The sequence below is a fragment of the Arvicola amphibius genome, chromosome 12 (genome assembly GCF_903992535.2).
Source record: "Arvicola amphibius chromosome 12, mArvAmp1.2, whole genome shotgun sequence".
In the NCBI taxonomy this organism is placed as follows: Eukaryota; Metazoa; Chordata; class Mammalia; order Rodentia; family Cricetidae; genus Arvicola; species Arvicola amphibius.
In genome coordinates, this window is record NC_052058.2 from 55,475,205 (window position 1) to 55,763,562 (window position 288,358).

General features: G+C 42.0%; 3 protein-coding genes, 1 long non-coding RNA gene and 1 pseudogene across 6 annotated transcripts; 1 reads left to right on the plus strand and 4 right to left on the minus strand.

Moving 5' to 3' along the window:
- Window positions 1-461: 461 nt before the first annotated feature.
- LOC119827803 lies at window positions 462-12,350 on the minus strand. Of its 2 annotated transcripts, none has more exons than XR_005287718.1 (3): window positions 12,090-12,350; window positions 10,307-10,482; window positions 462-1,004 (listed from the first exon to the last, which is right to left on the minus strand). It is a non-coding gene; the product is annotated as an uncharacterized LOC119827803 (long non-coding RNA). The 2 variants fall into 2 exon arrangements; XR_005287717.1 differs by lacking the exon at window positions 462-1,004 and adding an exon at window positions 8,314-9,502.
- Window positions 12,351-12,738: 388 nt separating this feature from the next.
- Window positions 12,739-159,965, plus strand: Pou2f1 (POU class 2 homeobox 1). Its single transcript, XM_038348962.1, is given in 22 exon segments — window positions 12,739-12,813; window positions 79,092-79,157; window positions 98,468-98,568; window positions 100,214-100,267; window positions 102,319-102,438; window positions 103,981-104,007; window positions 104,009-104,149; window positions 104,151-104,171; window positions 105,879-106,005; window positions 111,856-111,950; window positions 116,898-117,071; window positions 132,255-132,285; window positions 132,288-132,323; window positions 132,326-132,372; window positions 132,374-132,395; window positions 133,547-133,692; window positions 134,855-135,008; window positions 135,011-135,033; window positions 137,245-137,350; window positions 144,791-145,136; window positions 148,096-148,184; window positions 150,060-159,965. Coding segments are annotated over 22 exon segments (2,298 nt in total). The 5' UTR covers window positions 12,739-12,752; the 3' UTR covers window positions 150,371-159,965.
- LOC121677379 lies at window positions 67,567-69,405 on the minus strand (annotated as a pseudogene).
- A 2,800-nt stretch (window positions 159,966-162,765) lies between the features above and the next one.
- Cd247 (CD247 molecule) lies at window positions 162,766-236,098 on the minus strand. The gene is made up of 8 exons (XM_038348960.1): window positions 235,907-236,098; window positions 170,125-170,228; window positions 168,765-168,821; window positions 167,497-167,577; window positions 166,394-166,423; window positions 165,645-165,701; window positions 164,919-164,954; window positions 162,766-163,791 (listed from the first exon to the last, which is right to left on the minus strand). Exons 1-8 carry the CDS (start codon window positions 235,962-235,964, stop codon window positions 163,726-163,728), a joined length of 489 nt encoding a protein of 162 aa, XP_038204888.1. The 5' UTR covers window positions 235,965-236,098; the 3' UTR covers window positions 162,766-163,725.
- Window positions 236,099-253,818: 17,720 nt separating this feature from the next.
- On the minus strand, window positions 253,819-267,351 carry Creg1 (cellular repressor of E1A stimulated genes 1). 2 transcript variants are annotated; one of them, XM_038349908.1, is made up of 4 exons: window positions 266,959-267,351; window positions 261,632-261,751; window positions 260,263-260,447; window positions 253,819-255,301 (listed from the first exon to the last, which is right to left on the minus strand). In XM_038349908.1, exons 1-4 carry the CDS (start codon window positions 267,310-267,312, stop codon window positions 255,298-255,300), a joined length of 663 nt encoding a protein of 220 aa, XP_038205836.1. In that variant the 5' UTR covers window positions 267,313-267,351; the 3' UTR covers window positions 253,819-255,297. The 2 variants fall into 2 exon arrangements, with proteins under 2 accessions (XP_038205836.1, XP_038205835.1); XM_038349907.1 differs by having other exon boundaries at window positions 260,259-260,447; window positions 266,959-267,350.
- Between the last annotated feature and the right edge of the window lie 21,007 nt (window positions 267,352-288,358).

The following is a 288,358-nucleotide window of genomic DNA, read 5'->3' on the forward strand; positions in this document are numbered from 1 at the left end:
AGAAGCATACTAAACACAGTTTAGGCTACAAGCAATCACTTAACATTTATATAGTAAAAATAAATGTGAAGTCTGAATCGATAGCATAAAATATGAGAACACAAAATAAGGCCTAATTCAAACTACCATCATAAGTTAATTAGAGTCTATACCACTACATATTAGATTTCTCTATTCTCTTACTGTTCACTCAACAACCTTCACTTCCTTTTTTTGGTTTTTCAAGACAGAGTTTCTCTTGTGTTGCTTTGGAGCCTGTCCTGGAACTTGCTCTTGTAGACCAGGCTGGCCTCAAACTCACAGAGATCTGCCTGCCTCTGCTGTGATTAAAGGCGTGCGCCACCACCACCTGATCCCCAACCTTCACTTTCTTTTCTTTTCTTTTCTTTTCTTTTCTTTTCTTTTTCCTACTTTTTTTTTTTTTGAGATAGTGTCTCTCTATGCAGCTCTGACTGTCCTGGAATTCTCTGTATAGACTAGGCTGCCCTCAAATTCATAAATTAAGAAGACTACAATAATGTCAAATACATTTCTGACTATAATGAAAGGAAACTAGAAATCCACTAGAGTAGACATTTTGGAACATTCACAAAGACATTAAAATCAAGCAAGATACCCTGAAACAGCAAAAAATCAAAAAAGAAATAATGAAATTTAAGGACTGGGGTTATCTCTCAGGGTTAGAGCATTTGGCAGGCACATCTGTGTTGATTCACATACACACACACACAGAGAGAGACAGAGAGACAGAGAGAGAGAGACAGAGAGAGACACACAGAGAGAGAGATCTCAGGCACTGGAGATATGGCTCAGTGGTTATGGGCACAAACTGCTCCTGTGGAGGACTTGAACTTGGTTCCCAGCATCTACATCAGGCAGTTCACAACCACCTGTAACTCCAGCTCCAGGGGATCCTTCTGAATGTTGAATCTTCTGAAACTCGGTTCTTATCTTGACTGTCAATAACTGGAGCAAAATATTGTGGTTGTGTCTAGAGTCTATTTCTGCAACAACAACAAAAAAGAAAGGATGAAACATACCTGGGGCTGACACAAGTCACCACTGAAGTGGTAAGAATAATGTGGTGAATTAGGGAGATGGCTCAGTCGGTATAGTGCAAGCATTAAGACTTGAACTTGACCTACAGAACCCACACTTAAAAACAACAACAACCAATAAACCTGAGGTTGACCTCTGGCCTCTGCATGCACAAGCACATATATGCAATCATACACATATGTGCACTTGCACAAGATGACTATCTATCTATCTATCTATCTATCTATCTATCTATCTATCTATCTATCTATCTATCATCTATCTCTATGTATCTATCTATTTATCTATCTATGCACAAATAAATTTTAAAATGGTTTTGTAGTTTCCTTAAAGGAAAATTTACTGTTAAACAAATAACAACAAAAAATAATGGTCATTGACAGTTATTAAGACAGAAGACACATAGGAATGTTCACTGAAGCTACTGAGTAAATGAAAGAATGAATGATGGGAGTTCTGTCCCATATAGATACAATTAGCATCTATATTAATACAATTAGCATCTATATTAATACAATTAGCATCATGGGGAAGTTTTGTTGGGAATTCAAGCCATCATCATTAGATGATGATAGAGTCTATACCAGAGCATATTAGATTTCTCTATTCTCTTATTGTTTGCTCAACAGACTCCCTACTCTTTCTCTTCTTCCCTCCCTTCCACTCTCCCTTCATTCGTCCTTCTTCCTTTCTTGTTTTTGTTTTTTGAGACAGAGTCTTTTTATGTAGCTCTGGTTGTCCTGAAACTCGCTATTCATAGACCAGACTGGCTTCAAACTCACAGAGATTCCTCCTGCCTCTGCCTCCTGAGCTCTGTCTGGGATAAAAAGGCACATACCACCATGTCTGGACAGATTTTCCCTTTCTACCATCTTGTTCATACCTGATTGTTGCAGGAAGCACACAATTTTGCACTATTTTGGGTGATGGGAGAGCTGCTACAAGTCTGGTTTGCAACATCCTCTGAACTCTTCCTATTCTGATAGCAACTAAAACTAAGGGATGTGGGAAGACGTCATCCTCTCCTGGTGTCTTTCTGCGGATTTTGATTCTTGGGCTAAAGTATAAGGTTTCAAATAGAATTGCCAAATTCAAAAAGATAGAGAGTAATATAGAAAAATGCATTTTAAAACATCTCCCTGAGGCACAATTTTGCAGAATTCCAGAGGCATCATTAGTATAGATGACAATGTGGATTTCTCCTCAGAGTTACATAATCCAGCCCTTTGCAAACATCTCTTAGACTTTTGCTGATCTCAGAAAGATCCAGTTTCCAGTTTGGAGCTCTGTTTTTAAACACACCCCTCCCCACCTCCCATACACACACCTTTCTGGTTCTGTTCTACTTTCCATTTCAGAAATAAACCCAAAGGCATTGCTTAGGAAACGGAGAGGGGGCGGAGGAGAGGGGTAAAACAGCAGTAACAGTTCAAACAAATGACTTAATGCCATACTTCAAGGAACTGAAAAATGAACTAAGATCAAAATCAGTACAAATAACCAAAGTAATAAAGATCAGAGCTGAAATAAATGAAATAGAGACTGAAAGGACACTAGAAACGATCAATGGACTTAGGCATTGCTTCTCTGAATAGATTACAAAATGGATAAACTCTCAGCCAGACTAAGATAAGAAGAGAATACTGCTCTGTACCCTAGTCCAGAGATGTGTAACAAGTTTCCACCTACTGTCTTGCTGTCATGGAACCACACTCCATGCCTTTCTTACTGAGATAGACTGTTTCCACTCAGATTGGTAGCCCTAATAAATCCTTCCTCATAGATGGGGCGAAAAGGAGGAGAGGGAGAGAGAATATCAAATAAAATCACATAGGAGTTATCACAACTGATTCCGCAGAAAATACAAGAATTATAAGAGACTGCTCTAAACAGCTTTATGCCAAAAATGACTAACGTAAAATAAATTGATAAATTGCTAGAAACACAGACACTAACCAGACTGAATAAAAAAGACAAAAAACATATACTTCTCAGCTGATGCAGAAAACATTGACAAAATTCAAAATTCTTTGTGATTTAAAAATTCTCAACGGATTAGGCATAGGAGAAACGTAACTAAATATAATAAAGGTTGTATATGAAACCTCTACATTGTTTATATTGTAGGATTAAAAGTTGAAGGGTTTTTCTCTGAGATCAGGAACCAGCTACATACGCCAAACATGATATACTTCTATATATGTAAGTTTAGCCAGAGGATCCATTGTCTCTGACCTCCGAGGACACCTGCACTCACATTAACATACATAGGCACATACACACAATTAAAAGTAATAATAAATGGGCCTAGCAAGATTGTTCAATGGTTATAGGCATTGTTGTGAGTCTGATAGTCTGAGTTCAGTGACCAAAATCACATGATGGAAGGAGAGAACTCACTACTGAAAGTTGTCCTCAGGCCTCCACAGGTGCCGTGATACCTATGAACCCATGCACATACACACACATACATAAATAAAACAAAACTTTAAATGAATATAATAAACCTTAAATAAATACAGAATGGTACTGATGTGGTCTTCCCCTCTGTATGCTGTGAATACCACTGGTTAATAAAGAAGCTGTTTTGGGCCTGTGATAGGGTAGAGCACAGCTGGGGGGAGGGCACAGAGAATGGGGGTGGGGTGGGGATGAGGGACGGGACAACTAAACTGAATGCTGGGAGAAAGAAGGTGGAGTCAGGAGAAGCCATGGAGTCATTGCTGGAGATAGACACATTGTAACCTTGCTGGTAGGCCACAAACCTTGTGATAAAATATAATAATGGAGATGGGTTAATTCTAGATGTAAGAGCTTGCTAGCAATACACTAAGTAATTGGCCAAGCAGTGATGTAATTAATACGGTTTCTGAGTGGTTATTTCGGGAGTTCAGGGCAGCTGGGAACACATTAGTGGCCTCCTACAACATGGTACCTGTTCCCCAGTCCAACCTGAGGGGCATAAGGGCTGTTTCTCAAAATAGAAGTTTTCTTGAAGCATTTGGAAGGACTTGAGGCACAAGCAGTGACATTTTGGCTCAGGAGGGAGACAGATTTCAACACCATGGTAGTAAGGTGTCCTCTTCCCATTTGACTAGGCAGTTAGCATAGCAGGATGTCCAGGGTCCTGAAGCTGCTTGCTATGACAGTGTTCGTGGTCGAGAGTTCCAGGGGAGCATTCTCCTTACTGGCAAGGAACAGCAGGTGGCTCTGTAGAGTGGGACACAAATGAACAATCTAGAACAGGGTCTGGGTGTGCTGATGTTCTGCAGCCATGTGGGCAGGCGTTGTGAGTAGGAACTTTTGGGTTATTGATGATAGCTTGACCTCATTTCCATCCAGAGTCTGCCTGAATATTGAGACATCTGAGTTATGTGATACCAATATAGGTTATGTAGTTTTTTGCTTTTTTCAGAAGAGGATTCAACTCTAGTTTATTTTTTTATGTTTTTACTTGTGTTACAGCATAGAAAATTGATTATTCCCACCTAAGTCAATTTCTCAAGTCATTTTAAACAGCCCTTTAAGATTTACAACATTTTATACAATCGTTTACTATCTTCTTAAATAGAAGTGTGAGTCTGGGGAATGTGAGTTTAATTGTTCTCCTTTCCTCCAAGTTACCTTGAGCATTGATCATGTTTTGTGTCATGAGATGGGAAGGGCTCTTTCTCTGGCAGCATGGGGCTGCTTTCTCTAAGTAAAGAACCCTGGACCACCATGGTTTCTGAGTTCTACTCAATCTTGACAGTTTGCTCTCCCCAACTGTTGCTAGACTGCCAATGACGTTTCTCAGGGAGGCAGTCTCAAGAAATAGCTTCACCTCCACCATACTTTTAATTGGATAGCTATCTACTCTACTTTGGATTAGAAATCCCATGGCTATGAAAACTTTGGCTAACAGAAGCAAAATAAGCAAATTTTTAAAAAATGGGGCTTTAACTTTTGACAGAAAGTTGGAAATGTTTGTCTGAGAATGAAGCACCAGTCTTTAAAAACTGTCTATTTGAAGGTATTTTAAATTAAAAGTAAGTATTAATTTAAATTAAGTATTTAAATTTTGATCTTGGCTGTGTTTCCCCAATTGAAGTTACTGGCTAGGGGGGACTTCCATAGAAGCTGTTTTTAGTATACACATAATTGGGATGCTAGAGAGAGGGGACAAGATGATCTTAGCGCTCCATCTACCCCCATCAACATTATCCTATTTCATTTTATGGAAATTGTAGTTAATATTCTGAATTAATTAGATTGTTACAATCAATTTCAAGAGCACAATGCAGTAGTGCATTAAAATTTAATAATGCATAAAACTTGTTATGGAAATTTAAGTTTTAGGGCCTAGATGGATTTCAAACATGAATTTTGTATGAAGAAATGAAGCAAAATAGTTTTGTTAGAGTAATTTGCTTTATTACAAAGGAAAAACATCCACAGCATCATTTAAATACTACATCATTCATCACATGCAATATTTCCCAGCAAGCCAATTTAGAGGTGGACCTTCAGACTCAATAAATATCAAAAGGGTATGATGATTGCCCCTTTCTGTTCCCCATAACCTACTTTCCTGTGGAAGATCAGCAGGCTATAGTAAAACCCGATTCTTAAAATAAGCATTATCATCTACAGAGAAGACTGGAAATCATAAATGATGTGAGAACTTCCCTGATTATGACAGGAACCTGCATATGTAATCTTTTGTAGCGAATAAAACATCTTCAATTTCTAGTATTATATCATCCAATTCCAGGAAAACATTATCATATATGAAATAGATGAGAAAGTAAATAGCAATTGGTACTATCTGGCAATGAGACATACTAGTTTCTCTCTCCTGAGAAGGGAGAGAAGGCAGGGCAGCCTCCTATGTGAGAAAGCTGATGTCAGTGGTTCTGCATTCAAATTGCAGCCTCTAAGTAATTTTAGGCAAGTTACTAAATTTCCTCTGAAACTTAGTCCCTCTGACCAAGCATTTGACCATCTTGTCCAAGGATTGTATAAGACCTAAAGGAAAAAAAGTACTTTCTTCTGTCTACGTCCCTATATGTAAGAACTGTGGTCCCACACTTGTCTGCTGTCCCTCACCTCCAGCCACAATGCTTCCCCCAGCCCGCTTCATTCTCCAAATTTCCTTTGTGTGGCAAGGTCTCTCCCAGAACCTAGCTTTTGTTTTCTCAGCTAGGCTGGGATTTTAGCAAGCCTCAGGGTTCTTCCTGTTTCTAACACGCCCCCACCCCCCCACCACTTGGAGCTCATGATTGTGAATAAGTACTCTTTCTTAATTGTCATCTTCTAATTTCCCCAGCCCATCCATGTGTCTTACTGGAGTTTGGGGTTTCTTGTTGTTACTCCTCCCACCCCCCGCTTACCCCTGACTCATGATCCTCTGGCCTGAGCCTCCAGGGAGTTGGAGTTATAGGTACCTTAGTCAGCCTGGTGCTAGAGCTCTCTTTTGTACATCTTGGTGTTTTTGTTTTTGTTGAGACAGGATCTTACTCAGGCTAGCATCAAAGTTGCAGCCATGTATACGCAACTGAACAGCACTGCTGTTGTTTTTGCTAGGGCTCTTGGTCTGTCTCCCCAAAGCACTGCAGTTTGATGTCTTGCCTCTGGATGTTTCCATCAATATATTTGAAAAATTCCTAATGACTTTCCTTTTGCTCTTATAACTAAGATTTCACAAAACTGTTTCCACATTATGAAACATTTTTTTGTTGTTTTTGCTTTTTTCGAGACAGGGTTTCTCTGTGTAGACTTGGTATCCTGGAACTCATAGAGAAACCGAGGGATCAAAGGCGAGTATTACTACAGCATTCGGAATGGAACATGGTTTGTTTTTGGTTTGTTCATTTGTTATTTTTTACAGTCACAGACAGTTGCCAGCTACCATGTGGGTGCTGGAATTGAACTAGGGTTCTTTGGAAGAGCAGACAAGCCCTTAACTTCTAAGATCCTAGAACATGTTTGGGTGGGGTTTCAAGACAGGGTTTCTCTGTGTAACAGTCCTAGTTGTCCTGGAATTAGTTCGTGTAGACCAGGCTGGCGTTGTAACACACAGAGATCTGCCTGCCTCTGTCTCCCAAGTGCTGGGATTGAAGGCGGCGTTTCACCACCAGGTTAGAACATGTGTAAAAAGCACTGTTAATCCATGTTTTTGGGGCCTAGGATCATTCATAATTGGCACAAGAATAAAGTTCTCCTATCCCCTGTATAGTGTGGTGTTATAAATTTGCAATAAAGCTAGAAGCTGATCTCTCAGGGCTTTCCTTTGTGCCTTTTTCCTGATTCATGGAGATGAGTATTATCATTTTAGTGTTGCTATGTATCTAGAGCAGAGGACTGTTTATTGGTGTGACTCTATGTGCAGATGGAAATCTCATCTTAGCCCTAATATTAAAAAGCCTTTAAAGATCTCTTTCCTGCCTTAAAAACACAGCAGATCAGAATACGCATTTCTTAGCTGATTGGATATATCAAGACGCCATTTCTAAATTTTAACTCTCAATAAAAAGATGGTATTTCAATAGAATTTTAAATGACATAGGTGGTAAGAAGTACCATTACTCTACATACCAATAAAATGTGCCAAAATGATTAGCAAATACTTTTTAAAATCAAGCCCTTTTGAAGCTTAATTTCAAAGATACTGATACGTGGAAAATGTATATCTAGAGGACAGAAAACTTAGAGAGCTACGTTGGCTTAGAAATTAAAGTTGAAATTAAACTATGCATTAATCCCAGGACATTCCAAAAGTCCAAAGAAATTTCTGTCTAGAACAGTGCCATATATAGGTTTCCATTGCTGTCTGTGATTAAAGACTTCATATGTGTATTGGACAGTTATTATAATATAGATGAATTGTGCAAGAAAATGTGTTTTTAAAAATGTTTAGAATAGCTTATGCACAGGCCCCTTCATCGTTATACTCGAGTGAAAAGATAAATGTACAGGCCCTGACAATAAGAAAAGGTTGAAGGGGGTGATTTAGGGGTCGGCTTCAGGAAGATAATAATTGAAAATTGTGGGGGATAGATAATGATATCAAACAGGCTTGCCAACATGATGAGAAAGATAAGGCGGATCTCTAACACACACACAGAGATAACAGAGTACCTATATTAGATGGAAGAAAAGGAGGATCCAGCAAACAAAAATCAAGATGTGGTTTAGGAGAGATAAGAGAAGAAATTGGAGGAGAAAGAGCAAAATTTGTCATTGAGGCCAGAGGCAGAGATGATTTTACAGAGAAAGGGAGTGATCAACATTGTCAAATTGCTGAGAGATGGGCCAAGATGAGGACTGAAGATGTCATCAGATTTGGCAGTTAGGAGGTCATCAGTGACTTCCAATAAAGTAATTCCAGGAAAACGATTGGAGCAGATTTAGACTGTAGTAAGTTGATGAGTAAATGCAGGGGGAGTTTATCTAGAAAATGTTTCTAAGGAAGGATAGGAAGAGGCAAGGAAAATCGAGGAGGGGCAAAAATTGAATCAATAGAACAGGTACTTCAGTGCATGCAAACAAGGTAAAATGCTGCTTGCATAAGTCAGCAGAGGAAGACAGGTTGGGGAGATGGGTGGGAGCAGGTCTAAGGACACACAGAACAGAGGAAAAGATATGCAATCTAGCAATCTTTGCTTCAATTTCTGTCTCCCCCTTCACTGAGTGAATTTAGGTGTGCTACTTAACCCTCTGTCCTTCAATGTTAAAAAGAAATCCTCAGAAGACAGGCACTCCAAAAACACCCCTACAGTAACTATGATGCATTTATAAGAGGTTTTCTTATGATTGTAATGTAGGCTGATGACATAAGTCCACAGAGCAATTCTAGGAAAGAATCTTACAAAGGGACAAAATGATGAATTTCAAGTTCATGGCTTTCTGACAGTTTGGCTTTTAAGACTATCCAGAGGTGAAATAGCAAATGGATTTCATGTTGCATGCCAATGCTGATGAGATGCCAATGGCTGCCTGAAGCACTAGTCAGAGAGAATTGTGTTTGAGCAAGAGTTTAAACTCAGTTTAAGAAAGGGGTTATGGATTAAAGTTGGCCAGCGGCTTGGAAAAGAGAGTAGCAAGAGCAGTATTGTATATTTGCTGACCCTGAACTAGAGGGGAAAATAGCTATGTACCTATCAGACAGCTCTCCATAAATGTTATTGAGCTTTTTGATGAGTATTGAATTGTAAAGACCTCAGTGTACATTCTTTGAGAAGTAGAAATAGTCTACATTGCACATTAAGGGTAGAACATAAATTCTATCAGTCAGCTACAGGCAGTCGGCTTGCCATACATTTATGAATATTAAGACATGTGATCAAGATATAGTCATTGACTTAATAGAAGGCCTCTTGACAGCTGAATAAGGAGATTCACCAAAATGTTTGAAATGTTCAAGGATGGATCAGGGTCTTTCTTGGAATATCTTCTGGATACACTGTAAACAGTAGAAAAGGGGAGATAAAGATCCCAATGCTTCCTAGGTAATGGTTTTGATCATTTTATCTTGAAACTTCCTTAGCATCTGCATTTTAAAGAATGTAACAGTCTGGTGGAGTCTTCCAAGGTAGTAAATCCCATACATATATATTAAGTAGTATTACCATGTTCGCAGATAAAATCTCATTTGTGCTCCAATATAGGTAAAGCAGAGCCATTCTGGTAATGGGGTCTTGTTTCTGTTTTTAACAACTCTGACTTTAACCCTGAAGGTGTCATAGAACAGTTTGCGAACTCTTCCACAGTTAACAAATATACTCAGATTGCTTTGCTCTATTAGAATGTTAATCTTTATGAACAGACAAAATGTTTATAAAAATGAAACATCTTAACCTATTGTGAAAAGGTCTCTCCCAGTCTTTCATCCCTCAGTCCTTTTCAAGTACAAGTGGCAGCGTGGAGAGTTAAGGTCAACTTAAGAAAGTCAGTGCCACACTCTTCGTCTCAAGATTTCTTCCCCGGTAGAGACGGATCCAACCTGCTTATTCCTGACAGCACATTGTATCATGAGAACACTGGCACTTCATGCACCAAGAAAGATGAAGGAATTTTGGTTCCCATACATGTATTTTGGGAAGCAGAATATATTTGCTTCATTTAAGAAAGGTCACAAAATCCCACTCAATAATTTCTTATAAGTCAATACATGAAAGTTAGTTACAGGGCCACACCTATTCACAAATCAGAACATTACTTGTTAATATGTTAATATATTTTCTCCCCCACTCTGAAACATACAGACCTTGAAGACATGGCCTGATCTACAGCAGACGGCATGGGAGAATGGTTAACACGGTTCCTTGTCTATGCTTGGCTCTCAGTTGCATCACTTAAGAGTGGCGTGACACTAGACAATCTTTATGTGTCAATTCCTCTATCTTGAAAAATTGAGATAGTAGGGTTCATACCTTCCGAGGTCTACAGAGATTGAAAAAGAAAAGTTAACTGTAAGTTTGCTGAACTCAAAATATTCTTAGATATTGTCTTATACTTAGTAACTAGTAAAGAAAATGGTAGAATGTAGGTATTAATACATTTTTAAATGACTTCATCAGGTTAAAAAACTCATATAATTTTATTTGCTTTTTAAAAATTCAATAAACATTTATGAGCATCTACTAAACCCAAGAGTTGTGCTAGGCACTGGGGATCCAGATGCAAACATAAATACTACCATTATGGAAAACACTGGTACAGACTATTTAAAACCTTTCTTCCCCTCAGAAATTATTAAATTCTCTCCACAAAACGTCTTTTTATGTAACTCGAAACCATGCAGAATAAATAGTGCGCACACTAGCTTCAATGACTTGATGAAGGTCATATGCATTTACTTTTTGAACCAGAGAACAAACTAAGACTAAATAGGTAGAAAATAAGTCAGTGATAATGACTTCAAGTTTGTGCCCGCCAGAAGCAGTGCTATTTACTTAACTTTAAATTATATTCCGAGACTTCCTCTATAGTAAGAGGGGTGAATATAATTCGTGCCGTATTTCCAAAGATTAATTTTAACATGGTTAAAATTTGCATTTCCTTTACTATGTTGGTTTGAGTATTTTGAAATAATTACGGAGTGGTTCAATTATTTGGCTTAAGCAGTCATGTGCACACCCTAAGGTTTAATTACCACGAATAAATCAATCTCACCCTAAATCACTGGCTTGTAACTGACAATAGCTTTAACTGTACCTGTACAGTGTAAGAAATTCAACAAGTAAGCTCAGACTCATAATGAAAAGTTGGCCGTTAAAATAATTGCTTTCTGGCAGGGATCTGTTTTTTGTTTGTTTTGGGGGGAGAAACAGCAATTTTATCCAGTTGAAACTTCGATAGTATCTCTCTTAAGGACAGTCTATGACTAATTTATTTTTTACTTCGCTTACCATGAACTACTTTTGCTTTTAACCTGGAAAAAAAATAGGACTATCTTGGGACTTGTTAAGAATTAGTAAAATAGATTTGGTTCTTCGTCCAGGAAACTCTTTAGCAGTAAAGAGAAATCTCGGCCATATGTTGGCTAATTCCGAAGGAAGATAACACGTGGAAACTTTCCCTCACTCTTCTATTTGCTGAGCTACACACACAGTCAGGAGAATTCACGGCGTCGCTACTGGCAGCGCCCACACTGTTAATCGGGTCAGCTTACAACCAGCCTTTAAAAGGTGCTCCAGAAGCCAAGTCCTGGCGCAGATGGAGTCTGTTTGTTTCGCCCGGGTGGGTACGCCAAGGGCGACCGGGCCGAAGGGAAGGGAAGGGAGGCGGATGAGCGCCCGGGCGAGCCTCTCCGGGATGCTTCGCCCCGCGTTCGCGACAAGTGAAGCAGAAGCTGCCCCGGCTAATTAGCGCCGCCAGGACACGCCCCGCGCGCCGGCCGGGGTCGAATCTGCGGCACGGGCAGAGTCGCGGGGCGGGGATTAGTGCGGATTCAAATTTAAAGCGGGCCGTACGCGCGTGGCCCAGCAGGTGCCTCGTGCCCGCTGCGGGCGTTTCCGCCCCCACCTGCCCGCAGGGCCGGAAATTACCTCGGAGGGGGAGCGGCCCCTCCATTGTCCCAAGCCAACTGTGAGGGAAGCCTTAAGAAAGTGCCGAGCGGCCGGGGGCGGGCGATGTGCGCGGACGCAAGCGCTCCCCGATCCTCCGTCCTGGCTGTTAGCCGCCGCGAAGGCGGCCCTTTGCCAACAACACCGCCATGGACATCCCGAACTAATCCGGGCGGGGAATAGCGCGGAAGATGGAGGACGATCGGAAGACACACACAAGCACTTGACACCCCACACTCTGAGGTGAAGTTACACTCCGGGAGGTGGGGGGAGGGAGTGAAGCGCATGCGCCTTCCTTCTCCCCAGCGCGTGGGGAGAGCTGCGCACGCGCACGGTGCGTCGCGAGGGGCGGGGAGTCCTGAAGGGAAAGGCTTGACTGGCAGGTTCGGGGCACTGGAGCGGCCGAAGGGGGCCCGGCAGCCGGGGCGCGCGTGCGCAGAGTGCGCGCGGGGGGTGGAGCTCTTCCGAGGGGTCCGGCGGAGAGCTGCGCCGGCCTCGTGCGCCCCCTGGCGCGCGCCTAGGGAGAGGAAGGAACGGGAGGGTGCAAGGAGGGAGGGAGGGAGGAGGCGGTCAGGGCGGGAGGGGGAGGGGAGCGGGAGCGAGGGAGGGTTTATCGACCGGGCGATTTTGGTTAAAATATTCAAAATGGCGGACGGAGGAGCAGCGAGTCAAGATGAGAGTTCAGCCGCGGCGGCAGCAGCAGCAGGTAATCATTACAGCATTTTACATATTCATATTCATACTCAAGCCCGGCTCCCGCTGCCCCCCCCCGCGACTTAGCATAATTTATTAGTACTCAGGATTATTATAATTAACGGCGAGGAGATGGGGGGCCGGGGAACACAGCCCCCTCTGGGTGCCGAGCGGAGGGGGAAAAGGAGCTCGGAGCGGCTGGGCGGAGGGGGAAGAAGACCCGGGGCAAAGGGGGCTGGAAGCCACCGCGCTCCTCCTGCCCCCCGGCCCACCCCGCCACCGCGCCTGCCCGCCCGCTCGCCCGCCGGCACCGGCCCTCCTCCTCCTCCGCCGGCCGCCGCCGCCTCCTCGCACGGTGCCCGAATCCGAGCGGGTCCGCGGCGGGCGACGGGGCTGGGACACCGGGAGAGGACAATAAAGACATTTTACATATTCATAGCTGCTGGGCTGGCGGGGCGCGGCGGGGCGCGGGCGGGAGACCCGGACGGGCGGGCTGGGGGGGGGCGTGGAGGGGCCAGAGGTGGCGGCGAGCACAATGCCGGTGGGTGGCGAGGCCGGAGCGGACCCCGGTGCCCGGACACCCGCGCGGCGCCCCCGGTATTGGGAGCCGGAGCCGGCACGGGCTGGGGGACGCTGCTCGCCACGGAGAGCGCCCGGGGGTGGCGCCCTGCCCGCGACCGCGCGGGGGTCCGCGTGGGGCCGAGCCCGGGGGTCACGGCCCTGACCCCCCTCGGCCGCGCCCTGCTCGTGCCCCGGGCGGCGGCCTGACCCCAGTAGGTCCGCGTCTGTGGTTAGGGGCTGCGTGGCATGGCCCGGCGAGGTGGCCTTCGGGTTCTGAGCCCGCTCTGGGGTCCTCCTGCCCCTTTGGAGGCTGGACTGGGTGGGAGGAGCCCTCGGGGAAGTTCCCCTGCGTGGAAATGGCTTCGGTCGTCCGTGTTGTCCCGGGCCTGCAGCCAGAGGTCCCCGCGTGTCTGGAGAACCCTCGCTGCCGTGGGGTCGCGGGACAGTTTGGATTGGAGGTGCTGGCAGGATTTGGTCGCTCTTCCGCACACGCCCCCTCCCCCACGCGCTGGGGGCCCTCTCGCTCCGAGGCCCGGGAGCTCCTGGAGACCACCCGAGAACTCGACCGTAAAGGACTGCCCTCCTGCCCTCCGAGGGCTGGCCTGACAAGTTGATCATATTCTAGATTTCCCCTGTCCTGCGGGGAGCAGGGGTGGTGGCTAGACACGGAGATCCCCCTCCCTGCCTGTGTGTGGTGGTGCTTTCTCGCTGCGTGCTGGGTCCTCTACTTCTCATTTGAATAATGTCTAATTCAGGGAGGTTTATATTCTTGAAATGGCCGCCTGGCTTTCCCCGCCTCTCATGTTTAGTAATTCAGACCTTTAATAACAGCCACTCACAGCCCAACGCCGTGTTTATATTTTACATTCGCCCCATGTGCTTTTGTGGTTCGATATGATTCTTTTTTTTTTTTTTTCTCTTCTCCTCCTCCTTGGCAATCCGCAAAGCTCTGAGATCAAACCCAGTCTGTGCTAGGAAGACAAGGAGAGAACTAGGCCCGGACTGCCCTGGTAGTTGCCTGGGCCTTGTTCTCTGCTGCTTGATTTATTTACTAATAACCAAAATGACTCCCCCACCAACTGCCACTTGAGTCCCCTCCTCCGCGGGCAGAACACATTCTCTTGGGGCCTTCCAGCATAAAAACAGCTCGAGCTGAGAGCATCAGCTCCGTGGTGGCTTGTTTTCTCCTAAAGGGATTTCTCTTAACAGTTAGCAGAAACATGGACCTTATTCCCATTTGCAGAGGCTTCTGAGAGCTACTGGGTTCGTACAAACGGAGGACTTAGTTGTGGGCATAGTCTCCCTCTCCCCAAGTTAAACACAGTCAGGCTTTTAAAAGAGTTGTAGTATTTGTAAAACCGGTAGATTTTTTTTTCCTTCTAGGAGCTGGGGAGTTAAAACTAGGTAGTTTAGAAAGTCCAGTTGACTACACTTGGGTTGTTTCTCAGCGGTGCTGCTTTTCCAGTTTCTTCACTGACTCGAAGTGATACGGACCTGCACCTGCTTATTTTAATTGTAGCAGCACCGAAAACAGAAATGGGACTATATTTTCTTTGAGTGTTGGTGTCATGGTTAAATGAGTGAAAAGAAGAGAAACACAGGCATTGTGTCTACCCTGATCTTGGAACTTACTCAGCATGCCCACCCCTTGCTTTAAGGCTCCAGGATTGATTTTGTTTTATCTAGACTTAGGACAGTCGGCTTGTGAAAAACCAATTAGCTTTTACTGTTCAGAGAAAGCAATCATTTTGATTTCTGGTCTCTCCTGTAAGAGTTTTGTTTTTAAAAGGTATTGCTTTCTAGGGCAAGTGTGTGAGGAGTCAAGTAGAATGTTAAATCACTGTGGTGAATATATGGAGTTATATTAGACTTTAATTAAACAAAATTTCAGATTTAGGGGGACTCAGTGCAAACTAAAATAACAGGTCTCATCACTTTCCCCTCTTTTCTACCCAGTAGGTAGGCTCTCATGAATGAAGTAAAGGGTAAAAATCTTTCTAGAGGATGCTCGGGTGAATAACCACTTCAGAGAGCTGGTGCATGAGGTTGGATGGACAAAAAACAGTAATATGATTTCATGCCTTAAGTAGCATGTGTTTTTGCACCCAGTTCCCAAGATGTGGTCAGACTGATGATGTCATTGGACAGAGGACAAGGTGCAGTTAATGTGATTTATTGTCCTGAGGTGAAGTATAGCAATGGAGCCATCTCATAGGGAAACCATTTGTCTCTGGACAATTTCCTTTATAGCTGCAGTTTAACCGTTGCTGAGACTGTAGGTATTTTATCCAAAATGATAAAGTGCACATTACATTTTGCAAACAAAGCTCACTGTTACAGTTTTTGTCATACAGAAAACGGTGAGTTTTGTGAACTGGCATTTTATTTCAGTTGGCTGTCCTTGGTATAGTAAAAAATTTATTTCCTCATGGTTTCAGATGGAGGCTATAGACTTAAAGTAAGGATACTTGTAGAAGTGATACATATACCTGCTTATTTTATGTTTTTGTTTTTTGTTTGTTTAGTTGCTCTTTGTAATCTTTATTTTATAAGAAACCACTTTTAATCACAGTATGGCTCAGGCCTGTGGAATTTGCTTTGGAGCCTACTTTAATGGCTAAAACTGAGTTGAAGATAATGAGGCCACTATATTCTTTTTTGTTAAAATTATGATATTTAAAATAATGTAAAACACTTAAGGGAAGGCTTGTGCTTTGGAGTAGCTTTGGAGAGAATCTAGAATCATTTTTGGATTTGTCTGCATGTTTGTACATTTATTTTGAATGATATTTTAAAGTCCTATTTCAAAGTAGTGATTTCTGTGTGTAGCTTTTGACATATTACTTGATTTTTGTAGCATTTCTTATGTTATCTTATGGAGATGGTATAGTTCTAGGGATGTGGTTAGAAAGACTGTTTTACTCTTGACACTAATTGTAAGGTAGGCTTGGTGCAGTATTTAGGTTACTTTGGGAACTTGCCTGCCTCCTTTGTGGTTGTCAGGCAACTTCCCATACAAGTTTCTAGAAAATCTGTTGTCACTTTCTTAACTTGCCCCCACCTTTTAATTATAGTGAAACTTTTTGAATTAAGGTCTCTGACATTCATGACAGCTGATGAAATCTTTTTCATTTCTAAAGGACTATGCTTCCAAGTCTTTACTGTAAAAGTAACTTTTAACCTTTCTCTTCCAATTCACTTTTGATTTCTTTTCATTTGCCATTGTCAAAAAAAATGCCATTAGTTTAGGCAAACACAAACGGTGGCGATGATCAGTTGTCATGGCCCAATGTCTCGTCACATTTTAACTCTGTTCTTCTCCACACCAGTAGTTATGTTTCAGTGCTGCCCCAGTTTGAACTAATTATTAGTGAGTGCGTCATTCACCAAATTAGATTTTGGAATAAGTTTAGGGCTCAGAATGTCAAATTGCCTTTACCAGGTTACCAAAGATATGTATGTAATAAAACCCTAAATATCACAGGCAAGTGCTCTAAAATGATAGAACCGGGAATACTTTTATAAATGAAATATTTGAATTGCTTCTTGAATCTGTATTGCTTGATCTTGATGTGTATAAATGTGTGGGCTTAAATTGAGACTGTTTCCTTTGTATTGAGAAGACTGTGGCATTATGTAGTGGCAATTGCCTTGTATTTTTTTTAAGTGTTGAAAATCATAGCTTAATTTTTTTGTGTTAGTTTTATTTTCAGTGCTACTAAAAATGATGCAGGCTGCCATCTCTTTGCTTTTTAACATCAGTATTGATTCATTAGCACAGTTTTGGTGAATGGTAATTATGTATGTTTCCTAATGGAAGTGATTTCATTTGCAACCATTCAAGAAATTTTTGTTTAGAAACTTAAACAAGTCACAGATAAAACATCCGGGTTTTGTCCCTTTTGCTCTCCTAAGTGCTAACTGTCTGGGTGAACATGTTATTTATTTTGTCATAGAAATCCAACATTACGCATTAGAGTGAATGTTTTGATTTGGCTCAGTATCATAACTCCCTTATTTCAATTTCTGTATTCTTTCTGAATTAATCTCATGTTTTTGAGGCTGGGATTTGTTAATATAGTCCATGCTGGCCTTAAACTCTCCACTTAAACGCCTCAGCCTCCTGTGTGGTTACCTCCATTTTGTAAGAAAACTCTTTGGGCTAGTGTTTTAAATTATTTTTTTCCATCATACCATCTAAATGGGTCATTTTAAAAGAGTGGTTAAAAGAAGTAAAAATTACGGTTCATAGGAAATAGCAGTTTCTACATGCATGTTAAATAACTCATATTAGTGACATCTTTATTTTGTGAATGAGGACAGCTGAGGCGATTTTAAAATGTGGTTTTATTTTGCACTCAACATATTTCTGTACTAAACTGTCAGTGAGCTCTTGATATAAATTCTTGCAGTAGTGATAGCAGTGACAATGAGAGCAGCACAGTTGGAGCCCTTGCCTGACTTACTGATCCATTTACAGTGTAGTTAGAATTTAAAGTATGAGAATTGTTTTGAGCTTCAGAACCTTTGACTTGAAGAAACTTGTTGCATGCCTTGCATGATATTTACAAAGCTTCATGTGTCTTCATCGTTAACTCACTGAGCATTGATGGGATGTCTTTATATACTCAGTGACTAATACAACTTATTTAACTTATTTCTTTTTCTATTAATGTCACTCTTCTGAAGTGTTCATTGTTGAGTAAATTTTATGAAACTAGTAATTGAACTAAGATTTATAAGATTCTCCTTTGAAATGCTGTCTAGAAAACTGGATATTTACTTAGAGAGGATACATTATATTAATTTTTAAAATAAGTTAAAAAGCACAAAACTAAGCTCTGTGAGTGCTTGTAGTAGTTTTCCTTAGGTGATAATATTGAAAGAATGTTACAATAAGTGTAGTTTAATTTGCCACGTGATTTATTTAGTAATTTTTTGTAACTTTATTGGTTTTTATGTTAGAATCAGAAATAGTTGATGAAATTAAATCAGTACAGTGATTAATATTAGATTCTTTTTCTTCTTGTGAGCTTTCTGTTTGTATTAGAAAGTGTTAACAGAAATGACTAGAAAATAAACAGTCTGTGCATGTCATAATACTTGTGTTTTAATATGTCACCTTAAGCAGTATACTTATGATAGCTTTAAGGGAATATGCTTTTAAGGAGACTAATCTAGGTGTTTCCTTTGTACATTTTAATGGTTTGGTAAGGAAAAAAAATGCTTTTTTGCTGATCTATATTACAGCAAGATATTATAATGAATCTTTAAACATAATTAACGTTTCTTAGCTTATAAAAATATATAAATATATCCACTGTGTATCTTATCTTTCCCATTCTTCCTGTGGACAGCAAGGAAGTATAAGAATGTTATAATAGGGTTGGTATGCTTACTTAAGCAGGGAAAATTTAAAACAATATATATAATTACATATTAAAATATGTAACGTGATGAAGATCAGGAAAGAAATCAGGGTGTGTTCAAGTTTGAATTAATCAAAACATCCTAGAATGTTATAGCCAGAAGGTAATTTAGATGTAATCTGTGCCAAAACTTTTGATTCCCTGTGAGAAAATTTTCCTCAGTTTTTAGTGTCTTGCTTACCAGTCACTCAACTGTTGAATAGCAGGAGTTGGGGAGATAACTCAACTAGTAAGGTGTTTGACCCTAATTCCAGCCCTGGGTGGGTTTGGGGTAGAGGTAAGGGATTCCTGAAATCTGTTATTCAGTAAATGGGTGAACTCCAGTACAATGAGAGACCTTGTTTCAAAAAAGCCACTTCCAAAGACAGGTCATGTTGATATCTGTCCTTCACATACACATATGCACATGTAACACCACATACATGAATATGTGTGTGTGAGTGAACATATAAGAACATAGATTTCTGATTTTCTTTTGGTGCAGGAGATATGAGCAGGGCCCTCTGCATGGTAACTGTTTTACAGCTGAGCTGATAGGTGATGTGTCCTCCTACCCTTGACTTTGATAATTATAACCTCCCCCCCCCCCACCTCACCCTTCCCGCCCCCTCAACTCTTTGCTGTCAGCCAAGACAAACCAAAGTCTCAATTTGTTCGTTATACTGGCTGGGACTCCCAGTGTCGCCCAGGCTGGTCTTGGGTTCTTTATGGATCCTCCTGCCTCATTTTCCTGAGTGCTGTCAGTATGAAGTCTGTGAAAGAATTTAGAGGAATGGGAAGGAAGGGAGGGAAGGAAGGAAAGGAGGGTCATTGCAGAGGAGCTGGTATTGGGTGTCCTGCTGGTTTAGGTGAGGAACCAAGAGTCGTTTGTCCTCTGCTAGGAAGTTGTTAGAGGGTTGACTAAGGACTGGCTGTGAGAAACACGATGGTGCACAGGGTAGTTTGAAATAGGGGGAGATTGGATTTATAGAAACAAGTCTACAGAAATTGAGGTGTTCGGTTTAATGCTGTAAGTACAATCAAGATGCTTACATAGTAAAGCAGTTACTTCCCGTCTGAGCATTTCAGTCTAGTACAGTGATACTAGACTAGGGGTTGCAACCCCTTTGTGTCGAACTACCCTTTCACAGGGTTCTCATACCATATCCTGCACCTCAGATACTAACATTACAATTTGTAACAGTAGAAAATTGCAGTATAAAGTAATGACAAAATAATTTTATAGTTGAGGGTCACCACAACACGATGAACTACATTAAAGGGTCACACAGCATTAGGAAGATTGAGAACCACTAGTGTAACAGCACAGGTTAGACATGATGTTAAGTCCAGTTTTATGACACAGAAACTAGTCCTTTAGAAAAGATTCTGGCCTGTCTTTTATGTGTGTGTGTGTGTCTGTCTGTCTCTGTGTGTGTGTGTCTGCAGGCCAGAAGAGGGCACCAGACCTCATTACAGATGGTTGTGAGCCACCATGTGGTTGCCGGGAATTGAACTCAGGACCTTCGGAAAAGCAGGCAGTGCTCTTAACCACTGAGCCATCTCTCCAGCCCCTGGCCTGTCTTTAAGAGGAACTTTTACTTTTGATCAGCGAGTTCATTTTTAGTGTTGTGGACATAGATCTGTCTGATTGGCTTACGTTTCTTTCTAAATCAAAGAATGTTCATGCCAAATTAGTGGCCTGAAGGGAAGCAAACGCATAATCAGTTGTGGTATACATTTTTCATTTTACGTCCTTGTATTTGTTTTGTGTTTCTTTTATTCTGTCTTTAAAGTTTTGTTCTTCTGGGTTTTATGTGGACTACTTCCTCTTAAGGGCAGGCATAAATAAAATTACCATAATCATGACATAATGATAATGTCTGTATTTTTATAGTACCTTAATTTTTATAGCAGCACCCTTATTTTCATAACCTCAGTTAGCCTTACTGGCAAGTATTATTATACCCATTTTATAGTTGAGTAAAATAAAGACAGATTAAGTGACTTTATTTTGGTCTGTGTGCTTTAATAAGCACTGTTTTGGAGAACAGGGTTGGAGCTTTATCAATAGGAGCTTTGAGTTCATGTGAATCCTTTGCTTTTGTTCAAAAGTTTGGATTTATTTTGTTTTTTTTTAGGCAGCAAGGAGTCAGTTTTTAGTTGTTTTGGACAGTACCCTTATTTTAAAATGTTTAGCAGCTAAAGAAGGGTGAAATATCAAGAATTTGAACGTGGCTTATTTGTATGTATTTATATGTATTTTATGTATCATGAACAGATAGAGGTAAGGAAGTTGGGAGAGGGAGTTGTTTGGAAAATAAGAATTTAGTTAAAAAATTTTATGTGTATGTTTCCCTGCATTAGTATATGTGTACCATGTGTGGTGATCAGCCCACCAGAGGCAGACAAGAGTGTCACACATGCATCCCCTGCAATTGGAGTTAGAGGCATTTGTTAGCTGTCACGTGGATTGCAGGGAAGAGAACCTGGGTCCCTCTGCAGGAGCAGTAAGTGCTCTTAAACTGCAGACTCATCTAAGAATAACATTTTAAACATACTTGACACATTTCGGGCAGATCTTATTTACATTCCTTTTGAAAATGGAAAAATAGTTTTAGTCAGTTAAATGGATGATAAACATGATGTAAAGGGTGATGTCCATACATACTGATGTGTGTATGGATTGAGCATTGATATCTCATTTTGACTTTGCCACTGTCATCTGTGGCTATTTCTCAACAATAAGATGGTGATAATGACAGTGTTAGAGGTATTCTGTGGGGAGGAACAAATTGATAGCAGAGGCATCTTTAAAGTACTATAATAGTTTTTCTTAGAGGAGTACTAGAGTAAAATCTGCAGTTTTATTACTTGTGCTGTGGGAGAAAAGGAGTGGTGTTAGTGGCTTATGAATTCTGTGGGGTCCCTTTGAAGGCTGTGCATTTTTGCTTGTAGCCAGCCCCCCCTCAACCTCCCCCGCCTGTGGGAAAGAAGAGTGCTGTTTTAGTACTTTGGAAAGCTTTGCAGGGAAGTGTTTGCATTCTGCCTTCTCGTGGTACCCTACCTGTACATTATCTTTCACCAAACCACTTCCTTATCAAGCTTCCAACGGAAAGCGCCAACCCCTGCCCTCCCCCCCAATGGTGTATTCCTTCTGTGAAGTTTTGATTTTTAGAAAAGTTGCCCCTGGGAGGAGGATGGCTATATTTTGTCTTGAGACTTGGCTGGTTCTTTCTCCCAATCCCCTACCCCGATTCCAGTTTGAGACATGGCCTTTAAAGTAAACCTACCATTCTGTTTGTCAGGTCAAAGTATTTGGACTGTTCTGAGAACCTGTGCAGCATTGTCCCTGCCATGGAATGCTGTGATATATGGAGCATAAAAAAAGCTTCTCGTTGTTGAGAAACTGTGTTCCATATTATGACCTAGTGTGTAATTTTAGGATGTTACTTAATGGACTTTAAAAAGTTTTTCATAATTTAAATTTAGAGGAGCTTCACTTTTTTTTTTAATTTTATTTTTGTGATACTGGGGATCAAACCAGTGTTACTAAAGCACTCTACCACTGAGCTAATTCCCACTCCAGATTTCACACTTTTAAAGTCTTTGGTACTTTTTTTTTTTTTTTTAAAGTCACATTGAGGCTGTTCTGTTCTTGCTGTTCAGTAGGAGCAAGGAGACTGGGCATCATGACCTGACTTTCTACCTGGTCACCGCCCCAGGTTCTTCTGCAAGATTTTTAGTTAGGGGAAGGATCTAGAAACCTTCCCCTTTGTTTATATGAAGGGTCTGTGGCCTGCTTATCTGTGAATAGGGACCTATCTATTCATAGCTTGTCTCCATAAATAGCCTCTTTTTCAGTCTGAGCTTCTGCCCTACTTTCAAATCTGAATTTAGTTCTTAATTTGTGTTCATTTAGCTAATTCAGTGCTTCACTGTAGACAGTCTTATTTTCTTCCCTAATTGATTATATAAGTAAAATCTTGTCTCATAAGAACTTTGAAAACAGGAATAGAGTAGACATTTAGCAAATAATGCTTGTTTGATGAAATGGGTTCTAATTCTTTGTTGGTATGTGAGAAGGCCTAGCCATCACCTGAGATTCTAACACAGATGAAGTCTGAAAATTCCTATTTTATAAAACTTTACAGTGATTTGGTAGCATCAAACGATTACTTATTTTACATACATAAATTATAGACATATAAAGTGTCTCAACAGATGGTTCTCAATTACTACACTAGAGAATGGTTGGGGATATACCTGAATATAAATGATCAGGGCATAAGTTTAGCATGAATTGTAGTACTTAATATGAATATGAACAAACCAGTCGGCCCTTCTGCCTCCATTTTCAGTAAACACAGAGCTACTTTCACTCCTTGCCTTGAACTGGAGATAGAGTAATTCCAGTACATGTCAATCCTGACAGCCCACAGTGTTGGAAATTGTACAGTGACACTGTTCATAGTGGTTCAGTGGTAAGTGTGAGGGCTAGTGCTATAGAAACATAAGGTAGCTGTCTTAATCTGGACAAGTGGGTTAGAAGGGGCTTTCTGAGACAGTGTGTTTATGTTAAGACATAAGGGATGAGTAGGAGGTGATTAGTCCAAGGATTAGATGGGGTTGAAAATGTTCTAAATGAACAGAACAACATATACACACAACTGAAAAATAGCATTTTTATGTTACTCAAGTCCAATGTTGCTACTTGAGATTTAGCTGTAGAGTTGAACATATTACCTACATTTTGAGTTTATTTGCATAATCTTTATATGTCTCAGTGACTAAAAATGCAGTCAGATTTTGTGGCAATTTCTATACCTTCTGAAAAAAGCATTGATTTCTCTCAAAGTGATCACATTTATAAAGTTTTTGTGTTACTTATTGTACCAAATGCTTTGCAGAGATTCATATTAATAACAAAGACCCTGTTGGAATGAAATGCCACTCCTAGATTTCAGGTGACAAAACAGAGTTAACGAGACCGATTAGCATATCCCAGTCTTAAATCTATTTTGGTTGTGTAAGTAATTAGGAACAATATTACTCCCTTGGGCTTTGACTTCTGCTTCAAGCTAGTTGAATGATGAGTTATAGTAAGAATTGGGAGGCTTCTGCTTGTAAAATCTCTGTACTTAACAACTGCATTTAGTTCCTAGATCCAGATCCTGTAGTAGAAAAGAGTCAATTGTGTGTTTTAATTTTTGTTTTTGAGGACAGGATCTTGACATACCACTGTCCTGGAGCACAACTTTTAGTTAATGTGTCTTATATCTCTGTCTTGCCGTTGGAGAGATGGACACTTGATTACCAAATCTAATATAGTTTTCAGACATTAACTTAGCTTCCTGATGATGAATATAAAATAGTTGGAAGTGTTTGGCATGCAAATTGCTGATACTAGTAATCCATAAATATTTAGCATTTTTGAATTAAAAGTTAAATAGTAAACTGGTTGTGATGGCCCAGTCATAGTTCTCACAAGGTTGAGACTGGAGAACTCAAGGCCAGTCTGATCTGTATAGTGAGGATTTATCTCAAAAATAAATAAACAACTAAGTAAGTAAGTAAAAGCAACTATAGTTGTTAACATCTGGATAATTTTAATAGAAGGTTATTTGTCTTGTGTGTTATCTGTGATCTGGTTTGTGAGAAAGAAAATTTTGACTTTCATGGTTATTTATTATTCTAACATTTTAAAATGTTTTAGTTATTCTTAGATGGGTTGTAGTAAAAAATTTATATGAAAAAAATTCTGCAAAGAAAAAGATACTTTACTTTTATCACATTTCTTCTCCCTTATTAAGCTGTTACTAATCCAGGGGTGTCACTTTCACCTGGAGCAACATGACAGTTGGTTATTGTTTCTGGTGAGAAATAACTATTTAGTGGCATTGGTCCCCAGTTGTGTACATCCTACTTATCTATATTCTGTGTTGCCTTGTTTATTCGGTCTGCTGTTTATCTCTGAAAAACTTTACATAGTATTTGATTGTGTTGAATAGTTTGCTGGTTTCTTTTACTTGGTCTGTTCTAAGGTACATTGGACCTCCACCCCAATGTATTTTGGTGGGGTAATAGCTTACTGATTGATTGCCTGGTGTGCAACAAGACTCTGAGTTTTGATTCCTAGTAACTATAAAGTAACAAAACAATAATAAAATTCTTAGAAATTGAACTTTAGGATTAAAGAATAGCTTGGCAACAAGACTTTACCAAACCTAGAGTAAAGATCTAGTTGGTTTTTATTCTCATTTTAGATTTGGGAAACATTTTATTCTTTAGGATGGAATGAATCTTCCAGTGAACTGAGCAGAGAGACTTGGATTTGTAGGCAGTAAAGGGCTAAGGGAAGCAGAAGTGGGACAAAAAGTTATTTTCCTTTACAGGATTGAAATGAGATTTTCTTTTCTTGTTGGCTTAGCTAAATTGCATCTGTTCTGATTGGAAAACTGCCTTGTTTCAAAGTTCAGTTTGAGTAAGTGACTCTTGGTATAAATAACTTCATTCTGATTTGGTCTGACTTTCAGGGACTGGTCCCAAACAATGGCCTCTCAAAATCTTTGTCTAATAGAATAATACACAGTTAAAGATACTGGGGTCTGGCCTTTGAGGATGATACCAAATTGCATTCTTTTTTTTTTTATTTATTAAAAATTTCCATCTCCTCCCCTCCTCCTCCCCCTTCCCTCCCCTCCCCTCCACCCATACCCCCACTCCCTCCCTCTCCAGGCCAAAGAGCCATCAGGGTTCCCTACACTATGTTAAGTCCAAGGTCCTCCCAACTCCCCCCAGGTATCTTTTTCTTTTTTGAGACAAGTCTCAGTATTTATTACTGGTCATCCTGGGTCTAGCTATGCAGACCAGGTTGGCCTACATAGTGCACAGAAATCTGCCTGTGCCTGCCTGTGCCTCTGCCTCTGGAGTTCTGGGATTAAAAGGCAAGCACCACTGTAACTGGCCCTGCAGTCTTATTTGTAGTGTTTATATGTATCAGTTTCTTCATATTCTCTCAAGTACAATTCTTATATTAGTCTTTTGGATTTTTTTCTAGGTTGGTAGAAGGACATCTGAATGCTTTGAGTTTGCTCTCAGTTGGGCATCATAAATTTTTTTCTATATATTTTCAAATGTAAAACATTTATTTTTATTATATCACCCCAGTTTTAGCCTTTTCAGAGTACTTGTAGTTTATTACCTGAAAAGCTGATCCACAAGGGATCCTTTTTCCCTCTGATCACCCAGAGGTAAGTTATTCCTATACCGTGAAGAAGCAGCTTAGGTTTGAGATTAGAGCTGAAGTCACTCTCCCACTGTAGTCTGATGAGTTCCTTGCAAGTCATGTACTAGCCCTTTACTTAGAGAAGGTCTAGTTGCAGGGTCTGGGTAGGGTGAGTCAGCTGTGGTGCTGTGGTCTTGGGGAACCATGCCTTCACAAAGAAAATGCTTCTTTTAATAGAGAATAACTAGAGGGTGCATACATTTTTTTACTCTGGCCTACTCTAAAATTTTATTCAAAGATTTAGGGGGAGGGATAAAGGAGGAATAGGAAGATAATGAAGTTTTGGCAATCTCATCCACTTGCAGAATAGAAACTGACAGATTTATTCTAAAATCTTTTCCATATTGACAAACTGGAGTCTAACCTTGCAGCAAGCCTGGGGCTTCTCTGGAACATAGGAAACATCAATTAAAGGATGAGAGTAGGAGGAAGTGTTCAATTGATGGGTTTTGGTGCCTCTTTAGTGAGTGGAATGTGTGAACTATGGTTTGACAAACAGCAGCAACAGCCTCATGAAAGTCCAAGACGGTGTTGAGGAAAGATGATAATGACCCTGAATGAGAGGGGGGTGTTTCAGGAAGAACATATTTTGTATGTTGTAGATGTGAACTACCTATCTAGACTGCCTGCTGGCTTTTTTGAGGAGGTCAGGAGACAGATTGCTGCAGGGGTAGTTTGGCTTTTGTTTGTTTTTGTTTGGCCGTTTTTTTTTTTTTTTTTTTTTTGGTCTACTGTTGATGGTGGAGCAGCTCAGAAACAGGGTCACATAACAGTCCTTTTCTTAATCGAATGAAATGCTCCCCTAAGAACATTCCATTTATTACTGACAGCAAAGGTGTTTGTGGTTAAACGTCTACTTAAGATATTTGTTAGGATCAGGTTTTAGATGTTTGCATATCGGTGAGCTCCCACATTTCTTTTGCTGTGGCTATCAAATGTGGTTTACTCCCGGTTATAATAAATATGACCTTATCTTTTATAGTTTTTGCTGTTTTATTCCAGTGAAAGATCTATGTAAGTGTGCTAGCCATAGGCAACAATTCAAGTGTAATTTTAGACCACATGTAAGTACAAATACATAATAAGTATTGTGGTAACTTAAGGGTTAAAATTTGGTTTTGTAGTCAAATTTGATACTCTCCCTCCCACCCTCTCTTTATTTTCATTCAAGCAGGTGCTGGGAATGTTAGAAGTAAAATGCATAGCCCCCTGAACAACAATAAACTTTGAAAAATGATCGCTTTAATACAGTCATGAAATGTCTTGTTATCACTAACCCGAGTTTAGGAGCCTGGAAGGATTGAAATTGGCATTAGGGTAGAAGGACCAGGTGGCTCGGGACGTTGGCTCCTTGTTTGGATGGGAAAGTTATGTCAGTGTCACATGCTGCCACATGAAATGTTGCTTGAAGGGATTAAAATTTTAAATGTTCAAAAGGTAACTGAAAGTAAGTACTACAAGAGTAGGAAAAGTTTTTATTTAGTTTTATGGATCAGAAGGCTTTTGACATGACAACTCAGAAGCCATGAAAGGGAAAATTTAACTGTGTACAGTGTTTAAGGTTCTATCATATTCTGCAGACAAAAATGAACATAATAGATGGTAGAGGAATATTGGCTTATGTAAAGATTGAGGCATTAATTTGGGTTAATTAGTGAATACTTTGGCACAATCGGTAATGTGTGATAAAACTCCAATAGAAGATTGACCACACAAAGGATAAAGGCCAATGACATACACGGCTCAGCCTATAAGTCAAACACTTGTTGCTCAAGCCCAGGTTCTGTTCCTAGAACCCACGTAAAGGTTGAAGGAAAGAACTGACTCCACAAAGTTTCCTGTGATCTCCACACATGTGCTCAGCATGCACACACCTGCACATTTTACATGCATACAGTTATAAATTTATTTTTAAAAAAAGTGAAGTAGTTGAGACATGAATATTTTGGTGATACAGTGGACAAATTAAAATATTAAAGGAAAGAATAGTGTTGGAAGGAATACTGACTGTAATTTAGAGGTAATTGAATGTTTTGTATATAACTGGTGATTTTATTAAATGACAAGCATCATTTTAAATCACAGACTGGTCAAGTAGGGATTCCCACCTTTTCTGATTTAATGTGTAGGACACAAATAAATGATGATGAGCTACAGAAGCTTGTAAAGAACTCTGCATTTCTTCCTTAGGTTTTCCAAGGTAATTGTAAGTTTCCTGTCAATTTTTATGATATTCCTGTACAAATAACTTTTAAAAAAAATTAAATTCCCTCTGTGTTTTGTTCTTATTTAGTTTTTGTTGTCTTTTCAAATACTTTTAATACATTCTCTCCCATGCCCTGCTTTTCCTCTTTTGCTTACTTTGTAGTCTTCTCTAGAGTTCTTTTATCATTATTTTTTTTGTAGAAATTGGCTATAATTTAGATCTTTTGCTTTGGAGACTCCTGGTTCTGTATGAAATTGTTTCAGAAAAAAAAAAAAAAAAAAAAAAAAAAAAAAGCCGGGCGTGGTGGCTGCGACGCCTTTAATCCCAGCACTCGGGAGGGCAGAGGCAGGCGGATCTCTGAGTTCGAGGCCATGCCTGGTCTACAAGAGCTAGTTCCAGGACAGGCCTCTAGAAACTACAGGGAAACCCTGTCTCGAAAAAAAAAAAAAAAAAAAAAAAAAAAAAAAAAAAAAAGAAATTGTTTTCAGGAAGTTCTTACCCAGGAGGAACAGTTAACCTGACTTCGTTTTTTCAAAACCATTTCTCATTGAATGATGTTAAGCAATAACCTAACAAACATGCTATAACTTGTTCATATTATTATACACAACTTCAAATTGTCTAGAGAGATGGAGACAGAACAGGCAGAGAGGAAGTAGCTAAATACTTGCTATTGAAAGGAAGGAATCAGAAATCCTAATTCTAGTTTACTACTGACTTGTCCATAGTGATGCCAGTAAAAAGTCACTTAAGCAGATGAAGTAATAATACAATTAAAAGAATTTGAAGGTAATCTTTGCTATAGTAGTTGACAGCAGAATTATTAGTTATAAATTAATCTATATGCAGCTTCAGGTTGGTAGTATTAGCTTAAGATAGAATGGGTCTGGATATAGAAAATCACAAATTACCTAATTGTTTTTACCATATGTATTTAGTTGTTTAATAACAGCAGCCATATTTCTTTTCTTTTTTTTTTTTTTTTTTTTGGTTTTTCGAGACATGGTTTCTCTGTGGACTTTTGGAGCTTGTCCTGGAACTAGCTCTTGTAGACCAGGCTGGCCTCGAACTCACAGAGATCCTCCTGCTTCTGCTCCTGAGTGCCGGGATTAAAGGCATGAGCCACCATTGCCTGGCCAGCAGCCATATTTCTATATGTCTAAAAGTTCCTTTGATTTTAAACTTACATCAGTGTAAAACAGTAATGTTACCATACTTAAGGTTATATGTAATTTTTTATTTTGTGATAACTAGAGTTTTTTCCCTTTCACTTGCTCACTTTTGCTTGCTTGCTTGATTGATTGATTGAGGCAGAGTCTCAATATGTAGCTCTTACTGTCCTGGAATTCGCTATGGAGACTATGCTGGTCTTAAACTCACTGATCCACCTGCCTCTGTCTCCCAATTGCTGGGATTAAAGGCGTGTATCACCATGCCTGAGTTAATTTTCTTAAGTTCCTCAGTCTAATATAAATATTAGAGTTTCTGGAGGTGAGAACAAAGTGTTCATTTTAGTGCCTCATTTTGCATAGTGGTTAGCTCATGTGATAATGGATACATATTTACTAAATATTTTCTTTAGTTTCAAGTTTGACTGTTCATTATGGCATTCCTTATGTTGTTTGTATCATACTCACTATTACAAACGTGTTAAACACAGTAGATAACTATCTCAGCAATATCATTTTTTGTTCTGCTATGCATATTTATGCATAGCTGATGAAGCTACTCAGAGCATGTTTGTTCATGTACTTAATAATATTGCCAATTTTCTTTTCATTCTTGCTCTGAGAATCCTCTGTACAGAGTACCTCAGAGAACTTTAGACCCTCCCTGAGTAGGGCTGAACAGTATAAGAGTCTGTAGTTTTGAGCCTAAATGTGGAATTAAGAATGAATCTTCTGTGAAAGGATAGATAGTACATAAAAAGAAGACACAGGTTTTCATGGTGAGGAATCTGAGCATGGTTTTGTTGGGGTCCTCTGTGTGAGGACTTGTACATTGGCTGGAGCTATAGTCTCATCTGAAGGTTCAGGTGGGAGAGATCGTCTGCTAAGCTTGCTTACATGATTGTTGCATGGCAGTTCTCCCTACTGGCTGTGTGGCTGAGGGTGGTGTAGGAGGGCCTTCTGTCTATGTGTTACTTTCATAGGTCAAATAAAGAAATTGCCTTGGCCTTTTGATAGGACAGCAGCTTAGATAGTAGACCGAACAGAATGCTGGGAGAAAGAAAGCAGAGTCAGGCAGATGCCATGGCTCTCCTCTCCGAGATGGACGCTGGTTAGACTCATGCCAATAAGCCACAGTCAAATGGCAGTACACATTAATGGAGATGGGTTAAATGAATATGTGAGAGTTAGCCAATAAGAGGCTAGAACTAATGGGCCAGGCAGTGTTTAAATGAATACAGTTTCCGTGTAATTATTTCGGGTGTAAGCTAGCCAAGAGCTGGGCGGTGGGAAGTGGGCCCTCTGCTCCCTTTTACAACATGAGGGCATTAGTTTCTTTCTGTCAGGCACTTAGTTTGTCAGAAACTTCCCTTATTCCTTTGCTTTGTGGTTTTTCCAGCTTACTCTGATAGAATAAGAAATGAACCCTAGCAAGGAAAGAACATTAGCAGGATGGAAATCATTGCCTTTGTAACTGAATTGAGATAGATTAGGAAGACTCAGCTCCTTCTTAAGAGGACATGTTTTCCCTCTGAAATGGTATTTGGCTAAGGGCTAAGTATTGGATGAAAATTGCATGAAAATAAGACTTTTAATTTTATGCGTAATCTTTGTAGCTAGCACTACTACACACACACACACACACAACACATACATACACAAATTGTTGGACACAGGTATTTTAGTTGCTTGATGGACAGTTGTCAGACCCTTCTCCCACACTGAGCTACTTGTGACCTATTCTCTGTTAGAGCAGGCTGAGCCAAAACCACAAAGAGGCAGTAATTCAGCCCCAGCCAAGGCATAGTCAATAGAAGAGAGCAATATGGGAGAGACACAGTAGAAAGCTAAAGCCTTGGAACAGAACTGAGATGGAGAAGGAGGATGGAGGAGAGCTGGGGTCTTGGAAAAGATGCATGTTCTGCCTAACTGCTGGGAGAACTCCAGAACGCTTTTAAGAGCTCTGGTTTCCTAGGATCCATAATTCTAAGAGCTGAGGGTCCTATCAGTTCAAGCTCAGTACTAGGCAACTGGAACTTAAGTGTAGAGGTGTCACTGAAAGTAGGCAGTCCTAAACATTCAAGACTCAGAGTTACTGACACTAAACAAGTTGTACTTTGCTTGTGCATTCTTTTCATCTAAATAGAGCAAAAGAATCCTCTCTTGACTATGAGTATAATCTCCTAGGTAGTACCTTCCCTTCTATCATGTTATTTGAAGCAAGGTACTTGATCCATTCCACACTTATGGGGATGTAGCAATACTAGGAGTCAGGTGTCCGAGGAGGCCATCTTAAAAATCTACCTAACACGTAACTTCAGTAATTTTTAGGATCCGAAGATCCTCAAGCCCAAAAGTTGATGTTTGCTGGCTGAAGAGTTGGCTAAGTGGTTAAGAGAACTTGTTTGTCTTGTAGCCAACCTGTGTTCAATTCCCAGCACCCATGTGGTGGCTTACAAACATCTGTAACTCTCATTCCAGGGCATCCACTCTGACTTCGGATGGTACCAAGCACACCATGAGTTGCACACATTTATAGGCAAAACATTAATACATACAAAAAAGTAGTGAGATAAATTTATTATAATAAATAGTAAATTCATACATATAAGAAGTAATGAAGTAAATAAAATTCATTTGTTTATTTAAAAGTAATGAAATGTTTAAAGTCGTTCTCTAGGGTTTGGTCTTGGGCTTTGAAAGACTGCATATGGGGTAGGGTGTGAGGATGACATGAGAGACTCTATGGACTTCATTTTCTAGAAGGAAAGATCTTAATATTACTTGTGTTCATTGTTTAACAATATCAAGATAGTAGCACAACCGTAAAAGGAAGAGTAATGAGTTTTGGAAAAGCAAACATCTGAAGCTTACTTCTAGGTGTTGTGAGCTCATGATGGTTTTGTTACAGTCTTTGAAACTCCATGTCATTCATGGGAAAAACAAGGTGTTGGTGTGAGACTTGGTTGTCTGAGATATAGAATACTATTTACTGGTAAGTTACATTACCTTTCCTGATTGCTCAGCTTTTCGTGTACCTGATGAAATGACTCTAGGAGCCCTATAGATATGCATGGCAGAAAAAAAATCTATTCTGTATTTTGTTATTGTCTCCTTCAGTGGTCTTAGTATTTTATTATATTGTTTTGAGATGGAGGGAGTCCATACTGTTCATAGACAGGCTTCAACTTGCCAAAATCCTCCTGCTTCCCAAGTGCTGGGATTACAGATGTTAGCTGCCACTTCTGGCTCTGGATATGATTTGTTCAGGGTAAAATTTCTTCATCTGCAAACTTGAGTTTGGATTACATAATAAAGAAGGCTCTGAATGGCTTCATTGGGCATTTTGATTTATTGCTTGTTTGTTTTTATAGCTTTGCTTCAAATAGAAAATGAATGACTAAACCTATGATAATGGTAACAAAACAAAAGTTAGAAATGATGGGATGACTTGTCTGATCTGGACCACATAGCTAGGAAATAGAGCTGGGCATTAAAAACAGGTTGTCTGGTTTCAGAGTAGGAAGGACTTTTTATATGTAAGAAGCTAAATCCTGTCTTGTGCTGAGTATAACAGAAAAACTCTACATTTTATTTGTATTACTAGAACTTGCAAAGTTTGAAGCCATTGAGCCTGTCCAGAACTTTCTATACTTTTCATCATTGTCTCATCGCTTCCCTTTAGTTGTCAGTGCTTTTAAACCTCTGCACCCTCAAGCTTCTTCTTTGTGTTCCTTCCAGATACCAGCTTTCTCCTGTCCTATGTCTAGATTTCTTTGAAATACTGTAAACTCTAATTTCCTACTTCTGTAATTCTCCTCAAACCTATTGAAATCTAGGTTCCAAAGACACATTTTGAAAAAACTTAGGTGGTATATGACTATGCTTTCTACTTTTACTTTTCTAATGGTCTTAGGAATAGAAGGAACAGTGAAGAAGATAGCTTTCCAGGATCCAGGACTTTATTGACACATGCAGTTCCACAAGGTATAATTAAAAGGGAAGTGAAAGACTGGTAAATTAATGGTCTCCTATGAGGATGAAGAACTGGAAGTTCGGATGAGTGTTTGAGAATGGTCTGTAAAGGGAGGAAGGGGGTGAAAGATCTAGGAGGTTGGGGTTACAGTTAGAGAGTTTAAAGTTTTAGAGGAGGACCAGTTAATTCTAGGTGATAACAAGGTTTAAGATCTGGCCGTTGATATGGTAGATTAAAATAAAGAGATAATTATAGACTTGAGGGTGATGACCCACTAGGGTAACAGTGGCTTACATGTCCCAGTGCAGTTCTGTATGATAAGCCTTGAAGCATAATCTGGAAGGCACTTTTGTTATCCTTGCCCCTTTTTAGTGTCAGTTAAGGAGATAACTGCCTGCTTCATTCCTTTCTTCTCCCTCTTCTTCCTCCCCCCTTCCTCCTCTTCCTCTGTCCTTCCTCCATTTTTTCCTGTGTTTTGAGACAAGTGTTTCACCATTTAGATCTGGTCTGACCTGTTACTCACTCTGTAAACCAGGCTGGCCTGGAACTCACAGAGATCTGTCCTGCCCCTGCCCTCTGGCCTCCAAGTGCTGGGGGGGATTAAAGTGTTGCGCCACCACCATCCAGCTAGAGACTCAGTTTTGTTTTTAAGCAGGGGACATAATTAATTTTGTAATTGACAATTTGCATACTCTTGGCTGGAAAGTAAGCATTGTGTGTATGATGAGATTCCTTTGTATTGTCGTTTGAGGATACTTTCCTACACTGTAACTTTAATGTGAGGAGTGTTTTGATCTTAACTGTCATTCTGGGCATTTTGTTTTCTGAACAACAAAGAAACAAGAAAGGGGTATGAGAGGAAGAACAAAATGAGTAAGTATCTCAGAATGTTAGAGATATGCTGGTGGTTTGGAGGAGAAATGTCTGCTACAGCCCAGACAGAAACAAATCTATCATGATGTGGGATATATTGCTTGTCTTCTTTAGTTTGTTTGATTTTGTTGTTGTGTTAATCATGTGTAATTAAGTTATAGGTACGTCTCAGATTGAATTTAGATTGTGTTGTTTTGAATTCTAGGTAAAAGTAGGAAATAATACTTAGTAGCATTTTTATTCTTGATGTCACTGCAAAGAACATGAAAGGGAAAATGTGATCTTATTTTCAGAGAATTAGTTTATTGTTAACACACCCCTGGGAGGATGTGACGGGAGCTGACTGCTGATAGGCGCTAATAATAACAACTTGAGGGTGAACTCTCGGTGATATACCCTTCAGAGATGCCTTAGGTTAAGGTTTCTATTGCTGTGAAGAGACCCTTATGACCATGGCAACTCTTATAAAGGAAAACATTTAATTGGGGCTGGCTTGCAGTTCAGAGGTTTGGCCCCATTGTCTTCAGGGCCTGCAGATAGACTTGGTGCTGGGAGAAGGAGTTGAAAGTTCTACATCGGATTGGTTGGCAGCAGGAAGGGAGAGACACTGGGTCCAGCTTGACCATTTGAAACATAAAAACACCCCCCCATTGACACACTTCCTCAAACAAGGCCACACCTTCTAATAGTGCTACTCCCTGGAGACCAAGCATTCAAATCTATGAGCCTATGGTTGCCATTCTTACTGAAACCACCACAAGGGACTAGTGAAGAATTCCAGTGTGCTTCCAACGTACTCCTCAAATCTCATTCCTAACCAGTTTCCATGTTAAGATGTCTGCAAGAACCATTAAATAAGTGTTGTAGGAGTTTAAGACTCGAAATCAATCTCTCTCTCTCTTTGTCTCTCTCTAAGATTTATTTATTTATACAGTATTCTGCCTGCATATATGCCTGCAGGCCAGAAGAGGGCTTGAAATCTCATTATAGATGGTTGTAATCCATCTTGTGGCTGCTGGGAATTGAACTCAGTACCTTTGGAAGAGCAGGTTGTGCTCTTAACCACTGAGCCATCTCTCCATCCCTCCAAATATGTCTTTGATGTTCATTTTTTTCTCTACTGTGAAAAAAGAGCCAGCACTGTATTAAGCTTTATTGTTGATCATTTGAGAATACAAACTAATTAATATGTTCTGATTAATTGTAGTTAAGCTATATCCTTTATTCTGTTCCATTTTCTGTTTAGTTATAAATTCTAAACTGAAGAATGTTGAGCCACAAAAGGCAAGACAAAATAGTTCTGATTATTAGAAAAGGTTTTAAAAACGTTCTTAAAAATTGTAACAGATTTGATGTTTCTTATATCAAAGCAAATTGATGTGGGTAACTAGTTCATGTCTTTTTCTTTGAGAGCATCTTGCTATGTAGACCAGGATGTTCTTGGATTCCTTATATAGCCCAGGTAGTCCTTGAACTCAAGTTCTTCTTGCCTCACCCTTTGAGTACTAGAATTGTAGGAATGCACCAACATGCCCAACTAGTGTATGACTGATCTGATAATGTTGACATTAGGAGAAAAACATACTTCTCTAAGGTGATGTTTCTGTTATTTTTATTGCAGAGGCTACAGTCACTGGCATTTTGCCAGGTTCTTTCCATTAACTGATTTGTGTGTACATTTAATTCCAATTTACACAATCAAATTGGGCCTGAGGGGTTTTTTTAATGCCTGTTCTTTATTACATGCAGTTCATTGTTCGTTACAGTGTATATTTTAAAATAAGATGGCCCAGTGTGAGCTTAATGATGGATTTGCTAATGAGATATTTCTGAAAGATGGAAACGTGATTTTCAAGAATAAGAGAACAAGAGTTTCTGTAGTTCTTATGTTTAATGGGTTTAATTAATTGTTTTTATTGTCATCAGCTCGAGTTTATAAAACAAAACTTTCAGCCTTTAAAATTTTGTAATTTATTAGATAGCTTCTGTAGAAAAAGACACTATTTTGTTCAGTCCTTTTTTATTCTTAATTTTTTTAAGCTTAATTTTCTTGAGTATAAATTAGAACTAAGGTAAGTTTTTATTCATAGCTCATCAAAGGAGGAGGTCATTGTGGGTGGTGGTCAGTTCCTTGTCCTCCCCCTGGTTGTCCTTGCCATCCTTTTTCTGAATCTGGTATCAGGTGTGCCTATTTCTATGGGCAAATAGTAGAAATGTTGGCTGGTGGAAAGTTTCAGTTTTTCCTGTGGTTCCTTTGTTTTTTGATCCTTTCTTTCCCTTACTTTTCTGAAGCAGCAAAGGAGAAGGGGGAAAAAACTTTAGAAACATTCAGGCTCTAACTGCATCTAGGCAGTTTTATACATTTTGGGGTTTTTGGGTTTTTTTTTTCTGGTATGGTTGGGTCTTTGAATGTAATAGTCTAGATACCTGGATAATGTATATTAAATTACTTAAATAAAAGACTTTGCTTTTATAAGCCTGTCATATATCACTTGGTTTTTAAAGAAGAGTTTTACTACTTTCTGAAATTAGGAAAAATTCCTTTATTATTTTAATAATTTCATACAGTTAGAATATTAATCTGATTTAAAGATTATGATGGATGTTGGGGATATAGCTTAGTTGGTATTGTGCTTGTGTCTAGTATGTACAAGGAGTGGGGGTTAATCCTCAGCAAAAAGGTGGCATACACCTATAATCCCAGCACTGGGGAGGTGGAAACAAGATACTTCTTCATCCCAGATTTCTTAGTTTTAGTTACCCATTATCAACTTTGATTTAAAAATATTTCATGGAAAAATGTATTAGTAACAACTTAAACATTTTGAATTACGTGCTGCCTGAGTTACATGGTGAAATCTTGTACCATTTTGTTCTATCCTGCCCAGATTGTGAGCGTGTTCATATTATATATGCTGTCCTCACGGTTTAAACGTAACTGCTTTGGTTGCTAGATTGCTATCAGGGTTTTCTAGTGCTTGTATTTAAGTAATCTTTATTTTATTTAATAATGAACTCAAAGGGTAGTAATACACCTGGGATATGCACAAGAGACTGCATAGTGTTTGCTTTAAATGAAAACATAGAAGTTATCCGTTTAAGGTCTGGCAGTGGTGATGCATTCTTTTAATTCCAGCAGAAACAGGCAAATCTCTGTGAGCCTGGTCTACAAAGAAAGCTCCAGGACAGCCAAAGCTACATAAAGAAAAGAAACCCTGTCTCGTAAGGAAAAAAAAAGTTATCAATTTAAGAAAAGAAAAAAAAACATGCTGAGATTTAACTGTAGTACAATAAAGGTCTTTAGAGAGAACACAATCACATATTTTTTTTACACTATATATTCTAATTTTCTATATCACTACATGCCTAATTTATAAATTAAACCTCATAATAGGTATGTGCTTATAAGGAAAAAGGGTCAGATTATGCAGGGTCATTATTGTCTTTTGACATCCAGTGGAGGTCTTAGACCCTCTGCCAGCAAGGGAGAACTACCACACAGATATTTTTAAAAGGCAAGGTCCTTCTAGGTGTCTCACAAGGGTTTCATAAAAGCACAAAGACCTTCTCTCAACTTTATTCTTCCAGGTGATTTAGAAGAGAGACCCCTTGCATTTAGAGATTTATCACAAGAAAATTCCTACCTAGGAATCAGTATGAACCAAATGATAGGTAGGAAACAGCTTTCTGCATTTTAGAAATTGGAAGTAAAACTACAGGGTAGAGGCAGTAGCAAATAGAATGCTTTATAACATGGAGAGTTAAATTAAATTTGAACTTCAGAAAGGGAAGAGAATAGAGCATACATTCTAGTGATAGGAAACTGGAGGCAACAAGATTGCTGGAAGATCGTCAGAATAATCCATTTAAGAATGATACAAAGAGTCATGGTGGAACACTTGCTCAGTGTGCTCAAGTTCTGAGTTTGAGTCCCACTGCTGGGGTGGGGTTGGGGTGGGGTGACTTAGAGGCCCAGATTAAAAGAGTCCTAAGAGGGGGCTGGAGAGATGGCTTAGTGGGTAAGAGCACTGATTGCTCTTCCAGAGGTCCTGAGTTCAATTCCCAGCAACAACATGGTGGCTCACAACCACCTATAATGAGATCTGGTGCCCTCTTCTGGCCTAGAGGCAGGATACTGTATAAACAAACAAACAAACAAATCTTTTTTGTTTTTAAAGAGTCCTAAGAGTCCTAGTTGGAGAGTGGGAAAAGTGGGAGAGGAGGTAGAATCTTTGAGAATTGATGATTGATTAGATTTAGGAGATATGAGTAATTTTTTTTCAATCACAGGAATAGCGGCTGTGCCAGGCATTAAGATGGTGGTGCAGGCCTTTAATCCCAGCACTTGGAAAGCAGAAGCAGGGGGATCTCTGTGAGTTCGAGGCCAGCCTAGTCTACAAAGTGATTTCCAGGGCAGTTACGACTATTTCATAGAGAAACCCTGTCTCAAATAAAAACAAACAAAAAACAAAAAGGGAAGGATTAGTTTTTAGGAGGAAATATGGGAGACTAGAGAAAACAGCTGGGGGACAGGGTCCGAAATGCAGGGATTTGCCTTGGTTAGAGAGAGTATAGAAAGAGATCAGTGTTTTTGGTTCACAGAACGTCTATCTCCATGTTTGCTCCATGCCCAGTGTGTGTTGCAGCTCTGATTGCAGGTTCAGGTTTGTCTGCACTCACTTGGTTGCTTCAGACTGAGTTTACTGCTCAGATGGAGACATCATCATGCTTCCTAGAGGATGGATTGGTCTTTGTTTCTTTAAACTGGCAGGTTGCAGTTACCTGCTCACCATGTGAAACCTGAGGAGGTGAGAGCGAATGTATAGTATCAGGTCCTGGCAACTTTTCTTGAGTGTCTAAAAGTGTGCTATGCTTTACATAGGCCATGAGTTCCTAGTTCGTTTGTTTTGTTTTGTTTTGTTTTGTTTCTTTTCATTTGTGTTGTGTCATTCTGTACCTTGACATTGATTAGCACCACAACTGATAACAGAAATTACAAAGTTCTTAAAACAGAAATTAGATGGTTGAGATAGTTTTAGCTGAATAATTGGTGAAAATATGAAAGTACCCTTGAATTCCGAGTTAAGAATAACTGAGTCTGATTGACTTGCATCAATGTGTTAGAAGCAACTGAAACTAGCATTCAGATCTTTCTCATAGCTCAGTGGTGTTTGTACTGTATGGTCTCACTCATCTCAGTTGAAAAGTTAAGAAATGGTAGTCTTTGGATGAACTGTCTGGATAAAGGGGAAGTGTAAGTGTGTGCATGTGCACAGAAACATGAGCATATGTGTATATGGAAATCTTTTTTATATAGCCATGCAATGACTTTCTTCCTGTGAAGATCCTGAATGAATACCTATTGATATGTTAAGTCTGGGTACACTGTCATTAGTTGCCTTAGGGAGAGGGATACTTGTAAAGCAGTAAAATACTGTCTGAATTTGGCAGTCCCTTTTCACTGTCTAGATGTGCTAGTGAAAAATGTCTCTCCAGAACCTTTAATTTTGTTCCTAAACTTAAAACAGAGCCATTTCTTTTTTTCCTTTTTTTAAAAATTGATTTTTATTGAGCTCTACATTTTTCTCTGCTCTCCTCCCTGCCTCTTCCCTCCCCCTCAGCCCTCTCCCTAGGTCCCCATGCTCCCAATTTACTCAGGAGATCTTGCCTTTTTCTACCTCTCATGTTGATTAGATCCATGTATGTCTCTCTCTTAGAGTCCTCATTGTTGTCTAGGTTCAACAGAGCTATCTCTGATGCTGTCTATTGCTCAGGGTACTTTGGGCAATAAGATTGTTATTAAGTTGGATAGGTGAGTTGTAGACCATGTCCTTCAGGGAATTATTTATTGGTTTGTACAAGAGTAGGTAGTATTGAGGAATCATGTCTTATTTTGGGCATCAAATAGTCTCTTGCTTGAAAATCTGACATTAGCACTACTTTTCTTTGATTTAAAGTGAAAAACCAGCCAGTGCTCATTTGAGAATAAGCAAGATAACTTAACAACTTCTTTTTAATGCATTGGCTCTATTTTTGCTCTGTAAATAAGAAAAGCCAGAAGACAATATTAGCATATAACTGTATCCAAATGATTAAGTATTTGGACTAAGGTCAATTACTGTAATTCTTTCTTTTAGATCAGTGTCTGTCTTTTGGGCACTAACATTGATTTTCAGTTGACAATATTAGAAATAGACAACACTTAGGATATATGATAGCTTCAGAGCTAAAGAAAGTTGCCGAGAGGCGAAATAAAAGCTTTTGTTAAAACAGAATCTACAAAAAGAACATTGGAGAAATGGGAAACAGACTGATTGAATGCTTTGTAGGAAATAGTTAGGTATCTATTTAGACAAGACTACCTAACATTTATTAACACTGGTGATATATTAGGCTGGGTGCTTTACTGTATTGCTTAACCAAGTATATCAGGATGTACCTTTTTGAAACCCTGCATTAAAGAAGAATCTTGAGATTTAGGTGGAAAAACTTGTCCAAGGTTCTGAAGTTAAGCTCTCTAGGTATGATAGTTGAGATTTGAACGCAGGAAAGCTTATTTTCATGTTCCCTACTTTTAGCTTTTATAATGCAGTTACCTGAATGAACTGTGTGATCTTACCTCCAGTTGTGGTTCTAAAAGGCCCCATTTTTTGGTGTTGGTATTTTTGAGAGTGTTTCACTGTGTAGCTTTTGCTGTTCTGAAACTCACTGTATAGATCAAACTGGCCTCCAGTTCACAGAGATCTCAGAGAGCCTCTGCCTCTCTAGTGCTGGAATTAAAGGTGTGCACCACTATGCCTGGTTGTATGTTATTTCTTTCGTTTAGGAACATTTCCATCATTTGGGAGAAGTGATTTAAAGATAAAAAAAATCAACAAATTTCTCCTCATAGTTCTTTTGAATGTGCTACACTGATTTGGGGGAAACCTTTTAATGACTGGTCATCAAGAAATTCCATTCTCTTTTCTTTATACCCAGTGTTTATTTTAAATTGCAAAAAAATAATTTCTTTTAATTACAATTTCATTTTTTTTACCTTCCTCCTCGCAAATAATATCCAGTACATGTCTAGACATGCTTAGAGGCCAGGTTGTGTCATTCATATATACACAGAAGAGCATCCATATTCATATATGCACAGAAGAGCATCCATATTCATATATGCACAGAAGAGCATCCATAAAGTGCTACCAGGCTCTAGTGTCATCTTTTCTCTAAATGGATACATAGTAAATATTTGGATCTTTTAAAGCTTAGAAGCAAAATGGAAGATATTATGTAGATGCTTATATAGCAAGAGAGAAAAATGTCATTACATTTTTAATTGACAAAATGTAAAATATGGAAATATGGTAGTAATGTAAAATTTTGTGATACCTGCCTAGAATAATGATTTCTTAGTTAGGAACTCATGTTAGTATCCTTATGACCAGATGTTTTACAGATATTCTGTGAAAACTATTCTTAGTGCCTGGGCAGATGGTTCCATGGATAAAGAACTTGCCATGCAAATGTGAAGACCAGAGTTTGGATCCATAGAGTCAACATAGGACTGGATGGACATGGTTGCTCACAAATCTAGTCCTCCAGTGAAATGAGAGTAGAGACAGGAGAATCCCAGGGATCTCGAGGACTAGAGACCCAGTCTCAAAAAAAAAATGGAAGGCAAAGACCAGCACTCAGGTTTGTCTGCAGACTTCCATACATACCTACTCATATTCATACAAGAACATGCACACGTGTACATCATACATACACATTTAAAAAAGTCAAACTAGGACTGGGGAGATGGCTCAGCAGTTAAGAGTACTTGATGCTCTTGCAGAGTACTTGGATTCAGTACCCAGAATTCACATGGTGCCTCACAACCATTTCTAACTCCAGTTCCATGGGCTCCTACAGCCTTTTCTGAACTCCATGGGCACCAGGCACATGTGTGCTGCTTATACATACATACATACATTGCAGACAAAAAATTATACATAAACAAATAGAAGAAACAAATCTGTACAACAACAAAACCCAAACTGTTCTTAGCTTGTGTGCCATATAAAACAGGTATTGTGTCAGGGTGTCATCCCAGATGGCAGTTCGCCGGTTCCATCTTTATGGCTGCTCTACTGCTTGTTTCATGGGAGTAGCGATTCCCAGCCAGGTTAAGCAGCCTGAGGTGCTCTGAGTTATCGTGACTGCCAGTCTTTGTCCTGGGTGCTAAGAGAACAGTGAAACACAACAGAAACCCCTGCTTCCATGAACTAGTATTAAGTACCAAGGAAAAATAAAATATGGGAAGAAATATGTATTTCTGTGTTACCTAGAAATCTTAACTAAATTAGTGACCTTAATAATAGCAGTGTTTTTTGTTTACTTTGTGATAAATTAATTAATATACTTAAGTTTTTTTTTAAAGATTTTATTTATTTATTTTGTATACAACATTCTGCCTCCATGTGTGCCTGCATGCCAGAAGAGGGCGCCAGATCTCATTACAGATGGTTGTGAGCCACCATGTGGTTGCTGGGAATTGAACTCAGGACCTCTGGAAGAGCAGCCAGTGCTCTTAACCACTGAGCCATCTCTCCAACCCCAATATACTTAAGTTTTAATGTATTCATTTGGCTTTTTAGAATAGTACAGGGTAAACTATGTTCTTGTCCTTTTAGATTTGTGTTAGGTGACACCCGGAGGATGTTCCCTTAGCTAGGAGTATGGACCTGGGTTCCTGATCTCTACAGTGTTGACTATAAAGGCTTGATGCTATATTGCCTCTTATTTTTTAAGAAAGTTTTTTGAATTTTACATAGAGAGAGAGAGAGAGAGAGAGAGAGAGAGAGAGAGAGGAGAGAATTTAGTGATACTGGGGATCAAACCCAGGGCCTCAGACTCAGCAGCAATCTTCTTACCTCAGCCTCCTGCATGAGCTAGCTTCCTTGTATACTTTAAAATAGGCCTTGTGATGGCTGTCAAGATGGTTCTATGATTGAGTACTTTCTGACAAGCCTGATGACCTGAGTTTAGTTCCTTCCACATGTTGGAAAGAGAAAAAATAAAAATAAAACAACTGCTACAAGTTGTTCTCTGACCTCCACATATGCAAAGAGGTATCACATGCCCACACACTCACACACAATCAAAATAAATAAAACACATTTAAGATTTTAGTGGAGTTTGTGAGATAATAAGTGCCCTGTGGTTGTGGTTCTCACCTAGGCAGATTTTGCTCACCTGTTCCTCCCAGGGAGAAATACCCTACAATGAACAGGTCAGTCCATCTCTCTTTCTCCCAAAATTGTCAGGTTCAAAAAGTCTGTCGTGCTGTATTTGAGAAACTAGAGTTAGTGATGTTGCATTCATAGACTTGAACTCTAAAATAACTTCATATTTATTCAAAGTGTGATTAGAAATGTTGCATTTTCTTTATCTTATTTTTTTTGAAATTATAATTACACCATTTTTCCCTCCCTTTCTTTCCCTGCAACCCTTCCAATGCTTCCCCTTTTACACTCTCTCAAATTGACTCGCTTCCATATGCGTGCACATAAATACATATCCTTTAAAATAGTTATCTTGGAAAAATGTACATTATTTTAATTCTGCCTGTTTTTTTAAAATATTTATTTATTTATTATGTATACAATATTCTGTATATGTGTGTATGCCTGTAGGCCAGAAGGGGGCACCAGACCCCATTACAGATGGTTGTGAGCCACCATGTGGTTGCTGGGAATTGAACTCAGGACCTTTGGAAGAGTAGGCAATGCTCTTAACCTCTGAGCCATCTCTCCAGCCCCAAATTCTGCCTGTTTTTACAGTGTCTTTGATATACTGCAAATTTTGTAAGTCTATCGTTGGCATTAAGATCAGTGGTTTCTGAATACACTGTGAAGAGTTGTGTGATTGGGTGTTAATGAACTAAGTATTGACTAAAGTAAGATTTTATAAAACAGTAATTGGCTTTAAAGCAGTTTAAAAGTGATACTTTTACAAAATCTTACTAGCAAATATTGGGAATAAGCTTACTATCCTAATTTGAAGGAAAGCATGTGTAGATATTCTCAGGTAATTTATCAGATGTCAAATATTTAAAGATGGTATAAGGGGAAACAAAGTGATAATAATGGAAGTTGCCTTAGCACAACTTTGGGAGAGCAATTTGATACATTGCAGTTTTAAATGTTTGTACTGTTTCACTTAGATAGTCTCATTAGTCATTTGTTTACAGAAACAGTTAAGCTAGTAGAAAAAGATATATAAATAGTGCTATTCTTGAAGCACTGGTTAAGTGGAAATAGAAATAATTCAATAGAGCATATTGCTCACAAATCATTAGTGTGTTATTACATTGTTTTTACACCCCCCTCAAAATGAGAGCTATGTGTATAATAAAAAAGAAATGTAAAATATATAAAATAGAGGAAATAAAAACCACAAATGTGTGTACATGTATAGCAAAAGATACATATTCACATATCTGAGTCATCCATTGCAGAAAAACCTGGAGAAGTGAATACTAAATCTAATAGCAATATCATAACTTCCTATGTTTTATACTTACTTGGTTGTTCATACAGAGTATCTTTTAGAGTCAGTAGCAGCAATCTACTTTACTACTGGCATGGTTGCTTACTCATTTTATAACTGTCTTTTTCCCTCTTTAAAAATTGGTTTTTAATTAAGTGTATTGTGTGGGTGTGTGCCTGTGAGTGGAAGTGCCATCAGAGACCAGAGGCATGATCTCTAGGAGCTGGAGTTATAGTGGTTTTGAGTTGCTCCACATGCTGGGAATGTAACTTGGGTCCTCTGCTCTTAACTGCTAAGCCATCTCTCTGGCACCTACAACTGGACAGAGTTGTAGTGCCCTACAATTTTGTATATTTTATTGCTTTAAGTTGACTTTTGTCAGCTTGTTATAGTATAAACCAGTTACTTATATTAATACAGTTTTAAATTAGGTAATGATTCCTGGGACTTCGTTATTTGCTGCTTAGTTAATATTTTTAATTAATTAATTTTTAAAAACCTTTTTTCACGTATCAGTCCCACTCCCTCCCCTGGTTAATATTTTTCAATTCATGACTTAAAGATGAGAGTCAGTTAATATCTTTTAAAATACTAGTCTTTTTTATCCTGTAGGTGGCGCTCGTGGTTTTTTTGTGGTTTTCTTTAGTGCTAGTTATCTCTCAGAATATCCCTAAACTGAGGGATCATTTAATTACTGATGCTGCTAGTAGAATGCTTATCTTTCATGTAACTATTGAAAAATCATATTTCCTTGCTATTATTTCAAGGAATATTTGTAACAGAAAAAAAAATCTATCTAAATTTTTCCTGCAGAATTAATTTTACATCTATCTCACTTGTCTACTACTTAGTGCCATCTTTGGAAAAAGTGATTTTAATTCTGAATTATACTTGCCAACTCCTCAAAATTTCAAAAATTCACCACATCTAGCAGAACTAAATTATCACAATGCGTTTTCTTTGAAGCCCTCCCTTCCCTTCTCTTTGTGTGTGACTCTCCCTCTCCTCTCCCTTTCTTTTCCTGCCTGTCAAGTTCAAGAGCAGCTCAGATGCCATGAATTAAGTGAAGCACAAAAGGGAGAAAGGAGACCCTTTTGAAGAACAAAGGCTTCCCATTAGGCTGCCATGTTCTTTTCTGACCAAGAGTGCACCCTGCATGGTTTCTATTGTTGTCCACATGCCCTGCACATAAGGTAAATATAGTAGATCCTCATTACCTCACGTTTTCCTCCCCTTCCTCCTATGCCACACACAACCAGTGAAGCTGTAGGCCTTTGATATCTTAGGCATTCTTAATAAAGTTGCTTTATGTCCTTTTAAAAACTACAGGGATAGAAACGGAAGCAGAAAGCAGGCACACCAAGTAAAACCTCACAAGGAGAGAAAATTAGTTGTTAGATAAGCTGCAACCCAAGAATCCAGGGCAGGTGGAAGGAACCAAAGACTTATGGTATTATTCTACTCTGTGCTAGTTTTTCTTTTTTTAAGTTTCATCTTTGATTTATCTTCACTGTGGATTTAGTTAGTTTTCCTTCTCTTTGTTCATGCAACAGAATAGGCAAATGTAATAAATTTAATTGCTGAGTGTAGTCTTCAGATTGGTAATCTGCATGTTTCCTTTTTGTTGTCACATACACGACTTAGAGATTTGTTACTCTGTATTTTTCTTAGAATTGAACTGACTTATAGATAGGTTTGCTACTGTGTATTTTCATTGGAATTGAACTGAGGACTGGAAAAAAAGCTTTAAGTAGCAAATAGAGTAGGGGTAAAATGTACAGAAATTGTAATTATTTGAGGCAGGGTCTCATGTAGCTCAGGTTGGTGTTAAACTCACTGTATAGGTGAGGAAGATCTTAAATACTCAACGTTCCTGCCTCCACTTTCCTGTTACTGGGGTAATAGATGTGTGTAACCATACCTGGCCAGAAGTTGCTGAAAATTCATGTTATATACATTTAAGATAAATTTGCTTATTGTACAGTTGTTTTAACATAGGAGAAAATGCCAGTTGAACTTACTTACAAAGGAGGGTGTGGTTCTTGATTTTTGATCACAGTTAATTATAGAGAAAAAGGTTGACAGGTACCAAGTGTGTTAGGATAGCTAAAGGCCTCCTTATTTTACTGTAAAGATGGAGTACCTGATGACTGGAGGTTTGGGTTTTGGTTTTACTTATTTTTATTCTTTGAAAGAGATCGAACAGTCAAATGGTTTGTGGTATTGTTAGGGAGTAAAGAGATGGAAAGAATATCAGAAGAAGACAGGATGTCTTTACTGTAATTTTAAAATAAAAACATTTATTTTAATGTAGTTGACCTTTCAGCAGCATGGAGAGTCTTTCTGTAATACTGAACTTATAGTAAGCAATTTGGGACATTTACAGGCTATCCTGAACTCACTATGCATTATGAGGCTGCCCTTTTATAAATAGGATTTAATGGGGTTAGAAAACATTAAATAAATCTTTCTAGAAATAGTGACATTTTATTTTGAAATTTTCATGAAATTGATGTTCTGACTTCTTTTCCTACATGGCATTCACGTTAAAAATACCAAACATATTTAACTTTTTTTGTTCTAAAATTTACACTACTATTAAAACCCAGCTTTTGTAATTGGGGTGTGTGTGTGTGTGTGTGTGTGTGTGTGTGTGTGTGTTTTAAATATTTGAAAAAATGTTTTGACCTTCTGTAAACCTAGTTGTTACTTTTTAGATTTCATGATTTGAGGGCAGAGTAGTAAGCAAGAATCCTTCAGATTATTTACTTGACAGCAAAATAAAAGGCATAAAGCCTCTTGCTTTGTTTTGTGTAGGAAATTACTGTTTCTCTTGGCTGTGTGGGATGTTCTAAAGATTTAGCCAGCACCTTCAGAGGCAAGTAAGAAAGACTTGTTCTTGTCTTGCTTTTGCCTCTGGTCACACATTAGATTGTTTTTCTTTTGTTATTTTTGGGGGGGGAAGTAGCATTTGTCTTCAGGAGACATCACAGACTGCTGGGCTCCAGTGCTGGTGTTCTGCTGCATTCATTGGCAGTGGTTTTGGTATGGATACATGTAAGCGTTTGCCGTTGAGAGATGGAGAGTGAAATCTCACTCTTTTATTACATACTCTATTTCCTACCATCACATTTCAAGAACACAGTTTTGTCCCTACCATGCAGCCTGTCACTAATATCCCTGCCATTTCTCTTTGCTAATCTGAAAGTCCTCAGCATGGGAGCCTACACATCCATGCAGTTCACACCCATAGAGTTACTGTTGTGAAATAAATAGGATTCCTCTCCCCCAAGAGTTGTTGGTATAACTTTCTGAGTTAGTATTGATTTTGGCATTTTATATATTACACTGTAAATTAAACTGAACTTATTGTTTTAAATAGTTTAACATTTTAGAGTCATACAGCTTAAATTTAAAGGCATGTTAAGTCTTTAGAGCATTTATGTCATTCTCCTGTTATAACCTTAGTAAGCATAATTAGAAAAATCAACAAACAGTACATTTTAAAGTAAAAAAGAATACCTGAGAAAGAGGTGATAGAAGCAATTTAGAACAGTGAGTTAACTTTTCTTTTTTAGCTTTCTTAGAAACTTTTTGAAGAGTTGTTGGGGCGATTTTAAACATTAAATGTATTCGTGACTAAAACCTTCTTTCTCTAGCTGCCAAGGCCTCACAGGGGTCTCATTGTATAGAATTAAATGATGGTTGAAAGAGAAAGGGAATAATAAGATTGGTCAAACCTATATTTATTAAAAGATTGAGCATGAAAAGATTTGCAGCCTTACCATAGTTCAAGATAGCAGGAGTCATAAAATGTTGAGATGGGTGGCTTCTTTTTCCTCTCTCACATGGGCAGATTTTGGTTTAAAAGCATTCAAGCTGTGCCCTAGGGAGAGAGATGTACAAGATCAGGAGGGTGTAGTGAAATGAGAACTTAGGAAAGTTTCCTTGAAACACGTATAACTGGGAATGGAAAAAAGAAATTAGTGAACTGTCATAGGGAAAACAATTTTTTATTTCTACAAACATGATGAAAACACAGGTGGGCAATGTTCCTTCTGCCAGTCTGACGTGCTCCTTGTTCCTTGTGTCTCCCACACTGTCTGTGATGCATACTCTCCCTGTTTCACATGTTCTCTGTATTTGCTTGGCCCAGAGGCAAAGGTTGGTTTTGTTTTCAGTTGTGTAAAAATAAGAAGAAACAAGCTTTTATGGCATATTAAAATTATTTTTAATCGAAACGGACATAATTAAACTTGAATCAAGATGCAGAAATACCCATTTGTGTATGTATTGTCTTTGGTATTTTTAGGGGCTCTTTGGCTGTAGTGATAGTATGGAATAGTTGTGCTAGAGAATATATGGCTCATAAAAAGCTAAGTTTTATATTTATTTCCTGACTCTTTACACAAGTTTGCTGGTCATAGAAATATAGCATGTTTTCTAAAACTTGAAGTTCTTAGCCATTAATGAAATCCTTTATATTTATATTTTCTCATCAGGAATACATGCTTTATCCCATAATTTCATTATTTCAACACAATACCTGGAGCGTCAATAATATATTTTTGTTCTTGAAAATACTTCCTTGGTTAAAGGTATTTTTTTTTCTTTTTTTTTCTTCTTCAGAGATAAGACTCTTCATAGATAGCCCAGCCCTGGCCTTGAACTCCTACATACCCTGCACACACCTCTTAGCCTCCTAGTGCTTGGATTATAGGTATGAGCTATTACACCTGTCTTGAGGGTGGAAAATATTTAGTGTTTAGTTAGATTCTCTCATGTGAATTGTGAAAGATCAAACAGTTTTCAGCGGTCAGTCTATTTTCTGTTCGAGGTCTACTGATAACTTTGTAGCTCTGTCTTTATCAGCATTTGGAAAAGTTATAAGAACTTGAACATCAGAATTGCTGTTTGGAAAAGCTTTTGCTCCATTTGAGCCAATTACATTGAGATGAGCAGTTAGTTTTTCACAAAAGTATTAGAATTTCCAAAAGTTATAGATTAGGCATTTTAAGATATTTTATGTGAGGGCTGTCAAGATGACTTAGTGGGTGAAGGTGTTTGCTGTCAAGCCTGACTACTGAATTTGATTCCTAAAATCCACATGGTAGTAGAGCAGAATCAACAACTGTAAGTTGTCCTCTGACCTTCACATGCTTACCCTAGTGCACCCACGCAATAAATAAATAACTTTTTTCGGGGGGGGGGAGTTGAGACAAGGTTTCTCTGTAGCTTTGGTGACTGTCCTGGAGCTAGCTCTTGTAGACCAGGCTGGCCTCGAACTCACAAAGATCCACCTGCCCCTGCCTCCCGAGTGCTGGGATTAAAGGCGTGCGCCACCACCGCCCGGCAATAAATAACTTTTAAAGACGTATTAATGATCACTTTCTAAACTTATACTGGAAACATTGGCTTATCTTTCTCTTGGTCTTAAGGCCAGTCAGTATATGCTGTCTGTTCCCTGTCATGCTTAGCAGAATTGTGGCAGTTTTTGTGAGTAACAAGGAGCTCTTGTACTATGCTGAATGAGAACTAGGATAACTTCTGTTAGTATTTATTGAGTTGCCTGAGTGAAGGGAGTAATGTATGCACAAAAATTGGGACTTAAAGTCCATTTCTTTTTTTTTTTCAATTAAGCTTTACTTGCTTCAGACAATAAAAAAGATTTAAAATACTGAATGAGAAGCTGGAGTGTTTTCTTTTTTCTTTGACAGTTAAGAACAGCTGCTACATGACCTGAGTTTGGTTTCCAGTATCCACATCATCTGTAACTCCAGCTCTAGAACACCTGAAACCCCCTTCTGGCCACCCACAAATATGTGTCTTGCACAAGCACTAATAAAAACCTTTAAAAATAGAGCAGAAGAAATTACTAGTTTTAAGAGAGGTAAAGTGTTCATTTTCTTGCCTTTTTTCCTGAGTTACCAAGCCTGACTCGACCATTGTTTATCATTGAATGACTCTGTGTGCAAAAACAAAAGCTACAATCATTGATTAAACAGATTTATTCTGAGTGAATGACCTACTAACGAAAAATGAGACTTCTCTCATAGCTTGGTTTTCTCAGCTCTTATCATATCCAAACAGTAACAAGAGTGATAAAGTAGTGATTTCTTTGACTTCATAGTGGCTACTTTACACAGATTTAAGGATTATTCTATATAGAACCTTTGTATATGTGTAAATAACTTTTTAGTTACTGTAGTGGTTTCAATGAGAAATGTCCCCCATAGGCTCAAGTACTTGAACACTTAGTTGATGCTGTTTGGGAGTTGGTACAGTCTTGCTGGAGGGAGTGACCACCATTCAGAAAGTACAGTGAACATTTCTTTACCCAGACCTTTCTTTAGGACCCTTTACCACTCTCTCTTTTGAAACTCCCTCCCTGGAAGCTGGACTCATGCCCTCTGTTTTCTCTCCTTGTCCTGTTTTGTCTCCTTTGCTGTCCTTAGATGCGTGAAGGCTCGATTCTAGGATTCCATTTCCTTTTCATTCTACAGCTTACGTATTCATGTTTGTGGCCTCAGTTACTGTTTGCTCATGCTACCTGGCATTTTCTTGTGTCCTGTATTTCAGTGAAGAATGTCATTATTCATGCCCAAAGAAAGACACTCTCCCTTTAACTTCCCCAATCCACGTCCTCTTTTATCGTAGAGTAAGGAACCATCATCACCCTCCTGGAGCACCACAGGCGCACCTGTAACTTGTGGTCTGTACCGAAGCAACTGTGTTTTATGTCAATCAAGAAAGGATGAATTTAATCACCCTTGGGATTATATATTAGTCAAGGTGGGCGATATGTCCCATTCTACTTCTTCAGCCTCACCTCTTGTCTCCCCTGTCTGTACTTCAGCCACTTAAGCCGGTGTCCAGATTCTTACAGATAACCCTGCTTTGGCCTTCCACCTCTCTTTGCCTAGTCAGTTCTTCTTTTATTCTTTACATCTTAACCCAAAGACAGTTTCCATACAAAAACTGCTTGGTACAGGATTCTATGGTCGTTCTTTTTCTTCATCGAATTGGTCAGTTTGCTGTATCTCTCTGTGATGTGGCTGAGAGCAGAAGAAGGATGGGACTGGTGTGTTTTATTCCCTATTGTGTTCTCAGTATCTGGCACATGGTAAACAGTTTATAAATGATGATTTAGTAACTCTAGCTTGGCTTTTTGTGTACTCAGGGTATCAATCATTGGTTTATGCATTTTGCTTTCAGGGAATTTAAGGACATAGCTTTATCTGTGTAGGCCTCAAAGATGAATGTCATGTGATGCAATTTTGAAACTAAAAATCAGATAAACCCAGACAGTTCCAGAACTGGAAATATCTATTCAGATAATCTGGGAGCTGCATTCTATGTTTTTACCTGTTACATAAAAGAATTTAGGCTGATATAGGAGTTTAAGTTAACAAACATTTGAGGGCCTATAATATACTTGACTTTTTATAAACTTTAGGTGTTTTTCTCCATCCTTCCATTTATCTTTCTTTTTTTCTTCCTTCCTTTTTTTGGGTTTTTCTAGACAGGGTTTCTGTGTAGTTTTAGAGCCTGTCCTGGAACTAGCTCTTATAGACCCGACTGGCCTTGAACTCACAGAGATCTTCATGCCTCTCTGCCTCCCGAGTACTGGAATTAAAGGTGTATGCCACCACTGCTCCCTTTATCTTTCTATGACAATAAATTTATTTTTAAATCACCTGGGTACATATGTGTATATTTGGACATACCTTTTTAACTAAACACTCTCTTTTTTTTTTTTTTTTTTCCTGACAGTACTCTTGGTATACAGCCTAGCCTGGCCTTAAACTCTTACTTATTCTGCCTAGTCTCTCAAGTGTGGGAATTGGGAATGCCAGGTGTAAGTACTTTACAAATAAAATGATGACTTTAAGATTGCCTGACTATATTTAGGTAGGTAAGTTAATGACACTGTGGCTTTGCTTTTCTTTTTGCTGTGACAAAAGTGACTTATGGAAGGAAGGGTTTGTTTTGGTTTCACTGTTTGAAGAGTATAGTCCATGGTAGGGAAGTCATGGCAGCGAGTGCATGAGACATTGGCTCACATTGCATCCACAGCCAGGAAGTAGAGGGCAATGAATGCTGGCATTAAGCTCATTTCTTTTTATTCAGTCTGGGGTTCTATCTAGCCTATGAAATAGTACTGCCACAGTTAAAGGACACTTAAATTCACCTGATCTAGAAAGTCCCTCTTAGACATACCCAGTCAGACTTGTCTCCTTGATCATTCTGGATCCTGTCAAGTTCAGTGTCATCCATCATCACATACTAAAGATATTCAGTGCTGTTGAAACAAGGTTGATGTCCCTGTGTTCTTTTTCCTTCTTCCCAATGGTACAGAATACATAAGGCTGATAGTGTCTAATGAACATGTAGAATATTTCCCTTGTATTTGGTGGTAGGTGATGATGTAAAACACACTTTTTAAAAAATGTTTTATTCTTGAAGAAATCCAGTCTTTGTTTTACAGATGTAATGCAGCTGACTTCTGTCCTTGATTGTAAACAGGAGCTGTTAGAAGTTACCAATAATAGATTTATGTGAAACCATTTCTTTTTCTTACAGATTTCTGTTCTCCTTGATAAAATGTTTATTAGGGATGGGGGAATGACCCACCCTTGCAACCCACATAAAAATGGAAATACTTGATAATTTAGATTTTTCTTTTTATTCAAATAAAAACTTGAGAAATGATAAGGGATAGAACTTAGTGCAAAGAGAAGTGGAGTTCTTGGTAGAGGGAATTATAGCCTAACTGTCACAAAGAGAACAAATGCATGATGGGAATGAGGGGCTGAGGGAGAGGTTAGTAGCTGGACTGCCAGTCCAGAGTGAAAAAAAAAGTGTTTAGTGGGAGCCAGAAACAGTGGAACTGTCCTGATATAATATCTTGTATGAAAGCTTGCTATAAATTTGTGGTGTCAAAAATAATAAAGCCGAGCTGGAGTAGCAGCACATACTGTTGAGTCCCAAGGACTAGAGAATCTCAGCTGCCATGTAAGAAAGAGGCCTCTCACAAGGGCTGTCACTCCTGTCCTTGGGATCTGGTGTCTTCTTTTGGCTTGTATGTGTACTTCCCCCCATACTCATACACCTGCACACAAACACACGAAGTAAATACCTGTTACATAGATTGCTGTGCTCAATGTGGAAGGACACTCTAGGAATTAGGATAAGTTGAGCTGGAAGGAAAGCACTGGGGAGGGCTAAGCAGTGGGTGTGTCTAGAGCAGTACTCTGAACTGAGAACAGCATTTGCTGCTTTAGAGACACTGTTATTTTTTTCAGATGAAATCCTAAATTTCTGAGATTGACCTCTAAACTCCCGGGCTAAGTCCCAGTCCTCCTGTCTCAGCTTCCTGAGTAGTTAGGAATACTGGTGCCTGCCTTTGGAGGAGGCTTTTGTTTTTGAAATGGCCATAGTTGGAGAAAAGAAGGTCACTAATAACTTTTAGTCGTCTGATATGCTACATCCTACAATATATAGGAGAAATTCCCTATTTTGTAATGCTAAAGGTTAAGAAATGGTGGTCAAAATCAGAGTACAATTAGAGGTGACTAATAGAAACCTGCATTATATTATTGCCATTTAGCTACTCTTCTTAAACAAAGATATTAGTACAAATTTAACTCAAACGTGTTTAGCTCAGCATAATATATGTAAGCATGTTCCTAAAACAGAAACCTTAGAAGTTCTACCTGCTCAGCATTGTCTTTCCCCATGCAGTGCAAACTAGATGCTAAATGTAGCCAGCTTTACTATAATCTCCCATGTGTTCTACATTTAGTTTTCTCACTCCCAGAGGTAAAGAATATTTGTTTAGAGTAGATATTACAATAAGATTTTTAATAGCAATCTTCTGAATTTCTGTATACCATGCTAGGTATACAGATTGATATAATAAAGTGTAGTAAATTGTGGTTTATTTGATTAAAGAAAGATAGATACCTGAAAACTAAGATATTCTTGACTTTCTAGTGGAGACTTAAGAAAACTATGATATGGTTACACTCTGCTACTAGGTGTTCTTGTTCCATTTACTCAGTATCTTTTCTTCAGTTTTCATATGTAAAAGAAGTTACAGGATTGTTCTTGTGAGAAGAAACTAGTTAGTGTCTTGTCAGACTCTTAGAATAGTGCCTGGCATAAGTTTTTGTCTTGTGCAAACTTTATTCATTATAAACCAAGGTGGGATTGAATGTCTGTTTTACTTAATCCCTCTTCCACTGTGTTGTGAACAGCTTTTAAAAAGAGGAGCTGAATCATTTTTGTTTAAACTTTACTAAAATATATGTATTCAACATCACAAGTCATTGATATTTTACTGAGTCCACACTGTGACCATTTTTTAAAAATATTTTTTAAAAATATTTTTATAAAGCCCCTGAGCTAGCAATGGGTTTTATTTTTTTTTTGTGATAGGGTTTCATGGTGAGGGCAAGGCTGACTCACATCTCATTATGTTGATCAGAAAGGCTTCAGTCTCTCAAGTGCTGAGATTATACATCTGATTCACCAGGACCAACTTTAGTTTTTTTATATTTTTAAAGTTAAAGAAGGGGCAGGGTTAGCATGTGACAGATTATAGGTTCACAAGGCCTAAAATAATTATTACTATATATAATTATTTCTCAGGAAATGCTAGCTTCTGGGAATGTTGATATTATAGCATGGCAGTTTGCCAATGAATGTTAGGATAAAAAATAGTTGTTACATGAGAGCTGGAATCAGAAAAGAAGGATTGTGGATATTACTGACTAGAGAAGAAAGTCAACAGCTGTGAATATTGGTGATTATTTATAAGAAAAAAATGGTGGCCGGGCAGTGGTGGCGCACGCCTTTAATTTTTTTGAGACAGGGTTTCTCTGTAGCTTTGTAGCCTGCCCTGGAACTAGCTCTTGTAGAGCAGGCTGGTAAAATGGTAGTAACATTGTAGAAGTAGCAAAACCAGTAGAATCCAGAATAACTTCCTCATTTGGCAAATTGGGTTTAGAATGTTTTTGGGTCCTGTATCATTTTGATGTGTTTAAAAAGTTAGACTCAAGAATGATGCTCAGATTCATAGTTTCATAGTTGTCAACATGATAGAAGACACTAGTTTGCTAGTTGTGTTCCATGTCTTCAAGATTCAGGTTTTTTTTTTTAATGTTTTTAAATTGTGTGTGGGGGTGTGCCATGGCACAGTTGTGGAGGCCAGAGGACAGACATCCTTAGCCTTAGTTCTCACCTTTCACCTTGTTGTATTCCAAACTAGATGACCTATGAACTTCTAGGAATGCTCTTATCCCCACCTCCCATCTTGCTTTAGGAATGTTGAGATTACAGACACACTCTACCTTGCATCAGCTTTACGTGGGTTCTGGGACATGAACTCAGGTCTTCATGCTTTTATGACAAGTGCCTCATTGCCCTTAGAGAAGAATTATTTTATTTTCTAGTACCCTTGGCATACATTCGGTTGCTGTTGAGTTTTGTCTTTGGGTAAGGCATATTGATAGGTTTTCAGAGAGTTTCAAGAGTTGATTAAGGTTGTTCAGGTTTCTGTAAGAAGTGACAGTAGAACTAGATGTAGAAAGTTGAGATAGAATATGAATATTTACAGAGTTTCTGATAACAGGAACCAAGTGGGACAAAGGGGAGGAGCAGGACAGTTGCAGGAAGTCATGAATATGGATACCCCCCTAAGACTGGATGAAGGGAGGTACCGGAGTAACCAAGTGTAAGCTTCCTGCAGTATGACTTTCTATATCCATCAAATGAATTATTAAAAATGTAACTGTGATTTGATCAAATTTGCATCAGAAAATTATAGCAAAACAACTGGCAATAGAAGTAGATTTTTTCCCTGTGAGCTTCAGATTATTCTAAGTATGTAATTTACAATTTAAATTAACACATGGGCACAGAACAAGTTGCAAAAATGACCTGGCAGATTTGGCAGAGAAATAATTTCTAAACAAAAAAAAAGTGGTACTAAATTTATATTTCAATGGAGAATAGATTTGAAAAGGAAATTAATGGTAGATATTGGGAAATTAATCAGACTAGTAGTAGTGTTACAGATTTAAATTTGAATTTACTAGTGACAGTATTCTCAGCTTTCACACACACTCATTAGAGGACAGATCTAAGTTTGTTTTTAAGAATATGTGCTAATCCTGGAGAAGCACAGACATAACAAATTGGAGCTTGATATTCTTCATATGGCCAAGGGCATCACAGGAGGTACATAATGTCCTTTATAGAGAAATTGCTAGAGAGTATTCTGTTCGTTTGTAATTGTTAAGCCCAGACATTCTGTGAAAACAATATATAGGATTTTATTAGCTGCCTTTACTCAGAATTAACAATGAGTGTTCTGCTCATATTCTAATCTTTTAAAACAAACCTTTAGGGACTAGAGAGATGGCTCAGTGGTTAAGCTCTTTCAGAGGTCCTGAGTTCAATTCCCAGCAACCACATAGTGGCTCAAAACCATGTGGGATCTGATGCCCTCTTCTGGCATAAAGCTGTACATGCAATAGAGCACTCATACACATGAAATAAATAAAGTCATTTTAAAAAATTACAAAAACCCCTTTAATTGTGAAATTAAGTCTAATATGCTTGATTTAATATTTGCTGACTTTCTTAGAACCATTTTTTCATTCATCCACAAATATTTTCGAGCCTCAGGTTCTACTACACATAGGAAATTGCTGTAGTAAATAAGACTGCTAATGTCCTGTGGTCAGGACGTTTTCTTTCTGGTGGTGAAAACCATAAACCAAACAAGTGTACAAATTTTAAAGTCATGAATATGCAGAGAAAACAGAATTAAGTGAAATGAGTGGGTACTGTTTGTTGGTTGGTTGGTTTAAAAGAGTAAATATGAAGAGAAAGTCTTTCTGAGGGGCGAAACACAGAGACTGGGATAGCCAGAACCCAACTTGCTACTCCTCACCTTAATGAACAGAAATCGCAAAGGCCATTAGGTATCTGTGAATGAGTGTGGCATATTTTCCTATGGTACTGGGATGTGTGAGTGTGTGTGTGTGTGTGTGTGTGTGTGTGTGATGAATTTTATATTTATTAGTTTTTTTCAAGGCAGGGTTTCTCTGTGTGACAGCACTGGCCATCCTGGAACTCACTCTGTAGACCAGACTGGCTTCCAGCTCAGAGATCCGCCTATCTTCAGCCTCCCCAAGTGCTAAGATTAAAGACATGTACCACTGCTGCCCTGGCTGGATTTTTACTTTCTAATGAGATATATATATGAAAACCCTAACAGCTTTTCACAGCTTAAATGCTTATCTTCCCCAACTCAAGGGTTGTGATTTACAATGCTAATCTTTATTATATATTTGGCCAGGGGAACACAACCCACATTAAAACATTTGATCCCAGATTTGTTGGCTGCATTGTATGGTCTGTACCTATTTGGACATTTTATGTGAAACCACTGTATTGTAAAAGCATGAAGTAATTGTGAACTTTAGCTGAAATAAACCACTGTTTTTACATATGGAGACAAAAGATAATACCAAATAATCATAGTGTTTTAGATATAGAAGATAATATAAAAACAATACCTGTAGCCCCAGGCCATATTATAGAGTTTAAACATCCATTTCTTTAGAATAAACTACTTTATTGAATAGCTAATCATTCATAGGTTTCTACACAATGAATTCTTTAAAAATGTATGAAAACATTTTTATTTCTTGTTGAACCATTAGTGTGTGTGTACTCTTTCAATGGAATTTTTTATTCCCAATTTCCATTTTGAGAGTTATTGGCAATTGTTAATATCTGATTACTCTGGAGCACTGAAAAGCTGTTGAAATTTCTGCCATGCTAGTATGAAAATGACTTGAGAAGCCGTAATTATAATAGACTAGTTCTCTGTGGAGTCTGTTCCTTGGTATCTCCATAGGTAGTATACTGTGATTGCATTGTAGAAGGCTTCCTCCCCCACTCTTAAAGAGACCAGGGATCCCCTTAAGGGTCATTGTGAATTTTTGTTGTAATTGCAGAATGAGTGAGTTTGAATATGAAGTAAGAAGAGCCTATGTAGGAGAGATGTTCTGGGGCTGCCCTTCTCTACAAAAGGTAATTCAAAAAGCATTTATTGTGGCTGCTTTACCATGTTTATTTTGTTTGAAAGCAAACATAAGTAGGCAATTTTGCTAGTTGTTATGTAATATGACATCAGGTTGACAGGATTTATGGTACTGAAAGATTATTGGTTGAAACTCATTAAGGGCAGCATTTTGGAAATTTACTCAACTATTCTTTTTTAATTCATGTAAAGTGACAGTGAGGGTAGATAGATGGTTAGCATTATTTCTGAGCAACCTAGCCTTTCATTTGGAAAATCTTCCAGTATTTACCCATTTCCTTTTGATTACAGGACTTTCATATGTTAACAAGTCTTTAAGCTTAAAACCAAAATTTTCCTTGACTAAGATTTCTCTGTTTTTGGATCTTTCTTGAAGTTCTTTATTAAACCAAGCTTTTGCATCTTGACTGGTTTGTCTAAAGTCTTTGTTATCTGAAGCAGAACACTTCTTTTGATAATTTGTGTCAAAGTTACAGAACTGATTGATAGGATTTTACTCTTTTAACTACATAGATTTGGTTAATAAGGTAAAGATACTTGGTTAGATATTGGAAGCCAACCAAATGTACTAAGCTAAACTTTACAGTTTAACTAAAAAAAAAATCTTTTAATCAATAAATAGAAATTTACAAACATTTCATGTGTTCCTTTAAGAAAAAATAGAAATGCTCCACCAGCAGGTAGATAATGAAAATGTGGTATATACATAGTAGAATTCTACTCAGCTGTAAAGCAAAATGAAATTGCATAAATACTGTTAAATATGAAAAGTAGTATATTAAGTGAGGTAACTCAGACACAGACAAGTCACGTGTTCTGTCATGTATGAAGTTCTTAACTTTGAATGTTTGTATGTATGTAAATAAGGGAATGTGAGAGTGGTCTTAAGCCATGAAACTAGATAAGAGGCCATAAGGTGGGAAGGAGAAGTGCTGAGGAAAGGGAATAGGGCACAAGTGGGAAGGAAGCTACTGGGGGTGGGAGGCTGCAGAAAAAAAAGAGATGAGAGAGAAGAGGTGGGGAAGAGAAACAAAACACACTGTGTTAGAATATACATACCATAATGAAACTTAATATTTTGTATGCTAATAATGTTTTTCAGAAACAGAACTATAGGACTGTGGCGATAGCACATAGTCAAGACCATTGGCACACACTCAGGCTGAAGTGGCTCAGTGGGCGGGTGTTAGACTGAAGACCATTGACACCTAACACATAGAGGTAGGAAAAAGAGCCTGGGGTTCCGGTTCCTATTAATTCTTTATAGCTCTCTTAAGGCAGTGATAACCCAGGTAGGGTTCATTCTTTTGCAGTTCTTTTCCCACAGATGTGGAGTAAGTGCTGAAGTACATTAAGAGTAGAACTCAGTTGAATCATTCCTTAGGTAAAAACATTCCTTGAATATTTAAGTAAGACACCCCTGTGGTACAACTACCCAAGTTTTACAAAACAGTGTGACAAGCAAAAGAAAGGAAATATTGTATTTTTTTTTCTTTCTTATATGTAAAGTCACCTGTTTGGAACTAGATGTGTGTAGCTCAGTGGGGGACTACCTACCTACATAGTGTGTGAGACACTAGGTTCCATCCCCAGTGGCATGCTCCCTCAAACAAAATGCATGCACTCAATGTGCCATGCTTGGCTGGTATCCTTGGAAACTCTCCCCTTTCCTGGACAGAAATGAAAGAGGAGTGGATGGGGCCGGGGTCAGAGGGGAAGTGTGGGAGAGGGACTGGGAGGAAAGGAGGGAGAAGAAACAACAGTCAGAATGTAAATAAGCTAAAAAAGTATGCGTGCATATATGACCTAAGTAAATTTCCTCATTTTAATTATAAACAGATCTCAAGATAATTCTGGTGATAAAAACTTTCTTTGAATGTCTGTCTTTCTAGTTTGTTTTGTTTTGTTTGATTTCTTATTAGTTGTGACCAATCTTGAGATATACTTAGTTTATTTTATTGCCATGCTTGGGTTGAACCCAAGGCCTGTAGCCTGTATACTAAGCAAGTGTTCTATTATTGAGCTACATACATTTAAAAGTACATTTCGTGAGATAGTACCAAAAGCATTTAGCATTAATTTTTTAATTATGAGCTTCACAAATGACTTGATTGGTATGTTAGAGTTACTATAGCTACGCTAAAACACTTTGACCAACAGCAAGCTGAGGAGGAGAGGGTTTATTTGGCTTACATTTTCCAGATCGTAGTCCATCACTGAAGAAAGTCAGGGCAGGAACTCAAACAAGGAAGGAACCTGGAGGCAGGAGCTGATACACAGGCCATGAATGGTTACTTTCTTACTTTCTTACAATGGTTACTGCTTACTTTCTTGCTCATCATGGCTTACCCAGTCTGCTTTTTTATAGAACCCAGGACCACCAGCAGAAGGATGCCACCACCTATAGTGGGCTGGGTCGTCCCCCCCATGAATTATTAATTAAGAAAATGACCTTCAGCTGGATCTTATGGAGGCATTTTCTCAGTTGAGGTTTCCTCCTTCAGATGACTCTAACTTGTGTCAAGTTGATCAAAAACTAGTCAGCACAGTTTGGTTGATTCATCATTTTTAACAGCATTTGGTATGTTTGAGTTTCTCCATTAACTATCTCAGTATGTCAGTGATCACTTTAATGCTACTATAGCCTAGCTGTTCTTTGAAGTGCTCCCCATTGGAAACATGTAAAGAAATATTTTGTAATATGTTTTTAAAGAATTTAATAGTGAAGGATATTGAAGTTTGTTGCTCAGATTTCATACTCATCCCTATATATGAGTTTTTCTGTCTTGGAAAATTTGTTCTTATAAGAAGATAAATAGTTGAGTTTTCTTGTCCTCTGTGTGAAGAGCTAGATGATTATGAATGGCAGTGAGTGGAGTTTTCTGTATTCAAAAGACTCTTCTTTCCTTGACTAATCATAGACTTTTGTGTTATCGATCCCTTGATAATTTGGCATGTATAGGAAGTAGGCATGCTCAACCACTGATACTCTTAATGGTCTTAAGATAAGGATACTAGCCAACAGACCCATTTCTGGAGGGTAGTGAATTCTTTACACTTTACTCTTTTACTATCACACAGGTTTCAGGAAGTAGAATAAACTATTGTGTTTATTTCATCTATCTGTCTGCTCTGAAGTTTGTTGTAAATCAGTGATACTCACTCACACTGTGGTGTGTGTCAGAATCTAGAGAATTTGTTAAGCCACATTTCTGGAACCCTCACCCTTAGAGTTTCTGATTTTGTAGATCTGGTGTAGGACCCAAGACTATATTTCTAAGTTCCCAGATGGTGCTGATGATAGTTCTGGTCAGCTACTACTTTCCTGACTGCAAACATTTTAATAAGGCCAAAACCCAGGCATAGCACATTAATTAAAATGGTGCACACTAGTTATAGACTCACTAGTACCCTGCTGTTAAACTGAAAGTCACTTTTGCCTTATTTTCTTTGATATTTCAAACAAAGATAGGTTTTTAAAATAATTTTGTATTTATTTTTTTACTAAGATACCTAATTGTTATTTGAACAATTGAAACTTTTAAAACCAGTCTGAGGTCAGTATAACCTTCTTACCATTACCAGCTGTGTCTGTTGCTATGGAAACTCAGCAGGGACTAACAGGGTTACAGTTGTTAGGACCACACCTGGCTTATTTGCATCCAATTTAAGTTGAGGAAATTTTGAAAAGAATAAAAGGTTTCTTCATTTGCCAGTGGACAGCCAGAAAGAGCTTGTCAGTTTGTAGCCTTCAGGGTGGGTGGGTTTTCTTGCTTGAGGCTTTTAGTGACTGTTGAAGCTCATGTTTGTTCTGTGAATTCACTGTGTCAGTGCTTTGCTGTCCTTTTTGTTTAAAGTGCTTTATTGTTTTGTTTAGGTTTTTTCTTTGGTTTATCCTTTTTTAAAATTTAAAGTGTTTATATTTTAAGAGGGAACTAAGTAGTACGTATCAGAAATTTTCATATAGAAAAAATCAAATTTTTCTTCGTTTTCTGTAATAACATTTTAGTAAAGTTTTGCCACTATAACAGACTAACAAGAGAATTTTAAGTTGATCTCTTTTCAGCATTAAAACCACACACACACACACACCTCAACACCTTAAAGAAAACAACACATTTGTATTCCATCCTACCAAATGACTGAAATTCCAATTAAGCTTTGGACTTATAAAATTAAGTAGTTTTCTAGTTTTGGGTTTTTTTTTTTTTTTTTAAGTTTTCAGCCACACATAGGGCATTCTTATTATGCCCGACTAGGAGAAAACTCTGAAAAACATTTCTAAAGAGTATGATAATTAAATCCAGTCTCCATGGTTCAAGCTTGAGGCTTTTACCACATGAAAATAATAAATATTCAGACTTAATTGCTAAGTTTAGTGTAGCCTGAATCTTTATTTTCAATTTCACTGTTTTTTGTAACTATTACTATCTGGACCTAGGTAGTGTGAGGTGGTGTCTGGATAATGGGAGTGTTACATTGATATAGAGATTCTATAAGAAGCAAATGATATGCCTCATGTTAAAATACTCTGAAATACACATAACATAAAGAACTGTCAAGCCTATCCTAGACAGATAGGCAGTATAGTGGCCACATTGTTTTTCTTACTGCTGTAACAAAGTTCCTGGTAGATGCAGCTTTAGCAAAGGAAGGATTTTAGTTCACAGCTTTAAGTCCATCATGGAGGACAGGCTTAGCAGGAAATCTATCTCACTATTAGAAGAGGGTGAGTCCACAAATTGCACTGTTGGAGAGTGTGCTGTTTGCTCAGTTTGCTTTCTTCCTTTTTCCTTCTTATTCAGTCCATGATCCTAATGTGTGGGACCACATTCAAAGTGGGTCTTTCTCAGTTAAACCAGTCTGAAAGCACCTTCACAGATATGCTCAGAGATGTGTTTCTTAGGGAACTCTCAGTCCAAGAAAACTAATAGTGAAAATTAATTACTGTGTAGTAGCTTAATGTTCAGAGATGTGTCAATAATTTTAACTGAACATTCTAAGAAACAAAATAAAGAAGATAGTTTGAACTAGTTACATATTTGACTTTAAATTTTTTTCTAAAATAAAAATTTGTGTGTGTGTGCGCCTTTGTGCAGTGTATATGTAAGTGCATGTTTGTGTGTGTGTACGTACATATGTGTGCCTGTGGAGGCCTAATGATGATGTTAGGTATCATCTTCAATCACTTTCTACCTCATTTTTTGAGACAGTCTTTCATGGATTTGTTAAAATGGCTGGCCAGTTAGTGAGCTCCAGGAATTTACCTGTCTTTACCCACCCAGGTCACAAACATAGCTACCATGCCTAATTTTGTTTATTTTTTATGTGGGTGTTAGCAATCTGAACTCAGGTCCTCATGCTTGCAAAACAGGTACTCACTGACTGAGCCATCTCTAGCTGCCACTTTTGATTTTGTGTGCACCATTACACCTAACTTATTCAGATTTTCATGAATTAGGGATATGACCTCCAAATTACATGAATGAGAGCACCAGGTTTGGTTATGTCAGCGTTATACCAGTTATTCTAATTAATTAAACTAATTAGAAAATAACTTGACATTAAAAATATATGGCAAATGAAAGTCAGTGCCTGCACTAATTCCTTTGTTGTTTAAGACTGTTAGTGCTCTCTGATGATCAAAATTCTTGAGACTTAAAGACAGTTAATGTCAACCAGTGATGCAGAATTGCTATACTATGTGTACCAAATACTGACTTTTCTCACTTTCTAAATACAAAATGTCATCATATATCTTTTAAGATGTATAAGAAAAACCTCCATTGAACTATCTGTAGCTTATTTCCTATATGATCTGATACTTTGAGGGGAGTGAATACCAAAAGTGAAATAATGACACCTTAAAATACGGTACTTCAAGGACTCTTTAACTTCCTTGTTCCTTCAGTAAAGGAGGATTGTAAAATTTGTTTTGTTGAGGAGGAATTAAACCCATGAGAGATGGCTACTTAAGAGAGCTAAATATGCCCTGCTGACTAGAGTTTTCCATTTTGTGTGATTTTTATCCCCTTAAAGTGTTAGGTTATTTTATACAGCTAATTCAGTTTTGTCTTTCTTTTTCTTTTTGTATTCTTAGACTGGAAAAGTAAGATGAGCTTTTCTGTCTTTTTAATTACCAAATTACTTGCAATCTCTCTATACCTGGTAAATATTTTCTGTTAAATAAAACTATTAGTTTAGTAGCCACTGATAAACAGGTGTTGTGATAATTGCCTTTTATTTTATGGAATAACTATTAAAATGACTTATCAAATACATATTTTTTTTTCATTTTAACTCTGAAGTCTGTTTAAGATTTGCTGATGCGATGGAATAATGATTAAGATGCCTGTGACCTAGCAAGAGTAGAAATAGAGTCAGGTTAGCTTCAGCAGTTAGTATATCATCTCTATTTTATGGTCATAAAACAGTAGCAATAATCCCTGATGGTAGTTTAGGAGAACCACTTTGTGACTATTGTTTTAGTCTATAGGAAGCATTTATATAATGACTAAAATATTATATCCTTAATGATCTAAGATTAGAGATAACAAGTAACTCACTTAAAGAAATTCATTTAAGTAGTAAAGAACTGAAACAGACCTCAGAATCTGTTGTGCTTTTTATGATCTTTTTAGAGTTTCCTTAAATATGAAGTAATATGTCTAGAGAATAAAAAATAGTAACATTTAATGTGGGTTTTTCTTTGGTTAAAACTTATGTGTATATAGGAGTAAAGAAGACACTAGTTTCGTGTGATCTTTGAAAAATGCTTTGCCTATCCTAACAACACTTTGTGCAAATTTTTGTTGACTGGTTTGTTTCTTTAAAATTTTTGCACAAACTCTTGAGAGTGTTATTGTGTCTGTTTGCTGATGGCATTTCTTTTTTTTTTAAACTTATTTATTAATTATGTATACAGGGTTCTTTCTGCACGTATGCCTTCAGGCCAGAAGAGGGCACCAGATCTCATTACTGATTGTTGTCAGCCACCATGTGGTTGCTGGGAATTGAACTCAGGACCTCTGGAAGAGCATTCAGTGCTCTTAACCTCTGAGCCATCTCTCCAGCCCGGCATTTCTAATATACATAAGAGTGTAAGAGTAGAGGAAATAGGGAAAAAGAAAACACACACATATGTTATATGTGTGTGTGTGTGTGTGTATAAAATTTGGTCCTTTTCATTCTCTATCAGTTTTTGGCAACTCCAATTATCTGTTGATTGTTCTAATACTCTGAAATGTTTCTTCCTGGGATTGTCATAGCCTGTCCACCTGGACAGAGTTATCTTTGTCTTTGTCTTTATTCATGATTAAAACATGAAGAAAAGAAAAAAAAAATCTTGTTCTTCAAATACGTTTCAGTAGTCTTAGCAGTCTTGATTTTTTGCCATGTACAGCAAACATGCTTTCTGACTCATGATTAATGCCTAGTAAAAGACAAAAATATTCAAGATTATCCACGCACATTTTCCCTTTGCACTAGAAGAATCTTGAAAGCATTTATTGAATATTCATCAAGAGATGATAATAATACCAAAATTATTTTTCATGAACCCTGATTATTTTAAAATAATATTCTTATTTTAAGAATGTTCTCAGACCACAAATCCCATTTTTCAAATAAAAAGTTTAAAGTTCAGAAGCTGTGTTCGTTTCCTATGGATGATGTAACGGAATACCAAAAGTGAAGTTTGTTTGTTTGTTTTCTCGAAACAGCCTTTGTCTGTGTAATAGTCCTAGCTGTTCTAGAACTCACTCTGTAGACCAGGCTGGCCTCGAACTCACAGAAATCAACCTGCCTCTGCCTCCCAAGTGCTGGGATTAAAGGCGTGTGCCACCACCACCCAGCCAAATAAAGCAACTTAAACAGCAGGAGCTTAATGCCTCATAGCTCTAGAAATTGTAAGTCCAGCATAAGGTGCTAGCTGAGTTGGTTTCTGAGGGTTGTGAGAAAAAAAAAAAAAAATCTTTCTGTGTCTCTCTTACCTTCTTTTTTTTTTTTTTTTGGTTTTTCGAGACAGGGTTTCTCTGTGGCTTTGGAGCCTGTCCTGGAACTAGCTCTTGTAGACCAGGCTGGTCTCGAACTCACAGAGATCCGCCTGCCTCTGCCTCCCAAGTGCTGGCATTAAAGGCGTGCGCCACCACCGCCCGGCCTCTTACCTTCTTTTGTGTTATTTCTTTTCAAATTTCCCCTTTAAGGAGAACAACACTAATTGTTTCATCTTGTTTGTTTCGTGCAGCGCTAAGTTCATCCATTCTAGGCAAACTCTACCATTGAACTATTCTCAACCCAATCACTTCATCCTAATATGATCATTTCCAAAGGCTCTATTTTTAAATTAGGTCATTTTTGTTGGCACAAATATGATCTGTAGCAGATAGTAAGTCTTACATTTCAGTTTTCTTCCCCACCCTTACCCGTGCCACCCATTTTAAAGTTTTATTTAAGGTATTCCATTTCTACTTAAGATGCAGTGCTTATGAATTGTAATGTTATTTCATATTCACTGTGCACATGTTCCATGGTCAAATTTTGAGAGTATGCAAAAATTTACTGTAGCAGCTCTTACTTTAAAACTGCCACAGAACTTGTTAAATTTTGGTCCTTCACATGTTTCCTTGCGGGACAATACTACATCTCTACTTGGGCTGACTTAATCTTTTTTTTATAGTGGGCCCTGAAGAAGCACTGCCACCAGGGAAGCCCACAGGCATTCTTCCTGACATGACATGCCGCCAGCCCTCTGATACAGTTTGGTAATGATTTGCTAATGGTAGGGTTGCAGACTTTCTCCAGTCCCTTCTGCTGGTGTCCAGCTCCTTCTCTGCTGTCTTATTACGTAGCTGACTGGTGATTTTATTACACTTGTCTAAAATCTTCTGTTTTTCATCATTGATATTGCCTTGAAGTTTCTCATCTTCATTTAGTTGTTGTGCTCATGTTGGATGCATAGGACTCCAGTGAATTCTTGGGTAATACTCTGCTTTTCCTCTTCAGCGTTGAAAGAACGTTCTTCTAAGTTCCTGGACTCTTGCTTGCTCAGGGGCCCTGGTCATCAGGAGTAGTGATCTTGTTCTCTTTTCATGTGCTCTTACCTACAGTAGGAACATTGAGGACGTCATTGGCATCAGTGTCAAAAGTGACTTTAATCTGAGAAATAATGCAGGCTACAGAAGGTAGTCCTGAGTTTAAATTTTCCAAGCAAGTTGTTGTCCTTGGTCATTGCTCTTTAACCTTCCACGTAACCTTTAACAGACCTGAATGAGCACACCTGCTGGCTGTTAGGCAGGTGGTAAAGATCTGTGTCTGGTTGGCAGGAATGATAATATTGTGGTTGATGAAGATATTTATGACTCTTCCAGCACTTTCAATACCAAGGGGAAGAGGAGTGACATCCGAGAACAGCAAATCCTGAACATTCCCAGAACTGTCTCCATGAGGCAGCGTCCTGGAGAAGTGCACTTTAAAACAGCAGCTTTTTCAGAGTTAATGCTCATAGTCACTTTTTCTCTGAATCCTGGGAATTCTGATAGAACCACCCACCAGGACAATATCATGGACCTGTGACTTGTCTATTTTGGCATCTCAAAGGGTGTTTTCCACTGGGCCTGGAGTGCCAGTGTTCAGTTCTTCAAATTGAGCATGGGTAATGGAGGTATAGAAGTCAATTCTCTCAGTCTCCTTACTGGCCTAGGTGCTAAAGAAGGTATGTACCTGTTTGCAAGCAGAATACAGACAGCGGACACCTTTCTTGTTGTTACTATGTCCTTGTGCTTGCATTTAAACTGACCATTAAAATGGCTGGCCATCCAGTTGTCAGTCTTCTCTGCTCGTGGGTGTTTCTAGCTGTAGATTAAACCCCAAAGTGAGGATCGATGCATCATCTCAGAAGTATCACTTCCCAAATAAAAAATCAGCACATTTCTTTCAACTCCAACCTTTCTGTCTAAGCCATAAGCATTAGCTGTAGTTGGTTCATTGATAATTCTAAGTACACTGAGGCCAGCAACAGTTCCAGCATCCTTTGTTGCCTACTGCTGAAAGGCATTGAAATAAACTGGCATTGTGATCACAGCTTCCTAAAAGTCTTCTGAAGATAGGCTTCTCCACTTTTCTTCACCTTCCTCAGAACCATAGAGCATACCTCCTCTGTGTCAATTTTTTTTGGTTCTCCTTTGTATTCCTCTTGGACATTGGACCTGCCTGCATCATCAACCACCATGCTTCATTTCAGAGTGAACAGCATCATCAAATCTACACCCAGTCGGACGTTTGGTATAAAAAATTGTATTGGTGGGGTTCATTACAACCCAGTTCTTCACAGCATCCCCCATTAATCACTCTGTCGGTAAAAGCAGCATAGCTTCTTGTGGTTCAGTAACCCTTGTCACTGACAATTCTACTTTTCCAAGCTTGAAGACATCCTCATGGGAGTAGGTAGTGCTGAGATCAATGCCAACTGCAGGTCCTTCAGACATATTTGCTTGCATGTAGGCCCAGCTATGCTGACAACAAGACCACATCAACCCTGAAAGCTGCCCTCATGTTCAGTGATTCAATTTCATAAGTAGGACAGTTTAGAATAACACATTATGATGCCAATAAGTAGTATTTTTTAAATAATAGAATAATATATCTAAAATACCACATTTATAAATAATTTTCTAATATTAAATTAACTGAGTTTTTAAAATATAGTAAAATTTAGGGTTATAATAGTTTTCAATAAGTCTTTATTTTTTTTAGACAATAAATAAACTCTGCCAGAAACTGGAAAACTGAGACTCATACTTAGGTCTGAGCTTTCAGTAATAAAATTCAGAGGATTCAATATGGACTTCTGTTTTATAAGATACTGAAAAGTTCCTCCGAATATTGTGTAAATGATTATAAGTACACTCTTGACAGTAGGGTTATCTGTATTTCATAACGCTTTAGATTTCTACTGTCACCATGCTGAGATACACACTTTCTATGATTAGGGTTTTTTGAGAGTTTGGAAAAGCAAATAGCATAAAAACACCAGTTTATGATAATTTGTTGATCTGTTTATTTGTGTCAGCAAGTACTCATGAAGTCTTATTAATAATAGTTATATTTCATTCATTATTGTTGCTTTAGTTTATGGGTATGGATATTTTGCATTCATGTATGTCTGTACATCATGTACATGCTTTGTGCCTGAGAAGTCAGAGGACAGTGACAGTGTTGGGTCCCCTGAACTGCAGTTAATGGATGGTTGTGAGCTATCATGTGACTTCTGGGAATTGAACCTGCGTCCTCTGGAGAGTTGCCAGTACTCTTAACCACTGATCTATCTCTCCAGCCCCTTATTCATTATTTTTATTTATGTTACCTCAATTATGCATAATTTGGTGAGAAATCTTTTAAGTTGGCATCTTTTTCACATTCGTTTCCCCCCCTTCCCAGTGTGGGGCTTTGTTTATGTTAGGCAAGTGCCATTAGACTGCACCTTGAGAGTTTAAAATTTAAAAACATTTCAACAAGTCAACGAGTTTCTTTGGGACCCTGGGTTCTCTTTAGATCAGTAGTTCTCAACCAGTGGGTGTCGTGATCACCACAGGTGTCACGCATAATTTACATTTACATTACAATTCATAACAGTAGCAAAATTATGGTTATGAAGTAGCAACAAATAATTTTGTTGTGTGTCACTACATCATGAGGAACTGTATTAAAGGGTCGCAGCATTAGGAAGGTTGAGAACCACTACTTTAGATGGTAGTGACATAAAAAAAAAACAAAAAAGGAAAAAAAAACAACGTCTGGATATCACATGTCTTCATTTCTGTTCATGTGCGTAAAAAAAGATACCACTTTTATATAAATTATTTTTTAAGATTTATTTTTATGCATATGAATGTATATTGCCTGCATTATGTATATGCACCATGTGCTTGTCTGGTGCCTGTGATGGCCAGAAAGGAGCATTGAATCCCCAGAAATTGTGGAGTCACATCTGGTTGTGAGCTGGGATGTGTGTGCTGAGAACTGAACCTGGGTCTTATGCAAGATCAGCATTTGTTCTTAACGAATAATCCTATCTCCAGACTCTAATTCTAATCCAGTATTTTAGAATTCACTTTGTTTTATTCCTGTTTTCAGGATTTAGATTCTCTTTTATAACAGTGATAAATTTAGCTCAGTTTATTTATTAGATTAATCTTCCTATATATAACCCAATTCCTCATTACTACTCTCTAGAGTAAATTCAGATTTATGGCAAATGTTAAACTGTCCAGATTGACTCTACCTTTGGTTCACTTGATTTCTCTATTATTACTTATTTTTTAATTTTTAAAAAAATGTTAGTTTCATGTTTGTGGGAGCTCTTTATTATTGATAGTTTCCTTAGAACATGATCAGTTGGGCATAAATGATTTAGACAGTAAGAACACAACATAACCATAATTCACTCACACAGACAAAAGTTATATTGCTTTTAATTTCCTTTCTGATGAAAAGACTAGCCTAAAGCTTTGCTCTTAAGTATAAAATTACTTTAAGTCATGCTAGACATAATTTTTTATGGATCATGAAAAATTTTCTCTCCTTTTTGGAATAAAAGGGAACACATATTAGGCATCATATTAGTTTCTTTTCCATTTTTGTGATTACAGTACCCTGACTAAAGCAACTTAATTGACTTACAGTTCTAGGGATGGAATTGGGGAGACAGTTCATCCATGGCAAGGCAAGCATGATGGTGGGAGCTTGAGGCTGCCCAGCAGTCAGGAAGCAGAGTAAGGACAGGATGTAGGGCTTAACTATAAAGTCTCAAAGCTTCCCCCAGACGTTACCCTGTGATACGTGTCTAACAAGACTCCACCCTCCAAATGTTTCATAGCCTTTCCAAATAGTGCCACCATCTGGAGACAAAGTGTTCAAACAATCTTTTTTTTAAAATATTTATTTATTTATTTATTATGTATACAATATTCTGTATATGTGTGTATGCCTGCAGGCCAGAAGAGGGCACCAAACCCCATTACAGATGGTGGTGAGCAACCATGTGGTTGCTGGGAATTGAACTCAGGACCTTTGGAAGAGTAGGCAGTGCTCTTAACCTCTGAGCCATCTCTCCAGCTCCGTGTTCAAACAATCTTACAGGGTACTTTTTACATTTGAATTCCAACAGTGCCACACCTCCTAATCCTTTCCAAACAATTCTGCTACTGACTGGGGATCAAGCATTCAAACATATAAACCTGCTATCTTTCAAACCACCACATACATAATTTTGAAATGTATAATTTGAATGTTGCCATTTTAGCTCTATGCCATGCTACCATATAATATTATTCCCTGTTCTTTCCATAAACCCTGTTCCTTCATCTCGTGTCTCCAGTCCAGCTCATCTAAAAAAAAAAAAAAAGTTGTTAATTATTGAGCTATTTATTGACCTCTTCTCTAAAGTTATCTCTAGGCCCCTAATCAAGGTACTGAAAGGAGCTTTTATTGAATTAATTACTGCTCATCTTACAGATTTTTTTCCTAAAGTTTTTTTTTGTTTGTTTAATTTGAAATAAACTTAGAAGTTCTTAGTTGATGTATCAGAGGACCAAATAGTGTGTACATTTGACTTTGTGGTAGAAGTTATCTGACCTTTTCTTTTGCATATAAATGGTCTATCGTTGGGAATAAAAGGGGAAGACGTTGCTTCTCATTGTTTGCCCCTGTCTATTTGTAGAAACCTGAGCTTTCTTTCAGTATTTAAACCTCTTCTAGAGGTGTCAGAGTGTGTATTTCAATAACGGCCAAAAGGGCTGATTTTTATTGCCATTTCCAATGAAGCACAGTCACCTGCCTAGGTGAGATTTGTAGTAGAAGGAATAGGATCAAACCTTCCTTCTCTACAGAGGCATCTGGGGACTGTCTTGGCCTAAGGCAGTTGCTACTCACACTGCCTCAGTACAGTAAACCGTTATTGCTTGTCTATTGTTACAGGTCTTTCTTGCCTGCTTGAATAGAGAAGACCAAATTATCAAAGAACAGATATGTTAAAGACATTCTTGTGTAGGGTATTTATTTTGGGAAAGCAAATTGCAGAGGCATTCTGTGAGGGAAAACAAAATTTTTTGTAAATACACAAGAGGAGGACATGAAACGTTTTATCATTATCAAGTGTATACTAGTCAGATAAGTGCTTCACTGACGTACATCCGTAAGATGATGGAAGTGGCTCAGGTCCATGTCGTCATTGCTGCTCATCTTTTCCCACCAAGCAGAACTTGTCCAATCCAGCACATTGTATCTTAAATGTTCACTTGGAATTTGCATCCTATACCTTATTCATGCTTATTTTAATGCAAAGTGGTATGAATTATTACTCTGTAAATTTGGTACTTTTAAAGATTGTTGTTTATCAGATGACTGTATGTCCTTCTGGCATGTATGGTCTCTTATTCTTGTTTTTGCTCCAGGTTAGAATTTCTAAGACTTTCTGCTATTGATCCCTTATGCCTAAACTTTCAGGCAACCATAGGTATATAAACGCATAAAATAGGTATACAAATAAAAATTAACTTCCAATAAATAATAAATCATAACAGTCTTAAATATTTTCTTGGTATATGCATATTTTGCCATGTTAATTAAAGATTAATATAAATTTGCATACTAATAAGATGTACTTATTTTATGTAGAATTCTTGGCTGAATATTTGATACTGAAAAATATAGTACTTTTTCAACATTTTTCAGGGTTGACAAATATTTTTATTTTAAAAATCGACAGTGTTGAGAATGCCACTTGACATAAGTACATTGTGTAAAATGGCAGAAGTAGGTTAAGGTCCATTTCAGATATTGTTGGTAATGTCTTAGTACCAAACCAAAGTTCATTTAATAATTTTTCATGAAACTCAGATTATCCATCCATAGACCTTCTTAAAATCAAATATTCTTAATACAGTCCATAGATACAGTGTTGTTTTTTTAAAGATTTTTTTTATGTGTATGTGTGTGTTTGCATAAATTATATACCATGTGTGTGCAGGTGCCTAAGAAGTCCAGAAGAGGGCTTTGATCCTCTGTAACTGGAATTACAGATAATTATGAGCCACCTTGTGTAGGTTCTGAAACCTAAACCTGGCTCCTTTTGCTAGAGCAGCTTGCACCATTAACTTGTTGTGCCATCTCTCCAGCCCCAACGATGCCTGTTGTAACTTGATATTTATGTACTTTTAATGGTAGGAAAATACTAAGTCCTATATGTTTCTATAAGAGCAGAAAACTTTGTAAGGACAGTTATCATTACTATACTTTATAATACATTAATTTGAATCTGAGCAGAATTGTCTCCATCTGCATTGATTGACACTGGGTAGTGTTTTATCATGTGCAGTACATAATATATTTTATGTTCAGAACCAAGGCTGTAATGAAGCTGTGTAATACAAAATTGGACAAATACAGTAATACCCTGTTTATAACACACATTTTATGTATATTTATTACACACATATTTTTCATAACATTTTAAAAGTCAGATATCTATCAGTCTTGAAGATAAGTGACCATGAAACAGGCTACTAATGAGAGGGTACCCTTAAGAACTCAATTGTTATCTAGTGTATTATTTGTAAACATTTTTAATTTAAACGAAGTGTCTTTTCTACCAGTTACTGGTCTCTTTCCTCAGTACTGAAATAAACTATGTTAGTCTGCTGCTTTAGTCTCTTTTTCCCCCTCTCCCTTCCTTCCTTTCTCTCTCCTCCTATTCTTCAGTTCCCTGAATGTGTAATTCATCCTTAATGCATAGGTCTTAAGAAGAACTTGGATCTTGATGTCAGCAAAATCTGGCTTGAAATCCTAGCTCCAAATTATTAATGTGCCATTGAATAAAATGTTTTTTAGTTTTCTGTGCCTTGGTTATTTAACAATTCAGTGTTTTTATCAATCTCCTAGATTCTTTAATAATGATTGATATCTGAAAGGCTGTGGCTTAATTTCAAACTTTAATAAACCTATTTAGTACAGAAAGTTACACACAGAGAGATCCTTTAAATGGTATTGTTCAAAAATACTGATTCTACAATTGCATGATCTATTTGGGAATGATGTCTATTCTAAGTAAAAACTGTTTTCCCCTTGAGTTTGATTTGATAGGAGCATGTTTCATGTCAACAATCAGCTAATGTGCTCTGTTAATTTGGTAGAATAAAAAGATTCATATATAATGAATATTACAGAGATGTTTATATACACTCTCCCCTGCTTTTACATTTATGCTGTTTTTGTGTTTTAAGTAGAACTTTTTCCTGACAGTATGTGTTAATAACTGAAAAAAATTTCCTATCAGTAGACTAGCACCATCATGACAAGCCTGTGTTCTGCTTCTACCTTGCTAATTGTTTCCTTGGGATTATTTGGATTGTGTAGAAAGCCTTTTGCAAATCCTCTTATTACTGAAGTCATTGTTGCCAGCAGGAATAAGATTAAAGGTGCTTTAAGTCTGTAGAGTTGTTTCTATTTGTTCATGTCATTTCGGTGGCATTTTAACAGAACTCTGTCTCCTGTCCCACCCTTCTCCCCTGGTACTATCTCAAGTTAGGTCCAAGATGCCAGACCATTGGAAGAAATCTCATTTTATCCTCCTAATTATTATGCTGGCACTCTGGAGATAATTTTTCCCTTCATGCACTGCCAATTAATATGCAATAAGCTGATAAATATTTATGTATTCATTTAAATTATGCAGGGAGTGCTTTCACTGTATTCTGTAAATGAATTGTTCCTGGACTTCAAAGTGCTAGCTGCTGTGCTAACGAGGAGAGATTTGCATAAGGCCCTAATCACACGCATACTGATTAAGCTTCATTATGGAAACTGCCAGCTGCAATCTTTGTTTCTATTTTATTACAAAAAGGGGAACTTTTCATGCTTCAGTTGCCCTTGACAATGTCAGTCCTAGCTGGTAGAAGAGACTAAAACTCCTCTTGAGCAACTGAAGTTTCCTTATTCAGTTGAAGATTGCTATGGTGTAACTGAAGTTGTATTTTGCTTCTCTTGTTAATTCACTTTCCACTCCTCCCATCCTTGTTCTCATAAAGAACATAGTACAGATTTGTTAGAAATAGTAGTACCTTCTTCCCCACCCCAAACGATACCTGTTCTTTCTTGCTTTGGACTGTCTGCACCTCCTGAAGATTTCACAGCAATGCTGGACTGCAGTGACTGTGTTCTAGGTGGGTACCAGCACAGTTCTTTTCTTACAGCTTTAATATGGAAATAGCATGTGTGGGATTGATTATGCATAAACGCTCAATCACATATGCAACCATCATCCGGGAGGGGAGAGCTTGAGCAGAGGAGGAGGAAAGCATTTGCAAGGCAGGAGCATGCTTGAGTTTGCTGTAGGTCCCTCCCTTGGACTAGGTCTGCTGCTTCAGTAGGTATTTTCAGCAAATAATGTATTGAATTTGACTTGCATGGAGGACATTTTGCTTTATGAAAATTTTTATAGAAAGTAGTATATGTAGTTGAAAACACACTTTAATCAGAAACAAAATATACTATATCCAAATAATAGATACCATACTAATAAAATGTTTTGCCTATCTAATAAGACTGCCTCATATAAAACCAAAAATACTAAATGAAAAATTAAAGTAGTATCATAATGCAGAAGGAAATTATAATGGTTACTGCACTGATCAGTTTCTAAATTTTAGAAGTTATAGGCCATTTTCAAATTTTGCCTTTGATTAATCATTTTGATTTCTTCAAACCAGCTGATTGTTAGGAATCTGCCATTTAAAATATTGTGGAAAGACTGTTATAGTGTGTTCTTTACAGAACAGGAAGTCTTTTAGAAAGGGAGATGTTCTGCTGAATAAAATAAATTGATATTTTCCAGAAATGTCTGAATTCTTATACAGGAAGAATGACTAAACTCAAGTAATAGTACTACTTGTCCATCAGAGATAGTAGTGAAAATGCACATGACACATAAGACATTGATGTTAGTTATTAAGTCAATCCAGTAGTAATTTATAGGCATGAAGTTAGACTCATTATATGATCAGCTAAGTAACATAGGCTTGGGGTTTTTCTATTAAAAAAAAAAAACCTGTAAATATCAGTGAGTAATTTACTTGTATTTTCTCTTTTACATTTACCAAATTTGAAATTCAAGAAGTGAAAGAAAAACGTCCTTTTGAACTATTTTTACCATTTATTTTTTAAATGCCAGAAGCTGTATCTGCTACTTAGAGTTGACACTTAGTATCACTGAAACATCATTGTATGGCTAATTAGGATTTTATTTATTGTTTTGTGTTTGAAGTAATTTTGTTAAATGCTATTGAAGGTCTTGACAGTAAATAAAAGGTCCTAAGAAAAGTTGTAACATACCTGTGACATAAATTTCAAATTTATATATAGGTGTGGAAATTAGGCTATGAAATATGTAAGGCCAGGCTCATGATTTGTTAAGAATTAGGCTTCTTGGTTACTGTGGTATCTGGGCATGAGAAAATTATTACACCTTTTTATACATGTTTACAGATCCATTATTTTTTAAAATATAAAGGAAACATTGAACATGTATATAATGGTATATTTGAGGTTCATGATATTTGTTGACTTTTGTAACATTTTGGTTAAGTCAAACAGAAAGCTAATTTTTACTAAGTTGTACACCTGGTCCATTCAAATAAGTGTGCTTTCGGGTGGTATTTAAATTTTTCTGGGCAGTAGGGGAGGAAGTTGTAGAACGACCTCATTTATGACCACAAACATACAAATTTTAACCCTTTGAACAAGCCAAGCCAGGGATACCATAGAACTGCCTCAACCATAAGCCATGTATCAGTTATAAAAATTTACTGTATTGGAAAAGTTATTACCCAGTGTCTAAAAAACTTATCACCCATTTTCTAGGTTATGAAACATGAAAGAAAGGTTCCTGATATTTTTCCTCATTTCTTTTACATGTAGGTAATGCAGCTGTTGACAGCATGGTTGGGATTTAGAATGATTGTTTTAACTTCCTAATTAAACATGTCCTACAGATGTTTTTAAAAAGTCAGTATAATACAGTTTGATTTGTTCTCTAATAATAACTTGGTTACTGATTCTTAATGAGGGAGAAAAGGTGTAGAACTTACTTGATAATAAGCTTATTTCATGACAAATACTCTAAATCTGTGGTAAATATAGAACAAAATGTCTATTTTGTCTGTTCTGTTTACCCTTTGGGAAAAGAAGCAGGGTGTATGTGTCCTTGTCTCATTTCTTGTATATTTTCTGGGATTGCTAATAGTGGTTGACAACATTTTGGTATGGAAACTAGAATTCAGTACACTCAAAAGTAGCAACCCTAAACCAGCAGATTAGTGTGTAACTGGGTGTGATTCTTTTAGAACTGTACAGCTGTTACAGCTTCTTCTGCAATTTGTTAGCTTATTGTTAATGAGACATGTATTTGATATACCCCTGTGTTGACTCTAGTTTGGCTAAGGAAGTCAGATAGATGTTTCAAACAGATCTTTTCATCTGTTAGATTATTATTAAGTGTGAATTTGTTTTAGTTATAATGAATTATTACCTTTGCTTTTAGAAGAAAATCATTTGGGAATAATAGTTCTTATTTTTTTTTGAGGTGTTTCCTGCTTCCCAATTTATTTTAACATACATCATTGTCTGTTAACAATGTTTTAGCATGTCTGTAATATCTTTTTCAACTTAGATTCCTTTCTTTAAAGAATCTTAAAATTTGTTAGATTATTTATTTATGAGTTTCTTTATGATTCAGGAGCTCCTGAATATCTCTGAGGTAGCCTTTTACTCACTTTGTAGTGTTGTAGCCTGCCATGTTCTATGCATGGGCTTCTTGAAATGAAGCTGTCATATTAGTTAACCCTTGCTTTTGCTGTAACTTTGGCTCCTTAGCTTCATCTTCACCACTAGTTTTTTTTGTTGTTGTTGTTTTGTTTTGCTTTTTTGGTTTTTCGAGACAGGGTTTCCCTGTAGTTTCTAGAGCCTGACCGGGAACTAGCTCTTGTAGACCAGGCTGGCCTTGAACTCAGAGACCCGCCCGCCTCTGCCTCCCGAGCGCTGGGATTAAAGGCGTGCGTCACCACCGCCCGGCTTCAGCACTAGTTTTTTAAACAATGTTTCTGCCTTTGGTTTATTGTAGATTCAAGAATGAACAATCCGTCAGAAACCAATAAATCATCTATGGAGAGTGGAGATGGCAGCACTGGTAAGAAAACATTCCCTTTTATCTATCTTTTACATTAACTCTTACAGAGCTAAAACAAGAGATTGCACACTTATCTGGACACATATTTGAGAAATTTGTGTACTTGCTTATGAAGTGTGACTTAGTACTCCTAGGGACTGAAATTATTTTTAACATTATCTAACTCCTCTGAGGATGGCTTCACTTATCTGATTCCATCCATCAGAAACTACAGAGTAGTTATGGGAATGTTCCTTTGGGACAGATAGACTTAGGTTTGGATTATGGATTTGCCACTAACTGTAACTTTAGGCAACTTCCTCAGTCTTTTTGAGACTTAATTTATTCAGTAGGGATATTCATGGGTCATCATGAGTATTGAGTTAGAATATATGTGAAGTGTTAAAGCATCATATTCTGTTATGTTTCTTGGTTATAGGTATAATCAGAATAGGAGGTGCTATCCATCCTGCCTTTGGTATATATTATGCAAAAGTTATAATGGTATCAGTGAGGAGTTATAGACTCTCCTAATTCGTCCTTTCATTTTAATAAAATTTATTCTTGATCAAACCTTTTATCAAGAGAAAACTGAGTATCATATAAATGAAAAAACGGAGAGAAAGGTAAATCTATTTTTAAAAAATAAGTACAATTTGTCTCCTCAGCCCATCCTTGTAAGTCTGTCAGTTCATAGGACATTTGACAGTGTTACTCTGTCATCTGACAGATATCTTACAAGGATTTCCCCAATTTCTAGTAGAGGCAAAATGTAAAAGTATTAAAACATTAAGGGAATTATGTGGAAGGAATTGTATAAAGTCATTGTAAACTAGGTTTTTCACTTAAGAGAAAGGATTTCCTCTGACTGTTATTTCAAAATATGCCCAACTGTGGGAGGTGGTGAGAGTGACTGTCTCTCTTGAAATTCCACTGCTCCTGATCATAGGTAGAACCTGTGTAGCTTTGGAACCTGTCATGGAAATTGCTCTGTAGACCAGACTGACCTCAAACTCATTTATTTATTTTTGAGACAGGGTCCAGAACAGCCAGGGCTACATAGAGAGACCCTGTAAAACATAAGTTGCAAAGAAATAGTACCACACACTGAAGTTAACCTGACTCAAAAGATTATACAACTCAATGAACTTCTATACAGTATATTATCCATTCATAACAGAAGCTGTGAAATTCAACATGGATTTTATACTTCAATATCAAATATATTTTTTGTGCAATATCCACTACCAAACACAAAAGAAATTTATGTCAGTTGGAACTAGAAAAGCAATTAGCTTTGTATCAATTACCTTCATTCAGTCCTTCCGTACTGATTCTTTTCCTTTCTATGTTGTACTGTACCCATATGTACTTTTATTTGTATATAACTGGCTAGATTCCACATATAAGGGAGATGATGGTCTTTTTTTTTTCTGAGATTATATGACCTTATTTAATATTAGACAAAGTCCTATGAATTTTCCTGCTATAATTTTGTGATTATATTTTTCTTCAGATTTCTTTTTGAGATTGTGTGAACTCACTTCATAATACATTCAGAGTTCACCCATTTTCCTGAAATTTTTTGATTACATTTTTCTTTAGGACAAAACATTATTTCATTTTCTATAACAGGTTTTCATTAGCCATTCATCTCTTGAGTCAACTAGGCTAATTCAAATTCCTTGCTCTAGTGAATAAATCAGCAATAAACATGTGTGGAGTTCTGGGTATGTGCCCAAGAGTGAAATAGCAGGATAATTTTTTCTTTTATTTGAGAAATTTCCAAGCCGATTCCCACAATGGCGGTACTAATTTGCATCTCCTCTACCATTAACCCGTTCTCACCACATCCTCTCCAACATTTGTCAAATTTATTAATGATAGCCATTCTCACTGGTATGGGATGGTATCTCAAAATAGTTTCAATTTTAAGTATTTCTTTGACAATTTTTAAATATACATATAGGCCAGGTAAAAAAGAACTACCATTGAAAAAGTATACAAATTAAAACAAGTCGTTTGGAGACCAGAGTTCGGTTCCCAAGAAACCCACATAAATCTTGGGTGGATAGAGTGGTCTGCATATAATTCCAACCTTGGAAGGTAGAAGTTGGGGTTCCTCAAAGCAAGCTGCTTGATTCAAAGACTTTTACTCAGTGAATGTGGTGGAAGTGTGATCAAGTATGATTCCCAGCATCAACCTCACATACATATGCATCCATGCACATATAAAAACATGCGTACATACCACACACATGAAAAATTAAATAACAAAAAAGGAAGAAATGAGAAAGAGTATAATGAGAAGTATATAGAACAAAAGGTTAACTTTGCAAATGAAGTTGGGAAGAAAGGAAAACTGTATTTTGGCTCCAGTGCTGTAGGTACCTACTACATCTAGAGAGATCACTAAAGTGGAATAAAAATGTTGATATCAAATTCATCTTAGAGAAAAATACATTTAAAACATAAGCAGTCAGCATGAAAAATATTCATATTAAGGAGTGTGTGATTCAAGAAAATTCAGTGTAAGAAAGTTATAAGGGTTATGGAAGACATGAAGAATTGGTTGCATTTAAATGTAATGGTGATTGACAGTTTACCTTCAGCATGAAGAAACAGTAAAATCTAAGAGAGGTGAAAGAAAGTTGTATGAAGTACCTCTGATTTTTAAAGTATGTTTTATGATTTCCAGTTCCTTTTCCACTTAGTCATTCTCAGAATTCCATTTGTATAGACTTTAATTCAATTATCATTACCATTAGTTTACTAGAATATTTAAAGCAATTGGCTGTGTTCATTCTTAAGTTCATAGCCAGTTAACTATCCCTTTCCTTGGTATTGATCCAAACCTCCTTTATTCTGCCACTTGCATGTATGCAAGCAGGTAGGATTCCCATACATGTACAGGATGTTGAGTCTTCTTCTGTCGCTGTCTCATTTGCAATGAGAAGGGCATCTCACTAAACTGGAAGCTTTTTTGGGTAGGTTGGCTGACCAACCTGCTTTAGTGAAGCATGATTAATAAAACCTCAGGAGAGAAATTAGGGTTCAACCTAAAGGTCAAAAAAGCAAAGGAGCCAGCCACTGGCTCTTACCTCCACCTCAGTCTGAAAATGGTGATCCCGCCTCCAGGAATATTAGAATGAAACTCTCTCCTATTTTCTAATCCCCTCTAGTTCTGGGATTAAAGGTGTGCGCCACTACCTCCTGGTTTCTATGACAAGCTAGTGTGACTTCTGGGATTGAAGGTGTGCGTTATTGCTGCTTAGTCTGTAAGGCTGCTAGCCAGTGTGTCTGTTTGACTTTTCTGATCCTCAGGCAAGTTTTATTTATTAAAATACAAATGAAATGCCACTACACTCTACCTGTGTCTACTCTCAGTGATGGATTTTCAAGCACACACATGGCTTTTTACATGATGACTGAGAATTCAAACTCAGATTCTCACATTTGTAGAACAAGTGCTCTTACTGAGTCATCTCCCCAGCCCTGGATCCTATCCTTTCTCACTAATTATTTTCATACAAATGGCCTCTCCTGTGACAATATCTAAATCTTTTTATAGTAAATAAAAAGCCAAATTGGTTTAGTTGTATATGCCAGTGTACATCTATGAACTATCATCCAAAAAGTTTTGTTGTAAGAAATTCCTTATAACCAAGGATTTCTTCATTTTTGTACTAATTATTAGTGATGTGGCTAGTGGCTGTGTGACCCTATCCCTAGGGACTAAGAATAAAGCCCTTCTTACCCCAGATAGGGAACTAGCACAGGCAAAGTAAAGATAATACCAAGTCCCACTTGGTAAACCAGTAAGTTTAAAATTAATCATAGGTGAGGGGGTACTTACTGGAGCAACAATGACTCAAAACAGCTGTATTGCTAAAACTCATCCCAACACAAGTAAGACTTGTGAACGCAGAACGCCTAGAGTTCACTATAGGAATGTGCAGGCAGCTGGACAGTTTGGAGAGTGTTTCTTCAAGGCAGCACAGCTTGTCTGCGAGTCTCTTGGCAGTTTTTACTGCTTATAAACTTGCAAAGGGAAGAGTCAAGTGCATCTGGGTCAGTTTCAGGGACTTCTCGAATCTTCTAAGTTCTAACACGCTTCCCTTCAGGATAGAATGTGTCAACTCAAAGGAAATTGCTGTACAATGCTGCTATCAAGATACTGTATTCATAAAGGATGACCAGACAGCATTCTAACATAAAGAAAAGAATCCTGAAAGACCGGGACATTAGTGATATAGTTGTTGCTCTTTAATAATTTAAGAATGTGGGCTGGAGAGATGGCTCAGTGGTTAAGAGCATTGCCTGCTCTTCCAAAGGTCCTGAGTTCAATTCCCAGCAACCACATGGTGGCTCACAACCATCTGTAATGAGGTCTGGAACCCTCTTCTGGCATGCAGGCATACAAGCAGACATAACAAATAAATATTTTTAAAAAAATAATTTAAGAACGTGATCTCTTCAGCCTGCATCTTAGAAACATTTCTAGATGAAATTCTCAAAACAAACCAGTATCATTACAAATTTCAGATTCTGGACTATCTTCCCTTTGAATTTGATTTATGTAGAGACTACTTCTAATACTGTTTTCTCCTTTTATCATTATTAACATTAGCATAGTGTTTATTTGCCTATTTTACTGTGTGAACTACATTCTTCATTGGCAAGGGTGCTTTTACAAGCCCAAAAGTAGACATTCTGACACTAGTGTTTATTGGAGTGATTTCATAGTAAAATTATAAATAGTAGGAAATTTTGTGGCAACAGTTCTCAACCTATGGGTTTGACCCCTTATATCATCTGTAACAGCAAAATTACAATTATGAAGCAGCAATGAAAATAATTTTATGGTTGGGAGGTCACCACAACATGAGGAACTGTATTTAAGGTCACAACATTAGGAAGGTGAGAACCACCACTGTTTCTGTGGGTTACTGAAAGTGCCTCAAACAATTGCTAGAGAGCCTTGGGTGCAGAGTTAAACATAGTTTATGTTGTTCTTTTTCCTAAAACCAGACATCAAATACCTGTAAGAGAAAGATAGTCCTTTTTCTGGTGCTTAATTGATAGATATCTCTCAAAACATACTATTTCTAAGAGATTCTGGCCCACTACATATTGAGAAATTTGCCTTGGTTCTATCCATGTACACTCATAGAAAGAAGCAAAGGAGCTATAATTTACTGAACCTTGAAGAATTGTAGCACTGGTATGATGGCATGTACCTTTAATCCCAGCACGCAGGAGGCAGAAGCAAACAGATATTTGAGTTTGAAGCCAGGCTGGCCTACAGTCAGTTTCGAGACAGCCAGAGCTAAAGAGAGATCTTGCCTCCAAATAAGTAATAATGGCACTGAATTATTATTGTACTTTAATAGTAAATGAATGAGAAAGCAGTTCATCCTTTTGAGAAGAGATAAACTAGAAAGAAACTTGGAATTTTAACAGTATCCATTTTAGTCATTGTTGAAGGAGTAAAATAAAGGAATGCTTGTGTCGGTGTAGGGCTGGGGTATGTGTTGCAGTTGGTAAAGAGTAGGACTGCCAAGGCGGAGAAAAGTAGAAGATACAGGGATATATTTCAGCTCTGAAAATGTTACATTCAGGGATGTCTTATAGTATTTGAATGGGAAGGTACAGGCAGTTAAAGAGACATTCAGGCCAGGTGGTGGTGGCACACACCTTTAATCCCATCACTCGGGAGGCAGAGTCGGGCGGATCTCTGAGTTTGAGGCCAGCCCCGGTCTACAAGAGCTAGTTTCAGAACAGGCTCCAAAAGCTACAGAGAAACCTTGTCTCAAAAAAAAAACCAAGAGACAGAGACAGACATTCAGGATGTCTTGTAGCATTTGAAGAAGAAGGTACCAACAGTTAAAGAGAGCAGTAAATTCTTGAGGAAAGAATCCTGTTCATGAAGGTCCTAAACAAGGAGTACTTCAAGTAAGAGAGTGAATTAAACTGAAAGAAGGATAATCACAGAACCCTTCTCCACCATTGAGGGTTGGTAGATGACTGGGAACCCCATACCACTTCTGGGCATCCAGTAGCTACAACTGATATTTAAGTTGCATGCAGTTAAGAATTCAGTTCCTGGGCGGTGGTGGTGCACGCCTTTGCCTTTAATTCCAGCCCTCAGGAGGCAACGACAAGCAGATCTTTGTGAGATCGAAGCCAGCCTGGACTACAAGAGCTAGTCCCAGGATAGGCTCCAAAGCTACAGACTTATCCTGTCTCTAAAAACAAACAAAACAAAAATCAGTTCTTGGTCACACACTGACAGACTTGATATGGATGGTGATAGTTACTGGCTATATCTCAGCTTGTGTAAGCCAAGCTTTTCATTTAGTTGAGAAATTTTAAATTTCCTCCCTGGTTAATATGATGACCTAACTACACACTAAAGAAGGAGTGCATTTTAGATGTCATGGTTTATGACATCTAAAATGGTTTATGCCTGTAATCCCAACCCTTCAGAAGTAGAGGCTGGAAGAGCAGGAGTTCAAGATCATCCAAAGCAACAAGAGATCTTGCCTTGGAAAGAAACCCGACCCAATCCTTGGCAAAGTAACATTACATTCTTTTTTTTTTTTTTTTTTTTTTTTGGTTTTTTTCGAGACAGGGTTTCTCTGTAGCTTTTGGAGCCTGTCCTGGAACTAGCTCTTGTAGACCAGGCTGGTCTCGAACTCACAGAGATCCGCCTGCCTCTGCCTCCCGAGTGCTGGGATTAAAGGCGTACGCCACCACCGCCGGGCGTAACATTACATTCTTTGACTGAGTGAATGTAATTCTTTGGTATACCATTTCAATTTTACTGAGAAGTGACCATGTCAACTGTCAGCTTGAAGTGATCTGGAACTATCTTGGAGATAAGATACCAGCACACCTGTAAAGGTCATCGATGAGGTTAACAGAGGCGAAAGGACCCATACTACAACTGAGTAGGCGCCAGTCCCTAGGCTTCAGTTCTAAACCAGGCAAAAAGAAGAAAGCTAGACTAGCACAGACAAGTATCTCTCTCTGCTTCCCAAGTTGAAACAACCTGACAAGCTGTTCCACTGCATCTCAAATTGTAAGCCAAAGTAAACCCTCCCCCTTTTACATTGCTACTGTTGGGGTATTTTATCACGGCACCCGAAAAGTAACTAAGATACTAGTATTCTAGTAGGGAGGTGATTCTTTATGTAACATTAGCAAAATAAACTTTGATTTTCTCTGTATTACACACACACACACACACAAAGAAACCAGAAAGGCAGTTTATTGTTTAGCTTCAAGTGCTTGTGTAGTTTCCATAGTTTTCTTGCTGTTGATTGTTTTATTTCAGTTTGATCAGATAAGGTACAAGAAATTAGTTTATTTCCTTATTTATTTGTTAAGGCTTACCTTGTGACCTAAGGAAGGAATACTCTGTACATATCTGTTAAGATCATTTGATTTATGATGTAACTTAAGTTTAAAGTTTCTTTTGACTCTCTAGATTGGACAGCCTACTTGAAGATTAGAATTGAGTATTAAAGTCATGTTTGTTTTGTCAGAGCCTCTCATACCTTTTATACTTGTTAGTGTTTACTTGATAAATTTGGGAGGACCTATATTTGATGTATGTATGTTTATAGTTGTATCATCTTGATGGAATGTTGCTTTAGCTAGCATATAGTGGCCTTTTTTGTAATTCTTGTTTGAAGTCCACATTATCAGGTTTCAGAGCAGGTCCACCAAGCTTATTTTTTTATTCCCCTAATTCGTTAACTTCCATACTGTATCTCTTGGTCTATATCTAACTGTACTGGTGTGTTTCTTGACAACAGTTAGTCTAATCTTGTTTTGTAATCTAGTCAGCAGCCAGTTTGTAAGTTTGATACTGTAGTAAGGCTTACTGATTTTATTGGTTGTATTGTCTGGTTGGTTGAATTACTTGTTCTTTTCTTTCTCCCCTACTAGTAGAGGTTTTCTGGTTTTACTATGAACCTTTCTTTCTTCTCTGTGTATAATATTCCTTTAAGTATTTTCTACATACTGGTTTGATTGACATAATTGCCTTAGTTTTGTCCTTATTCTGACAAATGCCCTTATATTCTGCCTATCTTTACAGAATAGCTTTAGCTGTATAGTCTTAGCTAGCAGTTAACTGACCTTCAGGTATTGAAATATGCCTTTCCATCCTTCCCAGACTTTAGAGTTGCTGACAAGATAGCTGTTTGAATGCCCGTTTGGCTCCAACATATAAGATTATCTTTCCCTAACTAGACTGGTACGGAGTTGTGAGGATAATCGGACACAACAGTTTATATATCACATATCATCTTAACAGGATCCCTTTGTCCAAAGTCTCCCTGCAGCAATGCGAGTTGGCAGCTGCAGGTCCAGATCAGGCTCCTCTCTGTGGGCTGGGTTACTGGTTCCTCCTGGAGCTGTTCTGCTAAGCTGTCTTCACGTCTGTTGTCTTTCTGCTGAGTGCATCAAATTAGTGGCTCTTGAAGCCATCTGGCTTGATTTTCATCCTGTGAGAAAACACAGACACGCCCTCGACCCCAGATTAGGATGGGATCAGAACCTTTCCAGATTCCAGTGCAAGGGTCCTTCCACCTTGCATTAGCAAATCTGTAGCTGATTGCTCATGGACAATCGTATTTAGAAAGTTTAGCGTAAACAATGAATATTTTAAGGCATTGTGTGGTATCTGAGGATACAACTCCCGTCTTTATTTTTTGCAGTTGTGTTTTCAAGGAGCTATGTGCATGCTCCACAATTCCTTGTCCTTGAGGATTATATGGAATACCAGTCTTATGAACAGTATTCCATTGAGTACAAAATTTTTGAAAAGCTTTGTTAACATATCCGGATCCATTGTCCAACTTTATTACCTTTGGGGTTCCCATGCATGAAAAGCATTTTAAGCAATGAGTTATTACATGCTTGGCAGATTCCCCAGTTTGTACTGTGGCCAGCATGAATCCTGAATACGTATCAGTTGTCACATGCACATATTTCAATTTTCCAAACTCTGTAATGTGAGTTACATCCATTTGCCATATATGGTTAGGAAGCAGTCCTCGGGGATTTACCCCCAAATGAGGCACAGGTAGATATTGTGGGCATCTTTGACATTGCTTAACAATTTGACTAGCACCTTCTCTGGTAACCTTAAATTGCTTTCTTAAACTTAAGTTGTTTTGATAGTGCAAAGCATGTGACTGCTGTGCAAGTTCAACCTGAGATAGAGCAATTATTTTTGTAAGTTCGTCACCTAGAGCATTACCTTCAGCTAATGGACCAGGAAGACTTGAATGTGCTCTGATATGTCCCACAAAACATGGTTACTTTCTACATTGTATTGCTTCCTGAATCTGCTGAAACAATATTTTAACTTGTTCCTTACTAGTTCCTATATATGACAGTTTCCAAGATTTGCAATGCCTCATAAATACACCAGCTATCAGATTAAAATCCTTATCCTTAAATATCAGAGCTACAGCCTGCAACTCAACTATTTGAGCTGAAGCTGGTTCTGTCTGCACCATGTGTCCTTTGCCATTGACTACGTAAGCAGATTTTCCATTAGATGAGCCATCAGTGAAAATCAACAAAACATTCTTTAAGAGATTCTTTGCTACTATTTTAGTTAAAATGAATGAATGCTGTTGAATAAACTGCAGTAACGGGTCAGCTGAGAAAGATTATGAAACTGAGCAAACGCAATTGCCCATGAGTCACTATTTTAAAATAACCATTCAGTTTGCTGCTTAGTGTAAGGAACATTGATTTCAGCTGGTTCTTTGCCAAAATATTTTCTAGATTCCATTCTGCTTTTCTGTGCTAAGCATGATACTGCTTCAAAATAAGGATTTAATACTTTTACTGGTGATACAGGCAGATGCAAGCATAAAAGTGGTTCATTCTGCCATTAGACTGATGTAGGAGCCAGTCTTGTAGGTAAAATACATGCTTGCCACGTTTGGCTGTAATCAATAGAGCACACCTGCTCTTCTGGTATAGCCTGCTCTATCTGTGTGAGAGTCTTGTCTGGCCCGCTATCTGAAAGCTGTCTGCTAGAATTTGGAATCACTGTCTCCTTTAAGGATGTCATTTAAAGGCTCGAGGTATCCTTACGAAACCTTAAATAAGGCCTTAGCCATGTGGATATGTTTCTAACAACCATTGAAAGTCATTAAGAGTTTTAAGTCATCCTTCCTAATTTCTATCTTCTGAGGCTTGATTTCTTTGGGGTACTAACATATGACCTAGAGATTGAAAAGGCGGGTGCCTCTGTACTTTCTCAGGAGCAATAATTAACCCTGCATGGCTGAGGCTTCGGCTGCAACAACCCACATGTCTCGCAGTAAAGTGTTCCTCATCTCCATGAGGCTTAGAGAATGTGACATCCAAAACAAAAAATTCAATGACATAGACCTGTGGAAACTGATCTCTCCAACCTCCTGTGTATCAGCCTGGGGCCACGAACCTCTTGGAACGATGTACCACCATTTAACATGCCCTGGGGCAAAACATCCCAGTTATATTTCCTCTACCCAAAATGCAATCAGACAACCAAAATCCATCTTCTCCTGCTCTTTTCCTTTTAGTTAAGGCCCTCAACATAAAACCAACATACTTAACCTCATAGAAGAAAAAATTTAGAATTAACACTTGAATGCACTGGCACAACTCTAAGTGCATACACATTGAGAGAAACAGTAAATGAGATCTCTTTAACTGGAGAAGCTTTCTGTATAGCAAAGGACATAATCAACAAGACACAATAGCCTATAGAATTGGGAAATCTAATCACTAATCATTACCCACTTTACTAATCATTAATCCACTTCAAAAACATACAAAGAACTCAGGAAATTAGTCACCAAGAGAACAATTAATCCAATAAAATATATGCAAAAACCTAAACTGAAAAACTCTCAACAGATGAACTTAAAATGACTGAAAGACATTTTAAAAACTGTTCAATTATGACATACTTAACCATTGGAAAAATGCAAATGAAAACAATTTTGAGACTCCATCTTATCTCTGTAACATGACCAAGATCATAAACATTGCTCACAACTTATGCTTAAGAGAAACTCCTCCACTGCTGTCGATTTCTCAGAAAATTAGGCACCAAACTACTTTTAAACTCAGCTATACCTCTTCTGGGCCTATATACAAAAGATGCTCAACCATGCCACAGGGACACGTGCTCAACCATGTTCACAACAGAATTACTTTATCATGCACAGAATCTGAAAACAACCCAAATGTATCTCTTCTACACACATCATAAATGAGATAGCCATAAATACCATAAATATCTTTGAGTAACTCTAATCACACAAATTGAAAAACCTGTATAACAAACTTTAAATCTTTGAAGAAATTTAAGCCATCAGACAATGGAAGGATCGCCTATTCTCTTGTAGAGATTGTGCCAAAATAGCAAAATTGAAAATCTTACTGAAAGCAATCTACAGATTTAATGTAAATGGCCATTAAATTTATAACAAAATTCTTCACAGACTTCAAAAAAATAATCCTCAACCTTATGAGAAAAGACAAAGATTCAGGATAGCCTAAACAATCTTAAGATCCTGTATAATCAAGGAACTTCAGAATGCATTACAAACTTTACTACAGAGCCACAGTACTGAAATCAATCCACCTTGGATACAAATTCACCTGCCTAAAAACAGCAGACTTTTGACAAAGAAGCAAAATTGTGAAATGGAAAATAAGCATTTTAACCTGCTTATCTCAGAGGCCACTGTTAAAGAATAACAGCCACCTTAATTTAAACCTGTCTTTTTTCTTTCAGTTGAAGCTGCGCTGCACGGCAGGCGCTAGGTCACAGGCTCACCTTATCTGTTGTTACATGGCTTTCCGGAGCTCTGGCAGGCGGATTTTTAACTACCTTTTTCATTTTAACTTGTAAATCATAAAATTAGAAGAATTTTTGAATTCTCTCCTCTGTTCTATAGACTGTGTGAGTTAAGTTTACTCTCTGAAATTACTTTTGCTTCTACTTGCCTTTTACCCGCAGGTGGGTCAGATTAACTTGTTACTGTGTGCACGTGGCTCCTCAATCAGAGGTAACTTCTTGAGCCAAAAGTCATTTTTCCTTCACCTTTCATACCCATTTACCAATCAATAAAAGTTGCAATTCTGCGTCTATCACGCTTACAGATTTTTAATAACTCTGCCATTGTTCCTGTTCCATTCTCACTTTCTTTAGTTACCAAAATATATAACCAAATACTTTTTCCTTATCCCATATATAACTTACTTACAAATTTTTACTCCCGATTTAAATTTTGTCCTGCTTTTCTACATTTCTTTATTCTACATCTCTATTTCTGAGCGCTCACTACTCACGTATCCACCGATTTTTTTTTTCTCACGGTTTCCTCATGTCTGGTCACTTCTTCCTTGGTTTTTGGGGAGCGCCGATCAGCCTCACGTTCTCCTCCATTCCTTTCTCCGGCTTTTCATGAAGGTCGGCGGTCAGCACCACGTTCTTTTTCGTACTTCTTCCTCTGGCATTCGTCTCGGGGTTCAGTGGTCAGCACCACGTTGTCTTTAATCTCGGGGTTCAGTGGTCAGCACCACGTTACGGCGCCATTATGTTGAAGCCCGTGTGGCTCTAACATATAAGATTATCTTTCCCTAACTAGACTGGTATGGAGTTGCGAGGACTAATCGGACACAGCTTACAAGGTCATCCTTGAAGGGCAAGATCTCTCTTGTTTATTCTCCAAACAGTTTCCATATCATCACATAAATTGAGCCGGAAAACACATTAGGCTGTATCCTAGGTAACCCTGGCGAATGGCCTTTAGTCACGTCCACATCTACCTGTAATGCTAGCTGTCACGTAAGCCATGAATTAGCATCTCTATAAGAGATCCTCCAAATTACAAAAGAAAGGAAGCACCAAACCTCCTGACCCTTAAGTCATCAGCTTCAGCCGACACCTCTCCTCAGGTGATCTACACATATAACAAAAGAGAAAGGAGCAGCACATCTTGATCTTTGTTAGGCAGACAGCTTGTCTGCAGAGCTACGTGACCACCTCAGATCGGGCCTATGGCTTTTGTGCCTGGTGGCCACACCATACAGAAATATGGACCTACAGATAGGAGATATTATTGAGATCTTTGCCTTTGTAAGTAAGTTGCCATTTTCCCCTTTAATTTTAAACACTGTTTTTTTTTTGCTTTGTATTTTAGACATTTAACTATAATCCATTATGGTATATTTCTCTCTTCATTTTTATTTCAGGTTCTAAATGTCTTGCATTTGAATTCCTGTTTCTCTTAATTTGAAGAATTTTCTGCTTTAATTTTTTTTTAGATGAGACTCTCTGCTTTTAGTTCTTAATCTCAGTTCTTCCCTCTAGGCTAGGTCTCTTACTAGTTCCCCAGGGTCATTGGTTGTGGTTTTTTGTGCCCCCACCAGCAATGTGCAGGCCACACTGATGTTTGAGTATGTAGTGTTTCTTCTTCAGTCTTATCCTTCATTCCTATCTTTTCTTCTGCTTGGGTAGTCCTACTGGTAATATTTTAGGCTGGTACTTTATTTCATTCATTGAGTCCTCAATTTCTTTGCTGAAAATTTTCCCATGTTGCTTATTTTTTCTCCCATACTGCTCCAGTACTGCTTATTTTCTCATCTGGTTTGCTGAGGTTTTCCTCTATGTTGTCAACTCTCCAAAGACTAGACTAAATTTGTCTGCTTGGTTGAGTCGTCCTCAAAGACGTTGATATGAACTTTTGAAATTGTGCTTATTTCGGTATCTTTGAATTCGGTATTGAGTTATGATCTTTTAGAGAAGTAATATTGCCTTACTTTTTCCCTAGTTTTTGTGTTTCTGGGTTGTGATTTGTGTATCTGTTGTCCTGGACATCACTTCCAGTTTTATTTAGGAGTCTTTACAGCCTAGTCTGAGGAATCAATCTCCAGTATCATTCAAGTGAATAGAAAACAAACTCATAACAGCAACAACAGCAGACTGTAAATAAGATAAGGAAGGAACCAAGGAAAGGCGTGAAAATAGAGTAGAGGAAAAATTAAATAAGAAGGGAGTGGAGAAGAATGTTATAGGCAGGGAAGATCAGAAAAGATAAGCTGAGAAATAAACAGTAGTACCCAAAAGAGTGTAGAATGAAATACAAATAAAACATTTAGAATATGATGGTATAAAAATATTGTTAAGAATATAATAAAAAGAGGAAAGGAAGTACAGAAGGAAAGAGATGAAGGTACTGAGTTCTCTAAAATTGAAGATAGATGGTTTTATGTATGGGGAGAGGTTCAGGTGAACTTTGTCCTTGTCTTTTGTATGGCTTACGCTTCTGCTGAGCCCACGCTGAAGAGTAAACCTCTGGAGCTTCAGAATTTTGGGACTCTACAACAATGGGAGATGGGTGATCCCAAAGATTGGATGCCCTCATCAACCTCGGGCTAAGAGCTGTCAAACGTCAGGGATATGCTCAGATATGTGATCTGCTTCAAGCAGTGGGGGTCAGCATTACTTTTCTCTATGCAAGTTACTACCTGAGCTGAGCCTCCTTCCACCTGTACCTTTGGCTTGTCAGTGTTGCTTCTTCTACACTGTCTACCAGGGATTTGTCTGGCTGTGGGGATTGTGAACAGATTACAATCTTTGTCCCAGTGGCCAAGCAACCTGGCTTATTTTTTGAAGAAGTCATGTATTTCCCCTCCCCTTTTGTTCATCAAAAGATGAACACTCAATGATGGTGAAGATTTAGTAAAATAGCTGAATAATCCTCTTGTTACATAGAGTCCTCATCACATTAGGTATAGTAAATAAAGATTATATAGCATTTTAGGTGGACTCCAATTTCATAGTAACAGAGATCTTGTACTTGCAAATTAGATTAAATTTCCAATTTTAATACTGTGTTATTAATTGTTACTGGGAACAAAAGTTCAGAATAGTTGTAATACACACACATACACCTCTGCATGTTCCCAGAGTTCCTAACAGAATGGAGGACAGAAACAAGAAACCACTACCTTACTACCTGTGTAATCAGGCCCTCTCAGATCTGAGAATAGAAATGATTAGTTTGTTTGTTTATTTGTTCCCAGGGCTTGGGAAATTTTGCAACTATTTCTAGGATTTTTTTAAAAAAAATCCTCAAACTCTGCAAATCTTTTTACTCTGAATTAGTTGTGATTTGTGTGATTCTGATGTTCTGAAGTTGGACCTGACACAGTGACAAATGGATTTTTATGTGTGTAGAGAAAATAATTCGGGCCCCCTGACACTGGGGAGGGGGAGGATTTTTCTTTTTCAAGTGTCATGTCCTGAAAAAGATTGCAGTTACTAAAGGATTTGAATTATAATCTGTTTAATTTCTCAAAGGATTGTTCTGTTTGGAAACTATTAATGTTATCTTTTAAGTAATGACTGTATGCTGAGAAAAAATAGGTTTAAAAGGTGTAAAATTTGGGGAAGATTATTTATAGTTAGTTTGGCCCTTAAAGTTACTCCAAAGAAAGTAAGTCCCAGGCTGAAGTTAATTACTTAACTGTGGCCAGAGAAGATGGCAGCATCCACAGTCTGCTCCTTGTGACTATACCATCGCCTTAGGGTTCTTTCATTGTTCGTGCTTTTCCATCTCACCTATATATTTGATAATGTTGAGACTCCTGCTCATACATTTTTAGGTAATGTTCAAAAGATACAGATTTCCATTCTTGTAGAGAAATGGCAATAGGAGTAGAATAAACAGGAATGCTGTATGCCTTCTGCAAAAAAAAAAAAAAAAAAAAAAATCCGGACAAAAAACGATTCTTTAAAAAGTAGATCACTTTGGTGATAGCATTGAGCAGGAAGGAAGCAGAAAAGGAAACTTACCTGAGGAAAACTGAAACTGAACAAAAAATTTAAGTGATCTCAGAATATTAATACTTGTGGTATAGAATTTGAAAACTACTGAAAATATGTATTTATAAATATTTTTGACACGTGTCCTATTTAGAGACATTTGTGCCAAAGTTTGTCATCATTTAAATTAGTAATATTTCCCACGGAGTTTTAAAATTTGATTTCTTTTAAAATCTTCAATTTAAAAGAATTGTGTGTGGAGACTGGAGGGATGTCTCAGTAACTACAAGCACGTGCTGCTCTTGAAGGGGACCTGAGTTGGATTTCTAGCACTCACATGGCAGCTCACAGCCATGTGTAGCTCCAGTTTCAGGGGATCCAAACTTTTCTGGCCTTCGGGTACTGTGTGTACATGGTGCATATATGTCCATGCTGGGAAAACACTCTTACTCTTAATAAAATAATAAATAATTAAATCCACAAGAAGTAGTTAGTGTAACTGGAATAACCTCTGAGATAGACTCCAAAAGCCCCCATTTATGACACCTTATGTCCTCCTTATAACCCCAGTTTGCTTCAGTTATTGATTAGTTATTTAAGTATGTTTTTTGCAAGTAAGCATTGACTTGGGATTCCTTGGTAATGGGATATATTTGTGGGGAAGAATGAGAGGCGGGGGAAGGGGATTTAAAAAGATTCAATCTCAGTCTTAGTTACTGTGGTAGTTATATGGTGGAAGTATTTCTATTTTTTCTCTTACTTATAAAGCAAGGTCCATTAGGGTTTTTTTTGTTTTGTTTTTATGGCCCCTTTCAAAAAGTTTTCCCTTTTTTCTAAATGTCTAGGAAATGAATCATCCAAATGTAGTCTTGGAGTGTCCCTTTGAGACCAAATATGCAGACTAGAGATTCATCTGTATTGTGTGTTAATTGGGTTCAGTTTTATTTCTCCTGCTGCCCACCAAATGTTAGAGAAGTGGCAAAATGTGTTTTGTATTAAAGAGGTAGAGATGTATTGCTTCTGTGTTCAAGGGGTGGGGAACAAGAGGAAAAAGTAGTCTAACAACTAAAAACAAAAAGATGCTTAGTGTCATGATCTGCTGATATGGGGAGGAAACTTTTGCATGTTGGTCCTTCCTTGATGGCTCTGAAGGGAGAATTGGAACGTTGTGAGAGACAAGGACTAACTTCACAAAAATCCAAGTATCTTAGCTGGGCCTGTGCCATGTAACTGGAGCTCGGTGCTGTGCTTGAACTCGTGTCTTCTCATCCGTCTTCTGTAGTTGCAAAATATTTTCCTTTTTCTGTCCTTTTTTCTGAAGGTGACTGTTTGTGAATAAAACTGGCATGTATTTTTTTTCCTTATATTTTTCTGTACTGAGTTATGTTATCTAGGTTACACTGACTTCAGTAAATGACATAGGATGGTGTTTTTTCCTGTTGTGTTTTGTTGTTGTTTTCCTGGGGAAATGTGTGAATAATTGAATTAATTATGTTATTGAATTTTGGAACCATTCCTTGGTAAGTTATCTAAGCATTGTGTTTTTCTTGGGGTGAAATTTTTTGTTTATTGTTTACCTACTAATTCAGTTTTCTTTTCAATGTTGTGAGACTCTTGTATTTTTTTATTCTTGAGTCGGTCTTGATAAATTCTGTTTTCTGGAAAGTAATCCATTTCTAAGTTTCATTCAGTTTTATTATGTGAAGTGGTTTATCAAATATTGTTTTACCTGCGTATGCATACATGTGTGGAAGTCACCGGACTCAGGTGACAGTCCTTACCTCTAACCATGTTTGAGACAGGTTCTCTTGTTCAACTCTGGTCATGCCAGGATAGCTGACCTAGAAGCTTTTGAAAGATTTTGGCTGCCTCCATCTCCTCTCAGGATTACCTGTGCTACTGTGTCTGGTTTTAGTTGGCCCAGAGGGGAGCCAAGTACAAGTCTTCAGGCATGCAGAGCAAATGCTTTACCCATTGCATCTCCTGGCCTGCAACATAGTGATATTGTTTTTTTTTTCTGTTGTCCTTAAATGGTTTACTTGTTTCCCCCTATTCTCTTGCTTTTCTTACCAGAAACATACATGATTCCTTGAGAGAATTAGGTGATATTTTTCTGTTGTGTTGTTTTTTCCACTTTCATTAAGTATCGGTCCTACTTTTATCACTGTCTTCTATTTTCTTCAGGTTACTTTGTTTCTCAGTGCTTGATCTTTTTTTGTAGCATTTGAACTACTATCCCTCCATTAGCTCTTGGAAACACTAGGATCAAGGATTCCCTGCTTCTTTGCTTTGTAATTGCCTGTTTGTCCTTCAACCATTTTTCTCTGTATGCATTATTAAGTAACTTTGGATACAATATTACAAAAATTCACCATGATAATACTATTCTACAGAATCTTTGGCTCTTGCCTGTCATTTCTTGATGTAGTCTAGACTACTTTGATGTTTTTTCAGGGTCTGTAGACCCTCATGTATTTAATAGTAATCATCTTACATGATTCATTCGCTAGGAACCCAATGAATAGATTCCTGGTTCCTCCAATCACTGTATCTCTGTATATTCAATAATTCTTGGCAATTGTCAGTCCTTTTTTTATTTGTGTGCCTGATTCTTAGTCATTGTTGCTGTTACATACTTAGCCCAACACCAATGACATATCTCCTCCAACGAGGCCACACCTTAGGTACCAAGTATTCAAATTTATGAGCCTATGGGGGCCATTCTCATTCAAACCACAACTCTATTTTATTGCATTTCCTTTTATTTTTCATTATAATTTTTCTTTATTCTAGAGAATTCCATGCATATACATACATAGTAAAGTATTTCTTTATTTCTCTCCTTTATCTCCCCTAATATTTCCTAGCATGTCCCTCCTTCCCCCCCCCCCCCCCCCCTTTCTTCTTTTCTTTTTTTTTTCTTCTTTTTTTTGGGATTTTCAAGACAGGGTTTCTCCATAGCTTTTGGTTCCTGTCCTGGGACCATCTCTTGTAGACCAGGCTGGTCTCGAACTCATAGAGATCCGCCTGACTCTGCCTCCTGAGTGCTGGGATAAAAGGCGTGTGCCACCACCACCACCAGGCTATTTTTTGTTTTGACAGTCCACAAAATCCAGCTAGTGGTGGCTGTATGTGTATGGGTGTGGGGCCATCTACTGGAGCCCAGGAAATCTAGTAGGAACACCCTGAGAACACACTCCTATATCAACTGCCAACTGCCAGTGGCTCCTCATTAAGGGATGGAGCCTGGATGGTAGGTCCCTGTTGTGCTAGGATTTTGGCTGGTTTGTGGAGGTATTAAGGAGTTAACCACACATGCTGTGAGTTCATGAGTGTCCTAGCCATTGCACATCAGAACACAGCATCTCACAGCACTTCAAAACAAGTTCCTAATGGATGTTGGTAACTGGAATTTGAGTACTTTGCTTCATTTGAATTTATTTCACTTAATAGTTATTTGTTTGCTTTCCAGGCACTCAGACAAATGGCCTGGACTTCCAGAAACAGCCTGTTCCTGTTGGAGGAGCAATCTCAACAGCCCAGGCCCAGGCTTTCCTTGGACATCTTCACCAGGTAGACAGTTTCCACCCAGCCATAGTTGAGAATGCTTGTTAAAGGAGACATAAAATGCTAGGGAAGTTATTTCAAATCGTGTGTAACTATCCTGCTGAATAATTCATGTAGAATTAATAGTTTCTACATAACTATTGACTTTAAAACTGTGAACAAAAGAATATTTTGGGAGGACATATAATAGGTAGGTTACTATTTTCATGAAAATGAGCTTGAATCTGTGATGGCTAAGTGATACTAGTAAATAACTTAAGAGTCATTCAAAATTACCAGTTATCACTACCCTAAAGCCAGTGTAATTTAGGTGACTACTCAGACACTTGCTTGACTGTTAACCTGATAACCTTAATTTCAGATTTTAAAACAAGTTTAATATCCTGATACCGTGTGATTTCCCCCACTCTAAAATAGAACATGTATTTTCTTCATTTAATTTACATTACCACTCTTCATCAAAATGTTATTAGAGTAACACTATTTTCTTTATTTAAAAAAAAGCTGCTCTACTTGAAAATAGGTGAAATCTAGGAAAACTATTATCAAGCAAAGTTGGAATGGTTCATAATTCTTTGCATCTTATGTTCAGCTAGTTGCCTGGATCCTTATATAATAGCTTTCATAATCTATGTTTATTTTCATTATCATCATTCAGTTTTAATCTTGCATTTATTCTAGTCTAGTTTATAATCTTTCTTTTCCCTTCTTAGTCTTTATTTTGAAGTCATTGATCTTTGAGAGGCTGCAAGATATTAGGAGACAACGAACTCCTTCAATAAATAAATATTTAGTTTTAAAAAACAACATTTTTAAGAGTACAGATCAAGAAGTTTCTCAGTTGAGTTTGCTTTCCTGTCATACTGAATGTTCTTTTTTTTTTTTTTTTTTAATTCAGGTTATCCATTTTTGGTAGGATTACACCATAAAAAGTACAGTCTTCACAGTGCTTACAACAGAAGGCAAATCTCATTACTGGTAGCATTAATTGTTTAACCTGATCATTTGCTTGCCAGGTAGCCCTCCCTCTGAAGTTACTGTTGTGCCTTTTGTAATCCTCAGCATCTGTTGAGAAATACCTTATTCTCATTTGGCCTGATAGATAATATGTTGATGACCCTTTTTAAAATTAGGTTGATGTCATGGTTGCCAAATGATGGTTTTCTAATTGCATGTGTGTCCCTTACTTTAATATGACTATAATTTGAACTTTTGAAATATGAGTATTAAATAGTTAGACAGGTTTTTTCATGTATGGCTTATAGGGTAGATTCCCTTATCTACTTCTTTTGTTTATAATGATAAAAACAGTGCGAATTGATAGCTTGTTTTTATGTGTTCTTTAAAACAGTATGGAAGATACAAGTTAGGTTCTCAGAACTATGACTACAAATGGAGTTTAAATAAGGAACACCCAACCAGCACAAGTGTGGCATGACTGATAGTGCTCATTTAGTGATGATGCTAATTTAGAAAAAAAATTCTGCAGTTTTCAGTTGGGGTTGTTGAGTTTGTATGTAAAGTTTTAAACCCCATAAAATATTTATTTGTATGTTCAAGTCTAACTCAGTGGTATACATTTTGTATTTAATTTATTTCTTGATGGCATCCTCTAGTGATAATAACTATTTTATATTATATGTCCTTCTAGGTTCAGCTTGCTGGGACAAGTTTACAGGCCGCTGCTCAATCTTTAAACGTTCAGGTAAGTTGAAATATGAACACATAGGTTATATCTTTCATTAATTTTTTTCATAATTTCTTATAATGAGCATATAATTTAGAATAGGAACTACTTGTGATTGTTAGTAATTATTAATCTTATTATTTCTATATTTTATTGCTGAATCCAGTTGGTGATAAGTGTCATTGATGGAAATCACCTTAATCTGCTACTGTGTATGAGCCAGCAGTGGACAAGCAAAAGTTCACTTTCAGAATTTTAGAATCAAGTTCAGGAACATATACTAAACACAAAACTAAATAGCTTCTTAAGTATCCTTTTTTCCCAGACTGTTTATCATTTTTCAAGAAACACTGGGCAAGCCAGGCGGTGGTGGCGCACGCCTTTAATCCCAGCACTCGGGAGGCAGAGGCAGGCGGATCTCTGTGAGTTCGAGGCCAGCCTGGTCTACAAGAGCTAGTTCCAGGACAGGCTCCAAAAAAGCTGCAGAGAAACCCTGTCTCGAAAAACCAAAAAAAAAAAAGAAAAAAAAGAAACACTGGGCAGAAAGTCAGGGAACTTGGGTTTCAAAATCTCATTGTACCAATATTGCCAGTAATCTTTGGCAAGTCACAGCCTCCCGGGATTTAGTTTGTTTACCTGTATTTAAATAAAGACATTGATAACATTGTAATGATCATCTATGATCTAAACAGAAGTAACATTTAAAGTACACTGAAGCCATGGCTCGATGTTTAAGAGGAATTATAGAGGACTCCAGTTTAGTTCCGATACCAGAAGGCTCAGAACCATGTAATAAATAACTATACTCCAGGACATCTGACACCCTCTTGCCTCTGTAGGAATCTGCACACACATATATGCACATACTCTCTTTCACACACACACACACACGAATAATTTAAAATGATAAAGAATCTTTATTTTTAAAAACGCAAGACATTATTGGTTAGATAATCAAAATTATAAATCTGGTGGGGTTTTTTTTTTGTTTTTTTTTTTGTTTTGCTTTGCTTTGCTTTGCTTCTGTAAACCATCAGATAAACTCTCGGCTCAAGTATTTTTGCACAGTTCCTTAACATTTCAGTCAGCCTTACAGTTGTAATGTTTAGGAAACTAACAGCCAGAAGAGAAAGACAGTATTCTAGTAGATTGATTCGGTGCCACTAAAGACTAAAGATTTTGGGTTGAACATTCTATGAAACCTTGTGGAATATGGACCTAGTAACACATAGAAATAAGGAGAAAAAAGGAGATAATGTGACCCTTCTTTCTGAGGGAGAAGAGGCAGAAAATTGCCTTGGATGCCATGGTAAACTTAATATCCCTTAGAGAGATGTTGGCAAACAGGCTATATCTCCAGTGCAGAATGTTTACAGTCCTGCACTGTAATTATCTTTCAGTGACTGGCAGCATTAATTAGAGCTTTTATGTTAATTAGCTTTGCTGCAATCTCCCAAACAGGTGGTAGAAAATATGCAAATCTATGCAGAATTTTAATATTCTGTATAACCAGTCTTAATTACCATGAAAATTTCTCTCTCTGGCCACTTAAGGGACCTATAAATTCTTGACTATATCATTTTGCTTCAAGCTTGTAAATTACTTGGTGGAAGATGCTGCATTTAGAGTTCTTTTAAAATAGTAGAGAAAAGGTTCTTTGGGTTCAAGTTATTTAACTATATTATAGTATATAAAGAAGTTTGAGACTTGCCAACAGAAACATGTTAGTTTGGAGGCTCCTAAAATGAATTGAAAATCATTTTTTTTTTTCTTTCTCTTCATTACCTGAACTGGGAATTTGGGATTGTGAAAGGTTTTGTTGATTCTTGGAGGACCAATTTACTTTTTCTTTAAAAATTTATAATTGCAACTTTTCAGGGATTAGAATAAAAAAGTTATAAGAGCACTTAAGTAAGAAAGAAAAGGCATATAAAAAAGGAATAGAAAACCCCAAAACTCAAAATTGAATAGCACATATTTTAAATAATTCTTGAATTTTTAGAGTTAAAAGTACATTTCTTTTAATTGCCCTACTTGAGATACTTATTTCCTATCCAATCCCACTTCAGTCTAAATCTAGTGAAGAATCGGGGGATTCCCAGCAGCCAAGCCAGCCCTCCCAGCAGCCTTCAGTGCAGTCAGCCATTCCTCAGACCCAGCTAATGCTGGCTGGGGGACAGATAACTGGGGTAAGTTTCCATTGAAAAATTGTACTGAACTTCCTCTGTGTCTGAATTGCCACTGGCTCGTATTGTATTGAAACTCTTTCCCCTGTAGCTGGCACCAGCATGGCACCATTTTATCTTTAAGGAACTTCCTGGATACAGTGGAACAATACCCTGAAAGTAAAACATCTTCAAGTGGCTTTGCAATTTCCTAAAATAAAGCATTTGGTCTTATATCCTGTCTGTGTAATTACTTAATTAATAAAGGACTAGTTTACTTTATCTCCTTGTACCTTAGATTTCCTTCCTCTAAGTGGAAATATTAATAATAACTATTTTAATACCATTGCAATTTATATAAAGGTCTTAAAACAGTGCTTGGAATGTAACCTTCAATAAATGGTACTTATTTTTACTGGTAACAAATTGTCCTTCATGGCTATTAAGCTTTTGTTTAACTATTTAGCAATTTCTCTTCTAAGCTATTTGGAATAATTTTTTCAATGTTGGAAGCTTATGTGTTATCTTTTGTGAGGAGAGTGAGTCAAGGGAATGGTAAGAAAAATACTAATCAATTCATATTATATCAACCTTCAGAATTTTTATATGGACAGCCCTTCTAAGACCTATTACACATTTATTTATGATACTCCCATTACTAGAGATTAATATATGTACCTGTATCGTATCAAATAGAAATATACACACACATTTGAAGACTTGCATTTTTCAATAGTTTTGCTTTGGCTCTTGTGTTTCTAATGCACAAATTGTTTCGATCAATTAGATTCTGTTAGGTTAGAAGGCAGCCTGTTCTGCTTAACGACTGTTCATTGAGAAGTAGTATTACCCTACTTGTTCATTAAGACCATATCATCAAAAGGGAGGTCCAGCGTACTTATTACTTTTATGTAAGCATTTTCGAAATTCTATATTATGAAAGGTTAAAGTTTGTTCTAAATACATTTCTTGCTTTACTATAAGGTGACTAGTATCTAAGTTAGTAACAAGCATTTAGGATTCTGGCCGGATTCATGTACCTTCAGATTTTATTAAATCTGGGCATTGAGATTCATTTATATTTAAAAGAAATGGTCTCTTACTGCCTGTTTCCTAGAGGTTTCCTAGAGTTGGAAAGAGGTGTAAAGTTGCAAAACCAGTGCTTTTAGTCACACATCTAAACATACTGGAAATGGTGAAATTTAGTGGGGGATTCTATCTAAACAGCTGGACCTTGTCAGTTCTCTTCCTGGTCATATCCAGCAGCCTTTTGTCTAATCACTTGCTCTTGGGTATACATTTCTTTGCATATCCTGTCAACATTGATTCTTTGTTTTTTTATGTACTGGTTACCTTTCTTTCCTAATGTTTTTGTCCTGAAATGGGGACTTTAATTTAAATGTTCTGCTAGTACGAGTAGTTTTTGTGGACAGGCTAGCTGCATGTTAGTAATGTCAAAATGAGTAGTGAGGGCTTAATACTACTTGAGTTTACCTATTTGAAAGCAGTTCATTTGGCATCATAGGCCCTATGTCTTCAGTCTTTCCCTTGTTGTTCTTATTTTAGCTGACTTTGACACCAGCCCAGCAGCAGTTTATTACTGCAGCAGGCCCAGGCCCAGGCCCAGCTCCTGGCTGCTGCAGTCCAGCAGCACTCCGCCAGCCAACAGCACAGTGCTGCTGGGGCCACCATCTCAGCCTCTGCTGCCACACCCATGACGCAGATTCCCCTGTCCTCAACCCATACAGATTGCACAGGTGAGTGAGGCCCCAAGGTTACAGGGGCAACAGCGAGTGATAAAATGGAAATACCGTTACTGAGTAGTGCTAACCTTCTAGTTGTTAATGTGAGTCCTTCAAAGGCCCAAGGAACTCTAGATCCAGGAAGGCATTATTCTTCTTCACGAGTCAGAAACATATACTTGTTTGCTAATTTGAGGTGATATTGTAATATATAACCGATTATTTGGATAACTGAATGTCTATGTTAAGCAACAATTCGTGAGTAAGTAGCTGGCATATTTCAGAGGCAAGGGATTACTGTTTTATCTCTATTAGCTAACCATGGCAGGGAAAAATTCTTTCATGTGGTCTACAGTAAATGTTGCCACCATATGAGAAAGATAGCAAAGGCTTCTTTTCTGCTGTGGAATGATTAGGACCATGGAGAACTGCAGTAAAATGTTACAGGGTTTCAGTTTTCTGGTTGAAAGTAAAATGTCCATAGGTAATAAGAATTTACTTTAAAGAATCATAAAGATAGGATCAAAAAGGAAAATAAGTGAAATCCTTTATTTCAAGGAAATGAAAGAGAGTGAGAAGTTATATATGGCATATGAAGAAGTTTAAGAACTAAGCAATTGCCAAGTGGTGGTGGCGCACGCCTTTAATCCCAGTACTCAGGAGGCAGAGGCAGGCGGATCTCTGTGAGTTGAGGCCAGCATGGTGCGCACCACCGCCCGGCTTTAAACGTCCATCTTGAACTTCATTTAGGACCAGATCTAAAAGGAACAGAATTTATAGAATGAGTACATATTAAAAGGGAATTTATTAGCAATGGCTCTCTCTCTCTCAAAGGAAAGGCCAGGATCCAGCAGTTGTTCAGTTTGTTCATTTGGATGTCTCTGTTACTCTTTCTTCTCTTGGACTCTTGAAGAAGTATGTTCTAATACTTCTTAGAGGAATACCTCAGCAACAGGGTAGATGGACTTAACCAGAGAGAGTGAGAACAGGTAGACAAGAAGCAAGTGCTTCCTTCTGTGTTCTTTTAAATGGGCCAGATTTACACGGATCTTACCCCACCTCAAATGATCCAATCAATAAAGTCCCTCGCAACGATCCACAGCTGCTTGCATTTTAGTTGATTCTAGAGGTAGTAAAGTTGACATCCAAGATTAACCTTCAAAATGGTAGCAGGTAGAAGAAGTTGTCTTCTGACTTCCTTATGTATGTGTGCCATGTGCAAACCCACCACACACTAATAACAATAATAGAGTCTTAAAATTGTAAACAGCCCCTATTCTGTATTCATTCATTTTGACAGATTTTAGTTACTATTGAAATTGGGTTTAGCTATATACATCATCATAAATAATAACTTTTTGCAGAGGCCATAAGGTTTTTTTGGTTTTGATTTTTGCTGTCTTTCTGTGTGTGTGTGAATCATGACAATTCTCAGAAAAGTCAGTTCTGTTCTTCCACCATGGGCTCTAGAGATCAAACGCTAGTTTTCAGTCTTGCAAAGCAAGCACTTTGACCTACTGAGCCTTTCTCTAGCCTGAGACCCAAGGATTTCTCCCATACTGACATAGTCCTGGAAACCAGACTATTAGGACATGGGGGAAAACTGCTGAGTATTGTCTCATTGTTACTTATGTGACAGAAGTCATCGTCTAGGAAGCTTGTGACTAAGCCAGTTTTCATTTCTGGATCTCTCTAATCTGTCTTTTGCTTCTGAGCTTTTAGGATCTTCAACAATTGCAACAGCTTCAACAGCAAAATCTCAACTTGCAGCAGTTTGTGTTGGTGCATTCCAACCACCAACTTGCAACCAAGCACAGTTTATCATCTCACGACCCCCCAGGGCAGCAGGGTAAGCATCTCCCTAAAGCTGACTAGTGGTGCAGCAAAGCTGTCCATTTAGTGTTCCAGACACCTTAACTAACATTTTTCCCCAGTGTCCATATGAGCAATGCTTTTTTAAAATTTTCGTTTCAAACTACCAGTATTCATGAGAACCGTAAGTAATGATTTAAATAAGGAACATAGGTTACATATATGAATAAGAATAAAATTTGAGGTCTGAAAGATCAGTAAAGTTTGCTTATTAATGAATCTCAACGGAACTTTATAGGACTTTAACCTGAAATAGCACAGCTTAATCATTTCCAAGACTCAGTTATTTGCAAGACATTTGGAAGAACTGAGAAGGATAGGTTCTGAGTCCTATTCCCCAAAATTTAACTAGTTCTTTATGGAGTTAAATTTGAATGTGTGATATCTTTGAGTTATGTTTCTGTTGGATATTTAAAAAATTAAAGGTTTAAGCAGAAAAGTTACATTAATCATTTGTATTAAGAAAGCTTATTTACAACTAAAACTTAACTCGGGGAGGCTAGAATTAGGTAAGAATAAAGTGAGGAATACTGGTCAGCAGAGTTTGCAAGGTCATGTTGGGCATTGATAAAAGCTGAGCTGCTTGTCAGCCAGAAAAGAGAAAATAAGCAGAAAGGACTTGGACCAGGCATGCGGCACATGCATACCTCTAATCCAGTCAGAGCAAGAGGTTCTCTGAGCTTAAGGCCAGCTTGATTTACATAGTGGAGACCCTATCGCAAAATAAAAAACAAAGAAGGACCTGTGACCAGTTATATATGGTCAATTGTAAGGAATAGGCATCTTGGTGATAAAGTTTTTAGGAACCTGTAAGCATTGGTAGGTCATCTAAGAGAATGTATGCATGACAATAGGAGAGCTTTAGTGAAGCCAACCCTTAGACAAGCTAAGTTTTTTGTTTTTTAAATTATTTTATTTAAAAAGGAAAAGAAACCGTCTTCATTTTACATACCAATCCTAGTTCCCCACCTTCCCTCCCTCTCTCCGCCCATTCCGTTCACCTACCCCTCCACCCCCTACCCACCCACCACCCCCATCCACTCCTCCGAGAGGGTAAGGCACACTGCTTTGGGGAAGGTCCAAGGCCCTCCCTACTATATCTAGGCTGAGCAAGGTATACATCCAAATAGAAGTAGGTTCCCAAAGCTAGTACAAGCAGAAGGGATAAATCCTGGTGCCACTGACAGTGGCCTGCAGTCTGTCACAGCCATACAACTGCCACCCATTTTCTTGAAGTTCTGGCTAGAGCAATAAGACAACAAAAGGAGATCAAGGGGATCAAATTGTAAAGGAAGCTACCTAAGTTTTCTCAATTACATACTTCTCATCTTCCACTTTACTCTTTTCATCTTCCCTTTAATTATGGTATGGGTAAGTTAATAAAATGTTTTATTAATTTCAGGAAGACATTGATATGTAGTAAAAAAGCATAGGCTGTAGTCTAAAAGCCAGGCTATCTCTCTCTCTGAAGAAATCTAGTTTTCCTGAGCCTCCATTTTCTTACCCTGAAGTATGAGAATAATTTAGTATTTTTTGTCCAAAAAATTGTAGGGATTAAGTTAGGAAACACATGAAAGTACTTTCTGAAAATGTGCCTTATATACAGTAACCTCTCAATTTTTGCCACTCTAACCATTGACATCATCATAATCAATATCAGCAGCAATTCATAGATAAAACTTAGAGAATGAGAAAGCTTGTTCCTTTATATAGTAAAAATCAGGTTGAAAGTAAACAGGACTCAGGAAATGGCTCAGTGGGTAAAGCATTTGCATAAGCATGAGGACCTATGTTCAGATCCCTAGCACCTATATCATGGCCTGGAAGGGCTTCAAGAAAGAAGCACATATAGGAATATCAAGTTGTGGGGGGCTAATGTATCTAGCCAGAAGTCCAATTTCAAGTGAGAATACCTACTTATATATAAGGCAGATACGGAATGAAGAGACTTGACCTAAACCTGGCCTCTGCAACCTGTGTATGTACATACCCATATACATGTGCACTCAGCTTCTCACACACAAAGTAATCTAGAACCAGGTTTGTACCACTGTTGTTGAAGTTGTAATCTTAGTGGCATAAGACAGGATCCAGATTTCATCTAATAAGACTAGTAGGCAGTATAAAGGATCAGAGCCTTGAAAAAAACTTTATTTTAGTAGAGTCACTGTGATTATAGTAACTGGAAATCTGTTTCAGTCTTTAGTTTTGTTTCGAGAGGACAAGGATTGATTTCTAGGATTTTAACAACAACAAAAAATATTTCTAGTGTGCCATTAGCCTCCAATTAAGCAAACATTTCTGCTTTTTGAGGGAGGGGAATATTGTTAATCTAAAAAATTTAAAGGTATAGCTTATAATATTGAAAATATTGCTGTGATTATATAATATTTTATAAAACAAGAAAATTAATATTCTCCAGAATTGATTTTTCCTGGAAAAATTCTTACTGATATGTTTCTGAGTCTATTTCACTACCAACTTGTAATTCTGGATGTCTGCCTTTTCTACTGTCAGCATTAGTTTTTGAACTAAGAAGAACACTCGTTAAAAAAAAAATCTTGAATTTTGTGTTTGGTCTCTTGTTATTCAGGGCATGGGACAAGAGAAGAGTCTGGGTCCTCATGGAAGTGCTAGGCCTCTCCTGGACCCTTTATCAGCTCTCCGCTGCTTTTAGTTGACGGGGGAGGGGACGGGACGGGAAATATGACTTAAAGTTTCAGTTTGTTTAGAATATGCGACTGTGGAACTAAAATTAATCATTCAGTATTATAATTTCTGATTAAATATGACTGTTTCTGTGCTGTTATCAAAGAGAAACAAAATCTACTTTCCTGCTAAACTTTAAAGAAAATCATCATTAAATGTTTGTGCTTTCTTCTGTTTAATTTTTCAGTGGTTTTATCCTTTTGTTTTTTTTCTAAATTTAATAGATTAATTCTGATTATTCACATAAATGTAATTTTATTTTTCACACTAGACAATACTTTTGAGTGTGTTCAAACCCATAAATCTACAATTATAATTTTCTCAGCAGTTTGTTGTATACCTGTACATGGCATATATTCACTAATTATTGAGGTTTAAAGTTTTCAGCAAGATGAAATCCCCTGCACTTACTAAAAGTCTAAAAGTAGCAAATATACACAAATGATTTGGTTAACAGTATGTCCAAGAAATGTGGGAGGTTTGACTGACCTGGAAACATGTAGAAGATAGGGTGTGTGGTCTGAAGAAGGCTTGTCTGGAAAGTTGTGTCTGAACTAAGAGGTGAGGTGGAGACAGCTGCAGCTGGCTATGGATTTGGATGACTAGCTTTACAGGCAGTGAAGCATACAGAGAACCTGAAAGGGAGATAAAACCTGCCCTAAAGTCAAGAAAGGGAAGGCCAGTGTAGCTAGAGGTCAGTGAATGAGTAAAGGGGGTGAAGAAAAAAAAGGCCTAGGCAGGGTTGGGGAGGTGGCTCACTGGTAGTCTCTCCATGCAAGCAAACCTCAGTTCAGATCTATAGAACCCATATAAATGCTGAGTGAGTGTGGTGGCCTCCACCTCTAATTCCAGTGCTTGGGAGACAGAAACAGGATCTCTAGAGCAAGCTATTTAGCTAGACAAGCCTATCAGAGAGCTTATAGTTGAGTAGAGAGATCCCTCTTCAGTGAGTAAGGTAGACAGTAATTGAGGAAGACTATACAACACTTACATGAAGAAGAGAAGAAAAAAGGAAGCAGTATAGTGCCAGATTACTTAGACTAAATAGATATTCTATTTTAGGTATAATGGAAGACTACTGGAATGTTGGATTGGGTTGGTAGCAAGTTCTGGCTATGGAGAATGAGCAGAGCTTGAACCTTATCAGCCTCCCATATGCTGAGGCTGCAAGCATGGTACCACCAACCATGGCTCTCTAGTATGATATAATCAAAGAGGGTTACCTTAAATACTTTATAAGCTTGAGCTGTAGAGGGCCTGGAAAGTTGACTCAGTGGTTAGCACCACAGGTTGCTCTTACAGGGGAGCCAGTTTCATACACATAAATGGATTAAGTAAATCTAAAAATATTTTTTTAAAGATTGAACCGTAGAAAGATAGTTGGAAAAGTATGGTAGTTGTTTTAAACATGAATAATTTTTTGCTGATCTGACTTTTTTTTTAAATTCACTTTTATTGAGCCCTACATTTTTCTCTGCTTCCTTTCCTACCTCTCCCCTCCTTCATTCCTCTTCCATGGTACCAGTTTACTCAGGAGACCTTGTCTTACTTCCCATGTAGATTAGATCTTTGTATGTCACAGGGCCCTCATTGTTGTCTAGGATCCTCTGGGATTGTGATTTGTGGGCTTGTGTTTTCTTTGCTTTATGTTTAAAAACCACTTATGAGTGAGTATATGTGATAATTGTCTTCTGGGTCTGGGTTACCTCACTCAGAATGATGTTTTCTAGTTCCATATCCATTTTCCTGCAAATTCAAGGTGTCGTTATTTTTTCCTGCAGTGTAGTACTCCATTGTGTAATTGTACCACATTTTCCTTATCCATTCTTCAGTCGAGGACATTTAGAATTGGTGTCTAGGATTTGACAAATAATGCTTGCTATGAACATAGTTGAAGCACATGTCCTTTTGGTATGATTGAGGCATCCTTTGGGTATATACCCAAAAGTGGTATTATACTAGATCTTGAGGAGGGTTGTTTCCTAGTTTTCTGAGAATTGGCCACACTGACATCCAAAGGGGTTGTACCAGCCTGCCAATTCCCACCAGCAAGAGAAGCTTGTAACCATGTGTATTCAATTTACTTAGTTTTAGCATAGTTTCTTCATAATATAAACAAAAGAAAATCCAGAAAAATCTCGAAAATCCAAATCTATTTAACATAGTGTATTGGATATCTACATCATCAAATAAACACCTGTGTTAATTTTTTTAAATTTAGGCAGTGTTTGCTTACTTATAAACAGATGATAAAATCTGACAGGTTTAATTTTATTATTGTTTTACACATTTCACTGTATCCAAATTTATTCTGGGTTTCCCTGTATTTTTAACATTGCAGAAAACCAAACAACAAAATCCTATACGCTTAAGTAATCAAAACAAATTCTTAAGGGACCCTTCTGCCTTAGCCTCCAGAGTAATTGGGACTACAGGCATGCCCATTTATACCCATTTTACTTATCAATAACTTTTAAACTAAGATGGTTGTTTATATTTCACCTTTATTATCACCGAAGTGGCATGTGCTAAGAACTTGAAAACAGCATCTTCTCCCACTTACAGGATTGCCTGCTTATTTCATAAACAGATTTCCCTGTCCCAATATTCCTTGGATCAGCATTTCTTTACCTGTGGATCACGACCCCTTTGGGAGTCAAGCGACTCTTTCACAGGGATTGAATATAAGATATCCTGCATGTTAGATATTTATATTATGAATTATAACAGTATCAATGAAAATAATTTTATAGTTGGGTCACCACAACATGAGGAACCGTATTAAAGGGTCATAGCATTAGGAAGATTAAAAACCACTATGATAAAGGATTCTGATGAATTCAGGGTTAAGAAGTTAAGTTCATATTTAAAATTCCACATCCTTTCATTTAGAGTAGTTTCTCAGGTTCTTCCTCTTTTTAGGAAATAAAAGCCTTTCAAAAACTTACTCAGATTACACAAAAGATACAAGCCTTGATTTTATGTATTTTCATGCCACCTTATTTTTAACATGTTAACAGTATTGAATTATAGGCAAAGAATTAGATGAGTTTGAAGACCAACAAAACTACCAGTTTATATTCTTTTTTTATGTCCCTGAAATATTTGGTTTTCACAGGTCTCCTGCAAGCGCAGAATCTTTTAACGCAACTACCTCAACAAAGCCAAGCCAACCTCCTACAGCCACAGCCAAGCATCACCCTCACCTCTCAGGTCAGTTTTCTTACGCTACAGTAATAGCCATCTCAGATGTTTAGAAGCTGACCAAAAACTCAGTGCTGACCTGATTAGCTTGATAAAGCAGTACTACCAAATTGATGGAGATTATTATTTTTCATTGTCCTTTTTTAAGTTCATAAAGAATAGCCATGTAGATAGTAAATGCGGATGAATTATAGCTGTCTGAATACTAAAATGAAAGACCTAGGAATTCAATTAAAATCGGTCATTGTTCCTTTGTCTTTGCTAAAACAGTGAATGAGCTTGGATTTCTCTATTTTTTATCAGTACTTAAATGTTACTTTATGTCATTTCCTCAGAAGACTTAACAACAATCATAATCATATAGAAAGCACAGTTCTTAGGCATCTGCAAGTTTAAGTTCCAAGTTTGTCTTTTTATCTAGTGGTGATTCTGACTGGTAAGTTTGCCTCCTTCCTCATCCTGATGGCTGACCTTGAATCTTCCTTCCCTGTTCTGACTCTTTCTAAAGTGTAAAGTTAGAGGAGGAGAAGTGAACAAACAAGAGGATCAGAGATCAGATCCTAAGAACCACTTAATGCATGCTGATTGAGCATGGTGGCTCACCTATAGTTTCAGTCAGGGAATCTCCTAAGCATCCTGGCTTTTGAAACTAGCCTATTGCCAAGCTTTGGATGAAGAGTGATCAAAATAGTGATCATCGGCCTCTGCCTTCCACATGTATACATATACATCCATGTATGCATACTTTCATACACACAAACATAAAAAATATAATTAAAACTTAATATCTTACCTAATTTCACAGGTTTGAATATATATAATAATTCTCCATCTTGGTCATTTTGCAGGGGTTTTTGGTTATTGGGGTTTTTTTGTTGTTGTTTTTGTTTTGTTTTGTTTGGGTCACTATGACAAATACCTAGAAAAATAATTTAAAAGTCAAAGGTTATTTTGACTCATAGCTTTAGTAGCCAGTTACTTGCTATTAACCACTGACTCTTGTAACCCAACAATTTATTAAAGGTAGAAAATTAGATCCTATCTGATGTCAGGAATTATTACAAAACCATAATAATTAATACATGGTATTGGCATATATAGATAAATGTAGGCCAAAGGGATATATCTGTCCAATAGACAGAAATGTAAATAGCAAACTAAGTTTCCAAAGGTATCAAAGGATTCCAGTGGAAATAGAGATTATTTTCAATATATGATAACTAATGATTGACTATTCATATTCAAAAGTGGGTAGAGACCACTCTTATTTCATACCTTATATAAATATTAATTTGAAATGAGTCATAAACCTAAATTTTACGAAAAAATGTTCATGCCTTTGGGTAAAGCAGTGTTTTCTTTTTTTTTTTCCAAAATATTTATTTATTTATTATGTATATAATATTCTGTCTGTGTGTATGCCTGCAGGTCAGAAGAGGGCACCAGACTTCATTACAGATGGTTGTGAGCCACCATGTGGTTGCTGGGAATTGAACTCAGGACCTTTGGAAGAGCAGGCAATGCTCTTAACCTCTGAGCCATCTCTCCAGCCCCAAAGCAGTGTTTTCTTAAACAAGACACAAGAAGGCTTAGCCATAGAAGAAACAATAAATTTCAGAAAAATTAAAAACTTATCTTAAGGAGCTGGAGAAATGGCTCAGTGACTTAAGAGTACTTCCTACTTTCCAGAGCACCCACATGGCAGCTCATAACTGTCTGTACCTCCAAGATCTGATAGCCTTAAACAGACATACATGCAGGCAAAACACCAATGCAAATAAAATAAACTTATTTAAGAGAATGGGAAGAAAACCAAAGTTAAGGAAAAAAACAGTCTTCAAATAAAACATTTGATAAATGATTTTGTAGTCAATATGGGAGTAGGGTGTTTGTTCAGATACTCCAGGAAACCAGAACATGTTGAATCCCTTAGTGCTGAAGGTCCGGGCAGTGGTGTGCACGCTGGAAACTGAATTTGGGTTCTGTTCAAGAGCAGTACACACTCAGTCATTGAACATTCCAGTGCATGGGGGAAAGATGATTGCCAATGAGGATGTGCCTTCAATAGACGGGTACAGTGATGAAGAATTTGAGACCAAGTATTGATGAGAAAGCAAAGCAACTAGATTTCTTGTATACATTAGTAGTAGTTTTGCAAAATGTACCAGCACTTACAAAATTAATTTTGCATTCACTTAAAAATTAAGCCAGTGGATGGTGGCACATGCCTTTAATCCCAGTACTGGTGAGGTAATAACAGGCAGACCTCTGTGAGTTCAAGGCCAGCCTGGTCTACAGAGCTCCATAGAGAAACCCTATCTCTAAAGCAAGCTGCACCTTACAATTCTTTAAAATGAAAGCACAAATATATGTATATGAATGCTTATAATAGATTAATAATTACCCTGAATTATTCATCAGATAGTACATTGCATAAACTTCCAAATAGCAATGTGACAGATTGCTATTCAGCAGGAAAAAGAAATGTACTTCTGATAGCTACAGTGGCACATATGCATTTAAAAAGCCTTATACTAAGTGACAGAAGCTAGGCTTAAAAGACTGAGTACTGTATGATTTCAGTTTACATAACATTTTAGACAGGACAGAACTATAGGTATAGAAATCCTATCAGTGCTTGTCCTGAAGAAAGGATTGACACTGAAGACTGATCACAAAGGGTTCAGAAGAAATTTGGGGAAGTAAGGTAAAAATAAACTATATATTATATTAGTAGTTACACAATTATACTCAGCTGCAAAAGCATCAAACTATACTACAGTTTTAAGTGGTAAGTTTTTTAATATGCTCAATGCAAAATAAATAAGTTTTGCTGTTTTGACATATATCCACCAGAGACCTCTTTCTGGTCTATATGCTGTGCACATTTAGCAAACTTCATCCTGACTCTGCTCATTAAATGCTGTACTACCATTCTAGATCTGGCCCAGTTCAGCCAGGGATTTTAGAGTAAGATACCAGCTGTTGAAAGGTACCCAAGCTGTTTTTAGTACGATTTGACAAAGAGACTATTTGCTGAAGATGAAGTAATAGTGTAATAGTTGAGGCTCACCTCTACCTATCAGTGTTCAGCAGTGTGAGATTATAACATATTTGGTGTCGTGTGTAGTTCCTCCGAAAAGTGGAATTAAAATTACTCAATGTCAGCATGTTGTGGAGACATGCTTTATTGATTTTCCTAAAGCAGGATAGCGGAGAGATTTGACCCAATTATTATGTCATGTCTCTTAGGTAGCTTTTTTGGGTCAGTTAGTTCCATTGGAGAAAGCATTAATAATGAGGTGAAGGTCAGGTAATATAAGGCCCATCTAAATTACAAGAAGAAAATTCTGGTTTTTAATCTCACCTGGGCTGCTGTTCATAGGAGGGAGGGTTCAACTGGGCAATTAGGATGCAGAATCAGGAGCACCTCTATTAGTGAACCCTCAGAAGGAAGGTTCTACCCAACTGAGCCTGGTGTTTGAATGATAAGAAAATTTAGTATTTTCTTTTAAAAAGGGAACCAGAGAGATGGTTCAGTAGTTAGGACCTCTGGCTGCCTTCCAGAGGGCATGAATGTGATTTCTAATACATTTGTCTCTTAGCTCCAGTTCCTGTGAATCCAAAAACCCTTTTCTGGCCTCTGCAGGCACTGCATGAATATGGTTGTATATGGTGTACAGATATACATTGAGGCACAAACATAAAAATATATCTAAAAAATACAATAAAAAAGAAAGGCGAATATCAGACTTAGTTGTTAGCACAGGGGTAGCATGGAATAACAGGACTATGCTCTCATTTCCTAAAATAAACTAGATAGATTTAAATAATTATGTTAAAATAAAAAAAAATAGGTATATTCTTGGGAAGAATTTTTCTCTTTTATCAGGAGGGATTTCATCACTGAAAAATAACTAAAGTTTTCTTTCTCAAAGCAAGAGTAGCAATGGGGGAAGTTCACAGAAGTTTTATACACTGAAAAAATTTAAAAGCTGATTGAATTATTTGTACTAATACAATAAGGAAAGGGTATTTATACCATAATATTTGAAGAACTGGCCTAAAGTAAGGGTGAGAATAAAGATATCATTAATACATGATTGAGACCTGAGTCCAGTACAAGGGAATACAGGTAATAATTGATAACATGGAAAGTGTCTTGCTTTGAGTATTATAAAAAAGTATTATGTCAGAAGTGACATGCCATTTGCTTGCCAATGAACAGAATACTGTTTTAAACTTAGAACACAAGTTCTTTGTCAAAAACTAGGTGTCGTGTGGTGGATCACAGCATGTTTATCAGAAGCATCACATTATTTACCTAGTTGCCAGAAAAGTCCTTCATAAATTTATTTTAAAGAACTCTTGATTGCTGGTGGTAGTACCTGTTTAACCCAAGTACTGTGGATGTTGAAGCAGTGTGATTACATAGTGAATTCCAGGCCAGTCCAGGCTACAGAGTAAGAGCCTTTCTTTTTTTAATGGGTAGAGATGAAGATACTTCTTTGTTTGTATTTGCTTTTCTTGAGATAGTCTTTTTTTATGCATTTATGTATAAGTATTATACATTATATTTTGATCATATGCTGCATTCTCCTAACTCCTCACCCAAATTCATGTTCTCATATACACCCAACTTCATGTTTTTTTTTTTAGTGTTCCTTGCTATTTTTTAATTTAAAAAATCCCATGGAGCCCAGGTTGTATTGAGTAACTAATCCTGAGTTTTGGACCTGCCCAATATACTAGGTGTCACGTCATTGAAGAAAACTGGCTTTCTCTCTCCCTGCAGGAAATGCTAATAACTCAGCTCTGGGTGGGACTCTATGCCCACTTTCTCTCTTCCATGCTAGGATTTTGTCTGACTTGGGATCATGTGACTTTTTCCTTAGGTTGCGTGCACATTACATCTATAAGATTGTATCTTTATTAATTTTGTTCCTTGTCCAACAGCCAGCCACCCCAACTCGCACAATAGCTGCAACCCCAATTCAGACACTTCCACAGAGCCAGACAACACCAAAGCGAATTGATACTCCCAGCTTGGAGGAGCCCAGTGACCTTGAGGAGCTTGAGCAGTTTGCCAAGACCTTCAAACAAAGACGAATCAAACTTGGATTCACTCAGGTAGGATGACCTCTGCTCTAGCTCACTCTCTGTTGCTGTGATAAAACACTAACAAAATCAACTTGTGGAGAAAAAGGCTTTATTCAGCTTTCAGTTCTGCCCATTAGTGAGGGAAGCTGGAGGAGGAACCTGCGGGAGACACTGAAACAGAAGCATAGAGGAACACTGCTGTCTTTTTCACTGTCCGTAACAGCCCGGGCCCACCTTCCCAGGGATGGCACTGCCCACAGTGTCCTGAGCTCTCTTATATCAATTAGCAATCAAGAAATGTTCTATTGGGGCTGGAGAGATGGCTCAGAGGTTAAGAGCACTGGCTGTCTAATTCTCAGAAATCACATGGTAGCTCATGAGATCTGGTGTCCTCTTCTGTCTTGCAGGCATAACACAGTATACATAATATTTTTTAAAAAAAAGAGAGAGAGAGATGCTCTATTGATATACCCAAAGGCCAATCTGATAGAGGTAACTGTTCAATTAAAATTCCCTTTTTCCAGATCTGTCCCGTTTGACAACATATTTTACTATTACAATCTTTTGAGGCTGGCTGTGTATACTTTCTGAAGAGTTGGATGTTTCTCGGTCATACTGATTTTACATTTACAATTTTAGAATATTGTGCATTTGGTTATGTTATGTCCATGCATTTATTTCCAAGTGCGTTTCACAACACAGGCCTCTGAAATTGTATCAGTAAAATGTTTTAGTAGACCTTGTTAGGGGGACATGGCTATGCTAAGGATTTTGTTAAAGAACATGTAATGATAGAGCTTACACTATACTTATGTAAAGTGGAAAGAGTAAGGACTGAAGTCTTTTGAAAGATTTATTTAAAGTTTGGGGTGCTCCCCCTCCTTTCAGTCTACACTGAGATTAGTCAAGTAAGAATCTATTGAAGTTTTTTTTTTAATGTCAGCTAGCAGAGGCTTAAAAAGTGAAATGGGTGTGCTTTTAATGCCTTAAGCATTTTTTTAAGTGCTGACTCTGAGCATACTCCCTAATTAGCCTGTCAAAAACAATGCTTTGAGAGCAGGAAAGGAATTAAATTTTTATTTATGTAAAATGGCTAAAGATCATTAGCTGAAAAAAAAATCTTGAAGTATGGATTGAGTTGTATATTTATAGAATCAGGAAAAACTGATGTTTTCTTTGCAGAAAAGTTTCCATTCATATGCTTTCTAAATTAGATTGTGTTGAAAGCACATAATACACCACCTGCTCTGGTAGATCAAAAATCAAGGTGACTTCACTGTCTACTACATTCTAGATGTTGTTAGATTTCTTTTATTCCTTGTATTTGAAGATTTATTTTTGCTCAGAGAAACTGTATATTAGGAATTTAAAATAGATAAAATTTCAGATATAAAAATAAGGGGCTGGTGTTTTCCACCAAACCTGATGATCTGAGCTTGGTCCCTGGAACCTACATGGTGCGCCCATACACAGATACATCTGCACACACCTAAACACTTAACACAAAATAAATAAATATAAAACTTTTAATTACAATTCAGTAACATTTTAGTAATTTTGAAGCACTTAAATAATATTTGTTTTAGACATAGAAATAAAGATAAACTAGATTGATAGAGATAAATTAATAGACTAAGAATGCTTAACGATGGCTAGGTTTTGGCTATTAATACATTGCACTCTGGGGTTTTTTGACAAACAGTTACATAAATGCTAAATCAAACATACTAGATTTTTAAAAATCTTTTCCTTTAATCAAATATTGCTTTCCCTTTTCACTTTTTGTGGCATTTGATTCAATATATGACCACTGAGTGGATGGAAATCAATCCCTCCCTCTCCCCTTCCTCTTCCTTTCTTCCCTCCCTTTTTCTTCTCTCCCCACTTCTCATTCTTCCTCTTCCCACCTGCCCTCATACACACTATACCTCCACCCCAACATCTTACTCTATTTTATGATTTGTTTTTTTTGTTGTTGTTGTTCTTAGATGACTACTACTACTTAATTTTTCAAAATGGCTGATAGAGAACTGGGAATGGTTTGCAAATCTTGCCTCATGTAGCAGAGTACTTGCTGTTACAAGATGGAAAAATTAGCTACTGAACTTTGTTTTTAGTTCATGTACCTTATTGTAATTATTCAAAAGGAACTATGTATTCAGTTTATTCGTTTTTATATATACCTACAGTATTCAGGTTAATTCTTGAGATAAATCCCTATTCTTTGATTAGATGCATATTATAAATGGTTATTTTCTAATTATGTGTTTATCAATTCTTTATAAGCAATCGGGAAGTAATATGTGCCATTACATTATTAGAAATCATATTGTAGATGCAGTACATTGATTCATTATTTTCACTGCCCCCTTGCTCCTTCACTCCTTTTGTTGTTTTTAGTAAAGGTCAAAGGGATACAATATAGTTTATATTATATATGTTGAAATCAACTGATTAAAACTGCTTACTTGTATGAAGAACCTAAGAACTATAATACTACTAAACCAAGATGTACCAAATTAATGAAAATTAGTACAGTAAGTGAGGGACCACTCCTAGTAACTTTTCATTGCTGTGAACCATCACCGTGACTGAGGCAACTATGAAGATGATGGTGGGGAGCAGAGTACAGGTAGGCAGGCATAGTGGTGTGTGTGTGTGTGTGTGTGTGTGTGTGTGTGTGTGTGTAGGGGTGGATGAACCTGTGGGGGACATTCTCAGTCAAACCATCATATTCCCTGGCCCTCATAGGCTTGTAGCCATATCATAATGCAAAATACATTTCTTCCAACTTCAAAGGTCCCCATAGTCTTTGAATCTCAAGGCTGTTTCAAAGTTCAAAGCCTCTTGTGAGTCTCAAGGCTACCCCCAATCTGTAACCACCTGTAATGCCAAAAAGCAAATTATATTTTTCTAACATATAATGGCATAGAATATACATTAAGCATTCCAAAAGAGAAGAATAGGAGGAAATACAGGACAAGAGCAAGACTGAAAACCATCAGGCTTCATCAGAGCAAGGTCTCTAGTTCTAGTTTAATGTCAAAGGGCTCAGTTGGTTCGTCACATTTTCTACTACTTAAAGCTTTGTTTGACATTGTGTATTGGACTGATTCTACTCCCTTTATACAGCTCTCCTTGGCAGACATCCAGGGATCTGGCATCTCCAATATCTTAAGGTCTCCAACATATTTCAGGCTTCACTTTGATGACTTCATGCAATGGTTTCTTAGGCTTCCATACAGGGACTCTTGTCCCATGTCTGGGTTCATTGACGTTCCTCTATCTCTGAGAACTCAATGGCTTTCCTTTGTCTCAGAGATAGATTCCACAACACCTTTATTATTACATAATTTTTTGACACTACAGCAAGAACAACATGGCCAGTGCTGCCAAGTTCTTCTGCCTGCTGGTACTGGAATGTGGCCCTTTCTTGGATTAATTTACATAAGCTTTGATGTGTTGTTACTCTTTAGGAACAAATTAATTCCATAGGCCTTATGTTTTCACAAGTTGCAGGCTTTACTAGGTGAGGTCTTGCTCTAAGGCTACTACTCCCTTTAGTCCATTTTTCCTTATTTTTTTCATCACAAACCTTGGCTCTGACATTAAATTTCCTGGTGCTCTTTCTTCTCAAACTGTACGTTTTATATTTCCTTTTGCTCTTCTTTTTTATTATAGACCTGTATAAGAATGATCACTAATAACCATATGACAGAGTCAATATTAGACTGTGTTTAAATCCCCTCTGCCTATAAAATCAGTCTAAAAACTCTTCTATTTAACCTCAGACAGATTCTTAGAACAAGGGCAAAAAACAACCACATTATTTGCCAAAATTTCACAAGAATCACCTACAGCCTAGTTGCTAATATTTTTCCCTTCTGAGACCTCTTGAGCTGGGCCTCTGTTGCCCATTTTGCTCTTACCACCATTGTCTTCCAAGCTCCTTTCAAGGATGACCATACTTACAGTGTTGAACCACTTTCCTAATCAACAAACATGCTTCCAGAAAAGCCACTTCCTGGTACCAACCTCTTTATTGTTATTTTTCTATTGCTGTGAAGAGACTTCATGATTAGGGAAATTTATAGAAGAAAGTTTATTGGAGCTTAAAGTTCTAGAATATGAGTCCATTACCAACATGGTGGGGAGCTTGTCAGCAGACAGTCCTTGTGGTAAACCAGTAGCTGAGAGATTACATCCTGAGACACAACTAAGAGGCAGAGAGAGTTAACTAGAAATGGCATGGGCTTTGCAAAATTCAAAAGTCACACCTCCTAATCCTTCCCAAACAGTTCCACCAAATAGGGGTTAAGTCATTCAAATATTTCCAATACTACAGGATCTACTGCTTTTTATTGTTAAAATAATCCTAAATTTAATGAAATTATATTACAAATCTCCATCAAGTGAATTTGCTTTTTACTGGTACTGTTCCTAGTGGATTGGTAGCATAACTTTATAGCTGACAACCTATGTTATTGATGGTTGGAGGGGGTGGGGAGACATGCCCACAGAGGCCAGAAATTTAACTATACTAGCTGGACAGTGAGCTCCAGAGATCTCTGCATGAAGGTGCGTGGTTGATCGGCAGTTATGATTCACCAGACAAGGTTTAATATATATATAATTCAGTTTTAATAAAGGAAAGGAAAGGGAACTTACAAATCCAAGGTTCCAGCGAGGAGCACAGGAAAACAAAGAGCAGGCGGGCCATAGGCCCGCAAGATTTTAAGTCAATATTAGCCTAAGGGGGACACGCCTTTAGACCAAGGGGGACACACCTTACAAAACAAGGTTTTTGGCTAGGCTTCCCCTTCATCTCCCCCTTTTGTCTAAATAAGACAGTACCAAACCAAATACAACTATATTCAATAGGAACAAATAATAAATATAAAATTACAAACAACAAACAATATTAAGAAGAAACATATAACAAAAGTTTTACTAAGCATTCTATTTCAAGGAGTCTAATAATGTAGAGGGTAACTACAATTATCTAATCTTCAACCCCATCAAGATCTGAGAAGGGGAAGTATATTACTTAAGCAACCAGGAAGTACAAACAAGAAACTTCCAAAATGTGCAACAAATGACAGAGACAACTAACTACATTGGGCAGTCACCCAAAGTTTCGTTTTGCATGTTGAGGCAACCAACTTTGGCTAAGGCCTAACACAACTGACAGAACATTTTTCAAAGGCAAGGAAACTATTTTTGTAGACTGTCCAACCCTGTCTTGGCAAGATAAGACAATCCTGTTTTTTATCCATTTACGGATACTCTGAAACTCTGTCAGTGGTCGAGGTATGGGCTTTTTCTTTGCCCTAAAGGCCACTTCTGCCAAGAAGAAGGACAAGCTCCCAGTGGGAGTGCCTTTGGGTGCTCAACATTTTCTCGGAGTAGAAGTGGTGTTGCCAGGAGTGATTGTGTCTCATAAAGTACCAAACTCTAGGTTAGATTAAAGGCCATGGTTCTACAGCTCTTCAAAGAGGTCGAAGATTAATACTATCTATACTAAATATAATTTCTATGTATCTAAAAACCTGAAAAACCAACTGTGCTAATAAATGAGGACAATATCCCCAAACGTAACAATGTCATTATACAAATAATATCCGAGGTAGAAGTGTACATTGCAATATGATAAATATCTCAAATATAACAATTGTTTTAAACAGGTAGAAGCATACTCTCATACAATAGAGGTAGAAGCATATCACATACCATGTTCAATATACAAGAATCAACACCAATGCAATTTTCTAATAACAATAATTCACAAATACCAATCATCCCATCAAACCAGGTATTCCCCCCCCTTTTTTTTTCATAACAACACCCTGAGTCCATATAATACCTCCCCCACCCCCTTCAACCCTATACCACTACTAAATGATGTCCCTAAACCAGAGGGCAAACTCTGTTGGGAGAGGGTGGCGTCGTCCTCTAAGATTGCTTCTAGCTGACATGGGGGCGACGTTCTTCTCAGGGGGTCCCATGAAAGCAAATGATGGTAAAATTCCCTGAATAACATTTGGTCGAGGAAATTGTAACTAGCCTCTGAGTGTTTTGAGGAGGTCTGGCCAGAGTGTTGTCAAAATTGTACACCATTTGAAACTGTCTTGTGTAGTTGGTACCAAAAAAAAAAGTCTGATTTTAGCGCTATTAAAAACATGACGTCATAGTAACCAGGTGAAATTGATGTTGTGGGGCCCCATCTTCATCCTGGAAACTTCAAAGATTACTGAAGGAAAATTTGTTGTTTGTTACAGGAAAGGTAAACATTATCTACAAAGACATATACAGACATATATATTCGATGGAAGGTATAATAAAGACAGACACAGATATGAGGAAAGGCAAAGAAAGTTTATCAAGTATCATCATCATCATTATTATTATTATTATTATTATTATTATTATTCTGTCCCATTTCATGGCTCCTGACCTGAGACAGAAACTCTGAGTTATCTCTTATCAACAGGCTTGGAATTGAGAGGGACTGAGCCATAGTCCAACTCCAAAACCAACTCTATATACATATAAATAAAGCCAGTAATGTATATATATATGGTAAAAATGTTTTATATTACTAAACATATCGGGTTCTGTGTTGATCCATATTAGGTTTGTAACTAGTGTCCATGCATCAGTATTTAAATATCCAGGGTGTCCCTTAAGTTCTTTGAAGATGAGTGGTTTCCTGTGGAGATAAGAAAAGAACCCTGCCCCCAACCTATAGCTTTTCTTACCATCAGTATATCATCATCCCTTGTGAATGAATTATTTTTCTTTTCCAAGGGGCTCTCTTCTCTTCAAACCGAACCTTTATTAATTTTGACGGTATCCCACAATGTTTTCCTTCTCCTGTGGAAGACAAGAGCAAAACCAACCCTTCCCCAACGCAGCTATCTCCTGGCTTCCATTGCGAGGTCAGCACATCCTTGAAATAAACTGGTTGATTTAATTCAGCAGACTTTTCCATTATCCAATGTCTTTCTGCAGCCGTTGTCCCCTTCTCATTAGCGTTGAGAAAATTCAAGGTTAATAAAGCACTATGTAACCTATTTCTAGGGGTATTTTCCACCCCTTTCTGTTTGTTTAACATATCCTTTATAGTTCTATTTGATCTTTCTATGACTGCTTGACCTGTAGGATTGTATGGTATACCTGTAACATGCTTAATATTGTAATAAGCAAAAAACTGTTTCATTTTCCTAGAGACATAAGCTGGACCATTATCCGTCTTTATTTGTGTAGGTATACCCATGATGGCCATAACTTCTAATAATGAGTGATTACTGAGTCAGCTTTTCTGAGCTTAAAGCAGTTGCCCATTGAAAACCTGAATAAGTGTCAATGGTGTGGTGTACATATTTTAATTTGCCAAATTCTGCAAAGTGAAACACATCCATCTGCCAGATTTCATTCCTTTGAGTGCCCTTTGGATCTAAGCCCCTGCAGGCAGTGGTGTGTGGTATAAAAAGAGCAAGTAGGGCATTTCTTTACAATTTCCCTTAGCTTGTTGCCAGGTAATAGACAACTCTTCTCTTCAAGCCTTGCTAGTTGACATGATGTTTTTTATGAAATTCAGAGGCCCTGCAAGTACACTACCAATCAACAATGATCAATTTTCTGCATTACCTGTGCTAGAGGAAGGACCTGGCAAACCCGTAGGGATTGGATGTATGTTAATTACATAGGGTCAAAAGCCTGTTCCTGATCGATGTCTTGTACTGAATAAACAATGAGGTTAGTTCTGTATCATCAGGTATAATTCAGCAGTTTCAATATGTAAGATTACTCTTTCTGCATATTGTGAATCAGTAACTATATTAAGCGGTTCTTTAAAATCCCTTACCACCATAAGAATGGCATTATAATTCTGCCTTTCTGGGACAGAATCATAAGGGCTTGATTCAATCCTTACTCAAATCTTCTGATTTGTAACCTGCTTTCCCTGATTTATTAGCATCAGTATAAAATGTACGTGCTCCAGTTATCGGAGCATCACGGATGATTCGAGGAGAATCCAAGAAGTTCTCTTTATAAAAGTTAAGCCTCTTGCTTTTCGGATAGTTGTTATTGATTTCTCCCAAAAAATGAGGGCAAAGCTCTTTGCCATGGTTCGTTATCTTCCCACAACTTTTTTAGTTCATCAGCAGTGAAAGGCACTATAATTTATGCTGGGTCTATGCCTGCTAGTTGACGAAGTCTCAATTTGCCTTTTATAATTAATTCAGAGACTTTTTCCACATAAGTTTTTTTATTTTCTTACTTGGTTTTATGTGGTAAAAAGATCCATTCTAAGATAATATCATCTCTCTGCATTAAAATTCCTGTAGGAGAAATTTTGGAAGGCAATATGTTCGAGAATACAACTGAGCTCTGGATTCACCCTGTCCACATGTGTCTCTTGTAATTTCTCCTCAATCATTCTCAGCTCCTTTTCTGCTTCAGCTGTTAATTCTCTGGGACTGTTTAAGTCTTTTTCACCATCCAAGGTTTTATTAAAGTGAATTATCATATCAGGTGTTATGCCAACAGGCTGGTCGTAAGCTGGAAATGTCTCCCTAACAACCTTTGAAAGTCATTGAGAGTCCGTAACCGATCTCTCCTAATTTGTGCTTTTTGTGTCTTAATTTTTGCAAACCTGTTTATAACCTAGATAATTACAGAATCTCCTCTCTGAATTTTTTCAGGAGCAATCTGCAATCCCCATTTAGGTAAAAGTATTATTACTTCTTCAAACAGTCTTTCTAAAGTAGCCATGTTTGAATCAGATAACAGAATATCATCCATGTAATGATAAATTATAGACTTGGGAAATTGCTTGCGTATTATTTGCAATGGTTGATTTACAAATATTGGCCACAGGGTGGGAGAGTTCAACATGCCCTGTGGGAGGACGGTCCACGGTATCTCCTTGTAGGTTAAGAGTTATTATAAGTAGGCACTGTGAAGGCAAACTTTTCTCTGTCTTTTCTTGTAAAGGTATAGTGAAGAAACAATCCTTTAAAATCAATAACTATGAGAGGCCATCCTTTTGGTAATAAAGATGGCAGAGGAATTCCAGATTGCAGAGAGCCCATAGGTTGAATAACCTTATTGATAGCCCTGGAGATCTGTCACCATTCTCCATTACCAGATTTTTTCTTAACAACAAATACAGGAGAATTCCAAGGGCTGGTAGATTCTTCTATATGTCGAGGCATCTAATTGCTCTTGTACCAGCTGTTCTAAAGCCTGCAACTTTTCCTCAGCTAAAGGCCATTGCTTTGTCCATATTGGTTTCTCAGTCAACCATTTTAGAGGCAGTGCTGTTCGTATCTCTGAAGGGCCATCAATTGCTTTGCATTCTTGTACAGCCCGAACAGCCGGTTTCCGCCTTCTGTAATATCTTTTAATATTTCCCTCAGTGATATAGGCTCTAGAAGCAGCAGGAATGTTAATTTGGGTATTCCATTGCTGCAACAGGTCACGGCCCCATAAATTCACTGCAATATTGGCTACATTATTGCCTTAATTTTCTATTTGTCCTTCTGGACCCTATGCATTCAACCCATCTCGTGCTCTGCCTTACTTGAGATAGGGTTCCAATTCCCAGGAACCTGACATTTACATCCTGAAGAGGCCAAATACGGATGCCAAGATTCTGGAGTAATGATCTTACATCCGCACCTGTGTCCAGTAGGCCAGTAATAAAAACACCATTTACACACACTCTTAACTTTGGTCTTTGTTCATTTATAAAAGTCTGCCAAAATACACGTAACTCTTCTTTCAGGCCATTTTTGCTTTTAACAGCAGGCATGGGGCTTTCTAATTTTCTTGACGAGGCATGTTCTCGGCAGTAACCGGAAATGACTGGACCACATTCGCCATGGGGGCCTGCAAGGGGGACCCCCCATTGCGTTCCCAGTGGCAAGCGGTTGCCCTTGTCTATCTCTTGTTGACCTGCACTCATTTGTCCAGTGTCTGCCTTTTCCACATCTCCTACATATACTGAAGGCTGAGTCCTCCTACGTCTGTTATTTCTAGAAGAGGCATTATTATTATTATTATTATTGTTGTTATTATTATTATTATTATTTCTGAAAATCCGTTGTCTGCAATTCCTTTTAATATGTCCCACCTTGCCACAATTTACATTTGGTAACTTGATGCCTCCTTTTTGCATTAGAAATTGCTTCTTCTACCCATGCTTCAGTGCCATAGTCAAATGATTCAACATTCATTGTATGTAAGACCCATTCGTCCAAGGGCGCTGATCTCATCTTTAAAGGCCCCAGGATCCTTTACACTCCACATTGGCATTCTCATAAGCCAAAGTCTCAATTATTATATGTCTTGCTTCTGGGTCAGATATCCCTATCTGTACAGCTTTAGTTAGCCTTTGTAAAAAATCACTAAAGGGTTCTCTCTGACCCTGTTTAACTCTGATATATGATTCCAGTCTCTGTCCTGGGTCTTGAACCCTGTCCCAAGCCTTTAAGGCTGCTGTAGTACATATGGATAAGGTGTGTTCATCATAATTAGCTTGTTCCAGAGGATCGGAGAAAAGTCCTTCACCTAGAATTTGATCTAGGGAGATCACAATTCCCTTTGCTCTTTCCTGCTGTTCTAAAAGTTTAGCCTCTTGTCTGAACATGCATTTCCAATTTAATTGTGACCCACTCTCTAGAACAGCTGATACTAATTGTACCCAATCATGGGGCGTTGCCTTATTGCTTATGGACCAAGTTTTGAGCATCTCTCTAACAAAGGATGAATGTAGCCCCAAAGTTCATAATGGCTTGTTTAATTTCTTTGAGATCATTCATACGGACGGGTTCCCATGTATATTCCTTGATGACCTTAGGGTTTTTGGAACCAGTCACCTTTTCTGACGTTATTATTGGAAAGGCAGGTAGAACTTTATGGAAATTATCCCGGAGAGTTTTACTCATTGACGGAGTTAAATTTCGCCTTTCTACCGTTGCTCCTGTTCATCACAGTCTATAATTTCCTCAATCTTTTCTAATCTGCTTACTATTGCCTTCTGTAAGGCCTGGATCTCCTGTCCAGAATTATGCTCCAAGGCCTTCATGGAGGATTCCAAAACATGTAGTTTGTCCAGTAGAGTTAGTATCTCATCCTTGGATAGAATTTTCATGGCATGAATTGTGCCTTCTTGTATTGACAATCTGTCAGCCAATCTGTCATATCCTTTAGACAAAGTCCGATTTTCACATTCAGCAGTTTTAATTCTCTCTGATAATGTTTCAGACGGACTGAAGTTTACGATCCAAATCAGCTGTTCTCTCCTCCGCAGCAATGAATCTCTCCTTAATATCAGACTGTAGTTTTTCTAAATTTTGCTCATTTGACAGAGTCATATCAGACAAAGCCCTATTCCCTTCCTTGAGAACTTCAAACTCTTTCTTGGTGTCAGTCTGAATTATTTTTGCAAATACCTCGACCGACTTAAAGTTGTCACTCAAAACAGTTGTGCCCTTTCTTAAGCATTCAACCTCTCTGTCCCTAAGAATCCTGGCTTTATTCTGTTAAGGACTTTATCATTTTTCGATTTCAAACCATGTAAGGGAGAAACCAAAATTATGAGAAAAATTGCAAGCCCTATAAATATCCAAGTTATGGGAATATCATATGTATCCTGCAATATTTCTACCATAGTATAATTAAATAGACTGCAGAAGCTTTCAACGGTTTTTATGGTCAGACATTTTTTTTTTTTAATCAAAATAACTTTTACCTGTAATGACCGTTCCCTGCCAGTAGGTGGTGAGGGCAGTAACCGCTCGGCCAAACCGGGTCTGCAGTACCAGCGGAGCTCGAATGCTGGGACGCCGGCAGTAACAGCTAGTCTCCGGCAGGTCAGGGCCAGGCCGAACTCAGCCCGGACTGGTGCTGCCTGAGGGGTTAGCGAACTCGGACTGAGTCGCCCGCACACGTCCTTTGCTCCGTACAAGCGGGGCTGGGACGGACTAGTCTGGGAACTGCGCTGAAGCAATCAAGAGCCCAAGGCTGAATCCCTGCCATGCAGTGCGGGAACTGGAGCTAAAGGCTCCCAAATGCCCGAGTTGGACGCCAAATGAAGGTGCGTGGTTGTTCGCAGTTTTGATTCACCAGACAAGCTTTAATATATATATAATTCAGTTTTAATAAGGAAAGGAAAGGGAACTTACAAATCCAAGGTTTCCAGCGAGGAGCACAGGAAAACAAAGAGCAGGCGGGCCACAGGCCCGCAAGATTTTATAAGTCAATATAGTCCTAAGGGGGGGGACACGCCTTACAAAACAAGGTTTTGGCTAGGCTTCCCCTTCATCTGCATATCTGCATCTCCAGTGCTGGGATTACAGCACATTATCTGCATTTTCCATAGGTGATTAGGACCATAAATTTGTTTATGCTTGTGGAGCAAGGACTCACTGACTGAGCCTTCCTAGTCTTATGTTATTGCTCCTTAAACTTAAAATAATAACATGGTTTTTAATAAGCATTTTCCTTATGCTTACTTGTCAAAATCGTTAGTTTTCAAAGTAGGATATTATAGGCATTTTTGAAAATATTTAGTGAAATACGCAGCTAAAGTGTCAGAAACATTTATTTGTCACTTAATGTTGTCGTGTGGAGCTGCAGGCAGGCCTGCTTTTCATCCTGCCTGGCTCTCGCCACCGCTAGCTTAAAACCCGAAATAAGAGCACACAAACTGCATCATTTAAACACTGCCTGGCCCATTAGTTCCAGCCTCTTACTCACATCTTGATTAACCCTTCCCTTCCTAGCAGTCTCTTCTGTCTTCTCCGCCCACCTAAGGGCTGACCAATCAAATGGGCCAGGCAGTTTCTTCATTAACCATAATGTCATACTCCAAAAAAACTCCATGTTTTATTTAACCCCTATTTCTAGAAAGCTATAGTCAAACAAAAAAATGAAGGCACAAATATATGTGGCTCATAAAGTGTAAGTTGAGTCCCTGACCTGTAATAGGCACTGTTTGATGGTTCAGTCAACTGAATAGAGTGGCAATAATAAATATATAGATGAAGGTTAATTCACCTATCCATATCTTTGGATACATTTGTATGAAAACAGTAGTGTTTCTGCCCCTCTTCACTCTACCTTGGCTCTCTTAAGTTTGCTGTAATTAGAAGGAAATTGATTAATAATCTACTCAGTTCTACTTATTCAAAGCCTACATTGAAAAGTCTTTGTATTTTTTTTGCCCAGTACCTTCACCACTAATGGCTACTGAGTACTTAAAAGGGTAGTGATGCTGAGAAGGTAAATGTTTATTTATTTGCTTTTCTACAATTTAAATTTAAGCAGTCACTTATAAGTAGTGACTAATGGCAGGCAATAGTGTATATAGCTTTTGAGGTTAAATATTCAGTATACTTCGTTTTATATTATAGTTCCACATTTGTCTTGAATTTCTTAGTGAAAGGTATTCATAGTTAGACTCTTGGCCCATGCTTATAAGCTTAGCACTTGGCAATCTATGAATAGCATTGTAAGTAAGAATCAGGAATTCAAACCAGGTACAGCTAAATAACAAATTTAAAGGCCATTCTAGGCTTCATGATACCTCTATTTAAATAGTAGTAGTAGTAAATTAAAATGAACAAAACCACACTTAACTGCTTTTATTATATCTTTTCTTTGACTACACATATAATAGACAATCTGATCTCAAAAATATGGATCTGGGAGATTAAAGAACTCAGATAATCCCAACTCAGTTATGTTCCTAAACCAGGGCATAATAGCACAAGCTTAGAATCCTGGCGCTTGAGAAACTGGGGGCAGGAAGCTCACAAATTCAAAGTCAGTTCTGGGGCTCAACAGATTGGGGCTAGAGAGATTGCTCATTGGTTTAGAGCACTTGCTGTTCTTGTAGAGGGACCTAGTTCAGTTCCCCAGCTTCTTTTTTAATGGCTCACAGTGATCTGAAACTCCAGTTCCAGGAGATGTGATGCCTTCTTCTAACTTCTGTAGGCATTGCACAGATGTGTTATATATACATATATAAAGCCAAACATTCATACACACAGAATAAGTAAAAGTCTAAAAAAAATTAATTAAAAATAATGTTGCAGGTCTGTTGAGAGTTGAGTCTCTCATAGAGTTAGCTGCATATTTTGAATGAGAAATGCTGTGCTGTCACTAATCTAGTTGAAATGGTTGTGTGAGCTGTTTAAACTCCATGAGCATCTCCTATTATCTATAAAATAACTATTGAGGTACATCTTTTTAAAACTAGAACAAGAGAGATCAAGCTGGAAGAAAAGCACTGGGTACATTTCAAAGGTGATAGACTCATGGAGAAAAGCATCTTTTGTAATATATTCAGAATCATTGTTCTGTTTCAGTAAGGTTACCAAGTTTCCAGTGCCTATGAAGGTTTAACTAAATGGGTCAAACCTCTCTACTGTGAATTTCTGTCTCTATAATGGCTACAAAAGTGGCCTTTTTAGAATTTCTAGTTTTGTGGCCAACTTTGAAATCTAACTAGTGAAAATAGATTTTTTTTTACAGCTTCCAGATAATACTTATGAGGATAATTATAAAGAATGAAGGGTCATTTCTAAATTTTGAAGTGATTTTTATGAAAATTTTGGGTTGGTTCAGAAATTCTGGTTAAGACTGATGATCTCGGCTCAATCCCCAGTACCTACATGGTAAGAAGGAGAGAGCAAACCCCCTCAAGTTGTCCTCTGACCTCAACACACGCAACCATGGCAATCTTGTGTCCACACATAAATGAATAAATGAAATGATAAATATTGCAAGAATAGAATAACTTCCTAGGCTATCTAAACATCCATCCCTATAAATGACACAGATTTAAAAGGATACTCAATTATTTTGGTTGTATTAATGGAGGGCATTAGTATATCAGAACTTTGAAGACTTAGAATTTGGTATGGTGATTATAATTATATACGGTAACAAGAAGAGACTAAAAATAGAAAGTCCTTGAGTAATATTGAAGACTTCTGTAATCAGGGCCCTGCTGAGATCTCCCTAGAGTTCTGGGCTCTGCTTTGGGGTAATGTTGATAAAAAAATGGGGTAAATAGAGATGGCTATTTGTTTTTCCTAGACCACAGTTTATTGAGTAGCCTTTCAGAGTACAAGTTGGAAACATTAATGACCTGAATCTCTTTTTCCTTTCTCCCCTTTTCTGTTTAATATTATTCAGGGTGATGTTGGGCTCGCTATGGGGAAATTATATGGAATGACTTCAGCCAAACCACCATCTCTCGCTTTGAAGCCTGAACCTCAGCTTTAAGAACATGTGCAAGTTAAAGCCACTTTTAGGAGAAGTGGCTAAATGATGCAGGTAAGTGACAATACTAAACATTTCTTCACTGTCCGTGGGATTTACAGGAGGGATTATTCTGTGAACTGATGTCTTTACTATATTACTGATAAAACAATGTTTTATAAATTAGGATTATGTAAGTCAGATATTTCTTCTTAATATTCCAGTAATTGCCGCATAAATAACAAGCAATAATTGTAGCCTCTTAATGTTTCTGTATTTAAGTCGGTATAGGGATGGACGTACAGGGTTTGAGAATGAGGGATAGAGGAAGGCCTCTGTTGTATGGTCTTGAAGAAGACAGATTGTTCCTTCCTTGATAGATTGCCAAAGAATTTGTATTAAAAATGGTCACCTTTCATAGAAAAAGTTAGGTTTCTGGCCTTGAATATTTATTTTCTGTTGAGATATCCTTGCAGAAATTTTGAATTTTGAGTCAACATAATCATAGACTTCAGGAGCTAAAAAGGAGAACCACAAAGATGCCTAACCATGTTGTTTCTATTGTAGATAGATATAAAATTTAGGCCTTTGGATAAAAAGAACTTGAGACACTCCCACATCTCGCTAGTAGGGTGAAGTTTAGCTGACTGTTGTTGTTGTGTGCTGTTGCTGCTGCTGGTTGTTGTTGTTGTTGTTTCAGTCATAGGCAAGAACCACTGATGTGCTCCATCTCAATTTATATGCAGTAGAAAGAAATCTACTGTAACATGCCCTGGCTTATTCAGCTGTTAAGAAACAATACCCTCTTGTCTTAGAAGTTAGATGTACTCTCTCCCTACTATGTTTGAATTATGTTGAGAAACTGAGAATCATCTCTGAAATTAAATATTAAATATCCAATGATTTCTAAGAATTTTCTTCCTTTGTATCCTCAGAAGCTTATTAACAAAGAAAAGAACAGAACTAAAGGAAATATGAGTGAAAAATAGAGCCTTTGTAGTCTCAGAATCAAACAAAATGAATGGTGACAAAAGATAATCCTGAGACAGAGTGCTAATAACGACAGTACAGAATTGGTGGTGGTGAGCAGTGCTTCAGTGCGAATTATATTACAAATGTCACACTAACATCAAGCCTTAAATATTTGGTCAGTTTTATTCATATATATTCTGTATGTGAATCCTTAAGCTCAGCTGTGTTTCCCTGTATTTTCTTCACTCTTACAGAGAACCTCTCATCTGATTCTACAGCATCTAGCCCAAGTGCCCTGAATTCTCCAGGGTTGGGGGCTGAGGGCTTGAATCGTAGGAGGAAAAAACGCACCAGCATAGAGACCAACATCCGTGTGGCCTTAGAGAAGAGTTTCATGGAGGTCAGTGAGACTGACTTTTCATCTGCATCTGGTTTGTGACCAGTACTACTGTTGGGGGACTGTAGATACTAAAGCATAGCCTGTCTTCTTCTGCCCTGGTAGGCATCTTAATATGGAGGAAGTAAGAGATACTGTAAGACTGACACTTGAATACTGCAGGGCTCAAGAGAGACCTTGGTTCTATGTGAGCGTTTGGTAGGAGCAGCATGGGATTAATCCTACAGACTGGAAAAGGTGGGAGAAAAGTACCTCAGGCAGAGCAATTTCATGAGCATAGGCCTCCAGAGGAAACCATACCTGTTCCAGAAGAAACACGTGTGGTTTGGTTGCCTCAGTTTTAGCATCTTTAATGTCTGGAATGGTATTTTAGGAACACAACACTGATGACCTTGAATGTTCTTTTATGTAGTTCAAGTTAATTCAACAGATATTGGCTTTAAGAAAAAAAAAAAGGATTCCACCAAAAAGAAAGAGCTGTGTTTACTTGAGGAAACAATGATTCTGGAGTCTGTTTCAAGATTAAATTGCTGCACTGAGGAAATTTGTCTTTTTATCTTGCCTCGGAAGCATAGTATGAGGTCCAAGGCAGGTAGTAAGCAAAAAGCACTGAGAAATGCATACATTACTAGTAATATGGAAGTTTGTATTCTTTTATTAATGTTAAGATCAATAGACCTTAGCCAGGAATGAAAACAGAGTTGGGTGGATCTTTGTAAATTTGAGGTCAGCCTGGTCTATATAGGTCCAGGTTTGATTCCTAACACCTGCAGAACAGCTCACAACCATTTCAGGTCCAGGAAATTTAGCACTGACTTCTGGCCTCTGAAGACACAGGCAAAACACTCACACGCATAATAAATCTCTTTTTTAAAAAAGAAAAAGAAGAGAAGAACAGAAGTGGCGCACGCCTTCAGTCCCATTAGTAGGGAGACAGAAGCAGGCAGATCTCAAGGTTAGCCTGATCTACAGAATGAGTTCCAGGACAGGCTCCAAAGCTACACAGAGAAACCCTGTTTTGGGGGGGAGGGGACATAGAAAGAGAAAAAAGGATTTTCTAGAGATATAATTCAGATGTAGAGTATTTGTCCCTGGATTCAATCTCCTGTGTGACAATATATAAATTGAAATTCTAAAAAGGTGGACTTTTTTCCCCCCCTCTTAGAATCAAAAGCCTACCTCGGAAGATATCACCTTGATTGCTGAACAGCTCAACATGGAAAAGGAGGTGATTCGCGTTTGGTTTCTGTAACCGCCGCCAGAAGGAAAAAGAATCAATCCACCAAGCAGTGGTGGGACCAGCAGCTCACCTATCAAAGCAATTTCCCCAGCCCAACCTCACTGGTAAGAATGGGTGTGGAAGAGACAAACTTTTCACGGGCTAATTTGTAGTCTTACAAATGGCCTATTAAGTGAATTCTGTTACTGCAATAAGATGCCATGAATGACTATGGCATATTTGACAATAAAGCAGTTAATTTCAACTTACACTTTCAGAGGGTGGGTCCTTGATGTTTGAATATAGGGACAGCAGAAAGCTCACGTTTTGTTCCTCAAGTAGGAGACCAGAGAGAGACTGGTGGTGGGATGGTCTTTTGAATCCTCAAAGTCCACCCCAGTGACACACCTCCACTAAGGTCACACCTCCTAATCCTTCCTAAGTCCCAGCTGGGGACCAAGAATTCAAACATAGGAACCAATGGGAGCCGTCATTCAAACTATAACAGTTAAGGAAGTGTGTGTGTGTGTGTGTAGCATACATGTTGAATAAATATATAAAATGTCTACTCAAGTATTTCCAAAATTATGAAATTTTTCGTTGTGAACCCAAGAACTTAATGGTTTCCTTTATTTTTGGACGTAAATAATTTGAATTCTCTTCTGTTTCTTTGCAATTTTTTTCTGTAGCTAATAAGGTTACACTGCAACTATAATGGTAGATTTGCTCCTGATTTCTAGTTACCTAGAAAAAAATGTTATGTTCCTTCCTGTTTAGTCCCAAAGTCCATTTTAGTAAACTTACATAATTAGGTGACAGCAAATTCCCAGTTATGAATAGTCATCTCAAATCTTCACTCTCAGACAGTAAGTCAGCATTTCATATAGAACCTTATTGAATCACTTCTTCATTCACATTAGAACGTTATTCCTAGATGAAAGAGACATGTCGTGGTCATAGGACTCCCTCATTCACTTTTTCTTCCTTTTAGGATAATTATAGATCACTGCCAGATGATGCCAGACAGGCTTCAATTGATGGACAGATTGTTAAGTCTGCATTTTTGTTCCTTTTGTTTTTGTTAATCTGCTCTTATTTTAATGTTATTTTATGCTACTGCCCTCCTCCCTTAGGTTTTTGAGACATGGTTTCTCTGTGTATCCTTGGCTGATTTGAAACTCAACACGGATCTGCCTGCCTCTGCTCCCCAGGTGCTTGAATTAAAGGCGATGTGGCACCATGCCTGACTCCAAGATTTTTAAAAATAAAAATAAAAATTATTTATTAAGTGAAATTTGTGGGTTATTAAATGGTAAAGTTTTAATCATAAATATGATATATTAGTTACAAAAATCATAGTCATTAGCTAACAGTTTTGTGTGACTTTTGTTTTTAGGCTTAGCTACCATAGGAAGAAGATGGTGTCTTACAAAATCATAGGATGTTTATCATAATATTTCAAAAGGAAATGCTAAGGTGTTTTAAAATCTGCTTCACAGCCGAGCAGAGATGGTGCACACCTTTAATCCCAAAACTCAGAGGCAGAGGCAGGTGGATCTCTGAATTGCAGGACAGCCAGGCCTACACAGAGAACCTGTGTCAAAAAACCAAAAGAAAATCTGCTTCACTAGAGCTGAGCATTGGTTATATACACAAACCTCATTTTTATTCTTTCTTTGAAAAAAAATTTTCTTTGAAAATTTCAGTATATTTTGATTCTGTTTTCCCTCCCCTAACTCCTTCAGCTCCAAACACACACACAACTTGTGTCACTTTTTCTTTAAAGCCATCAGGGCCAAGTTGTGCTATCTATGTATTCTTAGGTGTATGATTATCTGGAACTCAGAAATCTGGAGTGCTGGGATTAAAGGTGTGCACCACTATACCTCACCATAAGATTGTTTTTCTTTTTTTTTTTTTTTTTTTTTTTTTTTTTTTAAAAAAAGGCAGGTCAGTGGTGGCCCATGCACTTAGGAGGCAGAGGAAGAAAGATCTTGGGGTTCAAGGCCATCCTGGTCTACAGAGTGAGTTCTGAGATAGCAAGAGCTACACAGAGAAGCTCTGTCTGGAAAAATAGAAAGAGTCTGCTTCACATTCTCTACCATTTAGTTAAGAGTAAAAACAAGACAATCAATCATGCAGCCACAAAATCAAAAGTAAAAACAATATAAGCACTGATGCTATCAAATAGTTCTCTTGTTTAGGTAATTTTGACAGTTATACTATTTCTGGCTGATTTATATATAGTCTGTCTGACTCAACGTTATTCAAATTTAAGGCCCATTTCAGTTCTGCTTATGTTAACATGCATTTTTTTCTTCTTATCTGACCTCTAGGTGGCAACCACTCCAAGCCTTGTGACAAACAGTACAGCAACTACCCTCACAGTCAACCCTGTCCTTCCCTTAACCAGCGCTGCAGTGACTAATCTCTCTCTTACAGGTAAGCAGAAGGCCTGCCAAAATCATGAAGGTGCTACTTAAGTTATGAATTGCTTTTTTAAAAAATCTATTTCTAGGGGTCTAGGGAGATTGCTCAGTGAGCATGATCATGAAAACTAGAGTCCAGATACAAAGTGCACACTTGAAAGTCAAGTGGGCTTAGCAACCCATCCCTAATCCCAGTGCTGGGGAAACAGAAAGGGATTTCCCCAGAAAAAGCTGGTAGCTAGGCTAGCCAGATGTTCCTGATTCAGTAAGAGAACCTGTCTTGGTAAATAGAGAACAACCAAGGAGGACACTAAACATCCATTTCAGGCCTCCACATACACATTTCAACATACATTCAAACACATATGCTCTGTGTGTGTGTGTGTGTGTGTGTGTGTAACTTGAGCTTGGCATAGTGTTATTTTAAGACCAGCCCCTGGCTGTCGAACTCAGAAATCACCTGCTTCTACCTCCTGAGTGCTGGGATTAAAGGTGTGCACCATTGGACCAGCTACAAAAGGAAAACGTTTAAAATTGTCTTTTCTTCTGTTAATCCATCTACATGGTTTTCAAACTTACTTTTTAAAACATCCTTTATTCAGTTGATTCCTTTCTTCGCAAATCTTCAGTACTTATGGTTTTTTACATTTAAAAAAAGTATAAAATCATCATTTGTATTGAGTACTTATATACTAGACCTTTGCCCACCCCACCCAAAACATGGGCAAACTCCATATTATTGTAATTATTTCCTGCCTGTTGAAATACCCATCATAGTGCTCAGTTCTTGGTGTGATCTTGATAAGCTACTCTGACTTATGTATCAGTTTCTCTTGGAAGTATTCTTTATCTTCTCCTTCTCCAGGAAGTTAAAAGTTGTCATTTGCTCATTATTTAATCTATTTTGACAAATCTGTCTTTCCCAATAGCCTTTGTACTTCTTTGGGGAGGGAGGGTTCAAGACAGATTTCCTCTGTTTAGGCCTGGTTGTCTTGAAATCAGCTCCGTAGACCTAACTGGCCTCGAACTCACAGAGATCTGCCTGCCTCTGCCTCCCTAGTGCTGTGTTTAAAGATGTGTACCATCAACCTGGTGCCTTTGTGTTTACTTCTAAAGAACTAAGTGCTGTGCTCTTTCTGATGCCCAGCTTATTGCCTGATATATTCATAATAAAATGAATAAATATTTTCCTTTGGCTTCCTCTGAACAAAACCTTTCCCAAAGCATTTAAAATGATTCAGGATTGTCATCAAATTTTTTATAATACATAAGCTATGCTAATTATTTATTATATGCTAGTAAGCTATTAGATTGCTTTATGATATTTCATGAACAAATTTAACTTAATCTGGAATTAAAGACTTCTTTATAAATTTATGTTTTAGGTTCATAATGTCTCTTCAGTTATGTGAATTTACCATGCCATAAAAATTCAGTAGATGACTTCATACTGTGTTTCTAAGCCATTAGAAAATGGTAGGTTTTTATGTAATATAAATAGGCCTTTTTGAACTCTTGAGTGTTAAGCCTCATAAAGTAGGCATATACAGTTTTTAAAAACTTATGTGACACTATTCCTGGGAAGACATGAACAAACATCTGTCCACCTCAGATTGTAAACAAATGGTAGACCAGAGTAAGGGTACCACAGAAGTCCAAGTTGGTGTTTCTTACAGGAATATGGGTGAGAGGGTAGTTAGAGGAGCATAAATGACTCAGAGTCAGCTGCATCACCTAAAGTATGGGACAACTCACAAAAGCTGGGAATGTGGACTGCAGTACACAGCCTGCAGAGTTTGACAGGTTGCAGTGTGTCCTCTCTAAGCTGCTCAGCTTATTTCTCTGTCTCTTTTAGGTGGCTTGGCTGAGTGTCTCTCCACAGTTTCTTTTATATTCTTGCTGAGGGGGGGGAGGGGGCTAGTGTATCTGGTCATTTTCAGGGACTTCTAGAAGCTTTGTGTTGTTTACTTCCTGAGCTTAAAGAACTTCTTCTCTACAGTAGAGGCCTATCTCAGAGGAGATTACTCCCCAGTGCACTAACACTTCACCAAAGCAGGTGCTTTGTTTGCTTGTTACCTGCACTTGAATCCTCAATTTCTCAGTTGGATTTCTTTCTTTTATTTGAGTAGTTGGTAATATTAGCTCAGCTCATATGCAAGATCTGAAGAGAGATGGGCAAGCCCACTACCAGAGCTAGTATGTGAACAGTTCCATAATAGTTTCTTCTCCATTCTCCTACTCCTTCCTTGGTCTATGGCAACTCTGAGTCTGTACTTCTTTTGGAGCTCCAACAAATGGATTTAATTCCCACCTCAGTCATAACCTTCTCCTTCAGTAGCTGTCCTATGATTGGTTTCTCTACCACTACCCATTTTGTCCTTTTTCCCATCCCCGGAAATCTCATGACTCTGTATGTTTCTTTACTGCATTTTGTTTTTGTTTTTTTTTTTTTTAATATTTATTTATTTATTATGTATACAATATTCTGTCTGTGTGTATGCCTGCAGGCCAGAAGAGGGCACCAGACCTCATGACAGATGGTTGTGAGCCACCATGTGGTTGCTGGAAATTGAACTCAGGACCTTTGGAAGAGCAGGCTCTTAACCTCTGAGCCATCTCTCCAGCCCTCTTTACTGCATTTTGGAATGGGATTTAAGAAATATGGGAAAATATTTTCTCTGTCTACCACTTTATAATAATAGACTTTTTTTTTCCAGAAAGCGTTTCTTTGTAGCTTTGGCGCCTGCCCTGGAACTAGCTCTTGTAGACCAGGCTGGCCCCAAACTCAAAGAAATCCCCCTGCCTCTGCCTCCCAAGTGCTGGGATTAAGGGTATGCTCCACCACCAATGGCTACTTGTTAAATGATGTATTTGTCTTCACTTTTTCATGTGCTTAGCACACAAACAGTTCTGGCAAACATTTCTAGAGTGGATATAAGATAGCACTACAGAAAGAAGTACCACAAAGCTACACTCACCTATGAGTGTTCTGTCTCCAGTTATCTTTCTAAAATGTTTCATAATGACACAAATGTATTTCTCAGAAAGATAATAGCAATTTGAATTAGTTACTTTGCAATGGAGGTCCAAGATACAGGTAGAAAAAATGAACAGAATTAAAAGGAGAAATGAATAGTTCAACAATACTCCACTTGTAATGATTAATTTGAACTATGTCAAAATATTATCAAAGATATGCAGTACTTTTAAAATTATCAACCAACTTGACCTAACTATCATGCCTGTGTAAAAACTACCTTTTCAAGTTTACCTGGGACATCCTTCTTTCAGGACACTTTGAACCAGGAAACACACTCAGTAAATTAAAGGGTTAAAATCACAGAGTGTGCGTCTGTGTCTGTATTTTAATTTATGTGCATTTGTGTTTTGTCTACCTGTATGTCTATGTGAGGCAGTCAGAGCCTCTGGACTGGAGTCACAGACATTTGTGAGCTATCACTGTGGGTGCTGAGAATTGAACTTGGCTCCTGGAAGAGCAGCCAGTGCTCTTAAGCACTGAACCATCTCTAGCCATTTTGGGGGAGTTGTTTGTTTGTTTGTTTGTTTGTTTGTTTGTTTTTAAAGGTTTGTTTTTAACCCCAGCTGACATGGAACTCAATATATAGATTTGGGTTGCCTTAAACTCGCAGAAATCCACCTGCCTCTGCCTCATGGATGCTGAGATTAAAGGTGTGTCACCACACCCTGCTATGTTGTCTTTATAGAAATCAACAGGAAAAAAAAACTTCTCAGATGTTTGGAAATTAACATATGGCCAAGACCCTGTGAATTTAAAGAATTAAAATCATATAAAATATATTGTCCTTTTAGAAATCAACAACAAATATTTGTGGTATCCTCAAATATTTGGAAATTAAACTGGAAGTTTATGCCAAAGAAGAAATCAAGAAAAAAGAAAACAATATTATCAATATCAGTTAACTAAAAGAACCAGAATAGAACAGTGTGGTGTCCCACATTTAATCCAAGCACTCAGGAGCAGAGAAAGGTGGATATCTAATTTCAAAACCAGTCTGGTTTACATAATGAGATTCAGGACAGCTAGGGCTACATAGAGAGAACCTGCCTCAGAAACAAGCAAACAAAAAACATAATGAAAATGTTATAATTAGGATATAGTTCGTGATTTTGTTTTGTTTTGTTGTGTTTTGAGATGGGGCTATCCTTGACCTCAATCCTATTTTAGCCTCCCAAATAGTTAGTATTAAAGACACATGTTCAGCTTATAGCTCACATTTTTTAGTATATAATTTTAAGTGTTCAGTGGGTTTTGATATACTGAAAACATGTGGAACTGTTATAATTACCTAATATTCGAATAATTCCATCACTCCAAAGAATAAGTCCGTAAATTATTAGTCCTCCCCTTTTCCAGGCATTATCCTTCTACTCTGTCTTATTGTATCGCCTACTTTGAGCATTTATAGAAATGAATTCATATAAGTAAGTGGCCCTTTCAGTGTGTCAGACTTCTTTCATTTAGCGTGTTTTCTAACTTTATCATTATTGTAAAATATATAAGTACGTCCCTTTCAGGGCTAAATGGTATTCCATTTTGTGGATGTGCAGCATTTTGTTTGCTATTTATGAGTCAATAGCATTGAAGTAGTAGCAGGTTTTAGCTATTTTATAGTACTACTGCTGTGAATTTCATATTCAGGTTTGTGTGTGAGCATGTATTTTTAGTTCTTTGGGTAGAACTGCTGTATAATGTGGCAAACTGGAGTTCTTGGGACAACTTCTCTCTAAACAAAGAGCACGTAGATTGAAATGACATATAACTTAGGAACTAACAGATTGTCAATAGACCAAAACAGTTGAGCAATAATTAATTAAAAATTTCACCTATAAAAGCCCAACCCCTGATGATTTTAGTGTTCTGTGGAACTTTTTCTTATTAATTTCTTGTTTAATCAGATACTTTTGAAATATAAAGAAGAGAAAGCTATTTTGAACAAGGCAAACAGTGCTCTGATATATAAGCTAGATAAATACATAAGGAAAAAATACAGACTCATAGCCCTCATGAAAATATTTTAAATTCTCAGCTAAATCTTTGCAAATGAAGCTGAGAATTGTTCCTGAGTTCAATCCCCAGTAGTGAGAGAGGAAAGGAAAGGAGAAAGGAAAAGAATATCTTTGCAGATCAAAACTGACAACATAAAAAAGATTATTCATCATGACTGGGGAATTTACCCCAAGAATACATAGTTTAGTATCTGAACAACAATTAACATATTGAAAAATAGAAATTGAATTAAGATAAATCCTGGATAGTTGAATAAAAGGTATTTAATAAATCCAAACCCATTCATGATAAAAGCTCTTTGACCTGAAACAGAAGAAGCTGCTTCTACAGATCAAGAGCAGCTACTCAAAATCTGCAGCAAAAAGCATACTTAAATGGCCAAAGACTAACAGCTTCTGCTGAGGACATTTATTCTCCTGATCTTTTAATTTGTTTCACCATTAACATTGTAACAGCCAGTTTAGTAAGGGGAGAACTTAAACTGCCCTTATTCGCATTGTCCTATTGTTGTGTGATACAAAACCAGCATATGAAATCATTTGTGTTTGTATGTACTCTAAGATGAGGTTTGAGGATCAGAAAAACTACAGTTGATAGTGCATGACTGAGGAGAAGGTAAAGTGGTACAGTTACTTTGGAAAACACTAGCATTTTCTTTGTAAGTTAGGAATATAAATATATCATCCAATGAATCAGTTTCCTCAAGAAACATGAAAACATCCACACCATAACTCTTATGTGTGTGCATATTTATAACAACCCCAAAGCTTACACAGCATATCTGCATCATTGAGTAGAATTCATCCTCAGAAAGCTAAGTGTTGGCTCCTGTTTCACTGTAGTGAAACACTGAAAGTATAGCCTAAGATGCATAAAATTACATGTTGTTCAATTCCATGTATGTGAAATGTTAAAAAATAATACCAGTCTGTGGAGGCAGGATAGGGTTGGCAAGTGCCTACAAGTAGGAATGAGGAATCTCAATTTTTGGTGGTGCAAGTGTTACAGTCTGGATTGTGTGAGAGTTAAAGACTCTGGAAATTGATAAAATGTTATTGAGCTTTACACATAAATTGGGCAAGTTTTATAGACTATAAATTATACTTCAATAAGCTGGGTTATTTTTTTTTTAAAAAAAGTGGGGGGAGGGTGGAAACAGGTGCTAGGTATCCTACTTGTGCTTGGATCTAATGCCTACTAAGTACCCTGTAAGATATGTGAGAGCATCTTGTTAAGGGTGCTAAGGCCCTAAAAGCCTGCATAGAGTGCTCAGGTAAATTAAATTGCCAAGAATTTGGAGCATAAAGGAGGTATATGAATTGGAACATGACTCCATGGCTGGGAGGATTTATTTAAAGATCATGTTGATACTTTATGTCATAGTGGTTTCATGATACTCAAATTGAAGATACCTACCTAGGATTTGGATAATATATTACAACTAGATAAAAACAACCCTGGATACTTTCTGAACTCATCACTTCCTAGCCTAGATTAAATGCACTAATTTGGCTAGTATTGTCCTAGTAAGCCTACAAGACATAGCAAGGTGCTGATTTATTTGATTATGCAGTGAAGAAGAAAGTGTGATAATTTAAGCTTTTTAACCTCAAGATTTGCGGTTTTGTGAAAATGGGCAGTTTTAGAACTTAACACTACCGGTAAAATTAGGTTTCATAAAATGGAAAATTGGTCAAGAAAAGATTCAAAGTACATTGAAACGTTTTTGCCTGTAGAAGAGAAATAAGAAAGTACATTTATCTTCTTGTAAAACAGGGGGCTGGGTCTTAGAAGATGCAACTGTACTTTTGAGTCTACCAGACAGGTTCACCACAGCAACAAGGCACTGTTTAGTCCTGTAGATTTATGAAGACATAATGAAGGCGGTTAGGCTTCATAATATCAATGCTGGTATAATGGTGTCTGGTGTCTTTGGAAGCCAGAAGAGGGCATCAGATTCTCCTGGAACTAGAGTTATAGATGGTTATGTGCTTCCATGTTGGTGTTAGGAGTCAAACCTGAGTCCTCTGCAAGAGCAGCCAATGCTTTTAACCTAACAAGTCATATCTCCAGCCCCTCATTTTCTTCTTTTTTTTTTTTTTTCTTTTAATAGAACATTGATGCTGGTGGAGGGGAGAGACTTGTTTCTTTCAGAGTTGTGTTATTGCTCTTGTCTCTTAAAGAAGGACTGATAGCTTTGGTTTTTAAATGGTTGTTATTATCATCATCATTATTATCTGTAGAAATATATCTAGAAAGCGAGGTTTTTTTTTAAGAAAAAGAATAATTAAGGATTAATGGATAGTAGGTTAATAATCACCTTGATTCAAGATACTGAATGAAATGACTAGTTTTCCAAACACATTTACAGAAGGTCATTTCCTAATCTGATTCTTTTTTCAGGCACTACAGACACCACATCCAACAACACGGCCACCGTGATTTCTACAGCACCCCCTGCTTCCTCAGCAGTCACATCTCCCTCCTTGAGTCCCTCCCCTTCTGCCTCAGCCTCCACCTCTGAGGCCTCTAGTGCCAGTGAGACCAGCACAACACAGACCACCTCCACGCCTCTTCCCTCTCCTCTCGGGGCCAGCCAGGTGATGGTGACAGCATCTGGCTTGCAAACAGCAGCTGCTGCTGCTCTCCAAGGAGCTGCACAGTTGCCAGCAAATGCCAGTCTTGCTGCCATGGCTGCTGCTGCAGGACTCAACCCAGGCCTGATGGCACCCTCACAGTTTGCTGCTGGGTAAGAAATTTTTCAATCCATTTGCATCCAAAACAGAAAGTCTTAGTTAGGGTTTCAGTCACTGTGAAGAGACATCATGACCTCAGCAACTTTTATAAAGGAAAACATTTCATTGAGACTGGCTTACCATCTTAGAGGTTCAGTCCATTATCTTCTTGGTGGGTAACATATTGGCATGTAAGCAGGCATGGTGCTGGAGAAGGAACTGAAGAGTTCTACATCTTGATCCACAGGAAAACAGGAGCTGAGCATAGCTTGAGCAAAGGAGGCCTCAAAGCCCACCCCCACAGTGACACACTTCCTCCTACAAAACTACACCTACTCATACAAAACCACACCACCTAATAGTGCCACTCCCATTGTGGGGTGCTGTTTTCTTTCAAACCACCATACAACTAGGAACCCATTACTGTAACAAATAGGGAAGAGTTTTCATCACTATCTTAAATGAACAACAAATCTGAGCCGGACTGATTTGATTACAGGTATGAACATAATTTTCTAAGTAGCCACACTACCATTTCCATGTGATGACACAGGACTGAGTCAGTGAGTAACTCAGCCGTAAGAGCCAGGAATAGAGCTCAGAATTCTCCAAAGTCTTAAGCTTTCTTCATTAAATTGTAGTTTACCTTCTTTCTTATTCTCAAAAATGGATAAAACTTTGAGTAAAGCCATGTCTGGTTTTATATATTTTTCATATAGTTTTTATTTCATACATGTATACAATGTTATTTTGATTATATCCATTCCCCACTCCTCTCAAACTGCCCTGAACTCTCATACACACACAACTTCGTGTTTCCTGTCTTTTTTCTTCAAGTAGCTAATCTAGTTAGTGTACCTATATGCACATGAATGTAGAGCCCTCCACTGGAGCATGAGTAACCCACCAATGTGAGATATCCTCCCCCACAAAAGAAAAATTATTCCCCCTCTTCCTGCAGCCATCAGCTGCCATTAGCTCCTCAACTGGGTATGAAGCCTTTTGAGCCCTTCTTCATCCACACTAACTTGGCTGGCTTGATCTTATTCAGATAATCATTGTGTGCGACTGCACTGTCATGTCTAGAAGAAAGCATCCCCAGCTCCAGCTCTTTTACACCCTGTCTGCCCAAGGAACATCTTCCTCAATATTCCCTGAGTTTTGGTGCTAGTAAGATAGGTTGATGTAGATGTCCTATTTAAGGCTGCATACTCAACAGTCATTCAGTAATTTGACCAGTTATGATTCTGCATTTATCATTGTCCATTACAAAAACTTCTCGGACCCGGGTTAACAGCATCATAGATCTGCGGGTATTAACTTAAGTAGTTATAAAGGGCAATCCACTGTAATCATTTACTAAAACAACAGTTGGTGTCTGCTACCACCCCACCTTTTGGCCATGACCTCCTCATCCATGGGCTTTTGACTAGATTTACAGTACCAGGCTGTGACCCTCTATGAATAGGTCACAAGTCAAGTCAGAAATCAGTTGTTTGCCCCTGGAACAGTCATGCCACTATTGTACCAATAAATATATTTTGCCTGATTGGTCAGTGTTGTAACATAATTCAAGATCTAGCATTGGATAAGACTATTGCTATCTTTTCTCTCCCGTTGTTTATATAGCACCTCTTGGCACCGTGAAAGCTAGCCAGCAGAGAGGAAATTTCCTTGTCAGTTCCAGATTGATGTTTCTATATACTGCAACCTAAGTATATGTGTGTTCAGTAATAGGGTCTTCAAATCTAGTTATGATGGACTACTAAGAGCAGTGGCAAAAGCCTATAGTGTTTGTTTTGTTTTAATTTTCTTTTTTTAAATAAGAGGGCTAGCCTCTGGAGCCTCACAGACCACTGACTTGTAGGGAAGGATCCCATGAATGGCCCTGAGATTTTTTATTTTTTTAATAACTTGTGTCTTCTGGGAACAACATTGTTCACCCATGTAGGGTATCTCTGTTCAAAGTCCTTCTGGTTTTGTTTGGGTTTTGGTTTGGTTTGGTTTTCAATTCAGGCTTTCTCTGTGTAATAACCCTTGCTATTCTGGAACTCACTCTGTAGACCAGTCTGACCTCAAACTCACAGAGATCCACCTGCCTCTGCCTCCTGAGTACTGGGATTTAAGGCGTGTGCCATCACTGCCTGGCTTTTTGTTATTTGTTTATCATGTGTTTTAATTAGCTTACACACAGGGGGTTTCTATAAGGCTTTTCATAAATCCTTAGTTTTTGTTGACCCATCTTCCTTCTCTGTCACCATTCCTCACCCTATCTCTGCTCAAACATTTAATCCCATATTTCCCTCGTCTTTTTATACCACACATCTACCCTATTAAGGCCTCTTGTCCTCCCCATCTCATGGACCCTTTCAGGCTTTCTGATCTATGGTTACTCCAAGTTAAACATAAGCTAAATATTCAAAGCTAGGAGTCACATATGAAAGAGAGCATGCAGCCTTTGTCATGCTGGGCCCTGGTTATTCACTTAATGTTTTCCAGTTTTCTCCATTTACCTACAGGTTTCATTTTTCTTTACAGCTGAATAAAATTTCATTCTATATTTGTACCAGTTTTATTATCCATTCATCAGTTTATGTTAATTTCATTTATTCCCTAGTTATTGTGAATAGAGAAGCAATGAGTGTAGTATGTTAATTTTATATTTTTATTGTTGAATAAGAATTATCCTTTCCAGTTTTTTCTTGAAAATATTAATGAAGTGATTCAAAGAAACATCAGAATAACTAAAAGTTTTATATTTTATGCATATCATAATCTTGTTTATACAAGTAAATATCAAAGCGGTAACTTGTAACCATTTGAAAGTATACAGAAAGTAACAAAGATTCCCATATTTTTCCTAAGCTGACGTTTCCTTTATTATCTTTATTATTTTATTATCAATTTGGTATGTTGTCAAAATAACAGGTATGTGTACGTGGCAGTAGAGTGACTCCTCTTTTGCACTTGCAGAGGTGCCTTACTCAGTCTCAATCCGGGAACTCTGGGTGGGGCTCTGAGCCCAGCCCTGATGAGCAACAGTACACTGGCTACTATTCAAGGTCAGTAGCATTTTTTTCTTGCTTAGTGCACCTGAGTGTGTGTGTGTGTGTGTGTGTGTGTGTGTGTGTGTGTGTGTGTGTGTGTGTGTGTGTTGGAGGCTATCTGCCTTGCTATAGATTAAGGTGAGGAGAGAGTTGAATGCTGATTAAGTTGTTCCTGAAGATCAAGATGTCCTGTAAAAAAAAGTTTTGTGGAAGAATGTACAGATGAGTTTTTCAGAACATCAAACATTGCATAATTTGATATATTCCAAGAAATCTGTACTTTCTCTATGAATAGAAAGATAGATTTCCTCCTGATGTTAACCGATCTCAAGGCAAGCTTCTTCAAGTCAAACTCGCCAGTTCTATCCCCACCTGAAAATGCCGTGTGGAATGGTAGTGTGCCTCTCACAGATCTCCAGGGTGTTTTCACTCCTGTTCAATTCCCCCTGTGTATTCCCGTCAGTGTAGGGCATATGGTCTTGGATTATAAACACTTTTTCCAAGGCCTTTTGGGTCCATGTCAGCCTTTTCTCATTGTTACTTAAGGTGATACTTATTCATACAGTGAAGGATCTGTCTTGCCTTTTTCAGGACCTAAGCTTTATGCCTAAAGATGTTTATTTGGGGAAAAATCCTGTTTTGACTGAAAGAGGTTTGGGGGGGGTTTTTTGTTTTGTTTTGTTTTTCTCAAAATGCTTTATAATTAAATAAGAATTATTGGAATTAAAAACAAGCTGGCAGGTTCTGGCATGTCTCAGTGAGCGATATGTCTAGCCATATACTGTAGACAATATTAAACTACAGATAGAAATCGAATTGTGGCCTACAGTGCCCTGCTATTTTGTTGGTTTCTATTTGACTGACTTGTGTCCAGACTGATAGATAGATGGATGTGTAGTATTTCATTGTGCAGCAACATCCTTTAGAATATTTGGGATGAGTCCCATTTTCCTGCATGGGGCATATCTCTGGTCTACAGTTTATGCCTTTCTTAAGGCACGAGTGACTGTAGAGCATTCTCCAGAAAGACGTACAGTCACTCTGACCCTGAGCCTTGAGTCCAGGACACGTCTGTCAGTCTGCACCATGGCTCGGGTGTGTATTGTATGTATACTCATTTTCAAAATCAGGGATTCCTTTCTACTAGAAATAGCATTTAGTGATAGGTCCTGTGGGGAAGCATCGTAGAAAAATTTTGCACCATTAATTACCAAATCTTAGCCTTAGATCACTCATACATTGTGTGTTGTATCTCCTCCTATAATAAACAGTATTCTTTGCACAGTTCATAAGAGTCAAGTGTTCTGCCTCTAGAAGTATAAAAACAAAATTTTTAAATTGTGCCTTTTCTTTATTTAGTAATATATAAATTTTCATGACTAAAGCCATTGGAAAGATGACTTTCATCTCATACAAATTTTGTCAAATAGTGTTACATAATGGTGGTTGAGTTGTTAAAAGCTAAATGTATTTTTAACACTCAGTCACTTTAACTAGTAGTCTTTTGAATGGAGATGGTTTTAAGTCAGTTTCATTGAAAAGACAGAATTGTTGGATTTTAACAAATCTTTGTAAGTAAATGACATAAACTTGAGACTTAAAAGATAGAAACATGATTGATTCTTCCCCATTCATTTGTCCTGCTTATACTTATTAAACTGTCTTTCAGTTCTTTGGATGATTCAAACTTATAAATAAACTTGAGTTGATGTCAGTATAGCATTGTAATTTAAGTATAGCATTATAATAACATTATAGTTGGAGCATTAGAATTGAGTATATAGTCCGTGAAGAGTATACTCTGCTGCTGAGTAGAGCTTTGCTGATGGGTTGTTTGGCTTCTCCAGGATGAAGTTTAATGTTCTTTCTGTTCTGGGTTCTTGTCTATAGCTCTTGCTTCTAGTGGTTCTCTTCCAATAACGTCACTGGATGCAACTGGGAACCTGGTATTTGCCAATGCAGGAGGAGCCCCCAACATCGTGACTGCCCCTCTGTTCCTGAACCCTCAGAACCTCTCTCTGCTCACCAGCAACCCAGTAAGCTTGGTTTCTGCAGCTGCAGCCTCCACAGGGAACTCTGCGCCTACAGCCAGCCTTCATGCCTCTTCCACCTCTGCTGAATCCATCCAGAACTCTCTATTCACAGTAGCCTCTGCCAGTGGGGCTGCTTCCACCACCACCACTGCCTCCAAGGCACAGTGAGCTGGGTGCAGAGCTGGGCTGCCACAGACCTTCTGTACTGCAGCATGATGGGCTGCCAGCTGTTCAAGAAAGAGACAGGTGTGATTGGCTTCCTCCCACCATGTTGTGAAGATGAGGGAGACATGGAGAAAAGAAAAAAATAATACACTTACCAGAAAAAAAAAAGAATGGAGACAGAACAACATTTGCCTAATTTTATAAAAAAAGAAAAAGAAAAAAACAATGTCTTTTCAGGATTGCTTCATGGATTAGAGAACTTTCTAACCAAAAATTTAAAAGAAAAAAAAAAAAAAAAAACAGAAACAAAAAATCCAAAACAGACAAATAAATGAAAGGACTACTTCCCATTTCCAGCAGTCATGATGACAGGCGAAGGTGGGTGACCAGTTCCAGTAGAGGAAGGGGTGTCTTGTGTTTTCTCTTTTTTTTTTTTTTCCAAAAATCATTTTTATAGGTCTGTTGTGCAGGCCATTAAGTCATAACAAGGTGTTTATAATCGTATCAATTGTGTTGGGGGTTCCTTTCTTAACTGGTACAATTTAGGCAGGCCTGTATTACTGTATCTCTGTTATTGTTTTTTTATATATATATATATATATTGGACATGTTTATCTCTTGCTCCTGGATCCTATTTCAGTGAGCTCCCACACTGTGGGGAGGGGGGTTTTGGGGTTAAGGGAGAAATGCATTCTTAACTTCCAGGAATGTTCTTGCTGGTTTCCTTATCCTTGATGACTCTTACAGAGGTGCTAGAAAACGATTTTCTTTTGCCACTTATGCAAGAGGCTTGGTGCAGAAGCTGAAGGCAGTGTGTGCACACTCCTGCTCCACACACGCTCCTCCCCATCAGGTGGTGCCTTTGGAGCACTCTTGTGTAGGAAGAATTCCTGCTGAACTGTAGCTCTCACTCACCCCTAATCATTGAGCAACCCCGAGGACCGAACCCTGTGGTGCAACAGTGCTGCTTTCTGCTACTTTCAATGGGCACAGCTGTGCCTGTTGCAGGGCAGGTTTTGGTTCCGGAGAGCAAAGACTACTGCAGACACCTGACTTGGTGGTTCTCCTGATTGCTATCTCTCTCTCTCTCTCTTTTTTTTTTAATGCTCCTACTGTTGATGTTTGTTTGTTTGCTTGTTTGTTTTCATTTTATGGAAATTTTCCATCCAAACTTCCTTTGACTTACTTGGTCAAGATCAAATTGATTTACTGAAACTGAGAAACAAGTCTTTGTTTTCTTAAAGAAATTCTGTTGGACTGTTTTCTACTAATTAATATCCCAAAAAGGTCAATATAAAGAGTCTAAATCTGCCCCCTTTTCCTCTAGAGCAGCAGTTCTCAACCTGAGGGTCTTGACCCCGTGGGGGAAGTCAAACAGCTGTTTCACAGGGGTCACTTAAGACTATTTACATTACAGTTCATAACAGCAAAATTACAGTTATGAAGTAGCAATGAAAATAGCTTTGTGGTTGGTGGGTGACCACAACATGAGAAACTGTATTAAAGGGTCACAGCATTGGGAAGGTTGAGAACCATGCTCTAGAGTCATAGACTTCCTGTCCACTGAGTGGCTCAGAAGCTCCTCCAAGCCTCAGACTTTCCTCAGTTTTCTGACTGACAGGCACTTTCCTGACTAGGCAAGGGATCTATAGAACGGCTGAGCAGGAACTTCGCAGCCTGTTAGTGTCTCTGGTTTGTTATGCCCCTGCTAGGTAGGTTTGGTGACAATACACATCTCTTATTTGATGTAAAAAAAAAAAAATGATTTGCTCCTGTAATTGTTTTCAGGGTGTTACTAGCCTACATAAATGAGCCCATTGAAAAGGAAGAGCTTGTGAAAATGGATGAGGTGATTTAGAAATTAAATTCACCCTTTTAACAATGCCCTATTATTTTACTATCAGGACCAGAATTTTCACAGATGACTGGGTCATCGTAGTGAAGTTCATCTAAGTTACCCTTACTGGAGTTAAGGTCCCCATTGGTGTCTGAGGTGCTTACTTCGGTTTCTGGTGGTCTGCACTGAGCTAAGGTGACTTCCCTCCCCATAGCTTTGCTTATGCCCATAGGAAACTTGGATTCTGTGCATTTGTCTCTGCACTGTTGCTCAGAAAGGCAGTAACACAGACACAAATGTGTATCTTTCTTTGTGATTCATTTGGAAAAGGTCATATTAGCATTAAAGGTGAGAATCATTTTGGCCCCCCTTTAAATTTTTCTTTAGTTCCTTTTATTTCTTGGATATTTAATTTTTACCCCCAAATTTCTCTGACCCTTAACTTTTCCTAAACTTCCTTTAAGAATCAATGAACTGCAAGCAGGGAAACTAACAAATGCTCATCCACCTGTTTTGTATGGTATGGGTATTTTTGTTTTGTTTTGTTTATTCTTTAAACTAAGCTTGAACCAAAGTCAATTTTTAGCAAGCTGCTGTACTAATGAACTAGTTATAATGTGCAGTTCAAACACATTGAGGAGATAGATGCTACTGACAATTTCTTATTCATTTTTCTTGATTAATTTTATGTGAAAGTTGCTGCTTGTTTTTATCTTTTATGTTGGTAAATTGTAATATCCTCTGGGCAGACATTACCATGATTTTTAGCTAGTTTGTTTAGGTCAATGTGTAAATAGAATGGATGTGTCAGTTAACAATTTCTCTCCTCCCCATCAGTTCTTTCTTTCCTGTGAATTTAATCTTTATTTGACTTAACACTCTGACCTTAATCTGCTCATGATTATAGGGCTGTCAATACTGTTTCTCCTCCTAGCAGAGAGACCCTCCCTTGGGAGTGATGAAGTTAGGAGAAAGAATTCAGGGAGAGAAATGCTGATTGCCCACCATACCAGGTTAGAAGTTACAGCATTAATGCCCAGAATCGCTACCAAAGTAAGTGTTGTCTCAAGGGACCTGGCCCAGGGAGTTAAAAAGGACAGAGAAAGGCTGTTTTGTTTAGTCCTATATGGTTAAAAGAATCTTTCCTAAATAAGATTCCCCTACAGACTTTGATTTTTTTAAAGATGATATTAACTTTACATGTCAGTCCAATGGTTTGTCAGTCCTTCCTTTGTCTGTAGTTTCTAGTTGGTTTGAGAAAGAAATGCTGCCTTTTTATGTAGTTCATTTGAGGATAGACCTTAAAACCAGCATAAGTGCTGTATTGAGAAGAAAAAAATCTTTAGAAGAAGATAACTTTAATTTTTCCCTCTCCTTTTTCATACATTCAAAATTAAATTGTAAAACGAAAGGTACTTTATACATGTGTACATGACACACTACTAACACCTGCTGGTGGCGTTCAGTGTAGCCACCTTCATCACCACTCTCGATTCTCAGTCTCTGCTTTACAAACACCTCGGCTACTTTTCAGGTGATACCAGCTTTTTTTTTAATGATCTCAAATGCTTTTTAAATTGACTGATCTATCTTTTAAGCTAAAGTGTTGCCTTTTATGAGGGAGTCTAGAAACTAAAGGGGTCGTTTGAATAAAAGGCATTTGGTTGAGTTTCTGCATTTCCAGAAGAAACACCAGACAGGTTATTATAACTCATTATTTCATTTTTCTCCTCCCCCTGACATTGATGCAGATTTTATTTCAGCCCTGAATATTAGTTAACACATAGTAAGCCAAAGACTGATTTTAAATGCATTTTTAAGGATACTCTATTTGCCCATGATAATGGGCCCTTCCTGGAGAGTAGTGAATGTAATTGTTCAATCTGTTTTGCAATGCAGTTTGGCAGAAACTTTATTTATACCCTGTGTAAATCTGAATGACAACAGAAGGATCTGTAAGGCTTCTCACAGGAGCAGCATTACTGTTCTAGGGATCAGTAGAATGCTCTTAGCTTGAATGTCTGAAGTTCTGTGGGCAGCTCCTTAGAATGAGGAAACTTCCCTTTATCTGTTGTTAGGAAGGTCGTTACCATCCTGTTTGTGTAACTTATTGCTCCAGAATAGAACCAAAGGAATCCGGCTTTCATCTTGTGTAGGACCAACCTATTTATGCTTCATAAGCTTTATTAGAATTTTTTTAAAGGGACAATATCAATTAAAAGATTTTGGGTGTGATCATCTTGCCAGTTTGTTCTACATCACCATTCATTTGTTTTAGGAAAAAAGCACAATTATACCTCTTTAATATTATTGTGTCTATCCTTCAATTACTTGGGGAAATTATCTCTTCATTATCCAGAAGCACAGGATTTTGGTTGACAGTATTTCAGTTTAGCTTAAATGATAACATTTAACTTGTTGGAAACGCCAGGTACATTTGTAAATATAGGGATATTATGTTAGAAAAAAATGCTATAGTTCACAGCCTAAGTTCTTCTCAAGCCATGTCATCCTCCCAAATCTTCCTTGACCAAGAGAAAGATGTGGTCATTGAAATAGAAAGGCAAAGAGACGCCCCTTCATGTTTCTCCCAAGATAGGAGAGATGCTGCCATAGTGTGCAAAGACAGTTTCCTGCTGGCAACCTGATTTGGCCCTGGCCCTAAGGAATTCTGAACAATCTACCTGAGCACTTGGTAAGACAGAAGGAAGGACCTTAGCAATTCAGCAGGAACGCTTGCTCAGAAACTTTAAATTGGCTGCTGAAGTTGATAAGCATAAAGTGTACTTAATTGGAACTGAAAACATTCAAGATTATAGTGCTAATGGGAGGGAAATACTAAAAGACCTAAAACCCATAATTATCCAAGTAGGCAGAAATTGATTTAGTAATTTATTCATAACTGTTATGAGTTTACTTTGATTTGTGGGTATGAACAGCATTTACCATGTTATGTTGTTCATATAAAGAAATCCCTGGCTATTTTGAAATCATTTTCAGAGACTTGTAAAAATAAGACTCTCAATATTATTTTCACTTTTGAGGAGGAAAAATAATTCTTTGCTGTTTCTCTGAAACTAAGAGCCACTATAGGTTTACATGATGGCACCCACAATGTACACACAGGCCTGAATAGAAAAGGCAGAAATGAGTTGCTTTCATTATTAAAGGTTGATGGAATCTCTTTGCCTTCTCCTCCTCATCTATGGAGAGTTAATGTAATAAAGTTCTACTAGGAGGCAGGGGAGTTCGTTGGAAGTTGTCCATCAGATATGGTTTGTGTCTAGAATTTTTTCTAACCGGCATTCTGTTCTTTAAGTAGTTCTTTATTTTGACTTTTCTGCTCTTGGTCTTTTCTAAAAGCAGTGAGCTTGAGTGAATCATGTCTCAGTTCTGTGATCTGGATCTCTTGCCTCCTTTTCCTTCCCTTTTTCTCTTTGAGTGGTGGTACCTTAATCTGTGAGAATAACGCTCGTGGGTAACAGCTTCTGGCGCCTTCATAAAATACCTCAGCATAGCTTAGCATTGTTGCGAACTGGTTTTAGACGTAAAAAACCAAATAAGTGAAAGAAAAAAATCTTTATAAATAGTGGAAATAATTCTAGCTGTAGTATTTAGTTGAACTAATGTTTATTATGGTTGATAAACATGATTGATGCTGTATGTATTCGGGATCCTGTTTATAGGGTTGGGGGGTTGGAGTGGGAGAAAGGAGAAATTGATTATGTTAGAAGGAAAATATTGCTCGTATGTGTTTGTTTTTCTTTATATCTGTCTTGCCAAAGGAAACTTGATATTCCCTGTGACTGGGTGGGGGTTTGAGGCCTCTGTCATCTGATATGCAGCACAGTGTGCAGAGGTGTGCGGGTGACATGTGGGGTGTCTAGTAGGTTCAGGGTGCCCAAGGGCAGATTTACAACCCTTCATGTCTGTGGCTGACATGCCCCCCCTCACCAGACCTACCAGCCTCTCCTATTGATCCATTACCTCTGTACATAGCTAAAGCCTAGGCAAAGGAAAAGTGTGTGCATTTCCAACTGCTCAGATGAAAAGAGACAGACGTGTGTCCACGGAGTGTGGAGAGGAGGAGGTAAGTGGTACATCCTGATCTAGGAAAAGTAAGGTGACGTGAGTCAGCCTGTCATGTTAGTGAATGCTGTGCTAGTAGTAGCCCAATACTTTTTAAACCTTATTTCTTTTTCTTATTTCAAGGATAATTCTGTCTAGACCAAAACACAAGAAAAATCAAGAGGTTTAAAGCTAACCGCACACTTGGCACCTGTATTAAGGTGTGGCGTTTAAGGATTGGTTGATGAGAGGGAAGAAGTGCGAAACTGTGCTGGTTAAGGGAAAATTAAAACCTTTCTGCCTCATTCTGGGACAGACTTCCTTGACTCCCTGAGTTCTAATACTAATTATATCTCAAGAACTATTTTTTTTGTTGTTGTTTTTTGTTTTTCGAGACAGGGTTTCTCTGCAGCTTTTTTAGAGCCTGTCCTGGAACTAGCTCTTGTAGACCAGGCTGGCCTCGAACTCACAGAGATCCGCCTGCCTCTGCCTCCCGAGTGCTGGGGCTAAAGGCGTGCGCCACCACCGCCCGGCAAGAACTATTTTTTTTAATAAATGTCCCAGCTCACAGAATTTGAGTGGGATTTGATTTTGATGCCAAAGACACTGCTGTACTGTTGCTTATCATTAAGCTTTCCTAATAGTCAGAGGATAGAGAAAATGCTTAAGTTAGTCTCTCTTCTTCCCATTTCCTTCACTCCTTCCTCACTTTTGGAAAGATGTCTCATGGGTCGTTCTTGCTTCGCAGAGAGATTGGTTTTCTTCCTCCCTGCTGCTCTGTGGACACTACTAGAATTGCTCAGCGTGACATTGATATTCTTACTGAGCAAGAAACTTGAGGAATGCAAAAAAAAATAACAGTAGAATTTTTATTTCTCTTTATCTAATTCTTAGAAATAAAACTAGTCCATCCAACCTGTTAGATAGCAGGTTGTTAGATAACAGTCAATATTTAATTATGAAGAGCAGACTACATAAAAGCCAAATGATGTTCTCTTACTCTCCTGTAGAGCTGTTTTGCTCTACAGTGTCTTTAAGATATGGCCTCTGGGAAATTAAGATGTTCACTGTTTAGGAATACTATTGATAAACATAGACATGGAGAGAGAAGGAAAAAAGACAAATGTTACTAATGGTCCAACAAACGTGAATGGGTTGCTAAAATTCATGAAAGCTTTACTTGTTATTATTCTGACATTATATAAAAGTAGTGTTAATGTTGTGTGACTTTTCAAAGCATTAGGTAGGTTTATATGGTAATAGAGATATTAAAATAAGAGCACTTGAAACAAATGCTGTGGGAAAACAATGTGCATCATGAACATCATTTCGACTGTGAAAGTGAAGCTCCAGGATTCAGGGAGGGAAGCCGTTTATGATTCTTCTGCATCCCTGAGTCTGCCCACACCGTACAGGACTCCACCACCCTTGCCACCTTCTGGTTTAAACCCAGGACACTGTCAGAAAGTTAAGAACCCCAGACTAATTTACTGGGGAAAGGGAGAAGCTGAGGTCTGTAACATTTTCCCTTGTTTTCTTTACTTGTTCATCACTGTTTAATGTAACCACAACCTCACAAAAGCAGCTCGGAGCTTCTCTCCTACAAATTGCCAGTGGTAGTGATCTCCATCGCTGTATCCCAAGGTCTGCAGGCAGACAAGACAGCTGGCTACAGTGCTGTTTTAACAAGGAAGCATCTGCATGGAAGCTCCTTATGTGATCTCGTTGCATAAAAACGGTCAGTGCCCATCCAGCCCTGAGAGTGTCTCAGGTCTGAAAAGTAATGGCAGAAACAAAATGCACTTTCCCACACTGGTGTGACTGTCTCTCTTAGAAGCACTGTGCTAGGGTGGTTGGGGGCGGTGTGTCTTGGGTTCCATTCCTACATGAGTCTGCAGAAGGCACATGTTTTATAAGGATAAAGTAAACTAGTTAGTGCTAGCCTGGTTAGGTATAAAATTGCAAACGTGGGGATGGCTTGTTTGCCAAGTCTGTGACAATATTACAACATTGGCTTCATATGATATAAATGATAAATGGTGTCTCCTAAGACCAGATGGTGAGAGAAAGACTTCCTTCTTCCCACTCCTTACCTCTGCTTCCATGGGAATGTGTGCATTACTCAGTCCACAGGAGGACTCACTGGGGGAGGTACGTCTTCCCAGAGTGGACCTCAGTCACTCCTCTTCTCTGTGGTAGTAGTGAAGGCTAGGTGAGTAAGTGTGGGGTTTTTGCCCACCAGTTGTGCAGGAGCTGTCGTATACCTCATTTCTAACTCGTGACTAAGTAACTTGCTTTAAGTTCCTCTCGACCCTACAGAGTTGCCAAGTCTGCCCTCCCTCTTCTCAGCAACATTGAACTCTGGCCTATAGCATCATAAGACCTGTCGCCTAGGGTGGGATGAGCCCTGCCCCTAAGCCTCTGAATGTCTCTGTTTTGAAGCTACTACAAACTGGGGGCAAATTGCAATCTCCGGTTTGTTTTGTTGTCAGGGATCTTCACAGGTCTCCTATCTTGCCCCCACTACCTTGCCTTCAAAGACTGCCAGCTCTCCCCCGCATCTGCCCCATATTTCCAACTGCTAGACACACAGCAGCTTCTGTCCTTGGCCTTTTCCAAGTGGGGTCACGGCTGACCCTTCCCCTCTGAACATTGGGGTTCTGCTCATTGCCAAGACTTGGTAGAAAGGACACCCAGAGGTTCATTTAAGCTGACTGCCGCATACACATTTCTCTTGTTTCCTGTGTGACATGACCAAAAACAAAAAAACAACCAAATATTTAAGTTTATTGTTAATATTATTATAATTATTATTATTATTATTTGACAATCTTATATCCAATGGGCTTTTTGGAAGCTGCATTCCTGGCCCTTTCAACCTTTTCTTTGAATGTAGTTCTCAACTTTTAATCCCCACTCCCAAAGTTGGGGATAAATAAGAAGCTTAACCAGGTCAGGTCATAACACTGCTGCTATAAGCCAGGGGAGGGTGGTTTCTTTGTTTTGTTTTTCCATTTCCAGCCAAAACCAAAGATTTCTTAATGATTGTATAAACTCAAAACAAACAAAAAAACCAAAGAAAAGGGAAGTCTTCAGCCTCAATCCAGTCTGTGGCGTCCTGGCACTTGGAGACATGCCCAAGGGCAGGTAGAGACACCTCTGACCAGCTCAAAAGGGCAAGCAAGCCTTTTTTTCCAAGTTGAGAGTTTTGTTCGGGTGCCTGCTCAGTAGTTTTGACTCTTCCCAGCTGTGAGCAGAACATGCATGAAAATTATTGGCACATGAAATTTTCCAAAGCCAAAGCCAAAACCCCATCCCCACAACCCATCTGACAACAACCAGGGTCATCACCAGAGCTTAGCACAAGGCCTTAGAGCTGGGAGCTGCTACATGATGGCCACCACTCCACAGAATGGGGACGCTGAAGACACAGGCACAGGATTGGCTGCTCTGCTGGGTGCTTTCACCTCTGGGGCTGGGTTTACACACCCAAGGAGCCCTTCTGAGCCTTCTTTCTCTTTTCTTTACTGGAACTGCTTGGAAGTGGCTGTCCCGTTTGTGAGGAAACATACAGAGCGATTATCAAACTTTTTCTTTTCTTGTTTGTAGTTTTGTTTCCTTTTGCAGCACCACTGTGCAACTATGCATTGTATTTCATAACCTTTGTGCTAGGTAGACGCCTGTGACTTTTTAACTTGGGGTGGGTGGGGTGGGGGGTCGCAAATGAAGGAGATTTTTACATGGATCTTTTTAATCTCAGTTCATTGGGGGAGGGGGGTATTTGGTTCTAGGGTCATACAAGCTCTATCCCAAAGCAAAATCCAAATGTTAATATTAGCCTGATGCAGATACCAAAGACAATTTCTTTCCTGCAGAACCTTAGACTTGTGTATTAAGTACGATTACCCAGCACTTGCATTAGTCTAACCTCAGTAATTCCAAAGCTTAGATGTATATTTTGGTATATTTCCAGGATATTAAAAGAAAAATGTCATTTTAACTTCTTGTTTGTTTCAGTGTAATGCTCTTAAAATCATAGCATGAAAACTTGCGCTGTCCTATTCTTGGTAGTTTGAAATAATAGTATTTTTGTATGTTTTGGGTGTGTCTGTATGTATTAACATAACAGTTTTCACTGCCTAGGTGTTCGTAATGAAATGAAAGGTTCTGAGTGTACAGACTATTCAGTAATAATCCCCACGGTGTCCACACGAGTGTGGAGTCACTGATAACTGCCCAGCTGGGGTCTGGTTTTAAAGAGACAGTGATTGTGTTTTTCTAAAGATGTTTATTTCTGTCTTTAAATATCTTAACTCCCTCACTCCCCCCCTTTTTTTAATTAATATTAATTCAGGGGTGTTTTTCCACTGTTGTCAAGGGAGGAACACAAGGGAAATTGGCACCTTGGCCTCCCCAAATGTTATTTTGTGTACTTTCAGATGTGACTTTGAGTTCTTCTTTGTGGAAACTTACAATATGATGTACGTGATTCTTTCCAGAACTGCCCAGCAGCTGTAATAGGCAGTGAGAATTTCTGAGTAGTTACTGGGTGTCCTCTTACATTTCTCCTTAAGATGACTTTGCAGTCTGGGTGGCTATTGTGTAGCCTCACTGCCCCAGAGCTTCTGTAGCCATTTCTCCTCCCATGGAAATAGTTTATAAAAGTCAGCTGATAACTCGGAGTGTCCTTGTTATCTGTGCCCCCTGGGTAACCTGAAACACAAGTAATTCTACTTGTTGGGGTTTAGCTGATCCTCCAGAGACCTGGGGAAGTGGTGGGGACTATGAGCGGTGCTGTCTCTTTAAAAGTGCCCTTTATGTGATTTCCCCTCTGGGGCTGGCAGAGGGGCCAGGGCTTGGGAGAGATTGTGTGGGTGCCAGTGAATCAGAATGAAATGGTGGGTTTGTGTAGATGCATTTGTCTGCTGTAATTTTTATATATATTAAACTTACTGTAACTGTACAGTTGCAATTTCTGTTGTAAAACATTAAACCATTTTCCAAGTGTTTTCACATTGTCTGTATCTCTGTGAGGTTGCTGCCTTGGTACTCTGGCTGCTTTACACAGGCAGTTTCACAGATAATCACATGGGGCTTCCAAATCATCTCTTCCCACGGGTCTTTCTAGTAACCTCAGAGTCTAAGCACCTTAGTCTTATAAAACTTACCCTCTGACTTCCTTAGTGAGCTGTAGCCACTGTTTTCTTTTCCCCAAACCCTCAGTGGGCCTAGTGGAACATTGAGTAGCAGGAGTTTCCTTCAGACCTGACTGCTCTGCATTATCAAACACACTGGCCCTTGACTTGATCCTTCAAGGGAACTCCTCGGAGCTTCTGACTCACTGTGTGTGTGACTGCTGACTGGGATTGAACTTGGCTCTTTGGGCTCTGTTTGACAGACCCAGATACCTCTAGCATTACCTGCCAGGCCTGAACCAGAGGTGGTGGGGGAGGATCCTCTGAAAGTGGCACATCTCAAACTGGCCTCTGGCCCTGCTATGTGCATGACTAAGCCTCTGCTCTAGACACGTAAATATCTGGCACTTGGTAGAGTTCACTGATTTCTTGAGGAAAGGAGAATCCCACAGGTAGAAGACTTGAGAGCCTTTGGAGAGCATTGGGAGGTGCCCCTGACAGGCATATGCTGACAAAGAGCCCATCTCAAAATGACAAACGTGCCAAAGCCAAAAGGCAGATGTGGGCACTCCTTTTTGCTCCTAAGTCAAATTAACTTGTTATTTTCCATTCTTTCCCTCTAATATTTATGTATTGCATGTAAGTCTATGAAGTTACTTTTTAAAGTAGTTTCAAATTTTGAACATCCTCTTTGGTAGAGATATAGTGATGGCTTCTTACATAAGACTCACTCTAGCAAGCAAACTCCATGTGACAAGCCTCTGAGGTGAGACTGTGACCCTTCCCCTTTTATAAGCTGTCTTCTAGCTGCTCCCAAGGCCCCATAGGAAGCAGTTCCCTATGAGATGAGCTGATGACCACGTACCCTGGCTCCCTGTGAAGAGGTGCTCTCATTCCCAAGACCAGGAAGTGAACCTGGGGCCTCAGCAAGATCAACAAATGTTCTCAACCACTAAACTGATTTTCCAACCCTCATGATTTTTTAAGTCACGTGGCTTTACATTTTAAGCACGAAATAAGACTTTTTGTTTAACATGCTTTAAATCCTCTGAAACAAGTGATAGTGCTCCATTTTCACTCCTGGATGCCCTGCTCTGCTTGTTACTGCCCCGCCCGAGTTTTTCTGCACTCCGTAATGAGGTTCACCTCAGGAAGCTTTCCCACCATCCTTTTCCAGCTCAGTCATGAGGCCGGGCATTTCCCTATCTGGAGGCACAACCGCCAGCCTAATGCCACATCCTACACAGACACTGCCTCATGGCAACTTTCAGGATGGCTTCATCTACTGGTACCCAACTGCTAACTTCCTGTCTCTATTACTATGCAGGCTTCACCACTGAAATAAGGCTTCAAACAACATTTTTAGCAAAGCATTTATTATTCAAAACAGTGAGGCTTTACTTAGTATAAATTAAAACCCCTGAGATGAGTGGGTCCTCCATCCATGGTCACAGGCCCTTTAATTCTACCATGAGGTTGCAGTCCACTGATTGGCTCATTGTACCACTGATGTGTGAGCACTGCAGACCTGGGTGGGCTTGGTCTTCTTGCCACTCAAGAAGCGATGAGCCCAGTTCCGGGAAGAAGGCAGGACTTGCCCCCTTTTCTCTTACTGCCTTGGCTTTATTATTATTGGCTTCTATGCAATGACATGTACTGTTTTCTGTGCCAGTTTGTGCACAAATCATTTGCACTCTTATGAGTGTGTTTTTCTTGAAGATAAGGCATCTTTCCATTCCTGGAGTGCTTGGCACAGTAGCTGGGAGATTTACGCTTGATAGAAGGAGGCCCCTTGTAACTGCTGGGGACCTTCCAGGCATGTTGCTTCCCTTCTTTCAGCTACTTCTGGCTGACATTTGCCTAGGGTCCCTCCTACCTGCCTATGTCTTTCAAATTATAGGTTATCTTGACTGTGGGGAGGATGGCAACAGAAGCCAAATTTACAGCATGCGCAAACTAAGTCAATATCAATAGAACAATACAAACAGTACCCAGGCCTTCTCTGGGGGTATTACAAAGCAAACTGAACTCAGCTGTGAAAGGAAGGAAGGATGTCAGTGCTCCAACCCCGACTCCAACCCCCTGCTGTGGGAACTGGGCTGAAGTAAGAGAGTGAGGGGTGCTCTCCCTTTAGAGAGTTCAGGGACAACATTCTGAGTACTGTGCTTTGGAACTGGAGAAGACAGGTGTGACCACCAGAAGCATCCTCTTCATAAAAGAATGGCAGCGAAATTAATAAACTGAGTTGTGTACACTTTGTCCTCTGTCCTTCACAATCAACAGCAGGTCAGGCCTGTGGGTGGGAAATCCCCTGGCTTTTAGCGAGGGGGCAGGGTCTGCATATGAAGGGCGTCATAGGTGTCCTTAGTGGCTGCACTGAGCCCCTGGTGAAAGCAAATCACAAAAGAATGAGCAAGAGTCCACAGGCACAAGTTTACTGTTTGTAGCTCATCATGGATCCCACTGCCTTTGGCAGCCAAGAAGATCACCTCATGCCACAGATGGGAAGTCTTGCCTCAGAAGGCTGGCAGAAAGGTAGGTTCTCTGTCCTGCTAAAATCACTTTGAAGCAACTCTTTTCCAGCTTGGCTCTCACCCCCTTGTCAGTTTCTCAAACACTATCCCCTGCAGTACCAGGGACCTATCAGACTTCCCATCCAACCAAAGAGGAAGGCAGCTTCCCCAAGTAACATACTAAACTGGAATCTGGGAAATGCCAGAGAATCTGCTTCCTGGGCCCACAGAAAGTCTGAACTAGGCACAGGGCAAGTGGTGGTTCCTTGACTTCAGTCCTTATTCAGGAGTTTCCAGTCTCTGGCCACTGTGGTATATTGTTTGGACAGGCAGGCAAGGCTGGCCCAAGTCTCACAGGTAAGAAAGCCTCTCTCTGTTCCAGGGACTGAAAAGGCAACAGGACTTCAGCTTCAGCGCTGCCAGTAAGCAGCTGCACTCGGGCAAGCCCAGCAACAAAAAAGCTGAAGCCAACGGGGGATCCCTTTTTAGAAAGTGGGTTTCTGCACACAGTCTGCGTAATTTTCACTCATTTACATAAACCAGGCACCTGATTACAACAACATTTCTCTTGAAGCTGCCTATTTTTCTTTCTTCAATCTTTCTGCTCACTCTCTTAGATCTTCCTAAATCTTAGGATTTTGAGCAGAGCTAAGCTAAGGCAGTGGGCAAAGGAAACAATCACCTGTGTAGGGTCCTTTACCTACTTCTGCCTGCACCTTTTGGGGGCTCCCATCCCATTCTTTAGATAGCTGCTATTGTCTGCTATCCCCAGATGGCATGGAACTCCTGCAGCCCTCTGGTTAAAGCCTCACAACTGGATCCCAACCCAGCTATAGAGACATAATGGCAGTGGAGTGGCCTCTGGTCTGCTTGTGTGCCCTGGGTTTGCTCTCCCTGGCTGTTGACAAGGGCTGGTGTCACCAGCAAGCAAACCATGGTAGCTTCAGCTTTATCCCATGTCAGAACAGTACTCCCAGGAAGTGGACAACAGCTCTTACCTGGTAGAGGTCATTGTGCCCCTTGTCTTTCTGCCTCTGAAAACAAGATTAGAAAGGAGGAGAATCAGCCGTGGCACTCTTGCTCAACTGCCCCATTCGGGATCAGAAAGGACGAATTCCAAGCCAGCATCCCTCCCTCTGGTACAAAAGGCCACTGGCCAGACCTTTGCTTTTATAGAATAAGATGACATGTGCCTCAGATAGCAGTTAAGTTCACACTGCCCAACTCAGATCTTTGGCATCTGGGACCTTCACACAGCTCCAAAATCTTGCCATCAGAAAGGCTCGCTGAGACTGGCAACACAGAGTTAGCTCAAACCTTGTTCCTGCCAAGGGAAGTTGATATCTTCGCCCATGGAAGATACTGTCCACACATGCTAGCCTGTTAATCATACAGAGTCACCTGCCTACTCAGAACTCAGTGCTCTACTCTGGATATTTTGTGATGCACAATCATTAATGAACATTCTCTCCTGGGACCCAGTGTCAGCACACAATAAGCACGTAACAGTGGCATTACTTGAATGTTTGAATCCACTTAAGCTTAGCCACGGATTTTAGATTTGCCATTTAGCCCTGACATCTCAGCCCATCCCCAGTCTCATACTTTTCAGTGGCACCTTCACTTATGGCAGCTGTCACATGGGCACAGGTGGGACAGGAAGACTAGCAGGAATGGCCAAAAGTCCAGAAGGAACCAACCTGGGCGTCAAGGAAGACGCTTACCTTCTGTTTCACCCGGATCTCGCTGTAGGCCTCCGTCATCTTGTTCTTCTGCAGTGCCTGAAGGAGAAGAGGTGATGTGTTTTCTTAACCGAAGCCTCTGGATTCCCAAGCTGGCAGGCTCTGGTCCTCGAGGCTCTAAGCCCTAGGCTTATGAACATTATTGCCCACAACTGTCTCCTGTGCTCCTCAGCCTGACTGGAGAATCTTCTCTGGTCCACCTGCGCTTGGTATTAAACCGTTCAGGGTAGGTGTGGGAGACTGGACAACATAAGGGCCCAAGAGGAGCAATGAGTCATTTATTTGAACAAGTCATCTCTCCACAGCTAATACCACAGGCTGTGATCAGCCAGTTACTGTGAGACCCCACCAGTGGGGAGTGGCACCTTTGTGGCCTGATGCGGTGATGGGGTGAACTTTGCAATGAGAGAAAGTGCTCAGAATACTCCAGCCCTTGGGCTCAGCATCTCCTCAGACATGGTGGCTCCACACTCCGGCCCAGCATAGCCTGCAGCTGCAGCTCCCACCGTGTTCCCCAACCACAGGACAGGCTCAGAGCCCATGGTTTTAAAATTAAAAAAAAAAAAAAAGTGGCCCTGCTCAGCTTCAAAGCATGTTCTAAACCTACCAGTAGGTGACACATAACCATGCAGGGAAGGCCTGGCCTAGATGGAAAGACTGAAGAGAGAACAGCCCCTCCCCCAGCCTTTTTCCAGCTCTCTAGGGTGAATGGTGAATTCTCTCATACGTACATTGTACACGCCTTCCTGGGGGTTCCTCTTCTGTTGAGGAACAGAAAAGAGCAGAGATTAGAGAGAATCCAGGCTGGAAAGTGTAATCGACCCCAAGCTGCCTGACCCACACTGCCTCTTGCTGTCTGTCTCCTCCGCAACCCCCATCCTTGCACCCCGGCAGCAGCTCCACAGCTCACACTTCTTTGGTTATGCATATTCCTGCACACACATTCCCGTCCCCACCTGGGCAGGCCCTAGGGATGACTGCTGATGATCTTTCAGCCGTCCCCACCCCTACTAATGAACTCCTATATGCACCATAAAGGAAGATATGGGCTGGGTCCCCCTCATTCAGGGCCAGCCAGCCAGTCAATGCTCATCAGGTTCTACTGAGATGTGGCCACCCTTCCTCCTTGCCCTTCCCCTCCCCCCTCCTGGTCCTAAGGAGAAGAGCTGAGGTTGGAGGATGGAATAGGGTTTAGGGACTTTGCTACTTTCCACGCCTTCTAGCAATGTATACCCAGCACAGAACTCAGAGGACCTAGGTCAGGTTTGAGTGGACAGGTATGACCAAAGACACTGAGGACATTGGGTAGCTTTGGGTAGTACTGACCTTAAACTGAACTCTTGTCCTGACCCCTGCAATTAGGAAGCCTCTAGCCCAACAGAGGAGTCATCTGGCCCTTCCCCTCCCTACAGGAATGGAGTCTACAAAGGGCAGAGGACACAGTCACATGGCTGAGGTGGCCATGTTCTAAAAGGGGATCCGGAATCCAGGATTCCTTCTTCATGGTCTTAGCCCCTTCCTGTGTCTATCTTGACATCAGGGCCTCCTATGGAGGCAGGTGATGCTATCATGTGTACAGTTGGGTTGGCTAAGGAGCAGTGGAGGAGAGGTAAACAGAGCTTAGGGTGAAGGCTAGGGTGACATTACCCATGACAGGGCTTCTTATGATGCAGAATGGAACCAAGAAGAGAGGGAGGGGTTGGCAGCAAGAGGTTCTTTGTCATCCGCTTGTCCCAGTCCCTATCCACGTTACTGTGAGTCTAGCGCCCACTGTGCTAGGATGAGCAGCCCCCCCCCACAAACCCCCCACGCCAGGAACAGAGGAGATCCTTACCTCTTTTCCTCTCGTCTCGGGATTCCCAGCCCAGTTCTGGTTCAAAACATCATATTCCTCTCTTCGTCCTAGATTGAGCTCCTACAACAGGAGATGGGACATTCAGGAGAATGGAACCACATCAACTGAAACTGGGCTTTGGTTTCCCAAAAAGCAGCATGGTGAAGGTGAGGTATCTTGGTGGGAAAGGTACCTGCCTCAGAGCCTGGGGATCTGAGTTCAATCCCCAGGCCCCACGTGGTGAAAGGAGATAGTCCTCTGACTTGTATGTGTGCATCATGTTACACACACACAGCACAATAAAAAGTTCAAATCATGGGGCTGGAGAGATGGCTCAGTGGTTAAGAGCACTGCCTGCTCTTCCAGAGGTTCTGAGTTCAGTTCTCGGCAACCACATGGTGGCTCACAACCATCTGTAATGAGGTCTGGTGCCCTCTTCTGGCCTGCAGGCACACACGCAGAAAGAATATTGTATATATAATAAGTAAATAAATAAATAATAAATGGAAGGCACAATCTGTTTTAAAAAAAGTTCAAATCATTTTACATTTTATTTGTTATGTGTATGTATGTGTGCCTGCTGTATGCTGCGTGCCACATGTCTGCAGAGGAGGCCTCAGAACCCCCCAGGAACTGGAGTTACAGGCATTTGAGAGCCACCATGTGGGTGTTGGGGAAAAGCCTGGGTCCTCTGTAGGAGCACTAACCACTCCTAACTGACTCTTCAGTTCCAGTAAATGCAATTTTTGAAAAAAGGCATGGAGAGAGATGAGAGAGGTTGTGGAAACTGCTTCCTCTTCATGCCAGCACCTCAGAAAATACCTGATACCAGGATGGTGTATGGCAGGAACCCCGAGTTACCATGTGCTTTCCCTCCTGCTCAGCTGTCTACTGGGGTTCATAATGACATTTTCACTGCAAGTGAAACCAAGGCTCCCAGAGAGGAAATCACAGAGAGACGGGGGGGGGGGGTGACCCACTGCCTTTCTGTGCGCTCTAGAATTGCTGGTGGCCCGCAGTTTACCCACTAGAGGCGGGGCTGTGCCATGCATCTCATCATTCAAGCTCTTTGTCCTCACGGTAGCACCTACTGCAGGGGCAAGACCACTGCTGCCCCAGTCTTTGGGTTATTAAACTGACGTCCCACAATTTGCCGCCAGTCACCGGGCTGATAACTGTGGACCAGACCTACAGCGGAGCCTGATCTTGGAGCTTCCCTGGGTCCTATGATAAGACTTTGCAGGCAGGTCTGCAGAGTGGAAACTTACATTGTAGAGCTGGTTGGAACCCTCCTGGTTGGCATCAGCGCCTACACTCCCGCTGAACTGCAACAGAGCAGAGAGAATCACAATGCAGCCCCATCACCAAGATGGCCAGAGGGCTGGCTTCAGTGCCGAGCTGTGCAACAGCCCCTTGATACTTGTTGACAATGAAGAACCACACGTGCCTTGCTGTGTGGCTATCCCTTGCAGGGGCACAAGGTGTGGAAGCTTCCTTCTGAGCTCAGTTGTCTTTTCTCCTGCCTGCCACAGAAGTCTCTACAACTTCTGTCTTAGAAGAAGCTAATTATCCCAAGTAAAGGCCTTGGCCCTCACCCTGTGTGTAAAGGGCTCTCAGTCTTTGCCTGCTGGGAGCCAGGAGCACTCTCCTGCGCACCTTCCTCCAGGGAGCACTTCCTGTACTCCTTCCTCCAAAGACTCCATGACACTCAGGGTAGACAGCTGTCTGCTAAGTTGGCCCGCTGGCATCATCACCAGCCCTTTCCTGAGTCCTGGCTTACTGTCATGAGCACATGCCCCAAGTTGGCATAACCACACATGCCACCTAAGCTGAGAGGAACTACAGGGTTTTTACAGAGTCGGAGCTCTGGAAGGAACCTTACAAATCAACTAGGCATCGTTTCCAAGTAAATAAATAAATAGACTTTCTCCAATAAAATCTTATGCCAGAAAGGAAATGGGTTATAGTGCCTTGGAGGGATCAGACATCTGTCTGCCCCAGACACATCCTTTCCGCAGAAGTCATAGTTTCAGTTACCTGGTGAATCACCAGGTCATCCATTTGCAGATGGGGAAACTGAGGCTTAGAGAGAAAAGCTGCTGTGGCCTAGGTCAGCAGCTCAGCAGCAGCCCCAAGAAGAGACCGAAACTCTTCCACTTTCTTTTTTTGTGTGTGTTTTGTTTTGTTTTTCGAGACAGGGTTTCTCTGCAGCGTTAGAGCCTGTCCTGGAGCTAGCTCTTGTAGACCAGGCTGGTCTCGAACTCACAGAGATCCGCCTGCCCCTGCCTCCCGAGTGCTGGGATTAAAGGCATGCGCCACCACCGCCCGGCTACTCTTCCACTTTCTTGTCCTTCACTACTGGGCATAAGTCTCCCGTTGGCCAGCAGATGCCATGGGACACTCATGTACAGACCCTCCTCGCCAATGCACCTAGCCTAGGTGCATTGTCCTGCCCTGTCTGCCACCTAGGGACAGTCCACCCACTGTGCACTCTTGGCTGTCCCCTGCCTTGCCCATGCACACCAAGCCTAGCCCAGACCGGAGACTCTCCAGTGCCAAAGGCCCACCACACATCCTTCCAATGGAGGAACCCACATTCCCCGCCCCCAGGAGCCCAGGGGAACTCACCTTTGCTCTCAGGTACAGGGCTGTGAGGATGACGCCATAGAGGAAGAGGATTCCATCTAGCAGGTAGCAGAGTTTGGGATCCAGCAGACCAAAGCTCTGTGCCTCTGTGGCAAGAGACAAAATTGACAGCTGTGCCCGAGCTTACAGGAACATATCCCTCCCACCCCTGCAGCCAGCCAGTGTAGTACTAGGTAGAGCCTGGCAAAGAGCCTGGGAAGAATCGGGGGGCGGGACCAGGGGAAATAGGAAACTGTCCATAGAACTTCTGCTTTGGTGACATGGGAGACCTTGCATAAACTGTGAACTCTAAGCTTTAGAAAGGTACCTCGGCCTTGGTAACTAAGGCCCACCTTCAGAGAGGAGCCCTAGGGGCTAAGAAAGGTAGGGCTCAGAGATTTAGTGACTTGAGTTAAATCATTTCTGTTTCTGTTCATTGTCAGTGAAGTCTGACTGTCGTGGACCATGTGCTATGTGGCACACATTGGTAATCCCGGCACTGAAGAAACAAGAGGGTTGTAAATTCTAGGCCAGCCTGGGCTGTATAATAAGTTCAGGCAGCCTACATTTTTAGCTCAGAGCCTCTTCTGTTTAGTCGCTCTCGCTAATTCGATGGATTTCTAATGCCTCCCACCTTTCTGCTGTTTGTCACACTGCGCTTAAAGCATGTGTAGCTGGTACTATATCTAGATAAGAAGGGTAGGGGGTGAGGGAAAGGAGAGACTTAGTTAAATAGAAGTTAGCAATCCTATTTGAAAAAAAAAACCACACCGTGCCAGCAAGCAAAGCCTGTTATTGATCTTGATGGGCTCCTACTAGGTGAAGTGTGCAGCAGTTGGACCTGAGGACTGGCCCAATGTCACAAAACCCTCATCTGGCCCTGCCTGAGAAGCACATATAGAAATAGAAGCACGTAAAGAAATAGTCTCTATTTCTTTCCAGCGTGTCTCCAGAGGCAGGAGCGCCCTCTGGTGGCTGCTGGCCAGCCATGTTGGGGCAGAGACTGTGGATTAGGTGAACAGGTGTTGCCTTAAACCTAGCTGTGTCATTTGGAGCCAGGTCTGTCCTGTGAAACAGGTAGGAAGCTTCAGCGTTTGTTCTGTGTAGTGTTTATGGCTTGGAGCACAACCATTAAGCCCCACTGGATCGTCACCAGAAACACATTGAGAATTGCAAGTACCCAGCGCTTTTGGCTGCCCACACGTTCCACGGACGTTCACTGTCCCCATGCCCACCTCTCTGAAGCCCTCCTTCCCTTTTAACTCCAGCTCAAATCCCAGGTCCCTCCTGGCCCCAGGCGGAGATGTCTTTGTCAACTTCCCCCAGTCCCTGCTTAGAAACTGTTGAAGACCCAGACACTTCAGAGATGCTGGGATTCTGTGCTGCCCCAGGAAGGCTCTGCCTTTCCAGACAAAGCTGGAAAGAACTCGCTACCACCCTGTCCCTTCTCCAGCTTTCCCAGGGATTCCAGGCTGGCCTTGAATTTACTAGATAGTCTAGGATAACCTTGAATTTGTAATACCCCGGCCTCCACATCTGAAGTGCTGGGATTTGCACCACCATGCTTGGTGGTTCTGGGGATCAAACCCAGGGCTTCGTGCCTGGTATGGAGCATTGTATCTACCGAGCCACATCCCAGCCCTTCCTCCTGTTCTCTATGCCCCGTGCTCCATTACCCTCACAGGGGCTTTCTTATTCCTGCCATGCCCACCTTGGCTTCACCTGGCTCCTCCTCTGGGCCACCACTGCCCACTCTGCCCCAGACCTGCAGAGTCCTGCCATCTGAGTTCCCCAGCGGTAATCAGTGAATGGTGGAGGATGCAGTCTATGCATCTGGATAGTTCTCTGGAAGGTTCAGACCTCCCTTCTCAGGCTGTGAGCCCTGGAGGCCAATGGCTGCGATTCATTTTGCTTCCTGCCCCGCCCCAACCCCGTGCCCAGGGTGGACATTCATCAAATTTCCTACAGTTGAAAGGAGGGTATGTTTCAGTGATGGGGAGATGCCAGGCCCCAGGCTGCTCTTTGTTCTAATAATGGCCCAAGAGCCCCTAAGAAGCCAGCCAGCCCCCAATAAAGGCTACCAAAGCAGGAGTGACATTTCCTTTCAGGGCTGGAAAGATGTCAGTGGCGATTTACAGGGTGGTTGAGATTCATAGAGCGAGCCCAGAGAAAATCGCTCAGCTGCCTGTTGTGTGAAATGAGAACGGAAAAAAAAAAAAAACACTGGATAGTAAATTTAGAACAAATAAGAAGAAATACCTCTGTGTTGTGCGGAGTCAGCACAGTTGGGGGCAGGCGGGGAGCTGGGCACTCTCCCGCCCCTAAGGATGAGTAATAGAGACAAGGCTTCCTACTCCCTTCTTAAAGAGCAGTGTGGTTTAATGGTCAGCAAGAGAAGCGCTACGGGTAGGGCTGGCGAGGAAAGGACATTAGCCCAACCCTTGCAGGGGCCCTCCCTTTCCTCAGTCCCGTAGTATATGCACTAGAGGGGTGGGCCTCAAGAGCGTTGTGATGTAGCCCAGGAAAATGCCACACAAGAACTCAGGACCTGTGTCAGTCACATAATTTATTAACTATTTGTTGGCCATTGGCTCCGTGCCAGGGGCTGCAGAACTAGAAAGAGGCTGTGTTGGGGATAGACAGCTTCCGTGTTCCACCTGCTGCTCACTAGCTGTGTTGCTCCTAAGGCCCTGCACGTCTCTGGGCCTAAGGCCCTCTGTCCAGAAAGCCGGGTGGGGGTGCTTGCCTCTAGCTTAGGGGCTGTGGTAAGGCCGCTTCGGCAGGTGTGAATGGCAGGGTTTCCGTCTCCTCAGCAAGGGCTATGGTGTCTGATATTTGGGGCATTCACCCAGCAGCAGTTCTTCATGGTGCCACTTGTCATGGTGACCGTGCTGTCCCCCTCCCACCTGCAGGCAGAGACTCGACCATCTCCTCCCCTGAGCCACTAGCAAACCCTATCACATTTCTACTACATCCCACGCCAGCCAGGCACAGCACTCAGGTGCTTGGCGGGGAGGTATTTAGGGCACTGTTTTCCTGTACGATGGGAAAGCCATTTTATCTTATGCTTGTGCCCATACTCCAGAACCACAGCCCCCAGGAGCCCACTTGCCTGTTAGAAGCCTCCCTGTGGAGGCTGACTTAGCCAGCCTGGGCTAGAACCTGGATAGGGAAAACCTGTATCCCGAGGAGCTGCTGTAGCCACAGCATGAAGAGGGAAATTTCGCCTTCCACAGCTATGTAACCATACCATCTCCTCAAGAGAAAATGTCACTGTTGGAGAGGAGAAACACATTCATTGTCTGTCCCTCTGCCCTAAGGCAATGAGCGGCTGGCTTCATGCCCCTGGCTTGGAACATCTCAAGCCTCAGTTTCCTCTCTGTATGAAGGGAGTAAGCTTACTTAGCTCCTTGTTGATGGAGGATTAGATACCAGGCGAGGGACCTGGTTTGTTCCTCCTAACGTTAGCTAGCATGGTCACTTCTATTTTTACTTTAAGCCCGTGACTAAAAAGCTGGCGTCTTTGCCCTGTGGCAGGACACCTGGACTAGACCGTGTGAGATTCTCACTGATGGAGGCCCCCAGGGCAGCCAGCCAGAGTCAGCTCAAGGAGTGTCTGTCAGTTCAGATACTAACGTCCTGGATCATTAGCAAGAGTGAGCCTAGCCACCCCTGAGCACGCTGTCGTGACCTCACGAGAGCCCTGGTTCCTGTGTCAGCGTAGATTTTAAGCCCCAGAGGGCAGCCTGGGGAGACATGAGTCCTAGGAGAATCTCATTCCTCTAGTGTCTCCCAGCTGGGATCAGCTTCTGACAGCAGGGATTAGGTTTTAATAAGCCTGGCCCTGTCATAGCTGCTGACACACCCTGCTGTGTCCCCACACCAAACTCCCCTTGGAGCAAATCCAGTTGAGGAGCTGGGTTATCTGCTCGACTACCTCAAACCATCTGACCACAGCTTCTACTGTTAAGATGACTTCCTGTGTCTGATGGGGTTTGACTTGGAGAGGGGTCCAGAAGGCAGGTAGAAAGAAAGCTTTTATCGGGCCCAGTCTGCAGCTTGGTAAACTGAGGCCAGAAGGTCGAAGCGATTTCATCAGGAACACACGCCAGTTAACGGCAAAGCTAGAGCGTCCCCTGACTCTAGAGGCTTCCTTGGCCCTCCGCCACAGGGGAATCTCATCTTTAGTGCAGGCTCCAGAAATCCCCCCCCCCACCTGTGAATGCACAGCCCTTACTCTGGACACGCAGTCATAGTGACGGGTGATCACATCACATCGCTTGGCACATTTCTCTTCAGCAAGTGCTGGGAAACCCGCTGGTTCATTCTGGTTTTTCTCACCAGGAGATGTGAGGAAGGAGTGTAGGCCTCTTAGACAAAAAGTCTCTCAGGGTCAAAGTGGGAGTCTATTTCTCATGAGCTGAGTGTTTGAGAGACTCCTTAACTCTGAGCTTCAATCCCTTCCTGCAAGAAGGACTTAAAGAGACTGATACCACAGGGCAGGCCCCTGCGTGGTGGCATGTGCCCACCTTGCTGGTCTCCAGCAGCATCCTTGTCACACAGAGGATCTGTAGGTACAGCAGCAGGAAGAATAGAGGGCAGGTCCTCCCCTCCCCTCCATGCTAGGTCTGGGAACAGAAGCTGGGCAGACTCTCCCACACACAATGGCGAACGCTAGCTTTCAGGACCATGTGAGGATAAAGTCAGATTACCACTGTGTGCGGGGGGGGGGGGTACCTGGCCCACAGAAGGTGTTCTTTGCATGGGGGCATTCTGAGGACTACTGGCTTCATAAACCATCCTGACAAGACTCACATCGGTGCTGGTCTGCGTGCCCTTTAGAAAGCGCATTCTCCCTGCACAGTCTGGTCGAATGCTCAGAGCAGCTTCGTACAGTCCCGACAGGTTCATTGCCAGTTCTGTTTTTGCAGAAAAGAAGCACGGCTCCCTGAGGTCACCCAGCTGGAAAGTCCCTGAGTGTACCTGGAGTCAGCTCCATCTCGCCCCCACTTGGTCCCAGTACCTCAGAGATGCCTTTCAGCTCCAGACCTCCACAGGGACTTCTCTGACCAGTGCATCTGGCCTCTGCTTGAACACGTCTGGGGGTAAGAAAGTCCTCACCCACCAACCCCTGGTGGGGGCTCTAATTCTCAGTCTTTCCATTCCCACCCATGGTCATGCCCAGCTTTTGTCCAGTTTATAGGAAATACTTCAGCATTGCAGGTAAGACCGTGTCCTTGGAGGGGAGCCCATGTGAGACCAAGGCCTGGGTCTGCTACCATGTGACCCTGACACCATCGTAGGCCCCTCCCGGGCTCTATGGTCCTTCAGACCTCATAAATACTCAGTACAAAGGACTTAATGTCATCTGTGGTAATAATCAAACAGTTCACAGCCCAGGTAGGAACAGCTCCCTTCCTAGCCCCTAAGCCTCCTCCGCTCTGGAACCCTAGCTTGGGACCCAGGCTCCTGCTGACATCCACCCCCACCCCCAGTCTCAGACTCAACTGACTATGAGAGTGTAGGTTAAGAATTCAGAAAACAGGAAGTCACATGTTCTCAGGAAGGTAGTGGCACCAGCAGTGGGGGTGACTGTGTAGAGCAGAGCGCTGGACATGGTGCCAACCCACTGACCACAACATGAGGACACACAGGCTTTCCCATCAGGGCTTGCTGCCTTCTACTTTCATCACAGCAAGAAGGATACACGCTAAACACACGGCACAGTGGTGCTAGCCACTAGCTGAAGATTGCTTCGGTGCCTAGAACCATGGTGAGGTTTATGCGGACATCACGGAGACTCTTACACTACCAGTGGGGAAGGAGTCTCGGAGAGGTCTTGAAACACCACTTAGTGTTGCTCTTGGGGGTCTTTCTGGTCCTCAGTACTGAAGAGAAGGGTCCAGAGCCCTTTCTTCTCCATGGGTCAAGCCTGCAGAGCAGGTTGTCTCCCGGTTGTACTGTTTATTGTAGTTGTTGGAGCTGAGAGGCACATGGTGTTAGCTGTCATACACAGATTTTTACCAAGAGACCAGGACACACGATGGCCAAATCCTTAGTGCCTGATTTACCTGGAACTGCCCTGATCACTCTGACCTTCAAAGCCACTCTCCCATCATTTACAAGGACCACATAGTGTGTCCTTCCCTTGGTAAGGTGCCCCAGCCTCCTCTTCTTTCCTCAGTATACAACTACATCTATTCCTGTCCTGTCCTGCCTGTCCTGTTCTGAAGCCATTAACCTCGTCACAGACTATCTACAAACTACACATTCCTTCAGACAAAGACACCAAGTGGAGAAAGAGACTATTTTATTTCTCAGATTTACAGTGATTGTGGGGTGTGCTTTTCCTTTTCTGTATTTTTATTTCCATTAAAGTTGTGGCTTGTGCAATAATTCTACATTTTTTCCATGATTGTTTTTTCCTGTCTTCAAGTAAAATGAACTCATGATAGAGGTGCAGAAAGGCAGGAAAATAGCCAAATCTCTCATGTTTTCCCATTCAAGCGCAATCCCTTATACCTGCAACAGCAGCTTGCCTCCCGAGATGTCTGCTCTTCTTCGCTTGCAACCATCCTGAATCAAAACGCTTCTCCTGAAGAAGTAAAAACCTTTGCTTTTCTTCAGTCTGTGCTATAACTTCTCGTATGTTACAACATCTCATGTCATTTTATATAATCATGCTTCAAATTTCAGGTTACTTCATAGGTTTACTAAATATCTTTTTTTAAAGATTTATTTATTTAGTATGTATACAACATTCCTCCCATGTATGCTTGCATGCCAGAAGAGGGCACCAGATCTCATTATAGATGGCTGTGAGCTACCATGTGGTTGCTGGGAATTGAACTCAGGACCTCTGGAAGAGCAGTCAGTGCTCTTAACCTCTGAGCCATCTCTCCAGCCCTTACTGAATATCTTAAATTATCTTTACACATCTCTCTCTGTGCACACACTTAGGTCAGACAGCAGCTTCCTGAGTTGGTTCTGTCCTTGCACCATTGTGGGTTGGAGGGACTTAACTCAGGTCATCAGGCTTGGCAGCAGGTACCTTTCTCTGCCGAGCCAGCCTCTACGTACTATTTTTATTGGCCCCCAATGATCTTTTCACTATTCTACAGGTGGACTATATAAGCAACATGTAAAACAATGTATATATAGGGCCAGGTGGGTGGTGCATCCTTCATATGAGAGGCAGAGGCAGAAAGGTCTCTGAGTTCAAGGCCAGCCTGGTCTGCATATTGAGCTTCAGACTATCTAGGGCTATGTAGTGAGACCCTGTCTCAACAAAGAAACATACAGAAAACAACTATGTATATATAAACAACAAAACACACGGATGGTGTGCATATTTACATATGTACATACATCTACAGAAGCAGAGGGGAGAGTCCCTCCTTCCTCTTGATTCCAGCTTGGGCATATGGCTGCTGACTGTCACAGTCACGATCACACTAAACCCTGGCTCCTCACTTGGAGTCTTTTAGTGCTTTGTTTCATTTGATGGTAACAACCGAGTGAGGTAAACTGGGGGGCAGTCCTAATTTGCTCCCCTTCAGAACTAAAGAGACTGAAGGTCAGGGAGGTGAAGTGGCCCCTGTGGTCCAGCACACGTGGCCGAGCCTGACGGAGAGGCCGCTCCTCAGCCTTTGTTCCTCCTCTCGCAGCCCTCCCAGGATTTTACTCGGCACATTAGACTACTTAAAAGAAATTCACTCGCGTTACAGATTCTGTGTCAAAATGCTAAGTGGGATTTTGCCATTTCTCTGAGCATGTAACTTATTCTCTGTAAAAACTCCTGGTATGCAGAGGTGTGTTTACAAAAATGTTCATTATGTCGTTACCTGCAGAAGAAAATGCCATGGAAATAACAAAGATGACCACAACCGGGAATCTGATAAAGTATGATATATCTATAGAGCAGTTTAAGATACCCACATAAAACTGGGGGCATAGCTCAGTGGCAGACTGCTTGCCAAACAGGCATAAAGTCCCAAGCTTAATCTACAGCACATGTAAGCCCAGCATCCAGAAGCTAGGGACCAGATGATCAGAAATTCAAGGGCAGCCTAGGCTACAGGAGAGTCTGTCTGGGGAGAGGAAAAACAGAAAACCTCACACTGACAGCAGAGTTCTTCGTGTGTCCTAATCTGGAAAGATCTCCAGAATAATTAGGTTAAAAATAAACGTGCAAACTGCAGGCTCTAGAGGGGTATACACAGGACTTGTGGGTAAAAAGAGAAACATATGGGCTGCCCAGGTGCGCGTGTGTGGAAAGCCGTGGCTGGATCTAGAGTCAGTATTGTTTAGGACAGTGGAAATAAACAGTGGTGATGGAGGTGGGCATTGTGGGTATTCGTGCCGGTTTGACACACTTACAAATGTTAGAGGTGGGGCCGGAACCAGAACAGTACTCTAGAGTAGAGTACTTTCCTAGTGTGGACAAGGCCCTGTGTTTAAACCCCAGCACTGCCTCTGCTTCCCAAATACATAAGATTCACCATAATAATAAAGTTATAATATATATATACTGAGGTGGACTATACAAACACCAAAAAAAAAAATCAGCAGGGATGGTAGAGGAGACTGCTCAGTAGGTAAAGTGCTTGCCTGGTTATGAGGCTTAGAGTTCAGATCCCCACCATTGGCATAAAAGCCTGGTCAATGGCCTGCATTTATAATCCTGGCAGTGCACCGGTGAGGGAGCCGCAGGCAGATGGATCCCAGGAGCTCCCTGTGTCAAATCAGTGACTCTAGGCTTAGTGAAGACAGCTGTTTCCAAAAGTAAGGTGAAGAGGCCTCCGACCTCTTGCACTGCGCACACAAGAACAGGTGTCCACATGAATATAGCACACATAACATTGTTTCATTATGTACTTTTCTGCGTGTATATAAAAAACGCTGAGTGCTGGCCACTGTGCTATTGCCCAGTGCTGTGGAAATGAGACGTGTTCACTATACAAGCCCCCAACACACACTTAAGCATCAGTGGGGCCTGGCGCGTGAAAAAAAAGCAATCCTTTAAATCCACGAGTCCCCTCAGCGGGTCCCACCCTAACAGGGAGATAGGTATACATGACTCTCCCCAGGTTTCTGGGCCTCAGGAGTTAAGGCAGCCTGGGTTACCCAAGGGAATCCATGGGACCAATGGAACCAAGAAGGCTGCAGCTTGTCACCATCTTCCTGGAGCTGATCTTGGTGGCCCAGTTTGCCCTCTTGTGGCTGGCAGCTCTCAGGGGCGGGGCTGTTGGTGACCCCGCGGGGACCCCTCAAGCTGCAAGCACTTGTGTGCTGGCAGCACCAATGAATCAGGCTGTGGGTGTGTCACCCCGCCTCGTCTGGATTGGAGGCTGGGGGGACGACGTGCCATTCTGATTTTAGAGCAGATTTGGACTGTAAAGAGGGGTCCGCTCACAGCCTGCTTTGAGGCCTCCTGCGCTGAACCCTGGGTACCTCCCTCGGAAACGCTTGAAACTCTGCTGCTAGGCTTTTCTCTCCAGCCCACCAAGAACGCTGGCATGAGTGAATGCATCCTGAAAGGTGAAGGGTGAGGAGTAGGGAGGGGACACTGGGCATGAGGCCGCTGTCCCACGCCCTGTGGCTGCAGTGCGGTTACCGACCGGCACCCCTCCCCCACCCGGCCCGCAGCTGGCTCCCTGCTCGAGGTTTCCTGTCGAGCCGCACCATCCTGGGCCGGGTTATCGCCAGTAATCTCCCTTCTGAACCGCTCACACTCCGCCACGGCCGCCCCCACTTGCGGTCCCTTTCCCCGGAACCGCACCGCCCCCGGACCCTTCGCAGAGCCGCCGGCTCGAGCGCTCGGGGGGCAGCCGGGGGCTGCTTCCTGACATCGGAGGGCTGCCGGGGTGCCCTTGCCCTGAAAATCAAGGAAAGAGCCAATCACAGCACCAGGAGCTTGTCTGGGTTGGGGACAAGGCCAGCCCTGGCTCAGGCCTGTCCACAGTGGCATGGCGGGGACCAGGGGCAGGATCCTTAGCTCAAGGCCCGGTGGGCAGAAACTGGCAGGTGGGGGCTAGTCCCCGCCCCAAAGCATCCTCCACCTACCTCTCAGGGAGAGCGGGGGTGGGGGGAAGCAGAAGGGCTCTCAGCTCTCACACAGGGGGACTCCAAATGTCGTCAAAACTACCACTCAGAATCTAGAGCTGCTTTCATTTCGAAGCCCCGTCAGCTCGGAGCTCCAGGGCTTCCCTGGCTCACGTAGCCAGCAGGTAGAGAAACGCCGATTTTATTCGCCCCATCGTTCATGAGACATTCGGATGTGGCCTATAAAGTGGAACGCTTCCAGGGCTGTGTGGCCTCCCAGTTGTGGCAGGAGCGAGGGTGGATAGGCGCGCTGAAGAGAAGGTGGTTACAGGCCTATATGCTGGCATTCTCCGAGTTGAGCTAACCAGTTCTCATGAGAAGGCACTCAAGAAAATTACAGATGCAGATACGTTCCCTCACAGAAACACACACACACACACAGACACAAACACACACACACACACACAGGGGGGGGGGGGGTGTAATTTAGCTCCAGGGTATGTGGTGGGGGTTCTTCACTCTGTTTGCCTTTGAGCAGAGTCCGCCAACTCAGCTAAAGGATTGCAAAGTCTGGTTGGGGCCCTGTGTTGGAATCATTTGAGCTTCAGGGAGGAGTGTTTAAATCTGCTTCCCTGTGTTCACATACTACTCTTTGGGAAACACTGCCTTCTGGGTTGATAATCTGGAAATTTCTATAAATATAAACATATCAATCCCCAGCATTTGCTGACATACTCTCCGAGGGAGGGCAGCCTGAATATTCTCTCAATGGGAATTCGAGCCTCAGTCTGTCCCTTTGCTGTAGAAACACTCAAGAGAACTGACTTTGGCATTGTAAAGCATCTTGTGCTCATCGCGTACATTTTGTCTTGTGGACAACGTGTAGTGTGTACCTTTATTTAAAACGCAAAGTCCTAGAATATTCTGCTCTCCCAGCCCACTTTCCTCCCTTGAAGTCATTCTCTGAGGACCAGCTGGGAGGCTGCTCCTAACTACCCTGGGAGACTTCACACCCACCTGTGTCTTGGGGGAGGGGGATTCTGAAACAGGTGTGAGATGCCAGCCTGCTTAGGGGCAGGAGTGGATGCCATGCTCTGTCAGCCCTGCAGGCAATCTAAAAACTCAGGGGACTTCTGGGGCTGAGAGGTGGGGTGGAAGGGGGTGGGAAACCTCAGTCGGTAGTGGATTTCCAGTGTTCCTTCCCACAATTTGTCAGAACAAGTCTAAACCCCCTGCAGACCAGAATGTCAGAGAAGGCAAAAAGAAGAAAATACTGCAAAAGTTAAAAAAAGAAAAAAATACTGCAACCAAAATGAAGCCGCAATCTTTCCCCTGCCTAGACCTGACTGATTTAAGATGGACTAGGAGCAAAGGCAAACTCTCCTGCTGTGAAGTCAGGAGAGCGCCAACAGCGGTGCTCTGGAGTGTCGCGGAGTGCTCCCCACCCAGATACCCCCAGTGTCCTCCACCCCCAGGCTTTTCCAAGCCTTTTTCAGCTCTCCTCCAGGAACTCCAGCCCACACCAGCCTCAAACACAAACATGCTTGTTTGTTTGTTTTCAGTGCAAAGCAAACACTTTATTCTGCACTGTTCTTTCCCAATGTGATGAATTCTATATTGCCTCAGGACAAACACCCTAGCTTCTAGCCGTTCTTTCCTCTCTACTTGGTGGAAAGCCCAGTTTTAGCAGCCCCTCCCACCTCAATAATATAATTGCTCGGATAATTAGCAGATTGATTGATTGGCTAAAGGTCATTAGTGCTATAAAATAAATGAATTTTGTGGCTTACATTTCAAAGAGCCTGAGTGTGAGTCTGGAAAGAAACCTGCCCTCCCTGTCCCATTCTCACCCCTACCCTGTGGGAGCTTTGGCCAAAGCTAACACAGAACCTGTGGTGTGAGACCTTTGTAAAGCTATTTCCCCCTGGGTTCTTTGTGTCCTAAATAAATTAACAAAATAACGTCTCTAGTTCTTCTGTCCTGCTGGGTCCAGCTCTGGGATCCAGGGCGCAAAGCTAGTCATCAAGAGAAAAACTGCTTATGAGTTCCTCATGAAGTGGTTACAAAATGTCAGATCCCCAAACTGCCTTTCAAGTTCCTTTTGATCCCGGAGTAGATGGCCTTGGAAGGAGCTTGACAGTCTGAGCTTGTGTGTTGTAGTCCTCAGAAAGGTTGGGCACTCCTGTTTGCCTGGGTCAAGCCCAGGCTGTGATCAAGCCTCTGCCCTGCGTTTGACAGGGACGTAGGTCCTATTGGGCCAGGAGTGCCTGGATCAGCATCCCTCTGATGACTGAACAAAAAAACGCACCCAGAGTTCATCTGAAAGGAGCTGCCAGCCGTCTAGGAAGGCAGCCAAGGGCTCTTAGCTCCGGCCCATTCATTCATTCAAGTTCAGCATGCCTGGGCTCTCACCCTTCAACACTCAGCACGAACGTTACCCCTCTTGGCACATTTTCTGTGCTGTGTTCAAGCAGAGTGGGTTCCAGTGGATCCTAATCTACAGGGTAACCTAAAAGTCAGAAACCATGGGGTACATTTACAGTTAAACAGGATATTGGTTTAGCTAGCTGGCTACTGTGCCCCTGGTGTCCCAGCAATTCGGGGGCAGAGGCAAGAAGATCACTTGTTTCCTGTAGTCAAGACTGGCCTGGACAACATTATGAGACCCTGGCTCCAAACAAAACATACAAGAATATTTACAAATAATATATTTAAATTGAATGTGCAGAAACATACATACATTTGTTTTAATTTGATATAATGGTTGATCTTTTCAAAACGAGTTTAAAATTCCACCATACACTACCTCTGCTGTATATCCAATTATGTTGGATGCCTATATTTCTTGTAAGTTTTCTTTTTTTCATTTTAACAATTGTGCCTATTTTTAAATTTAGAGGTCCGGAGGAGGTGTCTGGAGGCTGGAGGGGAACATATTGAGCCTGATATTTGAACCTGTAATTAATGTTCTGTTCATCGGTTTTCAGACTGAAGATTGAGCCCAGAGTCTACTGTGTGCCCAGTTCCATTTTCAAAGTTTGGTCATTTTTTTTAATGACCCGCCACTGTTCTGGACCCATTTTTCACAATATTTGGTGAGAAATCCACCCTTGTTAAAAAAAAAAAAAAGCAAACAAACAAACAAAAAACCCTGAGAATCCTTGCAAGATGGGAAACAATCGTATTCTTTTTCCGTCGCTCGCGAGCCAGCAGCAGGAGGCCACAGCAGTGTAAGAATGCAGAACGAGCCCTTGCACCGGTATCCCTGCCTTTTGGGCTGAGCCTAAAGTAACCGCCTCCTGTCCTTCCTGTGCTATCAGCTCTCTACGCCCAGTCTCCTAGAACGTTTGACGCGACTAAGACGAAGAGAAATGCAGCCTCAGAAGAATCTACCCGGTGCACAGCAAGGTGTAGAAAAGAGACCCAGTTTTTCTTCCAGTCCTGCCTCCCGGGTGACTATTTTCTGTTATCTGAGTTCTGAAAGCTGGCTGCTTGGGGTGGGGGTTGGGGGACAGGGCACTCGCATTTCCCAGCCTCGGGATGCTAGAATGAGACCTCCAGAGCCAGGCAACATCACAGTCCTTTCCTGGAGGTGTGTTTGTCAGTTCGGCAACCCTCGGGTACCCAGCCCACGCCAGGCTAACACTCGCCTGTGACGTACTTCGCGTGGATCAAAGGCTCACAAAGCCCGCAGCGCCTGCAGCTGCCAAGCTGAGGACTCGCAGGGAGCGGAATGTTGCCCCACATGGGCGGTGGTGGGCGGAGAGCTGCCTTTGTGGCTGCTCTGTCCCTGGGAAGGAGTGCACCCTGCCAGCCGCCACACCCAGCCCGGCTGCCCCATGCTCTGACAAACGACCCCTGCTCAACCTGAGGTGCTCTTCGGTTGCTGCGTAATTTGAGAGTCCAGGACGTCTCACCAGGATGGTCCGGGACCCATGAGAGTCACAGGATGCACCTTAGAGCTCCTTCTGTTGTCTCTAAAGCTCTGATAATACTTTGCTGAAGAAAGACTGGGGGGAAAAGCACAGCAAACCTTTAACAGTGTTTTCAACTCTGGTTTGTGAAATTATGGGTTATCTGGTTATTCTTTGTGCCTCTTGATTTACCCAGTGTCTACAATGCATGCAAATACATAATTTTGAAAGGAGAGAGAATAGTCAAAGTACAATCCTACAGCTTTCATCCACCAGACCTCCTGCCAACCTCCAGGCTACCAATTCTCCATTGCACTTTATGTCTGTGGACACCTAAATTACACATGTACACACTCAAGAGATGAGGGTGGGGGACAAACAGGGCAACTGAAGGGATACTAAAGTTAAACTTTGGTTCTGACCAATTTGCCCATTAATGCAGGAGGCTGAATAATTAGTAGGGTAAAGTTATAAGGGTCCTGGAGGCCCAGACTGGCTGGTCGAATATCCAACCTACACAGAACCCAGGTTCTCTGGCCACAGGGTTCTCTTCAGGCACAGGATGCTGATGGATTGTGTCTTCACAACTCCTGCAGAGCTTGACTTCTCTCGTCACTCCCAGGACAAGCTCTAATTCCAGTTTGAGGCTGTTCTGAACACCCCCCCCCCCCTCGTCAGCCCTGCTGAGTTTCTCCCCAAATGCAGCATGAGACAGAAGAGGCAGCCCCAGCTGGGAAGTCTGCCCCTTGTGTGTTAGCCCCTGCTGGCAGAGATGTCAGCCTCCGTTTGGGAATACAGTCTCTGCTCTAGACTACTTGATGCTAAGAAGGAATGCGAGCTGCTTCCCCAACCTAGGTTTTGCCTATGATCTCAGGAGAATGGACCAGGCAGGGAAAGAGGCCAGCCTGATTCCCCATTCCTGTAAAGGTCTGTCTTTCCTTCCTGCAGGGCTTCTGTCGTTCCTTCCTGCAGGGCTGCTCCCTTTCCAGGTGCCCACCTCCTTCCTTCTCCTGGGTCATATCTTCGGGCCAATAGACTTTTTCTCTCTGTCTCCTCTTTGCATTTCCCCTAAATCTTACTTTTCCTCAGCCATCTACGCTTGCTCCTTTAGTTCTGTTTGACGAAACGGCCACAGCTGGAGGTAACACAGCTGGGCTATCTTGGCAAGCCTTCATGATGGCATCTTTGTGCACCTTCTAACACGGGGTCCATTTGACTGGCACAGAAATCAGCTACAGAACTGAGAGTCTGTAATGGGACCAGAGAGTTGGGTCCAGCGAAGCTTTCTCACACCCCTAGACAGGCCAGGTGGAGGCAACAATCTCAGAAGCCCACAGTACATTCACCGCCCTTTGAAATGAACATACTAGGCTGTTCCCAGTTCGTCTCATTCCTGCCTCCAATCTGACTTCAAATGCCCAAAGCCCTTCATATGGAGTAGCAGTCACTTACGAAAGTTGTCTTTAAAAAAAGGTAATGCACATACATGTTTAAAAACTACTTGGGATTTTTAAGTATCCGGGTATATAATTTGTTTTTCTTTTCTCTTGATCCCTAGTTAGTCGGAGCCTGAACTGACTTGTGAACATAAAATTCAAAGTCTTTATTTTAGGCACCGAAATGGAACTTTTAGCAATTTTGAAGGGACAGACCTCATCAAAATGACCATTTAGAGAGCTGGAGAGATGGCTCAGCAGTTAAGAGAACTGGCTGCTCTTACAGAGGGGCCCAGGTTTGATTCCCAGCATCTACATGATGGCTCACAACCATATTACTCCAGTCCCAGGAAATCTGATGGCCCCTCTGGCCTCCTGTGGCACTTTATGTATATAGTACACAGACATGCATACTGACCATAAAATAAATTATTTTAAACAAAAGATTATTTAGAATTGGATCCAAATCTACATAAGGTAATTTCCTAAATCCATTAAATTAATAGAAATGACCAGTTATTACCTGTTTAAAACCAGTAATCTACCTTTAATCTCAGCACTTGGGAGGCCGAGGCAGTCAGAGCTCTGTTAGTTCAAGGCCAGTCTGGTCTATAAAGGGAGTTCCAGAACAGCTAGGGCTACACAGGGAAACCCTGTCTTGAAAAAACAAAAACAAAAACAAACAAACAACAGCAAAACTCCACAATGACTCATTAGCTAAAAAACTTCCCTTTTCTGTGAATACTATGCCCTATAGGTTTATGGGAGGAGAGACCAGAGGAACCCTGAAAAGGCAGTTTTTATTTGGTTGATTTTGATACTCTGAGACAGGACTTCACTCAGTAGCCCAGACTAACCTTGAACTCCTGTATCCTCCATCTTGGGAGGACAGGTGGAAGTCACAGTCAGCTGTTTGTTTTTGATGTTCTTGTTTGCTGACTTAAGAAGCACACACCCCTGGAGATGGCTTTCTCATTACTTGAGAAAACAAAACACCTCCAGAAATTCTAGCACTGGCTAATCAGACACAGGTCTTCAATAGTAAGTGCTTCAGACATTGTATTTCTTGCAGAATGTGCCAACTGTGGCCAGTAGCAATTGTCTTTTCAGTGGGCAATAATAAAAACTGCTTTCAAGGTCCTGTCCCTGGAGGAGCCTGATTTATAAATGGAAATAACAAGTTTATAATTTCCCCCAAGCAGATGCCACTCTCCTTGAACTCCTGTCACCCCGGGGATTGCTCTGGAGCTCATTGAATGCGCAGCTATGCTCTGGCTCCCTTTGAGCAGCTTGCCTACCTCCCCAGTCCGTGTTTCTGGCAGGCTTTTTACAAACACTTAGCTCCAAATGCAGAGGCTACCCTCCTACTGCAGGGGAGCTCTGTAAAGGCCTGCTTTTCTCCAGGGGAGTGCCAACTCAGCTGTTCTGGGAGCTGTCTAAGAGCTGCCTTCCCTGAAGGGATGCAGACAGCCCAGGAGGACCCTTCTGCAGCAGAAGCAGCTCTCTGGGCACAGGGTTATAGCCATCTCCCGCCTTGGGCAAGGGTGCAGGCTCTTGAATCCTGGGAAATCCCCAAAGCCACGTCTGTCTTTCTCCACTCCTACTTTCCTCAACACAAAAAGCTGAGAAAGCAAAGCGAATAAAAGGAAGGGGTGAGGAGAGGATTTGCCTGAGGTTGTTCTCGCTATGGGACACCAGGGACTGGAGGGTGACAGCAGCGGTGTAAAACCTCAGTCGCTTTTGTTTCAGAGGCAACATTTCTAATAAAAAATAAAATAACATAAAAATGAGATGGGAGAGGGAGAGGACACTTACTGGAAAGAGTCCAATGCTTATCCACACTGTACTCGGAGACACACAGACCTCTCCCCGTCTTCACCTGCCATCTTTTGTTTAGCTCCTTTTATTGATTCCACTGTCCCTTCTTTTCTTCCTCCCACCCTCAAGCTTCTCCTCCACACATCTCCTTGCTAAGACCTGTCTGGACACAGAACAATGCGTCCACGAGACCCACACACACCTCCCCACACCAGCCTGCCTGGGGTAGCCAGCCTCTTAGAAACCACAGATGACATGGGTAGTCATTGTTCCCAGGTTTCCTGATCTCCCTTCCTCCTCGCCTGTGTGTGTTTCTCAAGCTCTGTGACCAGCAAGAGAAAGAACTGGTTTTTCTGATACAGCTGGGGGGACCTGTTTATTTCAGGGCAGCTAGAGTTATTTATCTAGCCCAGGCATCTAGTCGTTTGGAGGTCATTGATGACTGGCCGTGCCCTCTCAGAATTTCTCTGGCTACAGTTAAAGTGGTTCTCTGAGCAGCCAGCTGGGTGATATTAACTCACTGTGTCTCTCCTCTACTAATTTGAGTGCCGAGATGATACATGGCCAGACACACACACACACTCCAGACAGCAGTTGCCAGGGAATATTGCTTTTTTGGACTTTGACACCAGTTCCAACTTGGAGAGGAATTTAAGTGATATTTATTGCATAGAAATTCCTTTCTGGAGCCCCGTGCTCCTGGTTCAGCCTGCTGACAGCACATTGGATTTATTCTGGCATCAACTCGCTATGGAGACCAAGACTCAGACTTAATTAGCTTCATCGGGGGCTGGGGTTGCAGCTTTGGAGTTTGTGGCTCCACACAGATCTCATTATGGGTACCAATCAGCCACTTAGCAGACCAGAAACCAAACAAGTTAGCCGATGCCAGTGCCCTCCTCAAGCACGCTTGTCTATTTGCCTGAGTTAACTGTGACTGACTTTAGGGGGAAATCAGCTTGCTTTTAAATTAACCCAAGGTAATAGATAGGCTTGTGTTTTTATTCCATCTCTATATTATGCTACATTCTGTTTGGTGTTAAACTGTGTGTGGTGTGGAGGGCATGCGTACCATGGTGCGAATGTGGCACACAGAAGACAGCTTTGTGGGGTTCTCTCCTCCCACCTTTACGTGGGTCTGGGGGTTGAACTCTGCTCAGCAAGCTGGCACAGCAAACGCTTGTCCTGTTATGAGTCATCTCTTTGGCTTTATTTATTTATTTATTGCTGGCCTGGCACCAAATGTAGACCAGGCACCAGGTTGGCCTCAGACACACAGCGACCCATCAACCTCTTCCTCCCAAGCGCTGGGGTTAAAGGTGTGCACTACTATGCCAGCTGGTTTTTCTTTTTAATATTAAAATTTGGAATCAACTTTGTTAGAAAAGTTATAATTTAGAGATAACGGTTTTTCCATCTCCATTTTTTTTTTTTTCATTTTAGGAGGCTCCCAAATACAGAATATAAAGTCCAATCTAGTTTCATCATTGTCCTTTAGACACGGCCGGGCTGATGCACAGGTGGGTACAGAGACTATGGCTGAGTACGTGAGACCTGCCCAGCTCAAGCCAGTGGGGGTCCCAACACTGAGAGAGTAAAGTAGAAAAGGGGTCTTACCCTTAGCCAAAAGAAATTTACAACTGACACCCGATGGCCACAGTGGTGTGTCAGAGGGTGTATTAACCATACTCCTGAGAAGGCCTCACGCCTAGTTGGCTAACATAGAACTTGGCTTTTTTTTTTTGTCTTTTGTTTGTTTCTTTTGTTTTGCATGTTTGTGGGCTTTGATTTGTTTTTTGTTTGTTTGTTTGTTTTGATTTGATTTGATTTGAGAGAGAGAAAGAAAGAGCATAAACTTGGGTGGGTTGAGAGGTGGGGGCATCTGGGAGAAGGAGAATGAACTTGATGAAAACGTGTTGTATGGAAAGAATTTGAAATCCAGTTTCAATTATGAGGGAAAACATCTGGGTGGGTATGCAAGTGTTTGTTGATATGTACACGGATCCACATACACAGACTCAAGTACAGTAAATGTACACACATGCGTGCACACACATTTGCATATAAGATATGCATTGCAGCCATTTCAGTTTCCAAAGCAGTAGATTGGTAATAATCGACAACAGAAGCCAGACCACTGAACACTTTGATTAGCTGGTAAACATGCTGAGGCATCCCAGAACCCGGCTCCTGTTCCAGAACCCACAGGCGACTGCGGATTTATTACACATGCTTATTGTGGTGCGCTCTCACTTTTAAAAATTTATTGCGGGCTGCAAGCTTGTTAACAAAGATTTACCATTCGCTCCTGGCTAATTCTGAGGTTAACATCAACTGCTTTTTTTGCAGTCTTTCCTACAGACACAAAGCCTAAAATCCTGGTGCCCCTGGTGGAGGGCTTGGCTGAGAAAGCAAGCCTTGCTCTTCTGCACGGTTCCTTTGCCGCCCCAAACCCCCACCCAGACCCCCCACTATTTTGAGTGTTCAGAGGACATGAATTCCACAGAGGAGTTCTCTGTTTAGCAGATAATGCTGTTGTAATGGTTATTACTACCTTCCAGCCTGCACATCTCAGATAAATAGAAAATGCACTCAGTGTTTACATATCTTCCCAGGGGACTGGGAAGCAGGTGGACGCTGGTTCTCATTGCTATGGCCAGAGCTGCAAAGCTCAGAGCTGGGTTGCTGACTGGTTGCTCCCACAGCTTCTCCTCGGGTGAGCTTGCTTTGCGTCCTTGTTTTGGGCTGTCCTGGGATTCTGCTATGCTGTCTGATTTGTTTGTATGTAACCCCATCATCATCATCTTCCAACCCCCCAACTCACCCAGATGAGACCCAGCAAAATGACTCATATTCCAGTGACCTAGGGCCACTGTCTGGCCAGTTTAATCTCAGTCTGGTTCATTGTTAGGCTCTTTCCCATCGTGGACACTTCCTCATTCTAGACATTTGGTAACAAATCGAAGTACAGGAGCAATAGTACATGCTGCAGCTCTCCAATCCCCTTAGCCAATTCATAATTGACTTTTAAATCATTTAGGTGCAAAGCAAATAATAATAGCTCCTTGGTTCAGTAGCTAATAAATTCTAGCTCATGAAAACTGAGGGAGAAGGCTGAGCCCATAAAGATTAAATATTTATGTAGATACTACACGCACAGAGACATATAAATGCACACACACACATTTTAGGCATTACTGTTCATTTTTAATTCCTTGTGTGATAGCCAATAAGAAAAAAACTTCCAGCAGAGAAAAAAAAATGAAAGGAAGATTTATTGCCTCCAAATTAATACAAGAAAACATTGCTATAATAGCTAACCTCTTACTGCAAGAGCAGGGAGAGAGGAGATTCAAAAATATTGAATTGATAAAATTATCTTTTCTCTATTGCGGGAAGGGCGAGTTAATATCCATAAAGAACTTAGAACTCCCTCAGTCACAAGGATGCCCTATAAATACAAACCATCATTATAATTTATTATTGAACAGAGTCCATTTTTTCATCAAAGCCATTTTTCAAAGCCCTTGGAGCTCAGGCTCCTCTGATGGGAGCCCTGACATTGAGCCAAAACACCTCTCCGAGGCACGAAGCAGCCATCTATCAGTTTAATGCGAGGACACCTCAAAGCCAGCCTCCTCACAAGCCACAAGCAGTGAGCAAGCAGGCTCCATTTCAACCTCCTTCCATGTGCTCAGTAGCTGCACTGAGCCCAGTCACCCTGGTCCAGCTAATGGAGAACTCATCTTTCTACCCTCTGTGTCTTTCTCCCAATAAGGGACGCTTAGGCAAAGGGACCCTCACTTTACTTTAAAAATTTAAGGGCAGGGTGTAGCTCAGTGGTGCAGTGCTTGCCTGGCATATGCAAGATTCTGGGTTCAATCCCCGGCACCACCAAAGGACGTCAGCAACAAAACAAAAAGGAACTGAGAAGTTAGATTTGTTCACACGTGGGCCTGAGTCCATTTAAGCAAATATGGCCTAGCTGAAGTAAACACCTACAAGGCTTGTGATCACGACCAGAAGGTGGAAAGGCATCTGAGTTTTCAGATACAGCATCCGGTTAAGCATTTTATCAGAAGAAAGAAAGAAGAGCGGGAAGGAGATTGGATCTCCGCCTGTCGCTTTCCACGACTCTCCTTCCAAGAGAGAATACTTACTGTGGATGTTGACATCTTAACACATTCGTTAACTTAAAGCTCTTCTCAAACATTGAGTCTGCATTTTCCAATCTTTTTTGATACCTTGCCCGCACCCCCCCCCCACCCGTACCCCCAGAATGCATGCACATGCGTGCGCGCGCACGGCGTGCATCTTACCCTTGAGAGTTGGGCCTGAAAGAAGAGGGCTAGCTGAAGGCAAGTGTCTGTGCCAAAAATCAGAGGTTTTAGAGTAAGTAGTCCCTAGAGTTCATTTGTTTATCCCAGCGCCGGTGACTGACGGTGACTAGTGACTGACCACTGGACCGCTTCTCCTCAGCGACAGCTTTGCCTCTCTTCCAAATGTCTTGGAGACACTTGAGAGTTCACTTCTGGACCTATTTTCTAACGTGCTGAAAGTTACTCCTTTTGTGATCTCATCCACTCATTCTCAAAGCTTTAAAATACATTCTGTCTGCTGTTGTCCTCAACCTTCGCATCTGCAGCCACAGCTCTCCCCGGAAAGCCAGCCTGGGCCGTCTACTTAAACAGTGTTTGCACACACACTAAGACATCTCTAACGCTACCTGACAGCATCTTCTCCCACCAAACTTGTTCTTCTCCGAATAGTCAAAACGTACTAGGAAGAATTTGATTTCTTAATACAAAATTGGGGTAAACTTAATTTTTTTTCTGTATGACATTTCTGATTATGGAAAGAAAAATACTGATTATAGGAAAATTGTAAAATACTGGAGAGTATAATAGAGAAGGTCAAGTCTACCCAAAACCACACCACCCAAATATAATCACTGTTAATAACATTTTGGTATTTTCTTCTAGTATTTGTTTTAATGTATTTTTAAAGTTGGGATCACATCCTTACGGTTTCTATTTACTGTTTTGAAATAGTGCTGTATACACACCCTTACCATTAGAAATGGATTTTCAATTCTGTCATGTTACAATAAACAACCTCAAACACAAATAGCTTCCTCACTGATTTTTCTGCCCCCACAGTGCTGAGAGTTGATCTTAAAGCTTTATTTTGCTAGCTGGCCACTGGGCTATTCCCCAGCCCCCTTTTCTTTTTTCTTTTTGGCAGGGACGGGGGGAGGAGGGGGGACTTCAAGACAGAGTGTCTTTGTATAACAGACCTGGTTGTCCTGAAACTCAATTTATAGACCAGGCTGGCCTTGAACTCACAGAGATCCACCTGCCTCTGCCTCCCAAATTCTGGGATTAAAGGCGTGTGCCACCACCACCCAGCCCTCTTATTTCTTTGGAATAAATTAAGAGGGTCAGAGAATGGCTCAGCAGTTAAGAGAGCTAGTTTTTTGCAGAGGATCCAGGTTTGAGTCTCAGCACCCACATAATAACTCATAACCATCCATAATTCCAGTACCAGGGGATCCAGTACCCTTTTCTGACCCCTGTGGGCACCAGGAGTGCATTGGTGCACAGATGCAGGCAAAAGATCCACATATGTGAAATCAAAAAGAAATAAATAAAAAATAAATCTTTTGGGCTGGGCGGCAGTGGCTCACGCTTTTAATCCTAGCACTGGTAGGTAGAAGCAGGCAGAGTTCAAAGTCAGCCTGGTCTACGAGAGCTAGTTCCAGGACAGTTAGGGCTACACAGAGAAACCCTGTCTCAAAAAAAAAAAAAAAAAAAAAAATCATGAAGCTAGGTAGCTATGAAATGGGGAAATGCTTCTCAAAGCCGTTAAACTTACGGTGAATTACTTTCCAGTAAATAGCACCAATTTACATTCCGCAATTTTTGAAAGAATCTGATTTATTATATTCTCACTAATGCTGGGTATTATTAGAAACAAATGATACAGTCTATCCAGGAAGCAAAACACAGCATCTAACTTTAAGTGTGCATTTGTTTACTAATAATTCTGGACAGTTTTTCATGTTTTCTTCACTTCATTTCCTATTTTATGAACTGGATGGTGATGAACTTTGCCCATTTTTTTGATGGACTTTCATCCAAGTATATTACATGCGTGACACTATTTATCCCTTCCCATCATATAATATGTGTTGTTAGTATTTTCTCTCTCTCTCTCTCTCTCTCTCTCTCTCTCTCTCTCTCTCTCTCCATCTCTCTCGCTGCTTCTATCTGTAGGCTTAGAAAATCTTTTCTCATTTTGAGGCCAAAGATATTATATTTTCTTGGGGGCACTATTTTCAAAGATGTCCTGTCACAAAACAAAATCAGAAAGTTTTGGTGGGAGTTCAGCTTATCTGTTGTTAAATGTGTTTGTGTGATCACATACACACATGTATGTGTACACACATTCACAGAGCACAGGACATGAGAACAGGAAGCCTAGGAAGGCAGATCTTATCTATTTAAAGGCAGTAAAATTAATAAGACAAGATGGTGGCTTTTTTCAAGGGCAGAAACAGCAAAGCAGAACGGCTGTTTTACAGCCGGATTGCAAACAATGTTAGTGCTCTCCCAGTAGGGTTTGGTTCCTGTAATTTGTGTATTTGTTTTGTTTGGTGTGCGTGTGTGTGTGCGTGTGTGTGTTTCAAGACAGGGTTTCTTTTTTTAAATCTTATTAATTTTTATTGAACTCTACATTTTTCTCTGCTACCCTCCCTGCTTCTCTACTCCCCCTTCAACCCTCTCCCAAGGTCCCCATGCTCCCAATTTACTCAGGAGATCTTGCAAGACAGGGTTTCTTTGTGTAGCCCTGGCTGTTCTAGAACTAGCTATGCAGACCACGCTGACCTCGAACTCACAGAGATTCACCTGCCTCTGCCTCCCAAGTGCTGGGATTAAATGTGTGCACCACTACCGCCTGGTTGTAACTTGTGTGTTTATCATTATGTTTAAAGAGATAAAATCACAGGGTCATAGGCATCTAGCAGAAATGACTTAAAAGTGTGTACGCTCATGGGACACTCAGCAGGGCTAATTCTGAGGTTTGTTCATTGACTTCACCCTTGTGGAAACATCATAGTGTTTGTGCACACAAGCAAAGATAGCTACAGCATCTCTCAGTAGTATAACTTTGTGATGTTATTGGTATCTATGTGGTCTGGCATTGTCAAAGATGTCACTAAGGAACTAGTAATTTGGCTTAGCGCGTGGGAATGCTTGCCACCAAGGCTGAAGACCTGAGTCTGATACCCAGGACCCACATGGTAGAACAGAAATCAATTCCTGAGAGCTGTCCTCTGCCCTCCACATGTATGCTGATGGAACATGTGCGTATGGGCATGCACACACACACACACACACACACACACACACACACAATTTTTTTTTTGATTCTTTGAGACAGAGTTTCTCTGGGTAGCCTTGGCTGTCCTAGGACTCACTCTGTAGACCAGGCTAGCCTTGAATTCATAGATCCACCTGCCTCTGCCTCTCAAGTGCTGGGACTAAAGGCATGTGCCACCACCACTACCTGGTTACACACACACAATTCTAAATGTAATTGTAAATGTCATTAAGTAGTGTCAGACTATATGTGTGTGTAAAATAATATAAATCATATAATATTTATACATATATGTGTAATCTGTATAAGTGGTGTGAGCGGATTGTTTGCTTATTGGTGCTAGGGATTGAACTCAAGACAAGGCACACTTTCTCCCACTGAGGTATACCTCAGTCCCTATATACTCTTGAGAAAGACAGTGGTTTCATGTCTGTGTGACCCCTTATACACTGTAAATACCTGACTCAATGGCCTCATGGCCCAGTGACCTGCCTGTCCTTAAGAGGATTCACTGTGTCTTGGCCTAGACCTGTGCCACCTGCCCATTCATGGAATTCCTCTACTCTGAGTCTTGGTCCCCCACAGTCCATGCTAGCCTGCTCTTCCGGCTGAATCTCCTTTCTCTTTTGACTCACAGAAGTATTAAAACCAGCTTGGCCTGAGAGGTGACGACATCAGCCTCTTAGCCATCCAAAGCCATTGGTTTCTCTAAATCTTACACACATAGGCATCTCCCCTGCATTATAGATCAGCTGTAAAGCCTTTCGCTGACGTCACTGGTTTCGTGTTCGGATTTCCTCATCTTGCCTCTGGGTAGTTCTGTCTCTTGTGAAGTCCAGACGCCCCAGTTCCTCCATTCCCTCCCTTTGCCTTCTGTATCCTCCAGTCTAAGGCCCTCTGTCATCTTCTTCCTGAGAGCAGCTATAGCCTGACCTTGGACGCTGTTTTGAGAGCAAGCGTGGTTCTTCCTGCCCATCCACATGATGACAAGCAAAGCCACCCAGTGACAGAATGTGGGGTTACTTCGTGTAGCAGGGAAGTTCCCTTCATGGGAGATGTTCTGCAAAGTCTAGAATGTTCGGTCTTGTTCAAGAGGAAGTTACTCAAATGCTGACTAGACACACACCATCTTCGTGCAGAACAGGTGACTATACTCAGAGGGGATATGGATGTGTGGTTGACAGGGCCCAGGACTCCCGACTCGATGTGGCTTCTCCGGCTGTACACATCTGGTCTGACCAATTCTTTTCAGTTTCCTTTTTGGTCTTGTGCTTATCTCTGGGGGATTCTACCTGCACCGTGTAGCACACCGTCCCCCTGCTGTATGGACCGGAGATAGCCTACTGCCCACTTCCCGAGTGTTTCTTTCTGATTTGAGATAAACCATCCTAATTCTAGACAGTTAAAGATATAAACACGTTCACTGCCCTCCTCTCTTTCTACTGGCACCTTGGGCTGGGGAAGGGGAGCCAGTCTCAAACTAGTCACTGCCTGAGCCTTTAAAGTCAGATTTTAATCTCCTTTCCCTCCCCCCACCCACCAGCACAGTCAACTGCATCCTGACACACCTGCTTGTTGGGGGTGGGGTGCTGTGGTAGTGGGGGTAGGGGGTGGCAGAGAAACACTTGCTTGATATGTGAGGAGAAAAATTCTACTCCTGACCACAGAGTCTAACTGGCGTCTCAAAGATACTTCCAGGCAACGATGGCCACACAGAAATAACGAGAGTCCTGTATGCAAAGACCTTTGTGAAGACAGCAGCCAGCCGTGCCATGGAGTATTGGTCAAGCCCAAGACTGAGCTGGAAAAACTCCACACAGATAGGATAACCACATCACGCCAGAGTACAGACACTTCTAGAATCATGCTTAAAAGAATCTGGGGCTGCAGGGAGACAGCTCAGTCAGAGAGTGTTCACATTACAAGCATGGGAAGCTGAGTTTTGTATGAGTTCCAGGGCACACATACAAAAGCCAGGCATGGTAATACATACTTGTGATCCTAGCTCTGGGCTGGTGGAGGCAGGAGAATCCCTGGGGCTTGCTGATTGTTCAGCCAATTTATTTCACTAGTTCCAGGACAGCAAAACACTCAAAAAGAATATAGGTGAACAGCTTCCAGAGAAGGACACCCAAGGTCGTCGTTTGACCTTCACACATACAAGTATGCGTACATGTACGCAACTGTGCATGCTCTCCAGCACACATATACAATTTGGGAGCCAAATTGATGATGTTAAAATTGAGGATTCTTCCAGTAGCCAATGATGAGCCACTCGTGCATCTATAAGATGAGGAACTGTAAAATGTTAAAAGACGTCGTAGGTATGTTTAAGTCCCACACATTCATCATGACCCTAAAATATCACCTTTGAGGATGATGGAAAATAAGTTTTCTGCTTTTTATGTTTTGTTTTGTTTTGGTTTTTGTTTTTCAAGACAGGGTTTCTCTGTAGCTTTGGAGCCTATCCTGGAACTAGCTCTTGTAGACCAGGCTGACCTCGAACTCACAAGAGATCTGCCTGCCTCTGAGTGCTAGGATTAAAGGCGTGTGCCACTACCGCCCAACTATGGGGAATAGTTTTTTAATTAAAAAATTTTTTAAAGATTTTCCTGACAAAAATCACTTCAACAGATATAATCCACCTGCCACTCAGTCTCCACAATGATCAGCTGAGGCTGTTTACTACTCAGACAGCAGCCCGCCCCACTGCATCCCTTTGACCCAAACTGCAGGGCCATATTATTTCATTTATAGAAGAAAGTCATTGCAGATGAAGGAAAGGAATCTAGCATTTTTCCTGAGTATACATCAGGGTAGCCAAATAGGGGATGAGGGGACGTCTCTCTATGGAACTATTCCAACCCCTAAGTGAAAAGAGAAATCACTCCTAATGTAATGGCCACTCCAGGCAATGGTTGTCATTGGCTCTTAGCATCACCAAGAAAACGTGTGGGAGATATCATAAACCTCAGGAGAAAGTATACCAGCTACCTGCTAGCCTTCTTTCTATGCCAGCGGACCCGAGTCCTCGCAAGTCCCCACGTGTATGTGCGAGGGGGAAAGAATGACTGTGTCAAATAACAACGCAGGTGTGCAACTAGAGAAATCCAGTCTGTGGGAAACTCTGGGATTACCAACTTAGTTCAAGAGAGGGGAGCTAAGTGGGTGGGTGGAGGTGGGTGGGTGCAGGAAGGAGTCTAGAGATTCAAGAGTCAAAGAAACATATTGTCACTTGAGTCAAAAATACTGTAAAGTCAAAGAGTAAGATAGTTGGAGAAATTAAAACTTCAAGTAGATATTTGAAATTAAAAATTATTGTGGGTGGGACAATGGTGTTATTATTTTTTGTTGTTGTTTTAAGAACCTTCACTTATGACATGTGGCATGTGACTGAAATCCAGCACTCAGGAGTCTGAGGCCGCTTGGGATACCTAGCAAGATCCTATCTCAAAAAAGCAAAAACAGAATGAAATTTCTTATTGTAACAGGTACTTTGGGCCTCCACTTGCTAAAAAAGCACTGACTTCTTAAGTCTGCAAGGTTAACAAAAAGGAGGAATAAACCCTGAAATCTCTGCCTTCATTTCATATCTGTCTCCTTCACTTAGGACCAGATCCCTGATTAGCTCTGCACACAGGCGTGCTAACCGTCTAAGGAATGTCTGCCAAAGATTGATGATGCCTACTTGTCTGGAGTCTGGCCTAGAGTCTGGTCTCTAGATCAGGACTCTACATAGCATTATATTAGTGTGTGTTTCTAAATACTAAAATGTGTTCATGTAGTTTATTGTATTATTTTTCTCTACTTTCACTTATTTTAGAAAGCTGTTCTGAGTTCCTTCCTTTTAGACAGTAAGTTTAGAAGCTAAACATGGCTGCTGAACCATCTAGATTGAACTTTCCCAGGCACCCGGCACCGCCCCTGAGATGTGTGAGCATCCTGATGCTGGGCTCTGGTTCTCTGGCTTCTGTTGTCCCTCTGTGGCACCTGGAGATCTGGTCCACTGCGTGCCCTCTCAGCCCTCCAGCCCAGAGCACTGGACTCTGTATCAGTAGTGTTTAGCTGCGTAAGTTCCGATTCTCAATCAAAAATAATAACAGTTAACTCATAGATGTTGTCAGGATAAAATAACATAATATCTGTGAACTCATCTGCTTTAGTCACTTTTCTAATGTAAAGAGGCACCATGACCAAGGCACCTTATAAAAGAAAGCATTTACTTGGGGGTTCACAGTCCAGAGGTTTAGAGTCCGTGATCATCATGGCAGGGAGCGTGGCAGCAGGCAGCAGGCAGCAGGCAGCAGGCAGCAGGCAGCAGGCAGCCAGGCATGGAGCTGGAGCAGCAGCTGAGATCTGAGGTCTGATCCACAAGCACGAAGCAGGCAGAGAGCTAACTGAGACCAGTGTGGGCTTTTGAAACATCAAGGCCCACCCCCAGTGACATACCACCTCCAACAAGGCCACACCTCCTAATCCTTCCCAAACAATTCCACCAACTGGGGATCAAGCATTCAAATATATGAATCTATGGGAGCCATTCTCATGCGAGCCACCACACCATTCACTAAACAAAAGAATAACTCCCAATAATAATGACTAAGTACTGATACATATTAAGAGTTATGCTTAACCATATGTTTATATGTATTATCTCAATTAATTCTTGAAAATCTCTTGTAGCTATGTGCTATGTCTCATTTCACAAATGTGGAAACTAAGGCCCCTAGGGTATACAGGCTGCTCTCCCCCCCACCTCTCTCTTTCTCTCTCTGCATGTATGTGTGCACATGCACACACATATAGGTCAGAAATCAATGTCCGCTGTCTTCCTCAATTTCTCTCCACTTTATTTTCTGGATTAATCTGGAGCTCTCTGATTTGGCTGGCCCGGCTGACCAGGAAGCTCCCAGGGATCCTCCTGTCTCAGCTTCCCCAGTGCTGGAATGACCAACATAGGCCACAACACCTGGCTTTGCGTGTGGATTCTGGGGATCCAAACTCAAGTTGTCATTCTGGCATGGCAAGCACTTAGCCAACCCAGCCATTGACCCAACCCTGTCTCTTCATTCTGCACATCAGTTGGGGAAGGTATTGGCCATGCTATTGTAATTTGAGGAACAGTAGGAAGCTTTCCTGGCTGAAAATATCTTTGGATGTGGGTATTTTGGTATCCAAGTGTCTCTTTTAAAATGGAAATTATCCTGAAAGAGTAACAGGTTGGTTTCTGCCTTCTGCTAATGACTTAATATGAAATTATGTACGTCTGCTTGTCTGTCAGGACCTTAAGAGAAAACAGGTGGAAAAGCCTAGAGACAGCAAAAGAAAAGGCAGAGGGAAGTTTCACCCCAAACCTACCCTAACCCCAGCTTCAAGGAGACAGTGCCAGAAGAGAGACACCCAAAGCTATCCTCTTCTCGGACAGACCCAGAATGGTGGCCTGCCCCAGCATGTGCCATCTGAGGAACTCCAACTGGTCCAGAAGTCCCCTTCCTCAGTAACTCCCCCACCCATTCACACTGCTGCAGACCAACCCTGTGACTTTTAGTGGCATCTTAGGACAGCTTGGTGCAAAATCTAGAAACCACCTGGAGAGCCATTAGTCGCACTGGGACAGCTACTAGATCAGCTGCCAGCCTTGGGTCTCCCTTCCTGTTCCAGGGAGCAGGCAGAGAAGGCACTGCCACCCTGGTCTTCACTGGGATGCCATGAGCATCTTCAGTGGTCCCATGCTATGAACCCTGGAAGTGCTTAACTTCTCCTCTCATAGGCTATGCTATACAGGACCAGAATTGGATCAAATGGCTGGTGGAACCCAGCCAGGGAGCTATGGGGACAAGAGGATGCAAAGAAAGCACTCTAGCACAGCTCAGCCACAGCATGGAAAGCCAATGTTGACAGATACCTAGGGTCTAGCACACATGATAGAGAGGCCAGCCCCAACTGCCTGGGCCATGTATTTCTATCTAACCACCCATGTAAAATACAATCACTCCTGTCCAAGGAACCAGGTTAGAGAAAGGTCTTTGAATCCTGACGACCAGATGCAAAGCCTGTAAGGGACTTGGAGATTTCAAAGGGATTTACATATTCGAAAAGTTTCTCGTGGACATATGAGGTTGGGAATATGTGTTGGGTATATTATGTGCATTAGCATGTGCATATGTGATGTGATGGTGGGGGGCTTCACGAAGTGTGTGGGGACCAGTGGAACAGAGGTGGGGTGCGTAGAAAGATGCATCCCTGAGATCTGGGTGGAGATACAGCATGCATAGAGCCTGGGGTCAGAAGAGCTGGCTCCAAACCCACCCCCTATCCATTCGTGAAAGCAGGATGAAATGTGGCCCTTCTGTGGAAAGGTTGTGGGGATCAAAGCAGTTAGCCTATGTCCATTGCTTTGAATGGGCTGGCTGGAACTACCTAATCAATAAACATTAGATTAATAACATAGGCACCGCTGTGAGAAAATGGAAACTTCTATGGTTTAGTAGACAAAAATAGCCACATCCAAACTGCATATGCTGTGATTCTAACCTTGTCTTTATTTTTTAAAAACTGTATGTGTATGTAGGTGTGGGTGTGTGAGGTGGGGGTGTATGCCACATGTGTGTGCGTACCCAGAGGTCAGAAGAGGCCATTAGATCTCCTGGAGCTGGAGTTACAGGTGGTTGGAAGCCACCCTTCCTGGGTGCTGGGAACCACTCCGATCCTCTGGAAGAACAAGACCACTGAACCGCTGGTTTCTGTTGTCATTTGTTTGCTTTCCAGATGATTTCTCACTGTATTGTCCAGCTGACCCCAAACTCATGGACTCAAGAGTCCTCCTATTTAGGTCTACGGAGTGGCTGGAGCTGTGCATGAGTGCCACCATCCCGTGTTTACTATTTTTTTTCTTAAAATGAACATTATTGTGAACTAAAATATCCCAAATATCAACAGTAGTGATTTCTGGGCAATAGGATTAAAGAGACTTAAAATTTTCATCTTTAACATTGCATGTTTTCTAGATCAATTACTCCATAGGTGGAAAAGATCTTTAAAGGTGTCTAGGTAGGCAAGGCCTACCTAAAAATGTCCTGTGATCCTAGTTACTAAAAAGGTTCAAACCATCTGTCACTAAAAATATTCATCCCATATGGTTAATCGCTGGTTGGGTTGCTTAGTCCCAATCATGTTTCTTTTTTCCTTTCTTTCTTTTTTTTTTTAAGTAGTGTATAAAAATAAAGTCTGAGAGGGACTAGGTGACTCTGGCAGCAGTGGTCTCCCTCGGGGGATGGATGGACAATCAGGTTTGTTTCTCTATTCTCTTCTGCATTTTAGAATTTTCTGAACTCTGTGCCTACTATTTTTAAAACGAGGGTGGGGCGTGGTGGGCCTAACCAGAAGCAAAGGTGGTCGGTCTAGACTAGCCAGAAGCCTCCAGATATCTGCCAGCCTGTTCCCACACTCACAGTGCTGTGACCACACGGTGGGGACAATTACTTGATGTGACAATGCCACTCGCATTCACTGCACAGCTTGGTCTAACGGCGGCTGTGCCGGCCCTCTGTGCTCAAACCACCCAGGAGCACAGGTCTGGTTTTGCACACACTGAATACCTACTCCCACCCCGCTGTGTGGCTTCAGGGCCTCACACTATGGTTAGTCTATTTTCCACCTATGTCAGCTGTCAGTGTCCTTTCCAGCCAGCCACGTCTACGTCTTTGGGGCCTCAGTGATACCCACCCTCCCCGTTCTTAGACCTTTTCTGATCCATCACCTGGAATGCCACCCCTCAGTCAGTGTCCCTCAGAAAGCCAAGGTTATTTCTTCTACGCCCGTGAACAGACCTCCCTGCAAGCGTCCACTCCGAACCTGCACCAGATCACTTAGCATGGCCATGGCATTCATTTTTCATGGTGCTGAGTCGCCTCTCTCACCTCTGACTGTGGCCCTGTATTTTCTACTTCTCTCGTGTTGCTTCTGTCCCAAATCAAAACCTCGAGTTTGGTGCTGAAGCTGTATTCAGAGTCTAAAACCAGCTCCCGCCGGATCGCTGTCATCCGATGCCCATTTATAAGGTCTGGTCTCTTAGCCCCAAGTTTGGCAGAAGCCAGGAACCAAAGAGGTGACCATTCAGCGGATGCTCGAGTTCATTGGGGCCACCAGTTAAAATGGACTAGTCAGTGCAACCCTCCCATCAAGACACCATTTGCTCAGAAGCAGAGGAAACACAGCTTCCTCACACACAGCTGAGAAGAGAGCTGTTCAGCTACTGCCCAGCTGATGCAGGCCCACACTAGCCTCCATACAAAGGAAAATGGTCAGGGCTGCCAATGCTCGTTGCTACTTCAACCCTGGCTACAGCCAACACAGGATCTCATCGAGTTACAAAAGTTCAGCTTGGGAGTTCTTACACCAGCTGGAGCAGGTGAACAGCAGCCACTGTGGGGTATCCTTAATTGATTTAAAGACAAGGACATTTCAGAAGCCAGTTTGAGCAGGACCCTTTAATCTTTCAAATCTTCAACTCATTCCACATTAAATAAAAATGAAGATACAAGTTCCACCCACACAAGACAGTTATTTAGCTATTTTTTAAAAAGGCGGGAGTATTTTTATAATTTTGCTGTTGAAATTATCTGGTTATGAGACATTCATCTTATCTATGCATACGCTATGCTAGCTAGCTGGCCCATACGCTTCTTGTTACCTCCTGTCTCCCTGTATTAGCACAATGGGATTACAGATGCTTACGCTACTGTGTCTGGCTTTTATATGGGTCCTGGGATCCCAACTGAGGTCATCAGGCTTGAGTGGCAAGCACTTTATGCCCTGAGCCACCTCCTCAGTCTGATTTCTTGTGCATTCTTGGGCTAGGGATAAACAACTCCTACAGCTTGTAAGATTTACATAAAACCTGAAATCAACACTCAGGCTGGCAGAGAGCGTCACTGTAGTTCTGTCTTAGGCCTGAGTCCTCGTCTATTGGATCTCCACCATTGTCTGCTCAGAGCTATTGGAAGCTAATTGGTATTTACAGTTAGCGCACACAACCTTGGGACCCTTTCTATTTAAAAGGGAGCAGAAAACCTCTGCCGGAACCACTTCCACTCATTTGCTTTCAGCAGCTTTTTGACTTGGAAGGGATTTGCCAGATAAGAGTGAGACTCCAGCAAGCACACCTAGAATTCACATGCAGTGAGGTCGAGGTCGAAAGAAAAACTCAGACGAATTCCTGTGATCATTTTGTGGGACAGCTCTTATTTCTTTTTAGACCTGTAAGCTTCGTGACAATTACAAAGTTCACAAGGCAAACTGCCGTGAGCACAGGAGCTTAAGAAACTGACAGATATTTGAGACTTCAGGTGGGTCAAGCGGCACCACGATCCCAGCTTCCCTGGGGAAAGGCAACGGAGGCCCCATTACACTCATTACTCTGTTCGGTCTTGCAGAGACTAGCCATGTATTCTTAGTGCCTTTGTTTACAGGGAACACGGAGACGTAGGGCAGCACACACATGCATGCATGCTTACACACACACACACACACACACACACACACACACACACCAGGACTCCCCATTGCTGGACTGGATCACTAGGGTCAAAGTCTCCTGTCATAGATTCTCCTGGGTTTGTTTTGAATTGTGCCTCTGTAGTGTGGGTTAAGTAGGCTTCTCTCCTCTCTGGATGTTTCTCAAGCACTTTGTGTTGACACCTATTCTCTTTCCCCTTCTTGCCATGTCTCTTTCTAGCCCTTGCTCTCTCCAGAAGCCCAGGTTCTGCATCTGGGCTGGTCGCTGACCCTTAAGAGCTAGGAGGAAGGATACCACATCAGAGGGAACCCAGCTGTACAAAAGAGACAGCAGTGCCCTGGAGGCTGGGTGGGTCACCAAGCACCCATGAACGATCACAGAAATCCCTTAAGAAATCCATCTGGACTCAGGTCCAAGGCTCTGGGTCTCTTCCCCAAGAGGACTTATGCTTCCCACCTGGTAAGGGAGGGGAACGGGAGGTGAGCTCTTTTGCAAATGGTACCCCAGTCTCCTAGGACAGAGTCCACGTTAGCCTCAAGAGTAGATGAAAAGCTGAGAGGTTCTGGTTCCCACCATTTCTGAGCTGCTGATCCAATCAGTACTTCTGCAGGCTGTGCCACAAGGCCCTTTCTACCTTCCTGAGGCCTTTTAGGTCACATACTGTGGTGCCAGGGAAGACAGTCAGGGTCCCTCTTAGGGACCTGAAAAGTAACCACCCTCTTTTTTTCCTTTTTTCTCACCAACCTTAAATATCCCTTTAGAACTCATGCGTGTTTTTCCCACGGGAAAGCTGGTATTTATTACTGTCTTGTGCCCCCAACTCTGGTCCTAAACATTTGTCTTGTACTTCCTCAGAGCTTGTTTAGGCAGATGAATCTTATTCTTCCTACCTCACTGATGAGAAACTGAGGTTTAGAGTAACTAAGTCACTTGCTCAAGATCACATAGCTAGGAGGCAGAGACTGTCCAATGAGCAGCAAGGTTCATGACCCTGAAACACAGGTCAGCCTCTTGATGGCAATGATACAAAGTACCCAACACATGATATTCTGTGTGAATATCATGTATTTGTGTATTTACAGGGGGAGGCATGCACATCCTCAGCACACATGTGGCAGCCCAAAGGCACTATGTGGGTCCTGAGGACTGAACTCCGGTCCTCAGGCTTGGTAGCCTGTGCTTTTACCCACTGCGTCATATCGCCAGCCTGCAGCGATGGTCTTAAGCTCTGAATGTGAGGCATGCCCTGAGGCCAAGAAGAGGGGCTGTCCTTTCTCCCTCCCCCACACAGAATCCCTTCAGCCACTTCCTGAGAAACAGAAGAAGCCCTGGCCACCTGGCTGACCACACTGATGATGAGTCACTTTCTGACGGGGACTGCCCAGACCACATGTGGCCAGGTTCTGCCACTGCTCTGCTTCTACTGCCCGCAAGGAGCCAGAGCCTTGGGAGAGGCTGGTGCTGGGAAGCCGGTGGGTGGAGCCTTGGGAGAGGCTGGTGCTGGGAAGTGCTGGCAAGCTGGTGGGTGGAGCCCTCCCAGACGTCCTTCTTGGCACAGGCAGGGACCACCCACCCCTTTAGATTCCTCCTTTCTTTGGAAGTAGTTTGGACCTTTTTTTTCCCACCTTGGAAGAGCAGACACCTGTCCACCTGCCCACCCTCCTGCTGGTGGAGGCTGCTTGCAGCTCTATTGGCTGCTTTAAGCTCCATTTCAAGGATACCGAGGCTTCTCCTGACTCTCTGAGACCTCTTTCTGTATTCCTTGGCCCTTGAGGAGATCAGAGCCTAGGATCAAGGTTCTGGGGGCGATTAGAACTTGCTGGGCGCCTCTACCTCTAGCTCAAACATTTCAAAGCCACATCCCGCAGCCAGCAGCCCTTGTTATTTTGTGGAAGCTGAAGTGACAAGTCTTTGGGTGCCTGGGGGCAAGGTCCCGCCCAAGCTCCTAGACCACAAGCAGATGACCTGCAGTAGCAGTCAAGGGCTGACACCTATTAGAAGGATTTGGAGTTTTCAAAGGATACCAGAAGCCTGGCTGTGGTGGTGCACACCTTTAATTCCAGCACCCAGGAGGCAGAGGCAGGAAGATCTCTGTGAGTTCTAGGCCAGCCTGGTCTACAGAGAGAGTTCCAGGACAACCAGGATTACACAGAGAAACCCTGTCACACAAAAAAGACAACAAACAAACAAAAAGGATATTAGGGGGAAAAGAGGAGGGGTTAGACAGTCAGCCTTACAGACGAGACCGGGTAGAATGAAGTTGGGTGCGTCCCAGAGACCACTTCTCTTCCGGGCTTTGTCCCAGTGTGGGAACCTTAAACTGGTGGAACTTGGATATCGGGTGTTTGTGCAACCCAGGAAACATGATCTGTAACCCAAGCTTACCCTGTAAACGAGAAGCAGGAGAGTCACAGTCCTGATGGCAGGACTAAGAAGCTGGGCTCCCTACACTCCGCTGCAAACACTCTTGCCTTGGGTCTTTTCTGCTGTGTGTGCACCCACCTAAGAGTTCGAGAAGGAAACTTTTAGAAGAGTCCCATCCCATCCCAGGGTGGATGATAGATGGGGCCTGTCTCCATTCTACCTGGGTGCTGCCTGTCCTGAGTGCCCAGTAACTATTTGGTGAGCTAGGAATGCTTGCCACTCACCACGGCTGAAGGAGAAGGACAATGTGCACAGGCAGAGGGTGGTTCTGGACGGAGATCCTGTCCCTGTCTCCTCTGACTGCCTGTGAGCTCTGTGTCAGCTGCACTGGTTGCCGACACCTAGGTCCCCTGGGGACAGTCTGTCTGCCATGGCTTACGTGGTAGTGAGAGCAGTGAGCTGAAGTTCTAGGACCTCTCCTGCCAGTCCTATCCCCAGTCCCAAATCCTACCAGGCCCTTCTTAGCAGGCATGGTCATCTTAAATCCTTCCCACAAGAAGAACATGGTATAACCCCACTTCCTTCTGGTTGAACTCCAGAGGAGGCAGAGGGATGAGGATGGGCCAGCAAGGAAGTGAGCATGGGTCCCTCAATATCAATCTGGTTATAATCAGGATGACTGGAAGGCCGGAGAGGACTGATAGTCACGTGAGCCACCTTCTAGAAACATCCTTCCACGACACAGGCTGTCTACACTGCCCCTCTGACCCAGGCATGCTCTGAGGGGCTCAGGAGAGCAGAGGCCAGGGTAAGGTGAGCGGTGTGGAAGAACCAGTGAAGGACACACGCTTCCAGCACAGCACAGTTCAAAACTCTTGGTTCTTTGCCAGCACCCTCAATTTTCAAATAAAGAATCAAATTCAATCACGGGATCTGCCTGACTCATTGCAGGTAGGGAGAAGACATTAAACCCTGAAGCCCCTTGCTGCTGCTGCTGCTGCTGCTGCTGCTGCTGCTGCTGCTGCTGCTGCTGCTGCTGCTGCTGCTGCTGCTGCAGGAAAAGGGCCACGGCGCCAGCGAGCCATGTAACATCACAGCACAGCTGAGATGGAGGGGCTCAAGGGGCTGCTCCGGGGAGCAGCGCAGGCTGCTTGTGGGAAAACACAGTAAAGTGAGAACTAAAAAAGTCAATGAGACTGGAACCGAGGTGTCCTCAGACCCTACCCCCCTGGCCAGCACCCCGACGGAGCACAGCAGCCAGCCGTGTGATGTGGCAGGCGTACCACCAATGGCAGGCGGATCACTTTCCCACGCTAGAAGGCTTGCCTCTGCCACCACATCCTTTCTTATCTTGCAGGCCTTGCTCTCTGCCTAGAGGGTCTGCACGGCAACACCCCCACCTGCCCCCACAAAAGCATCATGATGCTAACGCGCTGGGATCCCCCTTCTTTGTATGAATTGAGGAAGGTGGTCCCATGAAGAGGCAGCCAGGCAAGCCAGAGGCCCTTCCTCCAGGTGGGTGCCCTGTGACCCCAAGCCTGCTGCCCTTGCCCAGGGGTGCAAACTATTTGGCTCTGCTTGGAGGTTCTGACCCATGGGATCCCTATCTCCTTCTGTGAGGTGGGTCTGGCCCACCGTCCTCTCGTTGGCATTATAGAGTCTTTTCATGGCAAAACATCATGGCATGGAATAAGCACCTGACTAGGTGTTAGAAAGGGTGGAGTCCTCATTCTATAATATTAATCCTTGCTTTGTCCTCTACGGATCTCACAGTCTTCCTGTGCCTCTGTTTCCTGATCTGTCATGAGGAAGTGACAGTCGCTATCTCTGTGGGGTTACAGATAATGTTATAATGAGAACCCTTTATAAAATGGACATCAGAATATAGCTATCAGAGATCATCATCATACATTGTAAAAATAATTAGTGATTTCCAGGATGAGTTAGAGAGCCCATTCTCAGAGATCCTTGTTGAAGGACAATGAGGGCTGGTCACCCAGGCCCTCTAGATAAAGGATCACTTCAGCAGGTGCTCAGTGGGACAGAGCAGTGGGGCTCAGCTTCAACCCAGCGTGGGCAAGCGGGCAGCTAGAGCCAAGCATCAGGTGGGGCCAGTGGACAGAAAATTACTAAAAAGACACATCAGGAGTGAGAGAGGCTCGGGCCAAACTGAAGTCACAGGATCCCAGCTGAGGTCAAATTGCAGAATGAGACAGCCCTGGGAAATGGTGGGAGACGGGACTCATGGGATTCAGACCCCAAGGGTGACCAGGTGTCAAGCAGGAGCTTCGTGCTGAATGGACTTAGCAAGAATCTCCGTGTTTTGTAAAGCACACACTGACCTAGAAGGTCCAGAGCTTGACAAAAGCAGGTCTAACAGAGGCTGCCGGCTGACATAATGGCAATTTTTAAATGTTTTGGAAAAAAAAAAAGACCCATGCTAGGGCAAACCAAACATCTGTGCGTGCGCTTGGCTGTTGTCAACACCACAAGGACAACCGCGTCCTTACAGTTCTGCAGCGGTGACAGCTCAGGGAAGCGGGGTCCCTGAGCACAGGGTAGGTTCTGTGTTGGGGATCAGCTCCTTCTTCCAGGGTAAGGGTCTGCTTCCCAGCCGGTTCATTAGCCCACACCTCATGCAGAGACGGCTTGCAAGGCCGGGCTGAGGCAGAGGCTCTGTTTGTGAGGTTTTAACTCCCAACAGCCGACAAAAGGCAAATAAAATCTGGGCCAGGATTTTCCCAAGAGGGAGGTGTCACCGTGGAATAAAAATGAAACGGAAAGGAGAACTTTTGGAAGAATTTCTCTCTCGTCCTCGGTGCTTTGGTGTGACAGCTGAAAATTACACGTGGCATCAAATTAGTATGCCCGGACCAGGAATGAAAGTGCTTTCACCGTCCTTCCTTTGAAAATATTTATTCAAATAGGATGAAATGTTATGGGGGCTTTGTGTCTCGAAACAGGGTTAATTAAAGATTTCCTGCCGGCTTTGTGTGTAGCTGACATGCCATTGAGATGCCCTGTCTGTTCAGTCCTCTCCGTCCGCTTTTCTTTCTATTCATCCAGTTGGTGGTGAAATTCCATGGAAGTCCGACTCTGTGCAGGGATGGAAGGGGAAATGCTGTCATCCCCCCTACATGCTGTGTTTGCCAGGAAAAATAGGGTTTTGGAGATGAGGACCCAAGCCCAGCGTAGCCCAGCACTGGATCTGGGTCCCCTTCCTCCGAGGTCTGTCAAATACGATGTGTTGTGCAGAAAAGAGGTTCCTGAGCTCCTGGGCAGGGGGTTTCAAAGGAAAAGACCTCCGCTGTGTGCAGCCTCCTGAAACAAAGGCCCAGGGCAGCCCCTCCTGAGCTCAGCCCTCCCCCTCCCCCATTCTCACAGGCAGTTGCCCTGACATGAAAGGGCTGCAGTGCCCTTGCTCCTTCAAAAGCAGATTTAAAAATGCATGAAACCCTAGACTGAATGCCACCCACTTTGGCCTCTGCCCCAGCCCTGCAAAGGCACAGGGGCTAAAGTGGGGGCAGAGGCGATTGGCCCCGAAACAGGGTCTGCCTCAGGGGGCAGAAGGCCTCTCCCCCCACTTTTGACCTTCTGGCCCAAAATAGGAACTGTGGCATGTTCTTATTGCAGATCTCCCTGCTGGAAGCAGCCAGGGTCCCCAGGCGAACGTGTGTACACAGGACCTGTGACTGAGCGAGGGGCTGCATCCAGTTGCAATTAGAAAGCTGTCCTCGGAGCCTGTCGCCTTCCTGCCATCTTGTCCCACTTTAACTTGTCTTCTCCAGTTCTTTACACGTTTCTCCCTTCCCTCCTACGAGAGCATTGTCTCTGAAGGACCATATGTATCCTGTTACTATATTTTTACATGTATTAAAATCATTAGTTTGTTAAAATAGCCTGTCACATTTAAAGTAGCATGTACTTGTCCTTCCTGCCTTTCTTCCTTTTGACGGCTTCTCGCTGTGTAGCCGTGGCTGGTTACAATTCACCATCTAGACCAGGATGGCTTTGAACTCATAGAACTCCTGAGTGCTAGCATTAAAGAGATCTTCATTTTGGATGTTTCTTTCTCTTCAAAATTCAAATTGCTTCAACCCCGGTGGGAATGGCTATGACTGAAAAATCAGAAACAAGTGCTGGCCATGGTGTGGAGCAATTTCAGAGCCGGATGTTATTGGTAGGGATTTGAAGAGGCGCAGTCACCCTGGAAGATAGCTTGGCGGTTCTTGCACAGAGCACACACTCAACTATTACATGATCTAGCAATCCCTCTTCTAAGTACACATCTAAAAAGAGTGGGAAGCAGACTCCCAAAGAGACCCCGGTATATCCACGCTCTGAGCATCTTACCCACAATTCTGAGCAGAAACACCCTAGGTCTTATCACTTGGTGCGTGGCCAGGCAAGACGGGGTCTGTACATACAGCCGGAGCATTACCCAGTCTCCAAAAGAAGGAGATTCTCACACAGACTGCAACAAGGACGAGCCCTGAGAATAATACGCTAAAATAAAGAGCTGCACAATTTCAAATACTGTATAATCCTGCTTATATAAGGCACACGGGGAGAGTGAAAACTCATAGAAACAGAAAGAATGGTGGTTGCAGGGGTGGGGGCGGGTGGGAGGGGACGAGGAGCTGGAGGTTAGTGGATACATGGTTTCAGTTTTACAAGATGAAAAGAGGCTGGAGACAGACGGTTGTTCAACCGAACAAGTGTGCTGAATATCACTGAACTGTACACCCACCATGGCTAAGGTGGTACATTTTACGTCGTATGTATCTTACCACAAACTTAAATCTGAGGGAAAATATTAGAAGGATATGTCATTGTCTCAAACACCAAACAACACAATAAAGCAGTATTCTGAGATGTCAGTAATTCACTGCTAAGAGAAGCAGAGGAGGTAGGAGCCCATTCTGGGCTTAGCCCTTTCAGTACCAAGCATAATAGGTCCCCTCAAATCTCTGCCATTCTCCCGTCCTCTGTCAGCAACTCCTATGGGTCCAACATTTTCCCCTGCTTTCAGAGATAAAAGTCAGCGCCAACTCGTCCATTTCAGAAGCTCATGTTTTCACGAAGGGGTGGGGGAAGAAGAAAGAAAGAAAGAAAGAAAGAAAGAAAGAAAGAAAGAAAGAAAGAAAGAAAGAAAGAAAGAAAAAAAGAAAGAGAAAGAAAACAGCAGGTCGGTGAACTTGTTGGCTTCTGAGGAGCAGGCAGGGGGCTTTTTCTTTCGGTGTCTTCAGCTTCTTAAACAAACCTCCGCAGGCAGAGTTAGCCCCAGCTGGGGAGACCTCTCCCCAACCTCCTTCCTGAACTGGCAGTTGGTCCCTGGCAGCAGGTGGGAAGCCACTGAGATCCAGTTCACAGGAACCCTTTGGTGGGTATGGGGGAGGGAGGCAGAAGCCTTGCCTGCCAGGTAAACCCAGAGGAGTGGGTCCCAGAGTGTGCAGGGGTGCTCCAGAGCCCACTGGGGACAGCAAGGCAGCATAGCCATGGGAGAACCAGACTACCTTTGGAGTGAATACTGTTGCTCTTCCTGGCAGTGGGAAGTATCTCCTGGTGTTCCCATGCCCCACATTCCCTCCATCACCTGACTTCCTCCATCTGCCCAGTTTCTGTTCCGTAGGCACAGCATCAGCTGTCCATTCCATCCAACGCCTTCCCTGCTCCAAGCCCAGGGCCAGAGCTAGCACTTAGCCTGTGGGGCGGTGGAATTGTGCCTGTTTTACAGATGGGTGCAGAAGCATAGCATAGTGCAGCTTATCCAGGTGTACACATTTGCTAGTGTCAGAGCTGGGATTTGAACCTCGAGAGTCTAGCTTCAGAACCTAGATGCATTACTAAGTTACTCTGCTGGTTTCCTTCTTCCTCCAACTCATTCCCCTTCCATAACCTCTTCCTGTGATCCCTATCCTGAAGCTCGATCGTGTCGGCAGGAGATTGAGTTTTCCAGCATGGCTGGGTCTGAAGCAGGTAGCAACTGGTGGGCAGAGAAGAGGTCTATCAGCATTTGGCTCTGACAACATTATTGTAGAAATATATTTTTATTTCTTGTCTTCTTTTCCGGAAGGATCTTACTGAACATCTCTACCCAAAGCTCCCATTACACCAAGACCTTAGCAGTATCAGAGGCATCAGATGATGTACCCACAGCTACAAACAGACCTCACAATCCCAAGTTTCTTCCTGTTCTGGAGTCTTCTCCATAGGTAAAGCTCTGCTAGGCTTTCTTATGTAGAATCAGCAGATCTAGAAAGGAATTTCCCACACACTCACCCCCATCAGATGCAGACAAAGTTCTCATGAGTGCATGTACTGATCGACATTTTCTCACTGTGTCTGCAGGAGGAGCCTGGGAACCTGATCCTTCTTCCTGGCCTTGGAAATAGGAGCCAGGACTGTACTAGATCATCAGGTAGTCACACCAGCAGGGGTTCTGACTTGTTAAATACGGGTGGGTGGAATGGATGGGGCTAGCCAGCAAAACCCGATTCCTAACTCTCTATGTGGTAGCTACAACCAAATGGACTTTTCCGGGCCAGTTTAGCAAGATGCTGGTAACAGATTCAAGGATCTCTTTCCTATTTTCTGAATGGGTTCACATGGGTTGGATTGTTCTAGAGAGCCTTATTGGGTTGGTGGTGGATTTTTGAATAAAAAAATGCAATGGTACCTCTATACTGGCATGAGTAAGACCTTTGGAAAAACAACGAGCTGAGGTTTTCTTACCTAAGCAAGGGGATGAAGGGATTGTATAGCCCAGAAACTACCCGAGGCTGTCGTGAGAGTCAGGTGAAGGACTGGGTTGGGGTACTAGCCACCGAGCAGCACCGTTCAACTGTCCCGTGGTCATGTGCATGTCTCTAATTTTATTTTGCGCTTGGGTCTTCTACCACTCACATCTCTGGAACAGAAATTATCACAGATGTGTGTTTCCAGGAGCCAGAAACTTTGTTCTTTTATCTCTCCTGTAAGGTCTGGATTCAGAGGAACATTTAGTAAAATAACAGAGGATCTCATCAAAAACTAAACCCAGGAGACGGCTCGGCTGGTAAAGTGCCTGGCAGGCAAGCATAAACTCTTGAATCTGAGTCTCTAGAACCCATGTAAGAAGGTCATGTTCAGCAGCGTGCATGGGTAATCCCAGCCCTGGAGAGGTGGAGACAGGAGGATTCCTGAGATTGCCATCCAGCCAGCCTAGCAGGCTCAGAGGGCTCCAGATTCAGTAAGAACCCAAGTATTAAAAAAGATGGAGAGAAACTGAGGCCCACACCCAACACTGACTTTTGGCCCGCACATGCCCGAATGTGCGCTCATACACACACATACAAACCCAAACATTACCACCAAGCAGCGATTCCATCAGATCATAACCCGCTGGATTTTAGAGCCAGGAGGTAGGTATAGAGAGCAATTCCAGGACCTTATTCTGATAGCGGGAAATCTAGGGTCCAGTGTCCCCAAATGACTTACACTGTTAGAGTTCTTGTGTCCCAGGAACAGTGTCCATTCAGACACCGCAGGAGGTAGAGCTGCGGAAAGGGGTGGCTAGTGGCCTTGGAGGCCACCTGAAAGATTTCAGTGGACTTTTGATTTGGTTGGAGAGGAACTTTCCAGTTCAAATGTAGGAGAAAGCTTCTAGCAACAACAACGTTGGTTTAGAGACCTTTTGGCAGCATACTTCTGAACTTACACCCTGACTGGATACTTAGTAGGTTTGGATACGTTGTGTATCCTCTATGAGCCTCGGTTCCTTCCTCGGTAAAATAACAGTATCCTGGGATTTACCCTAAGGGTTTTAGAAGGAATAAATGTAGGGACAGATGTGTCCCATGAGCAGCTGACACTGATAGCTGCCATCACAGGTGGAGGAGCCCCCATGCTGTTGTGATGGAGGAGAAAGCTTGCTCTCCATCTCGTCCACACCACTGTAGTGTTGGCAGAGAGGAGCTCAGTGAATAGGTGTTGAGCAAGCACCACTAAGTACACGGCCAGTCCTCCTTGGGATGTTGCTTCAGAAATCCCTGTGGAGACAAGATCTGAGGCTGCTCAAGTCCCTCTCAAAAATGGCAAGGTATTTGCATATAACCTACAAATCCCTTCCCGCTCTCTTGGCTGTCTCTAGATTACTGGCAACATCTCATATGACTGCTACCTAATGTTCTTTAGGAAACAATAACACTTCCTTCTCTTCAAACAACAACAAAACTATACTACCACCGGCCTGACTCCAACAGCGGGCACCAGAGAGAAGCCAAAGCCTCGTGAGAGTGTGGGAGAAGCCGTGGAAGGCGCCTTACACACCGTTCCATTTCCACGGATTCTGTGCAGGGCTCCATGTGCAACAATTAACATTTGGCTTTTGGAAACTTTCTATAATTAAAAAAAAATAGTTTTGAATTCGACTGATGGTGCAGAAGCACAACCTACAAGTACAGAGAGCCGACTGCATTTACTTCTAGGGATTTATTTTGTTTTTGGATGACGCTGGGAATCAAACCCAGAGCCGTGTCCATGCTCTACCCCTGAGCCACAAGCTGAGCCCACCACCAAGCCCTTCTGTCTTTTCTCTTTGTGTGTAAAGTGCTCACAGATAAGCCTGCTACGACATAAAAACCATGCTTCTTGGCTCCAGGTATCGGCATCCCTCTCTCTTAGAGTCACACGTCTTCAATCCCGTGGGCAACTGTCACGCTCCAGCCTCCACCACTGAACTCAGACCTCTGAGCATGCCTCCTCCAGGCCTTTCTCCCATCTCTGGGCAGTTCTGAACGTGGCGCGTAGGCCCTCTTGGTGCTGCTGCCCTCTGCTTTCTCCCACACTGACCGGCTCACTCATGGACTTCCTTCCCATCTCTATTCTGATGCCACCTCACCAGCAAAGGAATCCCCGCACACCTCCCGCTGACACAAGGCACTTTCCCTGTACCCACCCCCACCACCCCATCTTATTTTTCTTAGCATTTATCACTACTTGTTTTACATATTTACTTACTTATCCCGTTGCATTGCCTGTCTCTGTCTTCAAAATATTAACTCTGTAGGATCTTGGAGTTGTTGTTTTATTTTGTTTTGTCCATGTTTATAAAGCACATAGAGCCCCCCTGGTGTTATACATACTTGGTAAATATTTGTTGAATAAGTAAATGTATGAATTTCATTAGTGGTTCTTGTTTGTGTGCATGCTTTGAGTGGCATGAATTGTGGGAGAGAGCAGAGTAGCTGTGTCTTGGGTTACTCATCAGATGGGATCTGCACCCTGGGGAGAGGCTATTGAGCGACAGCACTAGACTTCCATGTTCTGACTCCAGGAGGCCTCTCAGTTGGCCCTGGGCCACCTCCAAGAATCAACTGCATCTCCTGTGGTTCCCGCATGCCTTAGTGCAGGGCTTCTCAATCAATAGCTTGCCACTGAGTCCAGAGACCATGAAGCTTTCTTCTTACTCTGACCATGGCGTTTGCTCCGTTCTGTGTTTGCTCCGTTCTGTGGAGGAACTAGGAAGAAGGAACCTGGTGGGATCAACTGAGTCTCAGGTGGGCTGGGCTAAGAAAGATATTGGCAGAGTCAACTGATAAATAACGTCTTGTGGGTAGAGCAGAAAGTGGGCAGGGACTGGGAAGGATAAAGCCCAACCAAACATACAAACATACTATCGTGCAAGGCAAGAGGTATAAATGGTGTTTGAGGTCGGGAGGCAGTTCCTAAGTGCACATCTGCTCTGTCAGGGGATAATAGCAGGCCAGGTGTGTGACGGACCCACGTCACACGTTTAATCTCCATCTGACAGAGAGATGCCTGAAGTTCAAAAACGGAAGCCTGTGACACAAAATTTGGGCCCATAAAGCTACCAGAGGCTGTCAGGGGAGGGGCACCCAGCAGCTCTACCGCCAGGAATGCATTCCAAGGAGAAAATCACATAGCAGCGGCAGATACATCCACAGGAATGTGGGGAGTGTCCACAGCGACATTATTCACAATGTGTCAAAATTTGAAGCCATCTAAATGTCCAGTAGGCAGAGGTAAAATAAATAACAGCTGTCTGCAGAGACTAAGCCTGTGATTTACTGTTTAGTCAAAACAACAGTTACAAAGTTAAATGTGTGCACTTCCCTGCCCAGGAAAATAGGGACCATACTCAGGAGTTGTGGTGTGTCCATTTTTTTAAAAAAATGGTTTTGTTCTTTTTTTCTTTCTTTCTATATTTTCTAAGCTTTCTGTACTAAGTATGCTTTAACCTCATAAAATATGATAAATAGTATCTCTTAAAGTGCATATGTTCAGGTTCTAAATGCAGAAAATGAAGCCTATTCGATTTTAAGTAGGATGCAGTGGAATTGCTGGCTTCTGGATCCCATGTGCATCGTTTTAATTTTCTTTATGGATCCACGGCAAGGGAGACTTTCCCAGTGGTAAATTACTGCTTTTAGGGCAATAGTGAGTAAACAAGGACATAAAGATTGTAAATGTGGCTGGCATTCGGTGTGAAAGCTCGGTGGTTAAGATGTGAAGCAGAGACAGCCTGGCCCAGCAGGGCACTGGGCTTAGAGCAGACCCAGAATGGCAGAGTCTCAACAGGAACAAACAGAACTCTCTATTTCAGGGGCAGCCAACCCCAGATGTAACCTCAGTCCTGTCTGCAGCATTCCTGGCTCAACCACCAGCCTTCTTCTGCCAGCTCCTTACCCAGGGACACCGAAATAGAGTCCAAACCCAAGGATCTTCAAGGTTCTTGACTGAGCCCAGATTCCTTAATGTAGCAGTTGGGAGAACAGAGGGAGAACCAAAAGAAGTCCCCTTCCTGCCTTTGCTTCCAGCTCCGTTACCCAGATAGTTTGCTGAAGTTCGGGCCCTCTCTCCCTGCTTGCTTGTGTTGATCCTGCTGTCATAAACCGTGATGCTGGTAGCTTCCTCTTAGATACCCTGGGCTGTGGCAACCTTCCGCCACCCCTCCTGTCCTCTGGCCTCTCCTCTAGCTCTCGCTGAGCCAGTAGTTCCTGCTCACTGCTGGCCGCTCAGGCTGCAGACTTCACTGGTTTTTCACATTGGGGTTCAGCTCATTGTTGGCCAAAGCCAACAATCTTGATTCTCTACACGAATTCACATCTTTTTAGCCCTCTGTCCCGGAAAACTCAGGTCCCCCAGGAATCAGAGAAGCAGAGACAGAGAGGGAAAAGCCAGGTGGAGATGGCTTCCTGCGAGCTGAACGTAAGAATATACTTCAGAGATTGACAGAAAATCTGGAGATCGGCCACAGACAGACACGACCACTGTCGGTCACCATTGATATTTCCAGTATGCCATCTGGCCTTTCTTCTACTTACCCAGTCCCTAGTCAGTCATTCCTTTTCAATTTATAGGACTAGAACACGTTTATTATAGCTCTACCCTGTGCCTACTTCCACCTGAGCCCTTTATATGCAATAGCTTTAATCCCGCCAACTATACCTCAAGGTAGGCAAGGTTAATAAAGGAGATTGTTTCAAAGAGGCCAAGAAACTGACCCCAGGTCACATAACTAGCCATAATAAACCCAGAATTTTAATTTAGATCGCAAATCTATTATCTCTTCACTTCTGTTAAAACTGACCTCCCTCAACCCCATCATATTATCAGAAACACAGATGAAAGACAGAAGGAATCGCCGGCTGGAGTCAAGTGGTTACCTGGCTTTGGTTGATGGCTGTCCTTGATAGAGCCACTTCAGAAATCAATGCCCACATGGCATGTGACACCTCCAAAATCATCATTTCAGTGCATGCTGGGAAAATGCTTAGTACTGGATCAGCTGCAGCCCCTTGGTCCATTTGATGACCAAATGTGCTGAGAATTGCCTATCAAGGGCTAATCATCACTGAGCAACTGAACAAAAGTCACGACTCCATCTCCCTGGTTCTCAGCCCTTGTGGGACATTCTGCAGCATCTAACGGCACTTAGGCCCGACACAACTTGGAAGTACCACTGACATCTAATGAGTGGAGGTCTGGGGTACCAGTAAACATTCTACAGCACAGAGGACAGGCTTCAACAAAAGATTACTTAGGTCAAAATATCAACAGAGCTCAGGCTGAGGTACCCTGTTTCCAGCATTCAATTAAGAGGGATTTGATTCAGCCAGAGATGGACCGAATCTAAAAGTGTATCCTATCCTCAGAAAAGCATGGCGCTAAGCTGTTCAGACTCAGCCACGGCTGAAGGGTCCACATCCTGTTAGGCTAGGCAGTGGCTCTTACGTAGTTTTTCCAGCTCGTCTTATTCAAGGGTAGCCTATGGAATTTACATAATGTTTCTTTGGGTTAAAACCGGGACTGGAAAATGTAACCTCTAAAAGGAAAACAAACAGAAAACGAGAGACGTGTGTAATAATGGAAGCTGAGGTGTAAAGTTTAGGTTTCCTATAAACTTCCTCGCCCTGCCACACCCCCTCTCTCCAGGCCAGAGACGGACACCTAAGTGACCCCAGGCAACTGTGCAGAGAGAGCAAGCTTGGGATTCAAATAACAACAAAGTTCAGCACCATTCCTGAAGTCTCACCTTCTTTAATCTTGCCTCTCCACTAGGGAAAGCCAGATAGCTATGCTTCTACACCTCACAACGCTGTGGATCATTCATGGGGAATGCCGTATAACAGTTCCTGACACAACTCAGATGTGTCCTGGGCACTCATCTGATAATGCGCTAACACATAGGGTTCCCCTCTGTGAGGCGGGGTGGGGGGCTTTTTATTAGATTTCCTCCCATTGCCACTGTTGTGAAGCTTCTCTTGGACGAGAGTCTACTTCTTCTTATGCTACTCTGGAGAAATAGCCCCTATATCATGAAGGAGAACCATTGAACTCTATTCTACTCGCAACCCAAAGGGGACGGTTGCTTCCAAGAGGATTTTTTTTTTTTTTTGGTTTTTTGAGACAGGGTTTCCCTGTAGCTTTGGAGCTTGTCCTGGAACTAGCTCTTGCAGACCAGACTGGCCTCGAACTCACAGAGATCCACCTGCCTCTGCCACCCAAGTGCTGGGATTAAAGGTGCGCACCACCACTGCCTGGCTCAACTTCTTTTTAATTCCAATCTGCTTTCATCTTTTCTTGACAGGATGCTGAATTTTTATTCTCAAAATCAACACAATTTTAAGGATTATGCAAAAGGTTGAGATAAAAGATGCTGTGCTTTGATTGACAACAGAGTTCTTGGTATGGATTAGAGAGGCGGCCTGTGTACCACACATGGGCTGTTCGTTAAGCTTTATCACACATGATTTCTCATAATTGCTCCTCCCCATTATGTTGAGCACAACTATTTGGAAGGTAAGAGAGCTGTGTATTGTGATGTGAGTTCCTGAGAATAGAAACCCCTATGACTAAACTCTCCATGAACACAGCAAGACTGAGAACAATAACAAAAACTTTTATCACCAGGGCCAGCGGAATCACATTTGATTTTCCATTTCACTGCAGCAAGACAGCAATCTGCCTGAAGGAAGCTCCCCCAACAAATGTATGTCATCTTGACTTGAAGCTTGGACCTTGTGCTATCTGCTCGTGGAGCCAATCCATCCACTCCGGCTGTGTGGCTACCTGAGGATGGTTCCCCCAGGTCTCTCCCTGCTGCTGTGTGTTTGGAACGGAGGTGAGCTGATGCTTACCAGTGGGACTGCCTCCTAAACAAAGAAGACAAACCAAGAGGTGGAGGCAGACATGGACCCAGGTACCTGTCTTCTGTTCCCACTGCTCTCAACCAGGGATGTGCAAAGGATGGCCCACAAACCAATGAGTATAGGCATCTGCCTGTTTTTGCAATAAAGTTTTACTGGCATATCTCCTGCTCATTTGTTTGCACGTAGGTGTGGCTGCTTTTGTGTTACAATGATAGTGTTGAGTAATTGGAAAAGCTCATAGAGGCCATAAAACCTCTAATATTTAGTACCTGGTCCTTTGGCCTAAGCACTAGGTTACCATCTGAGAACATCAAAGATTGACTTTAGACGTATAGAGAGCAGAGAGAAATCAAGCATCAGGGTCTTTGTTCGTGGTCTTTCTTTTGGTAAAGCAAAATGTAACAATACCTGGAAAGTTAATGAGAGCAGCAGTTATTTGACGACACGAGCCAGCCTTTGGGGATAACACAGTATGCCTGTCCCTCATGAGCTGGCGTGTATTCAATGCTTGTTCCAGCCACCAAACTCACCACTTTTCATGCATTGTGAAGTTAGCCCTTTGAGTGGATAATACAGGCTGTTAGCAGACGAGGGGTTCCAGACCTCCAGAGCTTCTGAGGACACACAGCTAAGAAGTACTGACAGTAATAGTCTTTGGTTCCAGAACCTCGGCTCATAGCCAAGGGCCGAGCAGGACAAATGGTGGCTAGAGGTGCCTGCCCTGCAGCAGGAAGGGACAGGGTGTAGCAGAGTCAAAGCAATTCTGTCGTCAGTCAACAAATCCTCTCACCAGGCCCCACGTGGATGCCGCTTCGTCTACGCAGTGTTTTCTCTCAAGGGAGAGCTGAACTCTGATCCAGACTCTCCAGTGTTGACTGGCGGTGGGAAGCCAGCAGGATAGACAGCTGATCCCTACTTTATCTTCCCAAGGAGAACAGGTTTGAAGCGCTTCTGCACTCACGACTGAGCTAGAGTTACCCACCCCACAGGTGGCGCCTGGCAGCTGTGACCTGGAAACCCACTCTTTTCTTCCCCAGCTGGGAGACCACGTGGAAGTCAGAAGAGTCAGGGCCCAGCGGCAGGCTGGCTTCTCATGTCAGGGTCCCTCTGCCACACCACCGCTCTGTGGGGCCAGGACGGCAGAGTTGGAACAGGAAAAGGAGGCTGTGAGCGGGGTAGAACTGTCTCAACTGCAGATCAAGGCCCACTGCTTGAATCACTAGCAGACTCATTCTGAGACTGCAGAATGTGCAGGTGATGCTTTTCTAAAGGGTAACCCCGGTGCTTCCGAGAGAGGAGGCACCATGCCTGCGGCTCACACCGATTCCATCTCCCAGAGACTGTGCTCTGCCGCTGCACCCATCACGGCAGGAGGTTCAGAGGCTACCAGGCTACAGATGCCTTTCCCTGACTGCTGCCCAGTGGTAGAGACTGGATCACCCTAGAAACAACCTTGCCCAGAGCCCTCAGAAAGCCCTAGAAGAATATGTCTGCATTTAAATGAGACATCGAAATGTTGACTCAAATCAGGAGGTTCTGTGACACTTGCTACCTGGTGCTAGCCAAGCTTCATGATACCTCCGAATCCCCCGAGGTCACATTCTTGACTGAACTTAGGGCTAAGGTTAGAATCCATACAGTTTATTTGGAAGATGATCCCGGGAAGCATTGGTAGATGATATGTGTTAAACTGTGTCCACCAAAATAGGCCAGAGCACTGCCCCTTAGCATGGGGGTCATTCAGATGGGCCTTATCCCAATCACGCTGGTGTCCTTATAAAATGGAGACATTTAGACAAAGATACACACAGGAAGGACACCTCATGAAGATGAAGACGCCTAAGATGCATATGCTAGCAACTCCAGCAACTGTCAGGAGTGGGGAAGGAGTGTGGGCAGGTTGAGGACAGACCCACTGACACCCTGAGTTTGGGCAGGTTGAGGACAGACCCACTGACACCCTGAGTTTCGATTTCTAGCTTCTAGAACTGCAGAATAGGTTGAGGACAGACCCACTGACACCCTGAGTTTGGGCAGGTTGAGGACAGACCCACTGACACCCTGAGTTTTGATTCTAGCTTCTAGAACTGTAGAATACATTTCTTGGGTATTGGTTTTTGTTTTTGTTTTGCTCTCTCTCTTTCTCCCTCTGTGTGTGTGTGTGGGGGGGGTGTGGGTGTGTGTGTAGGGAGCACATATATGTGTGCGTGCATGCATGTGGATGACAGCGGACAACTTTAGCTATTGTCCCTAGAAACAATATATTTTTTAAAAAGATTTATTTATTTATTTATTATGTATACAATGTTCTGCCTGCATGTTGACACCAGATCTTATTACAGATGGTTGTGAGCCACCATGTGGTTGCTGGAAATTGAACTCAGGACCTCTGGAAGAACAATCAGTGCTCTTAACCACTGAGCCATCTCTCCAGCCCAGCAATATACTTTTTTTTTCTTTTTTTGGTTTTTTCGAGACAGGGTTTCTCTGCAGCTTTTTTAGAGCCTGTCCTGGAACTAGCTCTTGTAGACCAGGCTGGCCTCGAACTCACAGAGATCCACCTGCCTCTGCCTCCCGAGTGCTGGGATTAAAGGCGTGCGCCACCACCGCCCGGCCCAGCAATATACTTTTGAGACAGCATCTCTCACTGGCCTGGAATTCATGACGTAGGCTTGACTGGCCAGCTAGTGACCCCAGGGATCTGCCAGGCTCTTCTGCACTGGGAAAACATGTATGTCCCATCAAACCTGGCATTTTTAAAGAGTGCATTCTGAGCCCAAACTCAGGTGTCGACCTTTGCTTTACCAACTGAGCTGCCACCCTGTTCACATTTCAGGTTTTAAGCCACTGCTTTACGGCACGTTGTTACCAATACAGTTCCCAATGCTAGGGTTTGAATACAGTTTGTCCCCTCAGAATGCTCTGTTGAAAACTTTTTGGTTCCTGGGCATACATGTATACATGTATATGTGTACATGCATGTACACATGTATGGAGGCCAGAGATCAAACTTGGTATCATTCCTCAGATACCATCCATCTTGACGCTTTTTTAAAAAAATTTTTTTTTTGAGACAGGGTTTCTCTGTGTAGCCCTGGCTGTCCTGGAACTTGTTCTGTAGTCCAGGATGGCCCTCAAACACTATCTCTGCCTCCTGAATTCTGGGATTAATGACATGTATCACCATACCCAGCTGTATGTATTTATTTTAAATGTGTGTGTGTGTGTGTGTGTGTGTGTGTGTGTGTGTGTGTAATTTTATTTTTTAAGACAGGCTCTCTCTCTGGTCTGGGGCTTGCTGATTAGGCTGAGCTGGTTGGGCACAGGCAACCCTGACATCCTCCCAGGAATAAGGTCATTACCACATATGGGCTCTCAACGTAGGACTAGAACCAAGCGCCCAAGGAAACTTCTTTCCCTTGCAACTACCCAGACTGTGGCTTTGTGTTAATAACAAAAGGTGGCTTGAGACAGTGGTGGGGAACGAGGTAGATTTAGCTCAAGTTGCAACTGCAATTTCACCACGGCAGCAAGCTCTGGGGAACAGTGTAGAAGGGGTCCCTGCGGGCTTCACAACCCTGGGGCACAGATGTTCAGTTCATCCACTGTTCAGGTTAAACTATAGCAAGTGAAGGGGGCTATGCTAGCACTTCCCAGATGAATGGGAGCTCCTCTCAGGGCAGCTTGAAAAAGAATCGTTTGAGGAACTGTGTGCCCTTGGCACAGACCACCTGGAGGGCATTCTCCAGGAGTCAAGGGATGGCTCCTGGGATGAGAAAGACGCTTAGCTGTGCAGGAGGCAGTATTCTGTGCTGGGAGTAGGCCACACACACTAAAATAGCGGAAAAAGGCAAGGCAGAACCTCACCTGGAGGAGAAGGGGCCTCTACAATGGGTGTTCAAGGCTGTGAGAGGCTGCAGGTGGCCTCCTCATCCAAGAACCGGCCTGCAGGTGGGAGGGGCTACCAAGAGCCGCTGCTGGTTGTCTGGGTTTCTAAGGGTGGAGTATCCTGTCCCTTCCACCAGATCTGGTTGTTTTGTCGCCCCATCCCCCACCCCGGCTCCTTTCTCCAAGCAGCACACAAACCTAGCTCCTGTCTCAAAGTCCATGGCCAACGTCAGACCAATGAGCAGCCTCTACTTTAGGGCCGCTACAGCCTGCATGCATGTCCTTCACCAAGATAAAACGAGGTGTTAGTGAGGACAGGCTGGCTGTGGCGACACCTGCAGCAAGCCATGCCCCTCTGAGCCTCGCTGCTCCTTCTGAGATGTAGGGCCATTGCCAACGGTGCTACAGCATCCAGTGCCCTAATGCCCAAAAACACAAAAACACTCCCTCTTCACTGATAGCGCCTCATATGACCTTTCTTTCTTTGAAATGTTTATTCCAAGACCAGCAGTTGGGCTGTACCACAGCCTCTGATGCTAAGTACTACTTGATCAAAAACACAAAATAGGTGTGCTCTGTATTTTCATTCTGATAACTGGGTTTTGTTGTTTGTTTTGTTGTTTGAGACAGGATCTCACTATGAAACCTTGAATGTCTTGGAACTTGCTCTGTAGACCAGGCTAGTCTCAAACTCACAGAGATCCGCCTGCCTCTGCCTCCCGAGTGCGGAGATTGAAGGGTGTGCCACTATGTCTGGGACAAGTGTTTTTTGATGGCCGTTGTTTTGGTTTGTGCTTTGTTTTTGAGACAGGGTCTATGGTAGTCAGACTGGTTTTGTACGGTAGGGAAAGCAGGCTTTGAGTTCATCTTTCTGCTTCTACTTTCTGAGTGTTGGGATTGCCTTACCAGCTAAGGAAGCATATCCTTTCCCTTCTGGGTTTTGATTTTTTGCTCCCTTCTCATGCAGCTCAGGCTGGCCTCAAGCTTGCTCTGTAGTGGAGGATGAGCTTGAATTTCTGACCCTCCAGCCTCTGCCTGGGATGTGAAGCATGCACCACCCCCAGCTTGGTCTGAGGATTGTTGCCATAGCTCTGTCCATACTAGGCAAGCACTCCACCAATGAGCCCCATCTCCAGCCCACAAAGTGTGTTTTCCCCAAGATTTATTTATTTTATGTGAATGAATGTTTGTCTGCATGTATCTACAGACACTGATACCCCCAGAGGTCTGAAGAAGGCGTCAGATTCCCTGGAACTGGAGCTACAGGTGGTTGTAAGATGCCCTCCCTCTGGGTGCTGGGAACTGAACCTGGGTCCTCTGGAAGAGTAACCAATGCTTCACTGCTGAGCCATCTCTCCAGCCTCAACTAACTATATCTTTAAAGCACGGTCTTCTCTTTTTGGTTTCAGTCTCTCCCCCCCCCCCCCCACCGAGTAGCTGGGCCTGGCAGGACAGCCTATTTGGCCTTGGAGGTGAGTTTGGTTTTCAAGCCCTAGGATCAGTAGGTTACTGTCCTTATCCCCCATGGCTCTATGTAGGCTCAGGAGAGAATCAGCATACACACACAAAATAAATAAATAATAAAAATTAATGTTTTTTTAGAAATGTAGTATACCTGTTAATTTTAAGAAAATCCAACTAATAAAAATTGACCACTCATGGGAATAACTAAATTAGAAAGTTAGTTCTCGTAATACTAAAGAATTCACGACAGCCTTTCCTTAAACAGCATTCTCCTAAGGATGTTTAGCATTTAGATAGTTATAATGTTCTCCTGCAAGAAGCTTTCAAAGGCCTCATCCAGTGAGTGAAGGTTCCTGATACTTAGTACATATTGTCCCTCCTTTCAGGCTAACTCACTTGCCACAGTGTTTGCATTGTCTAAACATATACATGTTTATAACCTAAAGCACTTGGGTCACATGCTCACTCATTAGACTTTTACTGAACATCTGCAGAGGCAAACCACACTTGTGTTCAGGTGTGCTGTGTGTGTGTGTGTGTGTGTGCAAGTGTGCTTTGTGCCGCTAAAGGCTGATGTCACACATCCTCCCCCATCCCTTCTCTGTCTTACTTTTTGAAACAGGGTCTCTCACTGACCCTAGATCTCACTGTTAGAGCTCAACTAGCTAGCTGGTCGGGGAGTTCCTGGGGCTCCTGTCTCTGTCCTCCAGAGCTAGGGTTACAAGTGCACGCTGCCACCTGTCTTTATGTGGGTGCTGGGGAACCGAACTCAGGTCCTCATGCTTGCACAGCAAGCAAGCACTTTACCACCAAGCCGTCTCCCTAACCCAGACCGTGGGCTTGAAGAGACTATTTAGGGGCAGCATCCCAAACCAAGCGAGCTAGACCTCCCTTGTGAGCCAGCAACTTAGTATTCACTTTCGTGGTCGTTCTGCACTGAACTTTAGATGCCTGGCCAGTTGACCGACCATTGTTCTGCTATTTAAAAACTGAAACAATTGCAGACTTTGACTATGGCTAGAAAAGTTCAATCCCGAACTTAAAAGTCCCTCACAGCCCAATCTTCTATGTCTCTTGGTGCCAAGAAGCCATTTTGTGCTCTTCAAAGTGACAAGACTTTTTTGAGGAAGCTCTAGACTGAAAGGAAACCAGTAATTAGGCCAGCTTCAAGTCTAAAACTTCGTGTTTAAAGAGATGAATGTGCTTTTCTAAATCAATGCAATCAAGAAATTGTCATGGAGATCAAAAACCTGCTTCCTAAGTCTTCCTCTGGTGTCCACCTTGGCCCCTTTGGGTAGCAAACATTTGTAGACTTTATTCGCAGCTCATTTTTAAGTCTTTAAGTAGCTCCCTCCCAACACAGAGACTACAAAGCTCTGAAAATTAGAAGTACCCCCAACCCAAAGAGCTATTCCCTGATGAGGTGGCCATTGAAATGGAGTTTGTTTTATCGGGTCTTTCTCATGGTCTTTACAGACTTGAACATTTAACAAAGCAGCATTTGCAATGGGCAGGTGAGAGCTGGCCAAGATTTCCAAGGGTATTTCACAGGACAGGTCAGCGGGGAGATGGATGGGTGAGCAGTGGTGGATACAATTATTTGACTTTTCTGGGCTGTTCTTTTGAAGCCTCTATGCTTAATAGAAAGAAAAAGAATAATCCTCTTTGCTAACCTTTTGTAGTTCCATCTTTATTGTTCCCATCGAAGCCCAAAGAAAACGAGCAAGATTCATTTTGTCCAGAAAGCATCTGTGTATTTTATATGGGCCTGAGCTTTGAAGCACTGATAGTTAAGTGGGAGAAAAGACAAAGATTTTTCTCTGCTCTGAGAAATCAAAGGAGGAATTTCTGAAGCCCTCTAGTCTAACTCAAAACAGTCCTGGGTGGCATCCAATCTATACGTGCTTCCTTTGCTACTGAACTCAGCGTGGAAATTAGCACAGGTCGACAAAAATGATGGAAATTAGGCCAGCCCATATAGCAGTGTGTTGGAAGCCACATTCAGACTCTTTTTAAAACCATAGAATATAATTTCCGGCATCATGAATGTCCAGCTCTAAGAAATGGGCCTTCTCATGGGCCGGTCGGGCCGATCGTCTACAGGCTGTTTGACTGGGAAAACAGGGTAGACGCTTGCAGAGTATTTAATTGCTATTAATCAATAATGAAATTAGCCAGATAAGTTAGGCAATCAGATACTAAAAATAAACTAGTTTGGCCAACTATTTTGACGGCCAAGGTAGTTCACTAGGAACTACCTTGTTGGAGTGCTTGCAAGAAAAGCATCAAACGTGTGTTGGCTGTTTTGCTCCAAAACACACAGGATAAGTATTGTGGAGGGAGAGTGTGGGGAACTGGTGACATTTTCTGATGATTATTATGCGGTCCTGAAACTAACTGTGTGCTGGCCCCGACCGCTGAGAAGAGCTCCCAGTAGGGAAATATTTGTGTGGTGTTTTTAAGACTTGAGTTCTGAGAGCAACAATTTTCCACCTTATTTTGCCATTTCATGCAGATAATTTATGATGGTTATGCATCTGGGGATCATTCAGTATCTGGGCTTAGTGTTAGGGGCAGGCAGGGTTTCCGTGGCTGAGTGTAAGGCAGAGTTAGCATTTTAACCAGGGAACCAGGTGAAAAGAGATGCAAGGAAGGAAATGCCAGGCTCACTTTGGGGACAGGTGTTCCCGGGCAGCGGGGCCAGAACAGCAGCTCCTCTTGCCACACACACAAGGCTACATGTTGATATACACGTATACACATACCTGCAGATACCAGCACATGTCCATCAGCATACAGAGGAGTATATACATGGAACACATGCACCAACACACTCATATCTTCATAGACCCATACCAGAATACAACACACACACACACACACACACACACAGTCACCTTAGAAGCTGCATCTATGAGGATGCTATTCCTTTAGATTCTACCAAAAAAAGCACACTGAGTGAAGACATGTTTATTATCTATGTACGAACACTGGCTCCCAGACACCTGCACCCACCAGAGTCTTTAGCAAATGCTCCAGTAGGTGTGTTCACCAGCATCCACACTGAGATTTTAACCCACAGCACCTAGGCTTATGCTATTCCCTAACAAGCCGACCTGGCTCAGTGGCCTCCTCCACACTCCATCTTTCCTTTGGGGCAATAGGATGCAACCTCAGCTCCCCTTCTCTAGACTGTCTCTGCTTCTCTCCCACCTATGTCTCCTCTTGGATTCTCCCACAATCTGGGTCTAGGAAGTACAGGCAGGTCTGATTGATGGCTGTCAGTCATGGTGTGTCTTGGGGCTAGTACAATTTTGCATGATGAGAAGCAATATAGGCGTGCATGGCTGGCTTTCTGGTCTCTAAAGCAAGAGAGCGGTGGGGGGTTGTTTAATTCCAGGAGGTGCTGTCCATGTTGGTGTACGTTTTGAGCATGCTGTCTCCCCATCCCCGCAGTTAGGCTAAGGCAATGGTACCTACAGTGCTGCAGCCTGTTGCATGTACGAATGTCCTGCTCAGGCGGTCACTCTAGGAGACGGGTCTGGTTCTGCAATGCTTTTTGCTCTTAGCATCAGCCTTCTTAGGATGCTGACTTTGCCCCGTCAACAGCACAAAGCCTTGCCCTCCCTGAACACAGCCCAGACAGACGCAAGACCCGGAGCTAAACGTGTAAGTAAGTAATTGTAAACTGATTGAAGATATTTGTCACTCAATGGCAGTTTCACCATTCTTTGAGGATTTAGTTTGGAAAAACTCACTTTAGAACCTATGTCTAACATTGTTCTGTTCCTTGAAAGAATTGAATACCCATGAAACTTTCCACTGGGTCAAGCTATATTCCTAACAGTTTAATTTGGTCAATTGTTTGGGGTCAACCCCTCTCATATACGGTTTAGTTTACATTTTAAAATGTATTTTCCATGCATACAGTAAGAGTGGGTGTTAAGCACACATAGAAATTGATTGAATTGCAAACTGAGGTACGTCTCTCTAGGAAAACTCCCCAAATATTTACATTTATTAAGTCTAAGATGAAAATATGGGCTTACCAGATTTGGGGAAAATATGAGTCCAGCCCTATAATAATATGTCAGAGATGAACAGAGTTCCAGTCTTAACACGCCCATATTTTCTACTCAGCAGAAAACTGTATACCAAACAATGATATTCAGTGTCAAAATGATTCTTTACTTCAAAATTTGAAAAGAAAATAGAATTAAGCATTTCCTAAGGGGATTTCTTTTAAAGTCTGCTTCAGAATTCGGCCTTCAATGTGTGATAAAGCCACTCAATAACAACAATCAAGTAAGCAGCCACGGAGAGTTCAAGCACACACTGAGCTGAGGACCGGGGAGAATGTCTGCAGCCCAATCCCCCCCACCCCTTGAGCAAATCACCAAGTCTTTGAAAGTAATTTTCTCCTTTTTATGCTTATTTTTATTTGAGACAAGTAGCCCACACTGGCTTCAAACCCGCTGTATCACCGAGGATAAGGTCCTCCTGTCTACCTCCAGGTGCTGGGATCACAGGCATACACCACCATCCCCAGACGCGTTTTCCTCATTTATAGAAAAGAGAAGTCTTCTGGCCACAGTAACTACGACTATGAGATCAGTCACACAAAGTGCTCTCTGTAAACACTAAAGATGGCTGGGACATGGGAAAAAGCCATTTGGATGGGGCTTGGATCCTGTCTGTCCTTATTCTAGAGCTTTCTGTTTACTATCCCACTTTGAGTTTTGAAACTATGTTGCTAAGTAGGGCACAGCCAACAGGTGAGCAAAACGGATCATGGGAGCACAGCGTGTCCACCACTGCGATCGGGGGGCCCAGCATGTCTACCACTGCGATCATGGGAGCCCAGCGTGTCCACCACTGCGATCAGGGGGGCCCAGCAAGCCCACTGCTGCGATCACGGGAGCCCAGCATGTCCACCACTGCGATCACGGGGGCCCAGCATGTCCACCACTGCGATCACGGGGGCCCAGCATGTCCACCACTGCGATCTGGTTACATCAAGCATTAGTTTTCTTTCTCACCAAGTCCTGCCTGGCCGTCAACAGATCTGCATCCGATATGTAAGCGTAGGAACACGCTAGAAGATGTGGAAATTTTCAAAGCAGAGGCCTTGCCTAGCAAGTCTAAAACAATATGATAGTGTGGGAGTCCCAACCAGAAGAGACAGTTGAAATTCTGAGCAGAAAAAAAAAGGTTATTTTTCAAATTCTGAGAGTTAATACCAATGAGGTGGGGTGAGAAAGCCTTCCTAAAACCTTCACAACGTCTGGCCACAGGTAATTCACTCTGTAGCTGAAAGGAACCTTCAACTTTCTCATCATTCTTTATTGCACACGCATGTGAGGAAATTAAGGCTGGGAGAGACATTTCTGCCCAGGTTTACTCTGCAGTTTGGTGAGAGGAAGAAAAAGAAAGCACGCTTGAGCTGGGTTCCTGCTTTGCTGCACTGGGAAAACAATATTCTATTCTGAAGACTGGGAAACTGAGGCACATTTCCCAAGCACCCTGAGCCCGGCCACCTCTGAATCATCTCTACTCTGTGAGGAGGGCACCAGCCCCACCGTCTTAGGAAGGAACGAGCTGAGGGCCACTCACTGACAGTCAGAGGCCATGGACGAGCCCTGACTTCCATCCAGTTCTTTCTTCCTGCACGGTTTCCACCCTCCTCACCACACTGCACGGTCCAGAAAGATACGACCATATGTAGATGGTCATAGAGAGAAAGTCACATTCTTTCTCAAGAGGATTATTGAATCTCGAGTCCTCTGTGAAACGCTCTTTTATTTTGATCTACTCTTTTAATCATCAGCTCAAATTCGCACACACACACACCCAATAAAGCAAGCTTCATGTGTATTTTTCCTAAAAACAACAAGTATTAGAAATAGCCTAAGTATGTACCTAGAGGGAAATACTGGAAAAAGCATGATGCATGTATGTGCAAAGTGGTCATGAAGGCCAAACGTGGAGGTCACACTAACTGGGATTCACGCTAGAACCCACAGAATCTTCTATTCCTACAATACCTTCATTGCTTTATTAGTTTGTTAACCATCCATCTCCAGCAGTGGTCGTCTTCCTCCCCCCACATCAGAACAAACACAGGGCAAAAAAAAATAATAATAAAACAGTGCATTTTCTTAGTTATAAGATAGAATGCGAGTTTAGTCATTTGAAATGATCTTTTCTCTAGGTTCAAAATAAAGAAACAGCTGGGACTGAGAATACAGGCCTGTAATCCCAGTTACCGGGAGGCCAAAGCAGGAACATTGAGAGTTCAAGGTCAACCTGGACTATAAAATGAGTGCTAGGCGAGCAGACTGAGCAGCTCTGTGAGAGCCTAAGAAAGGAAAAGAAGAGGGTCGAGGATGCAGCTCAGCGGTGGAATGCTTGCCTCGCACGCACGAGTACTGCTAGCACCCCAGAGCAAAACGAACAAAACCGAACAGTAGGGTTCCATAGGGTTGAACACAAACACTTTAATAATTATCTTTTAAAAATATCTAACTTTGTAACCCACATTGGATTATTCTGTTCACCTTTGCCCCTTTAATCCCTGACTGCTTAATTTAGTTTTGCTTTTGACACTCACAGTTTAATGCTAAGTTGTTGAGAAGCAAGATCCAAATGACGCCAGTCCAACAGGCCACCTACTAAACCACTCGAGCTGATTGTGTGAAAATGTCTCCACTCTTTATTCACCCACTGGACTATGTACTGTGCACCGACTCGACTCTAAACCCTGTGCTGAGTACCGGGATGTGTCTGAGAGCAAACAAGGGTCTCTCTCTCCTCGGGGACTGCAGCCACTACACAGAGGGCAAAATGACCTGCTTCAGCTAACGGGTCAAACGACTTAGTTTAATTTTCTTTCAACCCAATTCACTATTTGTTCCTGTCGGCTGTAGCTGCCATCATTTTGTTGTAAAGAAGCAATAGCTTTGTCTCGAGTGGAACTAAAGCTTCATTCCGAACTATTTCTGACCATTAGTTCATCAGTTATCAGTTATCAGTTATCAGTTCATCAGTTATCTGACCTATACATATAAAAGCGAGGTGGGGGGGGATTTTCAAATTGTGTGCCTAGACTACTTAAATCTAAAGCAATTCTCTGTTGTGCCTAGAACCTACTAAATAAAATATCAGATACATGCTAGATGACTTTTGGAAGAAAAGGTGTATGTTCAATGAAAATTAAATCTTATTTATTTTGGGGGGTTTGAGACAGGGTTTCTCTGTGTAACAGCCCTGACTGTCCTGGAACTCTCTTTGTAGATCAGATTGGTCTCGAACTCACAGAGATCCACCTGCCTCTGCCTCCCAAGTGTTGGGATTAGAGGCATGCACCACCACTGCCAGGCCTTAATTTTTTTTTTTTTTTTTTTTTTTTTTTTTTTTTAACATAGTATCTCACTATGTAGCTCAGGCTGATCTGGAACTCAGAGACCCACCTGCCTCTGCCTCCCAACTTTTGCAATTAAAAGCATGCACCACCATGCCCAGCTAGTCTTCTTTTTTTTTTTTTTTTTTAAAGAACAAAAGCAAAACTAAACATAGTGCTAGCTGAACAGAGCATTTTAATAAACCTAGGCTAAAGTCTTAGGCTGCCAGTGGAGGGGTTTTGTGGCAGCAAATGTAGTGTCTAGTCTCAAGTCTGAGCCAGGCTGAAGCAGGGGAATGAAGAGAAGAAGGGCTTGGAAAGAGTCAAGGACCGGAGGGCAAAACAAGTCCCTGGTGAAAACGCCATCTGCAAGCCCCTAGCGACGCCATCACTTGGCTTCCTTCAAGTCCACGTCCAGAAGCGTCAACCAAGATTTGCTGTTTAAGCTATGTGTGTATAAATCCCTAGGCAGTGTACACCCATGCCAGCGGAGCTGGGGGCCACCCTGACCCTGGCGGCCAGGGCATCTTGTTTTGAATTCTCCCCTGCCCTCTCTATTTCCATTTTCAGTCTTGTTTTCACTTCGAAGGAACATTTTCCTACAGTGTTCTAAAGATATTGAAATGGTGGATGCAAGCTTCATCCTACGCTAGCCTGAGCTGTGATCCACATTCACCACAGGACCCACCGCTGGTCTGTCCCGGTGTCGGTGTGTCCAGAGTTCAGAGAAGGGACGAGTTGTATACTATCAGAAGATGCTGATTGGTGCTTTAGAAGTTAGAATCTCAGCCATAGATTTCCATCTCCTGTTCCTAGTAATAATTCAATTTCTGTTTATCGATAGATTGTCCTTTATGTGTGTGTGCGTGCATGCATATACACATATACATGCGTGTATATCTCTATATATGAAACATTACATTCACTTCTTGCCGTCATGTCTCTGCAAGGAAGGCATTAGTATCTTTGCTTTAGAGGAAACCTAACAAAATCCAGGACCATTGTGATTCTCTAGGTTGCTTAGGGACTTGCTTCTAGGAAACGCGATGACTGGCATGCCTCTGCCCGCTGCAGAGCGTCTCACAGACCCTGAGGCTTCACCCTAGAGATGCCTTTCCTCACTAAAGAGTGGACGAAGACTGTACTGGTTCATTCTTAGCCATGGCGGAGTTAGAAGTACCAGAAGCTGAGGGTTGGCCGACAGACATGTTCTGCGCCACCCAGACTCCATCTTAGTTCTTCCTGCCTGAGGCCCTGGACATGGTCATGCTGTGCTTGGTGGACTGACTAGTTTAACATTGGCTTAGACCCCAATGTTGGGCTTTTCCAAAGGAATGCAGATGGGGAAAGTGTAGGCCTCCTCTGTTTTGGTGGAAATGGTCACAGGCCTCCTGCCCTCTGGGTGGGGTTTGTTTATTGTTCTTGGCAGCCAGCTCCAACCCAGCCACCCTTTGTTTCTCTCCCTAACTCCTCTCAGCTTCTACTTGAGTTCCAGAACTTGCCGCACACGGATCAGTGAGAAGCAGATAAAAAGGGAAGGTTTGACCGTCTCCTCCCTCCATCTCTTGGGAGCCTGTTGCTGCAAGTCCAGAACTCCTGCTTGCAGCGCTACCCCTGAAGTCAGTGAACCTCCCAGGCTCTGAAGATGTTTTGCCTCTGCTTATGAGGAAGGGCTGCCGTGGGCTCCCTCCAAAGCTATTACCCCACAGAACCCTGTGAGTCATACCCACCAGGCCCTTTCTGAGAAAAGCACTAAGATCATACAGAAAAGCTGATGACTGAGCCCTCACCACCCCGAGGTGCTAGCCCGGCTCTGCCGTGCCTTCCCTGGTGGTACCACCATGATGATGGTTGTTCTTCCCCTCCCAGCCTTGTGGCTCAACAAACTACCACCTGAGGCAAGCTGTAAAGTGGAGAAAGGATACCCCTTACAGCTACCATCCTTGTTTCTCTAGATTCAAACACAGACTGCCCCATTTCTTGAAAGAAACACCATATTTCACCCCACTGTCTGAACTAGGAAGTACTACAGCACACAGAAAGCCAAGCCTCTGAGGGCCGCAACCAGCACAGGTACAAATTCTCTTCTGGGCTGATTAGGACTCGTGATAATGACTTACCACATACTATTCCACGGTTCCCCCAACATTTCTGTCAGTGTCTCTGACTGCGTGGGTCAGATAGAGAGCCATGTGAGTGTGTCACCCGAGGGGGGGTGTCATAGGGCTGGTGGCTATGGCGTGGGGACAGCACTGTCAAGGTGAGCTTAAACACAAACCTCTGGGCCAGAAAGTGGCAATGCACCTTGCCAAAGGCCACAAACACGGACGCTTCCTCGGTACCCTTCCCGCCATCAAGTCCTCTTGACTCCACCCTACAAAGTGTTTCAGGCCACCTAGGCCATAGGCCATGACCCCTCCCGACAGACCATGGTAATGTCATTTGTTGGCAAAGGAGGAAAGAACGGATCGAGCGGCAATGCCAACCCAAGGGGGAAGGAAGGAGACATGCTCTCTGGGAGGCAGAACAGAGCGCGGCCTAGCTGGTGTTTCGGATCCTGCGTGGCGGCTTCCGTTTAAATGCTGCCTCTCCACGCTGACCTGCCTCGGTTGCTCTTTTCCTTCGTTTCTCCTCGCCTTTTCCCTCCACAGGCTTTTCTCCTCTTCCCTTATCACTGGACAATCTACAGCTGTGTTTACCAACAGTGGACTCTGAGCCGGTACCCAGCACGGCTGTCACGGAACAGATACCTGTGTGTGACCCAACCCAGTCCTGCCCCTCTGGCCATTGACTTTGGGAGATCAGGCTTTAAAAGAAACGCTAGGTCCTCCGCAACCCTCTGCTGCCGCTCAGACACACAAAGAGCCCCTAAAAGTGCCCGGCCACAGAAACAGCGCCCTTACCTGCTCCCAGGAACTGAGCCTGAAGGATGCCAATGAGAGCCGACACCTTCCACTTCATCTTCTACTCCGCCAGGATGGTGCCCAGAGGCAGCTGTGCCTGGGAGGATGGGAGAAACGGAGGTGTTGAAGGAGTCTCTGCAGGCTTTGTTCTGTGGCTGCCACCCCAGGAAGTGGAGGACCGTGGGCCTTTGAGACAGCACCTGCCAGCAATGCCAAGACACCCTAGCACTCCCCCTCTCGGTTCATAGGCAGGAAGCTCTGGAGGTTTGGGGGTTTGGGGTGTAAGAATGTGTATCCGTCTGAATTTTGCTTTTTCTTCTATTTGACTGTGGTTTTGTGTGCTTTACTTTTTTCTAATTCTTGACTCATTTGTATCTGACTCCTGATGGCTGAAGTCAGACCCTGGGGCGTCTAAGTTTCCAGTGCATGGAAGAACACTGGCTCTCATGGAGGCTGGAGAGGGACAGCTCTAGACCCGCGGTGGGTGGGCTGACTGTAGAGACCCCCGTTCCTGCTTGTTGTGTGAACATGCCTGAAGCAGTCAGCATCTCCAGACTTCAGGCTTCTTAATCTACACAGCAAAGAAAGCAGCACGTTTGAGGTACAGTTCTGAACGGCCTCAATTCAGACCACAGAAGTGTGAAATACTATAGCTCACATTGTATTCATAATTCTCCCCCACCCCGACAATATCTCATTGCTTTTTCAGCCCAGCTCGTCTAGAATTCAACTCTCCTGCTTCAGCTTTGCAACTGTCCAGGTTACAGGTCTGTGCCTCCAAACCAGGTCAAATGCTAATGTCAACATCTCATCCTTGGAGTTGTTTACCAAAAGAAAAAGGTTAAAAGTCAGGCATAGTGCTCTGGTGGCTGAGACAGGAGGATTCAGAGTTCAAGGTCAGACTGGACTAATAGTGAATACAAGACCAACTTATGCTATGTAGTAAGACTTTCTCGAAGCAAAATAAAAATGAAAGCTGAGAACTAAGCATAATAAAGAGCTGTATGAGGTGTCTGAGACAAGACCAAAAGCGTGGAAAGGACTGGAAAGAAGCATGTATCTTTTCTTCTTTGACTAAAATAATCTCTCTTAAGTCCACAGTTATTCCACATTAGCCAATCTACCAAAATGAAAGACAGTGTTATCAAATCTGGAGGCACAGAGATGGCTCAGGCACTTTCTTCCAATCATGACAATCTGAATTCCATCCCCAGAGCCCACATGGTGGACAAGAGAACTCACTCTTGCAAGATATCCTCTGAGCTACACACACCACACACACGTACACACCACACATACACAGATACCACATACATGCACATACATACACACACCACACATATACAGACACACTTTCTACACATATATAGACAGACACAGCACATACACATACACACCACATACACACATACACAAACACACATATACAGACAGACACAGCACATACACGTACACACCACACATACATACAGACACATACACAACCAGACATATACAGACACACACCATACACACACAGATACCACACACACATACACTTTCTACACACACCACACACACAGAGACACGCCACATACACAGTCAACACACACATACAAACTCACACAAGTAAATGTTAAAAATGTTAACAAATTCTTAAAATAGGGTGATTCCTGAGTTTGTATAAAAAACTTAATGTGTAAGACTAGCTAGACCACAAAATGTACAATCAAACCAAAATACATAAATTAGACATATCAAATTTCAAAAGTTTTATGCATCAAAAGAAACTAGGGAGAAAATTTAAAAAATAATCCACAGAATAAATTAAAGTATTTGTAAAGTGGATACTAATTATGGTCCAGTATTCAGGATATATAAGTAAATCTACAATTCAATAGGTTGAAAAAAATAAAAATTAGCCAAAGATTTAAACCGACATTTCTTCAGAGAAGAGAGACAAATGGTCAATAAACACATGAAAGACTTTCAGTGTTGTTAGTCAGTAGGGAAACTCAAGCCAAAACCACAAAGCAATAGGACAACACAGTAGACGCTCTCTGTCTGATGAGGATGTGAGGGGATGCGAAGAAACCGCTGTTGCCATTGGAGATGGAAAATGATGAGGGCCCCAAGCAAAGCAACTTGACAGCTCCTTAAAATGTTCAACAGAGTCACCATGTGGCCCAGAAACTCTACCAAGTATATACCCGGAAGAATTGAAAACATATGTTCTACAGAAGCATGGACAGAAACGATCCTGACAGCGTGATGTGTAATGACCCCAGACTGGAAACAATTCACCACAGCTGAGGAATAGACCAGTGGTCGCGGTGGCTCAAACAATGGAATGTAACAGCCATGAAAAGACACGAAGTACTGTTAGATGCTACTGCTCCAAGCATGGGTAAAAGAAACCAGACTTTAAAAACCACTTATTGTGTGGCTCTATTTATATTAAATAGCCAGACTAGGCAAATTTATAGAGAAAGTGGACTAGTGGTTGCCAGGAACCTGGGAGAGCCGGCAACTGGACCAGTGATGGCCGGTGCGAGGTTTCGGTAGGGGACCATGAAAATGCTTTAGAATTAGATCGTGGTGTACCAGAGAACTGAATGTGCTAAAAAGCATTGAAGTGCATGGTAAAATAGTGGATTTGTGACACCAAAACTCGAACTCAATATAAAATAAAGGTAGAACAAATAAAATGTAAGGGATGTGAAATGACTCTGCCAGATAGCCAACATTATGAATGAACACAATTACGAAACAGATCTATGACATTATCAGCTCTACTACCCTGAATTCGCTCAATCATGTTTGATCTCACAAGCAGGCTCAGGCCTGCCAAGTGCTGGGGTAGGAGACCTAACGTATATTTAGTGAAATTGTTTTAGATAAAGGAAAGAAATCTTCAGTAGCATGATGACAGACTTTTAAGTAAATGGTATGTACTGGATCAACTGGATTATCTATGCGGGAACATGTACTGTTCTTATGTCACGTTGTACACAAAGATTACCTAAAATGCATCATATATGTAAACATAAAGCCCAAAGCAGTCACATGTCTGGAATGAAGCATGGGTGAATGCTCCCGGTAATAGAACACAAAAATCTCAATTAAGATAAGATGATAAACTGGACTTCACCAAAACTGCTTAGTGAAGATGCTATCGGGAAAGAACAAGAGCAAGCCATAAAGAAAGAACATTATTTGCAAACACATCTATCAGTCGGACGATTTAAATCTAGACCATCTAAAGAATTCTTTCTCAATAGTAAGGAAACCAGCTCGCTAAGGAAATGGGCAGAAGGTTTAAATACGCAGTTCCCAGAAGAAGGTTAAGTGGATGGCCGATAAATATATAAAAAGATGTTGGACATTATCAATAAGACAAATTAAAGCTGCAATGAGGTCCTTCTGTGTGCCGCCTAAAACACGGGGAAACTAGAGTTCTCGCATACCAAGCTTCATCTCTCCTGGCGTTTCCAGAGGCAAACAACCCTTCCTGAGGCTTCTCCACCAGAGGCCTGCCCAGCACCTGCCCTAGCATACTGACCCAGACTTATGTCTACAGTCATAAGTCTACCTGGCTGTTCTGGAACTCTCTGTGCAGACCAGGCTGACCTCATACTCAGAAGCCCCGGCTGACCTGTAACTTACTATATAGCTAAAGATGACCTGGAATGTCTAACCTTCCTCCCTCTATTTCCCAAACGCATGGGTGTGCCGCCCTGCTCAGTTTATAGGAAGGTGTAGAGTGTGGATCAGGCCCAGGGTTTCCTACATATTAGACAAGCACCCAACTGAGTCCCATCCCAGCCCCCAGCTTTTTATAATATCGATGAGGTTGTCAGGTAAGGCAACCCAGCTGCTGTATCCCTAGAATTTTTTTAAAAATCTTTATGTGGACATGTGTGTATGGGAGGGAGGCTGTGCATGTGTTTCAGGGTGCCCAAAGAGGCCAGGGGCATTGCATCCCCCTAGAACTGGAGGTACAAGTGTTGGTAAGCTGTTTGAGATGGGTGCTGGGAACTCAAACCCTGTGGAAGAGCAATACGTTCCCCTAACTGCTCGGCCATCTTTCCAGCCGCTGTTTATTTAGAATTTAACACTGGCTGGGCACAGGCCTATCGTTCCCGCACCTGGGTTACAATCTAGAGAGCTTCCTCAGCTACACAGTAAGTTTGAGACAAGCCCAGGGTACAAGACTGTCTCAAAAAAGCAAAACCAAATAAAAATGAATGAAGTCTTAAAAGTGGAATCCGGCCTGGAAATTTCTCCAGTTCATTTATCCTGCTTGGATTCACCCAGGAGCTGCCTGCACTGTGGGACCACTTGGGTATTGTTCCAGAAAACCTGCTTTTTGTTGGTTCCGCAAACTCAATTCCTGTCACTGGCAGCCAAATGGATCCTAATTTATGTGTTGGGGCTTTTGAAAATTGAATTAACTTTTTCCACATAATGAATTATCACATACTTAGTGCCCTGAAACAGCACAGACTTGTAACCTTACAGTGGTGGGAGGAAGAAGCCGGACCCAGCATCCTGGCCCTCAACCTAGGCACTTACCAGGCGAAGGCCAAAGTGGTGTTGGCTTGGCTGTGGCTTGGACCTGCAGCTCCAGCTGCTCTTCCTAACTCACTGGTGGCTGGAAATTACCTTACAACTACAAGAACAGGGTCCCCGTCTTCTTGCTCATGGCTGACTAGATCACTCTCAGCCCCCAGAGGACACTTGCAGCTCTTTGCAATATGGCTATAGTTATTGCTTTTTTACTCTTTATTCTTTGCGGGGGGGGGGGGGGCACACCACCCAGCTCCCAAATAAATACACAGAGACGTTTTCTTATTTATAAATGCCCAGCCTTAGCTTGGCTTGTTTCTAGCCAGCTTTTCTTAAATTATCTTGTCTACCTTTGCCTCTGGGCTTTTATCTTTCTCTATTCCTGTGTATCTATCTTTACTTCTTACTCCATGGCTTGCTGTGTAGCTGGGCGGCTGGCACCTGGTGTCCTCTCTCCTTTTCTCTCGCTCACTCATCTCTTTTTCTCCTAATTATTCTGCCTGCCTGTCCCGCCTTTTCTTTCTCCTGCCTAGCTATTGGCTATTCAGTTCTTTATTAGACCAGTCAGGTGTTTTAGACAGGCAAAGTAACACAGCTTCACCGAGTTAAACAAATGCAACATAAAAGAATGCAACACATCTTTGCATCATTAAACAAATGTTCCACAGCATAAAAGAATGTAACACATCTTCAACTGATATGCCATAACATATGGCCTTCTAGCAGTTTCCCCAAGCCAACCACAACGCTCTCTGCTTTGTTCTTCCACAGCCAGTGGGAGGAGAGTGTAGCTGGAATCTTGCCTGATTAGGCCAGACCCTTTTCCTGAGGAGCCCAAGAGACGCTCAGGAATGCTAGCTTTTCAGGGCACAGGTTTTCTGGCATCAGGGAAGTTACACTGGCATATACATCATGGAGTGGACATCTTGGAGGCTACCCTAGTATCTTGTCTCCTAGAGAAGGGCCACTGAGAAAGATGTTTCTCCTCCTCTTCTGGTGAGCATCAGGCATGCCAAATAAAGGACATTTGCCCTTTTGCCCAGGAATGAAGCCAACACAGAGGTGGGCAGAATAAAAGTTATGTGTAGAAAACACTTAGGACATCCATTGAGAACCTGGATTATGTCATGCCCAAAGGCCTGCTTCATGGATTTTTCTGCTTTGTGATCCAATAACTTTCTCTTAGGAAAGTTGACTTTAAATGTGAAATTTGTCCTTGAAATGCTCTTGATGCTACAGATGACGAGAAAGAATGGCCACGAAAGATGTGGTTGACTGGGAGGCTTATCTTAGTTGACCTCTCTCAAAAGGCCAATTGTTCTTAAGAAAATCAAGCCACTTTTTTTAAATTTAACAAGATATGATGGAGAAAAAGTATACGTATTGTTCAAACACACCAATAAACATAATAAACCTAATAATAACAATAATAATAAACACTAGAAAAACATCTTTAAAAAACTCTTTGTAAAAGATAGCAAAAATAAGCTGAGAATATGGCTAATATTATATCAAGAGATAAGCTGATCAACTGATTACCTATTGAACTTTGCCCTTGATAATTGCATTAGTTGGGGTTTCTAATGCTGTGACCAAACACCGTGACCATAAAGCAAGTTGGGGAGGAAAGGGTTTATTTGACTTACCTTCCCACATTGCTGTTTGTCACTGAAGGGAGTCAGCACAGGAACTGAAACAGGACAGGATCCTGGAGGCAGGAGCTGATGCAGAGGCCGTGGAGAGGAGCTGCTTACTGGCTTGCTTCCCTTGGCTTGTTCAGCCTGCTTTCTTTTTCTTCTTGTGTTGTTACTGTTGTTTGGTATTTCAAGACAGTTTCTCTGTGTTATTAGCCCTGGCTGTCCTGGAACTAGCTCTGTAGACCAGGCTGGCCTCAAACTCATTGAGATCTACCTGCCGCTGCCATCCAAGTGCTGGTATTAAAGACATGCACCACCAGCGCCCAGCTCAGCCTGCTTTCAAATAGAATCTAGGACCAGCAGCCCTAGGGATGGCACCACCCACCATGGGCTGGGCCCTCCCCTATTGATCACTAATTGAGAAAATGCCTTACAGCTGGATCTCCTGGAGGCATTTGCTCAACTGAGGCTCCTCTCTGATGACTCTAGCTTGTCTCAAGTTGACACACACAACCAGCCAACACGACTGACCCCTTGTCAACTTGACACCAACCACTTGACTATTAAGCTACAACCCCTTCCTTTCTTTTTCAACCCCAAAATCTCACATTAAAGTCATAAATAATTTTAAAAGTCCCACAGCATTTGAAAATTCAAAACCAGTGAGATTTCAGTCTCTTTAAAGTAGCCAATCTCTTTTAAATGTTCAGGTCTTTCATCTGTTGGCTCCTTTAAAAATAAAAATTAAATACCTTCTTCAAGAGGGAAGAACCAGGATGCCATCACAATCTGAACCAAGCAAAACCAAACTTTAGGAGTATAAATAACTCAATGTCCAAATATCTGGGATCCACTCACGATCTTCTGGACTCCTCCAAAGGGCTGGTCCCCTCTCCGGCCCGCCCTCTGCAGCACACACAGCTTGTCTTCTAGGCTCTCGCTGGTTCCACTCCATGCCGCCTTTGTTCTTGGTGGTCTTCCCATAGTACTGGCATCTCCAAAATGCTGGGGTTCTCTGCTGCAACTGGGCTGCACTTTCACCAATGACCCCCCATAGTGCCTTCATGGTGCCAAGCCTCAACTCCTTTGCCTGCCCCCTTTAGTCCGGGGTCTTCAACACCACTAAGGCTGCATATTTAACATGGCCTCTAGCGGCCTCTCACAGCTCCAAGCTTTAGCTGCTTTCCATGACCCCTTCATGACTTCAAAACCAGCACCACCTGGGCTTCTCTTACACATTACCAAGTCTGGTTGCCAGCAGGAGGCCCATCCTCGGCTGCCTCTGGAACACGGTTTCTCTGTGCTCTCAGGAAACACTTTCCAGAAGGTTTCACCTCAGTGATGCTGGTCTCTTAGTTACCACTAGTTTCTTAGCTCCGGCTGAGCAGCATCAACTGTCCCAGTAACAGAAAGGGTTCACTTCAGCAGCTCCAGGATCTTACTAATCACAGCTGATTCCTCACCCCAGCGGAATCAGAACCACAGAACCTTAAATCAAAATAGCAAACAACCAGATCTGGTCTTTAATCTTCCCTCTGAAGTTTCACAAGCCAGGCTTTCATCTTCTGCACTGGTCCCAACGTTCTTATCCTCCAGGGTCCCACAGAACATCCCTCGGAGCTCTTAACACCCAGTGGTTCTCCTAGCCCAAGGTTCTAAAGTCTTCCCTTCCACAACCCTCCCTAAAACATGGTCAGGTCTGTCACAGCAACACCCCACTCCTGGTACCAATTTGTCTTGGTTAGGGTTTCTATTGCTGCAATGAAACACTATGAGCATAAAGCAAGTTGGGGAGGAAAGGTTTTATTTGACTTATCACTTAAGACTTCTGCCTGCCTCACATTCCTTCTGAACAGATAACACTCACTTCTGTGATGAGTTCAGCCTCGGGGGACCTTCTAAAGTCAGCTGTGAGGCAGCTAAGGGAACGCAAAGTCATTGTCTGAAATGAGAATGCTTCAACCCAAAGAATTTCCACATTGTTCACCACTGAAGGAAGTCAGGACAGGAACTCAAACAGGGCAGAAACCTGGAGGCAAGAACTGATCCAGAGGCTGTGGAGGGGAGCTGCTTTCTGGCCTGCTTCCCATGACTTGCTCAACCTGCTTTCTTCTAGAATTCAGGACTATCAGTCGAGGGATGGCACCACCTACTGTGGGCTGGGCCTTCCCCCATTGATCACTAATTGAGAAAACGCCTTACAGTTGGATCTCATGGAAGCCTTTGCTCAACTGAGGCTCCTTCGCTCTGATGGCTCTAGCTTGGTCAAGTTGACACATACAACTAGGCAGTATAATAGCCTTACACTTTCTGCTGGAAAGAGACTGTCCTGCTGGAGGGTTGCCTTCCCTTTGCCTATCATTTTCACATTTTGTCGTTTTAATCTCTTTATATGACTCAGGAAGGCAGCCATGACTGATGTGCTCTTTCCACTGTAGAGTTAAGGAAATTGAAGTTTTACCCAGTATTGCACAGCTGGCAAGTGGCCAAATCAAGGCTGGAAGTCAAGTGTTCTGGATGCTGGTGTACCACGGCAGTGGAAGGGTATGTGCTTTGGACAGACAGACCTTGGTTAGAGGCTAACTGGCTCTGTCTGGACAAGTCTAGAAGCATCTGACCTTTGTCCGGAATTTGCTAACCATGCCCAACTCACTTTATTGCTTGAAGAATGGACAGCAGGCCTCTTAGCGGTTTTCCTGTGCCCTGTGTCTATAAACAGGGGATGCTGGGAAAAGCCGGCTCCCTTCGCATACTTCAGGCAAGGCAAGAACTGCTGTCACTGTCTGGGGAAGGGATGCCAGAGGGTAGGCTATTAAATGTGTAGCCACAGAAGCACTGGCAAGAATCTTCTAGATAGGAGGGGAGATAGGATCAAGGAGTGGGCCTTGGTCTCTGGGATGAGTGAGAGGCTGAGAAAAGCAGGTGGTAGACAAGTTAGTTCTTCAGGGAGCGCAGACCAACCTGACTAGGGACCTGTGTGCTTCCTCTTTTTAATTCAGTCAGACTCAAGGCCCTGCCTTGCCTTCCTTATGAACAGAAACACACACACCCCGCCCTCACCACTGTGATGAGTTCAGCCTCAGAGCCCTTCTGAAGTCAGCTCCGAGGCACTTAGGCAAACACAAAAAGTCATTGTCTGAAATGAGAACACTTCAGCCCAAAGACCCCAGGGCATCTGAGGACCAGTTCACAACACTGCAGAGAGCGGATTTCTTCCTCACCTCTGGCCCTGGGTTTATTTCCATGCTCAGTTCTGATTGGTCCATGCTGCCTTCCCCCTCAGGGATGCCATAGACCCATTTGCTGTTATAGGACACACCACCCCTGGGATCTAGTCCCTTTGCCCTTCACTGGCTGTGTATCTTTGAACAAACAAAATCACTTTCCCTCCATGGACCTCTGTGCACCCTGAAGGGGCTGAATTCTCTAGTCTCTACAAAAGTGGTTTCTGGGCGGAGCCTGTAATTTGAGCATAATTTCTTGTGCCTCTCAATGCCCTTCCAGTGTACCCGCTAATACCTTTTTTTAAGTTTTCAAAATTGGATTTAAAAAATTTTTAATTTATTTTCAATAAAAATATCTTTTCTCATTTTACATTCCAGATCCAGTTCCAACTCCCTCCCCTCCTCCAGCTCCCTCCACCTTCCCCTCTCCTACCCCCCCTCCCACCCAGGAACCACTCCTCAGAGAGAGTAAGCCTTCCCCTGGGGTGTCAACAAAGTCTAGAGCATTGCTTTGAGGCAGGACCAAGCCCCTCCGCACTATATCTAGGCTGAGCAAGGTATCCCTCCAGAGAGAATGGGCTCCAAAAAGCCAGAACAAGCAGTTGGGATAAATCCTGATCTCACTGCCAGTGGCCCCACAGTGTGCCCCAGCCATACAACTGTCACCCACATCCAGAGGGCCTACTTTGGTCCTATGCTGGTTCCCTCACTGTCAGGCCAGAGTTAGAAGGCTTCCATTAGCTCAAGTAAGCTATTTCAGTGGGTGTCTCCATCATGGTCTTGATATCTTTGCTCGTATTCTCACTCCTCCCTCTCTTTGACTGGACTTTGGAAGCTCAGCCCAGTGGTCCGCTGTGGCTCTCTGCCTCTGTTTCCATCAGTTGCTAAATGTTGGTTCTATGATGACATTTAAGATAGTCATCAATCTGACTACAGGGCAAGGCCAGTTCAGGCACCCTCTCCACTATTGCTTAAGGTCTTAGTTGGGGTCATCCTTGCAGATTCCTGGGAATTTCTCTAGTGCCAGGTTTCTTGCTAGCCCCACAATGGCTCCCTCAATCAATATATCTCTTTTCTTGTTCTCCGTCTCTGTCCTTCCCCATCTTAACCGTCTAATTCCCTCTATTTTTCCTCCCTCTCCCTTTCTTTTCTCCCCCTCCTCTTCTCCCCTCCTTCTCCTCTTCTGCCTTCTCTTCTCCCCCCACCCCTACACTCCCAATTTTCTCAGGCGATCTTGTCTATTTCTCTTTCCTGGGGGATCTAAATATGTTCTCTTAGGTTTCTCCTTGTTACTTAACTTTTCTGGGGTCATGGACTATAGGCTCCTTATCCTTTGCTTTGCAGCTAGTATTCACCTATGAGTGAGTACACACCATGCTCATCTTTCTGGGTCTGGGTTATCTCATTCAGGATGGCTTTTTTTCTAGTCCCATCTATTTGCATGCAAATTTCAACTCTGAGATACCATCTTACACCTGTCAGAATACCTAAGATCAAAAACACCAATAATAGCTTATGCTGGAAAGGATGCAGAGGAAGGGGAACACTCCTCCATTGCTGGTGGGAGTACAAACTTGAACAACCACTCTGGAAATCAGTATGGCGATTTCTCAGAAAATTGGGAATCAACCTACCTCAAGACCCAGCAATCCCACTCTAGGGCATATACCCAAAGGATGCCCAACCATACTACAAGGACATTTGTTCAACTAAGTTCATAGCAGCATTATTCATAATAGCCCGAACCTGGAAACAACCCAGATGCCCCTCGATTGAAGAATGGATAAAGAAAATGTGGCATATTTTCACAATGGAGTGCTACTCAGCTGATACCTTTCTTCAGCTGAGGCGCAGGGTGGCGCTGTGAACTTCCTCTGGGTTGTCCCGGCCCTGTTCCAGATACCACGCAGGTGTTCTAGTTTTGATCCAAGAGTGGAGGGTCAGGATTAGGGCCTGATGGTTCAGCCCAATCCCATGGTGCTGGAGATTTTCTGATTTCGCGAGGTCACTCTTTGTCAATCCCTCAAAAGGGAGGACTAGATCGCCTGACCTCATGCGGTGTAGGGGAGGCGGCTAGAAGCCCTTGCTGAGCCAGCCTTGCCCCTAGGGGAGCCTCCCAAACAGGTCCCTGCGTCTAGGAACAATCCTTTGAGCTCCACCTCTGGATACTGCTGTTCGGGAACACTTGGCCTCTCCTTAGGCCGCTTCCTTAAAGGGAAGGAATGACAACCATGAGGACGAAACGCGGACGCAGTTCCAGAGAAGCAGAGGTATCAGGCTGGAAACAGACAAACTTCTCCCATCCTGGGCAAGAGGGTCAAAGAGCCGCCCAGTTAGCAGCTCCGTGCGTCTCCACAGCTATCTCTAGCGGCTATCATGTCAAACTGCAGTTCCCGAGGCCTCGCTCTCTCTCGGGCTGGCGGTCTAGAATCCCTGACCGGGTCCCTATCTGCTCCACTTCCATACGATTCACAGTGAGGGGGCGTGACACCAAAACACACGCGATAGTCGGGACCTTCTCACGGCCGCGTCATTTTCTAGAAAAATGTCCGGTTCCTTACTTCTTCGCTGGTCTTACCACCTGTCTAAGGGCCTCGGGTCATTCACACCCTGATAGATAACTAAGCAATAGCCACTGTCTAGCCTAGTCCTCGACCTAGTCCTGGTGACAGCAGCCGAAGCCGTTGAGTTGGGATTTGAACACACAATATGACTTCAGAGCTCACAGCGCCTGCCCCCCAAAATTTCAGAGAACTACCTGTTAAAAACAAACAAACAAACAAACAAAAACAAAACAAAAAAAAAACACATGGCCCTTGCTGGTTTTTTCCCCCCCCACGCTACAAACCTTTAAAAAACAAAACAAGAGGCAAAAGTATTTCTTTAAAGGACCACAGGGACCTCTAGTGTTCCGTTCTTGAATCAGAGCTCTAGGATGTGGTGTGGAAGTGTGTGGACAAAGGTAAATCCCGGGCTTGGGTATGAAGTTGAAAAAAAAAAAATCACACTAGCTTCTAGGGTTAGAAAAAGAGTACCAGGCATGGCTATATTCTATGAAAGTAAACATATTAACAGCCGTCACTTCTGCTTTGGAGGAAACTCAACATTATCAGCTGATATCTGAGGTAAAGAAACAGGACTTGCCTGTCTAGTATTTACTGAGTGTTCGCTCTACAGGTGGATCTCTGTGTGGTTTCTGTGTGTTGACTTGAAAAAGAAATTGTTTTGAGGCAGGGTCTCTCTCACTATATAGACCAGGCTGACCCTAAACCCATGATTCCCCTGCCTCAGCCTTCAGTGTGCTGTGTAACTTGAATTCTCTCTGCCAACAGGAAGAAGGGATTATTATTGCCCTCCATTTTGCATAGGGTCTACAAAACTCTGCAGCTCCCTCAGAAAAGGGCGCTTGTCTGGATGAATCCCTGGCTGAGGCGGAAGCCAGCATTTGAACCTAACCCCGTGGCAGGGTCAGCACGCTGGAGTTTAAGATGATCTCTCCCCATGCAAGGTTGCATTTGGAGGCGCACAGTGAGGATGCTGCTTGGATTCCCGGAGTACGGCAGTTGCTTTCTTCTCTGCTAGCCCTGAGAACAGTGGCAACCGTTGCAGCAGAGTCACTGTGCAAAATGATTTGGGAGCATTTTTGCTCATTTGTGCTTTGTCCTGTGAAGTATTGTCCTTTACAGATGCATCCAAATGCTCAATGAAATAAACAGACTTATTCAAGACAATGAACGGTCTATACAAATTGGGCCAGGCTCCTGGGCCCTTGCAGCTTTGTCTGTGTTCCCAACCTTGAGCTACTTTCTGCTTAGCTGTTCCGTGGCCCCTTCCTCCCCACTGCCCTAGGTTCTCCTCTCTTTTGCCATTGTCTGGAATTCTATGCACAGGTACAAAAGTACTTCTTTTTTATTTTTTTTTAATTTTTTTTCCAATTAGAGCCTCATTTATTTGTTGTTTTAATTTTCTATTTAAAATACATCCAAATACATATGTATCTGTTTAAAACTCTCAAGGTGGCAATATTATACTTTTTTTTTCCTCATGGTTTATTTTTTTTATATTTAAAAATTTCCATCTCCTTCCCTCCACCTCCCCCCCTTCTTTTTTATTTTTTTAGTTAAATTTTGTGTGTGTGTGTACGTGTGTGTGCATGTGACTGTGCACCACACACAGGAATGATGCTGAGAAAGCTAGCTAAGTGTTTGTTGTGGAAGAGACTGGAGTCGCTAAGGAGTGTAAGCACATGCACATGCGTAGTAAGCATCCTCCAAAGTCTGAGTCTATGAGAATCTTAACAGAGCCATGACTTTGGCCAACATCAGTGCCATGGTCCAAGCTGAGGGCCATAGAGCATCTCTAGACTGCCCCACAAATTATAAGCAGGCTAAGAGGGGAGTGCTAACTTAATGTCTGTCCTTGCTGTTGAGAGACCTGTGGGCAGATTTGGGCTCACAATAGATTAGAAGTGACTTGGGATGTCATTAAGAAAGAGATAAACATTCTACACAAAGAACATTCTAGGCAGATTGAAGAATTAAGGGTGAAAAATTAATTCATAAAAGTGGAAGAAAACCTGAACTGACATTTACCAGATTTCCCAAAGGCAAAGAACTAAATTTAAAGAAAATTAAATACATTAAGGGGAAATATCCAATTATGTGAATTTGCTTTATGGAAAATTTTAAATGTACTGATTTTGAAATAATTTAAATGGAAAACAGTTTTACCAAGTGTTGACAAACCCTAGAGCTACCAGAAAGTAAATTAAAGGGATTCCCTGAGGATCCCTGGACAGTGAGCATAAGCCTAGAGTTCACTACGAGGAAAAACAGCTGACAGAACACTTCAAAAACTTACATTTATTTAGCGAGTGTGTGTGTGTGTGTGTGTGTGTGTGTGTGTTGGGAATATGCACATGGGTGTGTGTGTGTTGGGGATATGCACATGGGTGTGTGTGTGTGTGTGTGTGTTGGGGATATGCACATGGGTGTGTGTGTGTATGTGTGTGTGTGTGTGTTGGGGATATGCACATGGGTGTGTGTGTATGTGTGTGTGTGTGTTGGGGATATGCACATGGGTGTGTGTGTGTGTGTTGGGGCATGCACATGCCATGGCTCCTGGCAAGCACAGCACAGCATTGTACCCCACTGCATGGGTCCCAAGGACTGAACTCAGGCCATCAGGTTTGGCAGCAAATACACTTATTTAAGTCATCTTATTGGCCCAAACCACTACTTTCTATGTTAGATATTGTTGGTAACCTAAAACTTGCCAGTTTGAACAACACAGCAGAGGTTTTCCCTATGAGATTCAGCACAGAACAAGCATCGTGACCATTGTGACATTTGGCTGCAGAGCTGTTAGTTGACAGCAACCCCTAAAAACAATCTGCAACGTTCTTGGAAACCATACAACCAAAATGTTAAGAAACTGAGGAGAAGAAAGAAAAACTAGAGTGGAGCTCACTGTCTGGCCGTGTCCTACCCTGTCTGACTGTGTCCTGGGCTGTCTGATCATGTCCTGCCCTGTCTGACCGTGTTCTGCCCTGTCTGGCCACGTCCTGTGCTGTCTGACCATCTCCTGCCCTTTCTGATCATGTCCTGCTCTGTCCAGCTGTGTCCTGCCCTGTCTGGCCAGGTTCTGCCCTGTCTGGCCACGTCCTATGCTGTCTGACCGTGTCCTGCTCTGTCTGGCCATACCCTGCTCTGACGGTGTCCTGCTCTGTCTGACCGTGCCCTGTTCTGTCTGACCGTGTCCTGCACTGACTTACTTTGTCCGTTATCATGACCTCCTTTTAGGAGTCCCCTTCAAAACTCTCCAAGTCCTCTTGGTTCTGACCCCCGTCTCCTGGAAAGGGCCAATGACATAGTCTTGGCCAACGAAGCATCCTGCCCACAGACCCGGGACCTGGGCTCAGTCACTGAGGGCCCTCCACTTCCAGACACAGCATTGCTCATTCAGGAGTGACTAGGACCCCAAATATGAAGCGTTAATCCACTTTGTCAGAATTGCTGGCTACAGTTAAAACTGACAGAGAGGCAGTGCTGTGAGGATGGTGTTCTGAAGGACTGTTGCTTTTTAGGAGCAGCAAATTCCTCCTCTTTGTTTAAATTACTTTGATTTGAGTCCCGGTGACAGCAAGACTCCCAGCTCAGGTGCTTATTCTGTAGCCCAGGGATGCTGCCACGGGGACAGATTCTGCCGCTGTTGTGTTGCCCTTGGATACTATGGTTTCTCTTCATACAGATCTCTTGCCTTTTACTAAGTTATGTTTGTAAACGATTTCTAGGAATGTAACAAATTCAAAATAAAGTGGAAGCACTGGGATACCCAATCAGTACTCAGCATGATCCTTCAACAATCCATCAAAGATAGGAAAGAGCCACAAAATACTAGCACATAGGCTAACTATTGTTACAGAATGTTATTTTAAGATGTGTTACATTTATGCATGGAATATTTGTTCAATGATGCAAAGATGTGTTGCATTCTTTTATGCTGCATTTTGTTTAACTCTGTAAAGATGTGTTTCTCTGCCTGTATAAAATACCTGATTGGTCTAATAAAGAACTTAATAGTGACTAGCTAGGCAGGAGAGGGCTAGGCGGGGCTGCCAGAATAAACAGAAGAAAGAGGCGAGAGGAAAAAGGAGTAGAGGGTGACAGGGGCCAGTCACATAACCACACAGCCAGACACAGAATAAGAAGGAACAAAAAGATATACAGAAACAGAAAAAGGTGAGAGCCCAGAGGCGAAAGGTAGATGGGATAATTTAAGAAAAGCTAGCTAGAAATAAATCAAGCTAAGGCCAGGCATTCACAAAAAGAGTAAGTCTCTGTGTGATTATTTGGGAGCCGGGTGGCAGGGCCCTCAAAGAGCAAAGAATAAACAACCAACTGCAGACTATAGGGGCTGCAAGTCTTTTTTTGTTTGTTTGTTTTTTGTTTTTTGTTTTTCGAGACAGGGTTTCTCTGCAGCTTTTTTAGAGCCTGTCCTGGAACTAGCTCTTGTAGACCAGGCTGGCCTCGAACTCACAGAGATCCACCTGCCTCTGCCTTCCAAGTGCTGGGATTAAAGGCGTGTGCCACCACTGCCCGGCTGGGCTGCAAGTCTTGAATTTATATTTCTCACATTCCCCTCCCTCCCTCTCCGTTCCCCTCCCTCTCATAGGCATCCTACAATAAAAAGGGAAAAAAACAAGCAAATGATTGTCCCATACTCTCTTTGAAAATACGGAGCATCTGTTTTAAAGAGTTTGGAAAGCACTGTGAAATACTGGCTGATAAAGTCCCACAGAGCATTGTTTTCTCAGCACTGAAACAGCTACAGAATGCGCCATTAAGGCGAGTTGTCCGCAATTACCTTGCGATTCCTGGTCTGAATGCCACCAGAAAGACATGTGATGCTGGCAATCTCGTCAGAACATTTCTGTCTCACTGAACTGTGCGTGCCTCAGTCCACAATGGGTCCCCACCCCCACGTAATCCCAAGGCTTTGAACACAGACGAATCCGATGGTTGGTCTTAGTTTGCTCAGAACAGCGGCCAGGGAAGCATCTGGCAAATGCAGCCGCTTGGCCGCTGCAGTTTCAGGGGCTCTCCGCCATGACCTCTTAGCACCATGGCCTTGGTCAGGAGCTGCACGCTGTTGGGACACAGCTCTCGGGACACAGCTCTCATCCATCGCTTATCCTAGCTAAGACGGGGGCTCAGTCCCCAGCTGCAGCAGGCGAGGTGTGAGACCCAAGGACTGAAGCACAGTCGTGGTATGAAGGACCCACCAGCAGCAGCAGAGGCCAGGCCTTCATCTCACCCCTTGCCCTTGATGAATGCCTTACTTCAGTGTCACCGTCCTGGTCACACCGACATTTGGCTACAATAACTCAGCTACGTGAGAAATTGGCACTGTGCCAGGCACGGTGGCATGTGTTTGTCATCCAGTACATAGGAAGCTGAGGCAAGAACATCACAGGGCTGAGGACACCTTGAACTACACAGTCTAGAGACACTAAGAAATAGACGAGAAAACAAAACAAAAATAACCCCACCAACCCCCCACCCCACACAAACAACCTGGATCCGCTTTAACAGGAGTCTGTGGTGCCCCCTTGTGGACACTCAGAATGCTTCGGTGGCATCCTACAAGTCCAATTATAAAGCTGTGAAGGATGGACTTTGCCCTGTAGGAAAACTGGATCTGACCTGAATATGGAGTTTTTCCACGGTACCAAATGCCGAGGTGGGCAGAAAGAGAAAAGACTGGGGCGATGCCCTCAACCCAGGTCTACAGAGCACACTGGAGCCCAAGCCTAGATTCTGACATTGCCCACATTCTAGGACATGATGAGCTCTCCCCAGTGGAAAAGAGCGGCGATATTCCTTCCGAGTCCTGGAACAAGTGGCTGACTTAGGAGTGTGGTTAAACGAGAACACTGGTTGAGCAGTGGAGTGAAGCTTTGGAACAAACATCTGGATCTCTGAAAGCAGTCCAACACACCTCGTTAAAATAACGCTTTTAATGGTTAATGACTTGAATGACAAGACTCTGGCTGCTTAATATAATTTTTTTTTCTTGAAAAGGCATTTGCTGGATTTGTTTAGTTTATCATCTATTTTTCCAACACTGTGGCTCCTACTTCCTTTTGCTGCCATAGGGGTCAGTGGTTTGATACCCCACACTTCATTAGAAGGACTCTTATGTCATCTGAGATGACGAATACAGGAGACGAAGCTAAACAGTACACCCTCTGAAGAAATGTTTTAAAATGTGTTATTTTAAATTGTGTTTGCGCGAGTGTCTATGTGTGTGCTGGTGCCCCCAGAGGCCGGAGGGATTGGATTCCAGAGCTGGAGTTCTGAGCAGCTGTGTCTGCCTGAGCCTTGGACCAGTTCCTCCGCTAGAGCAGTCTACATTCGTAGATGCTGAGCTGTCCCTCTAGCCCAGAAACAGGTTTTTAGCCATGTTACTATGCTATCTCCCACAGATGGGTGACTCCAGCAGCAGCGCCGGGAGCTCCAAGACACAGAGCATCTGAGGAAGGCTTGGGCTGTGGTTGGCGCCTGGGCTAATTCCTCTAGTAATTCTTTTTATTCTTCTTTTGAAAAAAAAATTCAACACAGACAAAATTCCTTTCCTTTCCTTCTGCAATCCTCTTTTTGTGCAAATAAAACATATTGTTTTGGGTTTTTGTTCGTTTGTTTCAATGCTGGGTATGAGACCCAGGGCCCCATGCATGCTGGGCAAGCTCTCCATCAAGCAAGCTGCACCCAGCCCCCAGCCCATGTGTATATGTTTTGAATGATGAAGAAGGAATACTCAGTGTCTACTTAGGTGGAAGATGAAAGCAGGAAACATTTCTGACTTCTTTGCTCTGGGTAACTATGACTTTGGAATGCGAGACATTCACGGAGTTTTACAGAAGATACTTTTGTCCTGTGCTGGATCAGCCCTACAAGCAGACGTGAATAGGAAGTTCACTCCTTCCACATCTGAAGGGTTCACACGGCACTCTGTATCCGGGGCACACCCTCTGCTCAGGTCTCCCCACTCCAGGCTCCTCTGCACAGGCTGCAGAGGGTCACCCTCCAGGCACAGTGGCCGTCAGGAATAAAGCATCTGGACTTTGGTACCTCAAGTGCTGATGGGCAATCTACACCTGGTCTACGTTGCCCCTCTATGGGCACCATTGAAGAAAAAACACTGGGAATAGATGAAAGAAAAAAATCCTTGATTAGAATGAATGGCATTTTTCTGTGAAAATGGCTTCAAAACACAAGTTTTAAATCCAGCAACCACATCTTCCAAGAGATCCCACTCTAGGACCAATAGCATTCTGTAAACAGGCAAGCAAACAAGATCAACCAGCGGGTGGCAGAGTCCGCTGACAGCCCAGGAAAGCTGCAGACAACAGCAAGCCCTTAAGTGTGCAGGAGCCATCTGCGGCTCTTTGCTGGCGTGGGCCAGTTCACCATATTCTGCTTCACCTGGAAATGGAAAGAGAGACAAACGGTTACCTTATTAGCTGGGTGGGCCAGTCTTAACAGTTCATTTGTTCCCAGGAAAGACTAGAGAAACACTCAGGACCTACAAGTTTAATATTTTAAGTTAATTTCAGTGACTCCCGGTCCTGGTTTTAATAAATGCTGGACAGGGACCAAGGATAATCTTTTAACGAGCTCCTCTGCTCTCCATGGATGATTCTGATGTCTCAGTGAATGTCACAGGGTGCAAGGAGACCCACTGCAGGCAGGACTTCATTCGAAACAAATTTCTGAAGGTTTAAAATGAAAAACAAACAAACATAGGGCCAGGGGTGTAGCCCAGTCCAGAGGGTGCTTGCCTGATATTCACAGAACTCTGAGTTTGATGAACTCAGCAGGGTGGCTCACACCTGTAACTCAGCACTCCGGAGGTGGAGGCAGGCAGAGCAGGAGCTCAGGGTTATCCTTGGCTTTATAGAGAGTTTTAGACTAGCCTGGGATACATAAGTGATGGAGGAGTGTCTATGTGTTACTTTCATTGGTTAATAAAGAAACTGCCTTTGCCCCTTTAATATGACAGAAAATTAGGTAGATGGAATAGACAGAACAGAATTGTGGGAGAAAGGAAGCAGAGAAGGCAGACACTACAGGCAGTCGCCATAGTGAGTCACCATGCCTCTCCTCTCCGAGATGGACGCAGGTTAAGATCTCTCCTGGTAAGCTAACACCTCGTGGTGCTACACACATTACTAAATATGGGTTAATCAAAATGTGAGAATTAACCAATAAGAGGCTGAAACTAATGGGCCAGGCAGTGTTTAAAAGAATACAGTTTCCGTGTAATTATTTTGGGTAAAGCTAGCCGGGTGGCAGGACATAGCCCGCCGCTCCATCTACACATAAGACTCTGGGGTTAGGGGGAGGGACAGAAACCTTTTCAACACAAAAGGGGTCCTGAACATTAAAATGAGAGAAGTGACTGACCAATACCAAATGATACTGGGCCCAGCTAGGAGGTAACCTTTTCTGTCTTCCTGTCCCAACTGGAGTTAACCGACAATAGGACCCAGCTGTGACAAGCTCAATAGAGGCCTGAGTCTCAGTAGTTTATCCTGAGGCAATACCTGGTTCTGATAAAGACCACAAACTAAGACTACCCAGGTACCACCCAGGAACAGACCCCTCAAAGAAACATTTCAATTGGTGTAGACAGGATCACCTGCCAGCACACACCCATCACTTTTTACCAGGACACCCCTAGACAAATGTCAGCCAACCAGGAATCCTAAACCTTAGAAATCTCTCACCCCTACCTTTGCTACTATAAAAACCCAACTCTAACTGAGATGGGGTTCTCCAATCACTCCAATACACTGGAGAGACCGAGCTTGCAAACTTGTGTAAGAATAAAAGCTCTTTGTTTTTACATATGGGACTCGGTCTCCTGGATGGTTTTGGGGCGGGGGGGACTCTGTGATCTGGGCACGACATATACAACTAGGAAATCTCTGCCTCAGTCTTGGTAAGAGACATCCGAGTGGGCCCGTGATAGAGTGAAGCCTAGTCCAGCCCTTCCTGCGAAAGGCTGCCTCCAGGACATCAGCAAACGCCTCAAAAAGTCCTTCAAACCTTCACTCAACAGGCAAGTTAGCAGACCGGCTTGGTCCAGCAACCCAATGACGCAGGTCATTTAGTTAGGTCTGGTGTCAGCCCTGACCTCCAGGTTCCTGAGTGGACACCTTCTCAGGACACCATTCCAGTGTCCCAGCCAGCAGTTGCAGGCAGAAGACCCTGTGCTATTTAGAGAAACAGCATCTTCTGAGGTGGATCTGGGCAAACTCCCGAATGCCATGAGGACCCCGTTAGTGGCTCCTGAGAATGGACAGACCACAGTCCTCACAGGTACAACTGTCCACTCCCCAGACAGTGACACGGTTCTGGCAGCAAACAGCAGTATGGAGCTAGGAGGAAGTCTCACTCACAGACTGAAGTAGTACTCAGTGGCCAGAGGTACCTGGGGACAGGGCAGTCTTTAGATGCCTTCCTTCCATACTACTGCACAGCAGGGGAAGCCTGGCCCTGCTCTCCCATCCTCCTCTCAGGACCAGACCAAAGGTTCCCTCTTATCTCTGAGCTGCAGAAAAGCACTTGCCCGTCTACATAACAGAGGTGGGGGCCTCTATTTTACTCACTCAGAGCAGAGACTTATGGGAAAACATAATTTTATTTTGTTATTAAAGTAAGCACTGCCCAGGGCATGTTATTTACACAGAGATAACTGCACTACAGAGATTGTGATGTCCCGGGAAGGAAAACTCTAACCTCAAAGAGCGGCCCATCATTCTTGCTGTCAGTCTCCTTGATAATGCGGTGTGTGGTGATAATCTCGGCAATTGCTACCTCCACATCCTATAACGGAGGACGCTTGGCAAGCCCAGAGGAGGGTCAGAGGCCCTGTGCCTCTTCTTCCGCACACAGGGCAGCAAAATCAACGCTGGAACGGCTGAGTTCTTCACTCAGACATTTGAAAGACTTTGTTTCAATCAACTGCCAATCAGCAGCTGCTTCCCCAACACCTGCTGTGGGCTGGTCCATGCACTGCCCTCAGCTCTGCTCAGAATACAGGAGCAGGAACACAATATAACCTTGAGCTTTGCTGTTAAAAATTACAACCATGGGGGTAGGGTGGGGGCTACATAGTTTCACCTGGGTTGTTCCGTAATAGAATAAGACAAAGACTAGTAAACACTAATAATTTAAGTTCCAGACTGGGCATGGTCTGGTCCCTCAAGAAATTCCTTTTCCCAAGGTCAGGCATTTAGACAAAAGCCTCCATTATCTCAGGGACTTGAAGAAAGTTCCTACTTGCTAAAAGGGAAGTCATTCTTCTCTCCTGCAAGAGGAACTGTGGCTCTTCCATTAACAGGACTGTAGTACCTAAGACAAGGTTAATGCTAGCCTCTCTGCTACCTTAATCTCTGCTCACAGCCCCACCCCAGCTCACAAGCCCTTTTTCCTGTTCTCATTTAACTCCAGAAACCTTTTCCCTGTTGCTTCTCCTTGCTTTCCCAGGGGACAGCCTTGGCAATTTGGAATAAACTTCCCTTTCCCCCCAAGGAGCTGCTATTTTGGTTTCTTTACTGCACCCATTTCATTCAGACATGACATGTCTGAGTATCCTCACCTACATCTCCCTACAGAGCTGTCAGTCATTACAAACAGGAAGTAAACTAAAAATGAACTTGGAGTGGCAGCCCCAGCAACAACACCTGGTTCCAAGTCCATGGCTCCTGAGCTAGGATGCTTGCGTTTGAATCCCAGCACTGCCACCTCCTGGCCGAAAGGCATTGAGCAAGCCTGGCATTTCTCAGCCCAGGTGCTCCATTTTACAGCCTGGGGATCATTGCTTGCTTTATCCGGGTGTGGTGAGTTAATCACGTGAAGCATAGCACCAGCGTGTAAAACACGTTCTACAGACTCTAGTTGCGATTGTTAGTGTCGTCATTATCACCTCTCAAGCTTGCAGATGTCACATATAGCCAAATTCTTATTGCCACTTAGGAAACACTCTGTCCCCTGAACCTTGACCTCACTCCAGATCTGATTATCCTCTTCTTCCCGCCCCAGTCCATATTTGGACCCTGCTTCTTGGACAAGATGGTACTGGGAACCAAACCTTGGACTGCTGAGCTATGTCTCCAGCCGTTGGTAATTTTACTACTTTTATTTTGCAATGCTGAGATTCATGCCCAAGCCCCAGGTCCCAGCTGCTGAACTTACACCTCCAGCACCTCCCCATCCCCCCATCACCTTTCTCTCTAGGGACCCCTTTGGTCCCAATTTCATTACCTCCAGAGGAATAAACCACATCTCCCCACAGGCATCCCAGTGATGCTGGCAGGAAAGGGTCATTTGCTCAGACTCAGATGTGGGGCAGCACAGGACAGAGCAGCAAGCCTGATTCTTAGACAGTCCTCCCAAGCCACTCGTGCTGTCTGTAGTCCCACAGGCACAGCCCTAACACTGGACCTCAACTTCGTAGCCCAGACCCCAGGGGGAGTTCATGGGCTTGACTGGAACTCCCCCTACCTTTTCACTGAGCTTTAAGTGAAATTTATTATTCTTTCAGGGATGATTGCAGATGACAAACCATAGAGGTGACAGAATATCTGTGACCGTCTCCAACAGCACTAGAGAAATCAAAGATGTCATGCAATTGTGCTATGATTATGGTGTGGTAAACGTTATATAGTCTCTAGTTTCCACTACTTTGAGAGTTATGGGCTCATTACTAGATTTCTCCTTGTTTGTTTTTGTTTGAAACACAGTTTCATGTAACCCAGGCTGGCTTCAGCCTCACCATGTAGCTGAGGCTGGCCTTGAATTCCTAATCCAAGTGGTTGTCTCTGCCTCCCAAGGATTGGGGTTACAGGTATGTGTCATTACTAGATTTTTTTTTCTTTTTTCTTTTCGGTTTTTCAGGACAGGGTTTCTCTGTGTAACAGTCCTGGCTGTCCTGGAACTCACTCTGTAGACCAGGCTGGCTTCGAACTCACAGAGATCCGCCTTGCCTCTGCCTCCCAAGTGATGGGATTAAAGGCGTGCGCCGCCACCACCTGGCATCATTACTAGATTTTACACTATTTAATGTTAATTCAAAAGCTTACCAATGCTGTGTCACACATTTAAAAGTATTTTATAGGTATATTTTAGGAGTTGTTCTTTGTTTGGTTGATCTCACTATATAGCTCTGGTTGTCCTAGAACTCACCAAGACCTCCCAAGTGCTGGCATCAAAGGGATACACTACTGTGCTTGGCTTCTTTTGTAACCTATGTATTTTATTATTTTAAGAGTGGATCCTAAATTATGCAAGGGTCTGCATCATATGAAACGTTAAACCCCCTCGCCTTGGGAGGCTGGGAAGGGCAATGCTGGACAGGTGAGAAATGTATACTCACTTACTGCAATGTGACATTAAAATATTCTTCAGGTGTCACGACTTTCGGTCCACCAAAGTAGTCCAAGACCCAGATGTTGGTTATATTTAACTTTGCAAAGAACCAATTATGGCTGGAAGGCCAAGTCTTCATCTCAGGGTGTCGCAGGAATAACGAATTCTTTGCATAGTCTGCTTCCTTCTCGTTCACCTGAAGGATAAACCGGGGAGAAACAGACTGACTCTTGGATTTCTCCTTCGCTAACAATGTGTGGTTCTCACACCACACACCCTGCCTGAGAACTTATTCAGCTGCAAATCCTGGTCTTAAGACTCAAGAATAAATGGAAGCTCAGAGAAAATGGACAACGATGATTTCATACTTGTAACATAACGACACATGCATCAAAACAGACTGTAAGGATCGAGATTCGCTGCTCAACAGTAATCCTGAGCTACCACCGTACCCAGCTCAGACGCACTATAATGTCACCTGGGCCTGACAGTAGCGCCCCACTCACCCCAGGATCTATCTGCACATGTGAAAAGCATGTGTGTGAAGGGTGAACATGTGTAGAAGTAACACGATGGGACCCAAGAGCATTTGTTACTTCCCGGCTTGCTCCTGTCAGTCAAGGACACCACCCACAGAGATATACCCACGAGAATGTCCAGACCTGAAGTCACAAAGGCCAGAAAGCAAAATCGCTGGCTCAGCAATAAGACTATGTACGTGACACCTGTCCACTGGCATTCCATAGATCTTTTTCTGTTTGATTTTAGAGATGGGGGTCTCACTATGAAGCCCTAGCTGTCCTGGAACTATGTAGACCAGGCTGTCCTGGAATTTACTATGTAGACCAGGCAAGCCTCAAAATTACTATGTAGACCGGGCTGGTCTTGAACTCACAGAGATCTGCCTGTCTGCCTCCTGGGTGCTTGGATTAAAAGTATGAACCACCACACTCAGCACTGTTGATCTTATCTAACCTCTTCTCTCCGGCACTCAGCCCAGACATACTTCTAGTTAGTAACAGACACCCCTCTTGTTGGTATCAAACATGGGGACACGGAACTCTCGTTAAACTAGAGAGCAATGGTTCTATATGCGCAGATATTTCTTAACAAGAGTGTTTTTACACAGAATCTTCCAAATGTGACATGTTTGGCTTTAAGACATAGGATCTTTGTCCCTTAACAGTCCTACGAAACACCTAAATGATGGACCCCCACCAGAGCCTTAAGTTCTTGGACTCACTGTATGTGTGAGAACGTGTTCTTACCGCGCACCCACTAACAAATCAATTGCATGTTGTTCTTCAAAGACTCCTTCCTTGTTTCTAATACCATGACGTTCTTCCAAGCCCATCTCTCCTCATGGAAGGCACCACTCACCTTAGTCACAGTTCCCGACAACATTATATGAACACACAAGGGACTCTGGGGATCAAATCCATGTTTCCTACAGAAGACAGTCTGTGCCAAAGACAGTGTCAGCGTAGCCTCTGGATGTTCCTGCAGAGAGAAAAACGAAGAGCCTTGCATGTGACCTGTGGTTTCTGGAGAGTACATTGCGAGCTGCAGATGTACCATCCCTCTGTGTATCGCACTCACCAAAAACAGTGAACTGCAAGCCACCCAGAACAAGTCCGCGGGTGGAGACCAGTTCTGATCCGCACCAAGTGTGTGTGGAGAGGTGTCAGGTTTTAAATTAACAATCTACGGGAAATGTTTTAGCATATCTATTATCTGTTCCATAATTGTCAGAAGTATAAATACAGTATCCCCCACACCAGGGCTGCTGATAGCCTCACCAGAATATCTACAGGTCAAACTCTAATAATAATAATAATAATAATAATAATAATGATGATGATGATGATGATGATGATGATGAACAGTTCATAAAAAGCCACAGTTTCTTGAACAGTCTAATTACACAATTTAAACAAGAAAGTAGCTGAATCATGCTGCAGGGTTATCTTGTGACTGCACATGATCAAGTTGTCACATGATCTCCAAAAGGGAGAGTTGCTTATTCCCCTCCCAGCTTCTGTAACAAGAGAATTCTTCACTCCAGTTCAAACACAAAGGCAGAAAGACTCAATTCCTTTCTCTCCAGAACCCGGCATCCTTCCACAAGACTGCAAATTCACAACTGCCTTCACCCTGAGTGGTTCTGGGGTGAACTTTCCTATTTCACAATGGCCCACCAAAAACATGGAGTCTCAGAGACTCTCAGGAAAGAGGAAAACAGAAAGGGCTCAGAAGGCAAGAGCATGTACTGCTCTCCCACAGGGCCCATGTTCAGTTCCAGCACCCATGTCCAGTGAATCACAACCATTTGTAACTTCAGTTCCAAGGGATCCCACGTCTGGCCTATGACAGCGCCCACACACAGAGAGCCACACATACACACAGCTAAAGATAAAGTCAATCTTGCTGGACATGGTGGTGCATACCTTTAATCCTAGCTAAAATATTTGCTGTCTTCAAGCTGTTAGACGAGAGGAGATTCCCCTTCTACTCACCCTCCCCCCCACCAAAAAAAAGGGAAAAAAACAAGGGAGAGAGCTCAGGTAAGGTTTCTTCCCTGTGAATTCCAGATCTGGTTGAGAAGTCAGACATAACCAAAATCAGGATGGGAGCAGGAAGGTGTATTAAGGCAGAGGGAATGTAGACTGGGAAAGTATAAGACTCCATAGCCATTACAGAGAAAGCCATGTAAGGGAAAAGCCATGGGATGGAGGGGCCAGGGAGGAGGTGAGCACGGTTCAAACCCCAGTTCAGGAGTCTAGGTTGGTTTTTGCAGGCATCCTCAAGCAGTGCTTTCCAAAATTCCCTATAATTTGTTAAGATGACGATTCCTGCTAACAATCTGCACCCAAGGTTTTATTTATTTTACTATTTGTGTGTATGTGTGCCTGTGTGTCCATGTGCATGCCCGTGTGTTCCCATGTATGTAGGCAGATGTGGGTATGGAGTCAGATGACACTGGATGTCTTCTTTGATCAACCTCTACCTTATTTCCTAAAGCAGCAAAGGTGTTTGTTCAACCCAGAAACTCCCCGTCTCCACTTGCCAAGCAGGGGGATTACAGGCCGACAGGTTGGTTTTCTATGTGGGCACCAGGGATCTGAACTCTTGACACCTGCATGTCAAGCTCTTTTCCTGATGAGCCATCTCCCCAGCTCCCACACCCAGGGTAAGAAGTACTTGGGGGGGCTGGAGAGATGGCTCAGAGGTTAAGAGCATTGCCTGCTCTTCCAAAGGTCCTGAGTTCAATTCCCAGCAACCACATGGTGGCTCACAACCATCTGTAATGGGGTCTGGTGCCCTCTTCTGGCCTGCAGGCACACACACAGACAGAATATTGTATACATAATAAATAAATATTTAAAAAAAAAAAAAAGAAGTACTTGGGGTGAATCTTGAGTAGCAGCGGGCCACACTGGTTAAGCCCCCTGCGCCTCGGACAATGTTGTGAGTATTTTGCTACTGCAAGTCTGGTGGGCAGGGTGGTCCAGAAGTTTAATAGTTGTTTGAGAACTTTCTAGCTGGAAGTGGTGAGAACTTAGCCAAGCACAGGGTCAATGAAGGGGAAGGAGCAGAGATGAAAACAAAGGAAGCAGAAGAAAAGCCAAGGGATTTGGAGAGGCAGCAAGAATTCTAATGTGTTTATTGAGAAAATAACAATTCCACACGTCAGGATGCTGACGGTCAAGGGGGGACGGTTTCCAAGAAGAAGAGGGGAATGGAACTCTTAACTGACAGATACCAAATGAAGGCAATCAGGAATACAAGAGTCTGAAGAGCTCCAACATGAACACAAATGTGGAAGTAAATCCTAAGAGCAAGGAAAACCATGACTGTGCACATAATATTTAAAGTATCTGAAGAACCAAGGGGTTAGAAACTGACTTGTTTTTAATAGGTCAAAAGGGAAAAGGAATCAGGAATAACCTGGTTATATCACAAGAGAGAAGAGCCAAGAAGGAAGGAAAGATAAAAATGATTTTGTTTTGTTTGAGATAGGACCTTATATAGTCCAGTCAGGTCTTGAACTCACCAGATAGCAGAGAATAACTTTGAACTGCTAACCCTTCTGCCCCCACCTCCCAAATACTGAGACTATAGGCCTGTACCACCAAGCCTGCTTTCTATAACACTGGGATACAGCTCAGAGCTTCCAGCATCCTAGGCAAGCACTCTCTATCAATTTTACTTTTGACTCACTGGCTCTACAGCCCAACTTGCTACTATATTACCAACCAGCATTGACAAATTCTTCCTATAAACATTTATTATACAAAACCATTACACACCGGAAAACTAGACAAGAGGAACATCCTAAAGGGAAGTAGACTCTAAACCTCACAACTTGTCTCTGAGGGTGATGTCTGGCATTTTACATGGCAGAAGTGGTCTCAAGCCCGAGTCTTGTTCTTCTAACCTAATGCAAAGGCATGAAGAGACTCTTGGTGGTTGGAAGCCAGAAGAAGAGCAGAGCAGAAGCCAACTCTGGCTGGTTAACTGACTGAGTCAGCATCCATCACATTCATATCATGAACCCTGACATGTTCACATCTTTTCAATACCATCACAGGAACTGAAACCTTGGGTGGGTTCCTCACATCTGCCTTTTTTCTATACATGAAGCAGCTCACTGGCATCCTACCCCGATGGCCATCAGCTAGGTGGCCACAAGTGAGCCCCGCTACCTCTAAATCTCAGTGTCCTTGTTTCTGCAGTGAGGATGACACCAGCACTCCTTAGACACCTCACAAATATAAATAAGATCACAGGTAATAGTGATGCTCCACCTGTTCCATTCCTGGCAGAATCATCAGTGAGGGTTTGAGGGAACACAGGGCACTGTTTCAGGGTAAAGTGGCTTGGTAGTGAATGCATTTTGAGACTCCTTCTCAAGAGACCCGCGGGTCATTCGAGGGCCACCCCTGGAGTAGAGGGAGCCTGTGAACAGCAGATGCCTGAAGGAGTGAGGAGGGCTGGGAAGAAGGAAACAGTGAACTGGGGTGAATATATCTGGGCTGGAGGAGGCAGCGGCTTTATTCTTTTTGTTTATCAGAAAATAAACTCTGCCCCCACTCCCAGGGCTGCTAGATCTTCTGATTTTTTTCACGAAGGTTAAGACACTTTAAATGTTAGAGTGCAGATTCTATTTGCTATTTATCATGCATCTGTGGTATGTGTGTATGTGTGTGTGTGTGCGCGTGCGCGCACGCGCGTGTGTGTTGTGTATGTGTGAGGAGAGTATAAGTGTGCCACAGGTGCACATGTGTTAATGAGTGTATGGTGTGGCCCAGAGGTCAACTTTGGATGCCACTCCTCAGAAGCTGGAGACATCCAACTTGTTTTTTGGTCTCTCCCTGGGGCCTGAAGCTCACTGACTCGGCTAGGCTGGCTGGACAGGAAGCTGTGTCTGCCTCTCCAGTGAGGATCACAAGTGCATACCTTCACACTTCGCTTTTTACATGGGTAACGAAGACCAACCGGTTCTCAAGCTTTCCTGGCACGTACTTTACCAACTGGGCCATTTCCCTAGCCCCTACAATCGCAGTTTTAAAAGACAGCCTAGGCCTGGTGAGATGGCTCAGCGGTTAAGAACACTGGCTGTTCTTCCAGATGTCCTGAGTTCAGTTCCCAGCAACCACATGGTGTCTCACAACCATCTATAATGGGATCTGATGCCCTCTTCTGGCATGCAGGTGTACACTCATATATAAAATATAAATATATAAAATCTAAAAAAGAACAAAACAGAACTCTGTGTAGGCTGAAGGAAACTGGCCTCTGGGTTCATGGGTCCCAGTCTGTGTCCTGTTCTTTGAAGACAGGTGGATCTGAGGTGAGCTAGAGTTGGCCCCCTGGCTTTGCATACTGCTTAACCTCATGTCATCATGGGAATAATCAAACCTACTCCTAAGAGTTATTCCAAGAGATAATAATAAATGCAAATGAGTGGAAATGAAAAGCTCTTGGCACACAACACCAAGCATGCTTGATTTAAAAGTACGTTTCTCTCATCTGACTTTTACAAGCACACAGTGTCTTCCCGGCTTTGCCCCAAGCCAGGCTCCATTTCTAGGCACCTGTGTGGCTCTTCCCTCCCACAGCTTATCCTGGTCCCAGAGAGTAGGCAAAGAACAAAGAGGAACCAGCCCCTCCAAGAGTCCTGCTCTCCATTGAGGCCACTATGTTTCTGTAGTTCAAAGAAGGCAGTCAACCTTAAGGTCGGGTAGTAGTTTCCCACTGCTGATAGGAAAGGTCTGGAGCGAGAGGAGAGAGGAACTCTAAAGTCACACAAGCCAAATGCTAAACTAGCCAACGATCTGCACGCTTTGTAAAGCCTTTGAATAACAAGCGGCCCGTTCGTGCAGAGACTGTCCCTTAAGATGATTCATGACAATCGGAAGGGCGTGAAGTCCTCCAGGTACTGGCAAAGAATTTATCCCAAGTGTTTAGAACACTAACAGGAGCGTAGGAACTTTCTGGAGTTGCCCAATATCTGGAATGCTACAATCTCCGCCCAGCCAGAGCCGGCCAGAAGGGACAGTCCTCTGAGCTGGGTTCAAAATTCTTATCTCGAAAACCCACGCGCTCCGCAGCGAACTAAACTTCAGAGGTTCGCTCTCTGCTCTACTTGTGGCCGCCAGCCCCGCAGTGTCCAACCCGGGGAACCGCGCGGCGCTCCAGCTCACCTGCAAGTCGCTTACTAGTTGCTGCATTGGGCTCAGGTACATATAGGGCACGCCGCTGCCTGCGCCCGGGGGACCGTCACTGAAGGAGATGACGTCCGCGAAGGACCTGCCGCGCACCGCCTCCAGCGTGGAGATAGTGGCCAGCGCGCCCCAGTCCGAGACGTGCGTCACGAAGCGGGCCACGCGCGGCGCGTCCTCGCGGGGTGGCAGCGGAGGCAGTCGCCAGCCCATGTCCCAGTCCCCATGGTCCAGGCCCCCGCGACCCCGGGCCGGCGACACAAGTAATGCCACCAACGCTGGCGCCAGAAGGGCGGCGAGCAGGGAGCGCGCAGGCCCGAGAGCACTGCCAGCCATGGCGGCGTCTGCAGAGTCCCTGCCCTACGACCTGACTCTGCGGGGTAACTAGAGCCCGCAGGGGTCCCGCCCCTCCGAGGAGGCCAATCAGAGATGAGCAGGCCGAAAGGGGCGTGGCTCTTGTGCAGTCGGATCCACGGACGCAAACGCTCGATTCGCTGTTTCGTGTTCAACTCCGTAAAGATTGAGAGTTTGCACCAGAGTCTTTTTTTTTTCTTTTACAGACAGATAAGCGATGTTTAGGAGAAATTAAATAACTTGCCTAAATCACGCAAAAGGCGAATTTCTTCTCGCACGCACCACCTTTTCTAATGTCTTTTAGTATGCGTGCCTGGCAACTGAAAGAAAAGAGTTTTCTATGTATGCTCTTGTCTATTTAATCCACTATTTTTGTTGTTTTGGGGTTTTGTTTGTTTTTCGAGACAGAGTTTCGTTGTGTAGCCCTGGCTGTCCGTGGAACTCATGCTGTAGACCAGGCTGGCCTAGAACTCACAGAGATCCACCTGTCTATGCCTCCCAAGTGCTGGGATTAAATGCCTGCGCCACCCCTGCAAGGCCTGTTTACTCACGTTAACAAACAAACTTCCTTGTGGTAAAAGGCAGAAGTACGGAACTGGAGGAATTTACAAACTACTGGCCCAGGAGTGTCCTCAGATAAAGCCACTAAGAGATTATTGATTTCCAGTATCCCACTCAAGACTTTGACCATGCCTGTTTGAGACCTGTTAAGTCATCTAGCTTGGTTAGATTTGTGGCTTCATGAATTCATTGTCCTGGCTGTTATAATTTAAAAAGCAGAGTGAGAGAGAAAGACGCTATGCAACAGAGCTCACGTGGAGGAGTTTTTTATTGGGGGGGGGAAGGAATGGGAAAAAGGTCAAGGGGGTCGACCGGCCTCTGGGGACAGGAGCAGCAGAAGAGGAGAAGAAGTGAGAGGCAGAGAGAGAGAGAGAGAGAGAGAGAGAGAGAGAGAGAGAGAGAGAGAGAGAGAGAGAGAGAGAGAGAGAGAGAGAGAGAGAGAGAGAGAGAAAGAGAGACAGACACAGAGACAGAGATAGACAGAGACAGACAGAGAGAAGGGAAAGACATAGGGCAGGAGATGGGCAAAGCCCACCTTTTATAAGGGAGGGTGGCAGATGTGCACAGGAGGTGCTCTTAGTGGCTATAGCAAAGGATGTATCCTGTTAGGACCCTAAGGGCAGGCCAGCACAGATGCCTGAATACTAACACTGGCAGGTCCTCCAAGCCGTTCTGGTCTCCATTCCACTACCCGGGGGAGTTAGAAAACATGTGCATACAACCTGGCCCACATCCTTCATCGTTTTAAACTTTGGCCACTGTTCGAACATAGAACCTTTAAGCCCCGCCCCACAACCTGAATCAAGCCACGACTCTCCACAGCTCTCCCTAGGTGGGAGGTGTGAAGCAGTCTGTGCAGGGACTTGACAGTTTTTCTTAGCTTACGGTGCCTGGCTCCTTATCATGTAGGCCACGCTGAACTAAATCATGGGATGTGAAACTTCCTGCCATCTTTAGAAGGTTATAAAAATCAGGCTTGCCTTTATTCTAGGGATCGGTGAGAGACACTGCAGGGACATGCTGCCTCCCCACCCCCACCCCTGTTCACCTCTCCCACCCACTACCTCTCTCTCTCTCTCTCTCTCTCTCTCTCTCTCTCTCTCTCTCTCTCTCTCTCTCTCCCCACATTCTTTTTTTTATATTTATTTTGTTTTATTGGTGTTTTGTCTGCATGTATGTCTGTGTGAGGGTATAGGATCCTGGAATTACATTACAGACAGTTGTGAGCTGCCATGTGGGTGCTGGGAATTGAACCTGGTTCCCCTGGAAGAACAGTCGTGCCTCCAGGTCCTGGAATCCTACTAAACTCCACCGAAAGGAATTGTGTCTGCTTCCTTTGCCAACAGACTCCTGCTATTCATCTCTTGTGACAGTCACATCTTTTCAAATTTTAATCTTTTTGATCTGGCCTCAGGTGTATGAAGGACTCTAATAGGCCGAGGCAAGGCAAACAGGGCTCTGGCAGGCCTTGCCCTTCCCTCCTCCTTTCTAACCCATAGACTACATTCCTAAAGCTTGCCACCAAGGTTTATTTCCTTATCTGGCTACTTCCTCCTCCAGAGGCTGACCACCAAGGGCCAGCTATCAAAGTACTGAAGTTCAGCAATCAGAAGCTCCCTTTTGGCTGCCCTAACTAACTCAATCAAAACAAACCAACTCATCCTAACTTCGGGAGGGGGGGTCCCCTCTCTTCCCTTTATAAATTGCCATTTGCCTATGGGCCTAGGCTGTCTCCTTCCTATGCAGAGGCAGTCCTTTGTGTTCCACACTCCCCTTCCTTCAGTCCACCTCCCCAACAATACCCCTTCCCCTTACTGTCTTGTTTCTCCCCTCCCCTTCTCCTTTGTCCTCTATCTCCCGTGTTTGTCTAGCATTCCCTGCCCATTGTCCCTCTGAGGCAAATAAATCTCCTTTGTGCTAAGAACTTGGTCTTGGTGTGTCCTGTGCCAACTTTGGCCCTTGCAGTGTGTACTTCAGTGTTAACAAAGGCCGTACGGTGGTACCAGTGCGAGGATTTGCCATTGTTAGTCTGGTGATACCTGGCCTTCCCAGGCTCCATTCCTTCAGAGCTGTGAGCCAGTCATGTGAACCACTGTGGGCAACAGGTAAGTGAGCCAAATTCCACCTCCTCTTCCTGTCTGAAGGCCAGTCTCCCTACCTTCCGCCAACTTCTGAGGCTATTCAGCAGAACGTGACCCTGCACTCTGAACAAGAGCCCACAGTTCCCTCTGGTAGCCAATCTGTATCACACTGATTTCCACACTTAGCTAAGAGTAGTGTCAACAATGCTCGGTCCAAGATGACTTGTTTTTCAGCCAGAGTTTAGGAGAACCTCAAACTAAGTGGAAAACTAAGCATTTCAAGGGAAGAAAGTCGGAAACCCATCTAAAAAAAAAAATCATAAATAGTTTGAGTGCTTGTCCATTAGAAACAGCTCATCCTTGGTGTGTTAAGGAAAAGGTTCACAGAGCCGAATTTGGAGTTCCAACCTCAAACCTACCACTAGCAAGTCAAGTGTCTATTCTCTTTCACCTCACTGTTAGATCTCAATCATTCTTGTTCAAAATTAGGAGTTGAAAGCTAGTCATGGTGGTGCCTGCCTTTACTCCCAGCACCTGGAGGAAAGAAGCAGGTGCATCTTTGTTGAGTTCAAGGCCAGGCATCATTACAGAAACCTGTCGCTCTTGCTCCTGGCCCAAAAGAGAAAAAGGAATTGGGTTAGCTGCTGCTTTAGACTCTTCCTTTATCCCGTTTATGAGACTCTTTAAAGTTTCAGACTACAGATTGTTTACAAGAGGATAAGCTACTTTTCATTTATTGATATATCTCTTACTGCTGACACACAAAATAGCAAGAGGTTTCTATTACAGTTCCAACACAAAACAAGTGCTTAGAGCTTGCTCTCATGTGTCACACTGGGAAAATAAGGTCTACAAACCCTCCAGGAGTTAGTTATGTCTCCACAGCTTTTATCCTTATACTTCCTGTTCCCGGTGCCCCAAACGCATGTCATTCTGTACTGCCTGTCTCATATGTGCATCTCAGTGAATCAGGAGTCACTCTACAAGAGTGCCCTTGGCCCCAGCTTCTTTTTTTGTTAGTTTTATTATTTCCTGTGGATGGAGAGTGTGTGTACATACACCATACACACACACACACACACACACACACACACATGCTGGTGCCCTCAGACTAGAGCCTCAGAGGCCCTGGAACTGGAGTTACAGACAGTTCTGAGACATTTGGATGCTGGAAGCCAAACCTAGGTCCTCTGCAAGAGCAGCCAGTGCTCTTGACTACTGAGCCATCTCCCTAGTTCCAAAATCCTAGCTTCTTATGTGGTGATCATGAAAATTTTGACAATAGTAAAATTAATTGAAAATTAAGTTCATAATGAGTCTGAGGCTTTTTTGGTAGTGTGTATCTGTGTTGCTTCAAGACTTGGCGATAATCTTGATCTGAAGCACACAACATGCACACTTCATGCTCAACACATGGGTCATCATACCGTGAAATGCCCACAGGCACTGCCTGAAGCACCTTGGCTCCAGTTGCAGATTAATGCATGCTAAAATTGCAAGGTTTTTACTGAATGTGCAAAGTTGTTTCCTCTTTATAGAACAGAAAAATTTGTTTGATTATGGAAGACAAAGGCTTCTTACCATTGTTCCTTATCATGTTAATATCAAATTAATGTAACTTTGGATTGTTTTGTGTTGTAATGTCTGACCTTAAAAAATTGATACTTGAGTTGCTTGAGTATCATTTTAAAATGTTCAGTGAACTTGGGTTTGGATTAGGATGAAATTCCTAACAGTTTCTGAAGTGGCAGAGACATATTTCTGTCATTGTATTACAATGTATATAAGAAGGTTGAGAAGCATTTGTTGCTTTGGAAAAGAGGGTTTTTTTTTCTTCTTTTGTTTCCACAGAGGATGAGAACCTGTGGAATCCTCCCAGACTAATGTGGTTTGATGTACCAAGACCCCTGCAAAGGTCTCCATGAACACCCCCAAAAATTCCTCACCCAACAAAAAGCAGGAAACAGTTTGGAGAGAACTACACTCATATTCCCAAATATTGTTTATAAATGTTGGTTTACATTTAAAGGGGGATATGCTAGAGAGATTTGCATTGGTATGAATCTTGGTGGGGAAAACTAAACTGAATGCTGGGAGAAAGAAGGCAGAGTCAGAGAGAAGCCATGTAGCCCTGCTGCCGGAGACAGATGCTAGAACTTTCCCCGGTAAGCCACAATCTCATGGCAGTACACAGACTGATGGAGATGGGTTGAATTAATATGTAAGAGTTAGCCAGAATTAATATGTAAGAGTAAGATGCTAGAGCTAATGGGCCAAGCAGTGATTTAATTAATACAGTTTCTATGTGGTTACTTCCGGAGTCTGGGCAGCCAGAAACAAACAAGCAGCCTCCTACAACAAGTATTGTCAATTATAAAGTCAAAATGTTGATCAGCTCTGAAAAATGTCCCTTGTGCTCTACCTGCAGTATCAAATATTCACCCAAGGATATTTATTTTTGAGACAGGACTGGCTTCAAAATCACTATGTATCAGAGAATGGCCTTGAACTTCTGACCCTCTCACCCGCTCCCCCCCCCCATTTCACTGGTACTGTGCTGGGCCCTTGCATGGCAAGGCATGTGAACACAAGCACACACATACACACACACATGAACTGATTCTTTATCGTTTATTGATAGTAAAATTTTTATTTGTATGCCTATCTTATATAACTATACAAAACTATATAACTATATAAAACCATTTTATATAACTATATATAGCTGAGGCCATGTAAAAATTTCTCAGGTGAAAAGGGACTGTGAGTAGAAAGTTTAAGAAGCCCTACCTTGGGCCAGGCATGGTGGCAAATGTCTTAAGTCTACCACTGGGGAAGCAGAGGCACATGGCCAGCCAGGGCTATATAGTGAGATACGCCCAAACGTAGTAAGTAAATAAATGAAAGCCCTGCCTTACACTGCTCCCTCTGAGAGGATTTCCCCTGATTGCCTTGCACCAGACAACGCTTTCTTTCCTAACTATCGCCACACCCTGTAATAGCTGCATTTATTTAGTGACTGACTTCTTCATTGTCCATTGCTAGAGTGAGCGAATCTAGAAGGCAGGAATGTTGTCTGTCTTGTCCACCTCCGTATCTCCCAAGCAGATGGGAGCTCAGTAAATATTTGTCAAATGATTATTTGACTTAATTAATGGCAGCTGGTGAAATTCTTTGCATAAAATCAGCAATGAGGTGTGAGCGTAATAGCTTCATAACAGGTGAGTGTTTTAGCTCTTAATCAGCAAATCTCCCTCATTGGGCTTTTGGAGAAACTCCCAGTCAACAGTGGTTTAACAATCATTTCAGATCCTTCTGCTGCTTCTTCTCACTTAGTTTTTCTATTTGATCAATGGACTGATCCCCATCCCCAGTGGCCCACCTTGAAACAGTCATCTTCCCTTTGTGACTGGTCTTTGCCCTGATGAAAAACCCACCTTGCAAGCCCTCTCTTTCTTGTGGTATTTGCATCGTGTGTTTGTCTGTGTTGCCACCAAGCGTGGTTCCTTCTAGATCAGGAGCAGTGCCTCTGTCATCTCCGTGTCCCAGCACACTGATTGTGTGTGATCTTCATCCAAGTAATAGTATCAAGGTTTTCAGCCTTCAAATGCTCGGGAGACTTGGTTCTGAAAGAGCAGATATGTTCTGGTTTTTTTGATGTACACGGTTCAAACCACAGCAGTGGAAAGAACTAGGGTAGAGATCTGCCATTTAAGCATGACCTTAGATGGGATGATACTGAGCCTCAGTTTCATGGTCATCAAAAAGGAACCAAGTAAAGGAGATGATCCAGAGCTTGCCAGAATGCCCTGCACCTTGGAACAGAACCTAGAGACCCCACATGGTGGGGAGCACAGAGTAGTGCATGTGTGCCCTGAGGACAGAGGGCAGAAAGTAGCAATGGATAATCTACAGCCTAAGTCTGCCCACGCATCTGTCCTGGACCCCCAGCCGGGAGCGCTTTCCGCCACATAAATTCCGTCAGAGTCAGAGACTCCACTGCCTGATGTGGGATTCCCCTCTGTAGGCTGTGAATACCATTGGTGAATAAGTAAACTGCCTTGGCATGTTGATAGGGCAGGGTAGAGCTAGGTGGGGAAAACTAAACTGAATGCTGGGAGAAAGGAGGAAGAGTCAAAGAGAAGCCACGGAGCCGCTGCCAGAGACAGACATGCTGGAACCTTGCCAGTAGGCCACGAGCCTCATGGTAAAATATAAAATACTGGAAGTGGGTTAATTCTAGAGCTAGCTAGCAATACACTTCAGTGATTGACTAAGCAGTGATGTAAATAATATAGTTTCTGTGTGATTATTTCAGGAGTCTGGGCGGCCAGAAAAACAAACAAGCTGCTTCTTCCTACAGCTGCCCAACCCACCTTCCTTGTGCAAGCCCTGCACCAGGGTTCCAGGTTTGGCCCATCTCTTCTTATAAACCAGGCATGGTGGCTCATACCTATAATCCCAGTGCTAAGACAGATGGATTGCTGTGAGTTTGAGACCAGCCCAGGCTACATAATGAGTTTCGGCTTGGAGTACACGATGAACTCCTGGCCCCATCAATATGGGCCTCACCGGAAGAGACAAAATGAAAACTGCTTTGTCTTTTTTTTTTTTAATGTGTGTAGATATTCCGCCTGAATGTGTCTGCACACCACGTGTGTGCCTGGTACCTTTGGAGGCCAGAAGAGGGCATCAGATCCCATAGAGCTGGAGTTACAGAAGGTAATAGGCCGCCATGTTGGTGTTGGGAAGGGAACCTCAGTCTTCTGGAACTCATTTCTTAGTCACTAGGACGAGGATAGCTGGGAGGATTAAAGGGGGGAAATGTAGGTCTGTGTAGCCTAAAGGGAAGCTTGGTGGAATGTTGAAGAACAATTTGTACTTTAATTGTTACATATTTATTTCAGGAGAAAACTCTAGTCTGAGTATCAAACAGATGTTATTGCTTAAAGCAAGCTGTTAAACAATTTGTTTGGAAACCGGCTCGTGCATACTTAAGACTTATTCATTTTGTTGTTCGATATCTTTTAGCTCAAAAGAAAAAAATAGCAATAAAATATTGAACTAAAAATAAGTAAACTAGCCTTCAGAAGAGTAGCCTTTTCAGCATTTTAACATCTCAATAATATTATTTAACATGAAAAGAAAGCTCTCTGTTAAGTCGGGATAAAATGACATCAGTTTGCCCTAACTCAAGGCCGGTCTGTCTCCTCATCTGCATAGTCAACATGCAAATGAAGAGTACTTAAATTAAAGATATCTGTTCACTTTGCCTGCCTCGTGCTAAATTCCACAACGTATGCATTTGGGTGTTAAATCTATGTAAGGGTTGAGGCTATAGCTCAGTGGTAGAACATTTCCCCAGCATTTGTGAGGCTTTGGGTTCCATCCCTGTGACTACAAGAAAAAGAAGGGAAAGAAAACAACAGCAAACTGTAAGGGTCCAGGAAAAAGCTGAAGGAAGACCCCAGACTCAAATAGTATGCAAGAACAAAGAGCGTTTATTGCCAACATGCAGGAGTCGAATGGCGACAACCCTAAGAGGAGCAGGCAGGCTCCTTTTAAGCGCAGCTAGAGGACTTTCAGGAACTGTTGGGTCAGCTCAAACATAGTGGGTTAAGCAGGCCGCAGTTACACTAGTATACTTTTAACTGGCTGAGGTTCAGTTTTACCATGTTTGGGCATACTTGAGCAAGTTTGGGCAAGTCCAGACGTGACTCAGAACGGGGGTTGCAGGATTTCTCCTTGAGACACTGTGGGGCTGACTTGGACCTTGGGTGTGCTCTCTCCTTGGTCCCTGAATGTAAGGGTGTTGTTGATAAATGGCCCTCTGTTGGGAGAGACACCTGTTTTACCCCTCTCAGAGAATGGAAACGTAAATTCAGTTGTAAAAGTGGGAGAGTTTAAACCCTTCACAAGCAAACAAGAAACCACCTAGGAAAAGGAGAATACATAGAGTGGCAACCACACCTGAGGCATCATGACAGGAACGAAGAAATCAAATATTAGCGGACATTGTCTCCACCCTTGGGGGAAATGTTTAATTAGTTCACAAATAAGCAAGCAGGCAATGTGTAGTGTGATAGTTTAGTGCAATGTGAAAAAAATAAAAGAATTTAGAGAACAAAGGAAGTTCCCTTGAGGGAAGGCTTCACGTAAGACGTAAGTTTTTAGTAAAGCCTGAAAGATAAATAGGTTAGCAGTCAAAAAGGAGGTAGGACAGAGAAGAGGGGCCAGGAAATAGAAGGGAGGTCGGCAAGGACGCCTGGTCTCTTTTGAGCAACAACTATAAACCAAAGAGAATATTAAGAACATTTGTGAAGCCAGGTGGTGCCTTTAATCACAGCACTCAGGAGGCGGAGGCAGGTGGATCTCTGAGTTCTCAGCCTTGTCTACAGGGAGAGTTCCAGGATGGCTGGGGCTACAGAGAGAAACCCTGTCTCGAAAAAACAAAAACAAACAAACAAACAAAAAACACAATGTGTGAGATGGATGTGTTCATTGAGTAGGAAAATGGATCATGTCAAGAAAAAGGGATTTTGACTCCTGGAAGCCATAGAAAGTTCTTAATTTTTTTTTAAAGAAAAATCAAGGGTTGAGAATGTAACTTAGTAGTGAAAGAGTTAACTAGTTTTCGCAAGGCTCTGTGTTTGAGTACCGCGAGAAAGAAGAAAGGGAGGGAGGGAGAGAGAGAAGAAGGGAAGGAGGAGGGAGGGAAGATGATAATAGGATAGACTCGGGAGAAGAATTGCAAATATTTGAAAGACTGGCAATAAAGCTTCCTTTATATACTCATGCTATGCCTAGAAGAGTCAGGTTAGTGAATGAAAGGCTATTAAATCTAAGCAAATTTCATCAAGTGACAGGACTCAAGAAAGCATAATTGATAGCTTTTCAACACACTAGTTATGAGTTATGAGAAAAACAGTGAAAAAGATAGAATTCACAACAATCATTTAGAGTATTCCTTATTCTTGAGCAAAACAAATGCAGTTTATAAGATTGTCTGTTCTCTTAGTCTAGCAAGTCGGTGCTTTCAGCTCGAATCCACGCAGCTTCATCCCAAAAGTCAACCAATTGTAGCTTTGTAGGCTCACCAAGAAAGTTTTTGTAAAGAAAGATATTGAGGGAGAATATATCTTAGAAATATCAGGCACACCATGTGCGAATGTCAAGATGCTAAGATGTAAAATATAATTTTAGTGAGCATGTCAAATGATCTCATTTATAGGACTTAGATCAACTGTGCTAACTCAGCGTTACTGGAAATAAACATATATGGTTACAAGTTCAGAAGTCAAAGGACACTGTCCATGACAGCAGTTAGGACACAGGAACTATTATAGGAACAAACTGTTGCTAGTTGGTTTCTCTAGATACCAGTACAGAGACCTGCTACAGAGGACTCAGGAAAGGAGTGGAAGCAAGATGGGGCCCAGCAGCCCTCCCCACCGAGAGTTCTAAGGTATGTATGGCCCATGAGAGGGTATTAAACATGATGACCATTCTCAAGATGCAAATTAACCCCACCTCAAAATTGCTAAAGTTAAAAAGCCTGAAAAAGCGAAGAGCAGGTGAGAACGTGGAACAATAAGAACTCACGTCGTCTTCTAGGAGACCATGGGCAGATTGACTGAAGGATCTACAGAACCTAGGGACCAGAAATTCCACTTCTCAATCTACACTCAGCCGGAATCTTTATAAATGTTGGCCAAGAGACATGTACAAGAGTGCTCATAACAGCATTATATGTAACATTTCCCAAACAGATACCAACAGTAGGATAGACCGTTATACTGTCATACACTCATGCGGTAAAATGTTGTCATGAGTGGGCTGTGTTAGAAGCTGTGTCTTTCTAGTGTCCAAATGTATTGAATCACAATAAATTATTGCATGGTATTGGCCAAAGCAAGCATAGGTTCTAATATTTCAACCTTAACTATTAATGTTAATTTTCAGATCACACATTGCATAGTAAAATATTCTCATTCTCTCTCTCTCTCTTTCTCTCTCTCTCTCTCTCTCTCTCTCTCTCTCTCTCTCTCCCTCCCTCCCTCCCTCCCTCCCTCCCTCTCTCTCTCTCTCTCTCTGCATGTGTTGTGCGTGTATTAAGAAGGGTTACAAAGGGTTAAGAGACACTACAGTAGAGTTTAAAGAGTTCCAAAGGGACTCCAGAGGCCGACTACAAAGCTGACAGAGAAACAGTAAGAGCTGGGGAGGGGGTGTGTGTCCCATAATTAACTCTGTTGGAGCTCTGATATAGACTCTGCTGCAGAGTCCAACCTCAGAGTCAGAGGAGCTACTGAAACCAAGGTGCAGGACTCTGGAGGCCACCGAGATGAAGAATAAAACTGGATCTAGGCGGATGAATGGATAACAGAACCAATGGATGTAAAGAGAGGATGGATGGCTACTTGAGAAGCTTGCATCAACAGTGGGGGCTGAGCTGAACTGAAGTCCTTGAAACAGTTCAGAGTTCTCTGCTTATTGATTCCTTGACATACCAGGTATCACATGACAGGCTGGTGGCAGGGGTGTGTATGTGGGGTGAGGAGGGTCATGATTGCGTTGTTAAGTGTCCTTCTCTTTAAGGGGTTTAGGTGGAGGTATATACCCTTTCCTCAATTTCAAGTCTGTGATGTTTCCTTATAAGATAAAAAATTCAGATTTATTTATTTTATTTTATGTCTTTGAATATTTTGTCTGAATGTGTATGTACCATGTGTGTGCAGTGCTCACAAGAGCCCAGAAGAGGGTGTCAGATTCTCTGTAACCAGAGTTACAGATGGCTGTGAGCAGCCATGTGGCTTTGGAGAATTAAATCCAGGTCCTCTAGAAGAGCAATCTGTGCTTTTAGCTACTGAGCTGTCTCTGCAGCCCTTAGATGACTTGGTAAATTTACCTGATAGCAGTCTTTTGGCTGTTTGGTTGCAGACCTAGCCTGTTGTAGCTGGCTGAGCCATCTCTTCAGTCCAACCCTCTTCACTCTTAAATAAGTCAGGTGGACAAATGATATTGTCTGTGTGCCCACCCTGGTGCACAGTCATTCTGCTTCTGTGTTGGCATTCAAAACAGATTCCAGTGCTTTGTCTGCCTGGACACAGTACATTCTGAAAACCACTTTCCCCACATGATGAAGTAACCTATAAAATTCAAAAGTAGACAAATCATTCTCGGAGGACAAGTATGAGAACAGCAGCCTCTTTAGAGTGGTAATGGCAGGGGAAGCGCCTCCCTTCAGGATGCTAATTTTTTGAAGAGGAGAATGCTGGCACAGGTGTGCCCTGGTGTAAGACAATCTCAGAGTCTACTCTGACTTGCACTCTTTCCTGTGTGTATGCTTGTGTCCTCCTTAAGAAATCACTCTCAAATGTAATGAGCTAATCCCAGATGTTATGTCACCCTTCTGTGGCCAGGAATCCAGATGTAGCTTAGTTAGGAGTTCCATCTCAGCAACTTTTGTTGCAGCCAGAAGGCTTCCCTGATTCTGCTGGAGTCTCCTTGTAACTCTGTCATCTCAGAACAGCATCCCATGGCTCAAGGAGAGAGGGTTCCCAAGGGGAAGACACTACGCTGGAGAAACCATATGATACAAGAAGCCTACCATTTCCTTGTATTCTTTAGTTCAGCTGCCCGACACCCTCGGTCTGAAGTCTCGAAGCAGAGCATGATGGAAAGGGGAAGAAGACTGAGATCTCCCGGCCACAGAAACTGAAAATGCACATTCGCAAGCATGCTTGGCAGTGGCGGAGTCTGAGTTCCTCTGTAAACTGGGTATGGAACGTGGGGGTCACGACCTATGCCTTGATAAGTTTCCTTCTATGCTAAAAACAAACAAACAAACAAAGCCACTCATCTTCAATTAGTCAATAAAGAACCAAACTAACGGGTGACAGAGGCAGGCGGATCTCAGTGAGTTCAAGGCCAGCCTGGTCTACAGAGTGAGTTCCAGGACAGCCAGCCAGAACTACTACTACTACTACCACACACACACACACACACACACACACACAAAACCCTTTCTCAGGACAGAAAAAAAATAGTGGAAAGCAGAAAAAAGAGATTTATTCCAAGAGACCCAGGAACTCCCCCAAGTCCATCTTCGGGGTCCTGAAGTGGGATAAAGTTTAAATAGAAGACTAAGGATATGTCTATCTAAACAGTCCTAGTAGAGGTGTGGCCCTGCCCACCATAGTCCCATCCTTGACTGGGCTTGCCTCACTCTGTAAGGTGTTCTGAGATGTTGTTAGACCTGCGAGAAACATGAGATTCTTGGGGAAATTCCCATTTCCTTGGGGGTCCATTGTTTTGGTAATTTGACACTCAGATTGAGAAACACACTTTAGAATATTTTCATTTCTTCCAGGCCTGTTATAAAAAACTGGTGCTAAGCTGGAAGCCACTGGCCTCAGTTGAGAGTGCTCTTTATATCCCACAGACTTCAAGGAGGGTCTTCTATTAGTGAAGACCAGGACGAGAGAGAGGGAATTGTGTTCATTGGTGGCTTTCTAGAAGAGGAAGAAATTAAAAATAAAATAACTGCTGGTCTGTTGAGCAGCATGCTTACATCTTGCATCAAGCCTTCATTTCTTAACCAATCTTTGCTAAACATGTCTACAAATGCACGTAGGAAAAAGTCACACCTCTAAATAAAGTGTGTTAGTTTTGATAATCACACGTTTTCACCCCCGCGGATGGTTGAATTGTGGAGATTGTGATTCAGAACCCTTGCTCGGTTCTAGAACACTATACACAACTAACCTTTGCCTTATAAATTCAATTCGGAAGTTGTCAAGGCAGGAGCAGGCTTAAGTTTCTTGAACCAGGATTGCCTCCAGTTTTCAAGCTTGCACCGTTATCTCGCTTATTTATTAGTGTGTCCCTTGTCAAACCCCCTCCCTCTACACACACACACACACACACACACACACACACACACACACACTTTTTCCATCCCCAGCCATTAGTTTCCTTTAGGTTAGTCTGCACTTTCTGCTCCATTTCCAGTTAAGTAAATGTCTCTCAGATATACTCTTATCCAGCTTGGCAGTGTGTCCAGTTTTCTTTCCTAACGGGTTGCTAAGCTTTGCTACCCAGAGATGCCCAGGCGAGGATGAACACAGAGAACCTCTGCAAAGTTCAAAGCTCTCCCACCATGCTCCTGGGTCTGCTGGCCCCGGCCTCAGCCCTCGACCTCGTACCTCCGTGTGTCCTCCCAGGGGCGTGGGAGACGGGTCTGGAGTGGGCAGGGAAGAAGCTGTGTGACTGCCCTGGCCCGTCCCAGCTTCACTCGCCGGGCACAGGACCAGTTGCGGGGAAGAAAGCACTAGCAGGGACAGAGCGCCGCGCTGTGGCGGGTCAGAGCGCCGCGCTGTGGCTACCATTGCTGGGACCGTCTGTCCCCGCTGCTCCTGCTACACAAGTAGCTAAACTAAGAGCCACACTGCTGCCAGGCAGGATCGACAGCTGCCTTTCCTAAGGAGAAAGACACTGGCTTAGATCATCACTTCATGTGCTCCTATTTATCCCCTCGTCAAAACTGCGGTAATCGGTGACAGATAATGGAAAGACATTACAAAAGCGGTGGTGGCCAGACTGGGACTGTTAAGAAACCCAGCCTGCTGGGCTGAGCAACTGCAGAGGTTTCTGCCTCTCCAAGTTCAGACAGCTACTGTGGTACTACTCTGACTACTGAGTCACCTAGCCTCAAAGCAACTAACAGTTCTCCACTGCTTAGGTATGAGATAACTGTTATTGCTGTTTTAACATAAGCTCATTTGAATATGTATACATATATTTCTCTCTCTCTCTCTCTCTCTCTCTCTCTCTCTCTCTCTCTCTATATATATATATATATATATATACACACATATATACACATAATGTTCTTCTAGAGAACCCTGACCATACACAAATTAACAAAGAGAATAAAAGGATAAGTATGTTGTAACCTAAGAGGTTTTCAAGACATTCAACTCTCCTTTATCAATGTTGTTACCTTCTGCAGGCTGGGAGAAGTTCATGAAGTTTCCTTCATAAATAAAGCAACTTGAAACCAACGACCTTCTTTTCCATTTCAACTGACAGGCCTGTCTCTCTCTGTTCTTGAGTGTTTACCTCTGAAACTGGCACTCCGCTATCTCTAAAAGAAGACCTTGTATGGATCAGGTCTGGGGGGGGGGGGGGTCTTACAAATGTCGACGGAGGAGAGAACACGTGTGCAGTCCAGTTATACCATTGCAAGGTTCTGGGACTGTCTTTTGAATTTTTTTAAAAATTGCTTTATGTGGGCCGGGCGGTGGTGGCACACGCCTTTAATCCCAGCACTCGGGAGGCAGAGGCAGGCGGATCTCTGAGTTCGAGGCCAGCCTGGTCTACAAGAGCTAGTTCCAGGACAGACTCTAGAAACTACAGGGAAACCCTGTCTCGAAAGAAAAAAAAAAAAAAACAAAAAAAATTGCTTTATGTGTGTGGGTGTTTTGTCCTGCATGCATGCTTGTATACTGTGCACACCTGGTGCCAGAGGAGACCAGAACAAGGAATTAGATGTCCCGGAACTGCAGTTTACCCATGGCTGTGAGCTGAAAGTGGGTGCTGGGAATTGAACCAGGAGTCTCTGGAAGAGCAGCGGCTGCTTTTAACTCCCGCACCTGGGCGTGTCTAAGTGCTAAAAGCCCACACGGTTTTGTTCTTCATTTACAACCTGCATCCTATAGTTACTCCAGTCTTTGCAAGGAGATTTCAGCCTGGATGTTGGGGTGGGGGTGACTGAGGGTGGCTTTTAGACAAAGACTCAGTAGCATCAGCCACGTGGTGGAGCTGGAAGCCACGGGAGTGCTTCTGGAACATACACAGCAGCCTGTGGTTGCTTGTTAGACAGAGTATGAGATTTAGCTCCTCCTGACATAGGCCATGTGAACCCCATTCTTCTAGGAAAATGGACAGGGTTAACTGGTTCCATCTACGCAGGGGAGCCAGGGCTGGAGTGTGGTGAAGCAGCACAGCAAACACTCTCTAGCATATTCATTACAGGAGGATGCTGAGGACATCATTTGGTCCCCAATGAATCCAGCCTCTTCCCTTGACCTCTCTAGAGTGTATAAATCATGCTTGCAAAATATATTGTGACACCTTTACATTCTGTGACTACAACAGAGCTATGAAAATAGACAGGAGGAGATGATGAACGCATGAGGGACCCTGTTCTTTTTAACTTCTACCGTGGGAAAGAGCAAACATGAATTATGGTATTTCATATCTAAGATTAGAAATCCACACTATGCAAATACGGACATGAAAACTAAGTAAGTTGGGTTGTACAATAAGGCAAGTGGTCAGCAAATGTTACAGTAGAGCCACCATTATCTCTCTAAAGGAACCGTTTACTAAAACCAGGCCCTCCATATCCATTAAGGATGGTGAAATGAAAATGAGAGTTTTATGTAACTATGTCTTGTCAGTTTGTTATTAAAAATGTGTGAACGCAGCCCTCTTATTAGGCTGAAATTTGCAAGCATTCTTAGAATAGACATTGTGATTTTCTTTCTCTCCTTTTTTACCCCCCATTTCCTTCAAGACAAGGTTTCTCTGTGTAGCCCTGGCTGTCCTGGAACTCACTCTGTAGACCAGGCTAGCCTCAGACTCAGAGATCCGCCTGCCTCTGCCTCCCGAGTGCTGGGATTAAAGATATGTACCATTTCCCAGTTGGATGTTATGCTTTTCAACTAAAATTTATAAGATGGTGTGTGAATTTCTTTTGTCCATTTTTTTTTTTATAGAGAAAAGAACAATTGGCTAAAATCGAAGACCAAGTTTTCCTCTGGCTTTATTTTGATGATGGTTCTTTTAACCATGAATGAAGAAAGAAGCCAAAACTTTTCATTCTTTAAGAAGTTGTAAAAACTGTAAAACAGACTCAACTTTTTAAATTTATTTATTGATTGATTGATTGATTTATCATGTATACAACATTCCTTCCATATATGCTTGCATGCCAGAAGAGGGCACCAGATCTCATTATAGATGGCTGTGAGCCACCATATGGTTGCTGGAACTTGAACTCAAAACCTCTGGAAGAGCAGCCAGTGCTCTTAACCTCTGAGCCATCTCTCCAGCCTCAGCCTCCACTTTTTAAAATGAGTCTTGGTGCTGGATGGTTGGCTCAGCAGTTACTCCTGCTGCTCCTGCCAAGGACCCAGGTTCAGTTCCTAGAATCCATGTTGGGCAGCTCACAGCCACCTGTAACTCCAGCTCCTGAGGATTTGACAGCATCCTCTGGCCTCCAAGAGTACACACACACACACACACACACCACAGATACATCTTAAAACGCAAATCTTTCACAAAGCATAGAGATATGCATGCTTGTAATCCCAGCTGTTGAGAGGCTGAGGCAGGAATGTCAGCAGTTCCAGGCCAGCTAAGGCTGTGTAGCAAGACCATGCCAATAGCGAATAAAACTGCTGCTCCTGAAATAGTTACAAATGCGAACATTTTTTTCTGCTTAGACAGTGACTCTACCACAGCTTCTGCATCAGCCAAGTGCTTTATGCATGACCTGTACAAGCCTCCATGTTGGAACTGCTCCCCAGCCAGGTCTCTATTCAATTATCCTGCCTTGGTCACAGACTGTTCCTCAAGTATCTTCTCTTTTTAAAATTTAAGTAATATTTATTATATCACATGGCTGAATTTCCCTAGTGTTGAGATGGATTGCTTGACCCACAACCTCTTTTCTAAAGAACATGTGGTTGCTGTTAACCAAGCCACTTCTCACCAGTGATGTGTTTATATGTGGCCGACAGTGTTCATATGACTAAGGACCTGGCCTCTTACCACATGCCTTGAAGACCAGGCTGAAAGAAAGGACACGAGCAAATCAGTTCCTAAAATACCTAAGGGACTTGAGGGTAAGGTTTCCATTCCTGTTCTGTAGTGATGAGCTCTGGGCAGGCCTGCTTTTCATCCCGCCCGGCTCCTGGCCACCGGCTACCTTATGCCCTGAAATAACAACACACAAACTGTATTCATTTAAATACTGCTTGGCCCATTAGTTTCAGCCTCTTACTCACATCTTGACTAACCCATATCGAATAATCTGTATAACACCATGAGTGGTGTCTTACCGGGAAAGATTCAGCATGTCTGACCTGGCAGCTGGCTTCATCGCGTCTGACCCAGAGAGGAAAGGCATGGCAATCTGTCTGAGCCATCTACCTCACTTCCTTCTTCCTGTTCTGTCTACTCTACCCACCTAAGGGCTAGCCAAGGCAGTTTCTTTATTAACGAATGAAATCAACACAAACAGAAGACTCTCCCACATCACTGTTCTAAGAAGTCTGATATGGATGGTACCAACAGTCTTGTAAAAGTCTTAATATTAACTCCACTAGTAGAAATATGCTGAAATCCTGAAAAATCTAGAGTCCGTGGCTCCTGCTGATGGTGAAAGCAATCCTACAAAGGCGTGACACATTTCATATTTTTTTTTTTTTTTTGGTTTTTCGAGACAGGGTTTCTCTGCGGCTTTGGAGCCTGTCCTGGAACTAGCTCTTGTAGACCAGGCTGGTCTCGAACTCACAGAGATCCACCTGCCTCTGCCTTCCAAGTGCTGGGATTAAAGGCGTGCGCCACCACCGCCCGGCTCACATTTCATATTTAAACAGAAAAAGAAAGAAGGTCACCTGGAATATCAGCTTCTTATCGGAAGATGCTAGATCAATGGCAACAGCCCAGACTGAGAACACAACAGCCTCAGCTGGTCGAGCAGTTTCCTCTCTCAGGCACAGCCGAAATCTCCCACTGTCGTCCACTGTGAAGTCCAAGAGCTTCCTCATTTCCCCTCGCTGATTACGTTCCTGTCCATCTTCCTAGCGCTCACTGTTATGGGTGAAAACAACTCTACTTGGCGTTATGCAGTTACATCTGTTTATTTCATGTATGCATGCTTGGTGTGGTGTGCACAGGTCATGGCACGCACACTGACGTCAGAGGACAGCCTTCCCGAGTTTTTACCTCTGCCAGGTGGGTCCCGGGGATTGAACTCAAGTCTTCAGACTTGTCAATGACCATCTTTACTCACTGAGCCATCTTGCTGGCTCTTCCAAAATGTCTGGAACATTCTTCTGTCCTCTCCTCTTTGCTCTTCCTTCCACCAAGAACACGCTTCTTGAGTTCTTCATTAGGCAGCTCCTTCCCAGCCTTTCGACAGCTACAGATGACTGTCTCCAGATCCTCCTGGATGACCCCACCCCAAATGTCCATTTCCCGTGGCTCCCAGCTCCATTGTCCAGCCTTAGCTCCTCCTGACATTCACTCTAAGTAGTAATATTGCTTAGATTTGCTCACCCTCTGCTAGAATGGAAACTCCATGAGCGTGGGACCCCGCTTTGTGTAGCCTTGAATCCCCAGGGCACAGAATGGTACCTGATCCCTAATCTTATTTGAATTCATAACTGGATGATTAAATCACAGGCCACAATTCGGCTAGGTTTGTCTGTATTTGCCTCTATACTTTGTATAACCTGGATCGCCATTTAAGACCACATTACTCCACTTTTATTCCTAAAATATATTTCTGAGTGTTGTCTGAAGATGTTTCCAGGGCTGAATAACCAGGGAGGATGAAGGAAGAGCCCACCAGTGCATCTTGACTACCATGAATAAAACAGTCCCGCTCTGCCGCAGCTTCCTGTCATAATGTTCTGTCTCAATCCTGACTCCAGTCAGGAACGGCAGAGCTAAGGAACCATGTCACGGTGATGGGAAATCCGGCTAAGACAATGCAGAGCCTGAGAAGCCCCTGAGATGAGTGATCTCAGACACCTTGCAGGAGGTTTCTTCTGAGGGCCTTAGGAAGAATGTGAGTCTTAATTCCGCAAGCTTCAGGAAGAGTGAACAAAGGAACAGACTTAGGACAACCTGGAATCCTTCCTGGACACCAGAAGCCATAGCTCAAGAAGTTTGGGTTTTATTAAGAAGGGTAGGAAGGATAGCTGTGGAGGACCTTCGAGAGCCTGGTGGGAATCTTTTCAGTCCCTGAGTGTCTCCCACAGTGTGTCTACTTGCAGAGACTGATCTAAATCTTGCTGTAGGGACATTGCATTGGTTTTTTTTTCTGAAAAATTATAAATTTTGGAATACGCCAGGGCCCAAGAGTCTTGGGTAACAGATTCTGAGTGGTTTTGTTAGTTCCACCCAACAGCTGGGGCACTGAGGCCTATGGGAGCTAAGCATTGAGTGGGCAGCTGGGCAGTCTGTTTATAAATGTCACTCCCAGGTGCTGGAACAGTTGGGTCACAAGGACAAGGACCCAGCAGTCAGGAGCAGATCCCAGAGCTGCCCCGCCTCTGGAAAAGGATGATCACTCTGCATTGCCTCTCTCTGTGTGCTGAGGCTGAGCACAGGCAGGGAGGAAGGCCTCCTTGACTGGTCATGTGACTCGTCTCTGCAAGGGTTGATGAGGAAGCTGATGGACCTTTGCTTCTCTCTTTGGTTTCCTCCTTTCTTGGCCATTGTCAAAATTTAAGGTTTTTTTTTTCTCTCCCTCAAGAGTCATATAAAATGACTTTTTGAAATGGAAAACTAAAGTGTCTAAAGAGACTGAACAGGGCTCCAGCCAGGTCCCCAGCTCTCAGCGAGCCTGGGGCAGTGTTCCTTGTGGCACGGCTCCTCTAGCCCTGGGTCTACATGAGGTCAGTTTCCCACTGACCTTCAGCTTCAACAAGCCTTCTCAAGACTTCACACACACACACACACACACACACACACACACACAATTCTCAGCAAGATCTTACATCAGGGAAGAGGGGGAGGTTGAGGGGAGGAACTGGGAGGAGAGGAGGGAGGGAAGGGACACTGTAATTGTGCTGGGAAAAAATTAATTAATAAAAGAGATGCCAGGCTGTGAAAGTCTGCACTTCCCTCTCACGGTGCTGGGGAGTCCTTTCTCACAGCTGCCGTCTGCTGGAGTCCTGCTTGCTTGACACTTGCTTGTCCTTTCTTTTTTTTAATTTAATTTAATTTATTTGTTTATTTATTTGTTTATTTATTTTCCTATTAAAAAATTTACACTTCCTCTCCTCCTCCCATTCCCATCCTTCTCCCCCACTCACACTCCTCCCTCTCCCTCCCTCCTTAAGAGAGGGCAGGGAACCCTGTCCTGTGGGAAGTCCAAGGCCCTCCCCCACTACATCCAGGCCTAGGAAGCTTTGCATCCAAATAGACTAGAGTCCCAAAAAGCCAGTACATGCAGTAGAAACAAGTCCCAGTGCCCTCATCAATGGCTTCTCAGTCACCCGCCATTGTCAGCCACATTCAGAGAGTCCGGTTTGATCGCATGCTCATTCAGTCCCAGTCCAGCTGGATTTTGTGAGCTCCCATTA

Coding starts and splice junctions, on each gene's coding strand:
- Cd247 (XM_038348960.1), bottom strand. CDS start 235,964: ATGAAGTGGAAGGTGTCGGCTCTCATTGGCATCCTTCAGGCTCAGTTC. Junction 170,229..235,906: donor GGCTCAGTTCCTGGGAGCAG/GTAAGGGCGCTG, acceptor CTCTTGCCACAG/AGGCACAGAGCTTTGGTCTG. Junction 167,578..168,764: donor GTTCCAACCAGCTCTACAAT/GTAAGTTTCCAC, acceptor CTCCTGTTGTAG/GAGCTCAATCTAGGACGAAG.
- Creg1 (XM_038349908.1), bottom strand. CDS start 267,312: ATGGCTGGCAGTGCTCTCGGGCCTGCGCGCTCCCTGCTCGCCGCCCTT. Junction 261,752..266,958: donor AACTAGTAAGCGACTTGCAG/GTGAGCTGGAGC, acceptor TTCTCTCTGCAG/GAACATCCAGAGGCTACGCT. Junction 260,448..261,631: donor TGTCGGGAACTGTGACTAAG/GTGAGTGGTGCC, acceptor TTTATCCTTCAG/GTGAACGAGAAGGAAGCAGA.